The sequence below is a fragment of the Canis lupus genome, chromosome 12, assembly GCF_011100685.1.
Source record: "Canis lupus familiaris isolate Mischka breed German Shepherd chromosome 12, alternate assembly UU_Cfam_GSD_1.0, whole genome shotgun sequence".
In the NCBI taxonomy this organism is placed as follows: Eukaryota; Metazoa; Chordata; class Mammalia; order Carnivora; family Canidae; genus Canis; species Canis lupus.
The window spans coordinates 20,933,368-21,221,725 of record NC_049233.1 but is presented as its reverse complement, the minus strand read 5'-3'; the positions used below and the strand labels follow the sequence as shown (position 1 = coordinate 21,221,725).

Below are 288,358 nucleotides of genomic sequence, written 5' to 3'. Positions count from 1 at the left end.
CACCTACCCCACATACCACCCCCTGCCATCACCCCAAAGTGGCTCTGACATGCCACACAACTGGACAACCCTGGTCAGTTCTCACTATAGCTTCAGCTGTTATGACAAGATGATGCAGGTGCAAAGTACCCTGAACACTAATGACCCACATCACTTAAGCTCCAGATAGCTGGGTGCTAAGGCACTCTAGTCCAGAGTGCTCTAGGTCCTCCTGGCTCATGCCTGCTTCAGCTCCACTCACCCCACCCAAGGTGTCTCTTGTATGGAGTATCCCAGAAACCTCTAGTCCAGGCTCATCTCAGTTCCAGCCACCCTACCAAGGCACACGTTGTATGAAGTGGCCAGGAACCCCCCTGGCCCACACCCTGTCTCAGATCCAGCCTCCCTACCATTGTGCATCCTATGTAGGGTACCCCATAACACTCCAGCCCACACCTGCCTCAGCTCCAATCGCCTTCAGGTCATCCCTTGCATTGAGCATCAAGCAATACCCAGCCCATACCCACTTTAGGGTCAGCTGTCTTGCCAGGGCATCCCCAGCATGGAGTGACCTATGCATGACCCCTTGCCCACAATAGCCACAGAACCAGCCAACCAAAGTCACCAAGCACACGCAGCCTACACAGGGGATGATCATATACTAGATAATTCCTTTGAATTTAGGAGGAGTAGCTGTTCCATCTAATTCATAGAAACAAATACAGAAACTCAGGTAAAATGAGTAGACAGGGTATGCTCCAAATGAAAGAACAAGACAAAACCACAGAAAAAGAACTAAGTGAAACAGAATAAGCAATATACCTAAAAAAGAGTTTAAAAGAACGATCATGGGTGCCTAGGTGTCTCAGTCAGTTAAGCATCTGCGGGATCAGGTCATGATCCCAAGGTCCTGAGATCAAGCCCCCACATAAGGCTCCCTGTTCAGTGGGGAGCCTGCTTCTCCCTCTCCCTCTGCCCCTCCCCCGCCTGTGCTCCCTCTCTGTCTCTCAAATAAATAAATAAAATATTTTAAAAAAATAAAAAAATAAAAGAATGATCATACTCACCAGACTGGAAAGAAGAGTGAAATAACTCAATGTGAACTTCAACAAAGAGATAGAAAATATAAAAAAGTATCAATCAGGGATCCCTGGGTGGCGCAGCAGTTTGGCGCCTGCCTTTGGCCCAGGGCATGATCCTGGAAACCCGAGATCGAGTCCCATGTCCCACGTCGGGCTCCCGGTGCATGGAGCCTGCTTCTCCCTCTGCCTGTGTCTCTGCCTCTCTCTCTCTCTCTCTCTGTGTGACTATCATAAAAAAAAAAAAAAAAAAAAAAGAATCAATCAGAGTTGAATGCAATAACTGAAATGGAAAACACACTAGAGGGAATCAATAGTGAACTAGAGGGTGTGGAAGAATGGATCAGTAAGCTGGGAGAAAAGGTAATGGAAAGCACCTGACCTGATCAGCAAAAAGAAAAAAGAATTTCAAAACATGAAGATAGATGGGGATTCCTGGGTGGCTCAATGGTTTGGCCCCTGCCTTCAGCCCAGGGTGTGATCCTGGAGTCCTGGGATTGAGTCCCACATTGGGCTCCTTGCGTGGAGCCTGCTTCTCCCTCTGCCTGCCTCTCCCTCTCTCTGTGTCTCTCATGAATAAATGGATAAAATCTTAAAAAAAAAAAAGCTTAAAAAAATGAAGATAGATTAAGAGATTTCTAGGACAACATCAAGCACACAAATATTCACATTAGAAGGGTCCAAGAACAAGAAGAGAAAGAGAAAGAAAACTTACTTGAAAAAATAATAGTTGAAAAAAAAAAAGAAAAAATAATAGTTGAAATTTTCCCTAATCTCTGAAGGAAATAGACATTTAGGTTGAGGAATCACAGAGAGTTCCAACAAGGTGAACCCAAGGAGGTCCACACCATGACATATATTAATTAAAATATCAAAGTTTAAAGACAAACAGAGAGTTTCAAATGCAGCAAAAGAGAAGTAAAGTTATGTATAAGGGTAACTCCATAAAGCCATCAGCTCATTTTTTCAGCAGAAACTTAGTAGGATGGAAGAAGTGGCATGATATTCAAAGAGATGAAAAAAAAAAATCCTACAACCAAGTATATTCTAGCTCCCAGGGTTATCATTCAGAATGGAAAAAGAGATAAAAATTTTCCCAAACAAAAGTTAAAGGAGTTTATCATCACTAAACTGGCCTTACAAGAAATGTTAAAGGGATTTTGTTAAGTGGCAAAGAAAAGCCCATAGTTAGAAGTAAGAAAATTATGAATAAAAAGATGTAAAATATGACAACATATACACATAAAGGCAGGGAGTAAAAAGGAAGTTCTTTTAGAATATGTTATAACCTAGCAGCTATTGACTTAATATAGACTGCCATATACTTATGTTATATACAAACCTCATGGGAACCACGAACCTCAAACCTGTATTATATACACAAAAAATAAAAAGAAAGCAAGCCAAGCATAATACTAAAGAAAGTCATTACCATAAAAGAAGAGAGGAAGAAAAAAAGAAAGGAACAGAGAAGAACTACAAAAACAACCAGAAAACAGTTAACAAAATTACAGTAAGTACATACCTATCAATAATTATTTTAAATGTAAATGATATAAATGCTCCAGTCAAAAGACATAGTGTGGTGGAATGGATTTTTTTTAAAAAAGACCCATATATATACTGCCTGCAAGAGACTCACTCCACACCTGAAGACACATAGAGACTGAAAATGAGAGTATGGAACAAGATACTCCATGCAAATAGAAGTGAAAAAGAAATGCAGGACTAGCAATGTTTATATTAAACAAAATAAACTTTAAAACAAAGATTTCAACAAGAGACAAAGAAGGGCATTACATAATGATAAAGGGATCAACCAGCAAGAGGATATAGCAATTGCAAATGTCTATACACCCAACTTTGGGGCACCTAAGTAAATAAACCAAATACTAACAGACATAAAGAAAGAGAGTCATGTGATATAATGTTAATAGGAGACTTTTAACACCCCATTTAGATCAATGGATAGATTATCCAGGCAGCAAATCAATAAGAGTATCTTTGAATGACACACTAGACCAGATAGACCCTTAACAGACATATACACAACATTCCATCCAAAAACAAAAGAATATACATTCGTTAAAGTCCACATGGAACATTCCCCAGGAGACATCACAGGTTAGGCCACAAACAAGTCTCAATAAATTTAAGAAGACTGAAATTATATCATGCATCTTTTTCAACCACACATGTAGTTTGTATGGTCTTTTTCAACCATACATGTAGTATGAAACTAAATACCAATCACACATACACATGCAAAACTGAAAAAAACACACAAAGAAATGGAAGCTAAATAACATGCTACTAAATATGGGTCAATGAAGAAACAAGTCAATGAAGAAATGAAAGACTAAGTAAAAAAAATACATGGAGACAAATGAAAATGAAAACACAATGGACCAAAATCTTTGGGATGCAATGAAAGTGGTTTTAAAGAAAAACATTTATAGTGATATAAGCCTACCTTAAGAAACAAGAAAATCTCAAACAAATAATGTAACCTTATACCTAAAGTATACCTAAAGAAAAAGAAGAAGAAACAAGCCCAAGATTAGTAGAAGGAAGGAAATAACAAAGATCAGAGCAGAAATAAATGACATAGAGACCAAAAAAGAAAGAAATAGAGAAGATGAATAAGACCTAGTTCTTTGAAAAGACAGACAAAATTGGCAACCTCTAGCCAGACTTATCAAGAAAAAAGAGAGAGGACAGAAATAAAATCATTAACAAAAAAAGTAGAGGTAACAACTGATGCCATAGAAACACAAAAGATTATATAATGTTTAAAACTATTAAAAATTATATGTCAACAAATTGGACTACATGGAAGAAATGGATTAATTCCTAGAAACATACAATCTTCCAACACTGAATGAGGAAGAAATAGAAAATCTAAAGAGATGACACTGAATCAGTAACACACACACACACACACACACAAACCTCCCAATGATCAAAAGTTTAAGACTAGATACATAGGTAACTTCTATCAAACATTTAAAGAACAGTTAATCCATTCTTCTTGATCTGTCCCAGAGGAAAGAGGCTTCCAAATACATTCTATGAGGCCAGCATTACCTTGATACCCAACCCAAACAAAGACACTGCAAAAAATATATACATATAGGCCAATATCCTTGAACATAGATGCAAAAATCTTCAACAAAACATTAGCAAACCACATTCAACAATACATTAAAAAGGGGCATCTAGGTGGCTCAGTTGGTTGAGTGGCTGCTTTGACATAGGTCATGATCCCAGCCCTGCATTGGGCTCCCTGTTCAGTGGGGAGACTGCTTCTCCCTCTCCTTCTGCTCATCCTCCCTGCTTGTGTTTTTTTTTTTTCTCTCTCTCTTTCTCAAATAAATAAATATATAAAATCTTTAAAAAACAAACAAAAAAACCCCAATATATTAAAAAGTACATTCACCGTGATTAAGTGGGATTTATTTCAGGAGTCCAATATGGTTCAATATTAACAAATCAATCAATGTGATACACCACATTAACAAAACAATATGATTATTTCAGTAAATGCAAAAAAGACATTTGAAAAAAATTCCATATCTCTCCATGATAAAAACTCTCAATAAAGTGAATTTAGAGGAAACATGCCTCGACATAATACAGGCTATATAAGAAAAACCCGCAGCTAACATTATGCTCAATGGTGCAAAACTAAGAGCTTTTCCTTTAAGATCAGGAGCAAGATTGGGATGCCTGGGTGGCTCAGCAGTTGAGTGTCTGCATTTGGCTCAGGGTGTGATGATCCAAAGTAGCGGGATCGAATCCCACATCAGGCTTCCTGCATGGAACCTGCTTCTCTCCCTGCCTGTATCTCTACCTCCTCTCTCTCATGAATAAATAAATAAAAAATCTTAAAAGAAAAAAGGATCAGGAGCAAGACAAGAAAGTCTACTCACCATTGTATTCAATATAGTACTGCAAGTTCTAGCCACAACAAACAAAAAAGACAAAGAGATGAAAAGAAAAGATAGAAAAAAGAAGGCATCCAAATTGTTAAGGAAAAATTTAAACTATGTGTAGATGACATGATACTACACACAGAAAACCCTAAAGACTTCACCAAAAAACTATTAGAAGTAATAAATTACAATAAAAAATAAATTAAAAAAAAAAAAAGAAAAAAACGCAGGTGTCCTAAGGCGACCAATAAAAAATAAATTAAAAAAAAAAAAGAAAAAAAAAAGAAGTAATAAATTAATTCAATGAAGTTGCAGGATACAAAATTAATATACAAAAATCTGTTGTGTTTCTGTACACTAATAACAAAGTAGCAGAAAAAGAAATTTTAAAAAATTATATCTGTATTTGCACCAAAAAAGTACCTAGGAATATATTTAACCAAACCGTTGAAAGACTTGTATTCTGAAAACTATGAGACACTGATGAAAGATATTGAAAATGACACAAATAAATAGAAAGATATTCCATGCTCATAGTTCCTATTATGCTAAAATGTTTATAATGCCCAAAGCAATCTATAGTTTCACTGCAATCCTTATCAAAATAGCATTTTTCACAGAACTATAACAAATAATACTAAAATTCATATGGAACCTAAAAAGACCCCAAATAGCAAAAGCAATCTTGAGAAAGAAGAACAAAATTGGAGGTATCACGTCCCCAATTTTAAGATCTACTATAAAGCTGTAGAAACCAAAACCGTATGTCCCCGACACAAGTGTAGACTTACAGATCAATGAATAGGGTAAGGATCCCAGAAATAAACCTGTATTTATACATTCAATTAGTCTAGAACAAAGAGGCAGGAATATACAATGGGGAAAATAATTTTCTTCAAAAAATGGTGTTGAAGAAAATTGGACAGCAACATGCAAAAGGATGAAACTGGACCACTTTCTTACATCATGCACAAAAATAAACTTATAAAAAATTAAGGACTAAATGTGAGACCTTAAACCATAAAACTTTTAATAGAAAATACAGTCAGTAAACTTTTGAACATTGGTCATAATGGTATTTTTTTGGATATGTCTCATTGGTGATGGGCAACAAAAGCAAAAATAAACAATTAGGACTACATCTAACTAAAAAGCTTTTGCACAGTTTTTTAAAAGATTTTATTCATTTATTTATTTATTCATGAGGGACACAGAGAGAGACAGAGACACAGGCAGAGGGAGAAGCAGGCTCCATGCAGGGAGCCTGACATGGGACTCAATCCCGGGTCTCCAGGATCACACCCTGGCCCAAAGGCAGGTGCTAAACCACTGAGCCACCCAGGGATCCCAAGCTTTTGCAGAGTAAAGAAACTATCAACAAAATGAAAAGGCAACCTACTGAATAAGAGTAGATATTTGCAAATGATACATCTCATGAGGGATTAATATTCAAAATATATAAAGAATTCCTACAACCCAATTTGAAAAAAACACAATCTGATTAAAAAATGGGCAGAGGATCTGACGTTTTTCTAAAGACATACAGATGTCCAATAGACACATGAAAAGGTGTTCAACATTACTAATCGATGAGGGAAATGCAAATCAAAACCACAATGTGGTACCACCTCACATCTGTCAGAATGGCTAGTATCAAAAAGACAAGAGAAAATAAGTGTTGGCAACGATGCGGAGAAAAGAGAACCCTAGTGCATTGTGGTAGGGAACAAAAATTAGAGCAACCACTGTGGAAAATGGCTTGGAGTTTCCTGAAAAAATTTTTAAAAATAACATACAATGAAGTAATTATACTTCTGTATATTTTTCTAAAGAATATGAAAACTTAATTTGAAAGATATATGTACTCATGTTCATTGTAGCATTATTTACAATAGCCATGTATAAAATGGAACATTACTCAGCCATAAAAAGAATGAAATTTTCCCATTTGTGAAAACATGGATGGATCTAGAGCATATTATGCTAAATGAAGTTAGAAAAATACAAATACTATGTGATTTCACTTCCATGTGAATCTAAAAAAAAAAAACGAATGAATAAAACATTCCCATAAATACAGAGAACAAACTGGTGATTACCAGAGGGAGAAGGGTGAGAAGATGTACAAAATTCATGAAGGAGATTAAGAGGAAAAATTTCTAGTTACAAAATATTTGAGTGATGGGAGTTAAAAAGTACAGCATAGGCTATATAGTCAATAATATTTTAGTAACTGTGTATGGTGGGGATCCCTGGGTGGCTCAGCAGTTGAGCGCTTGCCTTAGGCCCAGGGCGTGATCCTGGAGTCCTGGGATCGAGTCCTGTGTCAGGCTTCCTGCATGGAGCCTGCTTCTCCCTCTGCCTGTGTCTCTGCCTCTTTCTCTCTCTCTCTCTATCATGAATAAATAAATAAAATATTTAAAAAAATAAAAATAACTGTGTATGGTAACAGATGATAACTAGACTTACTTTGTACACCTGAAACTAATATAATATTGTATGCCAATCCTGCCTCAATAAAACCAAAGCCAAAGCCAAAACCACTCCACACATCCCCCCCCCCCCCGCCCCGCAAACATCACATTGCTTTTATGCCTTCCCTGGTTAAATTCCAGGTGATACTCTTTGCATTACCTCCAACATTTAAATTTTGGAAAATTTCAGGGCAAAGTAAATAATCAAAATTTTAGGACAATAAACGCAACAATGTAAAAAAAAAACAAACAAACAAACAAACAAAAAAAAAAAACAACCCTGGAAATCAAAGGAAACAGTAGGGTGAGAAAGCAACCTATAAAATGAGAGAAAATATTTACATATCTTTTGTTTGTATACAGATATTCAGGAGCTTTTCCTACTCGGCAATGATAACGAAAAAAACCAATTGTTAAAAATGGGCAAAGGGCTTGAATCCACTATTTTTCAAAGAAGATATACAAAAGGCCAACAAACATGAAAAAATGCTTCACATGACTAATCTCTAGACAAATACAAATGAAAACTTCAATGGGATATCATCTCACCATCATTAAAATGACTACTATAAAAAATAAACAGAAAACAAGTGTTGGCAGGATATAGAGAAATGGGGGTGCACTGTTGGCTGGATTATGAAATGGTGCAGCTGCTATGGAAAACATTATAATAGTTCCTCAAAAAAAATTTTAAAAATAAAATTACCTTACGATCCAGCAATTCCACTTCCAGGTATATACCTCAAAGAATTGAAAGTAGAGCCTCAAATTTGGAGATATTTTTATATCCATATTTATTGCAGCACTATTCACAATAGCCTAAAAATGGTAACAATCCAAATGTCCATCAACAGATGAGTGGAAAAGCAACAGGTCATGTATACATACAATGGAATATTATTCATTCCTGCAAAGGACGGGAATTTGGACACATGCTCCAAGATAGATTAAACTTAAGGACATTTTGCTAAGTGAAATAAGCCAGTAGGAAAAAGACAAATACTGTATTATTATAACACTTATGTGAGATGCTTAGAATGGTCAAATTTATAGAGACAGAAAGTAAAAGCGTGTTATCAGGGGTAAAAGGAATAACTGATTAGTTGTTTCAGGAACACTGAGTTTAGATTTGAAAAATGAAAAAGTTCTGAATACTGATTGTACAAGAATCTGAATATATTAAATGCTACTGAGCTTTATACTTAAAAATGCTTAAAATTGTAAGTTTTATATGTACTTTATCACAGTTAAAAACTTTTTATTATTTTAAAATAGAAAATAATAAAAAGGGAAAGCTAATGAGTATATGGAAAACTATACAAACTCACTTGGAATCAAGGAAGTGAAAAATTAAAACAGGATCAATTTTTACTGATCAAATTAGCATTTTTCGGGTATCATACTTGACACTAACATAGCAAAATGGGCGCTTTCTGATATTCAATAGCACTAAGTCAAAGAGCCTTAAAATATTCATATCTTTACCCAGGAAGTCTATTTTTAGGAATCCATTAAATACACAATATTTATATACATAATATATATTCATATATATTCTGATGTCTTTTTGCAGTGTTATTTATAACAAAGAAAATTAGACAACCCAAAGTCTACCAACAAGGAAATGGCTTCAAATGTTAACATATGGAATAAATGTTATGTAGCATTCTGTATCCATCAGAAATGATATTTATGAACAATTTCTAATGACATGAGAAAATGGTTAGGATGTAATTTTAGTATATGAAATAGGGTGTAGAATTTAATATGTAATTTAAGAATTATGCAATAAATATAGGTGAGCAGAGTAAAAAGAATGGAAACAATTTTAGATATGTACAATGATTTCCTCCAGTTGGTCAAACTTAGAGTGATTTTATTTCATTCTTTATACTCTTTGTGTGTGGGGGGGAGTTTTATTTGTTTGTTTGTTTGTTTGTTTTAGTGGATCTAAGGTCGTTCAAGACCCTCAGTGGAACATGCAATCTTTACCTTCAGTTACCTACTGGCTCTGTTAGCCAGTGGTTCTCAATTAGCTGACATTGGGGTTAATATCAATTAGCTCTTTTTTCAGTTCTCAAGTTCATATTTGTGTTCTAGACTTAAGTCATAAAATGAGTCCTAGCAATATTACCAGCTTTTTATTTCTTTTTATTTATGTTAATAGGTAGTACACAACATACACAAGATTATTACAATTTTTAATGACAAATACATTATTTTTTAAGAGCAATGAAATATATTCCTAACAATATCACCACAATATTTATATTGCCAAAAGTCAGCTTTGTTCAGCTTTATTCTAGACAGCACCTTTCTGAAAAGCATTATCATCGGAAAAACAATTGAGAAAGGGGTTCCCTTATAAAGGAAGTTTCGGAATCTTGCTCCTTTTTTTTGCTCTAAAACTTATTTCACCATGAACTTCTGTTACCAAGTAATAGTTGTGAAACTTTTCCTAGGAACCCATTTGTGAAGTGTTACAGTCATAGGTGTGATAACAGAATGGTGGTAACGAGAATGTGTTTCTTGGAAAAAGTAGGGTTTTTGTTTCTACTATAATATGACTGAAAATACTTTATAGATTTAATTCAATGGTGTCATGGGCTGAATTATGTCTCCCCAAAATCATGTTAAAGTCCTAATCCCCAGTATCTTATCTTAGAATAAGACTCTATTTGGAGATAAGATCTTTATTTTTTTAAAGATTTTATTTATTTATTCATGAGAGATACACACATACAGAGAGAAAGGCAGAGACAGGCAGAGGGAGAAGCAGGCTCCATGCAGGGAGCCCGATATGGGACTGGATCCCAGGCCTCCAGGATCACACCCTGGGCTGAAGGTGGCGCTAACCGCTGAGCCACCTGGGCTGCCTTGAGATAAGATCTTTAGGGAGCTGATAAAGCAGGGGCGCCTGTGTGGCACGTTGAGAATCTGCCTTTGGCTCAGGTCATGATCCTGGGGTCCTGGGATTAAGTCTCGTATGAGGATCCCCACAGGGAACCTCCTTCTCTCTCTCTCTCTCTTTTTTTTTTAGGGAACCTCCTTTTCCCTCTGCCTATGTCTCTGCCTCTCTCTGTATCTCTCATGAATGAATAAATAAAATATTTTTTAAAAATTTTAGAAGAGCTGATTATGTTAAAATGAAGTCATCAGGATGAGCTCCAATCCAACATGATTGGTGTCCTTAGAAGAAGAAATTTGAACACAGATAAAGAGAAAGAAGACCCTGTGAAGACATAAGGAGAGATTGATGACAAGCCAAGGAGAGAAGCCTCTGAAGAAACCAATTCTGCCAACACTTTGATCTCGGACTTCTTGCCCTCCAGAAATGGGAGAAATTTTATTGCTGTGGTTTAAATCACCCAGTCTGTGGAACTTTGTTATGATAGCCTCAGTAAACAAAAAACAAGTGATTCACACCATTGTTCAGGTGGAAGTAGGAGGAGCGTAGTTGGAGTGGTAGGAGGTCCCCTGGTGGGGAGGAGTATTTGACCACTGATGTTGCTTAGAATTCTGGGAGCATGATGATAACAAAACTGCTTTTAAACCCTGTAAAATAATGTAGCCCTGATTACCTGCACCTGGGTGGGTTGCTCCCTTTACCATCCCTCTTGGCACACCTTGATTTAACTGTGTCATGGTTTGAACTGTGTTCTCCCAAAAGATATGTTTTTTAAAAGATTTTATTTATTTATTTGACAGAGCAAGAGAGCACAAGCAGGAGCAGCAGCAGAGGGAGAGGGAGAAGCAGGCTTCCCAGTGAACAGGGAACCCCATGTGGGGTGGATCCCAGGACCCTGAGCCAAAGGCAGCCTCCCAACCAACTGAGCCACTCAGGTGTCCCCCCCTCCCCCGATATGTTGATACCCTAATCTCCACTACCTGTGAATGTTACCTTACTTGGAAATAAATCTTCGCAGATATAATTAAGATAAGGTCACATTGGATGAAGACAGGTCTTAAACCCAATGACTGATGTCCATATAAGAGAAAGATCTGAAAACACACCGGGACAAAGGACTTAGGAAGATGAAAGCAGAGACTTGAAGTCGTTCTGCCACAAACCAAGGGATTCCCAGGATTGCTGGCAAGGAAGGATTCTTCCCTAGAGTCTTCAGAAAGATCATGGCCCTGTCAACACCTTGGTTTAAGGTTTCTAGTCTTCAGAACCATAGCAAAATAAATTTCTTTTGTTTTAAGCCTCCCAGTTTGCTGTGTTTTGCTATGGCAGCCCCAGGAAACTAATACAACCAAGAAAAGTTGAAATGCGTTGATTACTGAATTAAACAATTTACTTCATATTTCAAAGTTTACCTACCCATTGGAATATCAATTACTTACCTATATTCTTCTATTCTGATCTCCTAGTTGACTGACCAGTTAGAAAAGACAGACATGTCCTGAGGTCCCTGAATGATCTAGGCAGGCTACCAGCCCCTCTATGGGTTTGGAATGTTCTGTGATGACTCATTACTAAGAAATACCAAGAAAGAGAATGGACACTTCAAAACATCCTTTGGTTCTGTTGCAACTCCATATAATATTTGAAATATGAAGCAGCAGAATATATGTTTACTGCTATAACTATGTCACCTTGGACAATGCCTGGCATACAGGAGGCACTCAATAAATTTTGGTCAAATAAATGAATGAACACATAATTCCCACAATGTAAGATGAGCACTGTCCGTTCACACCTCTATTTCCCATCACTCCAGAAACTTTCTTCAGTCAGATCAAGCACTGTTCTAAAATCATCCTTTCTTTGTAGGCAAAGAAAACTGAGGTGTAGTTTCTAGTCTTCACCTTCAGCAGTAAAGCAGATCTTCACCTATCCTACCTGACCCCCTAGACCTCTAAGGTGGCCTTTATTTATTTATTTATTTATTTATTTATTTATTTATTTATTTATTTTTTAAGATGGCCTTTAGAAATGAGTATCAAGGTGCCTCCCAGAAGCTTTCAAACACCCTGTATGTCAGTGACACCTGAAGCCTAATCAGCTGACATCAAAGCAAACCTTGCTGAGACCAAAACAAGCCCTGGGCTGCAGGTGGATGTGGGATGCAGTGAAGGTCAGGTTCAACTGTGGCACAACATTGTGACATGTCATCTTGGTTCAGAACATGAAAAAAATTCCCTGTTCGATATTTAGGAGATTGACTTATGACTCTTGGCCTGTGTTGTTTTGTAGAGTGCTGATGTGAAAACAGAGATGAGATGATTTAACAGAAATAAGATTGCATCAGGCCTGTGGGAACAGGCTCTCCTCAGAAAGAAGATCATGGCATTTGTCACACTCCCCTGGGTTCCAGCCTTGTGGCCACACTGCAAGAGGGGCTGACACAGAGATCTTCACACAGCACATTGTGGCCTGGATCTGACCTCCCTCACAGGCTCATCTTTCCTTATGCTTGACTCCACCAGGATCAAGTCTCAGACATTCTCTCAAATATATGAGGCCAGCCCCTCCCCTGCACTGCTGCATGTGCTCTTTCCCTTGCCTGGAACATTTCTTCCTCCTCTGTTGGATAACTCTTCATTTTTTAAAACAGAGGTCAATGTCTCTTAAAGTCCAAAATTCTTGCTTTGGTTTGCAAAGATCACAGTGACCTGGCCCAGCTTCCTCTCTAATCTCATTCTCCCAACACTCTCTCATCTCACTCTACTCAGATGACACTGGGCTCCCTCCTGTCCTTTGAGCTTCCAAACACACCCTGCCACAGGACCTTTGGACATACCATTTCCTCTGCCTGATATGCTTTTCTCTCCACTATTTACACAATTCACTCCTCATGTCAGTCCTCTTCCTACAGAGGGAGCTCTCTCAGGAGACCATTGCTGATTCCTACGTAAAATAGTGTTTGTCCCCTCTTACACACACATCGTCATGTGCTATCCACCCACATTTATCTTCATTGCACATATCACAATCTGATTGTTTTTATTTTTTAGAGAGAGAGAGAGAGCATGCTTTGCAATTGGAGGGAAGGAGAAGTGGGGAAGGGAAAGGATCTCAAATAGACTCCATGCTGAGTATGGAGCCCAACATGGGGTTTGATCTCACTCTGAGATCATGGCCTGAGCCAAAACCAAGAATCACTCACTTAACCAACTGAGCCACCCTGGGACACCCAGGTGTCCCTCACAATCTGATTTTATGGTATATACATATATATATATATATATATATATATATGTTCTGTTCACTATCTGCTTCCCCAGGAGGATGTAAATGATGGCTGCAGGGGCATTTATGTTCACCAGTGCATTATAAGCCTTCCAGGACAGCACGTGGCAAGCAGCATGCCCCAGTAAACAGCAGCTGAATAAAGATTGTTTCTAACTTGATATTCTGTTGCTCTAGACCTGTGAATAAAGAGAAAACTCTAGGTAAGGCTCATGTGAATTTGATTCAAATGACATATATATGTGCATGTGGGTGTGTGTATTGTTGGTTCAAAACACCAATGTGAAAGATGTATTTCATGTTCTCTATAAAGGACACAATATGATTGCAAGAGTTTCCTTCATAGTTCTTTTAGGGCACACTACTCTGATAGTGGGTTGCCTACCTATATTCTAAGCCAGCCAGGGTGCCAGTTTGAACTGTCCCTTTGTCCAAACCCTATACTGAAAATCAAGGCTGGCTACATGGGTGTGCAACCAGTACAAATGTACAGGGTCCTGCACACAGTCCCACACTTGTTTCAATGCTCTGCTGCTGTTTTCTTGAAATTCTTAATTATTTTTTTTAACAAGGCACCTCCCCTTTTCATTTTGCACTAGGCCCAGAAGATTAGGTAGCTGGTCTTGCTCAAAGTTCATCAGTTCCCTGATCATTCTCAGTCCTGAAGAACCCACAAAACATGCCTCTGGGCTCCATGGAGAGCAAGAGAAATGCAATTTGCTCCCTTCCGTAATAATCTCCCGTTCTCTGACCTTCTTTCCCAACCACTGCTGGGTGATCACCGCACACAGCCTCATGCTATCTCCTTGTGACAGGCCCTGCATTTCTTTCTGTGCAAGGACCCTGAGGTCACATCAAAGGGCAATCTTGAAGAATTCTTTCTGAGTCTCCTCTTTGGGCTACTCTACAGAGATTTGAGTTTCCAAAGCTCTAGTACAGTCTATTCTGTCTCCAGCCAGGTTATTATTTAGGGGATGTAGGATACTGCTCTGTCTTAGCTGCTAAATTTCTGCAGAACAGGACTTTTGGAGACAGGAAGATTTCTCTTGGATATCCAAAGCTAAAAATTCTCCTGTGGCAACCTGAAACATCATAAACTGCTTCCCTACCCTCCACTGTTTGCAAACTCCAGCTCACTTGTGATATAACACAGTACCGGGCACATAGCAGGCCCTTAGTATATAACCACTGAAAGAACATGGAGATTTATCTGAAAGGAAAATGAAGCAGTAATCTGAGGCAATCCTTCTTGCTGTGACTATTGCGCATGTTTATTTTCTTTTGTGTTTCTGTACCAAACAGACTCAACTACTAAATCTTTAGCACAAGGATATTTCTAGGAAGCTTGATTTAGCTAAAAAGTGTTTTCCAAGCCACTCATCACAGCCTGCCCTAAATTTTACATACACATGTATGATGTTCTTGTCTCCCTTGTAACTGCAAGCTCTTTCAAGACACTGTGACAGGGTCTGATTCACTTTAGTGAATACAACAGTAACTAGCTCAGTGCTTTGCATATAACTCTTTTTTACAAATAATTGCTGAATCCATAAATAAAGAGACAAAACAACGTTTCATTAAGTCTTAAATACTTCTGCCAATTTCCACCCCATATCCATGATGAAGTCTCACAGTTCTGAACATTTTGCTTCTATACTCACTCTCTCTGCACCCTACTTTTGGCCAAGAAATGTGATCCATCTACTCAGAGATTAGACCCTTCAACTGTGCACCAGCCCCAGGCCATCACCCCGCCCGCCCAGCACCAGCCTTCTCAAGCAACCTTCCTGTCAAAACCCCTCACTCTGTAATCATAGACTCCAAAAACACCATTGGCTCTCCCACCTCTTTCTCTTTCCCCATTTTTCTTCTACTGCCCTTTGAAAGAATGATCTACAATTTACTACATTCATTTAATCATTTAACATCAGGACTGGCCTCATGGACATATGACCACTGCAATAACTGGTCATATGGGGCCCCAGCTTAATACTCTGCTGTCGCCCTAAAGCTCTTGTTAATTTTATCTTTGAATTTTTCAGGTGGGACAATGAAAGTTGGAGCCTTAGATCACATGCAATCCCACCTCCCTTGCCACCTGCTTCCCTCCCTTGGCACCATGTGCCCTGCCAGACTCCGCCATTCAGTAACCACTGTACCTTGTGCCCTAGCAGAAGTCTGAACACCCCAGTGCCAGGTACCAAGAGGGTTAGCCTGCCAGGTCTCAGAGAAGACCTTAATGCCTGTGAGGCTCTGCACTTATTTCATGAGAATCCCTGTGCTAAAGGCAGCATCATTTAAATAGAAAACAGAAAATTATTTAAGAAAATCCCCCCAAAGCCATGCTGAATCACCATATTGTACACCTGAAACTAATATCATACTGTATATTAACTAACTGGAATTAAAATACAAACTTGAAATAAAAAAGAAAATCCCCAAATTCAAAGCAAATAAACAAAACTGATCAAGACAGACCAAGAGAGACTCTGGAAGAAAGGAATGAGCTTTTATCTTGCCTTTTGAATGAGGACCCCTGGCATTTTCATTTTATACTGGACCCCAGTAAGCTATGTGATCAGCCCTGTTTAACAGTTATTGATGGCCACCTGGCACATGTTAAGAAATGTGGGGGATTCTAAGGACATGAAGACATGGGTCCTACCCTCTCCACCTAGGAGTTCACAGTGTAATTCTGGGAAGTCAAACATACTCAGTGAAACAGCTACTTAACAATGGCAGATGGAATATACTCAATCTTCAGATAAGAGAGATCACCCCAGGCAGGTTGAGCCAGGCTTGAGGACTTGGGCTGGACCTTGAATAAGAGGTGACAGCAGCATTGCTGAAGGAGCACATAGGTTCCCAGTGTTACAGGATACTGCCATGGTTCTGTGATGCATCTTCAGTGCCTGTCTCAGTACTGAAGCAGCACATTTGGAGATTGTAAATGAACCCTGAATGGCCAAACTCATTAGACCCCCTAAGTCTTCACCTTGCTCCTTCTCTCCAGGCAGCAGACATTTTTAAGACCTACTATCTGGCTTAGAAATTTTTCATCTCTAAACTGAAATTGTGATAAGACCAGTAGGAATCAAAGATAAGGGAGAGACTCCATCAGTATTATGAAGAAAGAAATGATAAGTTTATGTCCAAGATCAATTAGGAGAAATGCTGACTGGAAAAGGAATGGAATTAAGGGGATGTCAAATTTCAAGCTTGAGTAGCAAGATGAATGGTAGGCCACTGAAAGACAAGGAACATTTTGGAATGAGCTCATTTGTGGTAAGGGGTTGAAGGAGTGAGAGAGGTGGGAAATGATCTTCGGATGATGATCACTGTTGTAGAATCACCTGTGGCTCAGTACCACCTCACTACACAAACCTGGGAGCATAATTCATGTGGAATACATTATGGATGGTGAGTTGGGCCGTGCCTGGTAGACTCTCAGGTGACGGTGGAATATTCGAGTGTAAATATCTACAAGGAAGTTTGATTAATGAGACCAGAATTCGAATTATACATCAGGAATGGAGATACACTTGGGAATCATGGTGGGAGGAGAGTTAATGTCATAGGGAATGGAGAAATCTCTGAGGAGGGGGAAAGAGAGAGAGACAGAAAAGCCAAGTAATCAGGCTCGGAACTTTTCCATCCAATGTGAGAAAGAGGAACCAACAAAAAGATCTGAGCCGTCCTTTGAATAGAGGAGTAGTAGTGTCAAGAAAAAGGGTGGAAATAACAGTTTCAAAAAGAAGGAGTAGTGACTATGTCAGATGCTGAAGGGTCAAGAAAGTTTTTGGGAAGAGGGGTTTGGATTTATCAGATAAGAGGTTCTTGGGCAGCCCCAGTGGCGCAGCGGTTTAGCGCCGCCTGCAGCCCAGGGCGTGATCCTGGAGACCCTGGATCGAGTCCCACATCAGGCTCTCTGTATGATGCCTGCTTCTCCCTCTGCCTGTGTCTCTGCCTCTCTCTCTCTGTCTCTATGAATAAAAAAAAACAAACAAACAGATAAGAGGTTCTTGATGGGAACAATTCATGTTTATACCTGTTGTTTTAGTATAATTACTAATAGCATCTCTTTTACTCGCCAAAGAGTCCCTGTTGGGCCACTCTGGTTGCTGGTGACCTTCGAAAGAAATAGTTTCAGATTAAGGGTTAGAAACAAGTGCCAGATTTCACTGGGTTAAGGAGATAGATGAAAATGTGGAGGCAGGAACTTTCTTCACATTTAGCTGTTCCCCAATTTCAATAGCTTGATAGTGAATAGAATAGAGAAAGAGAGAAGCTTCTAGGTTTATAGAGAGATTTTTATTCTTTGGTTTACTTGTTTTGTTTCAATAAAGATAAAAACAGAGAAGCCAACTGTCCTCAACTAAGAATAAGCACAGTGCGTTCCCCTGCTGCCTGCTGGGTGCTTTGCTGGAATGTCCTTGTGGAAACTCCCTCACATCCAGTCTGTGGGGGAGTTGGCTGCCCTGTCCCTGCTGCAGGACTGCTCTTCAGAAAGCCTAGTGTAGCTAAGATGTGAAAGCACTCACGGGTGTATATCTTCTGACAGGGAAGAATGGAGTTCAAGCAATCAGAAGGGGATTGCACTGGCTTTTAGTGTGTGTGTGCATGCGTGCGTATGTGTGTGCGTGTGAGAGAGAGAGAGAGAGAGAGAGAAAGAGCGAGACAGAGAGAGAAAGTGTTTTTCATTTCCTCAGTTTTTGGAGTGTGAAATGGTAAGAACATTTTTAAAACCATTGTTTATTGTTCAAATGAACCCTTTTTTTTCTTTCTCCGAGGTGCATGAAGATGTGAAACAGCAGAAAAAACAGACTTGAAAGGGGAGATTTTAGGATTGAAGAAATAAGAAAAAACTCCATTAAGGGAAATAAAAACACTGTAGTAAGAGAGGGCTGCCTCATTTGTTTGAAAGGTACACACAGATGGGAAAGTTATATAAAGTATACGAATGATTATTCAAATAAAAAGAAAAGAGTGACTTCTCTTAGTAACTTCGGTTAACTCAGTGCTTTTTCTCTCAAAAAATTACCTTCCTGATCCCATTCTTCTGTGCAACCCAAGGATTTGGCACAGAGATGGTGTGAGCTGAGAGCAAGTATGTGGCAAGTTTGGTGACCACCTACAGACATCATAAGTGACTTTTTCAGGGCACAGCAACCTGTGTGTCTCCCAGATGAGTAATCATGAGTGATGAAGAGATGAATGCTGGTAACAGACATGAAAGTCAGAGCAGTTCCCTCAGAAGCCTTGACTTCCAGGGAAGATGATGGAATAGGAAGACTCTTCGGCTCACCTTATCCCATGGATGCAACTAGATAACACTCACATACGTGTAAATAACCCAGAAAACAATCTAGAGACTGGAGAACAAACTCCTCAACTAAATGTAAAAAAGAGGCCACATCAAAGAGGGGAAGGAGGACAGAGACATGGTTGGAACCATATGGACTCATTGGACTGTCCACAGTTGTGAGGGAACCCATAGGCATGGAGAGAGGAGAGAAACAGACTATCACTGGAGAGCCTTGCACAGGGAAGACAAATTCCCACAACATTTGGCTTTGAAAACCAGCGGGGCTGAATTTTGTGAGTTCTTTCAAGTAGCAGAACTTAAAACCCGGAATTAAAAAACAAACAAACAAACAAAAAAAACAGTGGTCTTGTCTCTGAGTGAACCAGGAGGGTGAGAGGAAATGGAGTCGCTACCCTTAAAGAGACAGCACAATGAATGGCCCATGAAGATGAAGCATAGAAGCAGCAGTTTGAAAGATCCCTGGTATATTAGGGAGGAAGACTTATTTACTCAACTCAGAACATGTCTCAGAGGGACAAAAACCACTGGTGAACTCCTGTTAGAACAAAGGAACTGGCAGGGAACATTTTCCCCCTCCACCCCCCAGTGTAAACACATGACCACCTGCAGGACTTCCTACCTACTTGCCAGCACTGTTGCCCATGTTGTGCTTCTACCAATCCACACCTCCATACAGCCTAACTGACAGAGGATGTGGTGTGGGGCCACAAAACTTGCTAATACTATGACCTCACTGTTGCCCGTGCTGTGTTTCCACAGAGTCTGGCAGGCTGCTTCAGTCCTAACACTGCAGGGCCCCTCCAGCAGAGGATTGGGCTGGGGGCACAAAACTTGCTAGCATGGCCAACTCTATGGCCCCCACCTTGCACTGTGCTTTGGCAGATCCACCCTCACCAATATGCCTTTGGCCAGAGGCCATACAGAGCAGTGCCACAGGCCTGGAAGTGTGCAAGCACCCCTCCAAAGTGTCTCCTGCCCTGGATAGAGAGAAAGATAACCACATGCCCCAGTCAGATGGATGCCTCAGTGGGGAGCTGGAGGCAGACGACTGATCTGACTGCAAGCTCCATCTACCAATGAAAGCTTCTCAGGGGACAACACAAAGAAAGCACCCTGGAGTTTGGAGCTACTGCAAATGTGGCAAATACTGGGTCTGACTCAACTCAAACCCAAGGCATCCCCAGACTGGCCCTACTTACACCACAGGGACTCACACTGCCCACGACGGGCAAAGAGATTCATTGCTGATGACTGGACTAAAAGAAAAATTGGCTCAGCCACAATAGCAGGGTACATTCATCACATGTAGAAGATAACCATCAAGCACCAGGCTGGTGAACAGGGGACACTTCATGACAGGGTACTCAGGACCTTCTTCTTCATAAGCCATCATTTTCAAGTGCAGGAGGCATAGCTGTCTTTCCTAACACACAGAAACGGAGTTAGACAAAATGAGGAGGCAGAAGAATATGTCCCAAATTAAAAACAGGACAAAAATCACAGCAGGAGATCTAAGCAAAATGGAGATAAACAATATGCCTGATAGAGAATTTAAAGAAATGGTCATAAAGGTACTCACTGAACTTGAGGAAAGCATGGTGGACATCAGTGAGACCCTTAACAATGAAATGAAAAAGAATCAGTTAGATGAACACAATAAATGAAATGAAAAATTAAACTAGATCAACTACATAGTAGGTTAGGTGAAGCAGAAGAATGAATCAGTGACCTAGAGAACAAGTAATGGAAAGTAATCGAGCTGGGCAGATGAGAGAAAAAAAATATGCAAACTGAGGATAAACTTAGGGAACTCAGTGACTCCATTAAGTGTAATAACATTTGCACTATGGAGCTCCAAGAAGGGGCAGAAAAATTACCTGAAGAAATCATAGCTGAAAACGTCCCAGATCTGGAGAAGAAACAGATATCCAGATTCAGGAGGCACAGAGATGACAGAACAGATTTAGAAAACCAAAACAAAAACCAAAACAAAACAAGGCCCATCTATATAGTGACTATAAGAGACTTACTTCAGATCTAAGGACACATGTAGATTGAAAGCGAAGGGATGGAGAAGCATTTATCATGCAAATGGATGTGAAAAGAAAGCCACAATAGCAACACTTATATTGGACAAAGTGGACTTAAAAAGACTATAATAAGAGACAAGGAAGTACACTATATAATAATAACAGGGAGAATCCAACAAGAAGATATAACAATTGAAAATATTTATCTATCCAACATGGGAGCACCCAAATACTTAAAGCAGTTAACAACAAATATAAAAGAAATCATTGATAGTAATACAATAATAGTAGGGGACTTTAACAGCCCACTCACATCAATGGAGCAATCATCCAAACAGAAAATGAACAAGAAAATTAGTGGCTTTGAATGACACACTGGAATAGTGGATTCAATGAATATATTCATAATATTCCATCCTAAAACAACAGATAATATACATTCTTTTTAAGTGCACATGAAACATCCTTTACAATAGATCACATGTTAGGTCACAAACAAATATCAACAAAGTAAAACGATTGAGGTCATTCCATGGATCTTTTCTGACCACAATGCTATGAAACTAGAAATCAACCACAAGGGAAAAAAGATGTGTAAAGAGCAAAAATGCATAGAGGTTGAATAACATGTTACTAAATAATGAATGGGTCAACCAAGAAATTAAAGAGGAAATAAAAAAATACATGAAGATAAAATGAAGACACCAATGTCTTTGGGATGCAGCAAAAATGGCTCAAAGAAGAAAGTTTATAGCAACACAGGCCTACCTCAAGACATAAGAAAAATCTCAAATAAACAACCTAACCTTCCACCTAAAGTAACTAGAAAAAGAAGAAACAAAACCAAAAACCAGTAGAAGGGAAGAAATAATAAATATTAGAGCAGAAATAAACAAAATAGAAAGTAAAAAAAAAAAAAACAACAGAAGAGATTAATGAAACCAGGCACTGGTTCTTTGAAAAGAGCAACAAAATTGATAGACCTTTAGCCAGATTCATCAAAAAAAGAGAGGACTCAAACATACAAAAGAGAAACAGGAAAAATAAAAACCAACAACACATAAGCACAAGGAAGTATAAGTGAATATTATGAAAAATTATATCCCAGCAAATTGGACAACCAAGAAGAAACAGACAATTTCCTAGAAATATTTAACCCATCAAAACTGAGTTAGAAAGAAAAAGAAAATTTGAGCAGACTGATTACTAGCAAAGAAGTTGAATTGGTAATCAAAAAACTTCCAACAAACAAAAGTCCAGGACCAGATCACTTCACAGGTGAATTCTAGCAAATGTTTAAAGAAGAGTTAATATCTACTCTTCTCAAATTCTTATAAATGATAGAAAAGGAAGGAAAATGTCCAAATTAATTCCATGAGGCCTGCATTACCTTGATACTAAAACTAGATAAAGACACTAAAAAAGAGAGAGAGAGAGAGAACTATGGGCCAATATCTCTAATGATCATACATTCAAAAATCTTCAATAAAATATTATCAAAAGAATGCAACAATACATTAAAAAATTGTTCTCTACAATCAAGTAGGATACATTCCTGGGTTGCAAAGGGTGGTTCAGTATTCACAAATCGATCAATGTGATACACTACATTAATAAAAGGATAAGAATCACATGATAATTTCAATAGATGCAGAAAAAGCATTTGACAAAGTACAATATCCAATCATGATAAAAACCCTCAACAAAGGTTTTATGAAAATAAAAACCCTACAAAGGTGTAGAGGAAACATATCTTAACATAATAAAGGCCATATATGACAAACCCACAGGTAACATCATACTCAATGGTGAAAAATTGAGAGCTTTTCCCCTAAGGTCAGAAAAGACAAGGATATCCACTCTCACCACTTTTATTCAATGTAATACTAGAAGTCCTAGCTACAACAATCAGACAAAGAAAAAGAATAAAGTCATCTAAATGGTAAGGAAGAAGTAAAACTTTCACTATTTCCAGATGACATGATACTCTATACAGAAAACTTGAAAGACTCTGCCAAAAACTATTACGGCTAATAAATGAATTCAGTAGGGTCACAGGATACAAAGTCAATGTACAGAAATTTGTTGCATTTATATACACTAGTAATGAAGCCACAGAAGAGAAATTAAGAAAGCAATCCCAGGAGCACCTGGGTGGCTCAGTTAAGCATCTGCCTTTGGGGCAGGTCATTATCCCAGGGTCCTAGGATTGAGCCCCGCATTGGGCTCCCTACTTGGCAAGGAGCCCATTTCTCCCTCTCCTTCTGCCCCTCCCCCAAACTTGTGCTCTTGCTCTCTCTCTCAGATAAATAAATAAAAGACTTAAAAAAGAGAAAGAAAGAAAAAGAAAGCAATCCCATGTACAGTTGTGCCAAAAATAATAAAAAAAACCTAAGAATAAACTTAACCAAGGGGTTAAGTTTCAACCAAGGGGTTGAAAGACACTCTGAAGACTGTAAGACACTGATGAAAGAAACTGAAGATAATACAAATGGAAAGACATTCTATGCACATGGATCAAAAGAAAAAATATTGTTAAAATGTCCAAACTACCCAAAGCAATCTACAGATTTAATGTAATCCCTATCAAAATACCAATAGCATTTTTCACAGAAATAACACAAAAAATACTGGAATGTGTATGGAACTACAAAAGACTCTGTATAGCTAAAGCAATCTTGAAAAAGAAAAACAAAACTGGAGGTATCACAATTCCAGATTTTGAGCTATACTACAAAGCTGTAATCAAAATAGTGTGGTACTAGTACAAAACTAGACACATAGATCAATGGAACAGGATAGAGAGCCTCAAAACAAACTCATGTTTATGTGGTCAATTAATCTTTAACAAAAGAGGCAAAAATATGCAATGGGAAAGACAGTCTCTTCAACAAATGGTGTTGGAAAAACTGTACAACCATCTGTAAAAGAAAGAAACTGGACCACTTTCTTATACCATACACAAAAATAAACTCAAAATGGATCAGGGACCTAAATGTGAGACTTGAAACAGCATAGGCAATAATTTCTTTGACATTGGCTGTAGCAATATCTTTCTAGATATATATCCTGTGGCAAGAGAAGTAAAAGCAAAAATAAACCATTGGGACTACATCAAAATAAAAAGATTTGAAACAGTGAAGGAAACAATCAACAAAACCAAAAGACAACCGACAGAATGGGAGAAGATATCTCTAAATGACATATCTGATAAAGGGTTATTATCCAAAATATATAAGGAACTGATACAACTCAACATCCAAGAAACAAATAATCCAATTAAAAATGGGCAGAAGACATAAACAGACTTTTCTCCAAAGAAGACATACAAGATGGTGGCTGATAGACACATGAAAAGATGCTCTATATCACTCATCATCAGGGAAATGCAAATCAAAACCACAATGATATTATCACCTCACAACTGTCAGAATAGCTAAAACCAAAAACATAAGAAACAACAAATCCTGATGAGGATGTGGAGGAAAAGGAACCCTCATGCACTATTGGTAGAAAAACAAACTGAGGCAGTCACTCTGGAAAACAGTATGGAAGTTCCATAAAGAGTTAAAAATAGAACTACCTTATAACCCAGCAATTACACTACTAGGTATTTACCCAAAGAATACAAAAACACTAATTCAGAAAAATATATGCATCCCTATGTTTATTGCAGCGATTATTTCCAATAGCCAAATTATGGAAGCAGCCCAAATGTTCATCAATTAATAAATGGATAAAGAAGATGTGTGTGTGTGTGTGTGTGTGTGTGTAATGGAATATTATTCAGCCATAATTTTTATGATGAATTTATCTATTCATAAAAAGAATGAATCTTGCCATTTGCAGTGACATGGATGGAGCCAGAGACTATAATGCTAAGTTAAATAAGAGAAAGATAAATATTATATGATTTCACTCATATGTAGAATAAGAAACAAAATGAATGAACAAAAGGGAAAAAAAGAGAGAGAGAGAAAGACAACTAAGAAACAGACTGTTAACTCTAGAGAACAAACTGATGCTTACTAGAGGGGAAGAGGGGAGGAGGAGGGAATGGGTGAAATAGGTCATGAGGATTAAAGAGCATGCTTATCATGATGAGCACTGAGTAATGCATAGAATTACTGAATCACTATATTGTACACCTGAAACTAATATAACATTATATGTTAACAAAGTGGAATTAAAATAAGAAACTTTAAAAATAAACTACTACATCGACTCTGAGTCTATCCCTCCAACATACTTCAAACGAATATGGTATATTCCCCCCATTGTTGCCTTTTACGATATGTTTCCCAGTTAGATTTGCCAGATTTAGCAAATAAAAATATAGAATATCCAATTAAATTTGAGTTCTATATAATCAGCAAATAAATTTTTGGTGTAAGTGTATCTCATGCAATATTTGAGGCATACTAAAAATGACTCTTTGTTTATCTGAAATTCAAATTTAACTGGTTGTTTTATCTTATAGCCTTATGGCCCCCAAACCTTTTTTAAGCTTCCTCTAAAATAAAGGGAAATATATTCTATTCAATTCAATTCAATAAGTATTTTAGCCCCTAAGAGGAAAGGACAATGGGTAGTTTAGGGATATTTAAGGATGAGGAGGATATAATCCCTCACCTTGGGGAATTTATAACCTATAGTCTAGAAAGAGGTACAGAAATAACTGAAGCACATAGTCATGCCTTGTGGGAGAAGGTAGGGTAGAAATATGGAATATATGTTGCATGAGAGATCCAAGCATGCAAGTTAAGGGAGGGTTCAAGGGAAAGGAAACCACATCATTTGCGTTTGGTGGGTCAGTCATTTGGTTGTAGCATGGAGAATGATAGTAAGAGGCATTGGTAAATGGGCAAGCTGGCTACTTGGGAATCATGCCTTTTAAAGGGTGGTGAGCTTTTGGAGGAGAAGCAAGGCAAGAGAGCTCTGTGTTGAGGAAATTGCAAGAGCAAGAGCATCGGGTGAGGGAGAGAGAAAGCAGGGTCTCAGTGGGGAGGAGTGTGGGGTGTGGCCATCTGTTTCTGGGGCAGAAAAATTGTCAAATATGGTCAAAGCATAAGGTGGGAATAGTGCAAAGTAAATTTTCAAACTTAGGTTGAGGCCACACCAGGACAGGCCTTAAGTAAGAGACAGACATGTTTTTCTTCTCTACAGGACTGACTTCTGTTGCCTGGTCAACACTTGCCTCTGCTCCTGCTCAGTTCACTTCTCTTGGATGAACAGGGGGCTAGGGCATGTTGGGATGAAGGTGGTATGCAGGTGGCAGCCAGTGTCTCTTTGTCTATGGTCTCTATGGAAAGATCACTTAAATGATAGGAAAGAGGAATGGGGGAGTCAGAGAGGAAACAAAGGGAACATTTATGGATCTCTACTTACACACAAGACACCACACTTCTTGTTCATGTACTCTCTCGTTTAATCCTCACACTAACTTTAGAGGGAAGATATGGTTCCCATGTTCCAACTCATAACAGTGAGTTTCACAGAGGCAAGTTAGAGTTAGGGTTTAAATCCACATGCAACTCAAAGTAGGGATAAAGGATGAGGTGAAGAATAAGGTTTCTGAAAGACAGCAAGTATGAGATTAGGAGGAAAGGCAATGACTCAATCACACCTAAAGCACTGGAGAATGGTTTTGTTCTAAGTAGCTTTGGAGTTTGTGAAGACAACGTAGGAAGGGGTCCATTGTATAACAGAAAGCCTGGCTTGATAGAAATACTATGCAATAGGCAGTTCAAAGTGTGTTTTAACTAAGGCAGTAAATGTAAACAGATCTTCATTTCCCCCTACACACCCAATTTTACCTTTTTTCTTATACTGTAACAATGGATGAATAGCACTGGTTCTTTAAAGCAAGCTGGGTGCATTTTCCATTTCTTGTGAATATTTATTCTTTATTGAGTCTATGCTGACATGCTCATTTGTTCTCTCTCTCTCTGCTTCTATCCACTACACATACTGCTCAATACTGTTGATTAACATCCTTATGTGCAGGCACATGTTCACATACATTCCATTACTGGTTCAGGTGCAAGTGTGGGCTGTGCTACCTTTGTGCATCATGAAGATGAAATGCAACGTTGTTTGTAAATTAGAAAGGGCTATAAAGTTATGCCCATTATTACCTGAAACTTTTGGCTGGAGAGACTTTATTGCAGCATTCAAAAATTCACTCCACCCCCCTTCTTTCTCCTATAATTGAGAAATAATACAAACTTGATCTGGTTTTATGTTGGCTTTGATGACAGTTATTCATAAGAATGACAAAAAGCAGCTCATCTTATGTTGATGATAAGCCTGTTTTCATCCTTACCATGATTGAAATCATTTTGTATACTTGATAAATGATGACAAATAAAATACCATTTCTTTTGATCCCTCCTCAGATTGCCTTTGTGAAAGGCAGGTTTGTCACAGATCTGAGTGAATTTCTCAGCTCAGTATGTGAGACCATTCCCACAGGAGATCTATTTACTTCCAAGTGACAGTGAGAAGAAATTCAACACAAGATTTGGCTTATTTTAAATTTTTAAATTTTCAAATAAGATGTTGGTTGGATATACCTCAGGAGCCCTTTATTTTTTCTACCATTGCATTTGCTGAGTGAAACATCCAAAATTGAGATGTCAGAAGGCAATGCGACTTGCCAGTCAGAAGAGGCCCACACTGAAAAGTACAAAGGCTGAGATGGAACGTGCACCTGGGGACGCGCTCAGTTGTGGCAAAAGGGATGAAACTGAAATCAAGCATGCAGACAGAGAACAGTTGGCAGGAAAGGAAAGCTATAGGATCAAATAGAGGGGTAAAACTCAGATTCAGCAAGAGGTAAGAGGCAGGGAGATTATAATACTGCAGTTGCTCTTATGGAATATGCCAGAAACTGTGCTAGGTACTTTGCATATCTTATTTAATTTCTGTAGTAACACTAAGCAGTGGAAGTCAGGATCCCCATTTTGAATGAGTGGGGGTGGTGGTTATGGAAGTAATTTAAGATAATTAGCTTAGAGAAGTAAGCATTGTGCTAAGACCAAGTGTGGTGATGGAGACTCCTGGGACTCATTGACAATAGGTCTCAAGAGTGGGGCTCACTCAACAATTTGTGCTGGGGCACAGACCTTAGCACCCTGTAGGAATTAAGAGGACAGATTCCTAGTTTTATACACAGTGGGACATGAGGCAGAGAACCACAGGGGGTTGAAGCAACTCTAGCTATGGGAAGAGAGGGTTGACAATCAGAGGACCCAGCATATTACAGCAAAAAGTTTTTGAATAAATCACTTATGATCATGGACACTCCAAGTCGGGATTCATATAACTGGCACAGTGTTGGAATCATTTCTCCAGCATTTCTTCACCATTTCCAGGGTCAATACCAAACTCAATGGGCAGGACATACAGCACATACATACAACAATGTCTTTTGATCCACAAAGATGTCATGTGACTGGTATAGTCACTCTCCTTTGGTGATGAGACAAGCTGGAACTTGGGATAAGAATAGAATTGTAGAGAGTCAACAGAAAAAAAGAATTAGGAATGAAATCAGGCGAAATTCTACCAATCCCCATCTTTTGAGGGAGTTCAAAGAAGAGAAGAGCGAAAAGTTCTTTGCCATGTACCTAAATGTTCAATGTAGCATGATTCATGATAGCCAAAAGGTTGAGAAAACCCAAATGTCTATCAGTGGATAAATAGATAAACAAACTGTGACATATTGATACAATAGGATATTATTCAGCCATAAGAAGGAGTGAAGTACTAATGCATGCCACATGAGTGAACCTTGAAACATGCCAAGTGAAAGAAGCCAGACACAAAATAACAGATACTATCTGATTTTGTTTTATGAAATATACAGAATAGGTAAGCAGAAAGCAAATAGGTGGCTGGGAAGGAGGAGGCAATAGGAAGTAAAACCACAGCATTAGCAGGTATAGGGTTTTATTTGGGAGTAAGGAAAATGCTTGGAATAAGAGATAGCGGTTGTACAACACTGTAAATGGACTAATACCACTGAATTGTTTATTTTAAAATGGTTTAATTTTTAAAAAGATTTTGTTCATTTATTCATAAGACATAGAAAGAGAGGCAGAGACACAAGCACAGGGAGGAGAAGCAGGCTCCATGAAAGGAGCCCTATGTGGGACTCAATCCTGGGACTCCAGGATCAAAGGAGTTGATTTGGCTATACAGCCAAACTGCTGAGCCACCCAGGGATCCCCCCAATGCCCCTTTAAACTGCATGCATTTGGCTGTATAGATTGAATGACCACTTTCTCTGAAGTAGAAACCAAGACACATGTTCCAATAAAGGACATTTTTTTGTTGTAAACTTATTCCTATGAGATATAAAAATAAAACCATGTTTATTTCTACTTTAAAAGACTGATTTTCATTAAAAATGAAAATGAAAAGGTATCTGAAATCAGAATCAGTCTGAAAATTCTGGGACTTATATTTGCATAATCCATCCTTAATAAGATGTTTATGATCACCATGCTTAGTTCATTAGCCTGAAGGTCTGTGCTTGTACCTATTATGAAAACTTCATTTCTGAAGCTTCATTTTTCTTCCTCTACCATCTCTATACAGGTACAAGTAACTGAGGTCCAATACCTACAGGCTGATTCCCCAGTGACTTATGAACCAGTCCACTCTCAGCCAACCATAGTAAGACCTCTATGTTCCCTATAGGACACCTGGAATCAGTGTTTTTTTCCTGTCGGCTAGGGATCTCAGACACTCCAGGCATAAATCTGTATTCTCACTGAACTGTCTAGATTTTTCTTATTCCTTGTCAATTTAGGACCTAACAACAACCTATAAATCTACAAAGATTTGAAATTATATGAAAAATATAAGCATATATACATTTTTCTGATAAAAGTCTTTAATCACACCATTAAATCAATGGTTCTCAAATTTAGTTTTTGTCAAAATCAGCTGGGAGACTTACTAAAACATGGATTACTGGGCCCTACCTCCAGAGTTTCTGATTTAGTAGATCTGATCTAAAAACTTCTTTTCAGGTGATTTTCTACATCCTTCTCAAAAACCAAGATTGAACAGAAACATAAAATGGTCATATTCTCTGTCCTTATCACCTCCATTTGTTCCCATTCACTCTTCTTTGTGAGAAGCCACTACCTAAGCAGAGCATAGTAGTTTTCATCAACTCAGATGTGTGAAACCCAAAAGAAAAGAAAACAAAACAACAGGCAAACCTGTGAAAAAACAAAAATAGTAATGGGGCACCATTTCTGTTGACTCCACCTTAACCTCAGGACTCTGCCCCGCCCCCCTTCAGTAAGTCATTCTTTTATTACATTCAAAGGGAATTAAAGGCTGATGCTCTAATACTTTAGAGGAGAATCTGTAATCAAAGTGTAATGAAAGTTTTCTTGGTGGGCCTCAGGCTCCAAAAAAGGGAATGTCCCAGGAGTATCTTCCAAGACAAAGAATTTTCTCAATCTATGAATTTACTTATATGAAAAAAATTTTTTGAAAGGTGTAAGTTAAATAACATTTATTTGAAATTGAGATTATCACAAGAAACTATGCTGTTTGACCACTATACAAATAATATCTGAACATTTTATTTCTGCCTATCTCTCTCCATGAAAAAGGAAATTGAAATTAATACAGATACTTCTCAGGTTTAGCACAACAACAAAAAGGTATTTTGTGAGACACAGGGTGGCTCAGCAGTTAAGCATCTGCCTTTGCCTCCGAAATTCTGGGATCGAGTCCTGCATTGGGCTCCTGCATGGAAGCCTGCTTCTCCTCCCTCTGCCTGTGTCTCTGCCTCTCTCTGTGTCTCTCATGAATAAATAAATAAAATCTTTTTTAAAAATGTATTTTGTATTCTTCCCCTGATTAAGGAGTTGCTTTTATTTCTAAATCCATAAACATATAAATAGAAAAATAATATTTAACTCAGGACACTGTGACTCACATTGAATTGATGGGAGGATGGCCAATAACCCTTAAACTTTTGTCTCTCCAACCCCACCTTGACCCCTTGCCACAGAACATTCTTTTGTAGGATGCCATTATAAGTAAATCCAGTTCCAAAGAAAATAAAACCTTCATCTATTCTTAGTCTTTTAATGAAACAACATCGTTGACACTTAGGGACCTTCTTGCAGCACTATGCAAGACCTCAGAAGTTGGGAAACTGCTGTTTCATGTTTATGATAGCATGCAAGCAGAGGTTCAAACTGAAAAAGTTCTGCACCTTTTCCTCAGGCTAGTAAGCCTGGAGCATGCATGTTGCTTTTTTTGTTTTTTTTTTTCTTTACTTGGATACTTGGACGACAGAGCCAAACATGTTGCTTTTAAGAAAGATTGAGTTGCTAAGCAAGATAAAACTTACTTTACAACTTATTTTTTGAAGCCTACTCAGTACTAAGAGTACTAGAACAAATAAAATATCCATAATCTCAAAGAAAATTCACAGACACATACAAATAAATCAGGAGACAGGAACAATAAAATGATACTGACATAACTCAAAGGGGCCATAGACTAAAGGTAAAATGCAAAACTATAAAACTTCTAAATGACAGGATATATGTAGATACATTTATTTTTATCTAGATAAATATTTACATATGTAATCTAGATAGATCTAAGTGACCTTAAGTTTAGCAATGGTTTTTTGATACATTACCAAAAGTCCAACCCATGAGAAAAAAAAAATTGATCAATTGGACTTTATGAGAATTAAAAACAACTGATCTGCAAAAGAAACTGTTGAGAAAGAAAGAACAAGTCACAAACTAGGAGACTTTATCAGATATGGTGTAAAACCTATCTGACAAAAGGCTTATGTCTAAAATGTACAAAGAAATATTAAACTCAGGAATGAGAAAACAAACAACTCAATTTAAAAATGAGCAAAAGATCTGAACAGATACCTCACCCAAAAGATGGCAAATAAGCATATGAAGCTGCTCTACATATGTCATCAGGGAATTGCAATTTAAAACAACTGAGATAAACACTGTACACTTACTAAAATGGCTAAAATCCAAAACAACGGTAACACCAAGTGCTGGTGAGGATGTGGAGCAACAGAATCTCTCATTCAATGCTGGTAGGAATGCAAAATGGTACCGCCACTTTGGAAGATATTTTGGCAGTTTTCTTATAAAACTAAACATACTGTTACCATACAACTCGGCAGTTATATTCCTTGGTATTTACTCAAAGGGGCTGAAAACTTACGACCACACAAAAACTTTCTCATGTATGTTTATGATAGTTTTATTCAAAATTACCAAAATTTGGGAGCAACCAAGTTGTCTTTCAATAGGTGAATGGATAAATAAATTGTGGTACATCCAAACAATGGAATATTATTTAACCACAAAAAAATAAATTTGCAAGCCACAAAAAGACATGGAAAAACCTTAAATGCATATTGTTACGTTAAAGAAACAAATCTGAAAAGGCCACATACTATATGATTCCAACTATAGGACTTTCTGGAAAAGGCAAAACTATGAAGACAGTAAAAAGATCCGTGGTTACCAAGAATTCAGGAGGATGAGGAGAGGCACAAATACGTACAGCACAAGGACACTTTTTGGACAGCAAATGGCAAGATAAGCTTAAGAAGTAAGCCTTCTCACATAAGGGTCTTGAATATCATCTACAAATCAAGCTTCAGCATGCAGCATCAGAATCACCCAGAGAGCTTATTTATACTCAGATTTCTGAGACTCATCTTCCATTTCTGACTTACTAGGTCTGAGGTGGGGCCTGAGAATCCGCATTTCTAGCAATTCCCAAGAGATGCTGATATTACTGGTCTGGGGGACCTGGAGGAGTAGCTATTCAATCATTTTAAGTAGAGAATTAACACTTTTAGAATTGTATTTTAATTAGTTTCCTAAAGGCTATGTGGAAGGCATTCAACAGCCTCAGAAACAAAAACTTCATATTTAAAATAGATAAAAATATAGCTTCTCTGTTTCAAGAAGGAAGTACCAGAGTAGGGTATGGTTTTTTCAACTTGTAGGCTCTAGCATCTGTGAGACCTTGGCTAAGTTACAGAATGTGTTCAAACCTCAGATATTTCATCTATAAAATGGAAGTGGAATCTTGAAGGTGAAATAAGCTGAATAAACTATGACAGTTCACACATGAAAGATATTTTTATGTTTAGTATGATTGTAAAGAGGACTAGAGCACAAGTTCACCGCTCTGAGTTGCAACTTTCTTTTGCTTTTAATATAATTTATTTTAACATAACCATTCTTACAGGAATCCACTTATATTGCTTAGTATAGTGTAATTTAGTTAAAATTATCCAACACAATTTGCACCAAGGTTGTATGTGGTTTAAATTTTAAAAAGAAAAAAAAACATGACTTGCAATCTGGATTATTTTTCATCTTTCACAAATGTGCAAAAGATCCTCCTCTGAATGCTGCTAATGAAGGCAGCATGAACCCTGAGAAGTTTGATTTTAGATACTTCAGAAAAATAACATGTAACATTGTAAGAGCTTAAAATTGGAGCAACACAGCATTTTTGTAATGTTTTAATGTTAACTTACAGACATTCAATAACCATAGTATAGCCTTAAGATGGGGAAATGGTATGTTTACATGTGAGACAAGAATAATAAATGTGTACATTTGGTTACTATTTTACGTGGCTTCTAAATCTATACATGCTAAGAGTCAACCAGTTCCCTAAGTCTGAGTTAATACTATCTATAAGTCTGAAGGACATTTTGAAAAACTGAGATAAGTTTTAGACAATTCTAAAATTGAATAGTTTTAAGTATTTTTTAATTAAATGAATTAGACTGATTTGTACCAGATATATAGATTCAGACATTGAATGTGCTCAGTCTTTCAAGGTGCTGAAAATATTTTCTACATTGGACCATTAATCTTGATCACATTTTAGTAATACATAGAAAAAGTAGGTCTCGTCCTCCTTAAGTCTTATATGGAGAATAAGGCACTGAAAGTCTATACCTAAGGTCACCAAAGAAATCTGTTTTAGAATTGCCACTGGATTCTGGGTTTCCCAAATCTTTTCTGGAGGACTTTATATTAGATTGCACTAATGACCTTATATAGAATTCATGTGGATTTTCAATGAGGAGGCATCTGGTCAACCAGAGTATTAAAAACCTTAACAAACATTTATAAGAAAACATGTAAGAAGATTATCAGCCTTTTCCTTGTTTTCCAATATAGTGACCCAAAAAGCCTCATTATTGTTTTATTTTATAGTTCCTTAAGAAATGCTGAGCACTTTTTTTCCATATAGGTATGGACCATTTTATCTTCTGTGCATTGCCTTTAAAAAAAAAAAGATTTGATTTATTTATTCACGAGAGACACACAGAGAGAGGCAGAGACAGAGGCAGAGGGAAAAGCAGGCTCCACGCAGGGAGCCCAATGTGGGGCTTGATCTCGGACCCTGGTATCACCCCCGAGCTAAAGGCAGATGCTGAACCACTGAAGCACCCAGGCATCACTGAACTGCCTTTTCTAATCCTTTGCTAATTTTTCTACTGTCATATCTTTTTTTATTATTATTAAGGACATTAACTCTTTGTTATAATTTTGAAAAGCTTTCTTTCCCCTCAGTTGATCTGCCATGAAACTCCTCTGTTAGGCTGTGTGTCTCATTATCTGTTCTCCTGCTATGTTGCCTGGTTCCTCGTCTCAAAATCCTTCAGGACTGGAAAGGGTGAGATTTTTCTATTATCCTTTTACCTGGCTGAGATCTCTCTTAAGGTGAAAATGCTGTGATCGGTCTCCAATTTTTGTCTCTGGATATGCTTTTTTCTTATAGCAAAATTCTATTCTGAATGTCAGATGCTATTAACTTTTTCAGTGTTTTCATTAAATTGATTATTTTAAAAATTCTTATAAATGTAATTATGCTGTCTTTCATTGTTCACAAATTTTTGAATATTCAAACCCATCTGTCTTTTCCTTCATAGATGTTCTGAGTTTTCTATTTTCATCAGAAGACCATACATAACTCAAAATTATAAAAATGTTTCAATAATTTTATTTGGTTTCTTATTTTTTATGTTTAGTTCCATAAACCATATGAATTTTGGAATCTAACTTTATTATTTTCTACATGGATGACCACTTGCCACAATATTATTTACTGAATCCAAACTACTGATTGTATCACAAACTAAATTTTCACTATACATTGATCTGTTTCTAGATTTATTCCCCTCGGTCTGCCATCTCTTGGTTAGCAATAGGTGGGAACGTTCTGAGTCACTTTTTCTTCTAGTTTGAGGTTTTATCTTTTGCCTGTTACATTCCATTTCACTATATATGAATATGGATATGTATGTATTCATATAAATATGTCTGTATATCTGTATCAGTCTTGCAAAATTTCTATGCATTTTCCTTCATCTTGCTAGACTTAGAAGTGCTATTCAGATATTCCACTTGTTCTCACCTAGTATGAGTGACTTCTTTCTTTTCTTTTCACTATATTTGATAGTGTTTTGCTTCCCTGAATCTACATTTTGATGTCTGGCTATCTCACTTTTCTGTCACTTAATGGATGAAGATTGTGGAGGGAAAAACAATTGCTCAGCTAAGAAACGGCTGTATACTCAGCATCTCTGGACTCCATTTTCTCTTCTGTGATGTCACCCACTGTCCTGTTCTAGGGTTCTTTCACCTAGAGAGTGGAGAGATGTGAAACAGCCTTCCCCTCGACTTCACTTTAGAGTAAGTGGCAGAGACCTAAGGGCCCTAAAGCTAATGACTTTACTTAGAGACACGAAATCCACACTAGCCACTCTAGTTTATTCCTGTCAGTTTGTTCTATTTCATAACGAAAAAAACCCTCTGGTCAAGTTTCAACCAAGGAATGAATGCCTATCTGCCTTTGAGGTTGATGAAGGAGAAGAGGTGGACATATGGAGTAATATTATCTATATCTGAATCTTCAATCTGTCTCACTGATTTCCACCCCACCTGTCACTTCTGACTTTTGAATCTAGACGTTCTATGTGGTCTACTGGTTAATCAGCAATCTTCTGGGCCTATTTTAGTGTTTGATTTCCTTGACTTAGATTTATCATTAAATATTTACTTTGTTGGAGCCTCTGAATTGTTGTAGGTTTATACTTTTTTTAAAAAAAATCCCTTACCATTATTTTTTTTAGAGAGAGAAGAGAGAGTACATGCGCATGTGACCTGGGGTGGGAACGGGCAGAGGGAGAGAGAATCCCAAGCAGGCTCCAAGCCCAAGTGTGGAGCCAGATACAGGGCTAGGTCCTATGCCCTTGTGATCATGACCTGAGACAAAATCAAGAGTCAGACACTTAACCAACTGAGCCACCCAAGCACTCCCTTTAGCCATCATTTTAATGGAGTCTGTGGAAGAAGAGTAGATAAAAGTTTGTACTCGATACACCACCTAAATTAAAATTATTTCTGTCTGGTTTACATGTCTTCCAGCACTCTGAGGATGTGCATGTGTGTGTGTGTGATTTCAGGGGATGAATCTGAGGGAAGAATAATGTGTGTTCAATCTACATCTTAATCTAGTCTCTCTCCTAAAGACTTCTTTCATTGTAAAGTAACCCTCAAGACCTGTATTTCCATGAATATGTTTTAGTGAATATTAGATTGCAACAAACACTCTTTCTTAGCCTCAGTCTGGATTCCAATCCCAGTGTTTTCCAGACTGAGTAAGTATTGGAAGAAGACTCTAGCACTTCCAGCACCCTGAAAGTTATTTAGCTCATAACCAGTCAATGCAAGTTCCTGATAGAGTTGGCAGTACATAGTATAGATAACAACATCCCCAGCAGGTAGCACACATTCCAAATCTAACTTTCCCCTAAACCTTCTTTTCCCACAACAACATCACTGAAGAGCCCAGAACCCCATTTTCTTGGTGCTATCATGACATAAAAGCTTGGAAAAGCCACTGGTAGTAGTACCTTCTTTATTCTACTCTAACTAACCTATCCCAAATCAGGGCTTCATGCTGTACCCAAATGCCAAATAGGCCTTTCTAAAGCTAAAGGTAATGCTGACCCATCCATCTAGTTCCAATAGAAATAGATGTTATTTTTTAGCTAGGGTAAAATTTGTACAGAACCACAAAATACCCTGAATAACAAAAGCAATTTTGAGAAAGAGGAAAGTTGGAGGCATTATGCCTCCTGATCTCAAACAATATCACAAAGCTACACTAATCCAAAGGTATGGTATTGGTGTAAAAACAGACACAAAAATCAATAGAACAGAAAGAAAGTCCAGAAAAAAACATACATATATATGGCCAATTAATTTACAGCAAAGGAAGCAAGAATATACAATGGAGAAAGGACAGTCTCTTCAATAAAGGGTTTTGGGAAAACTAGACAGCCACATGACAAAAGAATAAGACTGGGTCAATCTTACATCTTACACAAAAATCAACTCAAAATGAATTAAAGACTTTAATGTAAGACTTGAAATCATAAAAATTCTAGAAGAAAACATAGGTGGTAATCTCCTTGATATTGGTCTTGGCAATAATTTTTTGGATTTGACACCAAAAGCAAAGACAACAAAAGCAAAAATAAACAAATGGGACTACATCAAACTAAAAAGCTTCTGCACAGCAAAAGAACTTATCAACAAAATAAAAAGGTGACCTACTGAATGGGAGAAAATATTTCTAAATTATATACCTGAGAAGGGCTTAATATCAAAAATATATAAATAACTCATTCAACATAATAGGAAAAAAAAACAAACAATGCATTTTAAAAATGGGCTGAAGATAACACGAATGTGAGGAGCTTAGAGAGATGGCAGAGTAGGAGGATCCTGAATTTACTCTATCCCATGTTTACAACTAGATATCACGCATATCCAAGAAAATAAGTCAAAATCAACCTAAGAACTGACAGAACTAACTTAACAACTAAATATAGAGAAAAAACTACATCTGAAAGGTTGAGAAGGTCAGAAAAGTGAAGGGAGGCTGCCTGCAGCAGGGAGGGAGCTGTACACATGGAGAGGGCAGAGAAATGGGTGCTTGCACCAGGGAGCTTGCACAGGGAAGACTAATCCCCATAGCATTTAGCTTTAAAAACCAGAGGGGTTGAATTTCATGAGTTGGTATAACCAGTGGGACTTAGGGCCTGGAGCCTGACTCAGCACTGGGCAAGCAGACAGCTGGGTCACTGCCCTTAAAAAGATAGCAGCTTGTGCAGAGAGGCAACATAAAAAATGAAAGTTTACACAACAGTAGACAGATTTATTCATACTGATTTCAAAGCATATTGGAAGACTTCTCCAAAAATAAGGGAGCTGGCAGGTGCCACTTTCCTCCTCCCACCCTTCCCCTGCATAAACACAGGGCCATCTGCAAGAGGTGGGACTGCACTGACATTTGCTACCTAACCTGTTAGCAGTAAGCTCCACCCACAAGTTCTCCTGAGGACTCACACACTCCAAAGCCTGCTAGCCTCCGCCCAGGGCTCAGGAGTTTTGTTAAAGCCATCGGTAAGTGCCCCACACAGCCATCAGATGCACAGGTGCCATGTAGTGCCCAGCCACCAAGCCACATCCAGCCATTCACCCCAGTCACTGTGATGCAGTGGGCCTAGTTGAGCCCAGCACACTGTTCCCAGCCTCATCTCCCTGGCCATGTCCTCACACAGTCCTCAGCCACTACAGCACTTCAAGGGATCCAGCATAGGACTAGTAGCCCAGCATAAATGTTGCTAACACTGCCACCCTACTCCCAAGTTCCCCCATAGGTATGGCTCCTCAGACCCAACTTGTTTGGGTCTCACTATCACCACAGAGAGCAAGCAGAGCCCACAATAGGCAGAGAGTCAGGGCAGATGACTATACTGAAAGGAAAACAGACTCAAATCCAGCAGCAGGGCATAAGTAACATGCATAGGATATTCTCCTAAAGTGCCAAGTTATGGTGAACAGGGGACACTGCATTGCAGAGCACTCCGGACCTCTTCTTCAAGGGCAGGAGATATAGCTTTCTTAACACAGAGAAACAGACACAGAAAGGCAGACAAAATGAGAAGACAGATAAATTTATCCCAAATGAAAGAAAAGGACAAGGCCACAGCCAGAGATAAAAGCAAAACAGATATAAGTAATATGCCTGATAGAGAATTTAAATCATTGATCATAAGGATACTAATTGGACTTGAAAAAAAAGAGTGGAGGACATCAGTGAGACACTTAATTCAGAGATAAGGGACAACATAGTAAACATAGTACTCAATAAATTAAATGAAAAACATGCTTGACAAAATAAACAGCAGGTTGAAAGAAGCAGAGGAATAAATTAATGACCTAGAAGACAGAGTAATAGAAAGTAATCAAGCTAAACAAAAGAGAGAAAGAAGAATTATGCAAAAGAAGGATAGACCTAGGGAAGTCAGGGGCTCCATCACACATAACAACATTCATATTACAGGAGTCCCATAAGAAGAGAGAGAAAAGGAGGTAGAAATTTTATTTTAAAAAATAATAGCTGAAAACTTCCTGACTCTTGGGAAGGAAACATATATCCAGACAGATCCAGGAGACACAAAGAACCCCCATCAAAAATCAACAAAAGCAGATCCATACCAAGATATATTGTAATTAAATCAGCAAAATATAGTGATAAAGAAAAAATTTAAAAGCAGTAAGATGAAAGAAGACAATAACATACAATGGAAAAGCCATAGGGCTAGCAGGGGATTTTCAGCAGAAACATGGCAAGCCAGAAGGGAGTAGCATGATATATTCAAAGTGCTGTATGGGAAAAATCTGCAGCCAAGAATATTCTATCCAGCAAGGCTATCATTAAGAATAGAATGAGAGATAAAGAGTTTCCCAGAAAGTATAAAGTTCATGACCACTAAACCAATCCTGCAAGAAATACTAAAGAGGACACTTTGAGTGGAAAGGGATGACCAAAAGTGACAGTACAAAGGAAGGAAACACAAAATCAGTAAAAATGAGTGTTTCTGAAAAAATAAGTCAAGGAATTCACAAGATAGAAGGATGTAAAATATGACAACATTTATCAAAATGTGGGGAAGAGGTGAGTAAAGAAAATGTGGGGAAGAGAGGAGTAAAGAATAGGTTCAAATGTAAAAGACCATCAAGTTAGTACAGTTAATCAGGTTAATAATCAGAAGAGGTTATTTACAAGCCTAAGGGTAACAATAGATCAAAACGAATAATAAATATACAAAGAATAAAGAGAAAGAAATCCAAATATATCACTAAAGAAAATCAGCAAACCATGAAAGAGAGAAAGACCAGAAAAAAATCAGAGAAAATCTTCAGAGACAACAACAAAACAAAAATAAAATGACAATAAATACATATCTATCCATAATTACTTTGGATGTAAATGGACCAGATGCTATAATTAAAAGCCATAGGGTGACAGACTATAGTAAAAAAAACAAGACCCACTTATATGCTACCTATGAGAGACTCATTTTACATCTAAAGATACCTACAAATTGTAAGTGAAGGAAGTGAAAAGCATCTATTACAACATGAAAGCTGGAGTAGCAATACTTATATTGGACAAAATAGACTTTAAAACAAAGACCGTAACATGGGACAAAGAAGGACAATACATAAAAATAAAAGGGAAATTCCAATAAGAATATATAACAATTGTAAATATTTATACACCCAACACAGGACCACTAAAATACCTAAAACAATTAATAACAAACACAAAGAAACTAATCGATAATAATATAGTAATAGTAAAGGACTTTAACACCTCACTTACATCAATGGACAGGTCATCTAAACAGAAAATCAACAAGGAAACAATGCTTTAAATGACACTGGAATGGATGAATTTAACAGATAAATTCAGAACATTGCATCCTAAAACAGCAGAATATACATCCTTTTCAAATACACATGGAACATTCTCCAGAAAAGATCATGTTAGTCTGCAATACAAGCCTCAATAAATTCAAGAAGATCGAAGTCATATCATGCATCTTTTCTGACTGCAATGCTCTGAAATTAACTGTAAGAAAACTGTAAGAAACAACTGTAAAAAAATCAACTGTAAGAAAACACCACAAATACATGGAGGTTAAACAACATGCTACTAAACAATGAATGAGTCAACCAGGAAGTAAAATAAAACATTTAAAAAGTCCATGAAAAAAAGAGAAAATAAAGAAAAACAATGGTCCAAAGCCTTTGGGATGCAGCAAAAGCAATTCTAAGAGGAAAGTTCAGAGCAATACAGGACTACCTCAAGAAGCAATAAAAATCTCAAATAAATAACCAAGCCCCTAACACCAAAAGGAGCTAGAAAAAGAGCAACAACAAACCCTGAAACCAACAAAAGGAAGGAAATAATAAAAATTAAAGCAGAAATAAATGATATAAAGGACACAAACATAATGAATCGAAGGGGCACATGCACCCCAATATTTATAGCAGTGATGTCCACAATAGCCAAACTGTGGAAAGAGCCCAGATGTCCACTGACAGATGAATGGATAGAGAAGATGTGGTATACATATAAAATGGAATATTACTCAGACATCAAAAAGAATGAAATCTTGCCATTTGCAATGACTTGGGTGGAACTAGAGGGTATTATGCTAAGTGAAATAATTCAGAAAAAGACAAATACCATATGATTTCATTCATATGTGGAATATTAAGAAACAAAACATAATCAAAGAGGTGAGGGATGCCTGGGTGGCTCACTGGTTGAGCATCTGCCTTTAGCTCAGGTCATGATCCCAGGGTCTTAGAATCAAGCCCCACATCAGCCTCTCTGCAGGGAGCCTGCTTCTCCCTCTGTGTATGTCTCTGCCTGTCTCTCTATCTCTCATGAATAAATAAATAAAATCTTTTTTAAAAAGAGAGAGAGAGGTGAAAGACCTGCACTCTGAAAACCATAAAACACTGATGAAAGAAATTGAAGATGACACAAAGAAAGGAAAGACATTCTATGCTCATGGATTGGAAGAATAAATGTTGTTAAAATGTCTATACTACCTATCCAAAACAATCGACACATGTAATGCAACCCTTATCAAAATACCAACAACTTTTTTCACAGAACTAGAATGAACAATCCTATAATTTGTATGGAACCACAAAAGGCCTCGAATAGCCAAAGCAATCCTGAGAAAGAAAAGTAAAGCTGGAGTCATCACAGTTCTGGACTTCAATCTATATTACAAAGCTGTAGTGATTAAGACAGTATGATAATGGCACAAAAACTGACACATAAATCAATGGAACAGAAGAGAAGGCCCAGTAATAAACTCACAACTATATGGTCAACTAATCTTCCACCAAGTAGGAAAGAATATCCAATGGAAAAGTCTCTTCAACAAATGATATTGGGAAAACCGGACAGCAATATGCAAAAGAAAGAAAATGAATTAAAGACCTAAGTGTGAGACCTGAAATCATAGAGCTCCTAAAATAAAACTTAGGTAGTAATCTCCTGGACATCAGCCTTAACAACATTTGTCTCCTCAGGAAAGGGAAATGAAAGCAAAAATAAACTGTTGAAATTAAATCAGGCTAACACCATCTCAGACAATTCTCCCATGATGACTGCTCTATGACCTTCTGAAGCCTTCTTGAGCACAACCTCATTCACATTCTTTCCTTTTTGCCTAACCACACACATAATCACTGTTAGGTACAATCTTGGGGCATAAGACTACCAGGAAAATGCTGTTTTTGTGGCTTTATGAAAACGCCATTGCCCTCCATTGAAGGAGAAGGAGAAGGAAAAGAGAAAACAACTAAGCCACAGGTGACCTCTTACCAGGGCTGGATATCCCATTGCCCAAGAGATTAGGAGTGGGGCCAAGGTTGCCTCTATGTGGCAACCATGGGGGCAGTCAGAGGTCCCACACAGAGCTCACAGTTTAGTGTTTGCAATAATAATAATAATAATAATAATAATAATAATAAGCAAAAATGTATGGTCTTAGTGGATACTGCAGCAGAAAGCACTCTCATTCATGGTAATCCAGAATGGTACTCAGGGACATTGGCAGCCATGAGTGGTGATGGAGGAAAAACCATAAGGGAAAAGCACATAGTACTGTACTTGGGAATAGGTAAAAGCCCATCTGCCTCTTATGAGATTTTTACTTTCCAAATACCTGAAAATATATCAGGCATAGATATTCTCTTGGGGAAAATTCTACAAACCTCTGTAGGAATTTCACCTTTGAGATAGGGTAATTAAAGCTTCCTAAGGGGAAATGCAAATGGAATCCTATGTTATTCCTTTTCCTGCACCAGGCAGTAAGTGTAATGCATTACCAGTTGCCAAGAGGATTTAAGGAAGGATCTGTCACTATATAGGAATTACTAAAAGTAAAAATAATCAGGCAAGCATAAAGTTCCTATAATAGCTTGTGTGTCTTGTGAAAAAACTGGACAGCACCTAGAGAATGACCACTGATTATGGAGAAGTGATTATGGTTGTTCCTGAAATACACTCTGCTGTCCCTAATATCACCCAAATCATTGAACAAATACTACATGGTTTTGGATTTAGCCAACATTTTATTTAGTATTCTTTTGCATCCTGAATCACAAGACCAATTCATTTTTGTATGGTGTGGTCCATAGTGGACATTCCAGGTGTTGCCACAAGTTTATTTACATAGCACCCCTATCTGCCATAGTATAATTGCCCATGGTTTGTCTTTATACCCACCCACCACCCGCAGTTAAGAGGTTTCCATTATATTGATGATGTGATGCTAAACTCTGAAGACTTGTCTCTATTATATATTACTTGAATGGCCTGATTTCATTTGAAAAAGTGAGGATGGGAAGTTTTTAGGGATTACTTGGTCAGGTAAGACACATCTTATATCAGGCTCTGTGATTGACTAGATCCAACAATTTCTCATTCCTAACACAGTGAAGCAACTATAAGTTTCAGGTGTACTGGTGTAGTAGTCAACCTTTATCCCACATCTAGCACAATGCCTGAACCCTCTATACCTTCTGGTAAAAAAGGGAACACAATGGCATTGAGTAGAACAACATCAAGCTGCCTTTGATCAAACTCAGATATCAGTTGTTCCAGCATAGACCTTAGGAACACTTTCATCTGGTATCCCCAAGACCCCAGATGACAGTTAAGTGGCCCTAAATATGACACCAGATGGAATAAGTTGGGCAATGTGGTAGACAGCATGGGAAGAGAACCCAATTGGACTTTTGGTCACAACTCTGGAAGGGAGCAGAGATATGATATTCTCCTACTGAGCAACAAGTTTGGGGGGGGTCTATAAGGCCCTTCAATAAATGTAGGCTTTAATGACCACTCTTTTGGTAATTGTCCAGACTGGGTTGCCTATAAAAGTATGGACAGCTAATATATTCACAAGACGCTAGTGCCATAGCACAAGCCCCTATATTACAAAAATGCTTACATAGAACCAGGGAGTATTCTCTCCATTAGTCCATTGGAAGCATGCTATTTTGGGGCCAGTGAAATATGAAATCTTTCATTCTTCCCCAGAACCTCCCATGGAGACCTCCTCACAAGTAAAGAAAGACGCATATCCTATTCCTGAAGATTCTTCAGTAGAGGGAATCTTTAATCATTGGACTGTGGTAGCAATCCAACCTCAGACTCTCTGGGTTGAAACTGGAGACCATAAAAGCAGCTAGTGGGCTGGATTAAGGGCTTACTGGATGTTGTGCATACTTAAACCTTGGCCCCTTAACTTCTGCAGTTAGCCTGTCTAGAAAGGTTTGACAACCTAGATGGCCCAAAAGTCTTGGGACAACTGCTAAGTTTTACAGAAGCCATTATGGAAAGCAGAATTATGGAAAGATATATGCCTCTCTTACTATTCTTCACGTCTCAGCACATTGACCTGTCTTACCTCCTGGGAATAGTGAGGCAGACACCCTAGCAAAGATCAGGGTTCTTAGACCTGTACAAAGTTCAGAACTGGCTTTATGGGTTCATAAGCACAGTGGACATCACAGTGCTAATATGGGTTGGAACACAGCAAAGGAAGCTGCATGCCCTTCCATATATTGACATCCTAGCAGCTGCCAGCAAGTACTTGATCTCCCTTCTGAAACTTAGAAGGATTTCACATATCACGGGATGCAATTGCTGTGCAATCCAATCATAAAATCTTAAAAAAAAAAGAGGGAAGCCACTAATGTCATCTTAATAGATGGAGAGGATCTCCCCAGAGAAGTACCTACTAAGCATTATTCTTTCATCCTTAGTCTGCTCCTCCTCTCTTTTTCTGGTGAAGGAAACCTTTCTCTGCAATGGGCACAGACCTATGTGCAATGAGATTCATGCTAGATATGTCATTTGCTCCTTTCATTTAAGTTACCTTTTTCAAAGTTATGCTGGTGGGTGTCACTCCTACAGGGAAATGATCTCAGGCCCACTTTGAGCCAGTGGTTGAAGCCAGTTTAGAACTGGAAACCACAATGCCAAAAAAATATTACTCATTCTGTTTTGTCATCAGTATAGATCTTTTTTCCTATTACTGTCTGTACTACTGCTCTGGCTTATCCCTTCAATACCATCTGGCAAAAAACCTGCCCAAAGAGACCCTTACTGATGACTCAGGGGACATCATGAAAGAGATAGGTGCATGAGATTGTAAGAGCCAGAATTGAGGGGTGCGGTGTGTGCACCAGATAATGCCATTTTGGACAAATCTGCCATGATGACCTGAAGCCTTCTGGAGCATACCCCTTTCCCCCCATCTTTTCTTTTTGTCCAACCATACATGTAATAACCCTTAAGCATACCCTTCACTCACAATATCCCTGATCAGCTCTGGAGATAGGACTACATTTCCTCCCAAGTGGTCTACCAGCACATACTCCCTGGCCTCTAGGGCTATAAAAGAGGTCTTATGGGAGACAGGGCTGCAGAGATCTACTTGTCTTGCAACCACTTGAGACATGACTTTTCTGTTCCTAAGTGTCTACTAAGTCCATTTCTCATCAAGCTGGACTTGACAGCTTTTTTCTTTAGTCTTACTGTTCTTTTGATCTTTCAAGATAGTTTTATAAATACTTTCATGGAATGGGACTATACCAAAATAAAAATCTTTCAGCACAGCAAAGAAAACTATCAACTAAACAAAAAGGCCATCTAATAAACAAGATATTTGCAAATTATATATTTCATAGGGAGTTACTATGTAAAATGCATAAAGAATTTATATAAGTCAACACATACAAGAAAAATCCAATTTAAAAATGAGCAGAGGACCTGAATAGACATGTCTGAAGAGGACATAGAGATGGCCAGGAGACATATGAAATGATGCCCAACATGACTAATCATCAGGGAATACAGATCAAAATCACAATGAGACATTACCTTACCCCTGTCCAAATGGCTAGTACCAAAAAGAAAGAATAACAAGTGCTGGCAAGGATGTGGAGCAAACGGAACCCTCACGCACTGTTGGTAAGAATGTATTGGTGCAGTCACTATGGAAAACAGTGTAGAGGTTCCTCAAAAAAATAAAAATATGATCCAGTAATTCCACTACTAGGTATTTACCCAAAGAAAATAAAAACACTAATTTGAAAAGATACCTGTACCCTTATGTTTATTACAGCATTACTTATAATATCCAAGATATGAAAACAACCAATGTCCATTGATAAATGAATGGATAAAGATGTGGTACACACACACATACACACACACACACACACACACACTGGAAGATTACTCAGCCATAAAAAAGAATGAGATGTTACCATTTGTAACAATATGGATGGACCTAGAAGGTATTATGCTAAGCGAAATAAGTCAGAGAAAGACAAATATCATATGAATTCACTTAAATGTAGAACCAGAAACAACTCCAAATGAAGAAATAAGCAGCAGCAACAACAAAACCCTTAGAGTCTTAAATACAGAGAAGAAACTGGTAATCACCAGGAAGGAGATGGGTGGAGGGATGGGAAAAATAGATAAAGGTCAAGAGATACAAACTTCCAGTTATAAAATAAATATATCACAAAGCTGAAAAGTATAGCATAGGGAATATAGTCAATAATGTTGTAATAACATGATAATAGATGGTGACTACACTTACCATGGTGAGCACTGAGTAATGCACAGAATAGCTGAATCAATATTTGTACACCTGAAACTAATACATTATTGTATTTTAATTATACTTCAATAAAAACTAAATGTATTACTTTCAATCTCATTTCCCCAAGATACAGGTCTTCCTTTAATTACGGGGGGATTACATCCAGATAAACTGACCATAAGTTGAAAATATTTTAAGTCAAAAGTGTGTTTAAAATGCCTAACACACAAGATACGATAGCTTAGCTTAATTGTGCTCAGAACATTTACATTAGCCCACAGTTAGGTAAAATCATCTAAAACAAAGCCTATTTTATAATAGAATTAAGTATCTCACATAATACACTGAATATTATACTAAGTGAAAAATAGAATAGGAGTTTTAGGAGTACAGAATTATTATAAATATATTAGTTGTTTACTCTTGTGATTACAGGACTGACTTGGATCTATGGCTTGCTGCTACCGCCCAGCATCACAAGGGAGTATCATGCTGCATTTAGCTCACCTGGAAAAGGTCAAAATTCAAATTCCAAATATAGTTCCTATTGAGTGGGTATTGCAAAGTCAAAAAAATCTTAAATCAACCATTGTAAGTTAAGGGCTGTCTGTAGTTGTTAATACTTTATTTTTTTTCTAATTTTTTTACACATTTTTAAACAAAATTGGAACCATTTTACACACATATACACACATATGTAAAAACTGCATTGTGCTCTTACAATACCTTAATATTATACCATGAATATCTTAAAATGTCATTAAATATGTTTGAAAGGTATTAATTAAAATTTTTTAATAACAACTGTAATTATGGAACTCAAAACAAAATAAAATTATGTGCATATTAAGAAGCCTCACCCCATTTTGATCTACCCACCTACCCACCACCATTCCCATCACTACCACCATCTTTACCACCATCACCACTGTTACTGCTACCATCATCACCAACCCCCTCTCTGCACTTTAGAGTAACCATTTCAGTAAGTGATTCTTTTACTTTGGGGCATGCGGGGTATTTTCAATATTTTTACCACCATAAACAGTATTTATGACAATTTTTTTACAGTATGGTCATGACTTGGCAGAGTTTCATGACATTTTATTCACTATATTCTATTTTTCTGCCAAATACCAAAGAAGAGATATATCCATTAATTTGTATTTTCATGTCTCATGACCAAAATCATGAAGCTAAAGTATTCCTTAGAATTAGTCTAGTTTAGTTCAATCCTCTCACTTAATGGAAGTAGGAGAGTGAAACACAGTGTGTGACTTGCCCAAGAATACATAGAGTTAGCAGGGAGACAGGGATAGAAACCAGGACAGTCTGGCTTCACTACCTGCTTCACCACTGCTCCCCAACCACCAAGACTGATTCTCTGGTAGGTATGACTGACTGGGATAGTATCCCCCCCTTCTCCCATCAATAGTCCCATATATCACTCTTCAGTCTACATGCTTGGTTGATGTAGACAACTTTCCCAGAAAGAAAGAATTCTTAAAGTGAAAAGTGCCTGCATTTCTCTGCTAGAACATCCTGGGTGAACCATCTTCAGGGTAAATATCAGGTACGTAAATAAGTAAGAAACAAAGTGAAAACTGAGAAAATAAGAAGGGAGATGTTTCCAAAGCTTCAGCATTTCCTCTAAGTCAGGCAGCAGAATCCAGCCAGCTGCAAAGGCAAGAGACAATCTATGAAACTGGATTCCACCTAAGCTCCTTGGACATCCTCCCTTTAATTGTTCTTTTTTTTTTTTTAAAGGCAATATGGAAAATTCCCTGGGACTTAGAAGCCTTTAATTCAGCAATATGTGTCTGAGAATTTATTTCCAGATAGTATACAGATAAGTGCACAATATGTATGTAAAATGATTTTCATTGCATCCTTACTTATTATAATGAAAACTAGAAAATAAACTATATTTCCTCACTATAAGTCTTATTTGCCTCCATAGGTTCTCTCAGCCTTACCTATGCTTTAGACCCTAGTTCACTTTGCTTTCTTTACTTTAGCTATTGCCTATGGCTGACCTATTCTGCGTAGACCCATAAAAGTCCACCTGCTAAGACCAATCAGCCACATTCACAGTCTCTGGCTCTTTCTGACACTTCAAATGGAGAATTGCGCTACAGAATAGATCTGGCTTGGCAAGTAGCTGCCAAAGATGCTGAGTCATGAGCCAGCATGTGAGAGGGTAAACTTTCATGTGAGGAAAACTTTTACCAATGGAAAAGAAAAGAAAGGGAACTGGCAGTCAAATTCCTTCTCCCTTCCTCCAAAAACTGTTCTGAGGTATGATTTCGTATAGTCTTTCTGGGTATGTGTTGCATAATCAGACAAGTATACCTGTGGAGAAACAGGTCTTAAAAATTGAAGTCGTTGGGTGCCTGAGTGGTTCAGTTGGTTAAGCATCTGCCTTCAGCTCAGGTCATGATCCCGGGCTCCTGCTCAGCAGGGAGTTTGCTTCTCTCTTGCCCTCTACTCCTCTCCCCTGCTCATGCTCTCTCTCTCTCTCAAATAAATAAATAAAATGTTTTAAAAAAATTGAAGTCATCAACAGTAGCAACTCAAAATGATGATGTATCCCTATATTTGCTAATTTGGAAAGAGTTCCAAGTCATATTTTTGAAGGGACATTAACCCTCCAAAATGAACCTAGAAGGTATAATGCTAGGTTGTTTCTAGATAGTAAGATTTCAGACATTTCTTGTTCTATTTTTTAACCATCATGGATTATTATTACAGGTTTTTTTTAAAGATTGATTGATTGACTTATGAGAGAGAGAGCACAAGTGAGAAGAGGAACAGACAGAGAGAGAGAGAGAGGACAAGCAGACTCTAGGCTGAGCACAGGGGCTCAATCCTACAACCCTGAAATCATGACCTGAGATCATGACCTGACCCAAAACCACATATCCAGCACCCATCCAGATGAGCCACCCAGGTGCCCCTATTGTTATGGTTTTTATAAAAAGTATGCATTAAACTTGTAAAGAGAATAATTTCTGAGAGTATAATTTTTACACTAAAACATTAACAAAATTTTCAACACTATATAATTTGTTCTAATGAATAAATTTTAAGTATAAATATCTTATCAATGTTAAGTCTACATGGAAGTAACTTTTACATGTGTAAATAAATATATAATATATAAAGCAAACCATTTTGAATGGAACTTTTATCTAATCAATGTTTTAATTAGGCTATCTACTGATAAATCACTTTACTCAGTGTCCAGTTTCAGAAATGCCATTTAATAATTGTCTATTTATAAAGAACAACAGTTCTTTCATGACAGTCAAATATTTTTGGCTTGTAGCCCTGTAGACAGACTTCACTGTACTATTTATAACTGTCCACACAAATTGGTCATAAAAGGATGGTATTTGGGATTAGTTCAGTCAGTTCCCTGCAGAATTCAATAATAAACCTGTAGCTAAACTTAGAAATGCTATTTTATTATTTACATGTGAAGTCGGCTTTTTTCCATTTATGGTATATCAGCTGATTTAAATAAGCAACTTATATTCAGTAAAGCTTTTCGTTCAAGTGTGCAACCTAAATGGAAAAATTTTAAGCCATATAAAAGCATACTAAAAAATAAAGATGCTGCCAAATTTCAGATCCAAATAAATTATGAAATAGGATTCTAAATTCAGAAATGATACTAATGTACAGAGATAGTATGACAAAGGTTAGTTACAGAAAGAACCATAATCAACTCTGAAATATCACTTCTGGTGGAGAAGAGAAGATGAAGATTAAAAGCAATGGCTAAGTAAAAAGATGTCAACTTCTAACACACATGTCCCATGCCTGGTGAGATATGTAATTTAAAGGTTGTGTTGATAACACTGTGAAACAAGAGTAAAGAAAATAGTCATTATTTTAAACCTACGCCAATGAAATTACCAGCACCCCCTCATTCTCCTTCTAACTGGATGGATTCCATAGTTTCTTGCACATTTTTCTCACAGGTAAAGTTCTCTGAAGACAAGGCATGTAACACATATGGTCTGTTCTGTATTGTCCTCCAGCTCCAACTCTGGCCCAATAGTGACAATACTAAGAAAATGCCCTCCATTTGCCACGGCTCTCCCCAGTCCTTCCTCACTTCTCATGCTAGGAGTTGAACTTTCATTAACTGTAAGATATATTCTTCCTCTTGCTATTACTAATATCAGTTTAGTCCCTTATAAGGACATTTTGCTGCCCTTCTGAGAGAAAAATTGTTTTTCAATAAGCATGTCAACACTTTTGTAAGGCCTCAGGCAAAAACATGTTTCCATTTTGCTTGTCTGCACCTGGAGCCACTAGACAGCTCTCCCTAATTTTTCTTCCCATTCCATCTTCAGCATTTTATATGATGCTGTGTCACACACCCATCTATGCATTTAACAAGGAATTTTCAGTGTACACTGGACTCAGGCACTGTGCTCACTTCTGGAAATTTCGGGCCTCCTGGAGCTCTTCTTCTAGTGAAGGAGTGGGCATGGATCAAATTATCACCAAATGCATAATAATAAACTCTGGTAAGTGTTGTGAAGAAACGTTCCAAAAAGCTAATAGAGCATATAATGAAAATAGTGATCCATTTTTGCAGAACCAAAGGCATGTTCCGAGGAAGGCTTCCCTAAGTAAGTAACATTCATGCTGATATCCGGAGGAGTTTTCTAGGCAAAAGAAGGACTGTGCCAGGCAGAAAGAAGAGGTTGTGTCAATTCATGGTACATTCAGTGAATGAAAAAATTTTGGTGTACCAGAGCTTACATAAATTTGGAAGGTTGGAGGGTGCCTAAATTCTACAAATTCTGGCCAGGTCATGTAGGCACAAAGCCATTTACCACCATCCTCACTTTCTCTAGTATCTCAGTTCTGGAGCTGTCCCTTGTAACATGCTCCTGTGTTCTCCCTTCCAAGGGTACCACCTAAGAGGATTTACATATACAGAACCTACAGTGTCCCAGCCAGACATCATGGTGACCATAAAATGAACTTACTCCTGCTATAGTACATTGTATGCAACTTTATAGATTATAAAGTGTAACCAGTGAGGATCCTAGGCTGGCAAGAATGAAGAGTTATTTTCATGTGCAAGCCAGGAGAGAGATGAGAAAAGAGAAGTTTCTAGAATCTGATTAGATAAATTCTGTGGGGATCCCTGGGTGGCGCAGTGGTTTAGCGCCTGCCTTTGGCCCAGGGCGCGATCCTGGAGACCCGGGATCGAATCCCACGTCAGGCTCCCGGTGCATGGAGCCTGCTTCTCCCTCTGCCTGTGTCTCTGCCTTTCTCTCTCTCTCTCTGTGACTATCATAAATAAATAAAAATTAAAAAAAAAAAAAAAAGATAAATTCTGTGGAGAGCACTCGACAAAAGATACTACCTTTGATAAATGTGTCTTGTGTATCCTTCAGATAGGCTACTGGGGAAGAAGGTGTTCAACCTCTCTCTTCTCCCACTCTCTGATCTCTTGTCACTGCTGGAACCCCACCAAAGCCATACACGTGGGTCATCTTCCCAAAACATAGAGCAGAATGGAGGATAGGCAAATGAGATAACCTAGTTGGGGTGGGTTAAAGCATAGTGCCCAGTTTCAAATCTTAGGTGAGCCATTTAGAAAGTGTGTGACCTCAGGAATATTAGCCCATCTCCAGATACCTTGATTTCCTCATCTTTAAAATGAAAGTGATGACAATTACACGTTGGTTTGTTTCAAGGGTTCGTAAAGTGTTCAGACTAGTGCCTGACATGTGTTCAGTACCTCTAAGTGTTCTTAATATCCTGCTTTATAGGAAAAACTGAAGTTCAGACAAGGTAAGTGACTTCCTCAACCTCCTATTGTCTGAAGGGACACAATGAAAGCCAGAATCCAGGCCTTTAATCTCTGCCTTCACCTATCTCTTTCACTCTCTTCTCCAGAATTGAAAACATAACTACCAAACTGACTAAAATTTAACTCAGTAAGGTATTCTGAATCTCGTCTCTATTCATTTTCAGAATATTCACATCTCCCTCCCCCCACATACTTTATTGAGATATAATTGACATATAACATTGTGTAACTTTAAGGTACAAAATATATCATTTGATGCACTTATTTATTGCAATGTGATTACCACTGTAGTTTTAAGTAACATCTCTATCACATCACATAATTACCATTTCTTTTTTGTGATGAGAATATTTAAGATCTACTTTCTTACCAACTTCCAAGCATACTTCTTAAAAATTTATTAACACAGGACAGGGAAATGTTTCTCATAATCTTTGTAACTTATGTAAATAGGAATTGGCACCTTCCAGGCAGCTTATAATTGTAGATTCTATCATGGTAAACATGAGGTTGGCAACAATAGGGCCTTTCTGGACTTCTTAATGGAGACTCCCTGCTGTGCGATCAATTTAGGAGCATCCATGGTGTTCTCATTTACTCAAAGAACAACTAAGGTAATTTTACATCATAGTTCACTAATTGAAGTGCCTCCGAAGACTTAAAACTTCAAATAATTGAAGTGGGTGGAACCAACCATTTTCCCAGTGTTAATAAAAATTCTCCAAGAAATTCCTGATCTAAGGCAAGTATCCACAAGCCACCCACTAGGAAGTCCCCAGTGTGGAGTGCCTTGAGAACCCCTGGACTACATTCCTCAGTTCCACCACAAAGCAAGGGCACTCCTGCATGGGGTATAAGAGACTACAACAAAAATTATATGTCAACAAATTGAACAACCTAGAATAAATGGGAAAATTTCTAGAAACACACAATCTCCCAAAAGTGAATTAGGAAGAAATAGAAAATCTGAAGAGACCAATTAATAGTAACAAAATTGAACTGAATTCACAGGTGAATCCTACCAAACATTTAAAGAAGAATTAATACCTATTCTTAAACTATTCCCCCCCACCAAAAAAGAGAAAGAAGAAAGAAAGAAAGAAAGAAAGAAAGAAAGAAAGAAAGAAAGAAAGAAAGAAAGAAAGAAAGAAAGAAAAAAAGAGAGGAATTAAAGCTTTCTAATTCATTTGAAAAGGCCAGCATGGGGATCCCTGGGTGGCACAGCGGTTTAGCACCTGCCTTTGGCCCAGGGCTGATCCTGGAGTCCCGGGATCGAGTCCCACATCGGGCTCCTTGCATGGAGACTGCTTCTCCCTCTGCCTGTATCTCTGCCTCTCTCTCTGTGTGTGTGTCTCTCATGAATAAATAGAATCTTTAAAAAAAAACAGAATTTAATGAAAAGGCCAGCATTATCCTGATATTAAACCCAAGGACACTACAAAAAAGAAAACTACAGGCCAATATCTCTGATGAACATAAATGGAAAAGTCCTCAATAAAATATTAGCAAACTGTATTCAACAATTCATTAAAAGGATCATTCCTCGTGATCAAGTGGAATTTATTTCATGGAAGCAAGGATGGTTTAGTATTCATAGGCAACTGATAAATTATTGAACACTACATCTGAAACTAATGACATACTATATGTTGGCTAATTGAATTTAAATTAAAAAATAAAAATAAAAAATTCACAAATCAATCAAAGTGATACACATTAACAAAACAAAAAATAACATATGATCCTTTCGATAGATGCAAAAAAAAGCAGTTGAGAAAATTCAACATTTTTTTATGATAAAAACTCTCAACAAAGAGTGTTTAAAGGGAACACACCCCAAAACAAGGATGACCTGTGAAAGACTCTTAACTAATATCAAATTCAACTGTGAAAAAAAAATGGGAATTTTTCCTGCAAGATTGGGAACAAGACAAGGATGTTCACTATCACCATAGTACTGGTAGTCCTACCCACAGCACTCAGACAAGAAAAAGAAATAAGTGGCATCCATATTGGTAAGGAAGAAGTAAAACTGTCACTATTTACAGATGACATGATACTATTTATAGAAAACCCTAAATGCATCACCAGAAAACCATTAAAAATGAAAAATGAATTCAGTAAGGTCACAAGATACAAAATTAATATACAGAAGTCTGTTGCATTTCTATACACTAATAACAAAGTAGCAGAAAGAGAAATTAAGAAATCAACTTCATTTACAATTGCACCAAAAAGAATAAAATAACTAGGAATAAATTTAACGAAGAAGGTGAAAGGCCTGCACTGAAAACTATAAAACATTGATGAAGGAAATGAAAGGTGATGCAAACAAATGGAAATATTCTCATGCTCATGGATTGGAAGAGCCAATATTATTAAAATGTCCATCCTAAAAGCCCAAGTGTCCATCAACTGATAAATGGATAAAGAAGAGGTTGTGTGGGATGCCTGGGTAGCTCAGTGGTTGAGTGTCTGCCTTTGGCTCAGAGTGTGAGCCTGGGGTCCAGGGATTGAGTCCCAAGTCCTGCATAAGGCTCCCCACAGGAAGCCTGCTTCTCCCCCTGCCTGTGTCTCTGCCTCTCTCTGTGTGTGTCTCTCATGAACAAATAAATACAATCTTTTTAAAAAAGAAGAGATTGTGTGTATGTGAGTGTATTAGAATATTACTCAGCCATCACAAAGAATGAAATCTTGCCATTTATAAAAACGTGCATGAAGTCCCAATAGTTCATTTTTGCTTTTGCTTCTTTTGCCTTCGTGGATGTATCTTGCAAGAAGTTACTGTGGCTGAGTTCAAAAGGGGTGTTGCCTGTGTTCTCCTCTAGGATTTTGATGGAATCTTGTCTCACATTTAGATCTTTCATCCATTTTGAGTTTATCTCTGTGTATGGTGCAAGAGAGTGGTCTAGTTTCATTCTTCTGCATGTGGATGTCCAATTTTCCCAGCACCATTTATTGAAGAGACTGTCTTTCTTCCAGTGGATAGTCTTTCCTCCTTTATCGAATATTAGTTGACCATAAAGTTGAGGGTCCACTTCTGGATTCTCTATTCTGTTCCATTGATCTATGTGTCTGTTTTTGTGCCAGTACCACACTGTCTTGATGACCATTGCTTTGTAGTACAACCTGAAATCTGGCATTGTGATGCCCCCAGATATGGTTTTCTTTTTTAAAATTCCCCTGGCTATTCGGAGTCTTTTCTGATTCCACACAAATCTTAAAATAATTTGTTCTAACTCTCTGAAGAAAGTCCATGGTATTTTGATAGGGATTGCATTAAACGTGTAAATTGCCCTGGGTAACATTGACATTTTCACAATATTAATTCTGCCAATCCATGAGCATGGAATATTTTTCCATCTCTTTGTGTCTTCCTCAAATTCTTTCAGAAGTGTTCTATAGTTTTTAGGGTATAGATCCTTTACATCTTTGGTTAGGTTTATTCCTAGGTATCTTATGCTTTTGGGTGCAATTGTAAATGGGATTGACTCCTTAATTTCTCTTTCTTCAGTCTCATTGTTAGTGTATAGAAATGCCACTGATTTCTGGGCATTGATTTTGTATCCTGCCACGCTGCCAAATTGCTGTATGAGTTCTAGCAATCTTGGGGTGGAAGCTTTTGGGTTTTCCATGTAGAGTATCATATCATCGGCGAAGAGGGAGAGTTTGACTTCTTCTTTGCCAATTTGAATGCCTTTAATGTCTTTCTGTTGTCTGATTGCTGAGGCTAGGACTCCCAGTACTATGTTGAATAGCAGTGGTGAGAGTGGACATCCCTGTCTTGTTCCTGATCTTAGGGGAAAGGCTCCCAGTGCTTCCCCACTGAGAATGATATTTGCTGTGGGCTTTTCATAGATGGCTTTTAAGATGCTGAGGAATGTTCCCTCTATCCCTACACTCTGAAGAGTTTTGATCAGGAATGGATGCTGTATTTTGTCAAATGCTTTCTCTGCATCTAATGAGAGGATCATACGGTTCTTAGTTTTTCTCTTGCTGATATGATGAATCACACTGATTGTTTTATGAGTGTTGATCCAGCCTTGTGTCCCGGGAATAAATCCTACTTGGTCATGGTGAGTACTTTTCATCAAGATAAGAAGTTTTTGCACAGAAAAGGATACAGTCAACAAAACTAAAAGACAACCTACAGAATGGGAGAAGATACTTGCAAATGACATATCAGATAAAGGGCTAGTTTCCAAGATCTATAAAGAACTTATTAAACTCAACACCAAAGAAACAAACAATTCAATCATGAAATGGGCAAAAGACATGAACAGAAATCTCACAGAGGAAGACATAGACATGGCCAACATGCACATGAGAAAATGCTCTGCATCACTGGCCATCAGGGAAATACAAATCAAAACCACAATGAGATACCACCTCACACCAGTGAGAATGGGGAAAATTAGCAAGGCAGGAAACCACAAATGTTGGAGAGGATGTGGAGAAAAGGGAACCCTCTTACACTGTTGGTGTGAATGTGAACTGGTGCAGCCACTCTGGAAAACTTGTGGAGGTTCCTCAAAGAGTTAAAAATAGATCTGCCCTATGACCCAGCAATTGCACTGTTGGGGATTTACCCCAAAGATACAGATGTAATGAAACGCCAGGACACCTGCACCCCGATGTTTCTAGCAGCAATGTCACAATAGCCAAACTGTGGAAGGAGCCTCGGTGTCCATCGAAAGATGAATGGATAAAGAAGATGTGGTCTATGTATACAATGGAATATTACTCAGCCATTAGAAATGACAAATACCCACCATTTGCTTCAACGTGGATGGAACTGGAGGGTATTATGCTGAGTGAAATAAGTCAATCGGAGAAGGACAAACATTATATGTTCTCATTCATTTGGGGAATATAAATAATAGTGAAAGGGAATAGAAGGGGAGGGAGAAGAAATGGGTAGGAAATATCAGAAAGGGAGACAGAACATAAAGACTCCTAACTCTGGGAAATGAACTAGGGGTGGTGGAAGGGGAGGAGGGCAGGGCGTGGGGGTGAATGGGTGACGGGCACTGAGGGGGGCACTTGACAGTATGAGCACTGGGTGTTATTCTGTATGTCGGCAAATTGAACACCAATAAAAAATAAATTTATTATTAAAAAAATAAATAAATAAAAAATAAAAACGTGCATGGAGCTATAGAGTATCAGGCTAAGTGAAATACGTCAATCAGAGAAAAAAGAAAGAAAAAATATCAGAGAAAGACAAATATCATATGATTTTACTCATATGTGGAATTTAAGAAACAAAATATATGTACATGGCAGGGGTAAAGAGGGCAAACCATGAAACAGACTCTTAACTATAGAAAACAAATTGGAGGATGTGTTAAATAGGTAATGAGTATTAAGGAAGGCACTTGTGGTGAGCACCGGGTGTTGTTTGCATGTGATGAATCATTAAATCATTTACACTTGAAAATATTACACTGTATGTTAACTAACTTGAACTTAAAACTTCAAAAAAATAAAATGTCCATACTACCCAAAGCCATCTACCACTTCAATGCAATCCCTACCAAAATACCGGTAGTATTTTTCACAGACTAGAACAAAAAAATCTTAAAATTTATATAGAACCACAAGGGTCGGGATCCCTGGGTGGCGCAGCGGTTTGGCGCCTGCCTTTGCCCCAGGGCGTGATCCTGGAGACCCGGGATCGAATCCCACATCGGGCTCCCGGTGCATGGAGCCTGCTTCTCCCTCTGCCTGTGTCTCTGCCTCTCTCTCTCTCTGTATCTGTCATAAATAAATAAAATATTTTAAAAAAAAAAAGAACCACAAGGGTCCCAAATAACCAAAGCAATCTTGAGAAAGAAAAACACAGATGGAGGCATCACAATCCCAGACTTCAAGATATACTACAAAGCTATAGTCATCAAAACAGTATAGTACTGGCACACACACGCACACACAAAGACACATGGATCAGTGGAACAGAAGAGGGAGCCCAGAAATAAACCAAAACTTACATGGTCAATTAATCTATGACAAAGGAGGCAAGGATACACTGTAGGGAAAAGACAGTCTCCTCAATATGTTGTGTTGGGAAAACTGGATAGCTACATGCAAAAGAATGAAACTAGACCACTTTGTTACAATACACACACACAAAAATAAACTCCAAATGAATTAAAGAACTAAATGTGAGACCTGAAGCCATAAAACTCCTAGAAAATAACATAGGAAGTAACCTCTTCAACATCAGCCCTAACAACATTTTTCTAGATATATCTCCTCAGGTAAGCAAAACAAAAGCAAAAATAAACTATTAGGACTATACCAAAATAAAAAGCTTTAGCACAGTAAAGAAAACCATCAACAAAATGAAAAGGCAGCCTACTGAATGGGGAAGATATTTGCAAATGATATATCCAAAAGGGTTAACATCCAAAATACATAAACAATTTATACAACTCAGCACCAAAAAGGAAAATAATCTGACTTTTAAATGAGCAGAAGACCTGAATAGACATTTTTCCAAAGAAGACATCCAGATGGCTAACAAACACATGAAAAGATGCTCAACATTACTCATTATCAGGAAAATGCAAATCAGAACTGTCATACACCTGCTGGTGGGAATATAAAATAGTGCAGCCACTTTAGAAAACAGCCTACCAGGTCCTCCAATGATTATACATAAATTTACCATATGACCCAGAAATTCTACCTCTAAGTAAATACCAAAAATGAAAACATCTGTTCACACAAAAACTTGTAAATGAATGTTTATAGCATCATTATTTGCAATAGCCAAAAGTTGTAAGCAACTCAAGTGTCTATCAATGGGCAGATGGATAAACAAAATATGGCATATTCATACAATGAAATGTATGGAATATTATTCAGCCATAAAAAGTAATAAAGTGTTGATACATGCTACAACATAGATGAATCTTGAAAACACTATGCTCCATGAAAGAAGCCAGTCTCACACACACACACACACACACACACACTATATGATTTCATTCATATGAAAGTCCAGAATAGGGAAATCTACAAAAATAGAAAGTAGATTAATGGTTGCCTAGGGCTGGAGGAGAGGGAAATGGGAGATAGGGGTGATAGCTAAAGGACATGGAATTTCTTTTTGAGTTGATGAAAATGTTTTAAAATTGACTCTGGTGATGGTTGCATGTATTTGTGAATATACTAAAAATCATTACATTTCACACTTTGATTAAGTAGTTAAGTTGTACAGTATGTTAATTATATATCAATAAGGCTTTTTAAAAACTTCATATAGTTACTTTGTTTTGAATGTAATAATTATAATATCTGATATATTTGTGGTTTCTTTCTTCATTCATGAAACTATTTTATTGCCTATTTGTTCGTCTTCATCCATTGGCTAATATTTGGTTGATCTTTATCCCTAGAAATCCTGATCCATTAAATGAGGCACGCTTTCCTCCATAAATGATTTCCATTTGTTTTTGCCAATAGTCCAAGGATACTATTAACCTGGGACTAATTTGGCTCCCTTTAGGATCTCCTGCTTAATCCAAGAGTCTCAGGTTTCTCTCCCCTACTCTATGCAGACCCAAGATTTGGTCTGGTTTCTTTTTTTTTTTTTAATTTTTATTTATTTATGATAGTCACACACACACACACAGAGAGAGAAAGAGAGAGAGAGAGAGAGGCAGAGACATAGGCAGAGGGAGAAGCAGGCTCCCTGCACTGGGAGCCTGACGTGGGATTTGATCCTGGGTCTCCAGGATCGCGCCCTGGGCCAAAGGCAGGCGCTAAACCGCTGCGCCACCCAGGGATCCCTTGGTCTGGTTTCAATGCTGATATTAGCATTTAATGCAGCCTCACTTCATGTATCTGCTCATAATTCACTTCTCTCAAGTTTATTTATTTGGGTTGAGCTCATAGGCCTGGAGATTTCCCTTATCTTCTAAGCCCAGAAATGCAATAAAACTTAAATCTTATGCAGGATCTAATTGTTTTACAGTAGGGGTCTTTGCAGAATGTAGATGACCATACTACCCAAAATGGAAGTCTCTTACGCAGGGTTATTTTTTTTAACATCAGTATTCATAGGAAAATTGTTTTATTGAATAGGATTAATTTGACCCACTATTCCTCCCTTTTTTCCTAGCACTTATGAATATCAGGAATGGCAGACTGGTCTTCTTCCCAAAGGAAAGCATCAAGGCATTTAGTTAATAGATGCTAAATGACACACATAGTAAATATAAAGTATGTATATACAAATCAAGGTACTTTGTCAGAGCTATATGCAGAACTTTTTAGAAATATAACTACTAGTGTTCCACTCATGGCAAGTCTGTTTCAATAGGTCTTTCCATCAGTTCACCAACTCCATCTGCTTTGCTAGCTAGGTACTCATCACCCAAACCAAAGATGGAATTATCTCCATTAATAGTTTAGTAAAAAGTATTTATTAAAAGATTATCATGAAGAGGGTATTGCATAAGTACTTTACTTGGATTATCTCATGTATTTATCATCACAGCCTTACAAGGGATATATTGATATTATTCTCACTTTACACAGACCCACAACTATATGGTCAACTAATATTTGACAAAGAATATCCAGGGGTAAAAAGACAGTCTTTTCAACAAATGGTGTTGGGAAAACTAGACAGATACATACAGAAGAATTAAACTGGATCACTTTCTTATACCATACACAAAAATAAATTCAAAATGGATGAAAGATCTAAATGTGTGACACAAAACCATCAAAATCCAAAAAGAGGCAGCAACCTCTTTGATCTCAGTGGTAGCAACTTCTTACTAGACATGTCTCCAAAGGCAAGAGAAACAAAAGCAAACATGAGCTAATGGTATTTCATCAAGATAAAAAGCTTCTGCACAGTGAGGGAAACAATCAACAAAACTAAAAGGCAGCCTATGGAATGGGAGGAGATATCTGCAAATGACGTATCTGACAAAGGGTTAGTATCCAAAATCTATAAAGAACTTATCAAACTCAACACCCAAAAAAACCCCAAATAATCCAGCTAAGAAATGGGCAGAAGACATGAATAGACATTTTTCCAAAGAAGACATTCAAATAGCCACCAGACACATGAGAAGATGCTCGTTATCATGCATCATCAAGGAAATATAAATCAAAACCACAATGAGATACCACCTCACACCTGTCAGAATGGCTAAAATAACAACTCAGAAAACAATAGGTAATGGTGAGGATGTGGAGAAAGGGGAACCTTCTTACACTGTTGGTGGAAATGCAAACTGGTGCAGCCACTTTGGAGAACAGTATGTAAGTTCCTCAAAAAGTTAAAAATAAAAAAAAATAAAAAGTTAAAAATAGAACTACCCCATGACCAAGCAGTTGCACTACTAGGTATTTACCCAAATTATACAAAAATACAGATTTAAAGAGATACATGCACCCTATTTATAGCAGCATTATCAACAATAGCCAAACTATGGGGAGTGTCCAAATGTCCATCAACTGATGAATGGATAAAGAAGATGTACTATAAATGAATATATATTTGAATATTACTCAGCCATCAAAAAGAATGAAATCTTGCCATTGGTAACAATGTGGATGGAGCTAGAGTGTATTATGTTAAGCAAAATAAGTCAGAGAAAGACAAACACCATATGATCACTCATATGTGAAATTCAAGGAACCAAACATATGAACATAGAAGAAGGGAAGAAAAAAAGGGAGGCAAACCATTAGAGACTCTTAACTATAGAGAACAAACTGAAGGTTTCTGGAGGGGAAGTGGGAGGTGGACAGGCTAAATGGATGATGGATACTGAGGAGGGCACTTACTGTGTTGAGCACTGGGTGCTATATGTAAGTGATGAATCACTAAATTCCATTCCTGAAACCAATATTATATTATATGTTAACTAAATAGAATTTAAATAAAAATTTGAAAAAAATTATTCCCACTTTACAGATGAGGTAGATTCCAAGAGGTTAAGTAACTTGATAAATGTATTAGCAGGGGTAAAAGCTAGAGACCCAACAGAGACCCAGTAATAATTCAGGGGTTTATTTCTCACAATACAATCTGGGGTCAGCATAGCAAATTGACAGGCGAACTTTGTTCCATGTGGTCATTCAGAAACCCAGTTCCTTCCAATTTATTTCTTTACCATCTCCTAGTACTTTTCCCTCATCTGCAGGCTCAAAACTTATCTGTGAGAAAGACAAAAAAAGAGTCTAGAGAAGGCATGCTTACTGTCTGAAGACCTCAGCGAGGATGGGACACACATATCTTCTCCAATTCCACTGAGTGACATAGCCACACTTAACTATAAGGGATTCTGGGAAAGGGCATGAAGACCTATACTTGAATATAATACCATCAGTAGTGAAAAGGTGGAGAATGGATTTTTATGAACAGTCTCTGATGAAATCAATATTAAGAAACTGCCCCCTTTCTTTTCTTTTTTTTTTTTTTTTGAAACTGTCCCTTTCATCTAAGAAACCCTCATCTCCCATTTGGACTAATTACCTGATATCCCTATTTCCACTCTAAATCACTGTATTGTGTTCCTCATACAAAGTCAGAGTAGTTTATTATGAATATGTCAGATTGTATTGTTTCTCTACTTAAAATCTCTTATCTGATCTAGAATGAAATCCAAAGTCTTTACCATTGCTGACAAGCTCCACCCAATGTTGCTTCTTTTTTTAAAATTTTTATTTATTTTGTATATTTTTTATTAGAGTTCAATTTGCCAACATATAGCATAACACCCAGTGCTCACCCATCAAGTGCCCCCCAATGTTGCTTCTGACCACTGCTCAGGCTTCATTTTTCTTTCTTCCCATTGCTTACCCCTTACCATGGCTCCAGTCCCAGCAGTCATTTTGCTTTTTCTTAAGCAGGTCAAGCAAGCTACCACCTCTGAGCCTTTGCACCTACTGTTATAATAAGAAGCCAGCAAAATCAACTCAGGAGGAAAAGTACTGTGGGCAGAGGAAAGGTCTAGAACAATTAGGGTAAAAAGTGAAACTGACATGTCCAATGAACCAAAGATGTTCAATGTGGACATAGCAAGAGAGAGAAGTGGAGAAGGCAGTAGGTGGTGAGAGTGGAGAGTTGGCAGGAGCTAGTCCTGTAGGGCTTCATATGCAGGGTAAGGAGTATAAATTTTACCATAATACAATGAGGGGTAGTACTTGAAGGTTTTTAAACAGGAGAATGACATTATTGGATTTAATTTATAAAATAATTGTTCATGTTTATGTGTAGACAGTAGCCACAAATCTGGAGGCAGGAAGACAAGTAGGATGTTTTGCATTTACCCACCCAAATGTCTCCGCCTACTCTCAACTAGTTTTTTACTTACCAACACAAGTTCTCTGCACTATTGTCTATTCATTTTCCCCAAGTATAACCTCTTCCCCTAATGAATGATTGAATAAATGAAAGAATGAATGAATTTGTATCTTAACATTAATGTATTGTAGGAGCTACTATTCATTAAGCATTCAATGAGTACTAAAAAAATACATAAGGCTCAATACTCTGCTGTACAGAGTATTTGTACATATAGTACAAATTTGTTCATAGTACAAATATGACCAAGTCACTCTCCTGGCTTTTTACAAGTTTTTAGTTTAAAACACCAGCAAGAAGTGTTAAGTGCTATAAAGGAGTTACAAAGTAGTATCTATGAAGGCTTCAAAAGAATGGATGACCACTTTCAGGTGGAGATATCACAAAAGATGTTGTATTTGAATAGAGTAAGGCTTGAATAGGCATAAATAATCAGGAAGGGCATTTAGGTCTATGAAAATAAATTATGAATCTTGGAGCAGAAAAAAATACTAAAAGTCATTTAGTCCAAAACTGAGTTTCCATAAGTATTTCAAATTATTTTATAGCCAAAAAAGTACCCTTTCAACTTCATGCTTTCCTGCTACATCTTAAATGTAATTTGGTAATGAGACCCCAAAATTAAGGAGCCATAAAATTCTGGTGTAAATCTTCAGGTCTTGGTGGGGCCAGTAATAAAAATACAAAATAACAGATAGGCTTGGAAGAGAAACTGTCATCTAGATCATTTGTTAGTGTCTTCTGTTATCCATTCCATATTTCTGGTGCTTCTCTATCCTTCTCTTTAATTAAAATATGCAATCTACTTTCATGTTAGTACGAACTAACTTCAGCTTGTCTTGGAAGCTAAGCTTAGTCAATAATAAATGTGTACTTTGGAATTTTGTCTATTTGAACATTCACAAACTGGTGCTAGCTTTTAAAAACCTCAGAAATTTTAGATTGACTCATATAAAGCAAAATCATTATAATATTCACTAGAGAGAAGAAAACAACTGATTAAAACTCAAAGTTGACAAAATAAATAGAGTATCTTCAGAAAAGATTAGTGAGTTGGTATCATCATGGCTCCTTAACATTGGACTTGAACATCAACTCATAATAAGTATTTATACTTAACATTCACATGAAGGTCGTGTCTACAAACTTCAACAGTTTCATGATACTTCCAAATAAAGATACTTTAATTTATCTCTCAATTTTCACTGCTTAATGCAGTAGCATGCTATAGTATCCCTTATAGATCAAGGATGCATACACTTTAAGGCTGGAGGATTAGGCAAAAAAAGTCATTATAATTCTGCGTCCAGTCTGGGTTGGCAAAAAGCCCTTAGCTTTTGCTTTGTAGACAGCAAAAGTTAAATCAATAAGTATTCCAAGGGCAATATTTTATACCTTGCACTGTATCAATAACAATGGATATTAGGGAAAAGGTATAATCTCTGCAGTTAGGAAATGTACACACTTGTTAGAAAGTATATTTGTGTATCTATATAGTATGAGAAAAAGCAAATGTGAAAGAGAAAAATGGAAGCAAAATATAGACAGCATTTGTACTACAGACATTAGAAAAGAAGTTAACTAGACAGAAATTAGAGAAGGATTCATGGGCCTTCAACAAGGGTGGGATTTGTGAATTATATTTATTTTTTTATGATTGCTTTAATGAAGTATTTTTCTTTTTGCTGTTGTCTTAATGTTCTTGAGGTTTTTCTTTTCTTTCTTTCTTTTTTAATTTAAATTCTATTTGCAAACATATAGTATAACACCTAGTGTTCATCTATCTCATCAAGTGCCCTCCTTAGTGACTGTCATCCTATGAATTGCATTTTAAAAAGAAAAAGTATTCCAGATAAAGAGAATAGCACAAGCAAAGACTCCAAGGAATTCTCTCTTTCCTTTATTAATCCATTCAATAATCATTTAATATGTAATTAATTCACACCAGGGCATATAATTAGTATCTTCAAAGATTAGCTGAAAGGTGAAATTATGTTCCTCATCTTTATGGGAATTATTTAGGAGTCATTCAGTCTTCCAACACAATATCTATTCTGTAATCAGCTTTTGCTAAATATTAATTAAAAGGTTGAGGTTTCTGCAACTTTCCCCAGGCATGTATTTTTTAATACCTTCTATCCAGTTCACCCATATTTTCATATCTATCATGGGATTATTTTCCACCTGCTGCTTTTGCAGCTCACAGTCATCAGTAGTTAGGAGGTCACCAGAGGCAGCTAATAGAAACTCAGCCAAGGTGCGTAGGTTGATGAAATTCAGCAATTGAAGATACAAAAGCAAAGCTGCCCAAGAGCTAAGTAAAGGATCATCATGATTTAGAGCAGCCAAATACCACTGTCATCTGGCAGCAAAGGCACTGCCTTCTGGGAAAAATAGGGACAGTGACCGGTTTGCCAGAACTAAATGTAAACATATACAGTCATACTCTTTTCCCCACCCTGAACCCTGACAGTTTAGGCTCACATCCATTTTAATGGAAGGACAGTGCCAGAGAACATTATGAAGTGGATTTTTGATCTTCAGTGCCCTATTACCCTCTTCTTTAGTTCTCCTTTAGAGGCTCTTTCTCTGTCCACTTATTTGTAACTTCAGACCCAGCTACCGTCTTTCCAGAGTCCCTTCCCCAAAATGGGTGGACTTTCCTCTTGCCTACAAGAAGGCTTGCCATCATTACTAGAGAAAATCTTAGGTTTCTTGTATTCATCATAATCTACTTTGACAGGAAAATAGAAGTTATATTCTCTCTTCCTACACTGAAATTTATACCTACCTGTACCTTCATATTCATTAATATCTTTCCTACCTTTTCAACATGGAATTGTGATTAAGAGCAGGTTAGACTAGGTTCAAACCCCAGCTCCACCACGTACCAGCAACGTGATCTTGGCTTATTTAGGTTTGTAACTGTTGTCCTCAATTTTCTCAAGAGTAAAATGGGGTAATTTTAGAACCCACTTCATTGGGTTGTTGTGAACTTGTAAAGTAAAGCCACTAACCATTATTGTGATCAATAAAACAAGCTCTAAATTTATTTATTTGCCAGGCAAGGGCACATACATATGTGTAGAAGTTCACAGGGAAGGGGGTAAATAAAGGGCCAGTTGGATTTCCCCACAGTAATACTAATAAAGGATAAAAAGTTTGTTCTCTGGATAAGGAAGAATGAGTCCATAGATCTATATAAGTCCCATTTTTCATTAGCCAATAAAGAATCTTCAGTTAGTTTTAACAGGGCTCTACCATTCAAGCTGACACAAAGTTCTTAGTCATTTTTCCTGTTTCAGTTGGTTAGAATCAGCTGTGGTGAACCAGTTTTGGTATTTCCTAAGCAAGTGATATTATAAGTGGGAATATATCCTTATTTGGGAGATTATTTAATCCATGTAAAGCATTTAGAACACTGCCTGGCATATAATAAACCCTCAATAAATATTAACATTTATTTATTTATTTATTTATTTATTATTTATTTATTTATTTAAAGATTTTTATTTATTTATTCATGAGAGACACAGAGAGAGAGAGAGAGGCACAGGCACAGGCAGAGGGAGAAGCAGGCTCCATTTAGGGAGCCTGATGTGGGACTCGATCCCAGGATTCCAGGATCACGCCCTGGGCTGAAGGCAGGCACTAAACCGCTGAGCCACCCAGGGATCCCAACTTTTATTATTTATTACTAAAATATTTTTAATCATATTGTTTTCACCATATCAGTGATTTTACTCCTGAATTTTGACCTCACTCCTTAATGGATCACTCCTGACAACCTTCAAATACATTCTAGAACCTCTATATAAAACCTCTCTCTTCACTTAGTGAAGAAAAGATGGAACCTTAAATTCAATGATGAAAAGAGATTTATTTTATAAATGGCTTTGGGAAACCAAGTAGCCATCTACAAATAAAACTAAAGTTGTATCAATACTTCCAATTTAAACCAGTAAAATTTACTGTTGTATCAAATATCTCAGTTGAAATAATAAAATTATAAATATGTTATAAGAAAAGCTTATTTATGAGCTTTAGCTAATCCTGCCAGGGCACCTACTGTGCAGAGAGCCCCAAGAGCCCCAGTTCATACCCTGCCTCACCTCCAGCAGTTCTACCAAGGCATGCTCTCTGTGGAGGGCCCCAGAATACCTTAGCTTACACCCAATTCACTTGAGCTTCAGCTTTCCTGTCAAGATATCCTCCATGCAAAGAGCCCTGAGAATCCTGTTCTGACATCCACTTCAGCTTTAGCTGTTCTGACAGGGTGCCTACTATGTGGAAAACCCCAGCCCCCTGGCTTGCTAACTCATCATCTGTCCTGCCAGGGCATTCTCTTCATAGAGCCTCAGGATCACACTGACCGGTAACCACTTCAACTCTGACCACCCCCCATCAGTGCAGAAAGAGCATGGAGTGTCCCATGACCTCCAGTCATGACAGCCACAGCTCCAGTCAGCCAGCAAAAGTCCACCAGACACACACCGTCCACTAGGGAATGAGTCAAGCAAAACAGAGAAGAATATGCTCCAAATGAAAGAAAACAAAAATCTCAGAAAAATAACTAAGTGAAACAGAGATAAGCAATACACCTAATAAAGAGTTTAAAGTAATGATGATGGGGGATCCCTGGGTGGCGCAGCGGTTTGGCGCCTGCCTTTGGCCCAAGGGCGCGATCCTGGAGACCCGGGATCGGATCCCACGTCAGGCTCCCGGTGCATGGAGCCTGCTTCTCCCTCTGCCTGTGTCTCTGCCTCTCTCTCTCTCTGTGTGACTATCATAAATAAATAAAAATTAAAAAAAAATAAAGTAATGATGATGAAGATGCTCGCTGGAATGAATAAAAGAGTGGAGGAACTCAGTGAGATGTTCAACAAAGAGATAGTAAATATAAAAAAGAACCAATCGGAGTTGAAGAATACAATAACTGAAATGGAAAATACACTCGAGGAAATCGATGGTAGATTGATGCAGAGGAATGAATCAGTGAATTGGAAGACAACATAATAGCACTCATGCTGAGAAGCAAAGTAAAAGAGAGAGAGAGGAAACTTAAAAAAAAATGAGCATAGGTTAGCTTTTTACACAATATTCGTAGGTGATAGGGGTTCTCAGGAGGAGGAGAAAGGGAAAGAAGCAGAAAACTTATTTGAATAAATAGCTGAAAACTTCCCTAACATAGGCAAACAAAACAAAACAAAACAAAACAAAACAAAACAGATATCCAGGTTCAGGAGCATAGAGAGTTCCAAATAAGATGAACCCAAGGAATTTCACACCATGACACATAAGAATTAAAATATCAAGGGTCGGGATCCCTGGGTGGCGCAGCGGTTTGGTGCCTGCCTTTGGCTCAGGGCGTGATCCTGGAGACCCGGGATCGAATCCCACGTCGGGCTCCCGGTGCATGGAGCCTGCTTCTCCCTCTGCCTGTGTCTCTGCCTCTCTCTCTCTCTCTGTGACTATCATAAATAAATAAAAATTAAAAAAAAAAAAGAGTCCATTTCTAAAAAAAAAAAAAAAAAAAAAAAAAAAAAAAAAAAAAAAAAATAAAATATCAAGGGTCGAATATCAAAATAGAATGTTAAAGGCAGCAAGAAAGAAGCAAAAAGTTGTGTACAAGAGAAAACCCATAAGGCTATCCACTCATTTTTCAACAGAAATTTGCAGGACAGAAAAGAGTGGCATGATATATTCAGAGTGCTGAAAGGAAAAACCTAAACCAAGAATACTCTATTTTTAAAGATAATCAGTCAGAATTGAAGGAAAGATAGTTTCCCATACAAATAAGAGTTAAAGGAGTTCATTACCATTAAATCAGTCTTAAAAGAAATGTTTTTGTTTTGTTTTTTGGTGTTTTTTTTTTTTCTGAAAGACTTATTTTTTAATCCAGGGCACAGCCTTTCATAATAAATAAGAAGTACTTACTAAATGTCCTTTGAATTAATGAATAAAGTAATATTATTTTAACTAAGCATAGACTATATTATTTTATTTTGTGAGAAAGTGGGACCTTTTTACAAAGAGAAGGTCTGAATAGTTCTTTTCCTTTTGGTTTTGGTAAGATAGTATTTTACCTAACAGGGCATATCTGGAGTCCATTTTTTTCCAGCAATAACTCTAAAAGTATCTTTTTAAAAAATAAGATATTCTCCTTCATGTCTTAAGAAAGGGTCAAGGAATTTATCATTTAAAACTCTGATTAGTATTTTGAGTGTTTTATGTACTTTAAATTGGGAGGACCAAAATACATTTGCCAAAGTTATAATAGCAGGAGTGGAAATAACAAGTCTCAGAAATTGAAACATAATGTTTACTGAAGAAGTGAACAAAAAAAAAAAGAACTAAACACCTTACAAGAAATATTAAGAGGACTACTTTAAGTGGAAAGGAAAAGGCCATAGTTTGAAAATTATTAATAAAAAGATGAAAATATGATAACATATATATAAAAATGGAGGGGTATGAAAATAACTGTTTTATACAGTGTGTTCAAAATTAAATGACAATCAAATTAATATAAACTGCTATATATATATTTAGGATGTTATATATGAACCTTGTGCTAAGCCATGCATCTTTTATGACAAAGGTATGAAACTACAATACAAAGTAATTTTTTTAAACTGGAAAAAACAATAACATGTGAAGGTTCAACAACATACTACTAAACAATCCATGGATCAATGAAAAAATCAAGGAAGAAATTTTTTTTTCAAGGAAGAAATTTTAAACATAAATGGAGAAGAATGAAAATGAAAAAGAATAGTCCGAAATCTTTAGAACTCAGTAAAAGCATTTCTAACAGAGAAACTTATAGCAATACAGACCTCAAGAAAAAAAGAAAAGGCTCAAATAAACAATCTAACATTACATCTAAAGGAACTAGAAAAGAACAAACAAAGCTCAAGGGGTATAGAAAAAGGAAATAATAAAGACCAAAGCAGAAATAAATGAAATGGAGACTAAAAAAAACAATAGAAAAGATCAGTGAAACCAAAACTTTGGTTCTTTGAAAATAATAACTGAAAAAACTGAAAACTGGTAAACCTTTAGCCAGATTTATCAAGAAAAAAAGAGAAGATCTAAATAAACAAAACCAGAAACAAAAGAAAAGTAACAGCTACTACTACAGAAATTTAAAGGATTATAAAAAACTACTATGAAAAGTTATATGCCAAAAAATTGGACAACCAAGAAGAAATGGATAAATTCCTAGAAACATAAAATCTTTCAAAATTGAATGAGGAAGAAATAGAAAATCTAAACAGATCAGTTATTAATAAAAATAATAATAAATTGGTAATAAAAAAACTCCCAACAAATCAAAGTCTAGGACAAGATGGATTTACAGGTAAATTCTACCAAATATTTAAAGAAGAATCAACACCCATTTTTAAGATATTCCAAAAAAATAGAAGAGGACAGAAAGCTTCCAATAAATTCTACAGGGATCCCTGGGTGGCGCAGCAGTTTAGTGCCTGCCTTTGGCCCAGGGCACGATCCTGGAGACCTGGGATCAAATCCCACCTCAGGCTCCTGGTGCATGGAGCCTGCTTCTCCCTCTGCCTATGTCTCTGCCTCTCTCTCTCTCTCTCTCTCTGTATGACTATCATAAATAAATAAATAAATTTTTTTTAAAAAGTGAAATAAATTCTACAAAGTCAGCATTGCCCTAACATTAAAATTAGACAAAGATATTACAAAAAAGAAAAAATTTCAAGCCAATATCTTTGATGAGCATAGATGCCAAAATCCTTAGCAAAATAGTAGCACAAGACATTCAACAGTACATTAAGGATTATTCATCACAATCAAGTGAGACTGGGGATCCCTGGGTGGCGCAGCGGTTTAGCGCCTGCCTTTGGCCCAGGGAGCGATCCTGGAGACCTGGGATCGAATCCCACGTCAGGCTCCCGGTGCGTGGAGCCTGCTTCTCCCTCTGCCTATGTCTCTGCTTCTCTCTCTCTCTCTCTGTGTGTGTGACTATCATAAATAAATAAAAATTAAATAAATAAATAAATAAACAAATAAATAAATAAATAAATAAATAAATAAATAAATAAAAATTTGAAAATCAAGTGAGATTAATCCCTGGGATGCAAGGATGTGGTTCATTATTCACAAATCAATCAACATGATATGGTACATTAACAAAATTAAGGATAAAAATCATATGATCATGTTGATAGATGAAGAAAAAGCAAAAAGCATTTGACAAAATTCAACATCCATTTATGATAAAAAAAAAACTCTCAACAAAGTGAATTTAGAGGGAAGATACCCCGATATAATAAAGATCATATATGAAAAACCCCATAACATCATACCTAATGGTGAAAAACTGAATGTTTTTCCTCTACGATGAGAAACAAGACAAGGATGTCCACACACACCTTTGGTTCAACATAGTACTGGAAGGCCTAGCCATAGCAATTAGACAAGAAAAACAAATAAAATGCATACATATTGATAAGAAAGACATAAAGCTATCACTATTTGCAGGTGATATAATATTATGTAGAAAAGCCAAAAAAGTATTGGAAATAATAAAGTGAATTCAATAAAGTTGCAAGATACAAAATTAATATGCAGAAATCTGTTGCATCTCTATATACTAATAGCAAAGTAGGAGAAAGATAATTTAAGAAAAAAATTATTTACAATTGCTCCAAGAAGAATATAATACCTAGGAATAAACATAACCAAAGAGGGGAAAGACCTGGACTCTAAAAACTCTAACACACTGATAAAAGAAATTGAAGATGATACAAACAAATGGAAATATGCAGTATGATCATAGATTTAAAGAATTAATACTATTAAAATATTCATTCTACCCAAAGCAATCTACAGATTCAATGTAATCCTGTCAAAATACTGACAGCATTTTTCACAGAACTATAACAAATATTACTAAAATTTATATGAAATCACAAAGACCCAAAATAGCCAAAGCAATTTTGAAAAAGAAATACACACCTGAAGACATCATAGTTTCAGATATACGACAAGGTTTACTACAAAGGTATAGTAACTAAAACAATATGGCACTGGCACAGAAACAGACACATAGATTGGTGTGACAGAAGAGAGCCTAGAAATAAACCCACACCTATATGGTTAATTAATCTATGACAGAGAAGCCAAGAGTATACAATGGGGAAAAGACAGTCTCTCCAATAAATGGTCCTGGGAAAACTGGACAGCTATATTCAAAAGAATGAAACTGGACTCCTTTCTTACACTTTATGCAAAAATAAACTCCAAATGCATTAAAGTCCTAAATGTGAGACCTGAAACCATAAAACTTCTAGAAGAAAACATGGATAGCAATCTCTTTAACTTCAGCCTAGCAACATTTTTCTAGATATGTCTCTTAAGGCAAGGAAATATAAAAGTAAAAATGTATTATTGGGACTATGCCAAAATAAAAAGCTTTTGTACAGCAAAAGAAGCCAACAAAACAAAAAAGGCAACCTACCAAATGGGAGAAGATATTTGCAAATGATATATCCAATAAGGGTCAATGTCCAAAATATATAAAGAACTTCTACAATTCAACATCAAAAAAGAAAGATAATCCAAGAAAAAATTTGGCAAAGGATTTCAATAGATATTTTCCCAAAGATGACATAGAGATGGCAATTAGACATGTGAAAAAAATATTCAGCATCGCTAATTGTCAGGGAAATGCAAATCAAAACCAAATGAGATGTGACCTTATACTTGTCAGAACGAAAGTCTCAGACAAGACGGCTACAATCAAAAAGACAATAAATAACTAGTGTTGGCAAGGATGTAGAAACAAAGGAATGCTTGTGCATTGTAGGTGGAAATGTAAATTGGTACCACTACTCTGGAAAGGGTATGAAAGTTCACGAAAAGTCAAAAATAGAAATACCAGATGACCCAGTAATTCCCCTACTAAGTATATACCCAAAGAAAATGAAAGCACTAATTAAAAAAGATATATGCATCTCTATGTTTATTGCAGCATTATTCACAATAACCAAGATAATGGAAACAACCCAAATGTCCATTTCTGGATGAATGGATAGAGAAGAGGTGGTATATATAAACAATGGAATAGTGCACAGTCATAAAAATAGATGAGACCTTGCCATTTGCAACAACACAAATGGGCTTAGAGGATATTATGCTAAGTAAAATTAGTCAAAGAAATACAAATGCCAAATGATTTCACTTATATGTGGAATCTAAAAAACAAACATGAATAAACAAAAAGCAGAAACGGACTCATAAAGACAAAGAACAAACTGTCAGACTGTCAGAGGGCTGCCAGAGGGGAGAGGAGTGGCATGTTGGGCAAAATGAGTGAAGGGGAAAAGAAGATACAAAGTCCAATTATGAAAGTCACAGGAGAAAAAGGTACAGCATAGAGAATATAGTCAATGGTATTGTAATAGCATTATATGTTGACAGATAGTAGATACATTTGTAGTGAGCACAGTAAAACATATAAACTTTTTGAGTCACTATATTGTACATCTGAAATTAATATAACACTGTGTGTCAGCTATACTTTAATTTAGAAAAAGAAATTATGAGACAATTCTTTAGTAAAGACAGAGTAGGAAAAACCTCCCTAACTATAATACAAAACTCAAGGACCATAAACAAAAAGATTTACAAGTTTGACAATATAAAAAAAATCAACATTTCTGCAAAGGAAGAGCCAGCAAAAACAAATTTCAAAGACAACAAATTAGGAAAATATATCTGCAAAGCTATATTGGAAACAAAGGGCTACTTTTCCTAATATATGGGATATATAAAGTGCTAAGGAAAAAACAAATACCCCAATTTTTAAAAGTGGACAACTCCTCAAGGAGGAAATATATATGACTCTTAAATATGAAAATATGTCAATCTCACTCATAGAGAATACAAATTAAAATTATCCTGAACTACTATTAGTCACTTATCAGATTAGCAAAGGTCAAAAGATAAATAATGTCTGTGTTGATGAGGCTATGATGGAAAAGGCTTTTTCATATTGCCAATAGGGATGTAAATTGGTAGGACTGTGAAAGAGAAATAGCATCATCTACTAAAATCACATTTACCCTTTGATCCAGCTAATTCTACCTCAAGAATCTATCCTGCATGTCCACTCTCACCACCGTTGTTCAACATAGTACTGGAAGTCCTAGACTCAGCAGTCAGACAAAAAAAAAAAAGGCATCCAAATTGACAAATAAGAAATCAAACTTTCACTCTCACAGACAACATGATACTCTATGTAGAAAATTCAAAAGACTCTAGCAAAAAGAATTGCTAGAACTGAATTCACAAAGTTGCAGGATATAAAATCAATGCACAAAGTCCATTGCATTTCTATACACTAAAAATAGGCAGAAGAAAGGGAAATCAAGGAATTGACCCCATTTACAATTCAACAACAACAAAAAAACATAAGATACCTGGAAATAAACCTAACCAAAGAGGTAAAAGATCTGCACTCTGAAAATTACAGAACACTTATGAGAGAAATTGAGAAAGACACAAAGAAATAAATAGAAAAAGCATTCCATGCTCATAGATTGGAAGAACAAATATTGTGAAAATGTCTATGCTTGCCAAAGCAATCTATAGATTCAATACAGTCCCTATAAAAACACCATCAACATTTTTCACAGAACTGGGACAAACAATTCTAAAATTTGTAAGGAACCACAGAAGACGCTGAAGCACCAAAGGAATGTTGAAAAAGAAAATCAAAGCTGGAGGCATCACAATTCTGGACTTCGATTCTTCTCTATTACAAAGCTGTGATCATTAAGACAGTATAGTACCGGCACAAAAACAGACACATAGATCAATGGAACAGAATAGAGAACCCAGAAATGGCTTCAACTCTATGGTCAACTAATTTTTGACAAAGCAGGAAAGAATATCCAATGGAAAAAAGACAGTTTTCAATAAATGTGGGAAATTGGGAATTCAATGGGAAAATTGGTCAGCCACATGCAGAAGAATGAAATTGGGCCACTTTCTTACACCCTACACAAAACAAACTCAAAATGGATGAAAGACCTAAATGAGAGACAGGAATCCATCAAAATCCTAGAGGAAAATACAGTCAACAACTTTTGTGACCTAGGCCATAGCAACCTCTTATTAGACACATCTCTAAACGTAAGGGGAAGAAAAGTAAAAATGAACTATTGGAACTTCATCAAGATCAAAGGCTCTTGCACAGCAAACAGTTGACTAAACCAAGAGACAATCGACAGAATGAGAGAAGATATTTGCAAATGGCACGTCAGATAAAGTGTTAGTATCCAAAATCTATAATGAAACTTGAGATACCACCTCATAACTGTCAGAATGGCTAAAATTAACAACAAAGGTAACAGCAGATGTTGTTGAGGATGCAGAAAAAGGGGAACTCTCTTAGACTATTGGTGGGAATGCAAACTCTTGCAGCCACTCTGGAAAACAGTATAGAGATTCCTCAAAAAGCTAAAAATAGAATTACTCTATGGCTCAGTAATTGCACTATTAGGTATTTATCCAAATAATGCAAACATAGTGATTCAAAGGGGCACATGCACCCCAATGTTACAGCAGCAATGTCCACAGTAGACAAAATATGGAAAAAGCTGAGATGTCGATCGACATGAATGGATGAATATGTGGTTATATACACAAAGGACTATGATTCAGCCATCAAAAATAATGAAATCTTGCCATTTCCAATGATGTGATGGAACTAGAGGGTATAATGCTAATCAAAATAAGTCAGTCAGAGAAAGACAAATACCATATTATCTCACTCATATGTGGAATTTAAGAAAAAAAACAGATAAGCATAGAGGAAAGGAAGGAAAAATAAAATGAGAGAAAAACAGAGAGGGAATCCAATCAACAAGAAACTTAATCATAGGAAACGAACTGAGGGTTGCTGGAGGGGGGGTAGTTGGGGCAATGGGGTGATTGGGTGATGGGCATTAAGGAGGACACAAGAAGTAATGAGCACTGGGTGTTGTATGTAACTGATGAATCACTAAATTCTACCTATAAAACTAATAATACAGTATACATTAATTAAATTGAATTTAAATTTAAAATTTTTTAAAGAATTTAATCCTGCAGATTGTATAAATATATACTTCCAAATCACACATACATACCCTGCCAAAATGACACATACGTAAGGTTATTCTTTGCAATATTTCTTTGTAAATAGAGTATTAGAAATAAAAGTATCCTCCATCAAGAAGAGTTTGATAAACTATGGTGCATTACAAATAAATGAGACATCAGCTCCTCCTCCATAAAACCTGTAGATGTCAGGTTTCCTCTACATTCAGCCCTAAAATTCCTTTTTTTCATTCTCATCCATTGTCATGGCTTTAAATATCTTTACAGAAAATGGCTCATTTCAGACACCTATATTCATCTTTCTTGTTACACTCTCTCTTATTCCCTTCACCAAGGCCATTAATTTACCTCAAAATATATTTCAAAACTTTTTTGAATAGCTTTATTGATGTATAACTGACATGATTAAACTGCACATAATTAAAGTATACTACTTGATAAGTGCTGACACAGGTATACATCCCAAAACTATCATCACAATCAAGATCATAAACATATCTGTTACCCTCAAAAGTTTCCTAATACCCCCTTGTAATCCTTCTAATCCATCCTCACCCCAGTCATCCCACATTCCCATCCCCAGGCAGTCACTGATATGCTTTCTGTCACCATAGCTTAGTTTACTTTCTTAGAATTTTATATAAATAGAATCATACAGTATAAACTTTTTTCAAGCTTCTTTCTTGCATAGTAATTATTTTGAGATTCCTCTAAGTTATTGTATATATTAATGGTTTATTCCTTTTATCACTGAATAGTATTCCATTGTATGGAAATACCACATTTTGTTTAAATTTACCTATTGATGAGCATTTCCATTTTTTCCACCTTTGGCTATTACATATCAAGCTATGCTGGATGCAAAACTATATTTAATTCATCTCATTCCCTTCATTTAAAAAAATGGTCTATTTCCTCCTTCTATTTTTAATGCCTCCCCTAGTCTACCATCTTCTCTAATAAGTAGGTATAAGGGCTTCTTAACTGATCTTCTATTTTCTACTCTTCATTCTACCAAATCTATTGTTCATTCTACAATTATAACTATCCTTAAAAAAAACATTACTGCATGGCCCTTTCTTATTTGAGTTCTTCCACAATCACCACTCTCTTCCCTTTCCCCAACCACCCAACATACTAAAATAAAATCCAAACCCCACAGTCTAAGAAGCCATATACAATCTGGCTTCTTTCACCTCATCTAGTACCACCATGTCTCATGCTTATGCTTCCCAACTCATGTGATCCTTCTCATTTCCTTAGGAGACCTAAAATCTTTCTATTCAAAGTAATTTTCACATGCTGTTCCCTCTTCCTTGAATCCTATTTTCCACTCTACCTACTTTCTTGCAACTTCTCCCATTCTTTCTTTAAGTTTCTAAGAAATTAGTAGCAAATTATAAAAATACGTTTCTAAATATCCTCCCACTCTTGGTGAGGTTAAGAAATGGAATGACCCATTCAAAAGTGTAGCAAGGATCTTTAACCTAAGGAAGAAGAAAAATGAACAAGGCCAAAATAGGTAAGACCATGATGCTGATGTTCAAAGTGCAAAAAGGCAAGTCTGGGGGTGGAGGTGCCACTAACTCTTGTTATAGATAATGGCCATATCATGGCAACCAAAAATAAAATATGCATGACTGAAAACAATTAAGAACATAAAAGACAGCCTTGAAGATATATATCATATGAAATGAAAACAGATGGAGATTAGAGATGATTATTGATATGGAATAGAGACAAGGGAGATGCAATATAAAAATAATTGGTATTCCTAAAGAAAAGAAGCACCTAACAAAATAAAAAGATCTAAAAGACTTAATAACAAAAAATAAAGACTGAAACCATTACAAAAATTTTCCCAGGAAAATTTTATAAGGAATGCCGTAGACATATCATGAACTAAACTAAAAATTAAGGACATTCAGGCAGAAGAAAAATCTCCTACAAATGTGAGGGCTAAGTAGGAAGTACAAAATAGGACTAACCTCAGTCTTTTCAGCAGCATTTAATGCCAGGAGACACTGGAGTTCTATTTATAAAGTTCTAAGGAAGGAAGGGATAATTTTGGGCCCAACAACTCTGTCCTTTAAACATAAAGGAAAGAAACACTTTCTCAAAAGTAAGCAATAGTACATGAAATTTAGTATTCAGGAGTTCTCTGAAAAAGTCATCCAACTACAAAATCCAGCAAACCAACAAATAAGTGAAAACAAAGAACTCAGAAATGAAGGTTCTATGGCCTTGAGAATGGTGGATAATTAAAGAAAAAAGAACAAAGAACACTGTGAGAATTAAAGGAAAGAACAAATGCATGAATCTTGATAATGTAAAAATAATAATAAGATTAACAGAAATGTGGTCTTAAAGGGATAGGGTTGGAAGAATGTCAAGTTTCTCATCTTCAGATCAGGAAGTTCATAGATATTATTTAAACAGAAGCATTTGGTGGGGGGGGGGGGGGTGCCTGGGTGGCTCAGTTGGTTGTGCATCCACCTTTGGCTCAGGTCATGATCCCAGGGTCCTGGATGGAGCGCTGTGCCAGGCTCCCTGCCAAGCAGGGAGCCTACTTACTCCTCTTCCTCTGCCCCCCACTTGTGTTTCTCACTCTATCACTATCTCAAATATATAAATAAAATCTTTAACAATAAATAAATAAATGGGAGTATTTTGGTGGGTTTAAATGAAAGAAACTTTAAATTTTAGTTATCTTTTAGGAAATAAAAGTTCTTGATATTAACAAATTATTATTAATATGAAGTTGAGAAATTCTACCAATTTCATTTTATTTTCTCCTGTTAAATTTGAGTAAAGATAAATTTAATACTTTTCACTTTTGAAAAGTATTTAGAAGATCCTAGTTCCATGAATTATATCTATATACATAACAGATATATAAAGAGATGACTAAGATGATGCCTGCCAAGTATAAATGATAATAATTTCTGGATAGTTGATACTGTTTTGCTTTTTTTTTTATGTTTTGTTTTGCTTTTTTCTCTAACTTTTCCATAGTATTTAATATCTGTGTTAAGTATAAATCAGTTTTACAAAACTAGTACTTTTTAAATGATTCCTGCCTTCTGAGTTATCACAAGATATGGCTGGGGAGAGGGTAGTTGACCACCCACTGATCATGGGTCTCACACTCCCAAAGACCAGAAACTTAGATTTTTGAGGGGGCTCTCTCCAAATAGAGATAAATTTTAAACATTCAAAACACAGTACATTTTCTTCTTTTTTAAAGTTGCACCTAGATGCTCAAGATGTCTATGTCTCTTTCACAACCTAATAACATTTTACATACATTATCCAAAGTTAAGAAATGCTAATTAACACACTGAGAAGGATATGGCCTCTATGATGACTCCTAGAGGCTCCTTTCTCCTTCCTAGATCATACCCAGCTTAGAGATTTCTATCAGGCCAATACTAGGTAACCCTGACACTGCCACTTACAGCTTCAAGCACTGAATAAAATAACCAATGCAAAGATTTTCTTTTTAAGTTAGCACCCTTGTGGCTGATTACTTATTTAGATTTTGTGATTTGCCTTCACTTTGCTCTGATAACTCATTTCCTAATCTTACTACTTTACTTCAGCAAGAACTGACTAGCTTTCTTACACATTGATTTCTGATTAGATTATCCATTTATCTTTGGCAATCTGAATTTAGATCACACTGTGGGTTTCAGTTCCTACCTCTCCCTTACTCCACTGCTATCTGCATAGTGTGATATCGGACAAAATAGACCAAGGAAGTAGTAAAACTCACTTGCTCATTAAAGTTTCTATGGGGGGCAGCCCTGGTGGCTCAGCGGTTCGGCCTACAGTGTGATCCTGGAGACCCAGGATCGAGTCCCACTTCGGGCTCCCTGAGGGAGCCTGCTTCTCCCTCTGCCTGTGTCTCTGCCTCTCTCTCTCTCTCTCTCTGTATCTCTCATGAATAAATAAATTCAAAAAGTTTTTTTAAAAAATAAAAATAAAGTTTCTATGGCAATAAAGGGTAAAAAGTATTTATAAAAGCATTGAGAAATTCTGTCCAGATCAACATCCAGGATGAAAAACTGAGCTCCGCATGGGAAAATAGTTAGGGATTGTCACTGTCCCAGAAGTATGATAATCATTGCCTTGAACTTGGAGTTTGAGCATGCAAGTTCAAATCCTAGCCCTGTGCCAGCTGACTTACCATACAAGAAATCCTAATAACCTCAGTCCTTACAAAGAATCAAAGAGTACCCAGTAAGGATAACTACATAGGTAAATATAAAAGACAACATAAATGTATTTGAGTTAGAAACTTTTCTTCTTCTATTTGATTTAAAAGATAATTGCAGGGATCCCTGGGTGGCGCAGCGGTTTGGCGCCTGCCTTTGGCCCAGGGCGCGATCCTGGAGACCTGGGATCGAATCCCACGTCCGGCTCCCGGTGCATGGAGCCTGCTTCTTCCTCTGCCTGTGTCTCTGACTCTGTGTGTGTGTGTGTGTGTGTGTGACTATAATAAATAAATAAATAAATAAATAAATAAATAAATAAATAAATAAATAAATAACAATTGCATAAAGCAATAACTACAAAACTCCTGACGGACTTATAATGTGTAAAGATGTAATTGCAAGACAATCAAAGCATAAAGAAAGGGAGAGGGAAAAGTGATAACAAAGTAAAAAAAAAATATACGGGGAGGTATCTGACTGTCTAAGCTGGTACAGCATACAACTCTTGACCTTGATGTTGTGTTTGAGCTCCATGATGAGGGTAGAGTTTCCTTAAAAAATAAATTTCAACAAAGATGAATATAAAAATTAAATTAAACATTTAAAATGGAAAAAATAGAATAATCCCAGCTCTGCCAATGTGTAAACTTGAACAATTCCTTTTTTTTTACCAAACCTGAGTCTCAATATTCTCCATACACAGAGATTAATATTTACCTTATTCTTAAGTAAAATATTTATTTTACAAGACTGTTGAGAGGATTAAGTGAAAACAATGTTCTGGAAAAGTTTTGTAGAATGATCTGTACTGGTGCTCAGAAAATGCTAGAACTGCCTCTTCTGGGTAGTGGGTACCCGTTTGTAGAATGATCTGTACTGGTGCTCAGAAAATGCTAGAACTGCCTCTTCTGGGTAGTGGGTACCCGGCAGTTTATTATACTATTTTCTGTACTTTCCTGTCTCTTGAAAATTTTTTATAGTTAAACATTTTTTATTCCAGCTTCCTTCCATTTTTGATGGCATGAGGGGGTACTTTCTGATTTAAACTATAATTTTAAATGAGCATGGAGGAAGAAGATAAAATGACTGAATCAGTTGTCTCCATGGGCTTTCTTAAGGATGAGACATTGAGTTAGTAAATTCTCAACCCCATTTTACCTGGAACTATATCATATAATCTTGAAATGCAAAAATCCAGATTAACTAAGGCAATTCTTTACCTTTGTCCCCTGTCCTGCAGGATGGCTGGCAATGAGCCACCTTCCTACTATCCAATATCCTTGTGTAATTCTCTCCCCTGGAGTGGCAGCTGCATCTAGTGAGTTACTACTAATAGAATATTAAAAAAGTAATGGATGTCACTTCTGAGATTAAGTCATTTGCTTGCTCTGGGTAAAGCAGGAGGCCATGTTGTGAGTGTTCTATGGAAAGGCTCATGAGCAAGGAACAACCAGGTGTGTGAAAATGGAGATGGATTCATCTCCAGGTGAGCCTGGAAATCACTTGAGCTCTGCTGACACCTTGATGACTGCCTCATGAGAGAACCTAAATCACAAGACCCAGATGAGCAACACCAGATTCCTGACTCATAGAAACTGCAAGACAATAAATGCTGTTTCAAGTTGCTTAATATTGGTGTAATTTTTATATTACATTGCACAATTAATGTACCCATCTCTTGGCAAAAGGATTCATTGTAGAATGACTATAAAAATTCCCTATGGATTGAAAATAGCATAAGCCTTTCCAGAAATCAACTTACACTCAATTATTTCAGGAACATTTTTGAAACAATATGGACAAATATGAAGCATATTTCTGATGGCATACATAGTAGTTATACTCACCACCCAGAACATTCTTTAAAATTCTAAAGTTAACATTTGATCAATTGTTACCTTAATATTCTCCTTGTCTGTCTTGCCCAGTGTTATTACCGCAACTCTTCTATGTGAAATCAGTTTGTTTAAAACAAGAAGAGTAAGAAGGAGGAGGAGAAGAAAAAAGAAAGAAAAAAAAGAAACATCAGTAGAGGTCATCTGGTTTTCACTGGCCATGAAGGCTTTATAAACTAGTCTTAAAAACACTTTGCATGCCAAGAAGAAACACTGAGAAAAATAATCTCCTACTTTGATGTTTATTCCTAGCTGAATCATGATGAGAACTTACATTTTCTGGAACAGTTCCAATTCCAAATTGTCTGCTTTACTTTCCTTTAAATCAACATGGACTTGCCAAAGCGCATGTCTTGATTTTGGTTTAGAAATTATGGACCTGGGCAGCCTGGGTGGCTCAGCGGTTTGGTGCTGCTTCGGCCCAGGGCCTGATCCTGGAGTCCCGGGATCAAGTCCCACGTCAGGCTTCCTGCATGGAGCCTGCTTCTCCTCTGTCTGTGTCTCTGCCTCTCTCTCTCTATCTGTATCTCTCATGAATAAATAAATAAAATCTTAAAAAAAAAAGAAATTATGGACCTTTGTAATCATGAATTGCTCTTGAACTTGGCTTGTGTCATTGTTGGCACAATACATCAACTCACCTATTAATTATTTATTGAGTTCTTGGATAGCTTCAGCACTCTGCTATGACAGTCCAACAAAGGACTGGAATTTTACACAAGCTTGTATACTATTCGGGGAGACTGAACAGGCATATATGATGGTACATAGCAATCAATTAAATGATTATGGATGCAAGAGATAATTCAGTGGTTCAAAAAAGGGAGGATCCTTGGAAACTACAGAAATCTGAGGAGACTTCATGAAGGAGGAAGATTTGTGATAGAACAAAGGAAGACTTGACTTCATTCTTGCTTTTCAGAGTAAGGAGAAAGTCAGTGTAATGTCAAGGAGAACTGATTAAACATAAAGTAGGTCTTTGAGGGTGGGGAGAAGCCCAAAGTAGGGCACAATGAAATGACAGAATGATTAAGAAAACACACATTGAGGTATACATCTAAGGCAGGTTGAGTATGAAGGATGTTTCTAGTCCAGCGCTAGCATCAGATCATTATTATAATACCACTCAGGTCATGCCTACTACTTGCCAAGCAGTGTGTTAAGTGCTTCACATACATCATTTCTTTTTTTTTTTTTATTTTTTTTTTATTTTTTATTTTTTTATTGGTGTTCAATTTACTAACATACAGAATAACACCCAGTGCCCGTCACCCATTCACTCCCACCCCCCGCCCTCCTCCCCTTCTACCACCCCTAGTTCGTTTCCCAGAGTTAGCAGTCTTTACGTTCTGTCTCCCTTTCTGATATTTCCCACACATTTCTTCCCCCTTCCCTTCTTTTCCCTTTCACTATTATTTATATTCCCCAAATGAATGAGAACATATAATGTTTGTCCTTCTCCGACTGACTTACTTCACTCAGCATAATACCCTCCAGTTCCATCCACGTTGAAGCAAATGGTGGGTATTTGTCATTTCTAATAGCTGAGTAATATTCCATTGTATACATAAACCACATCTTCTTTATCCATTCATCTTTCGTTGGACACCGAGGCTCCTTCCACAGTTTGGCTATTGTGGCCATTGCTGCTAGAAACATCGGGGTGCAGGTGTCCCGGCGTTTCATTGCATTTGTATCTTTGGGGTAAATCCCCAACAGTGCAATTGCTGGGTCGTAGGGCAGGTATATTTTTAACTGTTTGAGGAACCTCCACACAGTTTTCCAGAGTGGCTGCACCAGTTCACATTCCCACCAACAGTGTAAGAGGGTTCCCTTTTCTCCGCATCCTCTCCAACATTTGTTGTTTCCTGCCTTGTTAATTTTCCCCATTCTCACTGGTGTGAGGTGGTATCTCATTGTGGTTTTGATTTGTATTTCCCTGATGGCAAGTGATGCAGAGCATTTTCTCATGTGCATGTTGGCCATGTCTATGTCTTCCTCTGTGAGATTTCTCTTCATGTCTTTTGCCCATTTCATGATTGGATTGTTTGTTTCTTTGGTGTTGAGTTTAATAAGTTCTTTATAGATCTTGGAAACTAGCCCTTTATCTGATATGTCATTTGCAAATATCTTCTCCCATTCTGTAGGTTGTCTTTGAGTTTTGTTGACTGTATCCTTTGCTGTGCAAAAGCTTCTTAGCTTGATGAAGTCCCAATAGTTCATTTTTGCTTTTGTTTCTTTTGCCTTCGTGGATGTATCTTGCAAGAAGTTACTATGGCCGAGTTCAAAAAGGGTGTTGCCTGTGTTCTTCTCTAGGATTTTGATGGAATCTTGTCTCACATTTAGATCTTTCATCCATTTTGAGTTTATCTTTGTGTATGGTGAAAGAGAGTGGTCTAGTTTCATTCTTCTGCATGTGGATGTCCAATTTTCCCAGCACCATTTATTGAAGAGACTGTCTTTCTTCCAATGGATAGTCTTTCCTCCTTTATCGAATATTAGTTGCCCATAAAGTTCAGGGTCCACTTCTGGATTCTCTATTCTGTTCCACTGATCTATGTGTCTGTTTTTGTGCCAGTACCACACTGTCTTGATGACCACAGCTTTGTAATACAACCTGAAATCTGGCATTGTGATGCCCCCAGATATGGTTTTCTTTTTTAAAATTCCCCTGGCTATTCGGGGTCTTTTCTGATTCCACACAAATCTTAAAATAATTTGTTCTAACTCTCTGAAGAAAGTCCATGGTATTTTGATAGGGATTGCATTAAACGTGTATATTGCCCTGGGTAACATTGACATTTTCACAATATTAATTCTGCCAATCCATGAGCATGGAATATTTTTCCATCTCTTTGTGTCTTCCTCAATTTCTTTCAGAAGTGTTCTATAGTTTTGAGGGTATAGATCCTTTACATCTTTGGTGAGGTTTATTCCTAGGTATCTTATGCTTTTGGTGCAATTGTAAATGGGATTGACTCCTTAATTTCTCTTTCTTCAGTCTCATTGTTAGTGTATAGAAATGCCACTGACTTCTGGGCATTGATTTTGTATCCTGCCACGCTACCGAATTGCTGTATGAGTTCTAGCAATCTTGGGGTGGAGACTTTTGGGTTTTCTAGGTAGAGTATCATGTCATCGGCGAAGAGGGAGAGTTTGACTTCTTCTTTGCCAATTTGAATGCCTTTAATGTCTTTTTGTTGTCTGATTGCTGAGGCTAGGACTTCCAGTACTATGTTGAATAGCAGTGGTGAGAGTGGACATCCCTGTCTTGTTCCTGATCTTAGGGGAAAGGCTCCCAGTGCTTCCCCATTGAGAATGATATTTGCTGTGGGCTTTTCATAGATGGCTTTTAAGATGTCGAGGAATGTTCCCTCTATCCCTACACTCTGAAGAGTTTTGATCAGGAATGGATGCTGTATTTTGTCAAATGCTTTCTCTGCATCTAATGAGAGGATCATATGGTTCTTGGTTTTTCTCTTGCTGATATGATGAATCACATTGATTGTTTTACGGGTGTTGAACCAGCCTTGTGTCCCAGGGATAAATCCTACTTGGTCATGGTGAATAATTTTCTTAATGTATTGTTGGATCCTATTGGCCAGTATCTTGTTGAGAATTTTTGCATCCATGTTCATCAGGGATATTGGTCTGTAATTCTCCTTTTTGGCGGGGTCTTTGTCTGGCTTTGGAATTAAGGTGATGCTGGCTTCATAGAACGAATTTGGAAGTACTCCATCTCTTTCTATCTTTCCAAACAGCTTTAGGAGAATAGGTATGATTTCTTCTTTAAACGTTTGATAAAATTCTCCTGGGAAGCCATCTGGCCCTGGACTCTTGTGTCTTGGGAGGTTTTTGATGACTGCTTCAATTTCCTCCCTGGTTATTGGCCTGTTCAGGTTTTCTATTTCTTCCTGTTCCAGTTTTGGTAGTTTGTGGCTTTCCAGGAATGCGTCCATTTCTTCTAGATTGCCTAATTTATTGGCGTATAGCTGTTCATAATATGTTTTTAAAATCGTTTGTATTTCCTTGGTGTTGGTAGTGATCTCTCCTTTCTCATTCATGATTTTATTAATTTGAGTCTTCTCTCTCTTCTTTTTAATAAGGCTGGCTAATGGTTTATCTATCTTATTAATTCTTTCAAAGAACCAACTCCTGGTTCTGTTGATCTGTTCCACAGTTCTTCTGGTCTCGATTTCGTTGAGTTCTGCTCGAATCTTTATTAACTCCCTTCTTCTCTTGGGTGTAGGATCTATTTGCTGTTTTTTCTCTAGCTCTTTTATGTGTAAGGTTAGCTTTTGTATTTGAGTTCTTTCCAGTTTTTGAATGGATGCTTGTATTGCGATGTATTTCCCCCTTAGGACTGCTTTTGCTGCATCCCAAAGATTTTGAACGGTTGTATCTTCATTCTCATTAGTTTCCATGAATCTTTTTAATTCTTCCTTAATTTCTTGGTTGACCCTTTTATCTTTTAGCAGGATGGTCCTTAACCTCCATGTGTTTGAGGTCCTTCCAAACTTCTTGTTGTGATTTAGTTCTAATTTCCAGGCATTATGGTCCGAGAATATGCAGGGGACAATCCCAATCTTTTGGTATCGGTTCAGACCCGATTTGTGACCCAATATGTGGTCTATTCTGGAGAAAGTTCCATGTGCGCTTGAGAAGAATGTGTATTCAGTTGAATTTGGATGTAAAGTTCTGTAGATATCTGTGAAATCCATCTGGTCCAGTGTATCATTTAAAGCTTTCGTTTCTTTGGAGATGTTTTGCTTAGAAGACCTATCGAGTATAGAAAGAGCTAGATTGAAGTCACCAAGTATAAGTGTATTATTATCTAAGTATTTCTTCACTTTGGTTAATAATTGATTTATATATTTGGCAGCTCCCACATTCGGAGCATATATATTGAGGATTGTTAAGTCCTCTTGTTGAATAGATCCTTTAAGTATGATATAGTGTCCCTCTTCATCTCTCACTACAGTCTTTGGGGTAAATTTTAGTTTATCTGATATAAGGATGGCTACCCCTGCTTTCTTTTGAGGACCATTCGAATGGTAAATGGTTCTCCAACCTTTTATTTTCAGGCTGTAGGTGTCCTTCTGTCTAAAATGAGTCTCTTGTAGACAGCAAATAGATGGGTCCTGCTTTTTTATCCAGTCTGAAACCCTGCGCCTTTTGATGGGGTCATTAAGCCCGTTCACATTCAGAGTTACTATTGAGAGATATGAGTTTAGTGTCATCATGATATCTATTCAGTCTTTGTATTTGTGGACTGTTCCACTGAACTTCTTCTTAAAGGGGAATTTTAAGAGGCCCCCTTAAAATTTCTTGCAGAGCTGGTTTGGAGGTCACATATTCTTTTAGTTGCTGCCTGTCTTGGAAGCTCTTTATCTCTCCTTCCATTTTGAATGAGAGCCTTGCTGGATAAAGTATTCTTGGTTGCATGTTCTTCTCATTTAGGACCCTGAATATATCCTGCCAGCCCTTTCTGGCCTGCCAGGTCTCTGTGGAGAGGTCTGCTGTTACCCTAATACTCCTCCCCATAAAAGTCAGGGATTTCTTGTCTCTTGCTGCTTTAAGGATCTTCTCTTTATCTTTGGAATTTGCAAGCTTCACAATTAAATGTCGAGGTGTTGAACGGTTTTTATTGATTTTAGGGGGGGATCTCTCTATTTCCTGGATCTGAATGCCTGTTTCCCTTCCCAGATTAGGAAAGTTTTCAGCTAGAATTTGTTCAAATACATATTCTGGCCCTCTGTCCCTTTCGGCGCCCTCGGGAACCCCAATTAAACGTAGGTTTTTCTTTCTCAGGCTGTCGTTTATTTCCCTTAATCTATCTTCATGGTCTTTTAATTGTTTGTCTCTTTTTTCCTCAGTTTCCCTCTTTGCTATCAACTTGTCTTCTAGGTCACTCACTCGTTCTTCCACCTCGTTAACCCTCGTCGTTAGGACTTCTAGTTTGGATTGCATCTCATTCAATTGATTTTTAATTTCTGCCTGATTAGCTCTAAATTCTGCAGTCATGAAGTCTCTTGAGTCCTTTATACTTTTTTCTAGAGCCACCAGTAGCTGTATAATAGTGCTTCTGAATTGGCTTTCTGACATTGAATTGTAATCCAGATTTTGTAACTCTGTGGGAGAGAGGACTGTTTCTGATTCTTTCTTTTGAGGTGAGGTTTTCCTTCTAGTCATTTTGCTCAGTGCAGAGTGGCCAAAAGCAAGTTGTATTGGGAAAAAGAGAAAAAGAGAGGAGAGAAAGAAGGAAAGAAAAGAGAAAGAGAAAAAAAAAGGGAAGAAAAAGAAAAAAAAAAAACGAAAAAAAAAAAAAAGGGAAGAAAAAGAGAAAGAAAAAGAAAGGAGAAAAAAAGGGGGTGGGGGAAGGATACAAATCAAAAAGCAAAATAAAACAAAAACAAAAACAAAAACAAACAAACAAAAAAAGAACCACCGGGGAGTATCTTCTGATTCTGTGTACTTTAAGTCCCTTGGCTTCTCCTGGAAGTTGTCCGTCTAGCTGGTGTTCTGGGGGAGGGGCCTGTTGTGCTGATTTTCAGGTGTTAGCAGTTGGGGGAGCTGCTGTGCCCCTGCCTGGTGCAGGGCTCAGTGGGGGTTGTTTACCCCGTGAGGCCGCAGGAGGAACAGCCCCAGTGGCGGGCCAGCTCTGGAAACCTGGATTCAGCTCCGGCAGGAACTCCGGAGCTCTCCGTCTGCAGGGCCTGGAGGCTCCGGGCGGGGCCGCTGATCTGCTCAGCTGGGGCAGGAGCGTCCTCGCTGTCCTGGGCCCTCCCGGCCTCTGCCTGTCCCGGAGGAGGCCGGATCCTGGGCTGTGTCCCGGCGCCCTGTGCTCCGGAGCCTGCGCTGGTGGATTCGCGCTCCCGGGCCGCGCAGCCCCCTCCGCGGAGCTGCCGCCCAAGCCCCTCCGAGCTGCTCCCGGGGCCGCGCAGCCCCCTCCGCACGGAGCCTCTTCCTCTGCCCGAGCCCCTCCGAGCTGCTCCCGGGGCCGCGCAGCCCCCTCCGCGGAGCCGCCGCCCGAGCCCCCCGAGCTGCTCCGGGTCCCGCCGGGTCCCGCCCTGCGCGCTGCAGCCCTTAGGGAGCTCGGCGCACTCTCCTGGGCGCGCAGTTGCTGTTACTGCCCCAGGGAGCCGGAGGGCCTCCTCGCCCTCCTGGTTCCTGCTCCCACTCCCCACGAGCCCCTTTCCCCCGGGAAGGTCGGTGCAGCTCCTGCTCCTCCGGGACGGGGCTCTCCTGTCCTGGGGACACTCGCCCCGGCCTCAGCCTGGCTCCTCGCGGGCCCCCCCCCCCTTGGAGGCCTTTGTTCCTTTATTTCTTTTTCCCCGTCTTCCTACCTTGATAGAAGCGCGAACTCTTCTCACTGTAGCATTCCAGCTGGTCTCTCTTTAAATCTCAGGCCGAATTCATAGATTTTCAGGATAATTTGAAGGTTTTCTAGGTAGTTTGGTGGAGACAGGTGATTTGGAGACCCCACTCTTCCGCCATCTTGCTCCTCCCCCCTCCACATACATCATTTCATTTGCTCTTTATAAACAAGATTCTTATAATGTGCCCTTTACAAACAAGAATACTGACTTAGATTACATAACTCACTTATTCTGGCAGAGCCAAGAAATCAAGTCCTAGTTTAAATGACATGAAAGCCCAAACTCCTAGCCATGATACCACCCTGATGTCAAGTAAACAGTAAAAGAAACATTAATTCTGAAACTCTTCAGTAAACTCTTCATAGGAAGTACTGATATTCACCTGAGTGATTCACCTAATGGTTAGTGGGGACAGATCAAATACAGGGACGGTATGCAGTATAGGAGGCATGCCCTTCCCACAGTACTATCCACCTGTGGAACTTTGCAATACAATGGACATGTGGTTCCTCTACATGGTCACGTCACCTCTAAACTCTATGTGCAGTATTTATTTTAAGGTCACGTCACCTCTAAACTCTATGTGCAGTATTTATTTTCCCTGTAAAAGACTGTTTGTGACTATACCAAAAATATATCAACACAATGGTGGGATGTATTGATTTAAAACACCCCCTTTTGTAGCTCTCAGTTACTGACTATACAATCTACAGTATACCTTTGTTCTCCTTGGATGTAGCGACAAATGCAAGTAGATCGATTGCTTTAAAAATTATGTGTCGTGAATAAATAGCATGCTGCTCACATTGGGCCAAAGTGCAAAACCTTAAGGCAAAATAAAAGCTCTAACTCACTTTGCAAAAAAAGGTAAATGACAAAAGACGTATAAACTCTGAAGGTGGGAAGAGGCTTGTTTTTTTATTATTCATAATTCAACTCCCAAACCTCACTTGATGTGTTAAATACATTTCTATGAAGAGAATTGGTCACTCTCTCCAGAGACTTTGGTATTCTTTTATTCCAAGAAAAACAATATTTCCATTCTTTGTGTATTATAATTTAATTAATTGGACATATTTTCACGTTAAATTATGGCTTGTTTCTGTTTTTACTTCCTCTTCCCCTAATAGACTCACTAAATTCAGCTTCACATAATCTCCTGAACAATATCCCCAAAACTGCAGTATTGTGGTTAGCCTATTTTTATGAACAAATTAACTGTTTCCTCCATATTTTACATGAAAATGTCTTTATCTGCCATACTTATTTCTGAGATGTTGTTCCCCATAAAAGCTCTTTCTTAATGCATAAAATGAGAAATATGACCAGCTTGAACCTTGTAATGTAGAGTGATAAGAACATTCCAGATTTCTAGTGGTTAAATGATAGCTAGATCTTCTTCATGTCAACGTGCATAACTTAAAAATCTCAACTGGGGCCTGAATTGTACTCTATTCCAGAACTTGAGGTCTCATTCACTGTGTTCTTCTATTCTAGAATTTGGAATCTCATTCGAATACTAAGGGAGGCTACTAAATCAGAAACTGAAGGATTGAAGATTTTGCCTTACTTGCAAGCTAACAAGTAACACTGCTATATATAGTTTTATACACATATTGACAGAACATATACCCTTTGGATCAGAGACAAAGACTATTAATTAATCACAACAAAATCAGCTGCCAAGGCAGTGTCTTGTGTGGGTTCCCAAAGCCCCAGTTCCCGAAGAGTGATGCAGTGAGGACCAAAAGTTACCTGAGCAGACACTAGAGTACATCATAAGACAGGAACTCCAAAATTAGGAAAACATTTATTTATTTGGAGCTTCCAGTGACCTACCCATTCTCTTCTCCAGAGATAGGGAGAGGAGTTTTTTTTCTTCTGGAATGTAAGCAAATCTTTTCAGAGAGAGGAGGATTTTACTATCCTGGAATTGTATGTACAGGGTGACATCTCTAGGCTTTATTATCTCTAGCTTCCAAGATCATTTATTCCTCAAACATCCTTGAACAGGTAATCCAAAAAGTGTAAGAATGCCATGGAGAATTGTTTTGATACAGCTAGAAGTGGGGACAGAACATAAATGCAGCCTCCAGAAGCAATTTACCAGAAATGAACTCCATAAGTGTCAGGGCTCTCTCCCAGACCAGCCCACACTGGATGCTCTAGATCCCAGGCTACCCTTCCTTATCCCAACACTACCTCAGGGAGGAGTTAAATCTCAAAACCTGCTAGACTATCAACAAAAAAAGAGAGAAAGAGAAGAAAGAAATAAGGAAGGAAGGAAGGAAGGAAGGAAGGAAGGAAGGAAGGAAGGAAGGAAGGAAGGAAGGAAGGAAGGAAGGAAGGAAGGAAGGAAGGAGGGAAGGAAGGAAGGAAGGAAGGAAGGAAGAAGGCAAAACCTGGGAGAGAAGGAAAAACATCCAAATACAAGAGTAGTAAGACAGAAATCAGGGAAATCAGATAACAGGTTCAAGTGATGCTTGGGAGAGGGTGGTTTTTAGGAAAATTTCCAGGCTGATCTGAATGATTCATTGCTTTCATAGAATAGCTTTGGGTAAGTCAAGGAAGAAAACATTAAGGGACTTACCAGTTTAGACAGTCTCCCTGGAGTCAGGAAGTTCCTCAAAGAGCCCTCAGATTAAGCCAAAGGAGAGATGATATTATCCAAGATGGGCTCAGAGTAGAAGAGGATTTATCCTGTAGCATCCATATCTGCAGACCATACAGTCCAGCTGCTTATTATGTAGGCAGACCACTCTGCCAGGAGAGGCTGACAGCCGCGGCTTCCAAGATTGTGACCAGTTAAGACAGGTCATTAGTACATTTCCATTTCGCAGTGTGAAAGGCTGGTCTGAAAAGGGACAGGCTATCATTGACGAGCCCAGTCAACGTACTGCTTGGAAACATTGAAGTAGTTCTTTGGCAAGAATAGCTTTGAAAGTAGGTTATACTCTCAGCAACAAATCACCAAGTGTTCCTAAAAAAATTGAAAGTATCTTGTCTGGAAAAGAGGCATTACCTCCACTTTCTAGCTCAGGTATTCTCTTCTGGTGCTTGCTAACAGACCAGGCAGACCGCCAAGATAATCTCTTTGGACTTTGATTTGCTGAGAAAAATGGCCCTTCAGACTCCTTGTGATATTTTGGGAACATTAGGCTGAGTAAAATTCCGGGTCATCTAACAGGTTAATGATCCAAATCATTAAATGGGATACACGAAACTTCCTTCCCACAAGAACAATGTTGGTCATTTGACTTCTAAAAATGAGGATACTAAGGAAAGAGAAGTTGAGATAGGAAAAACTGGGGGTAGCTTGCATGCTCCTTAAATTAAAGTTCATGTTCTTACTAATTTAAGAGGAAGAAGGTTTAGAGGGATCTCTCTCTCTCTCTCTCTTTCTGCATACAAGTTATGTACTGTATGTACATAAAAAGATTTTTTCCTTTGCTTTAGAATGCTAGATGCTATACCTTTTTAGCTGTTTAGTTTATCATCTGCCTTTCTTATAGCTAAATTATATTTTATATACTATGATTATATTAAGTTCTCTTTGCAAGCCAGCCATTCTGCCTTCATTTGTGCATTATTTGTGTAAATACTATATTCACAATTATCTCAAACTTCTGTTAAGAATATTTCCTTAGGCGCTGAATTATTCAAACTCAGATTTCCAAAAGTATTGTTTAATCCTTGAGATCTAGGACAAAGTTGTGATGAAAACAATACTTCCAAGTCCTTACCTCTTCCTATTTCCTATGTATGTTCAAACCATTAACTCTCAAGAAAATATTTCTTTACTAAAAATAAGGTTTTCCCAGACAAGTTTGATAATCATCTCAGGCAGACAAACACAGAGTTGCCACAAGCAGGTCAATCTAACATGAAGGACACATCATGAAGAAGCAGCCATGTCACTCTAAAAAATAAATTTCCACCAACAGAGGTATACTCAGACAGACATCACTGGATATTATAATAGAAGGAAATCCTGTCTCTCGTAAACAGAATCCAGAACTTCCAAAGCTTATAGCTGGGAATTAAAAATCCAACAGGAAAAAATGAAAAATGAAAAAATGGCTTTAGTCCTTTTATGAGGTGCCCTCCAAATAACATTCACTCTTGTGTAATCCTTTTTCCTTGGAATATGGATAGAATCTATGAATAGATGAAATATCACTCCCATAATTAGATTACATTATATGGTACAGTTGACTTTTTTAAACTGTAGTAAAAAAATTACATACAATTTGTCATTTTAACCATTTAAAGTGTACAGTTCACTCAAGTTCAGCATATTCACATTGTACAACAGATTTCTGGGACTTTTTCATCTTGTGAAATGTATTTAACATCTCTTCCTTTGTTCTCACCAAATTTGGCACTGGCTAAAGTATTTTTTCTTTATTTTTTAAAATTTTTCTTCTTTTATTTACTTATCTTTAAAGAGGAATTTTGAATTAATCTATTAAAGTTTGTAAATGGAAAGTACATACACATGGTTCACAAATCAAAATATGTAACAAGATACACGGTGAAAATCCTCCCTGTCACTGTTACCCTTCATTGACCCTACTCTCTCTCCTCTGCCAACTCTCACCCTAGTAACCACAGCTTTTAGTTTCTTGATATTTTTCCTGAGTCATTTTAAATGCATATGTGTGATAAAGACTGCTATTACTTCCAAAATCAATTCTCCTCTTCTTTTTATAAAAAATATTTTATTTATTTATTCATGAGAGGCACACAGAGAGAGACAGAGACACAGGCAGAGGGAGAAGCAGGCTTCTTACAGGGAGCCCCATGCAGGACTCATCCTTGGACCCCAGGATCACACCCTGAGCCCAAGGCCAACACTCAACCACTGAGCCACCCAGGCGTCCCCAATTCTCCTCTTCTTAAATAGTGTTAGAATTTTAATTTGGGTAAATGGCTGCCAGGAATAAAACCTATATTTCCAGGACACCTAGGTGGCTCAGAAGTTGGGCACCTGCCTTCAGCTCAGGTCGTGATCCCAGGATCCGGGATCGAGTCCCACATCAGACTCCCTGGCAGGGAGCCTGTTTCTCCCTCTGCCTGTGTCTCTGCCTCTCTCTCTCAGTCTGTGTCTCTCATGAATAAATAAATAAATCTCAAAAAACAAAAACAAAAAACTATATTTCCCAGGCTCTGTTATAGCCAGGTATGACTAGGAGGGGTATAAATAGAAGGGCTGTGTGGCAGTTTCCAGGAACCTTCCCAGGTGTAGGCCCTTTGCTTCTTCTTCTGCTTATTCTCCATCCTACTGCCTGGAAAGTGGATACATCCATGGACTGAGGAGAAGGCCATACCCTAAGGGTAGGGGCTTATGAGCTAGAAGGAAACTGTCTTCCTGAGTGTGCCATGCAATAGAATCCATCTCAGTTCTGGACTATCTTCACCTGGACATTTACAGAGAGGAGTAATCTTTTTTTTTTTTTTTTTTTTTTTTTTAATGTCACTGTTCTTTTTGGGAATTATCTCTTGAAGCTAAACCTAATTCCCGGGTAGCCCGGGTGGCTCAGTGGTTTAGAACCGCCTTCAGTCCAGGGCCTGATCCTGGAGACCCGGGATCAAGTCCCACGTCAGGCTCCTGCATGGAGCCTGCTCTCCCTCTGCCTGTGTTTCTGCCGCTCTCTCTCTGTGTGTCTCTCACGAATAAATAAATAAATAAATCTTAAAAAAAAAAAAAAAAAAGAAACTAAATCCTAAGGAGCACAGCTTATCGTTGAACAACCTAAGGGTTATGTCACCCTCCCCAGGCAACTGAAAATCCATATATAACTTTCCTGACTTTCCAAAAATTTAACTGCTAATAGTCTACTGTTGATCAGAAGCCTTACCAATAATATGATAAACATAGATTTTGTATATGTATCATATACTATATTCTTACAATAAAGTAAGCTAGAGAAAAGAAAATGTTATTAAGAAAATCATAAGGGGGTGCCTGCATGTCTCAGTCAGTCGAGTGTCCGACTCTTGATTTCATCTCAGTTTATAATCTCAGAGTTGTGGGACTAAGCCCCAAGTCAGACTTGGCACTCAATGCAGAGTCTGCTTTACATTCTTTTTCCCTCTCCCTCTGCCCCTCCTGACCACTCACATGCATGCACTCTCTCGCTCTCTCTCTGAATAAATAAAATATTTTTTTAAAAATCATTTAAAAATTTATTTGTAATACAGTACTGTATTTCTCCCAAAAAAATCCACATATAAGTAGACCTACATAGTTCAAACCTGTGTAGTTCAAGGGTCAACTGTACAATATCTAAGAAAATATGAAGTTATATTCCCCCTACCCCTACTTTTACAAAAAAAATTAAAAATAAAATAAAGTATTACATAGCTCTGTGTTTTGCTTCTCCGACTTAATATATCTTGTAAATCTTTCCATTACATATTGTCAGGCGTGGCAAGAAGTAGATGGTACACTATAAACAGGTGGTCAAAAGAAAGATAGCAAGACTATTTACAAAAATAAAAGACTATTTATGATAATTTGGATAGGTTAGGAAAAACTAATAAGGGAGGAGGAAGCCACTAGGACCCTCAGGCCTGAAAAGGTAAGTAGATGGATTGGTTATCAGAACCCAGAAAAATGTGTTATTGCAGGACAGGTGACCCAAAAGGATATGGCTTTTGATAGAAAAACATAGCCACTGCCAACATTTACCTCAGCAAAGAGGAAGCTCAAGGAATATTCTAATCTCTTCTTCCCATTCTTCAATTTCTGATGGTGCCTCCTTCTGCATGAATCCAACGAACAGCCAGAGAGCAAGAGAGCCTTGTTGATACAATCCATAAATGTCAGCCTCCTAGAGCCCAGAGCAATATGGAAAAAGGTGGAGAGTTTATCTAAAGAAAATATCCAGCATTGTCTACTCATGTTACTTCTCAGCACCTACTTTGTCCTTTGTCTAGATGAGAAATGTGTCCTCAAAACAGGGAACTTAAAGTCCCATCAGCTACCACAACATCATAGGGGAATACCATTCAGTCATATTTCAAAATCATTAAACTTTAGCCACTACACTGCTCTATATTTAAATTAGCAGGGAGTTCAGCAAATTCAATGCAATCTCTATCAAAACTTCAATTGTCTTTGTTCTGGAAATGGACACACTGATCCTAAAATCTATAAGGAAATGCAAAGGACCCCAAGGAGGGAAAACACATACATGCACATGCACACACACACATACACACACTGAGAATGAAAAGCAAAGTTGAAAAACTTACATTTCCTGATTTTAAAACTTACTAGAAAGCAACAACAATCAAGATAATGTGTTATTAGTATAAGGATAGATATATAGATCAGTGGAATACATTGGGAGTCCAGAAAAAAGCCATACATTTATATTCAACGGGTATTCAACAAAAGTGCCAAGACCTTTGATAGAGAAAGGAGTGCCTTTTCAACTTATGGTCCTGGAATAACTAGATATTCACATGAAAAAAATGAATTTAGACTCCTACATCACACCATACATGAAAATCAACTCAAAATGGAACAAAGGCCTAATCATAAGAGCTAAACTATCAAACTCTTAGAAGGAAACATTGGCATAAATCTCTGTGAGTTTGGAGTAGGCAACCATTTCTTAGAATGATACCAAAAGCACAAGTAATAAAAAAAATAGATAATTTGAACTTCATCAAAATTTTCATCTGTCAAAAAAAAAATTTTTTCATCTGTCAAATGGCACCATCAAAAAGTGGAAAGACAACACAGAATGGGAGAGAAAATTTGCAAATCCCATATCTAATAAGGATCTATTTAGAATAAAGAGCTCTAGTAATGCACCAGTAAAAAGGCAAATAACTCCATTAAAATGTGGGCAAAGGATTTTAATGGACAGTTCTCCAAAGAAGATATACAAATGGTCAATAAATACATTTTAAAATGCTCAACATCATTAGTCATTAGAGAAATGCAAATCCTAGTCACAACGAAATAGCACTTCATACCTGCTAAGATAGCTATGATAAAATAAATAAACAACATATAAAGTGTGTGGAGAAAATTGAATGCTCATATATTGCTGGTAGAAATGTAAAATTGTGTAGCATCGTGGAAAACAGTTTGGAGGTTCATCAAAAAATTAAACACAGAATTATGATATCCCAGCTATTTATCTCCTAGGTATATAAGCAAAAGAAGACATGTATCCACACAAATACATGTACATGAGTGTTCATAGCAGAGTTATTCATAACCAAAAAGTGGAAACAATCCTAATGTCCATCAATTGATGAACTAATAAACAAAATGTGGTATATCCGTGTAATGGAATATTCAGCTATAAAAAGGAATGAAGTACTGATACATGCTACAAGATGGATGAATTTGAAAACACCATTCTATGTAAAGTAAGGCAGACACAAAAGCCACATATTGCATGATTTGATGTATATGAAATGAATGCCCAGAATAGGCAAATTCATAGAGACACAAAGATTAGTGATTGCCATTGGTGGGAGAAAAGAGGGGTGGAGGAAATTGATAATAAATATGAGAATTCTATCTGAGATAACTGAAATGTCCTGGAATTAGTGGTGATGGTTGCACAACAAATGAATACTCTAAAAAGTCCTGAATTGTACACTTTAAAATAGTGAATTTTGGGATCCCTGGGTAGCTCAGTGGTTTAGTGCCTGCCTTCAGTCCAGGGCGTGATCCTGGAGTCCTGGCTTCCTGCATGGACCCTGCTTCTCCCTCTGCCTGTGTCTCTGCCCCCTCTCCCGCCTCTCTCTCTGTGTCTCTCATGAATAAATAAATAAATAATTTTTAAAAAATAAATAAAATAGAATAAAATAGTGAAGTTTATGTTATATGAATTAAATTTTATTCAACCTGAAATCTGGCATTGTGATGCCCCCAGATATGGTTTTCTTTTTTAAATTCCCCTGGCTATTTGGGGTCTTTTCTGATTCCACACAAATCTTAAAATAATTTGTTCTAACTCTCTGAAGAAAGTCCATGGTATTTTGATAGGGATTGCATTAAACGTGTATATTGCCCTGGGTAACATTGACATTTTCACAATATGAATTCTGCCAATCCATGAGCATGGAATATTTTTCCATTTCTTTGTGTCTTCCTCAATTTCTTTCAGAAGTGTTCTGTAGTTTTGAGGGTATAGATCCTTTACCTCTTTGGTTAGGTTTATTCCTAGGTATCTTATGCTTTTGGGTGCAATTGTAAATGGGATTGACTCCTTAATTTCTCTTTCTTCAGTCTCATTGTTAGTGTATAGAAATGCCACTGATTTCTGGGCATTGATTTTGTATCCTGCCACGCTACCGAATTGCTGTATGAGTTCTAGCAATCTTGGGGTGGAGACTCTTGGGTTTTCTATGTAGAGTATCATGTCATCGGCGAAGAGGGAGAGTTTGACTTCTTCTTTGCCAATTTGAATGCCTTTAATGTCTTTTTGTTGTCTGATTGCTGAGGCTAGGACTCCCAGTACTATGTTGAACAGCAGTGGTGAGAGTGGACATCCCTGTCTTGTTCCTGATCTTAGGGGAAAGGCTCCCAGTGCTTCCCCATTGAGAATGATATTTGCTGTGGGCTTTTCATAGATGGCTTTTAAGATGCTGAGGAATGTTCCCTCTATCCCTACACTCTGAAGAGTTTTGATCAGGAATGGATGCTGTATTTTGTCAAATGCTTTCTCTGCATCTAATGAGAGGATCATATGGTTCTTGGTTTTTCTCTTGCTGATATGATGAATCACATTGATTGTTTTACGGGTGTTGAACCAGCCTTGTGTCCCGGGGATAAATCCTACTTGGTCATGGTGAATAATTTTCTTAATGTACTGTTGGATCCTATTGGCCAGTATCTTGTTGAGAATTTTTGCATCCATGTTCATCAGGGATATTGGTCTGTAATTCTCCTTTTTGGTGGGGTCTTTGTCTGGTTTTGGAATTAAGGTGTTGCTGGCCTCATAGAACGAATTTGGAAGTACTCCATCTCTTTCTATCTTTCCAAACAGCTTTAGGAGAATAGGTATGGTTTCTTCTTTAAACGTTTGATAAAATTCCCCTGGGAAGCCATCTGGCCCTGGACTCTTGTGTCTTGGGAGGTTTTTGATGACTGCTTCAATTTCCTCCCTGGTTATTGGCCTGTTCAGGTTTTCTATTTCTTCCTGTTCCAGTTTTGGTAGTTTGTGGCTTTCCAGGAATGCGTCCATTTCTCCTAGATTGCCTAATTTATTGGCGTATAGCTGTTCATAATATGTTTTTAAAATCATTTGTATTTCCTTGGTGTTGGTAGTGATCTCTCCTTTCTCATTCATGATTTTATTAATTTGAGTCTTCTCTCTCTTCTTTTTAATAAGGCTGGCTAATGGTTTATCTATCTTATTAATTCTTTCAAAGAACCAACTCCTGGTTCTGTTGATCTGTTCCACACAAAAACAGACACATAGATCAGTGGAACAGAATAGAGAATCCAGAAGTGGACCCTGAACTTTATGGTCAACTAATATTCGATAAAGGAGGAAAGACTATCCATTGGAAGAAAGACAGTCTCTTCAATAAATGGTGCTGGGAAAATTGGACATCCACATGCAGAAGAATGAAACTAGGCCACTCTCTTTCACCATACACAAAGATAAACTCAAAATGGATGAAAGATCTAAATGTGAGACAAGATTCCATCAAAATCCTAGAGAAGAACACAGGCAACACCCTTTTTGAACTCGGCCATAGTAACTTCTTGCAAGATACATCCACGAAGGCAAAAGAAACAAAAGCAAAAATGAACTATTGGGACTTCATCAAGCTAAGAAGCTTTTGCACAGCAAAGGATACAGTCAACAAAACTAAAAGACAACCTACAGAATGGGAGAAGATATTTGCAAATGACATATCAGATAAAGGGCTAGTTTCCAAGATCTATAAAGAACTTATTAAACTCAACACCAAAGAAACAAACAATCCAATCATGAAATGGGCAAAAGACATGAACAGAAATCTCACAGAGGAAGACATAGACATGGCCAACATGCATATGAGAAAATGCTCTGCATCACTGGCCATCAGGGAAATACAAATCAAAACCACAATGAGATACCACCTCACACCAGTGAGAATGGGGCAAATTAACAAGGCAGGAAACAACAAATGTTGGAGAGGATGCGGAGAAAAGGGAACCCTCTTACACTGTTGGTGGGAATGTGAACTGGTGCAGCCACTCTGGAAAACTGTGTGGAGGTTCCTCAAACAGTTAAAAATATACCTGCCCTACAACCCAGCAATTGCACTGTTGGGGATTTACCCCAAAGATACAAATGCAATGAAACGCCGGGACACCTGCACCCCGATGTTTATAGCAGCAATGGCCACGATAGCCAAACTGTGGAAGGAGCCTCGGTGTCCAACGAAAGATGAATGGATAAAGAAGATGTGGTCTATGTATACAATGGAATATTACTCAGCTATTAGAAATGAGAAATACCCACCATTTGCTTCAACGTGGATGGAACTGGAGGGTATTATGCTGAGTGAAGTAAGTCAGTCGGAGAAGGACAAACATTATATGTTCTCATTCATTTGGGGAATATAAATAATAGTGAAAGGGAATATAAGGGAAGGGAGAAGAAATGTGTGGGAAATATCAGAAAGGGAGACAGAACGTAAAGACTGCTAACTCTGGGAAACGAACTAGGGGTGGTAGAAGGGGAGGAGGGCGGGGGGTGGGAGTGAATGGGTGACGGGCACTGGGGGTTATTCTGTATGTTAGTAAATTGAACACCAATAAAAAATAAATTAAATAAATAAATAAATAAATTTTATTCAAAACATTGCAAAAAATTAGTGAGAGAGACAATGCAAAACCCAGCTGCTACATTCCTTATATTTCCAACCAGTTACAAAGCCTAATTTGAGAATCTTGGCTTGTTTCTTCTACTACTCATTCCCCTGACCCTCTACCAGGACCTCAGGTGAATGGGGTTCTTTACCCCATAGGGTGTTTTGGACTGAATGTTTATGTCTCAACAAAATTCCTATGTTGAAATTCTAACCTCCAAGGTGATAGTATGAAGAGGTGGAATCTTTAGGAATTGATTAGGTCATGAGGGGCCAAGTTCCCATGAATAGAATCAGTACCCATACAAAGGAGGCTCTGAAGAGAGATCTCTCATCCCTTCTACAATGTAAGGACACTTAAAGCAAAAAGATGCCATGTATGAACATGGAAGTGGGTTCTCACTGAACACCAAATCTCCTGGCCCCCAGAACTATAAAACACAAATGTTTGTTGTTTATAAGCCACCTGGTTTATGGTATTTTTGTTATAGCAGTCCAAACAGACTAAGACATAGCCTCAATCTCATTCCTGAAGTATTTCAGTCTTTGGCAGTTTTTATCTTGATTGATTGCTGAGCTAAATTCCCTAGGTTTCATATATAGTCCACCTTGCCTCCACTGTGTAGCAGTAACCCATTTTCTCATTATTGATCAAGATTTGTCACTCTAGCCAGTAGAGTCACCTGTTTATAGGTCTCTTTGAAAACAATTTGACAAAGTTAGGCTCAGTTTTCAAGAGTCTCCATTTTGGTAAAAAAAAATAGGTACAGAGAATTCAAGCGAACAGGATTAAAGAGAAATCAAGCCTAGACCTTGAATGAAAATATGCACATTGGTTGAAAATTATTGTTGTAACCATTGATCCAACTTATTCATCTGATTTTTGAAAATTTCAGTAATTTCTGCAATGAATATAACCACTATATAGTATTTTGTTATCTATTTTTTAAAAATGGTCTATGGGGCACCTGGATGGCTCAGTTAGTTAAGCATCTGCCTTCAGCTCAAGTTACAATCCCAGGGTCCTGGAATTAAGTCCAATATCCTCCACTGGAGCCTGCTTCTCCCTTTCCCTCTGAATGCCACACCCCCGTTTGTGCTCACACTCTCTCTCTTGCTCCCTCTCTCCCTCTCTGTCTCTCTCTCTCTCTGTGAAATAAATAAGATATTTAAAAATAAATAAATAAAATGTAAAAATTAAGTCTGTCATTCACTCAGTGAACTGTTTATCAAAAAAGAGGGAGGGTAGCCAAAAATGGCCAAAGAGTAGGTCTGTTTTCAGTTTAACAAGATTGCCTGTCTCACCTGGAAAAGCATTCATCCTTTGGGAACTTGGGTCTCCAAATCACTGAATTCAAGGTTATGGGAACAGAAAAGGAAAATTCTGAATGTGAGTCATAAAGAATAATGAGAGGCCATTCCCACCTCTACCTTTTGATTGTTGGGCCCCTAGATCCTGACTGTATGGCATACAGCACCACAGGGTGGTCCCCTTGTGAAGGCATATACTGCATTCTCCAGAAAAACATATCAGCTTTCAGTAGATCTTTCCATAATTTTTTCAAGTTAACTGCTTCTGGGTGATGGGGCATGTGATAAGACAACAAATTCTAAGAGCATGAGTCCATTGTTGCAAAATCTTTGATATAAAATGTGACTCTAGTCAGGGTCAATGCCAATGGGTTACCATGCTAAAGGATAAAAGCCTTCCTTCTTCAAGTCAAAAAATTCTAGAAACAGTATTGTGAGAAAGGAAAGCAAATCTATAACTTGAATATATAATTGCCCATTAATAACAAATTACTGTCCCCTCCATGATAAAAGGGAACTCATGTCATCAACCTGCTACCAGGTACCTGGCTGATGCCTCCAGGGAATGGTGCCACATTAGGAGATCATCCTAGGTCTCTGCTGTTGATAGGCTGAGCATTCAAACTGTGTTGACAATCTGGGTGAGGGGGAATCCCTGCTGTCAGGGACATATTGTACTATGCCCTGTTAAGTAAGCAAAGAAATCTGCTGAGAGATGGTGACTAACATGCCCTGTAAAGATCATCTTGTCCTCCAATTACTAAAGAACTACTCTGTAATGCATGACCTTGTAAACATTGACATGGGACAAAAATATTTTCACCTGGGTTGCTCAGTGGTTAAGCGTCTGCCTTTGGCTCAGGCATGATCCCAGGGTCCTGGGATCAAGTACTGCATCGGACTCCCCTCAGGGACCCTGCTTCTCCCTCTGCCTTTGCCTCTTCCTCTCTCTGTCTCTCATGAATAAATAAAATCTTTTTAAAAGAAAATTTCACATTCTGTGGCCAACCAATCTGCATACTTCACCCCACCACATTTCTTTGTCCTTTACTTTCAAGTCCTGTTCTTTTCCCCATAAGCAGGTCAATGCATTAGTTACTGCCTATAAATTAGAATTGATCCATACATCAGGCCATTTCTCCTTTCATGCAAAGTGGACAGCCAAATGTGGACAACCAAATCCATCTGACATTCTATCCACTAGGAAAACTTCCCTTCACTTTCTGGGCCACCTCTAAGAAAGGCTGAAAAGCAGTGGCATTTCTGCATCTGCTGGTGCATACCATAAGTAAGTAGGCCTATAAGGAAAACAGTCCTGTGCCTTTTCCTCCTCTGTTATAGGGAATCCCCATACAGCCTGTGGTATAAGTCAAATGAGATGTAGCAACGCACTAATTGCAGGCACCACAGGAGTCTGAGCTACCTGATTCTGCAGTTAGTTGTGCCTGCCAGATCTCCTCAGGTTGCTCTTGGATATTCTACTCCCATTCAACATTGGAATGCTGTAGCATGCGTACAATTTTATGATTTTGTGGGTCAGATAACACCCAGTTCATGATGAGTCATTTGGGGCAGAAGTGATTAGTATGCCATAATCAGACATTCATTTAGTCATTACCAGGACCCAGTAATAATCCAGGAACTGCTTTTCAAAGATGGAATAGTTATCAGGAAAGGAGAACATGACCTTATTCTGAAATCCTAGGAGTCTAGGTTGTGATTCTTTTATTGGGTTTCACCAGAGGCTCCATGAAGCATCTCTGTCTGCCACAGGGGTCACTGGGTCTGCTGGGTTATAAGACATAAGTGGCAGAGCATTTTTATCACAGCTTTGACTTGCTAGAGTCTTTTCATTGGGCATCACCTACAATTGACCCCCCAGCGTGTGGATCAGAGCATCGTGCCCAAATGTAGTATATGCTGCCTCCAAAATCATTTCCTTTTTTTTTTTAATTTTTATTTATTTATGATAGTCACACAGAGAGAGAGGAGAGAGGCAGAGACACAGGCAGAGGGAGAAGCAGGCTCCATGCACTGGAAGCCCGATGTGGGATTTGATCCCAGGTCTCCAGGGTCACACCCTGGGCCAAAGGCAGGTGCCAAACTGCTGCGCCACCCAGGGATCCCGCTGCCTCCAAAATCAAAAGAAGAGTATAGAGTATAGTTCCTCTTTCCTCATGGTGCAGAGAAAAAGTGAAGCAACTTATCTTCCATTTCAGGGGGGCTATCCAAACATGCCCAAGTTCCCTGGATTTCCATAGAAACATCCCACACTGTGGCCAAGCCCCTTGCTGTGTCTATTTCCCATCCTCTTGCATGCATGCTTTTTACTGTGGCAAATAGGGTCCTGGCTACTTCTCACTCACCAAGTCCAGTTAATATAACTTTATTAACACAGAACAATGTGACATTCTGTGAGATATCCAGATGATCGAGTTTCCTCTAGACTATGTTGTGACAGAAATAGAGTTGATTTCGCCCTTAAGTGAAATAGTAAAGGCAAATGGCTTTTGTTATCTTTGCTGATAGCAATGAACAAAAAAGTCTATGATAAATCAGTAGCAGAATACTAGTAGTGGGTAGTAAGGAGCTGTGCTAATTTGTGCCAGTTAAAATGCTATATCCAGATCCTCAGCTGAGCTTGGCACTACTCCCAAATAAATTTGAAACAATCTATATTCTCCAAAATGCCTAGTTTTTGCATTGTCCAAACAGGCGAGTTAAATAGAGATATGGTAGGGATTACTCATTCTATGATTCAAGTCTTTGAGTCATTAATGTCTATAATTCCCCCAGAGATGTGGTATTGCTTTTTCTTTACTATCTTGGGTTAGAGGTCAGATGAGGGTAGTACCAGGGGCTGCTATTTGACCTCTTGCTACCTTATGCCACTTCATGGGTCAGGGAGCCAGTATGTGGGTTCAACAATTTGTAGAATATATCTGTTATCACTCTACTATCTGGGACAAGGGAAATGAGCATGGATGGGTCCAGGATCCCACCGGACCCACTTTGCAATGGTCTTGGAACAAGACTTCATCTATTACCTAAATTCTGTAAGTCCTTTCTCAATAGAGGGACCTACTATGGCATTTGGAGTCTCCAGAAATTAACATCATATTAGACCAGTATTTGGTAACTCCAGTGAGGTCTGGGTATAAATTTTTCTATTGCATAGTCACCCTGTTAAACGATGACAGGTACCTCCAAGGAAGGTTTGTGGCCACATTGTAGTTCTTCCTCAATAGGTCTTACCCTTCCCTTAATCAATGAGCTTCAAGCCTATTTAGTGTCTTATATCTGGAAATCAAACAAGACACCTGGTCAGATTTCTGTCCACCTTCCCTCGAATTTTTTTTCTGCTTATCAGGTCAAGCAACCTTAGAAGTCTGCCCATCTATTTTATTCCTTTTTTTTTTTTTTTTTTTTTTTTTTATTCCTAAGGACTCTATGGCATCATCACAGATGCCAACAGATCAAAATCTCTGATTTCCACTTGGAAACCCTCATGGCTTATCGTAGTAATGTACAACTTGTCCCTTGCTACCACTTGGCCTCCACCACTCTAGGATTCCATTATTCCCATGGAAACTCCACTGCAGCATCTCTTACTCTAACTTATAACCCAGAGAGAACAGCTGCCCCAAGACTTTTCAAAAAGGCTGGTGCACCTTTCACTAATAACGTACTTTCTAATGTTTTAAGAAATGAGCCTCCTCCAGACCTGTAGCAATGTGGACATAAATAATTAATTGAAACATTTCTCTTCTCCCTCAGCCTTTGGACCTCCCTGTACAGTATTCCAGGGAATTTACAACGTATCATTCTTAGTGATTATATGTCAACACTAAGTCTAGACTTTAGTAAGACATCTCCACATACCAACACAGCACAGTGAAGTTCCCCAGAGCCACCTCTACCACCAGGCCTGGGTAGGAGCAATGGTACCAGAACTCTGCCCAGTGGGAGAGGAATACTGCCACTGCCAACCAGAGGCCTAGAGGAGGGAGAGCCAAGGAACTAACTCCTCTTGGTGTTTCCTCCTGGCCTTACCAATGGAAGCCAGAGGGCAATGGAGCCCAGTTGATTCATTCCAGAAAGGATAGCCTTCCAGGAAACAAAACAGAGAAAGAAGTTAAACAGTGAATTTGGAGAAGAAAATAAACAATATCCAATATACATGCCAATATATAAACATTTACTTTTAATGACTGCATAGTATTTCATTATATGAACGTACCAGTGAGTTATATGTAACAGTCCTCTGCTCATGGATATTTAGGTTGTTTACAATCTCGTTTGTCAACAATACTGTTATCAATACTATATTTTAATGAATAACTTGCACATATATTTCTATTATTTTATAACATACATACCAAATTTACATTTTAAGTATGTGATTCAATGGTGTTAAGTATATTGGTATTACTGTGAAACCATTACCACCATCCATGTCTGGACTGTTTCATCATCCCAAAATGAAATCCTATATCCAACAGACAATTGGCCATTCGTCCCCCCTCACTAGGCCCTAGTAATCACTATTCTGCTTTCTATCTTTATGTATTTGACCTCTCTAGGTACCTCATATAAGTGGGAACATATACTTGTCCTGTTTTATATGGGTTATTTTATTTAGTCATTTATTTATAAGCTGCTTGTGGCTTATTTCACCTATTTCACTGAGACAAAGTACATCTGTGTTGTAGCATATATCAGAATTTCATTCTTTTAAAGGCTGAACAGCATTCCATTGTATGTATGCAAATATATTTTGCATGTATATTTACACACATAAGATAGAGATAATTACTTGATCCAAGGACATACATATTTATAATTTTCATGTCTATTGTTAAATTGCACACTGCTTCACAACCCGGTGACGATTTTGTAGCAATTTATACCCCTATCAACAATCTATGAGAGTATCTAATTCCTATATCCTTCCCAAAGCAGGATGTTGACTTTTAGATATTTGCCAACTGGATAAATAAAAGATAGAAAGATAGTATTACAAGTTTCTTTATAAGTTGAGGATTGTATGTTTTAGGTGGGAAATGGGGACACTTTCAAATGATAAATATTTACTAGATATTAAAGTATACCTCAAAAGAAATTAGAAGAAGGGCAATAAATATTTTTAAAATTCATCTTGGAGAGTAAAAATCTATTTTTTTTTTTTGAAGAGTAAAAATCTTATATGTATCATAGCCACCTGGCACCCATTTTCAGGCTGTCTTGATATTCTATACTCTATCCCAAAATTACTAGCACAAGGCCATTACTTTGGATTCTGACTTTCTATTTCGGGGCCTGTCATCAGGTGGCAAGTGCCTTCTTGGTAGCCATCACAAGGGTCCCTCTTTTTGAGGACTAAACTTTCTAAGAGAGAGAAAGCCGGCTGCTCTTTCCTAAGGTCATCAGTCTTGATTTTGGTCTCTGGCCTGAATGGTATACCATGACCATGTAATGGATGCCAGAGCTGACATCAGCCTTCAGGTGAGAGAGAGAGAGAGAGAGAGAGAGAGAGAGAGAGAGTTGTCCATGATATCTGTCATCCTACTGATTACCAGAGTGATATTGCCAATCTAGTTGTTATCAGCTTTCCCATGGCTGTTCACCAGTCTTTCCAAAGCTGTGAGCTCAAAGACATTAACCCAGATACAAGGGCTTAACAGGATAACCATGTCTTAATGAGAATCATAGATAACTCTGATAGAGCAGAGATGTCATAACTAGAGTTCCTCAAATTTGTTTGATAACAAGAATCATTTTGGATTGTTTGTTAAAAATCCAGTTTGCCAGGCCCCTTCCCTGGAAATTCTGTTTCTGTAGGTTATGAAGGGTAAGCAATGTGCCCAGGTCATATGAGTAATAAACAGCAGGGCCAGGACTCCGTGATTTCAACGTCCTGCTCTTATACATTCTTACACACAATTACTAATTATATACATTTGGGCAAGTCACTTAACAACTGTCATTTACAGAGGACTTTATAGTTTATGAAACAGTTCCACACTATTATTTAATTCTATCAATCCTATGAAGTTGATAGATTACCCTCACTTTATAGTGACTCAGAAAAGTCAAGTGGGGGGTAGGGGGGAGTCCAGGCAGTTTCATCCATTTTTTTCAATCACTGATTCATTCATTTATCTCTTTAACAAGTAAGCATTTACTCATTCATCCATTTAAGAAGTATTTATTGAGTATTGATGATGAGGCATGCAGTAGTGAATGTATAAAATCCTTGCCTTCATGGAGGTCACATTCTAGGAAGGAAGACAGTAAGCTCATGCAGAACAAATGAATGAGATAATTTTAGATTATGTTAAGTATTACGAAAGCCATAAAACAGGCCTTTTGAGTGGGGGTGGGAGGCACTTTGCCTAGGGTTGTCTGCTATGATAGCTTCTAGCCTACATGTATCTATTGAGCATTTGAAATATGGCTACTCCATAGTGAGATATGTCATAAGTGTAAAATACACACTGACTTTCAAAGACTTACTATAACAAAAAAATGTAAAATGTCCTGAGCATAATTTTTATATTGATTACATGTTGAAATGGTATTTTAGAAATATTGGATGAAATAAAAATATTATTTATTTCACCTGGCTCTTTTTACTTGTTTTTAATGTAATGTAAAATTACATGTGTGGCTCATATTTGTGACTCCCATCATGTCTTTTGAATGCTGCTAATCCAGATTGACCAAGAAAAGCCTGTCAAAAGCAGAGCCATAAGAAGGTCTGAGAGAGGGGGTTCCCCAGGAAGAGGGAACTGTGGAGGAAATTCACATAAGATGGACTGTGACTCTTGACCTTGGGAAACAATAGGCAGTGGTGGAGTACAAGAGTGTTTCCCACTCAAATCATTCAAATCCAAAATGTTTAAATATCATGAAGGACAAGAAGTGAGCGCCTGAGATGTTTTCTACCTTGGTCACCCTGCCTTTAGATATGCTGTTTCTCACTCTTAAAAGAAGTAAAAATGCCGTGCATGGGAAAGCCAGGTGGGCCCTGTGAACTCAACCAGCTGGGCTAGGCAATGGCAGCAGTCAGCCCTCCCTCAAATCCAATCACATGGCCAGAAAATGCTAGGAGAATTTTTCTTCTGATTTCAAATCCCATGTTCTTTCCACTTAGCCTGTTTGGGGCAACAGATCCCTTTGAGAATCTGATAAAAACTATGGGCCAAGTTTCCCTCTATTACCACCACCACAATCTGGCCACCTTAATACTACATATAATTTAAGGGGCTCAGACGTCCTCCTCCAATGCCTACCCATAAACCCCAGACTACGCTTTGCCATATAAATATCAGTCTTCTTTCTATGCACCAAAACTATAACATGGAGATTACGACATCAGTTTCCTTTACATCACTGAAATACTATGAGGGTCAAATGAGTTGATGTTAGTGAAATTGTTGTCTGAATATCGGGTATAATTGTTACATTCTGCCAGGATTGAAGGACCTATAATGGTAGTGCTAATGTCTTGCAGGGATTTTTTTAAACTGAAGACTTAATTAGAAATTACCAAGAAATGGAAGAACCCAAGTAATTTTCAAGTGATGTAAGAAATTTGGGGTAATCTATTCTAGGTCAGTGTTTCTCAATATTGACTGTATCTTAGAATCACTAAGAGAACTTTTAAAAAATTCTGGTGAAATGGTACAACCCCTGAGAAGGAAATAAATAATATCTAGCATGTATTGCATGTAGCTTCTGATCCAGAAACCCTACTTCCAGTACTCAATTTCAAAAATGTGATGATAAATTTTGAAAAGAAGGTAAGTACGGGGCTATTCATTGCTGCACTATTTCTAATAGCAAAAGCCTGGAAACAATCCAAATGCTCAGAGAGAAAGGATGAACACACTTAAAACTGAACCCTTGCAGGCTAGTTTTCCAGAAAAGTAGTGGGCCTCCTGTGATTCTCCGTGGAAATCTTTGTGGCCCTGTGCTTTAGGTGATCAATTCTGGTTGGCTTAAATTCCAGCACCCTCCCCCCCTCCCCCGCCCCACTCCGGTGATGCCAGGGCCAGGGCTAGAACTCATTCCTGAATACTTCTGTGGAAAATGATTGCCACCAGAAAGCCACTTTACAGAGATGTAACTACAAGGCTTGGATCCCAGCCTTCTGATCACTATGGGATGGCTGGTGATTCTCCTAACCTGAAAACTGATCTGGTAGGATCAAACCGAGAACTAGGAGACACCTCACTACATTGCAATGGCATTCAGTCCTGATGACAGAGGAGGGATCAGTGCTTCCTCTGTCTTTTAGCTTAAATGATCCATGGCACAAGAAAGGGACTCTGGGGTTCAGATCCACTTAGGATAGACAGGGAGAGACTAATCCTGTATCTATAAGTTTTTCCTAGTGAGTACAGTGCTAACAGGCCTGATATGCACACTACTTGACCATTTGGCCATTTTTATACTCAACTGTGCAGTGAGCTGGGCATCTGGCCAGGCAGTCACTATAACTTTCTGGAAAATAATCAACAGATTAGGAATCAAATTCCACGTAGGAGGTAAGACAAATCTCCTTCAGTCAGCTGTTGGGGTGATTTGTCACTATTTGCACGTGGGAATCTCATGAAGCCTCAGCAACAGAAGACCCTGGGGTAAGACCTCCCGGAATAGAATTCCTGTGTTGTTAGTAATAACCTAGCTAGAGAGTTTCTGAAGAAGGAGTGAGTGGCTCCATGAAATGAAGGCTGAACCAGCACCTGGTACTAGTACCTTTCTATAATCACTGAAGAATGGGGCGCCTGGGTGGCTCAGTCGGGTAGGTGTCCAGACTCTTGGTTTTGGCTTGTGTCATGATCTCAGGGTCAGGTGATATAGTCCCATTTGGGGCTCTGTGCTCAGCGGGGAATCTACTTGGGATTCTCCCTCCCCCCTCTGTCCCTCCTCCCCTGCTTTCTCCCTCTCTTTCTCTCTCAAATAAAAAATAAATAAACCTTTTTAAAAAAATGTTTACCTTATACCTGACCACTTAGTACTTAAGATGAAGGGGTGTTGGAAAAAGGCACAGATCACCCTAAAGATCGGCACAAGGAAGTTCCCAAAATTATAGGCCCTCTCTTCTAGAATTACTAATAAAATAGGCAAAATAAAACAAAAGAACCTGATTTTGTACTTTGCCTAGTTCTAGTATTCCATGCAAAATGGTAATAATCTAATTCTTTTATTTTTTTCATTTATTAGAATTTTTTCATAATGAACTTTCTTCATCTACTTTTTGTATATCTTGAGGTACCATGCAGGAAAGACAAGAAAATTCCAGGCTCATTTCCTACATTTCCTGCCCCAGATATAACCTATGTGAGAAATTATGTTTACAGACTATAATATGGGCTTACAGGTGCTCATTGCTTCTAAGCTGGTTATTTTTTATATGGCTTTTTTGTAAACATAGTTAGGACATATGTATTTTTTTAAGGAGAAAATATATTAGGATTTTATTCTGGTCTTTCCAATTCAAATGTAAGGTTAAAAAGGTTTTGCATGGCTATCTTGTTTTGTTTGTATCTGTTTTTTGTCTCCTAAAAACTTAGTTCTTTATGATACTAGCATCAACATCAATTTGCTCTATCTTGCCTGACAAGATACATCCACTGAACACAGAGAAAGGCAACCAGATTTGACATGCCCACTGAAGCGAAACAATAGGAAATGTGTATATCATCACCTAAGAAATATCCTTTCTAAAAATTCCAACCTGAATATGAAAAAGATCTAATTATTGATTTTCTCAAAATACAGGAAATAAAGTAACATGATAGGATGACCATATGGATGCAGTTAGCAAAGTTCAAAATGTAAGGGGTTTTGGAAAGATGGTGGAGTAGGAGGATCCTAAGCTCACCTTGTCCTATACACATACCAAGATAACAGCTACATTTATGCAACTAACTCAGAAAATGATCTGAAGACTAGCAGAACAGATCTTCCACAGCTAATCATAGAGAGAAGGCCACATTGAAAAGGGTAGAAGGGGTGGAGGCACAGCCAGGAACCAAACTCCCAGTGAGATTAATAACGAACAAGTGTGACATCCCAAGCATGGAGAGTGAGAGGATCATACCCTACCCCAGCTACTGGAGACCCACAGTGAGAAGACAAGGCTTTATAACATCTGGGTTTGAAAACCAATGGGGCTTAACTCAAGGAGCTTTAGAAATCAGTGGACCTTAACTTCAGTAGCTCTTAAAAAATAGCAAGCTTAAGTCCAGAAAAGCTAGAGGGTGATAGGAAACTGAGTCCTTAATCTTAAAAAGCCTGCAAGCTAAGTAACTCAGCCTGAGACACAGCACAGAAGCAGCAGTTTGAAGAGTGTATGGGGTATACACATTAAGGAGATTTACTGACTAATCTTAAGGCTGGAGGGGTGAGGATCTCTAAGAGATTCCTCCTGGATCTCAGCAACAAAGCTAGCAGGCTCCATTTCTCTTCCTCTACCCCAGGCTATATTGCAGGACACTTGCTAGAGCCAGAATTGCACATTCCATCTACCTTGCTATGTTTCTCCCCTGCCCTTGGTTCCCTACTAACTGTCCCACCTTGACAAGTACTCCTCCAAAGCTGCTCTTGCCTTGTCACACCCTGCAGGCAGCCCTGCAGGACCCAGATGACTCAAAAGTGACTCCTGCACTGGGAATAGGGGGAGATAACCACACAGACACCAGCATGCCTGAAGCTCCAGCAGCCTAGCCTCTTAGCTGGCTATGCAGGAAGCAAGCCCTGACCTCCACTGCACCTACAGTTATAGCAGAGAGGATAAATACAGACAGCTAGGCTGACTGCTGGCCCCAATCACCAACAATCACATGGTGACCTCAGACAGGCCTTTCAACAATGTTAGGACCAAACCCTACCATTGCACTGAGTAGATCATTTCAGTCGATTGGGCTAAAGGCAAATGGAGCTAAGCCACAACAAAAGGGTGCATGTAGCTAACACCAGGGACACCCCTGGAGTACCAGGTTCTATTGACCTAGAAAGGGATTACATTACAGGGCATCACAGGACTTCTATATAAGGACACTATTTTCAAGACTAGAAGATGCAGCTGTAGCTATTACAACCCTAATACATAGAAACAAATACAGACGGTTAAACAAAAATGAGGAAACACAGAAATATGTCCAAATTAATAAACAAAACAAAATCACAGTATAGAGCTTCATGAAATGGAGATAAGCAATATACCTGATAAAGAATTCAAAGTAATTATCATAAAAATATTCACTGGACTTGAGAAAAGAGATGAGGGACTCATTGCAAACTTTAACAGAAATAAAGATAAAGAAAACCTGTCAGAGATGAAGAACTCAATAACTAAAACTAGAAGGAGACTAGAGGGAATGAAAACAGAGTGGATGAGCAGAATAGATCAGTGATCTGGAAGACAGGTAATGGAAAGCAACCAAGCTGAACAGAAAGAAGAAAAAAAGAATAATAAAAAATGAGAATAGGTTAAGGAAATTCAGCAACATCATCAAACATAATAACATTTGCATTGTAGGAATCCCAGAAGAAAAAGACATAGAGACGGGAACAGAAAGCATATTTAAACAAATAACACCTGAAGGGGCACCTACCTATGTAGCTCAGTTGGTTGAACATCCAACTCTTGATTTCGGCTCAGGTCATGATGTCAGGGTCATGAGATTGAGCCCCACGTCGGGCTCTGTGATGGGCATGGAACCTACTTAAGATCCTCTCTCTCCCTCTCCCCTTCACCCTTACTTGTGCATGAATGCATGCACATGATCTCGAAAGAAAGAAAAAGAAAGAAAGAAAGAAAGAAAGAAAGAAAGAAAGAAAGAAAGAAAGAGCTGAAAACTTCCATAATCTGGAGAAGGAAACAGACATCCAAGTCCAGGAATCACAGAGAGCTCCAAACAAGATGAACCCAAAAAGGTGCATGCAAAGACACATAATAATTAAAATGGCAAAAAGTAGTGATTAGGAGAGAATTTTATAAAGCAGTAAGAGAAAAGAAAACAGTTACATACATAAAGCTAGCAGCTGATTTTTCAGCAGAAAACTGCACACCAGAGAAAGTGGCATGATATATTCAAAGTGCTGAAAGGTAAAAACCTACAACTAGAATACTTTATTCAGTAAGGTTATTACTCATAATTGAAGGAGAGGTAAAAAGATTCCCAAATAAACAAAAAACGATAAAGGAGTTCATCAGCACTAAACCAGTCTTATGGGAAATGTTAGAAGGCATTCATTCTTTAAGAGTAAAAAACAAAAACAAAAACAAACACCATTAGCAGAAGTAAATCATGAAAGGAAAAAAATTCATTGGTAAAAGCAAACATATAAAAAAGGCAGTAGATTAATTACTTATAAATCACTCATAGAGGTTAAAACATAAATGTAGTAAAATCAATTATCTACACAAAATAGCCAAGGGATACACAAAATAAAAATATGTAAACAATGACATTATATACATAAATATGGGGGGGTGGGATTTAGAGCTTCTGGCTTGAACTTATGTAAACAACAACTTAACCTGGACTGTTATAAGATATTATATATAAACCCAGTGGTAACCATAAATTAAAAACCTATAATAGATACACAAAAAATAAAGAGAAAGAAGTCTAAGCATAATACTAAAGGAAACCATTAAAGAGAAGAGAACAAAAGAAGAAAAAAGGAGCAGAGAACTACAAAAGCAACTATATCAACAACTAACAAATGGCAATAAGGACATATATATATTGGGATGCCTGGGTGGCTCAGTGGTTGAGTGTCTGCCTTTGGCTCAGGGCATGATCCCAGGGTTTGGGGATCAAGCCCCAAATCAGGCTCCCTGCAAGGAACCTGCTTCTCCCTCTGCCTGTGACTCTGCCTCTCTCTGTGTGTCTTTCATGAATAAATAAAAATCTTTTTTTTTTAAAAAGGTTTATATATAATATTAATGTAATAATTATTTTAAATGTAAATTGACTAAATGCCCCATTCAAAAGATATAGAGTGATGAAATGGATGAAAAAACAGAACCCACCTATATGCTGCATACAAAAGACTCATTGTAGACCTAAAAGGGAAGGGATGAAAGTGGAAAAAAAGATGCAGTACCAATACTTACACGAAATACACTTTAAAACAAAGACTGTAATAAGAAACAAAGAGGGCAATACATAATGATAAAAGGATTGATATAACAACAAGAGTATATGCTAATTATAAATATCTAGGCATTCAATATAGGAACACCTTAAGTACATAAAAAATTAATAGATATAAAGGTAACAACTGACAGTAATAAGTAGTAAGGTATTTTAATACCCCACTTAAAACAATGGATAGATCATCCAGACAGAAAATCAACAAGGAAAAAGTGGTATTGAATGACACATTAGAACTGATAGATCTAGCAGATACAGAACATTCCATTCAAAAACAGCAGTATACACATTCTATGCAAGTACACATGGAAATTTCTCCAGGATAGATCACATTAGACTTCAAAACAAGTTTCAATAAATTTAAAAAGATTAAAATCATATTATGCATCTTTGATGACCACAAAAATATGAAACAAAAAAATCAATTAAAAGAAAAAATCTGAGAAAAAGGTAGACACTAACATGCTACTAAACAACCAACAGGTCAACCAAGAATCCAAAGAGGAAATCAAAAAAGTACATGACAAATGAAAACACAACAGTCTAAAAATCTTCAAGATACAGGGAAAACAGTTCTAAGAAGGAAGATAGAGGCCTACCTCAAGAAGTAAGGAAAACCGGGATGCCTGGATGGCTCAGTGGTTGAGCATCTGCCTTCCGCTAGGGCATCCAGCTGGGGTCTGGGATCAAGTCCTGCATTAGGCTTCCTTCTCCCTCTGCCTACGTCTCTGCCCCTCTCTCTCTCTCTCTCTCTCTCTCTCTCTTTCTGTGTGTGTGTGTGTTTCTCATAAATAGATAAATAAAATCTTTTTTAAAACCTTAAAAAAAGAAATAAAAACCTCAAATAAGTAACCTAACTTACATCTAAAAAGAGTAGAAAAAGAAGAGTAAACAAAGCCCAAAACTATTTAAAGGAAGAAAATAATAAAGATCAGAGCAGAAATAAATGAAATAGGGACCAAAAAAAGAAAAAAAAATCAATGAAATCAAGAGTTGGTTCTTTGAGAAGATAAACAATATTTATAAACCTTTAGCCAGACTCATCAAGAAAAAAAAAAAAAAGATGACACAAGTAAAAACAGAGGGGAAGTAACTGATACCACAGAAATACAAAGGATTAAAAGAAAATATTATAAAAAATTATATGCCAACAAATTGGACAACCAGAAGAAATGGATCAACCCCTAGAAACACAGTCTTCCAAAATTGGATCAGGAATATAGTATGTGAACAGTGATTACTTTTAATGTAATGAAATTGAATCAGTAATCAAAAATAAAAACCTAAGACACAAGGGATCCCTGGGTGGCTCAGCGGTTTGGCGCCTGCCTTTGGCCCAGGGCGCGATCCTGGAGTCCCGGGATTGAGTCCCGCATGGGGCTCCCGGCATGGAACCTACTTCTCCCTCTGCGTGTGTCTTTGCCTCTCTCTCTGTGCCTCTCATGAATTAAAAAAAAAAAAAATCTAAAAAAAAACAAAAGCAAAAACCTCCCAACTAATAAGAGTCCAACATCAGATGGCTTCACAGGTGAACTCTACCAACACTTAAAGAATACCTATTCTTTGCCAACTATTGCAAAAGCAGAGGAGGAAGAGGGGGAGGAGGAGAAAGGAAAGTTTCCAAATTTATTCTACAAGGCCAGCATTACCTTGATACCAAAATCAAAGACACTAAAAAACAAAACAACAAAAAAAAAACACCACAGGCCAATATAAACAGCAAACAAAGATGCAGAAATCCTCGACAAAATATTAGCAAACTGAATTTAGCAATACATTTATTAAACCATTTGCCATGATCAAGTGGGATTTATTCCAGAGTTGCAAGTGTGGTTCAATATTCACAAATCAATAAATGTGACACATATTTCCAAGAGGAAATATTACAACCATACAATCATCTCAATAGATTCAGAGAAAGCATTTGACAGAATCCAACATTTGTTTATGATAAAAACTCTCAAGAAAATGGGTTTAAAGAAAACACCCCTAAACAGATAAAGACCATATTTTAAAACCCACAGCTAACATGATACTCAATGAGGAGAAACCGCATGCTTTTTCTCTAAGATAAGGAAGAAGACAAGGCTATCCACTCTCGCCACTTTTATTCAACATGTACTAGAAGTCCTAGCCACAGCAACTAGATAAGAACAAAAAATAAGGAAGAAGCTGATAAGGAAGAAGCTAAACTGTCACTATTTGTAGATGACATGACACTATAAATGGAAGACACTAATGACTCCACCAGAAAACTATTATTATTGAAAAGTTAATTCAGTAAAGCTGTGGGATACAAAATTAATATACAAAAATATTTTGCATTTCTCTACACTAATAATGAAGTTGCAGAAAAAGAAATTAAGAAAACGATTCCATTTAGAATTGCACCACAAAGAATAAAATACTCAGAAATAAATGTAATGAAGGAGGTTAAAGACCCATACTCTAAAAACCTTAAGAGATTGATAAAGGAAATTGAAGATAACACAAACAAAAGAGAAGTTATACCATGTTTATGGATTAAAAGAATATCAGGGATCCCTGGGTGGCGCAGCGGTTTGGCGCCTGCCTTTGGCCCAGGGCGCGATCCTGGAGACCCGGGATCGAATCCCACATCGGGCTCCCGGTGCATGGAGCCTGCTTCTCCCTCTGCCTGTGTCTCTGCCTCTCTCTCTCTCTCTGTGTGACTATCATAAATAAATAAAAATTTAAAAAAAACTTAAAAAAGAAGAATATCATTAAAATGTCCATACTACCCAAAGCAATCTACAGATTTAATACAATACCTATCAAAATACCAATAGCATTTTTCATAGAATTAGATCCTAAAATTTGTATGGAATCACAAAAGACTTTGAATAGCCAAAGCAATCTTGAGAAAGAACAAAAGTGGAGGTATCATAATCTCAGATTTCGAGATATACAACAAAGCTACAGTAATCAAAACTGTGTGGTAGTGACACAAAAATAGACATATAGCTAACTGAACAGAATAGAGAGCCCAGGGGAGAGGAGTTACAATGACAGTAGGAGGAAGACATACTTTCCTTGTCCCTCAAACACAGCTAGATAAATATGAAATCATTCTCAACACCCAAGAAATCAATCTGAGGGCTGAGAGACAAACTACACACTTGAAGTAGAAAAGAGGCCATATCTTGGAAAGTAGGAGATGCAAGGTATGATTTGAGAGAAAAAAGAATCCCTGGTGCTGCAGAGGGGAGGGAGCCCTGATCAAGAAATGAGGAGAGAAAAAGAGAGAGGGGGAAAAGAGAGAGAGAACAGAATACAGGACATTGCACAAGGAAAACATTTCCCCCACAATCATTGATGGAGAAAACAAAAGGGGCTAATCATTGAAAGTTTTTATAAGAAACAGAGCTCAAAGAGTAAAGTTTTAGAAGTCCAAGTTATCACCCAGTGGAGCCTAGCAGACATATTGGTGCTCCTGTGAAGAAGGAGGGCAGAGTCCTAGGAGTGGACAGTATGCTCTGAGGATCCCCCTGGTCATGCTGGGAGAGATAGGTCCCTTGGAGTGCATTTGGGAGGGGTGGCACTACCTTTCAGGGGAAAAAAGAGCCAGCAGATACTAGTGACTTGTCCCATTCATTGGCATATGAGAAGAGATGCTTGCCAAAGGCAGTTCATCTGGACTCTGGCTTTTTGGTGCACTTTACCATAAATTCCAAGCCCCTGAGCATTTGTGCAACTGCTCTTCCAGGACAAACCAGCACCAGCCACAGCATGGTGAGATCGTCCCCCAGAGAATCAGCCTGGATCCATGCCAGTTCAGATTCAAACTAAAATTTGAAGTTTTGAAAGCTGGACTGGCACCTGAGATAAAACACAGGAGCACTATGCTGCTAGGTAGGCAGATGGCTCAGACTCAGGGTGAAGGCAAGAATCTGAGGGGTGCTTCAGAAAAATGAGGAGAGATTGTTCACTCTTCTGTAAGGGCTTCCTAAACATTGGCAGGTATGAACTCCCCTCTCCAGGGAGGAGAGAGCCAGCTGGTGCCATTTTTTGCCCCACCCATCAGCACTAAGGACTTCGGTGAGCAGGATAGTGCCCCTTGAGCTGCTTACACCAAGTCCCACCTCCCTGTGCTCTGCAGGTGCTTCTGAACTAGGGCAAGTGTACCTGTGAGTCAGAGCAGCAACAGGCCCCTTCCAAAAGACCAGCACAAACCTCCTACTTGCACCAAGTCTACTGACCATGCAATGCTGCAAAGATTAAGCTCTAGCGGAAACAGAATCTAGCCTCTTTAACAAGCAGACCAAAACTTACCTAGTTAAAACTCACCACACACGGACAAGTTCCAAACTCCCCTCTGCAAGCAGGGAGGAACTTTGCAGAGAATTGACCTGAGAGAAAAAGCAGCAAAAATATAACAGCAGAGTGCACACAGATACACCAGAAACACTTCCTGAAGTGCAAGGCCCTAGATAGTATAGGACCTTTTCTTAATAAAGTTCTAAGTCGGGGCACCTGGGTCTAAGTTGGTTAAGCATCTGCCTTCAGCTCAGGTCATAATCGAGGGCTCCCATCAGGATCCCTGCTCAGTGGAGGGCCCACTTCTCCCTCTCCCTCTACTCCTCTCCCTGCTCATGCTCTCTCTCAAACAGATCAATAAAATCTTTAAAAAATATATTTATAGCCATTAGTCTCAGTAACAGGAAACATAACGGGCTTTCATAGCACACAGAAGACCAAAAAAGTCTAAAAAAATACACAGAGACAGAAATCTAGACAAAATTCCAAGATAGAAAATTTTACCCCAAATGAAAGAAGAAGAAGAGATCAGAGCTGGGATCTAATCAAAACAAATATAAGTAATATACCTGATCCAGAATGTAAAGCAATGATCATAAGGATACTAGATGGGCTTGAGGAAAAGCATAGAATACACTAGAGAGTCCATTATCATGGAGATAAAGACCTAAAATCCCGGTGTGGGAACCAAAAAAAAAAAAAAAGAAGAAGAAAAAAGACCTAAAAACTAGTCAGGCAGAAATACAAAAATGCCATAACCAAGATGCAACACCAACTAAATGTAATGACCACAAGGATGGAAGAAGCAGAGGAACAAATAATTGACATAGAAGATGAAAGGATGGAAAATAATGGAGCCAAAAAAAGAGAAAGATATTGATCGCAAATATAGACTTAGGGAACTCAGTCTTCAAAAAGAATAATAAACTCTATAAAATATAATAACATTTGTATCATAGGAGTTCCAGAAGAAGAGAGAAAAAAGAGGCCAGAAGGTTTCTTTGAGCAAATTAGAGCTGAAAATTTCCCCAATCTGGGGAAGGACACAGACATCCAAATTTAGTAGGCACAGAGAACTCCCACCAAAATCAACAAAAGCACACCAACACCAAGACATATCATAGCAAAATTTGCAAAATACAGAAATAAGGAAAGAATCTTTAAAGCAGCAAGAGAAAAAAAAAATCCTAACCTACAAGGGAAGACCAGTCAGATTAGCAGCAGATCTCTCCACAGAAATTTGGCAGGTGAGAAGACAGCACTTTCCCATTCAACATGCTGAATGGGAAAAATATGCAGCCAAGAATACTTTATCTAGTAAGGCTGTCATTCAGAATAGAAGGAGAGAGAGAGTTTCCCAGGCAAACAAAAACTAAAGTAGTTCATGACCACTAAACCAGCCTTGCAAGAAATATGAAAGAGAATTCTCCGAATGGTTAAAACCAAAAGCAACAAAGACTAGAAAGAAACAGAGAAAACCTCCAGAAACATCAACTTTACACGTAATACAATGGCACTAAACTTATATCAATAATCACTCTAAGTATAAATAGATTAAATGCTCCAATCAAAAGACATAGGGTATCAGAATGGATAAAAAAAAAATCTATATGCTACCTACAAGAGACTCACTTTAGACCTAAAGACACCACAGATTGAAAGTGAGGGAATGAAGAATGATTTATCATACTAATGGACATAAAAAGAAAGCCAGAGTAGCCATCCTTATATCAGAAAACTAGATTTTAAAACAAAGAGTATAATAAGAGATGAAAAAGGACACTATATCATAATAAAGGGGTATATCCAACAAGAAGATCTAACAATTATAAATATCTATGCCCTCAACTTTGGAGGAACCAAATATATAAATTAATAGCAAACATAAAGAAACCCTTTGATAACAGTACAATAATAGCAGGGGACTTTAATGCTCCACTTACAGCAATGGACTGATCACCGGAAGCAGAAAACAACAAGGTCCAGTGAATGACACACTGGACTAGATGGACTTAACAACTAGTTAAGATGTTAAGAACATTTCATCCTAAACTTCAGAAAATACATTCTTTTAGAATGCTCTTGAGACATTCAGCTGTCTCACCATATTCGCTTTTTTCTTCTTTTCTTGATTCTTATTTTGTCTTTTTCTGTTTTGTTAAAGTCTTTTTTAATTTTCATCTTTCATCACAACATTCTATCCCTTCAATGTATTCAAATTTTTGTATATATATGTTTTTCTGTATTTACAATTTTGAGATGTAGTTTCTTCTAACAAAATGACCAAAATACACTCAAGATATAGTGTATTGCTCTATTCTGTTCACCTATCTGATTATATTCTTTTTAAAAAAATTTTTTTCTTTTTGGTTTTGGGTCTCTTCTGATTTGTTTAGTGTATATTTCTCTGGGGTTGTTGTTGCCATTTTAGTGTTTTATTCTCTACATCTATTCTTTTCTGGACAGAATGATAAGATGGAAAAACCCACCTCAAAAAAGAGAACAAGAGTAGTACTGACAGCCGGTACCTAATCAGTATGGATATAAGTAAGATGTCAGAACTAGAGTTCAGAATAATGATTATAAATATACAAGCTGGGCTTGAAAAAAGCACAGAAGACACCAGAGAATCCTTTCTGGAGGATAAAAGAACTAAAATCTACTCAAAATCCAAAAGACTATTTATGAGATGTAATAAAAAATGGAGGCTCTATCTGCTGGGATAAATGAGTCAGAAGAGAGAATTAGTGATATGGAAGACAAAATGATGGAGAATAAAGGAGCTGAGAAAGAGAGAGATAAACAACTACTGAATCATGAGGGGAGAATTTGAGAGATGTGCCATACCACAAAGTGAAAAAAATATTAGAATAATTGGGATCCCAGAAGAAGAGAAAGGGGGGGGGGGGGGCAGAAGGTATAGTGAAGCAACTTATAGTGGAGAACTTCCCTAATCTGGGGAAGGAAACAAGCATCCAAGTCCAGGAAACACAGAGAACCCCCATCAAAAATCAATAAAAATAGGTCAAAACCCAAACATATAATAGTGAAATTTGCAAATCTCAGAGACAAAGAGAAAATCCTGAAAGCAGCTCAGGACAAGAGGTTCATAATCCACAATAGTAAAAATATTAGACTGGCAGCAGACCTATCCACAGTGACTCCACAGGCATGAAAGGGCTGGCATGATATATTCAGGGTGCTAAATGAGAAAACTATGCAGCCAAGAAAACTATATCCAATTAGGATATCATTAAAAACAGGGGAGATAAAAAGCTTCCAGGACAAACAGAAGCTAAAGGAATTTATGTTCACCAAACCAGCCCTACAAGAAATATTTAAAAGGATCCCTTAAGTGAAGAGAGGGCCCAAAAGTAACATAGACCAGAAAGGAACAGAGAAAATATACAGAAGCAATACTTTACAGGTAATACAATGGTACTAAATTCATATATTTCAATAGTTGCTCTGAATGTGAATGGGCTAAATGCCCCAATTAAAAGACACAGAGTATCAGATTGGATAAAAAAAAAAAAAAAAGCAAGACTTATCAAGATACTACCTGCAAGAGACTCATCTGAGACCCCCAAACACAACCATATTTAAAATGAGCGGTGGAAAACCATTTATCATGCCAATGGACACCAAAAGAAAGCTGGGGTGGCAATCCTTATATCAGACAAATTAGATTTTAAACCAAAGACTGTAACAAAAAATAAGGAAGGATTCTATATTACAATTAAAGGGTCTATCCAACAAGAAGATCTAAAAATTGTAAATATTTATGCCCTAACATGGGAGCAACCAATTATATAAGCCAATTAACAGCAGAATTAAAGAAATTCATGGTTAATGATACAATATTAGTAAAGGACTTTAACACCCCACTCACAGCAACAGACAGATAATCTAAGCAGAAGATCAACAAGGAAAGAAGGGCTTTGAATGACACATTGGACCAGTTGGACTTCACAGATATATTCAGAGCATCCCACCCTAAAGCAACAGAATACACATTCTTCTCGAATGCACATGGAACATTCTCCAGAATAGATCACATACTGGGTCACAAATTATGTCTTAATTGGTACCAAAACATTGGGGTCATTCCTGCATATTTTTAGACCACAATGCTTTGAGACTAGAACTCAATCACAAGAGGAAATTTGGGAAGAACTCAAACACATGGCAGCTAAAGAGCATCCTATAAAAAATGAATGGATCAACGAGGAAATTAAAGAAGAACTTAAGCAATTTATGGAAACAAGTGAAAATGAAAACACAACTGTTCAAAATCTTTGGGATGTAGCAAAGAAGTATACAGCAATACAAGCGTCTCTCAAAGAGCAAGAAGGATCTCAAATATACAACCTAACCTTAAACCTAAAGGAGATGGAAAAAAAATAAGAGCAAATAAAACCTAAACCCAGCAGGATAAGAGAAATAATAAAGATTAGAGCAGAAATCAGTGAAATAGAAACCAAAAGAACAGTAGAACAGATCAACAAAACTAAGAGCTGGTTCTTTGAAAGAACTAATAATATTGATAAACCCCTGGCCATACTTATCAAAAAGAAAAGAAAAAGGACACAGTTTTTTAAAAAAAATCATTAATGAAAGAGGAAATATCACAATCAACACTGAAGAAATACAAACAATTATAAGAACATATAACGAGCAACCATATGCCAACAAATTAGGCAATCCAGAAGAAATGGATGCATTCCTAGAGATGTCTAAACTACCAAAACTGAAACAGGAAGAAAGAAAACCAGAACAGACCCATAACCAGCAGGAAATTGAAACAGTAATAAAAAATATCACAACAAACAAGAACCCAGAGCCAGATGATTTCCCAGGGGAATTCTACCAAACATTTAAAGAAGAAATAATACCTATTCTTCTGAAGAAGCTGCTTCAAAAAATAGAAATGGAAAGAAAACTTCCAAACTCTTTCTATTAGACATTACCTTGATCCCAAAACCAGACAAAAACTCCACCAAAAAAGGAGTACTACAGACTAATATCCCTGATGAACATGGATGCTAAAATTCTCAGTAAAATATTAGCCAATAGGATCCAATGGTACATTAAAAAGAGTATTTATCACCACCAAGTGGGATTTATTCCTGGGATGCAAGGGTGGTTCAACATCCACAAATCAATCAATGTGATACACTACACTAATAAAAAGAAAGGATAAGAACAATATGATCCTCTTAATAGATGCAGAAAAAGCATTTGACAAAATACAGCATCCTCTCTTGATTAAAAATCTTCACAGTGTAGGGAAAGAAGTAACATACCTCAATATGGTAAAAGCCATCTACAAAAAGCCCACAACAAGCATCATTCTCAATGGGGAAAAACTGAGAGCTTTCCTCCTAAGATCAGGAACAAGACAGGGATGTCCACTCTCACCACTGCTATTCAATGTAGTACTAGAAGTCCTAGCCTCAGCAATCAGACAACAAAAAGAAATAAAAGGCATCTGAATTGGCAAAGAAGTCAAACTCTCCCTCTTTGCAGATGACATGATACTGTACATAGAAAATCCAAAACACTCCACCCCAATATTGCTAGAACTCATACAGCAATTCAGCAATGTGGCAGGATACAAAATCAATGCACAGAAATCAGTGGCATTTCTATACACTAACAATGAAACTAAAGAAAGAGAAATTAAGGAGTCAAATTGTACCTCAAACCATAAGATACCTGGGAGTAAACCTAACCAAAGAAGCAAAGGATCTGTACTCAGAAACCTATAGAACGCTCATGAAAGAAATTGAGGAAGACACAAAGAAATGGAAAAATGTTCCATGCTCATGGATTGGAAGAACAAATATTGTGAAATATCTATGCTACCCAGGGCAATTTACACATTCAATGCAATCCCCATCAAAGTACCATCAACTTATTTCACAGAGCTGAAACAAATAATCCTAAAAATCTGAATCACCAAAGGAAAAACCAAACCGGTGGCATCACAATTCTGGACTTCAAGCTCTATTACAAAGCTGTGATCATCAAGACAGTGTGGTACTGGCACAAAAACAGACACACAGATCAGTGGAACAGAATAGAGAACCCAGAAATGGACTCTCAACTCTGGTCAACTAATCTTCGAAAAAGCAGGAAAGAATATCCAATGGAAAAAAAGAGTCTTTTCAACAAATGGTGTCGGGAAAATTGGACAGTCACATGCAGAAGAATGTAACTGGACCGTTTCTTCACACCATACACAAAAACAAACTCAAATGGATGAAAGACCTAAATATGAGACAGGAATCCATCAAAATTAATGCTCAATGGGGAGTCTGCTTGGGATAGTCTCCCTCTCACTCTGCCCCTTCCCCTGCTCATTCTCTCCTTCCCTCCCTCTCTCTCTTCCAAATAAATAAATCTTTTAAAAAAATAAACAAGTTTCCAAAAGTGGGAAATAAAACAACCTCACTTTCCTGGGAAACTCCAACTGATCATAAGGTATCATCCTTTTTACATATTACTGGATTTGATTTACTAAAATTTTGTTTAGAATTTTTGCATTTATGTTTATGAAGGACATTGATCTATAGTCTTCTTGTGTTGTCTTTATCAAGATCTGACGGTCTTGAACAGTGAATTGGGGAATATTCCCTTCTCTTCAATTTTCCAGAAGAGTCTATGTATTACTAGAATTATATCTTCATTAAATGTTTGATACAATTCACAAGTGAAGCTGTTTGTACTCAGAGCTTTCTTTTTTCCCCACAGCTTGGACATACAATTGACAAACCTGGTATATATATATTTTTTTTTAACCCAAAATATGGGAAATTCTGCAAAACAAATAATGAGTTTTCTTTTTTAAAAAAAAATTACAAAGAAAAAAGAGTGCAGAGGCACCTCTAGATTAAAATAAATATAAGAGTTACATTAACCAAATGTAATGCGTAGACATTGCATGGATCCTAGTTAAAAGAAACCTACTTCAAAAAGTTGCTTATAAGACAATTGGGAAAATGTGACAACTGACTGGATATTTGTTACACTGGAAATTTTATTTATTATTTTAGCTATAATAAAGATATTGTGCTTTATATGTAATTTTAAATATATATATATATCTAAGTAATCAAAGATGATATACTTTTGGTAATTTTCTACAGAACAAGTAAATAGCGATGAGGAGCAGAAGAGGTTATGAAAGAAGTAATATTGATCATTTGTTGATAATTGCTGAATCTGGGTAATACATATGTGAGGGAAGGGCATCATTATACTATTCTATATTTATCTTGATAAAGTTCTATCTTTAATTTTTCCATAATAAAGTTTTTTTTAATTCTAATAGTCAAACTTTACACCAGGGACTCTTATTCAATTGGTCTGGGATGAGGCACTAGGATGTTTTTAAAGCTCCAGATAATTCTAGAGTATAGCTATCATTGAGAACCAACATTATAGGCTGAGTTTTTTAAGGACAAGAGCTGTGTCATTGTCCTTTTTATATTCCAAGCAGTACTGGGCACATAGCACAGTGTCGTATAGTTGAATGTTTAATGAAATTATAAGAACAGCACTCTGTATTTTTATCTGACATGGGGAAAATGAGGAAAACATTGAAGAAGCACTGCAATCTCAAATGAAGACCACATAAAATAAACTAAGAACCTACAACCTGCCTGATGGCCATCCTTACCAACTTCACCATACCCTCCTTCTGCCACCTCAATCTCCTCTTCCAACCAGAGGGAAAATTATCTTCATTTTGGGTCCAATCCATTTATCCTCCACACAGTCTAGATAAATTATAATAGACAAAAAAAATTATAATAGACAAGTCTGCCAGGCACAAAAAAAAATTAGAAACAGGTTTGTTATGTGAAAAGTTTTTTTTGTGAAAAGTTTTTTAAATTATTAACCCACACTCCTTCTAGGATCAAAGGTACCAAGGTCATCAATAAAAATTCACTTTTTTATATAAATTATATTTATTTATTTGAGAGAGAGAGAGTGAGTGGGAGGAAGAGGGAGAATCTAAGGCAGACTCCCCACTGGGCTCAGAGCCCAACACTGGGCTTAATCCCATGACTGCAAGATCATGACCTGAGTTGAAACCAAGAGTCAGACACTTAACTGACTGAGCCACCCAGGCACCCTGAAAATTTACTCTTAACTAGCCAACAGATCTGCCATTTCTGTAGGATTCAGCTGGAGAGCAAGGATCATGCTGCCAGGTTTAAATCTCATAGAAGTGCTTAGAGTTACATTAACTCATCAGTATCTCCTTCACTTTGTACCTATCCACTGAGGGCTGTACCTGCCTGCTACTAGGCACCAGAGGGGGACAGCTGGATGCAGGCAACTGATGATCTCTCACCAGCACATCTGGAGCTGGTCCCTTCCTTTTCAGATATTTATTTATATCTAGTTGCTTTCTGAACATCCCATAAACACCTCAGACTCACCCAAAAGTGATTTCATCATTTTTTCTACCAGACCTTCTCTTCCTCTCATATGCTTTAGCGCTAATGAAGGTACCACCATACACTTAATCTAGGAACCCATGTTAACTTTACTATCCCTCTTCCTCAAACTGGATGTTTTGGGAAATGTTGGGTCCTGCCAGTGACATGGCATATATATTTCCCAGCTCCACACCTATCTCCATGTCATAGTTTAGGTTTTCTACTACAGCAAATGTCTCCAAATCCACCTGCCCACTTCAGCAGAACAATCTACCTAAAATGATAATATGTCCATGTTATTCTCAGGTGTGGAATTATCAACAGATCTCCTACATTTTCTAGATTAACTCTAAACTCCTTAACTGGGTATACAAGGCCCTCTATGACCTGGCCTTCGCATACTTATAGTCTCATCTCTCACCACCCGGATTGGACAGTTTATTTACTAGCAATATAAAAATATTTGTAGATCCATACCTCCTGTTTCTTGCTCCTGTGCTTTTGCTAGGGGATTATTCCTCAGTATGGAATATCCCTTCTCTCTAACCTCATATCCTCTCATAAATCTTCACAACCTTACCCATACCTTTCTCCTCTAAGTCACAACCAAGTCTTCACTAATCTGAACACACACATATATGCATACACACACACCACCCAAGCTAGGTCTGTGCCCTTCTCAATGCTGCCTTAATACCCTGGGTATTTTTCTATCACTACAACTATAAAATGATTCTCTACTCATTTGTTCATATATCTACTTTGTGTGAATAATTGTGGCCCTTTGAGACCCACAGAATTGTCTTAGTGCTCTTTTTTTTTTTTGAGAATCTGTATTTATTTATTTGTTTGTTTGTTTTTAATATTTTTTTATTGGAGTTTGACCTCCCTGGCCTACTTCTTAGCACACAATAAGAACCAAATATCTTTGTTTTGAGCAAATGAGCAAAGGTAGAGTGGACTAGGTCAAATCAGGCATGCCAACAAGAAAAGTATTGCAACTAGATTAATGAAATCTTGAATCAAGGCAAAATAAACAAGAAAGGGGACAAGGGGGAAAGACAGGGGTTTTAGAGATCATCTCATTGGCATTTTAGCAGCAGAGCAGAGGAAGAGATCATGGATGACTCGGTAACATCTTCCTTTGGTGATGGAAAGTAGATGAAAATGCAGGGAGAGCTATACTTTTGTGAGGGGAGAGGTAAAATAATGAGTTCTGTAAAATAGTGAGTTCTGGTAAAATGTTGAGTCTGAGGAGGTATTAGAGACAACAAAGTGGTTGGAGAGATGGGAGTTACTGACACCGAGTGGTGTTGAAACCATGGCATGACTTAGTTCAGCCAGAAAAAGTGTAAAGACTGAGCATAAAAGACTTTTGTCTCTAATCTTCATTTTAAAGCTTCTCTTCTCCCCCTAATGTTCTCCTTGACACTTGGTTTAACCTGATTTCTTTGTACCAAAATTGATGTGTTCTGGAGGAAAGAAGAATCCACGGTATGATCTACCATCTAGATTCCCCAGGAATAGTTTGACAAAAGGATGCCTGCTGAGGCCAAATGTATCACGGACAAGATCAGATGCCAGAAATCTGTGTTCGCAGAGGAAGTCAGTTCTTTAAAGATGCTATCTTGGAAGGCTACCATTAAAGAATTAAGTATTACAAGATTTAAAAAATAGATGTAGTCACTTTCACATAGGTTGTGCTAGAAACTACAGTATGTTTAAATTCAAACAAAATAGTTTCTGGCCCCAACCTAATGGAGATAAAATAACAATTTAAGAGACAGGTTTTAAACTTTAAAGAAATAAAGCAGGGAGGGAATTACATTTATTAGATCTTGTTTTACCTTTTATTTCTTCACTTGGCAAGGATTTACTGAGAATCAGTCATTTTTCAGGCACTTACTAGAGCCCAGAAACATGATCATAAATAAAATACACATGGTTATTTCCCTTACAAAGCTTGCAGTCTAGTGTGGGGGAAAGCAAAATGGTTTGGGGAATGAAAATGGTGTAATATGAATGACAATAGAAGTCAGAGAGAAGGATGAAGAGTGGGTGAGTGAGTGAATTATTTAAAATATAAACAGAAATAGGAAAGGCACAGCCATATTGAATATAGATGTAAAAAATCCTCATGAAATATTGGCAAACCACATTCAATACATTAAAAGGATCATTCACCAAGATCAAGTGAGATTTATTCCAGGGATACAAGACTGGTACAATATTCACAAAATCAATGTGATACACCACATTAAAAAAACAAATGATACAAATCATATTATTTTATTAGCTGTAGAAAAAGCATTTGACAAAATTCAACATCGATTTATGGTAAAAACTCACAACTCTCAAAGTGGGTTTAGAGGGAATCTACAACAATATAATAAAGGCCATAGATGAAAACTACACAGCTAACATCATACTCAATAGAGAAAAACTAAGAGCTCTTCCTCTAGGAAAAACAATGTCCACTCCCATCCTTTTTATTCAACATAGTAGTGGAAATTCTGCTGCAGCAATAAGAGAAGAAAAATAAATAGAAGGAATCCAAATTGCTAAGAAAAGAGTTAAACTTCACTATATGCAGATGACATGATACTATACATAGAAACCCTGACACCAAAAAACCATTAAAAGTAATGAATTCAGTAAAGTTGTAGGATATGTAACCGTTATACAGAAATCTATTGTGTTTTATACACTAATAACAAAGCAGCAGAAAGAAAAGTTAAGAAAACAATTTCATTTACAATTGCCTCAAAAACAATAAAATACTTAGGAATAAACTTTACCATGAAAGCGAAAGACCTATACTCTGAAAACTATAAGATGTTGATGAAAGAAATCAAAGGCAAAACAAATAAATGGAAAAACATACTATGGCTTATAGGTTTGAAGAATTAATATTGATTGTTAAAATGTTCATACCACTCAAAGCAATCTACAGATTCAATGTAATCCCTATCAAAATACCAACAGCATTTTTCACAGAATTAGAACAAATAATACTAAAATTTGTATGGAACCACAAAAGCCCCAAATAGTTAAAACAATCTTGAGAAAGAACAAAGCTGGAAATATCACAATCCCAGATTTCAAGATACATTACAAAGCTATAGTAATCAAAACAATATGGTAAAAGTACAAAAGTAGACACGCAGATCAACAGGACAGAATAGAGAGCTCAGAAATAAACCCATACTTAATATGGTCAATTAATCTACAACAAAGGAGGCAAGAATATACAATAGGTAAAAGACAATCTCTGCAATAAATGGTGCTGGGTAAACTGGACAGCTACATGCAAAAAAATGAAACTGGACCATTTTCTTACACCATCCACAAAAATAAACTCCAACTGGATTAAAGACCTAAATGTGAGACCTGAAACTATAAAAGTCCTAGAATAAAACATAGGCAGTTATCTCTTTAACATCAGCCTTAATGTCTGCTGAGACAAAGGAAACAAAGTTAGAATAAACTGTTGGATAACATCAAAATGAAAAGCTTTTGAACAGTGAAGGAAACCATCAACAAAACAAAAATGCAGACTACTGAATGGGAGAAGAATTATAGTATGTCCAATAAGGGGTTAATAGCCAAGGTATATAAAGAGTTTATACAATCCAACACCAAAAAAAAAAAAAAAAAGAGGAATCTGATTAAATAATAGGCAGAGGACTTAAAAAGACATTTTTCCAAAGAAGACACGTAGATGGCCAACAGACACATGAAAAGAGGTGAACATCACTTAGCATCAGGGAAATGTGAATTATAACCATAATGAGACATCACCTCACACCTGTCAGAATGACTAAAAGCAAAAAGACAATAAGTGATGGTGAGGTTGTGGAGAAAAAGGAACCCTTGTGCACTCTTGATGGGAATGCAAACTGGTGCAGCCACTGTGGAAAATAGTATGAAGTTTCCTCAAAATTTAAAAATAAAAATACAATATGATCCAGCAATGCCACTACTGGATATTACACCCCCTCCAAAAAAATCCCACTTACTCAAAAAAATATATGCACTCCTTTGTTTATTGTAGCATTATTTACGATAGCTAAGACATAGAAGCAACCCCAGTATCAATCAATAGATGGATGCTTAAAAAGAAGTAATGTACACACCTACACACACATATATATATTAGTCATAAAAAAGAATGAGATATTGCCATGTGCAACAAAATGGATGGATGTCAAGAGTATTATTCTAAGTGAAATATGTCAGAGAAAGAAAACCATATGTTTTTATTTGTATGTAGAATCTAAAAACCAAAAAAATAAAAAAATAAAAAAATAAAAATAATCTAAAAACCAAAACTAATGAACAAAAACCAGAAATGGATCCATAGATAAAGAGAAAAAACTGATTGCTCGATTGCTCCTGGGGGGGATGGTAGTGGGGGGATGGGCAAAATGGGTGAAAGGGCATGGCTAGTACAGGCTTCCAGTTATCTAATGAGTAATTCACAGGATGAAAGTATAGGGAATGTCACCAATGGTATTATAATAGCATTATTTGGTGACAGATAGTAGCTACACTTGTGGTGAGCAGAGCATAATAGAGTTATCGAATATTATATTGTATACCTAAAACTAATATAACATTGTATGTCAACTATACTTCCACTAAAAATTTTCTTTAAAGCATAAAAAAATTATAAGCTGCTGCTCATTAAAAGATGCCATTAAGGGGCACCTCGGTGACATAGAGAAGAAACCAACTGTTGTTTTCAGCTCAGGTTGTGATCTCAAGGTCATGAGATCAAGCCCTGCATTGGGCTCTGTGCTCAGTGCAGAGTCTGCTTAAGACTCTCTCTTCCTCTCCCTCTGCCCCACTCACTTCTCTCTCTTTCTCAAATAAATAAATCTTAAAAACAATTTTAAAAAGTGCCATTAAGAAAATTAATAGACAAGTCAAAAACTAGGAGAAAATATTCACAATAAATAAAACTGACAAAGGACTTTTAACTAGAATATATAAAGCACCCCATAATGCATTAATAAGATCAAAAACCCTTTTTTTTAAAAAAAATATTTTATTTATTTATTTGAGAGACAGAGATAGCATGAGCAAGGGGGAAGGGCAGGGAGAGAGAGAGAGAGAGCCAAATGATGCCTGGGCTAAATCCCAGGACCCTGAGATCATGACCTGAGCTGAAGACAGATGCTTAACCAACTGAGCCACCCAAGCACACCAATAACCCAATTTTTTAAATGGGTACAAGATTTGAACAGACACTTCACAAAAGAAGGTATAAAACACATAGAGGTACTCAAGAAGAGTAGTTGTCAGAGAAGTGCAAATTAACTTTAATAAGATATTGCAAATTCACTAAATGATTAAAATTTTGAAGAACAGAAACATGAATATTGGCAAGGATATGGAGCAAACAGAATTTTTTTTCTCAAATAGAATTTTTTATCATTGCTTATGGGAATGTAAAATGGTACAACCACTTTGGAAAACTGGAAGTTTCTTAAATAGTTAAACATACATCTAATCCTATGACCCAGCAATGCTAATGCTTGTGTTTATCCAAAGTAAATAAGATATATGTCCACAAATAGCCTTATATGAGAATGTTCCTAGCAGCTTTATTCATAATAGTCAAAAACTGGAAACAGCCCAGATATCCATCAAAAGAATAAGCAAACTGTGGTATATTCATACAATGGAATACTATTCAATAATCAAAGTCAACAGACTACTAACTACATGAATGAATCTCAAAAATATTATACCAAGTTTAAGAAGTCAGACATAAAAGAATACAAAATGTATAATTCCAGGTACATGAAATTTTATAGCTGAAAAAAATCAATTTACATGTCAGAATAGTGGTTACCTCTTTAAGTGGTGGGTGTTGACTGGGAAAGGGTAAAGGGACCTTTCTGGTTATGAAAATATATTTATACTTTGGTTATCTTGATAGAGGTGTGACTTCTATGGGTGTAAGCATTTGTTAAAACTGGTTTAACTGTATGCTTAAGATTGTGCATTTCGCTGTCTCTAAATTCTATCTCAATCAAAAAATAACTCATTTCCTGCAAACAATTGCATCGTGCATTCTCTAGTGCTTTAATACTTTCCCTTTCAATAAAGAGTGCGTAAAGATTTGAAGTCTGTTCCCATAAGTGCCCACCTTTATCTTTTCTGCCTCTTGGACCACGATAAAAGGAGTTATCAGGAACATCATGTAGGAAAATAAGGGTCACTATGTCACTAGCTATAAACCAGAGCAGGCTATATCAAGTAACATAAATTGAATTACCAATTCAAATAGAAAGAGGCATAAAATAAAAGGGAACATAGTACATTTACAAAATATACATAATAAAAGCTAATGAACTAATATTTACTTTTTTCTAAGATTTTATTTATTTGAGAGAGAGATAGAACAGATGTGGGGTGAGGGGCAGAGGGAGAAGCAGACTCCCCACTGAGTGGGGAGCCTGATGTAGGACTCTATCCCAAGACCCTGAGATCATGACCTGAGCCAAAGGCAGATGCTTAACCCAACTGAGCCACCCAGCAGCCCCTTAACTACTTCCTATTGATCAAGCTAGATATTTGAAAGCAAAGATCACTTTCCTTTAGTCTTAAGGAAGCAATGTCTTAAATAACAAGTCCATCTGCACCACAATTTCTGTGTTTCATCAGGAACTAGTTATTATGCTCAAGATATTTAAACTAAAATACAGATCACAATATTAATTATTATTTATTTTAGGTGACCAGAGATAGATAAAGTAAACAGTTTCTTTGGATTCTGGCAGGACACAGTATGGACAATAAACCTAGTTTTTGTTGATTTGAGTTTAGCAGTGTTTTTGTGGGCAGTGTAATTGAAGTTATCCCTTGTTTCCTGATGATGTTCCTCTCCTGGTCTCAGAACTTTCTATCGTGATGAGAGTGGATATTTTTCCACATGTTCTTTCTTTTCTTGACCTTTTGACAAAGATTCTCTCCTCGACCCACACTCAAGCCAGCTCTCTCTGAGCCATCTTCCTTACTAGGCCCCAACATGGCCTAATAAAGACTTGAACAGGGACGCCTGGTGGCTCAGTGGTTGAGCATCTGCCTTTGGCTCAGGTCGTGATCCTGGGGTCCTGGGATTGAGTCCCCCATTGGGCTCCCTGCAGGGAGTCTGCTTCTCCCTCTGCTTATGTCTCTGCCTCTCACAGTGTCTCTCATGAATAAATAAATAAAATATTTTTTTAAAAAAATACTTGAACAAACATTAACAGTTTCTAATGGCTCAAAGCCAAATCCCTAGAATGACCCTAGACCTTCTTAAAGTGTCCACCTGTGAAAACTCAAGGCTGCCAAAAGAATGTATTGTTTGTTCCAGCCAACACCTGAAGATAGAACAGGCTCCTGTCCCCCAATGTCTATGGGAGGCTAGGAGCTTGGCTTCAGAAAGTGCCAGTTAGCAAACCCAGATGGCTCTCTCACATGGACACTCACCACACCCCCTCTGGCTTTTTCTAAGTTTTCACTTCTCTAACTCTACAGAGCTCTCACTCATCCTCCTCCCTATTCCTCCATTCTTTTTTTAAAATGCCCAACCAGGGGGCAGCCCCACTGGCCCAGCGGTTTAGTGCTGCCTTCGGCCGGGGCATGATCCTGGAGACCCGGGATCAAGTCCCACATCGGGCTCCCTGCATGGAGCCTGCTTCTCCCTCTCCCTGCCTGTGTCTCTGCCTCTCTCTCTCTTTGTGTGTCTGTCATGAATAAATAAATTAAAAATCTTTAAAAAAAATGCCCAACCAGCTCCGGACAAATCAGAGTTGAGTTCAGTTTTCACTGGACTCTTACCCCTGTTGCAGTAGTCTATTACTATTTAAAATCGCCCCTATCACTTTAACTGATGTCTGTCTTTGATACCACTCAGCCGTCACCAAAAAGAGGTTGAATAGAGTAGAGACTACAGGGAGCTCTTGGTCACAGTCAAATAACAGGGACAGGGCACACATACAATAAATATAAACACAGTTTCTGTAGTATACTGACAAAAAAAAAAAAAGGTGGGCCAGAGATCTTGTAGTAGAATGAAAGAATTGGGGACACCTGGATGGCTCAGTAGTTGAGCTTCTGCCTTTGGCTCAGGGCATAATCCCGGGGTCCTGGGACTGAATCCCACATCAGGCTCCCCACAGGGAACCTCCTTCTCCCTCTGCCTATGTCTCTGCCTCTTTCTCTGTGTCTCTCATGAATAAATAAATAAAATCTTAAAAAAAAAAAAGAAGAATAGAATTGGATCAAGAAAGCTCTTTGGAAAGGATGAATTTTGAGAAAGCAATGAGAGGATAGGCATAGTTGACACAGTTTTTAAAAAAGCAGGGACACCTGAGTGGCACAGTTAAACCACCAACTTTTGGTTTTGGCTCAGGCCCTGATCTCAGTGCAGAGTCTTCTTAAGACTCTGTCTCCCTCTGCACCTTCCCCCACCTCAAATAAATAAATAAATATTTTAGAAATAAATAAAATGTAAAAGGAGCAAAAGGTTACATCTAGCCCAATGCAGTCCTGCAGAGATGGAAACCAGTGGTGTTGTACAGATATTGTTTGAGCAACAGACAAGTTTAGCAAAGGTGGAGGGAAGACTGTTATAAAGGAACTAAGGATTATTGTGAGTTAATCCTGGCTGTTAGAAAGTCTGTAACCCAGGGTAACATCTGCTTCTGGTTTAGTCACAGAGCATCCCACAAAAGCCACCATCCTGAGCTGCAAAGGGCTCTTTCCCAACATGGCCAAGAACAGGATTTACCCAATGCAAAGGACAGTGTGCAAACCAGGAAAGGCTTTCTGGCCTCAGGCAGACAGTCTTGGGAGCATATTCTGAGAAGAAGCCAGGGATGCAGGGAAGAGGAAAGAAAATCTGAATCCAAAAATCCCTGGGCATTTCAACCTGCAGCTTTTGTGCTGCTTCTCAGAACACAGAGAACCAGAGTTACTTGAAAATTTCACTTTGTTTCCTTTTACTTTTCAGGGTTTCTTGTTATGGTTTTGTTGTGTTGTTTTATTTTGCTCCTCCCCTAGTTTCAGGCCACAATCTGAAAACCTAGAGACTCTCCTGACCTCATAGCACAGCCCATGTTTATGTCACCTATAAATAAGTGCTCCAGAGGCACCTGGTGGCTCAGCTGGTTAAGCGGCTGTCTTCAGCTCAGGTCATGATCCCAGGGTCGGGGGATCGAGCTGGGGAGCCGGGGAATCTGCTGCTTCTCGCTCTTCCTCTGCCTGCTGCTCCCCCTGCTTGTGCTCTCTCTGTCCAATAAATCTTTAAAACAACAACAACAAAAAACACTCCGAGGGCTTTCAGAAGTCCCCGAGCAGTTCCGATCAATTTATTTCTGAAGTATCTCTAAAACTATCTCTGCTCCCTTTCCAGCTATTCCCTTACTCAGATCTCCATGACACTGTAACCATCAACCACAAGCTTCTTCACTGTCACACTGTTTCTAGCTCTCCTCTCCACCTCAATCCCAGTGTGTCGTCGATCCTATTAATCATTGAAGACAGATCCCATTTTGTCACATCTCTGAGAAACCCTCAGTGTCTCCCCCCACCCCTTAAGTAACTGACAAACCAAACCCACAACACAGAGGCATCTGGCCCAAGAGTATTTCCTGTCTCACAGCCCATCACTCCCTCCCTCTCAGGCCAGCCCTCATCACCTATATCCCTCTTCTCCTGTCTTCTAAGTGTTAGAGAGTTGCCATCTTCAGTTATGCCAAGCGTTTTCACTTCAATGTGCCTTTGCTCGCATAGTGCACTCTGCCTCTAATGCCTTCCTCCCCACCTCTGGGCACTGTACACAGCCTCCAACGCCAGCTCAAGTACTCCCTCCACCAAACTGTCTCAGCTTTTCCAGGCAAAAGGAATTCTTCAGTCGGCAACCAAAACGTATCTATGCAATTCTTTCTTTTTTTTTTTTTTTTTTTTTTTTAATTCATGAGAGACACAGAAAGAGAGAGAGAGAAAGGCAGGCAGAGACACAGGCAGAGGGAGAAGCAGGCTCCATGCAGGGATCCTGACGTGGGACTGGATCCCTGGTCTCCAGGATCAGGCCCTGGGCCAAAGGTGGTGCTAAACCGCTGAGCCACCTGGGCTGCCCCTCTCTATTGCAATTCTTAATGCTTCCCCCTTTATTTAGCACTAGGAACGTGTCATTTGTTTAAATAGTCTCTTGCCAGATTATAACATCCTGGAAGGTTAGAAATGGAGTTACACATACCATGTGACACATGACGATCTATTGCCACAAAATGTTTACCATTTGCTCATAGGTCTCAATCTTTCCATTCAGATTGTAAATTTCCCAAAGAAATCATTTTGTTCCTTCTCTCTTTCACTTCAACCCTTACTTATGTGATGAACCTAGGTTTTCCTTTTATCTGGGAAAGGTAGATTAGGTTTAACATTTGGTAATTCTAAGAGCAAACAGTGGGAACCCAAGGAATACATCTTACTAACTTCATAAGGGCTGCTTAGGCAATATTTATACTTAGGACCTGAACAGTAATTACTCTTTTTAAGCAGAAAAGAGAAATAAGAGCAATGACGATCCTCCTGCCGTATGCTTGTGTTTATTGACAACCTACCAAGTGCCCGACACTGATCTAGGCGCAGGTAGTTTAGCAGAAAAGAAAACCACACAAAGTCCCTGCCATCTGTGCCATCTCCAGTCCAGGTGGGGAAACAGACAATGAACAAGGACATATATGGCATGGCCAGGTGGCCGCAACGCTAGGAACCAAAAACACCTACCCACTACACATTAACAACAATATAAAGCTGGGTAAGGAGCCAGACAGTGATTAAGGGCAATGATATTTGCAAATGGCAATCATGTAGGTAGCTTTCTCTAAGGGGATGCTAATCTGTGCGGGAAATGCTGCCAGGAGGTCCCCAAGCCCATCCTCACCCCAGTCTGAGGAACAAGTCACTGCAGGGTGGTTACAGCCCAGAGCTTTGCCAATAAATGGCACATGTGATTGTTTACATGATAAAGGAAAAGACCTGAAGAGATTACTGAAGAATCAGATGGATGGGTAAACAAATTACAGTATAGCCGTAAAGCAGAATGTTACAGAATGTTTTAGAGAGTTCTTTAAATCTGGAAAAACAGACTCAGTAAAATGTGGCAAAATAAACTACACAAATGTATATACTCTCTTCCAAAATATAATTATGTATGTATGTCCACAGAAAGTACACTAGAAGGAACATCACAAAATATTAATAGCGGTTGTCTCTAGTTGATAGAATCGCAGGTTCTATTTTTCTCCATTTTTTTCATATTTTTTAATATTTTTAGGTTTCTACCTCAAACATGTCTCACTTATATATTTTTTACCTTATTGTGGTAAGAATACAGGAGATCTACCTTCTTGAATTTTTAAGTGTATGATATAATATTGTTAACTATAGATACAATGTTTCATTTCCCATTTAATTTTCATTTTAAAAATAGTATGTGTGGGGACGCCTGGGTGGCTCAGTGGTAGAGCGTCTGTCTTCAGCTCAGGGTGTGACCCCGGGGTCCTGGATCAAGTCCCGCATCGTGCTCCCCACAGGGAGTCTGCTTCTCCCTGTCCCTCTCTCTCTGTGTCTCTCATAAATAAATTTTAAAAATATTTTTAAAAAATTGTACATGTGTATTAAAAATAATTCAAGTAGAACAGATATGCATAAGATAAAAAGTAAAAATCTCTGCTGTCCTAACCCACCCCCTGCAACTTCTCTCCTTAGAGTTTTCACACCCACTATCTGTTTTCCTGTGCTCTTAGGGAACTTTTACGTGCAGGCAGAGGTATATATGGTATTATTCTCCATATCCCTGGAATCATGATGTATATACCATAATGTAATCTATTCTTTTTCATTTATTTAAACACACACACACACACACACACAAACACACTTAAGTACATCCCTGTGTCAAAACATAAAAAGATACCTTGCCTCATTCTTTTTCAGCAACCTGGTACAATTCTTGTTTGTTCTCCTGTTCTATCATTTATCTCAGTGGATTGTTTCCAACTTTTTGCCATTGCAAGGAGGGTTGCAAACAGCTGCCTGCAGTTAACAGGGTTTCCTGGGCCAGTGACTGATTGAAGTTCAAGGCATCTGAAAAGACCAGCTCAGCACCTGCATGCTGCTCTGACTTCACTAAGGCTGAAAACCCTTGTACTGATGATGTCTTTGCACATCTGGCTTTGCCAATGATTTCTAAGGTAACATGATTTCTCCGAGCCCTTCCACGCTAGAGCCATTTCTTTCTTTTTTAATAATAAATTTATTTTTTATTGGTGTTCAATTTGCTAACATACAGAATAACACCTAGTGCTCATCCTGTCAAGTGCCCCCCTCAGTGCCTGTCACCCATTCACCCCCACCCCCCGCCCTCCTCCCCTTCCACCACCCCTAGTTTGTTTCCCAGAGTTAGGAGTCTTCATGTTCTGTCTCCCTTTCTGATATTTCCTACCCATTTCTTCTCCCTTCTCTTCTATTCCCTTTCACTATTATTTATATTCCCCAAATGAATGAGAACATATAATATTTGTCCTTCTCCGATTGACTTATTTCACTCAGCATAATACCCTCCAGTTCTATCCACGTTGAAGCAAATGGTGGGTATTTGTCATTTCTAATGGCTGAGTAATATTCCATTGTATACATAGACCACAGCTTCTTTATCCATTCATCTTTCGATGGACACCGAGGCTCCTTCCACAGTTTGGCTATTGTGGACATTGCTAGAGCCATTTCTGAGATTGGCCAGAGTGTCTGCTGTTGTCATGAGCAACGTGTACACATTTGTGCCATGTCCTCTTCCAGTTTGCCCTGGGTACAATATTAGAGAACATCGATATTTGCTGTGTTATAACATCTTTCTCTGTCAGGATGTGAAGCACTTTTGAGCCAATGCTACTCAGAAAAACAAAATCTATTAAAACGAGAAATTTTGAAGACATCAGCTTTTTTGTCTAAATTAACTATGGAAGTACATAATGCTTACAATTGGAAATTGAGTGGACATGGGGGATGAATTTGGCAATGGTGGTAGCTGACATTCTAGCCAGTTTCAGCTAAGCCAGATGATCCTCAAGGGAGTAACGTAAAAAGGGAGTCTCTTCTGAATTTTCAGATACCTAGCTGTAAAGACCTGCCTTGCTTAGAAAATTCCAGGCATCAATTAAGCTCAGAAATAGTAATTCCCTGTTTCCAGCTGAACCTGATTGAGAACCAATCACAGTAACCACTTACCTATAGTTTCTAGAAACAAACACAACTGACGTTCTAGGTCTGGGCTCCACTGAAGTGGCCATTAGCGAAGTTTCAAAAAAGAAAACATACAGAGGAGGTGATAGGTGATTCCCTTAATATCATACTCCCTGAATGTGCAAGTCTCCACTCACAGCTATAGCCAATCATCAACCATGAAACTGTTGGGTTTATATAAATAGGACTGCAGAAATGGGATTGTGAGCATCTGACCAGATGATGGTAAATTCTCTGAAACTTGTTTTTAAAGCCTGCATTGTATGGGTATGTTTAATGGAATAGCCTCTGGTCAGGTCAAAGTCTTTTATAAAATTCATAGCTCCTGGCACGACTCATCCTGCAGAAAAATAATCAAATTATACATCAGGCTATTAAAATGAAACCTCATGCACTAGGATACTTTAATCAGAATTGGGAAAGTGGTGTGATTCCCCCTTCTTGGGCATTAGCCTTATTAATGAAATGTGGCCAAAGGTCCCATGCTGACCAGACACAAAGGTCCAGATGTTGAGTAAATGTGTAACAGGAGGGAAACAAAGACAATTCCAAAGGTGACCAGGTGCAAAGGATTGGTGATTTAAACAAAGAACACACAAAATTTGCAAAGCAAAATTAGAACGAAAAATATATATATTTTTCAAGCTAAGGTATATATGTATAAATTCTGTTTTTATAAACAAAAATGACAAGAAGGAAATAAAACATCAATAGTGAGTTATGATGGGTAGTTTGGGTCATTTTCTTCAAACTTTAGCATTCTGTAATTCAAATTTTCTTCAATGAGTCTATATTACTTTTATATACCAAAACACATACAAAAAATGGAATTTTTTAACTAAACAGATGTTCAAACCAAACAGCTTGAATCAGTGCATATTTAAAAGCAAAAATAAATAAAATTTTTAAAATTAAAAAATAAGCAAAACCAGATTTAAATTCAACACTTCCTGCTGTAGAGACCCTATTATGATTTTTGGCCAAAGCTAATTCCAGCATACTAACTGGGATGGGGCAGAGGCTTTGGCTGAGAGATTGTGGGAAGTCTGGTTTGGCTCAGATTTTCAATAAACCTCTTATTCCTGAGACCAGGACAGGTGCTCCGGCTTGACAGTCCAATGCTGATCAAATTGAAATCAGTGACTCATCAGCTCTATTAAGAGGATACAGAATTACACCTTATGATCTCAGTTTGCAATTAATGAGCAACATGTCATTAGAAGCCAGCCCCATAATTATTAAATGAAGATGCTGAAAATAAAATAATTTATCATCTCCAACAAAGAAAAAGAGCCAATAGAACCATGGACAATACTCTTAATTCTTCTCTTAATTCACACCCTAGGGATATGAAAAAATATTCCCAGGCTGGAAGACAAGAAGCATCCTGTTATTTTGCAAAGAAAACAATGTCAATTGCCAAAAAGAATGAGGAAAGAAAGAAAAGGTACATGGATTGAAGCACTCCTGGTCAGACACCTATGTATGTGGAAGGAAATAGACACCAGCCAGTTTGCCACACAACCTGGCTATCGTGGACCACTTACTAAAGAACTTAACCACTGACAGTTTGGAAGAAAATGCATCTTTGTTTTTATCAAATAAACTCAGAAAAATAGTACTATTTTTTTTTTTAAATCTGAGTTTCAAAAGAGATTTTTACCAGTGCTTACAATGTCTACTGCAGTGTTTTTCTTTTTTTAAAGATTTTTTTATTTATTTGACAGTGTGTGCCTGAGCATGAGGTGAGGAGGGGAACCAGGGAGGGGCAGAGGGAGAAACAGGCTTCCCATGGATCAGGGAGCCCTACACAGATCTAGCTCATCCCAGGACCCTGAGATCATGACCTGAGCTAAAGGCAGACACCTAACCGACTGAGCCACCCAGGTGCCCCAATTGCAGTGTTTAAAAAGGCTGCCCTTATCAGCCAAGTTGCCTGGGACTGACCAGCTCAAAGAAAACCTAAATTGTGGTGTTTCAGTCAAAGTGTTCAAGAGCAGAAACAAGAGACTGCCTAAGTATATACATCATCTCCAGCCTGCAAGTGTAGGCTACAGTAAGTTGAAATCTCCCAAATCATCCTTGCCAGTATTTTTCTTAGCTGTTTATAGGCATGGATTTTCACTCATGCATCTGTTGGGGAACATCATCAAAAAGACATGATTGCAAAAGTAGTTAGAAAATACAACCTGAATTACATAAGGCCAGAATATTTTGTATATGATCACAGAAATGCTCTGGGAAAATCTACTAGTCCCAAATAATGTAAAGCATTGAATTCCTCAAGGCTGAGCAGATAATGATTTTATCACAATTAGCATGATTGCTAATTGACCTGTGAGCTAGCCCAGACACTCAGAGGTGTCCCCCCACCCCCATCCTTGGGATGTGGGTTCTGCTTGCCTTTCTAGCTCCCAGAGGCAACTACAGGGACATAGGCTTGAGATAGTGATGTGGTTATTGAGAACACTGACACTGTATACATTGTACCTGGTTAAACTTTATAAGCTTTTAAGATTTGGCTGGTGGGTGGGAGCCACAACTATGAGGTATCATGACTGTTGTATTATTAGACCACTGATTTTTCTTTTCTGAAAATATATTTGAGCATCACAACTGGAAAAACTACAATTCTAAGGGAGTCAATCTCATGTATTCTCCAAAGATGGAAGCAGAAACTGAATTACCCTAATTTTTCCAAGTGGCCATTATTGGGTTTAGTATTTAAATTTTGTCAAGAAAATCATCTCATTTCATGCATTGTGACTTTTGTCCTTAGAGAAGCAGGGATGACTCCAAGTTCTCATAACCTCAATGTACCTCTCTAATTTAAAGCCATCTTGAGGGGCTCCAACCCCAATTTCTGGGTCAAGTTGAATTAACCCCAAGTTGGAGCCCTAGAAACTATTATTTGCAAAGATTACTGTTACCATTTAGAAATATGTATACTACCTAAATTTTCTTTAGAGAAAAACTATCCACCGAAAAAAAATTGCCTTGACAAAAACAGTTCTGGTTCGACTAATCATTTTGGCTTTTTAAATGATGAGTGTTATGCAAGGTGGATCCTCGATAAGCCAACATTGCACTGTGGATACATATCTATGTCGAGCTTTTAGAACAAAGGGACTGTATAAGAAATGTTGCTTTGAAGGAATATTTGCAAAACATGCAAACTTCTGTATCTGTATTTGGAAAAAATAAAACAGGTTTTTGTTGCTAAAAATTTTTTTTTCCTCATCTTGCTACAGGTTACGATAAGCCTAGTATACAAGTTCCCTTTGCTTATTAAAATTGCCATCTACCAACCTGGAATGGCCTGCCTCTTCCTTCCGTCTCTCCCTGCCCTCTGAGTACAGAGGCTGCTTTCAGATTTCAGCTGCTTTCAGATTTCACCAAGGAAACTCCAGGTGGATGGTAAACAGCATCTCATGCCATCCCCCTGGAAGGAATTCACTAAGATTTTCATAGTATAATCACTGCACTTGAGTCCACATTTATTAGATGTTTCTGAACTTAATTATTTCATTGGATATTTTTGGCATTTGCGGGGAAAAAATGCCCCCACCCCCAGCAGTTCTAGGAAAGGTGCGTGGCAGCTGCACGTAGGCTTTATGCTGACCTGTGCTGTCAAAGTGTCTTTGGGTTGCTCTCGCATGCAGTTGGAGATCCCATGGCCACAGCTGGCCATAGCCCTTGGAAATATGCTGAAAAAATGCTTTTTAATTTAAAAATATATATATCTTAACCATCACAGCTTGCCCCTAAAGGACCATAAGCTTTTTCTTCTTCAAGTCTTGATGGTTCCTATACCTCTTATGAAATATTGTATTTTACCTTTTATTGTTGTTTTTTATTTCTGTCATCAAGCTGAAAGCTATTTGAGGCAATATTTGTCTTACTCATCTTTGTTTTTTCTTGTCTTACTCATCTTTGTATGACTTCTAACACTTAGCAAGTGGTAGGAACTCTAGAAATATATATTGAGATGAATTAAATGTAATAATTTGGCATAACCAGTACGACTGGTGCTGTCCTACTTAATTGGTACAAAATATCCAAAATTGCATTCATTATATCATTCACATCTAGCAATCAAAAGCCTGGGCATTGCTCTGTATTTTTAATGGCTAATGTCACTAACATCTTCCCAGATACCTATCACCCTCACCAATTCTCTCCATCAGCCATCTAGTTATATTGTCTCTACTTATGCAGCTTCCCTTCCCTCTTCTCATTTCTTCTGTCATGCTATAGGTCTAGTATTTCATAGCAGGCTCTGTGGAAGACCCTCCTAATTTGTCTTGGTACTCTGTGGTGAACCCTCTCACCACTACCAGGGAAACCTTCCTTCTACAGATAACACTTTATTTTTCTTCCTCAAAAACGTCAAAACACTCTCAGTTACCCAAAACCTAAATGGCTTCTCCAAGGCTCTCTACTCTGATCTCAGCCTGGCCTAATTTCAAGCTAATCCATTCCACCAGCCCCACCCTCAAGCAGGCCCTTCACCATACCAGGTCCTTGCCTAGACAGTTCCCTAAAATTTCAAATGAAGTTTAGGTTTATGTAGAGTCAAGTTTAACAGAAAGAATGACAGGGAGGTACCTGAAACTTCTTCAGCTATTAGCAGTCATGCATTTCTTTAGCTGTAAGAGTACAGAAGAACTAAAGCTGGAAGCCAAGACTCTCAACACCTCTCCTCTGCTATATACCATGCAAGGATCAACGTCCTGGAGAGCAAAACAATGATTATACATTTTGACTCTGCAAGAGTCAAAGAGTCATACATTTTTGTCTGTTCTGTTCCCTGATCTCCCAAGTTCTTAGAATAGTGCCTATCACATAGTAGAAACTAAATAAATACCGATTAAGTGGGGGGAAACATCATGAAACATATTGTATGTGGAAGAAATTGGGGCCAAGATGCATTTAATGTGTGCCAGCTCTGTACCTGGCAGTGTATGAACCTTGGAGACAGCAACAGGCATTGGGAACCCATGTCCCACTCTTGAGGAGCTTAGAGTTCATGAAAGGAGACCAGCAAAGAGGGATTATTTGGAATAACTCAGATGGGGAATGTTAGGCCTCTTATTCCTCAAATGTCAAGGAAGAAATCAGCAAAATCTTCTATGGTCCCTGGCCCCTTCTTGTCTTAAACATGCTATTTATATTTCCCAGATGAAAGCCCCTAGAGGCCTGGGCTGTGCCCTCTCATCTTGGTACTCTCTACAGTACCTGATGCAGTACTTTCCAATTACTTGTTGCTATTACCTGCTTTTGTCATTAAACTGACTGGGATCGTCCAAAGTTTCAAACAGAAATAAAAGTAGAGGTAAAGAAGAAAACTTCTCTGAACATTCTGTTAAGAAAAGGGTACTCCCAATAAATAAATCCTATGATGTGAAACAGCACAGAACAGAGCTGGCAGGAAAACTCCCATATTCAATCACCCACGCCTTGGGCAATTTCTTAGCAACCTTAAGCCTTGGCTTCCTTATCCATACTGTAAGAATAATCATATCTACCTCACAGGGTTAAGAGAACCTAATCAGATAATTAATGTGAAATTGTGGGCTACCTGCACAGCACAGGTCATGATCTCAGGATCCTGGGAAGGAGCCACCATCAGGCTCCCAGCTCAGTGGGGAGTCTGCTTCTCCCCCCACCCCCCACCTTGCTCATGCTCTCTCTCTCTCAAATAAATAAAACCTTTTAAAAAGTATGTGAAATTTCTCTCTAAGAATGAACAACATTCACTACCACTAGTTACTTCTATTCCCACATGTGTGGGAACAAATCCCCTTTGCATCTCCATTGCCTTCCTTCCTAACCTAGTCAACCAGGTAGAGTGTGGAAAGAGTTTGTCTTTTGTCTCCTAATTTCTCTAGATTTAAACTATTGGCTGTCTCACATGCAGGATTTAAAATGTAGATAAAAATCAAGTCTATTATTCTTGGAAATATTTGTTAATTAATATGGGAAAAGAATATTAAAAAGGAAAATAGATTAAATGTCATATGTACTTTTGGTTCATCCTATTTAGAAAAAAATGACATACTAAAAAAATAAGGAAATTATTCAAAGAAGGAAATCAAAGGTTCACAGAGGCATTTATTGCAAATTTATTTATAACAATGGAAAATTACAACTTAAGCCAGCTCTAGTAAAGTAGAATTTGTGTGACAGGGATTCTTGAGCTCACCCCCAGTTATTTGGATTCAGTAGATTTGGTCCAAAACGTAGAAATTTGCATTAAGTACAAATGGCTTAAGCAATGACTATGGTACAATTATTAAATGGACATTTTTTGAAAGATAATATAGGGGCGGCTGGGTGGCTCAGTCAGTTAAGTGTCTGACCCTTGAGTTTGGCTCAGGTCATGATCTCAGGGTCCTGAGACGGAGCCTTGTGTTGGTTCTGCACTCAGTGGGGAGTTTGCTTGACTCCCTCTCCCTCTCCCTCCACTTGCCCTCCCCACTTGCAAGTTCTCTCTTTCAAATAAATAAAATCTTTAAAAAATAAAAAGATAATGTAGCAACATGGAAAAACAAAATTGCGTATAGGATCTAAAAATCTGTGTTCGTTCAGGACCAAGCAATATGCGGATTTGAGATTTTTTATGAATCCTTCAAAAAAACAAACAGTTGATAGCAGTGGTTTCTACCCTTCCCATAAGGGCTTCTCATTAGTGTAGTGAGTAAACAGTTACTGGACTTTACCAAAACAGCTTAGATTTGTTAGGCAACAAGAGGACAAGACACAATAGAGAACCATGCCATTAACCTTTCATAAAAAACAAAGCAACAACTACAGCAACTAGCAACTAGCAACTACAGAAATTGAGAATGCAGAAATGTTGACATCATGACAATTTAGTGTACAAATATTATAGTCATTGATATATAAAACCACCACGTCTCTCCCAGAGCCATCCAAAAGATTAAAGAATTTACCATTTATTGGTGTTGCTAGATTAAAAGGTTTAGGTATCCTTTTTAATCTCTAAGCACCTTTAGTTGAGCTGCATTCTCTGGCATTACTGCATAAGATGAATCAAGAAGCTTGCTAATTTATTTTTTTTAAGGTTTCTTTGGTGGTGGAGGGGCAGAAGGAGAAAGAGAATCTTAAGCAAGCTCCACAAGCCCCAACACGGGGCTCAATCTCACTACCCTGAGATCATGACCTGAGCAGAAACCAGGAGATGAATGCTTAACTGACTAAGCCACCCAGTAGCCCCAAGAAGTTTGCTAATTTATAAAACAGTGATTTTTTTTTCTAGTAGTCTGCTGTTTGGAGCCCAATCTTAATAGTTAATCTCAGACAATTTGAGCATTTAACAGATGAACACTTTTTCTCCATGCCTCTGTTTCCCTGGGAATCTATGTAATGCTCCCATGTCTCCTTGAAGTGGAAAATGGTGGATGCTAGAATCATTATCAGGTTCAGTTAAACCAGCTGTTACTTAAAACATTCAAGCCAAAGATCTTCTCTGTTTTCAGATAAGTATCCTAATTTCTACTTCATGGAGAGCAAACCTAGCCATGAAATGGGGAGCACAGAAATAGCATTCTGTGCTAAGATGACAAAAGAAACTATGTTAGTAACTCAATTACTTGTGATATCTAGAAACATAATGTAAGCTCTTAGTCATGATCAGGCCAACACAGTCGGGCCTAAGGGTAAACTCTCTCCAAAGGCACTATTTATGCCAGAGGTTGGCTGTAGGAATTTGGATCGTATTTAAAACCTACTCCTTCATCCCATACCAGCACCAATACTATACAGACTTGCTCTAGGAACTTATTTTTGGTAACTTATTGGAATGGTCAGACAAGGACATAATCTTAGGCCTTACAGGGATCTTTTAAAAAAACTAAGCCATGCTAAACCTAAAAACAGCAAAAAATACAAATATACAGATAGATACAAAGCTTACTCGGTACAAACTTTTTAGCAGTTCCACCAAGCTTCTGATTTCATCTGGACAGAGAATGCCTCTGCATTGTTTTGTAGAGTATTAAACTCATATTCTGACTATATGGATTTTTCTCCAGGGAACTTGGCCTCACTCCCTATAGTCCCAGTCTCAGAGCCATTTTCAGCCCCATGCAGGTGAAATTTTAATTCTGGAGAGGCAAATGTACTTCTGACCAGGGTGGATCCGGTGTTGGGTGCCCCAGCAACAGCCATTCTTAATCTGGGGCCCAAAGAACTGGACCGTTTCCTAAACTGTCAGAGGGCTGTAAGGATGTGCTGGAGTCAGGTCCAGGCAACCCATGTAGCTCTTGTGAACTACTCTCAAGAACCCACGAGATCAGCTCTCAAGTAGTTCTGGATCATATATCTCACACTGGCTTCCAGGAGCTACAGACCAAGTTGGACAAATTGTCTTTGATTGTTGTCCTGACACCTTCTCCTATAGCTCTTGTCCTTAGGCCCAGTACACATTCCTGAGTTGGGGTCAGCACTTACCTGGCTTCTGGGTGGTTGAAAACTTCACAAGTAACAGAGCAACCCTGAATGTGTGAAGATAATTGTTCTCCAAGAACAATATTCTGAAAACAGTGATGGCACAATTATGGAGGTGTGGGTTTCTCTCACTAAAGGAATCAAGATGGATGATCCTTCTCACAGTTTTATACAAATGATCCTGTGGCACTAGTAGAAAACCTCCCAAGCCAGCGCTTCTTTATAGAAGCAGGAGCAGACAGATGGAAAGCATCACCATGAACACCCTGAAGAAATCCCATTCTTGTGATTTACTTTATCTGTGTCTCACCCTTGTCTCTCACCTCACTGATACCTCTCTCAGATTAAAAAGCTTTCTCACACACGATATTCATTTGATCCCGCAACAATTAAGAAACATCACGCTGGGATAACTGCCAAGTTATCCTGTTACTGCAAGGAAAACACTGTCTCTAGAAGGTTTCCACTTTAGGCACAAAGAAAGCCCTTCCTTGTTCAAATCCTATTGTGCATCCCCTCCCCTGTCCATCCAGGCTTTTCCATATGTATCTTTTTATATATAACCTATTCTGCAAAATTTTAAATTCTTGGATTCATCACAATGTGATACCCTCTTGCCCTCCTTGCAAGCAGCCTTCCTGATGCCACAGACATCAGTGAACCCTTCACCACAGAAATTTACTCATCTTCTCCATTGTCTAACCCAGTGCTGCCTGATAGAACATAATGAGGAAGCCATGTTTGATATTTAAATGTTTCTAGTAAGCCACATTTTTCAAAAGTAAAAAGGAATTACTGAAATTAATTTTTAATGCAGTAAAACATACATAAAATTCACAGTTTAACTATTTTTAAGGGTACAATTCAGGAGCTTTTAGTGTATTCACCAGGCTATGCAAACATCACCACTATTCATTTCCAGAACATTTTCATTATTCCAAACAGAAATTCTATCCCCATTAAATAATAACTCCCCAATTCCTCTGGCCCCAGGTAACCTCTATTCTTCTTCCTCTCTATGAATTTGCCTGTTCTAGGTTATCTCATATAAGTGGAATCAAACCATGTTTGTTCTTTTGCCACTGGCTTATTTCATTTATTTCACTTTTGAGGTTCATCTATGTTGTAGCATGTATCAAAATTTCATTCCTTTTTCAGGCTGAATTATATTCACATATATATCCCACTATGCTTATGAATTCATCTGTGGGTGGACATTTGGGTATGACCATCTTTTGGCTATTTGCTGCTATGAACATTGATGTACTAGTATGTGTTTGAGTCACTGCTTTCAATTCTTTGGGTATACCCCCTAGAATTAGTGAAACTAAGTCTAAAATTATATTTTCCTTAACCCGATATTTGAATTTCATAAAACTTATTTAAAAAGTAGCTTCATTTACACTGGTGAGAATGGCTAAAATTAACAAGACAGGAAACAACAAATGTTGGTGAGGATGTAGAGAAAAGATAATCTTCTTGCACTGTTGGTGGGAATGCAAGCTGGTACAGCCACTCTGGAAAACAGTGTGGAGGTTCCTCAAGAAGTTAAAAACAGAGCTACCCCATGGCCCAGCAATTGCACTCCTGGGTATTTACCCCAAAGATGCTGATGTAGTGAAACGCTGGGACACCTGTACCCCAAAGTTCATAGCAGCAATGTCCACAATAGCCAAACTGTGGAAGGAGCTACGATGCCCTTCAACGGATGAATTGATAAAGAAGATGTGGTATATATACATATATATATATATATATATATATATATATATATATATACACACACACACACACACAATGGAATATTACTCAGCCATCAGAAAGGATGGATACCCACCATTTGCTTCAACATGGATGGAACTGGAGGGTATTATGCTGTGTGAAATAAGTCAATTGGAGAAGGACATTCATCATATAGTTTCACTCACATGTGGAATATAAGAAATAGTGAAAGGGATTATAAGGGAAAGGAGGGGAACTGAGTGGGAAAAATCAGAGAGGGAGACAAACCATGAGAGACTCCAAACTGGGAAACAAAAAAAGGATTGCAAAGGGGAGGTGGGTGGGGGGATAAGATAACTGGGTGATGGGCACTGAGGAGGGCACTTGATGGGAGGAGCACTGGGTATTATATGTTGGCAAATTGAATTTAAATTTTGAAAATAAATTAATTTTTTAAAAGATTTTTTAAAAGTAGCTTCATATAGCCACATTGTCCCAGGTATACTTTAAGACAAGTAAGTTAATTAAAAGTAAACAATTTAAAGTCAGTTCTTTAGTCACATTGCAAGTGCTAAATACTCACATATGGCCAGTGGCTTCCGTATCAACCAGTGCAGATCTACCACAGGGTAGAAATGCTTCTCTCTACCCCTTGCATCTGCTCCATCCTATCTTCTCAGCCCACCTCCCACTATTCCCCAACATGTATTCTAGATGGACAGATTCTGAGAATTAATTCAAGAAATATTTATTGAGCACTGACAATATGCCAACCATCGTGCTAACTGCTGAATATGATAGGAAACAAAAACACGTCTGCATGGAGCCCACAGGAGGTTGGGCCAACAGACATAAAAACAAGTAATTTCAGAAATAAATATATCTTATAAGTTGTTATAAGCCCTATTAGAAAAAATGATGCATTGCTGGGACAGGCAGATGTCAAAGAGATAATCACATAAATAACAGTATCTTAGAAAATTTTGCTAAGCACAAGGGGAATCAAAAGGATCTGATGAGAGTTATAACAGTGGGTCTTATTTAGAAGGGGAGCTTCTCAGGGGAAGCAACTTGAAGCTGAGATAGAACAGATGACCTAGGAAAAAGGGTACAGAAAGGAGACAGGGTAGTAGAGTGACCGGGCAGGGGGGATGCTGTGTAAAAGGCCTGGGTTGAGAAAAAGTTTCATTTCTGAGAAACAAAGAGATGAAGGGCATGGCGCAAGTGTAGACAGTGGTGCCCTGGGAGGATGGGCAGGTAGGCAGGGCCTGCATCATGCAGGGCTCCACATCATAGTAAGGATTTGGGATTTAGTACCAAGTGCAATGGGAAAGCTGTTAAAGGATGTTGAAGGATATTGGATTGGCTTTAAAAAAAAAAAAAAAAAAAAAAGCCATTCTGGCTGCTTGGTGAAGAAAAGTCCTGACTCTTCATCTTGGAGCCTAAAGGAGCCTCCTTTCCTTCTGCATTTTGACCTGCACTGCTTGGTGAAAGTACATCCATAATTCCTGCCTGGTATCCACCTATTGTCACTTTCTGTACTGCCTTCCTTTACTATTATTCATACTCTGAACTCACTAATGTGCCTTAACCCAACTGTGATCTTTTCTAGCAGGCAGGAAAAGCTTCTCACTCATCTTTGTGTACCCACAGCATGGAGCATGGAGCAGATATACTCAGCCAATCTGTTAAATCGGATTGAGTTAAAAGTCCGATCATAGCTTGCTACTTTCTACCCACAGAAAGCATTCTGTGACCTAATTAACTCTGTCTTTAATCCAACTTTTCTGTACTCTGTTTGCCACAAAGTCTAAAGTCCCTGAACAAGACCTGGGCAGCCTTCCAGCATCCCCACTGGCGACACTTAATTATGAACAGGGGTTTTGTTTCAGGTCAGGTTGCAAGGGTTGCAAAAGGCATCAGCCCACATGTGACCATGCATTTCAGAACTTCAAGGAACTCTACTTCCAGAACTCTTCAAAGTTCTGGCATGAAAACTATGCACTTAACAGAGTTCTCAAGAAACACAAATCCATCTCCAAGAAGTGCTTGCACTTGGCTAGATGCACCATCCTGAGCTAAGGACTCCCAAAGCGTTAGATTTCTTCCCACCTTTCACTTATTGAGGATTGAAATTACATGATCTCAGGGAAAGAATTGTGGAAAGGGCCCAAACTTTGTAACTAACAAACTTGTGACCCTGGCCAGGTTCATCTGGATCTGGTTCTGACATCTGAAAAGAGTGATAATACCTATTCCTACAGATTGGTTAGGAGAATTAAATGAGGGATGAGGGACGCCCGGGTGGCTCAGCGGTTGGGCGTCTGCCTTTGGCCCAGGGCCTGATCCCAGGATCCCGAATCAAGTCCCACATCGGACTCCTTGCAGGGAGCCTGCTTCTCCTCTGCCTGGATCTTCTGCTTCTCTGACTCTGTGTGTCTCATGAATAAATAAATAAAACCTTTTAGAGAGAGAGAGAATTAAACGAGAAGTGAAAACATCTAGCAGCAGTTTGTGATCAAAGTGCTTTCTGTGCCTTTAAGTGTTTTGGGGACAGGGTGGAGAGTGGGGAGTGAAAGAGTGACTTTTCCCACCAACAGAAAAGCCAACTAGGTTTCCTCTTATCCTTCCTGGGGAAATAAGACACTATGGAAGATAAATCAGACAGCGGCGGGGAGGAGGGGGGGAGCCCATTTATGAAATATTCCAAAAGAAGTATTTTCAACATCACAGTTTATGAGGCTGCCACAAGCAAATATAACTTAAAGCTCAAATTTTAAAAATGTTAATGCAACCTCACATTTAAATTTTAAACCTCAGCCTTTTGTAATACCTCCCTCTCTGCAGTGGTGACACATTAGCAAACTCCAGAGCAGAGGGCTAATTCACGGGGGGGGGGGGGCGGGAGACTAAAATAATTGAAAGCAAAATAAATAAAATAAAATAAAATAAAAAAATAAAATAAAATAAAAAAATAAAATAAAATAAAATAAAATAAAATAAAATAAAATAAAATAAAATAAATAAAATAAAATAAAATAAAATAAAATAAAATAAATAATTGAAAGCTTCTCTCGAGGCTTTTCCCCGGGCCCCGGCGTTGGGCTGGGCCGCCCGCCGACACGTTTCCTCGCCGTTTTCTCCCACCCCCGGCAGCTGCCCCGGGTCGCGCGCCTCGGAGACCCGGGACGCCGCAGTCGCCGGGCGGGATGCTCCGGGCGGGATGCTCCGGGCGGGACGGCGCAGCGCGCGGACCCCGGAGGCAGCACCGCCCGCAGCCTTCCCCCGGCCGCCGGCCTCCCTCCGCGGTCCCGGCCGCCCAGCTGCCCGCCCCAGGCTCAGCGCCACCCCCTCCCCCCGGGTCCCCCGCCGGGTCAGCGCCGGGCCGAGGCCGGTCAATGCCCGGGAATGACCCCGCCGGCGCGCGAGCCTCGGGCGGGGAAGGAGCGCGCGCCCGCCGCGGGAGGCCCCGCCCCATCGCCAGATGCGGCGCCGGCGGTGCGCGGTGATTGGCGGGTGCGGCCGCGGGATGAATGGGGTGACCGCGACGGGGGAGCGGGGCGGGGACGCGGAGGGCGGAGGGCGGAGGGCGGAGGGCGCCGGGCGGGGGCGAGCCGCAGAGGGGCGCAGGGGCGGCGGCGGCACCGCCCTGTGCGGCGGGCGCCCAACGGTCCCCGCGCCGGGCGAGAGGAGGAGGGGGGCCCGGTGGGCGGGCTCTGGTCCCCGGGCTGGGCGCGCCTGTGGGGGCCCGGAAGTGATAGGGGCCCCAGAGGGGCTGCGATGCAGACCGGGGGTGGGGGCGGGGGTGCAGGTGCGGGGGGAGGGGCAGGGGAGGGGAGGGAGAAGCCGCGCCTGCTCTCAGGCCCCCGGCGAGGGGCGTCCCCGCGCCCCGAGAATCCCTCCTGGCTTCTCTGAGCGCGCTGTGCAAGCAGGGCCTTGCTCGTCGGAGTAAGAGCTGTGATTGGATTCCGTGTCTGGACATCCCTGTCTGGAAAGGCAGCTTTTTTTTTTTTTTTTCCTGTTCCTATACCAGTCCCTTATTTGACTTCATAGTTCACATTGGGTCCTTCAGCAGATACTATTGTGTGCCTACTTTATGCCCGGCACACCTCAGGGGGCAAGATAGACTTGTTTCTAACATCCTGAAGGGTAAAAGCTTCATTAGGGCAGGTGGGGATAAAAATAAGCAACCAAAACAATTACAGATTATGCAATGTGCTGTGAACTAAGGATTAGGGTTGTAGTTGAAGAAGGAGAAATGCAAAGACGACTGATTTTTTTACCCAAGATAATAGGAAAGGCGCATCTGAAAAGGTGACTTGTAAGTTGAGACCTGGAAAAGGGGGAGGTGAGCAGTTTTAAGGAGAGAGTATAGCCTCTGCAAGGGGTTCGATTCCCTTTTCTCATCCTCTGCAACATTTGAATTTTCATAGCACTTTTTTTGCACTTCTTAAGATATGTGACTTTTTACCAAGTGTTATAGTTTTATTCTCTCAATTCCTGGCACATACCAGGTCCCCCCAAAATACTCAGAAAATATATACCCCGTATCCACTTATTTCCAGATATGCTGCTAAGGTGCCCAGGAAAATTTAAAAAGTGAAATGAGCATTTGTGTTTCCTGAAATATTAATTTTGTATTTTTATGCTTGTCCTGTACATCCACTATGGCACCCTTTATCCCTGGTGTTTGGGAATTTCTCTTCACCACAACGAAACTTTCCAGGCTTTCATGCTTTCTGAACTTAATTGATCCAATAAACTAATTCGGCCTACCTATTAGTAAATGAAAGTACAGTGTATTCTTCTTTTTACATAGTGTTTGTGTCTATTTTCCGGTTTGTGTTTTATTAGTAACCAACTGGCAATGCCTTGATTCAAAGCAATAAATGAAATGAAAATTTGAAGCACTTGACTAACCCTCTGAGTTGAAAAACGTTTATTGATGTTGGGCTGAGAATGTAGGTCCTTTCTCAGCCCTCATTCCATGGAGCAGTATGCCTTGCTTTGTTTACAGAGTGGCCTGCCTTGATCTCTACCTCCTCCTTTTGAAATTTGGCAACCTACTCCCATATGTGTAAATGTTTTCTTGTGATATGAGAAAACCATACTGGGAAAGGCAAATTCTTAGAACTAAAATATTGACATAGTTATCAAAATATTAGGCATATCTTGATTGTTCCAACAAGTAAATAAACTTCAATTATTCTGTCTCTGATTCTGTTTTTAAAAGTAAAATTATTGATTTTATCTGTATTAGTTATCTATTGCTTTATAACAAATGACCCCCAAACAGTAGCTTAGAATGACAGTTTTTCTCTCAAAGTTTCTGCAGGTGAAGAATTGGGGAATTGCTCATTTAGCTGGGTTTTATGTTTTGGGGTTTCTCACAGTCTACAATTAAAATTAACTGGGCCTGGGGTCATCTTAAGGCTTTGCTAAGGAAGAAGGCACTTGCTAGTTCACTGATGTGGTCATTGGCAAGATTCAGTTCCTTGTGGGCTATCACACTGAGGACCTCAGTTCCTAGTTATCTGTTGGCCAGAGGCCATACTTAGTTTCTTGTTTTGTGAGCATCTCCAACATGGCACCTTGCTTCAACAAGTTTGCAATGGAGAGTGCTAGTAAGATAGTAGTCAATTCTTTCTCAACCTTATCCTGGAAAATCATTCCATTATTGTTGCCTTGTTCTTTCTGTTAGGAGCAAGTTACTGAGTCCAACTCATGGGCATAAAGATCAGGTGCCAGGGATCACTGGGAGCACTTTCAGAAGCTGCTAATCATACTATCAGAGCACATTAAGCTGATGAAATGAATTTGGGGCCTCAAAAATCTTTCTTGCGTATCATGAAACAGTTTGCTGTCTTATTGCTGTATTTATCATGAAGAAAGTAAATGGTCTTTTGAGAGTCTAGTTCAGTGAACATTTATTGAATGCCTGCTAAATATCTGGCATAGCATAAAGCTAGAGGAAAAAGATGACACATGACACATTTTCCAGCCTTGAGTTGGGGAAGAGAGGTATAAGCAAATAATTATAATATTAATAAGTGATTTTTTTAAAGGCCTGCATGGAGTGCTTCAATTATGGGGAGAATAGGAAAGAAACATTCTGTTCTAGGTCACATTTAAGGAAGTAAAAAGGGTGTAGAGACAAAAGAAAAGATTACATAAAGTTTGAGACTATGTAGAAGTTAATCTTATTGATGAGCAAAATGCAAAAGTAATGATATACTATTGTACTTTTTATTTCTAGACCTGAAAGAGCCTAAAATTGCCCCACTTTTATGCATGTAGGATATCTAATAGCTTTTTCAGCTTTATACCTGAGTTCATTCTATTGAAATACATCTGAGAGTGTAGCCCCACATCTGATAGAGTGTGTCATTTAATCATTCAGATTAGAACGCAATACTGTAATGCTATTTAGCTAAAAGAGAATTGACTTAGTGAACCTAACCCTAGGGAATACACTTAAATTTGAAAAATAAAATGTGCTTCGTGTTCAGATACCAAACAATAGTTTGCAACTGAACTGCAACACACTCATAGAATTTCAGGTGAGTCTCATGATGCTACCACATTCACTTCTGCCAAACAATGAACTTGAGATTGTGGAAAGAAATTATACTACCAGTTTTTGCAATGTAACAGCATGTCTAACATTGCAGGTGCACAAAAGCAAGGCCTTTTATAATGCATATAAACTAAAATATCACATGACCTAGCATGACTAAATCATTTATGAGTAATTATTAGAGGACTTGTTTTATAAATGATGGAATAAAGGCAAAGCATATTCTGTGCTACCTCAGCATTGCCAAAAATCATAAAGAGCATTTGAAGAACACAACAGCTCAACCAGAATATACTCCTCAACAATAGACACCATGTGGCTACTCTTTGCCAGTTGCACATAATTTTTAGCCAGAAGTTTGGTCATTGTCTGTTTTTGTCTGCTCCCTAGAAATCTTCAGCTCTTTAATATATTACATAATTTTTATCAATTATGAAAGTTATCTGTTGATAACCAGCAAAGTAAAAGACACATTGAGAATCTGTCCTGTTCTAAAATCTTATTTTTAACAGAGCTAAGCATTTGAAGAAGTTGAGAACCGAGAGTTGAATTCGACCTTAATATTAAAAGTAAATCTTTAGTATGTCAGATAGTGGTAAGTGCTAAAGAGAAAATGTAAGCAGGGTAAAAAGGTTCCAGAATGTGAGAGGCAGGGAGGGAGATGTTGCAAACTTAGAGTTTAAGATCTCTCTAAGACGATGACATTTATAAAGAATGCAGTAAAAGTGTAAGTCTTGTAGATTTCTAAGTGAGATTATACTAGGCCTGATGGAAGAGTAAGTATAAAGGCCCTGAGGCAAGTCCAGTACTAAAGAGGTGATTGTGGGTAGAAGACAAAGTAGCTGTAGAAGACACTGGTGCTGAGTCATGAAGGACCTTATAAGTGACTGTAAGGGTTTTTTTACTCTTAACTGAGATGATAGGTTGATTGATGGTTTAAGTACACAAGTGACATCATCTGGCTTTGGTTTTAAGAGTATCAATCGGGCTGCTGGGTTGAGAATAGACTGTGGGTGACAAAAGCACTAGAGGTCCGGGCTGTTGGAAAATTCTGAGCAACAGCTGTATTAACTTAAACCAGTAGTTGTGGCGAAATAAGAATCGGGGTATATTTCAAAGATTGAGGAGACAGAATTTAGTTAGTGCAAGGATGTAGGATGTGTAAGAGGATGAGAGGAGCTAAACATAACTCTAAGATGTTTGGCTTGAGAAACTGAATGAGTAGAACTGTCATTTACAAAGCTGGGGAAGACCCTGGATATGAGAGAAAATCTAGAATTCATTTTTTATTATTTTCAGTTTGAGTTGCCTTTTAGACATCTAAGAGGAGAAGTCCTTAATAGGCAGTTATAGGGATGCCTGGGTGGTTCAGTGGTTGAATATCTGCCTTCAGCTCAAGGTGTGATCCCGCGAGTACTGAGTCCCACATCAGGCTCCCTGGGAAGGAGCCTGTTTCTCCCTCTGCCTGTGTCTCTGCCTCTCTCTCATGAATAAATAAACACATCTTTTAAAAAATAGGCAGTTATATACATAATACATAGACTTCAGGGGAAAATACATTTGGAAGAAATACATTTGGGGGTAAATAGAGTATATATAGAATCCAAAGCTATGAAAGAGGGTGATAATAGCACCTAGGAAGTAGATGTATATAGAGAGGACTGAGGACACAGACCCCTTTCATTGTCCAGTCACTCCTGGATGGAGTACTGAAGAGTATATAAAAGGAAGTGGAGAAGAAAAGCCAGAGTATCCAGAAATAGTTCAAGCTGTTCATTCATTCAACAGATATTTATGAGCATCAGCTATTTGCCAGAAGTTCTACTAGCCGTTGGGAAAACAACATGGTAGACCAGGCAAGGGCAATGCCCTCAAGTAGTTCACATCCATCAGGATAAACACTCAAGGACAGGAATAGAGATAAACCCCAGTACAATGAAGAGGAGTAGCAGCTGAGTAACAATGGAAGTGTAGAAATGACTCCTTGTTCTGGGGAGGAAAGGAAACTGCCTTTAATCTATCTGCCTCTAACAAAGACAAGCCAGACCAATGGGAACCCCTGGCAGCAAGATAACAGAAAACACAAATTAGAAGAAAAAAATAAGATCATGGGGTGGGGGGGGGTGGGGAGGGGGAAAGTAGGAGCCAACAGAGACTTTGTAGTGACATGCTTAGCATAAACTAGCTTATGCTTGTCCTATATTTTAGCCAACTTTCAAAGGTCCAGAGGCAAACATAGACTTATTTCTTACCTCAAAAAATAGGTTTCACTATATTGTGCAAATATCTCCTAAGCACATATAGTGTTTCATCCTGAAATGAAGCAAGTCTCATTTTTTAAAAAATATTTTATTTATTTATTCATGAAATACACAGAGAAAGAGAGAGAGAGAGGCAGAGGGAGAAACAGGCTCCTCGCAGGGAGCCTGATGCGGAACTTGATCCCAGACCCCAGGATCGCACCCCAAGCCAAAGGCAGACGCTCAATTGCTGAGCCACCCAGGAGTCCCAAAGCAAGTCTCATTAATCAGAATTACATTCTATTGAAACTTTCTATTGCATTTTTTTAAGATTTTATTTTTAATTAATCTCTATACCCAACGTGGGGCTCAAACTCACAATCCTGAGATCAAGAGTTGCCTGTTCCACTGACTGAGCCAGCCAGGCACCCCTTAATTTTATTTCTTAATTTAACTACAGATGCTATAACAATGGAACATATTTTCCAGGATGTCAAATTCTTTCTTTCTCGAGAGCAATATTGAAGTAACTTTCTAATATGCTTCGAAGTGTGTGGTTGGAGGAGATTTCAAGCCATTGATGAAAACTAAGAGCAGAAGGAAAGAAAGCTACCAGAATTTAAAAATAAAGAAAAGCAAAAGGAGAAAGATAAAAAGGAATACTTAAGTATTAAGTAATGAAAATAATTCAATAATCACTTCTTAGGGACTATTGTATGGATGTTGTAAAGAAAAAGGGAAGAGTTATAGGTTTTTGTTTGTTTGTTTGTTTTGTTTTGTTTTTACTGCACCTAAGCAGTGGGATGGCTCTAGCACAGTGTCAAGAACCTGGTTGGCCAAGAGTCTGATTCTGACACTAAGTAAAAGACTTCTTTTTTTTTTTTAGATTTTATTTATTCACGAGAGAGAGAGAGAGAGAGAGAGAGAGAGAAGCAGGCACCATGTAGGGAACCCGATGTGTGACTCCATCCCAGGACCCTGGGATCACGCCCTGGGCCGAAGGCAAACACTCAACTGCTAAGCCACCCAGGCATCCCTAAAACACTTTTCTTGAACCCTGGCAATGAATCCTAGGCATTCTTTTGGTTTATTTGGAAAAAAAAAAAAGCAACCCATATTTAAATTGGGAAGTCATTTCAGTTTTACTGCTTGCTTTCCTTAAAGCTTTATCCATGATTGTGATAGTGGTGCAATCTACAATAATTGGTACTGTGGCCATGATAGTTTACACTGTAGGGTGTAAGATGAGCTGTGGGGTGAGGGTAGGGGGAATTCTCCCTAAATCATATATGTATTCGGAACCCTAAGTCTCTGGAGAGGAAGAAAGAGAACATGCCTTTACACCTTAGGATTAAGAGGAATCAATAGTCCTGGGACACTATATGACAGAGGGTTAGAATTCTAGAACAGAAAATGGAAGCACCTGGGGATGATGGGGAGGAGGAACAAGAATTCATTCATTCAAAACATATTTACTAAGCTCTTATCATATACCAAGCACTGTACTAAGATCTGCGGATAAACAGCAAAATTCAACATGTTTCCCCTTCCAATGGAGTTTACAACCTAAAGCCTAAAGGTCTTTAAAGTGGGGGTACAAGCATCTATCTCATGGATTGAGAAAGATGGTACAATCAGAAAACAACATGCATAAAATACTACAACTTTGTATTTACTTTTACCTTAAGAAAAAATAATTACTATATGACTTGACAGTTAAGTCCGTAATTAAAAATAAACACAAATATTTTGCTAGTACAGGCTAAAAACATTTTACTGATAAGTGAGCACAATAAAATTGAGTGTATTGTAAAACTTGAGATTTTTGGAATATGAAACTTTTAAAACTGGGAAAGACAGAACTTGGCTAGACTAACAGAGAGCTGAACCAACTCTGGCCTTGGCCTGCTAACAGAAGAATGAAAAATAAAGGAAATACCTTCACCAAACTCTTCTATGCTTCTAGCACATGCTTTTCACATGCCCCTTATCAGAAATCTTTTAATCAGTGTTATCTCGGTTTCCATTGTAGCATTGACTGCCGCATGGTAATTGTTTCCCGACTTTATTACTTTATTATTACTTTATTATAGGCAGAGGGGTTCCTTGAGGTTCTTTTTCTAACATCTAGTACAGCATTTGACAAACTGAAGCCATTCAGTGTTTGTGGAGTTGAATGACAATGGACTATTTTGTGTATGTTTAAATCACCTCAATTTGTGTATGTTTAAATTATCTAATTTGTATACAGTTTGTACATCCTTATTCTTACTGCAGTGGCCCAGTGCGTGGAACACAGCTGGTACATGATAAACATTACATTGAGAATACACTTACCTACGTTAAATGGTTGCCTATGTTGGCTCAAGTAGTAAGAGGACACAAGGAGAAAGGCTTAATTTCTGGGGCTTGATATGGGGCAAGTGTGGGATACTAGGATGACCAAGGCCCGGAGTTTTAAATACCAATGAAAAACAGCAAGGATCTATTCGTGCCTTGAGCACAAAGCACTGTCTTGAGTGCTTACGTTTGTCTAGCCGAAAAGGCGTCACTTACTTCACCACCTTTCCTCCTTTTAAAAGCCTGTGGAGGGGATCCCGGGGTGGCTCAGCGGTTTGGCGCCTGCCTTTGGCCCAGGGCACGATCCTGGGGTCCTGGGATCGAGTCCCACGTCGGGCTCCCCGTGCATGGAGCCCGCTTCTCCCTCTGTCTGTGTCTCTGCTTCTTTCTGTGTCTATCACAAATAATAATAATTTAAAAAAGCCTGTGGAATAATTTCTAGAGTAGAAATGAAGTTGGTAGTGACCTCTAAGGAAAAGTGAGAATCCCTAGGAGAAAAAAAAAAAGTCACAGTAAATCTATCCAAATGGAGTTAGGTTCTAACAACGATTTTGAGCGCTTTTCGCCGTTGCCTTATCTTGTCCAGCTGCAGACCTCCGCTCCGGTGGTCTCTGCAGGTATTTAACCCTTTGAGCTAAAAAAAAAAAAAAAAAAAAAATCAAGGAGAGGTGGATCCGGTTCGGAATCCTAGAGGCGAGGCCTCTGAGAGCGCGCCGCCGAGCTGGAGCTGCCGTCGTCCCAGCGCGGCCACGACCTCGCCCTGCCGGCCTGGCTGTCAGAGATGCGGAGCTCAGGGTGTCAGGAGCTTCGCCGCCGGCCGCGGTTGCGCAGGCCCTGCGTTCCCCGCAGGCTTATGAGGAAGAAAGGGGGGAAAAGATCGCCCGGAGACACGTGAAGCCGAGGGCCCCAACCCCGGCCTCGGCCCGCCGCGGCCCCGGGCTCCGGAATTTACAATCACGAAAGTTCTATTGTCCCGCTATTGGCTCCGGGGCCGCATGACATCATAGCGCTTGATTCGCCCCTCGGGCCGCGATTGGCTGGCCGCGCCATTGTGACGTCACGGTCAGCCCACGCTCTGATTGTAGATACCCGGCGCCTTCCTCTTCCCATCGCGGCGCTCCGTGGCTCCCGGGGCCTCGCTCGCACGTCCTCCTCGGCTCCGCCGGCCGCGGTCGCCCGTGCAGCCGTCGCGCCGCTCCGCCCAGGGCCGCCGCCGCCCCTGGACGACGAGGTAAGCCGTCGGCTCCGGGAAACTTCGCCTGGGGCCGCCGCTCGGCCATGACACCCGCGCGGGCGCGCGGCCGGGACGCGAGGGCTGCGAGCCGCGGTGAGGACCTGGGGCCGCCGGCCCGCGCCGCGCCCGCGTGGCGGAGCAGCTCGGCGGCGGCGGCGGCGGCGGCGGCGGCGGGGCCCCGCCTGGCTCCCCCGGGCGCGGACGGCGGGCGCGGACGGCGGGCGCCTCGGGACTTCGCGCCCAGCCGCAGGCTCACCTGCTCGGCGCGGGGAAGCCGCGGGCGGGCAGGTGTGCGCCGTGACAGGCGCGGCGGGGACCCACGGCGTGCCCGGACCGCGGGCGGCGGCGGCGGGCTCCTGTCGGGAGGGACTGGCGGGCGAGGTGCGCGCTGCCGGGAAGCGCCCCGGAGGAGGCCGGGGCTGGCCCGCGGAGTCCCGAGCGCCTCGGCCGGGGCGCGCCCGCCCGCGCCCCCGCCCCCGCCCCCGCCCGGCGGCGCGGGGACCCTCCGGCCTCTCCTTCCCCGCCTCTGCCTCCGGGAGGGAAGCCCGCTACGCTAGCCCAGGGCCACTCGGGTCTTATTAAAACCAGAGGACTGCAGCTCGGCGGTGCTCGGGGAGGGATGAGGCCGGCGGGGAAGCGGGGGGCGGGGGGTGAGGGGGTGGGCGGGGACTCGAGGGCGACCTGGGCGGCCCTTTGGGGAGTCCCGGCGCGGGAGGGAGGGAGGGAGGGAGGGAGGAGGCGCGCGGCGCGGGAGCGGCTGGGAGCCGGCGGAGCCCTGGGGTCGTGGCGGCTGCCACTTGTAAGGAAAAGTGCCCCATTGCAGTGTCCACGCCTGCAGGACTGGCCCCCTCCGTGCCACATCTGTCCGCCCGCGTCCGAGAATTGGGGGCGGGGGGGGTGCCCGGAGCAAGAGTTGTTCTTTTAAAGCTGCCTCTTGCAACCCGTCCCTTGCTCTTGCACTTCTGAGGTTGGGTGGTGGTTTCCCGTTCCGACGACTCCAGTTCAGCTCATCTCCCCGCTCGCGATTGCAGATTTGGAGAATGCATCAGGCCAACTTTGTTGGCTCCAGATACAGGACGCTTCCACACGCCACTCTTCCCCGGTGGGGGTCCCGCACGGAGGAATCCGGTGCCTTGACGTACTAGCTGGGCTGGGGGACCCAGAGGGGCCCGCGGGGGGTGGGGTGGGGGTGCGGGATTGCGGCAAGCGTGAAATCTTCATTCTTTAATAACGGACCCGTTGCAAGGAAGTGCTTTTTCAGGGTTGTACGGAAGAGCTAATTGTTGTTTGTCAGATTTTGTAACATGTTCCCCTATTTGGTAGATAACCTGTTGGTTTGCACTTGTTTTACTTGCACATCTCGGCCAACAGCATTTGGTGCAGAATCTGCAGATGCCGACATCGCCAGTTTTGTGTTCGATGGCTGTGGACGAACACTTTTAACTTTCCATCTTCGGTTAGGAGTGAATCACTTTTTTTATGTAGTCTGCTCAGATGCTGCCCGGGATTCTCCCGGAAAGCTCCGCACTTGAAAGAGAAAGGTCGTTCATGTCCCTTCTAGGTTATTAGCCCAGATGATAACTTTACATCACCAAGGGTTTTCTTGTACTCTTTTGCATTTTCTTTTCTCTTCCATTTCTAACTGAACACTGAAAGGAAGATGCTATTGATGGCTACAAGATGGCTAATTTTACAGAATGTGGAACTTTGCTGAAAAGTGAAAGTAGAAAGCGTACTAAAATTTGTCAGATTTTTCAAGAAAAGTGTCTTGTAACTTCAAACGCTGTCCTCGTTCACCTGACTCCATTTCCTTACATACAAATGGATGTTTCCTGTTGCAGAATTTTTAGGATTTCAGGAGAGGATACAAATCAAAGCCCAGTTTGGAGTCCTCCAAATACTGATTCAATAAATGCTTCCTTATTTTTCTTCCTGGGGAAGGGGAAGTGAGATATAGAGGATGTGGCCAAGAATAAAGTGCAAGAATCTCAAACGACTGGGAAAATATTCAAAACTTTAGGTTTTCACAGGCAAGAATTCCAGTATCCCTATGAAGGCACTTTTGAAAATGAGGTAAGTTAGCTCATTCGCTGGGACTAGCAGAGCCTCGTTTTTTTTTCCTACCTGTCCTGGTTTGAGACCTTAATCTTTGAGTGTGTGCAAGGATCTTTCTTTCATTACCTTTTCTCTTACTTTTTAACATAGTTATTGATTGTCCTCCTGCTTCTAGAGGTGAGTGTCTTATTTCCAACATAAATTATACAAATCAAGGCAAAACTGTTTTCCTTCCTTTCAGGTAACTTTGATGCCCAAGTAGATGATAGTGTGACAGCTTTACTTTTTTATCTGGCCATACTATCCTTACTTTCCCCTAAGAAATTTTTATTTCAGACAGATATGTGCCATTTATGTAACTCTATTAAAAATCTAACCCAGTTGGGATGCCAGGGTGGCTCAGCGGTTGAGCGTCAGCCTTTGGCTCAGGGCGTGATCCCGGAGTCCCAGGATCCCAGGATCCCAGGATCGAGTCCCACTTTGGGCTCCCTGCAGGGAATCTGCTTCTCCCTCTGCCTTTGCCTCTGCCTCTCTCTGTGCCTCTCTCATGAGTAAATAAAATCTTAAAAAAAAAAAAAATTGACCTAGTTAACTTGTCTAAGATTAACAATATGTCATCTTTCAGATCTACCTTAAATCTATTCCTTTATTTTTTCTAGGTGCCTTTTTAATTCATTGATTTGCCAGTTATGTGTAGTTTGTGTGTGTGTTGGGAGAGGTTATGTAAAAGTTGAATGACACAGTTCTGACTCCAAAAGTCTTCCTGAGTTCGTTTACATTTTAATCCTTTCATACCTATGCTAAATCTATACCGGGGACTATAAAAGGGGTCAGAAGTAGATTTCTCCAGGACTTGTGTAACTCTCGGAAAGCTTTGTATGGCAGAACTATCTATGTTAGACAAATCAGCGCTTACCACTGTAAGATTGGTTAGGATGTTTTCAGTACAGGAAACAGAACACCTGACTCAAATGGGCTTAAAATGACCACCTGACCTGAAAAGTCCTGAGGACAAAACTTTCTATCAGTGTCTCTGTAGTCCTTTCAGATGATGGTTATGTCCATAGGCTGATTTTGCAAGATGACGGCCAGCAAAGATCTGGATCCCCGTTAACATATTCTTATGTAGGAACTTCACTTCCCATCAACCTCCAAAGAGGGTCCTTGGCTTTGAGGTGATTAACTTAAGTAATCAAGTAATGGCTACTTGAAGTAATACCTATAACAATGGAAATCTGATAAAGGGGGGGGCGCATATCCCAGAGCTAAGGAAGAGGATTTAAATCTCATGTCACCTGTTGGGGTGCTACCATACCTTCAGTGAGGGCCAGTGTGGACATGGGGGAAGTCACCACATAGTGGACTAACTGTAAGGACTTCCAAGGATGTCAGTACCAAAGAGATGATTGGATTAAAATAAGTAGAATTGAATCAACATTTGAATGTAGGCTTACATTTCATAGAAGAATCTTACTGATTTGAAGAGATAGGACAGGCATTCCAGGAGAGAGGGAATTTGGAGAGCAAACATCTCTGGAGTCCTTGGGCAAAAAAGCAAGGAGGCCCAGTTGACTGAAGCTGATAGTGCAGAAGTGGAAGGTTAGAAAGGCAAGTCATTGATGATGATAATAGCTGTCTGTTACAAAGCTCTAATGTGTCAAACCCTGCAGTGAACACTTTATATGGGTTTATCCCAATTGCTATTAATTAGTACTGTGAGCATTCTCACTTTACTGATGAAGAAATGGAGGCTTAGAGAAGTTTAGACACTTGGCCATGGGCACAAAACATTCCAGCCCAGATCATCTTGAGCCCCTAGCCTGCCCTCTCTCCTGAGGTTACAGGGTAGCGCTGAAGCTTTTGAACTAGGAGTACATTATGAACATGGTGCCCTAGGAATATGACTCTTGGCAGAATGTGTAAGATGAATTGGCTCGGACTGTGGAGATGGGTTGGGAGGCTATTGGATGTGGCCAGAGTGGTGTGAAAACCCCATGTGGAACTACAGTTGTGAGCACAGACACATTCTACAAGATTATTTCTAGGATAAGATCTGAGACCTGGAGACCAGTGAATATGAGGGCCAACAAGATGAAGAACACTCAAGACCAAGTGGTAGAAGAAACTTAGTGTTACAGAGAAAGAAGAAGGAAGCTTTGCAATTAGGTGAAATATCCAAACGGCCCAGATATGTATCTGGACAAGCTCTCCCCCCCCCCCCCCAATTGGCTGTTGCCTTTCTACAACTACACATTTCATCTATTTTCCGACAGTTTTTAATATTTTAACATACCTTGGTAGAGATGTAGTTTATAATCCGTGGCATTTTAAAATCACTGCAGGCACTTCTCCACATTTTAATAATACTGAAATTGGGATGCTTCCTAACTTTTAATGAAGTATCATTGGTGAGAGAAGAAAAATACATTATTGGTAAAGCTCATGCAGCTGGTTGCTCGCAGAACCAGAAGTAAGAAGCAAGGCTTTTGGGGCTCCATCCATCAGCTAACTTATCTCAGCTTATGTAATAGATAAGAAAGTCAGTGATGCCTCATGATATAGGATTATAGTGAAGCATATGCATAGTAGTTCTTTATTGCAACTGAAGTAATTTGAGAAGATGGGAAGGCATAGCTGTTTAAGTCTGGGGCATCATTCTTTTTTTTTTTTTTTAATTTATTTATTTATGATAGTCACAGAGAGAGAAAGAGAGAGAGGCAGAGACACAGGCAGACGGAGAAGAAGGCTCCATGCACCGGGAGCCCGATGTGGGATTCGATCCCGGGTCTCCAGGATCGCGCCCTGGGCCAAAGGCAGGCGCCAAACCGCTGCGCCACCCAGGGATCCCTGGGGCATCATTCTTGTATAGAACCTGGCTACCATGGCTTTCTGTTCTGACTTGCCACCAACCATGAGAACATCAACTCTGGGTATTGGTCACTTTTTCTTTAAAAGATTAAGGTGATTTCCAAGTCCCTTTCAGAACTAAAATTTTTTATTTTCACTTTTGCCAAGATCAAATCCCTTGTTTCTGTTTGATGAGGGATAGAGAGTGAAAGTTGAAATCATTTAGGTCTTAGAAAGGAGATGTCAAAATTAATGGTGGAAGTTACAGTTTTGTCTTTAAGAGGTTAAGCTTAATGGCTAGAAATATTCTGGCCTACAAAGTGAATTGTTTAGGAAGATAACCTGACCTAATTTTGAGTATTTGTAGTCAAACCCCCCATTCACCCACGCAAATCCCCAATCCTCATTTGAACCCATAAATGTTATCCTTAGCAAACGGTTTGGTTCCCACTGGGCTTCTGCTGGCATATTTCCTGAGTGGGAACATTTTTTTTGACTTCCATAATTCCTGGAATATCCAGGGATTATGTGGTTCCTGGATATAAAATATTGGTACTTGGTGGGTGTTCTGAAAGACTAAATTCAGACCCTGTCTCCCCCCTAGCCCCTGTCATTTGTTTGAAGTACAGTGGTGTGTAACCTTCTTTATTAAATTAGACTTTTGTACTTTTGTTTGATGTCTTTGCTGACAGGGAGTTAGGAAATCATTTCTTTAAATTTTTTTTTGTTTGTTTTGTTTTTTTTTTTTTAGTGCTGGTATTGTCATGCTTTCTCTAGTTAGGAGAATAACCATTTTCTCGAAACACCTGTGATTTCTAACTATAATCCTTCTACTAGGTTGACACTCTCCACTAGCACATGCTGGTTACAGTTTCCATCTCTATGAAGTTCTACCTTTGCCCTTTCTTGTCCCCATTGTCAACAGTTTCACCCTGTCAGAACAAATCTTTATAAGCCCATACTAAAAAGATCTCATTAAAGCCATGTTGGTCTTTATTGTATCTGTTATGCTGAACGCCAGATTACCTGTTCTCCTCTTGTCTTGGCATAGCAAATGCTACCACAGAGTAATTGTTAAGAATTTCTCTTTCCCCAAAGAATAGTTCTCATGATGCCAAATTTGATAATTATTCATTTACTCTGGGAGTTTGGCAGTGTGGTGTATGTCCCTAGGGGGTAGTGTTCAGGGTACCTCTGCTTCAGTCTTTGGCAGAAGTAGTAAATTACTTTAATATTTACAGAAGTTGTTGATCCCTCCATTTGCCATGTTAACTGATATATATGTCTGTGAAAATTTGAGTTTTACTTCTTTTGGAACTTTTAAGTATTTGCCATGGATCTGAGGTACATTTATAAAAGCATCTACTATGCTTTTTAAAAGTTAGCAATGCTGTGGAAAGTGGATTAAAGAGGCTGCCTTTGAGGTTAGCAGCCACCCATCTGGATGGGGTTCCAACTCTTCCACTTACGGGTGGATAGAACTTTTAGATGCTAATACCTGTGCCTACTTTGGAAAGGTATTCAAACCATCAGTATTAAATGGGAAAGTTAAGTAGGGAACTGATTTTGATGATAGGGTAAAAAGATCTCTCTATTGTATAGGATGTCCATTGAAACATTGTTTATAATAACAAAAGATTGTAAGATGCAATAGAGTAAGTGTCCTTCAGAATAAATTACAGCTGGGCAATAGAAAACTTTGTAATTTATAAAAAGAATGAGCCTATTCCGTGGTATTATATGTAACTATTCAGTAGCCATACTAGGTACTTTTCTAAAGTGCTCTACATATATTAATTAATTTTGGCTTCACAAAACTCCACAAGGTAGCTACCCTGATTTTACAGATGTGAAAACTAAGGCACAGAAAGGTGAAGTGACTTGTTCAAGGCTCCACAGCCACTGGCTGGCAGAGCCAGGATTCAAACCCAGGCAGTCTGGCTATTGTCAGCCCTTAGCCACCTTGCTACACTGTAAGCTTGTGAGATCTAGGTAGTCATCTTTGCATTTGCAGCTCTAGAGATAGAACTAGAGGAAACAGTTGAGTTTCTTACTCATCATTACATTCTGAGAGATTGACGGCATAACCACAATAAGACTTTTGACAATAACTAAACGAAGAAAGCTAATAGAAAAACATTTATGATTGGCCCTTGAAAGAGTAACCTTTTGTTTCTTCTCCAAGTCCTTTTTTTCAGAATTCTGCACTTAAGCATTCTCTTTTTGGTGTAATCAGAAGCACGGAAACAGAAGAGCTCTATGATCATTGGTGTAAAAAAAAAAAAATCTGTAAGCAAAAGCTCAGTTGCCAGTAGGCTGGATGACTGTGACTGGCCACGGACATCCAGCATCAGTTTCCTCACCTGGCCTTTGCTCCAGCTGGGTTTGATTTACAAGCTGTATAAGACCTGAGAGGTGTGGGCTGGGAGGGAAGGGCACGCAAATCCTCTAGGGAGCCTCTGTCTCCAGCTTGTCTGATTTCCCTTGGACGGAGGTGTAAGTCATGTGCATTTTGAAAACATCTACTAGGTCATTCTGACACAGGCCCCGTTGAGGGCCACCTGTTCAGGTTCAAGATAGACACATTTATCGCCACCCTTAGTTCTCTTGGGGTTATTAGGCTCTTGAACCTTTTCATTTTCTTTCTGGGTTTGGATCAGTAGATCTGACAACATTATGATGTGTATAGGTTCCACAGTTTCTAAAATAAGAGAATCATAAAATTCAGAGTGGCCTACCTGTTAACATGGTCTGTGACCAGGTGGTAACTGTTGGCTTTGGACACACACTCTGTAGGAGAGATGAATAAATGATTTGTAATTTCTTAAAAATGCTGCATCGCAGCAAACTTTTTTTAGGTTTTTTTTTTTTTTTTTTTTTAGAGAGAGAATGAACATGAGCAGGGGGAAGGGCAGAGAGAGAGAGAGGGAGAAGCAAGTTCTCTGCTAAGCAGGGAGCCTAATGCGGGGCGCATCCCAGGATCCTGGGATCATGACCTGAGCCAAAGGCAGAAGCTTAGCCAACTGAGCCACCCAAGTGCATCCTGCAAACTTTTTTTTTTTAATTTTTAAAAAAACATTTTAACTGCCTTTCCTTCTCATTCACCTCCATACTCAAATACCATTTGTAAAATGTGAGGGTTTGGATTCAGTTTAAACAAAGAAATGTGTTCTCGTGTCACATGCTTTATTTATGTTACACAGGCTTGAGTTTAAAATCTTCCAAGACTTCTCCTGGGGATTGCATAACCTATCTTTGTTAATTATGTTTTTCCATCCTCTTTTAATTTCAATTGAGGCTATGATGCTGCCTTTGTGTATTTGTATGAATTAGCTTGAAGAACATGATAATTTGCTTTGAATATTCAAGTAATCACATCAGTTAAGAGACTGCAATCAGATAAGAATTACAAGTAGATGCCCATAGCAGAAAAGCTTAAAAGCCCCTTAAATGTTTGTCTTCCAGCTATTTGCAATTGGCAGTCTGATTTAGATGTTTAGGAATATGAAGCATTTCTCAGTGTCTTTAAGCTTAGTCTTTAAGGCAACCGTTAGAGGCATGCAAAAGATCTTGATGTTCATGATGGGCTTTGGCCATTGGTTTTTTTTTTTGAAGCATGCTTGTAAAGGAGACAGTGGTTGCCCTGTGAAACAGGTCAGAGCTTCTCCGAAGTGCCCCTTAAACACAGTATCTCAGGACTTCTATGTCCCCAGGAGAATGCTATAAACACTATACTTGCTTCCTCTTCAGAGCAGCTCCTTTTTGTTTATGTGGCAAGGAGTGGTAGGTTTGGAATCGGCTCAGTGACCCCAAAGGAAGATGCCTTTGAATGCAGTGCATAGTGAGAGAGTTGCTTTTCACTGAACCTTGGTACAGACCTTCATGCTTGAGTTTATCATTTTTTTTTTTTTGAGAAATGGGATTGGCATATTTTAAAGGGCTTCCCAAAATTCAAGATTTAGATGAATAATTGCAAAGTGTTGTGGGAAGACCGGTCTCAGTGGGTGATGTACTTGACCATAGGTTTGACTATCTACCCAGTTTCCATCTCATTTATTTCTAATCCACTTCTGAGCTCCAGACTCAACTTCTTATCAACTAGGTTCACTTGGATGCCCCACAAACCTCTCTGTCCTGTTGGCCAGCATGGTCAGGAGCCCCACCATCCACCAGTTTGCCTACGCCTGCAAGCGTGGTATTCGGATCCTTCTTCCCATCAGCCACGTCCTTCTGTCCTCTGTTCCAGCTGTTAGTCAGCAAGTCTTGTCCTTTCGTGCTCCTCTCTGTCCCTCCATGGCCCCTTCTCCTCCCATCATCCTAACTGGACAACTACGGTTTCTCCCTGGCTCCTTCCTGGCTCCCCTGTGGTCTGGTCCCTACTCTCTTGTCACCATGGCATCCTGACATGTTATAGGATCATTTCACTCCATCCTAAAAGCTTCGTTTTCTCTTCAGGGCCATTCTTGAACCAGCTTCACTTCCTGCCTTTTTCCTGCCTGCACTTCTCGCTGAAAACACCACAGACTTCATTTCTTCAAATGTTCCTTGTCTGTTCCCATCTCTATTCTGTCCAGGCTGTATTTGGATGCCTCCTCACCAGTTGCTTCCCAGCAAAAAAAAAAAAAAAAAAAACCACAAGAGCAAAACAAATTTAGTAGCAGAAAAAGCCCTGTTCTTCATTAGTCAAATCTCACACCCTAGATTCGTTGATCCTTTTGATTGAATCAGATGCTCTCACCTCTTCCTGCTTATATAACCTTGGTTCTAATACCTAACCTTTGTGTGCCTCAGCTTCCCCATTCTTTTTTTTTTTTTTAATTTTTATTTATTTATGATAGTCACAGAGAGAGAGAGAGAGAGGCGCAGAGACACAGGCAGAGGGAGAAGCAGGCTCCATGCACCGGGAGCCCGACGTGGGATTCGATCCCGGGTCTCCAGGATCGCGCCCTGGGCCAAAGGCAGGCGCCAAACCGCTGCGCCACCCAGGGATCCCAGCTTCCCCATTCTTAAAGTGAGAATGACTAGCACTTTCCTTTTCTCTCTGCTCAGAGTTTGGCATGTTTATCTCTGTGTCCTCGGTACCTATATACCATCAATCATGTGGTAGCTATCTAGCAATTATTTACATGAATGTGTCTCTGAAGATGTAGGTTTCAAGTATCAGTTCAGTAATCTGTGCTAATGTCTGTGTGAAGATGAGTATATCTCAGTAGCCTGAGAATACATAATACTTCACAAATGAGGACTCTAGCAGGGGACTCTGGAAAACTTGGCCTACCTGCCTGTAATGTTAACCATTTCCTACTCCAAGCTGAGGGAGAAGAGCAACAGTACAGACCATACAAATTGTTGGACATCCCACTTACCCGGGAGCGAAGGTGACACATGTAATTATTTTAAAGAGCCTTGCTTATTTGCATAGTACCTTGTAGCACATTCAAGGAGAATGTGCTATTGATAGACCACACTTGTGGCACTGTGCCCAAGGAAGGAGTAAGCGCCGGTGTTTTGGCATCCAGCTATTCCATGTAAAATAATGATGGAAGCTGGAATGCCTAGGTGGCTCAGCGGTCGAACGTCTGCCTTCAGCTCAAGGGATGATCCCAGGTCCAGGGATCAAGTCCCACATTGGGCTCCCTGCGAAGAGCCTGCTTCTCCCTCTAAGTCTCTCCCTTTCTCTCTCTGTCTCTCATGAATAAATCAATACAATCTTAAAAAAAAAAAAAGTGATGGAAGCTGACAACACTTTTTTAACCTTATTTTGGTTGGCCACAGCATTGCTTCCAGGTTGAGGTAGACTGTATAGGTTGGACAGAGCCTATCTGCGTCACACAGATAGGTATTAATTCATTCATCATTCACACTCACCATTGGAGATTCTTGTGTGCTGCCCTCAGCTGTCCTCAGCTAAGGAGCATAAATCCTGCTGTGACACATGACCGTACATCCACTAGCAAAGAGATTACAGTCCAGTGGAAGAGGTGAGATATGTACTTGAGTCAACATAATTATTGGCACTACAGAAATGGCCATGTCTTTTTCAGTAAGGCTTGGCTGTAAGTGATGGAGATTTCAAAATAATAGTGGCTCCAGAGTGGGATCTCAAAATAAGGGAGAAGACTGTCTTCCATAAAAGATTACAGAGATGGTCCAGGGCTGGTTTAATCCTCCATAGGTTCACTTTTGGCTCACTGTGCATCAGGCTTGGAGTATGATATCACTGTCTTCCAGCCAGCAGGCTGAAGAGACAAAGATGAGGCAGAGGGATCATCCATACCTTGTCTTAGGAGAGGTCCCCAGAAACCGCCCCTAGATACTTTGCTTGTCTCCTTGGTCAGAACTAGACATGTAGCTACATTAAGCTGCAAGAGAAGCTGGAAATGTCTCAGTTGATTCTGGCCATCGGCAGCCAAAAGTCCTGCTACTCTATGGAAATTAGGCAGTAACTCAGTCTGTACCACAGACTGCCCACGTGGAATTTAGACTCACGGAGGATACTGATAAGTGAACAGATATCAGTACTACAGTGATGGGGATTATGTGAGTTCAGTGCAGGGTGCCATGAGAACAAACAGGAAAGGCACCTGATTCATAGGGGGAGGATCAGGAAAGGTTTGCCTGGAGAATAAGCAGGAATCTCATGGAAAGAAGAAATAGGCAGAATATTCTAGCAGAGGCTCTGAGGAGAGGAGCAAGGGGCTGGGGACTGGAGAAGCATGAGATGAACTGAAAAAGTGAGGAAAACCAAAGGAGGAAGCAGAGGCCTGATCATGTGGGCCCTGGGGGCCACACAGAGGAGTTTGGACATTTTCCTGCGGTCTTTTAACTGGTTGTGAGGAGGTGAGTAACCTATGAAGGATGCTTTTGGGTAGGGAGCAGTCCAAGACTGGAGGCAGAGATGATCCATTGGGAGGGAGTGCATTAATCCAGTTGAGATGACCAGAAAAGTGGCTTTGGGGAGGGAGAGAAGTGGATACAAGTCCTATAAGTTTCATAGAGTTTAAGAACTGGGAAAGAGGGGCACCAGGGTTGGCTTAGTCAGCTGAGCCTCCAGCTCTCAGTTTTTGCTCAGGTCATGATCTCATGAGCCCTGGGGGTGGGCTGTGTGCTCAGCAGGGAGTCTGCCCAAAAGATTGTCCCCCTCTCGACATGTTCTCTCTGTAAAATAGGTAAATCTTAAAAAAAAAAAAAAAAAAAAAAAAAGTGGGAAAGAATTTAGAGATAACATGGTCTGCATTTTCACTTGACAAATGATGAAAGCAAGGTTTATTTTTTTTTTTAAGATTTTATTTATTTATTCATAGAGACACAGAGAGAGGGAAGAGGCAGAGACACAGGCAGAGGGAGACGCAGGCTTCATGCAGGGAGCCTGATGTGGGACTCGATCCCAGGTCTCCAGGATCACACCCTGGGCTGCAGGCGGTGCCAAACCGCTGCGCCACCGGGGCTGCCCGAACGCAAAGTTTAAAATTTAAATAGCTTGTCCAAGGTCACCCAACTAGCTGTGTGTAGCACCCAGAACTTTCTCTGCCTAAACTTGTTCCCTTCTATCCCCTCTGTATATGCCAACTTGGCAGAAGGGGCATTGTGGGTTTCTGAGAAGGCAAAGATGAAGAGAAGCTAAGTGGCTTTGGGTCTGGGTCTTACGAGACGACAGTAATTTGCACAGGAGAATGGAGAGGGCCTCTGGATAGAGCAAATTACGTAAGACTAGGTGTGTTTGGTGCTCCTGAGTTCTGCAGTTTGAGTACAGTCTTAGGGTGCTACAAGGAAGGTAGTATAAGACCATGTTGCAGAAGTTATTTTGAAATCATGGAAGCCTTTAATATAAGACTAAGTGGATTAGACTTAGCAACAGGAAGCCAATTAACACTTGGTATCAAAGGACTTAACATGATCTTGTTGAAAGCGAAGTCTGCATTTTTTTCTAACTTTCGCCTGCCTCGGTGCGTTGTATTAGGTGGTTGTGGTCAGCAGAATAGGGGCATCTCAACGATGGCTGTGTCCTAATTCCCAGCACCTGTGAAGATGTTAGGTTACAGGCAAAAGGGAATTATTGTTGTAAATAGAATTAAACTTGTTGACTAAAATAGGGAAATTAGCCCAGATTATCCAGGTGAGCTCAGTGTAATCACAGGTGTCCCACAATCTGGAAGAGGAAGGCAGAAGAGAACTAGAACAGTGGTGGCACAAGGAGACTTGGCCCAGTGTTGCTTGCTTTGAAGATGGATGAAGGGACCATGAATCAAGAAATGCAAGCAGGAAGAAGATTCTTCTGTAGAGCCTCCAGAAAGGAATGCAGCCCTGCTACTAGGGCTTTGATTTTAGTCTGATGAGAGTCATTTGAGACTCTTGATCTCAAATGTAGGAGAAATATGTGTTTTAAGCTCCTTAGTTTGTGGCAGTTTGTTAGAGTAGCCATAGAAAACTGAAATAGTGGTTTCAGTATTTGTTTGCCTAGTGAAGGAGAGATGTGCTCTAAGAAGGATCAGTGTGACAGCTTCATTTGTTATAGGGATTGGTGAGGAGGAAGTTCTGGAGTTCTTAGAAGACTCTTCAGGTAGAGAAGTGATGGGGTCAGCCTGGAGGGGGAAATGGTGAGGGTAGTGGGGTAGAGGTGGCTGAAATTGCCGAGGCTCTACATAGGACCCAAAGCCTGGGTGGCCAGGTATCCAGGGTAGGTGGGAGATGGAGGGTACTTATGGAACCAGACTCCAGGGAAGGTTATAGAGCCAGTAACAAATATGGGAATCAGAAGAGAAGATTATAAAAGAAGTATAATAAATTTAGTTTCTGGCTTACTGAGTTTGAGATTCAGGAACATCACATGTGTGTAGGTGGAGAGAGATCAGATGCAAACTGGCACTTAATGTCTGAGATGGGATGCAGGATTGGGTGTCATTGGTCATGGTTTTTATCTATCTGTTTCTTTAAATTTCTCTAGGGTAGAGACTCAGCAACTCTTTTAAAATCCAGTTATGTTATATTCCTTAAAATTAAGTGTTTCCTAGTATTTTACTAAATTATTTTTGTGGCCATTTGAACCTGTATGACCTTAAATTTTTTAATAAACGCAATTAATACTAAATAACTAGTACACTTAAGTAAAATAAAAATAACATAATTCTATGACCCTCTTTCCATATTTTGTTCTGTGATGTAGGTCACCTTCCCAGAAGCCTCTGTGGTTCAAGTTGGTCTTTTGTCGCCTTCCCAGTCATTTGGGTCCTGTTTCCAGGTCCTGAAATTGTCAGATCTCCCTTACTGAGTAGGTAGAATGGAGCCCAAAACAAAACTTGACTTGTACTGAAAAAGGTGTCATGGATGCTTCTTGCTATATCATTTCCACAGCTGTTTTAGAAGTATCAATTTGCTGTTGAACTATGTATGCATCTATTTTAGAGGTGGTTATATCCTGAAAAGTTCTTGGTTTCCAAATTCCTTTGTTGTTCATAATGAGCTTGGTTGTAATGATTGAAATTACAGCCTATTTCCTGAGAAATGAAAGAGAAACCATTTCAGGGCAACTCTGTAAAACATATTGAGATTACAGGTTTTTTTTTTTTTTTTCCATTTACCACATTGCCTTCCCACCTGTCTATTGATGGTGTTTTATCTGTTTGATCACTGTCCTTTACTTGATGGGTTTACACCATATAATTAGAGCTTAAAAGAAAAAAAGGAAGATGTTTCAGCAAAGACTGTACTGAATATAATTTAAATTTTTATAAAGCCTGTAAAGATATGAGGTATGAGTAATAAATGACTTCCATAAACCACACATGAAATCACTTTGATTTCAATGAGTTACTTTTATTTTATTTCCCAAAAAGGAAATAAGAGGTACCTGGGTGGCTCAGGTGGTTAAGCTGCTGCGTTCAGCTCAGGTCATGATCTTGGGATCCTGGGATCGAGCCCCCACATCTGGCTCCCTGCTCAGCAAGGAGTCTTGGTTCTGCCTCTCCCTCTGCCTGCAGTTTCCCTGCTTGAGCTCTCTATGTCAGATAAATAAATAAACTTAAAAAAAATTCAAAAACGGAAATAAGATTGCGCCACCTGGGTGGCTCAGTGGTTGAGTGTCTCCCTTTGGCTCAGGTTGTGATCCCGGGATCCTGGAATCGAGTCCCACATCAGGCTCCCTGCAGGGGAGCTCCCTATGCTTCTCCTTCTGCCTATGTCTCTGCTTCTCTCTCTCTGTCTCTCATGAATAAATAAGTAATATCTTTTTAAAAAAAAAGAAATAAAATTGAAACAAGAGATCTCATACATTCTGATTTGACCAGTTAAACTTTGTTCTCCCTTCCCTTCGCCCTTTTTTGATGAATGCTAGATTATAGGTTGTCATTTACATTAATCAGTATCCCTGTAAGACAGAGCCCCCCAAACATCTAGAAAGCAGAAACTGAATGTGAGATAGTTTGAAGCTCTGTTGAAAAGGAGAGAAAAAAGAAAGTGTTGGTCCTTTTCAGTGCCTGTTAACTTTTTCCTTGAATTCTTGTTTCCTTGGTGAAACAAACTACTTGGCTTGTAGGCATTTCTCTGTAATGTTTTCCAAACTAAGAAAGCAAATAGAGAAAATGTTTTGCAGAGAGAAATCTACAAAAATACCTGCTCTGTGGCTGTGACCTACAGGTGAATGTGCTGAGCTCTGGGTGAAAAGTATGGTGATTCTTCAGAACAAATGGGAGTATGTAATGTACCTTTATAGCAAGTAAGTGTTAAGCTTCACACAAGATTTGTTCTCTCATTGACACTGCTCTGTTCCAAACAAATACACTTCAAACACTCCTCCAAGTGGAAGGAGTCATGCTTGGAGAGGTGAAATGTCACTCTTAGATACTTATTTTGGAGAAGAAGGGAGTGTCATGCAATTTTCTCCCTCTTTGTTCATACTCCTTGTGTGTCTCTCTCTGCTGATCTGCTTTTTCTTCCTTCAGCTGAGACTCTGCTTTCCTTCTGGTAATTATATTTCTATACAATGTCAGGGCCATACCTGCACCTACCTGACACCCCATTTAGAGGAAGAAAGGAGGTGAGCCCACAGGCTAGCCGATGATGCTGGGATTAGATCATGGCCAACCTGGAGCTTGGGGAGGGCTTTCTGTCTGAGCATGTCAGGGGAAGCTTTCTGTCTGAGGAGGCTGCGTTTTGAAGTTTTGAACAACTACCTACACAATGCTAGTTTGAACTGAATTGCAAAATGAGTCAAAGAAATGAGGATCTGGTGAATATTGGACAACTGAGGTGACAATGGAAAGTGTGGCTTTTTAAAAGGTGCTTTGTTGTGGCAAATTGAAGTCTGGAAAATGAATTTTTGACTTTGGTTGCAAGCTAGCATTTTCTCCTTCTATAAAAATATATAAGTACTTCAGTTTTTGTATTGTGGTTGATGAATAGAGTCTACTTGCAGAACTGCCTAATGTGATTGAGCCACAGGAAACTTGCAGCTCTCATTTTTTATGACTTAAAATTTTAGTTTTTGGTAAGTTTCCATGAGGTGTATCCTCATTTGGAAGGGGAGTGAGTATCATGCTTTGAATAGAGAAACTCTCAGAGTTTTTATGCCCACATAGTAATGTGAAAGTCACCTTATCCTGTCTGATCAGTGTTGTTTCTTTTCTTTTTTTTTTTAAGATTATATTTATTTATTTGACAGAGCAAGAGAGCAGAATCAAGGGGCAGGGGGAAGGAGAAGGAAAAGCAGACTCCCCACTGAGCAGGGAGCCCAGTGTGGGGCTTGATTAGAGGACCCTGGGATCATGACCTAAGCCCAAGGCAGATGCTTAACTGACTGAGCACCCAAGTGGCCCTGGTGTGGAGTTTCTCATCAAACCATAGTATATATAACTTGATGAGCTGGTAAGGAGTGAGTAAGAACTTAATTATCTCATGGGGTACTTGAAAATATATTAAGTTTCATTTGTTACTATTAGCTTGCTTTCAAAATGACTATATTTAAACAAGCTTCACGTATTTGAAGGTGTAGTTTTTAAACTCTATACTCGAAGTTAAATTTAACTCCCACTAAAATATAAAGACACACACTTTTTGAAGTTTATTTGGGATATTTGCTGTTAAATTGGGAAGCTACATTTATAATCTTTTTAGAAACAAAACCTTGTAAAGGGGGAAAGATTCTATACACAATTCTTAGTATATCAGCTCTCAAACTTTTGGTCTTAGGACCTTCACTTTTAAAAATTATTGAGAACTTCAGAGAGCTTTAGTTTATGTGGGTTATATCTTGATTTACTTTATTAGAAGTTATTTAAAAAAAACAGTTTAAACAGTAATACATCTAAAAATATGAATGAGCCCATTACATGATAACATAAATAACCTATATTTTCAAAAAAAAATAGTGTAAACAGGCATTGTTTTGACATTTTTGCCAATATACTATGCATCTGGCTTAATGAAAGACAGCTGGGTTCTTTAACCTGCTGCATTCAATGAAGTATTGCACATCACACAGTCTATGAGACATTTTATAATGAGAGAGATGAAATTAAGCAAGTAATCTCTTGGTAATAGAATACAAATAGTTTGGGTCCTATAGAACCGCTGAAAAGAGCCCAAAGACCCTCAAAGATATCTAGGCTATACTTTGAGAAACCCTGTTCTAATCAGATCCTATTATTTAATTTTTTTAAATTTTTATTTATTTATGATAGTCACAGAGAGAGAGAGAGAGAGGCAGAGACATAGGCAGAGGGAGAAGCAGGCTCCATGCACCGGGAGCCCGACGTGGGATTCGATCCCGGGTCTCCAGGATCACGCCCTGGGCCAAAGGCAGGCGCTAAACCACAGCGCCACCCAAGGATCCCTATTATTTAATTTTCAAATAAGTTCTACTTAGCTATGAAAACACTTTTTTTTTTTTTTCCTTATTTCAGCAGCTATTACCTTCTGAATATTACCTTCATATTTGAACATCATTAGGTAGGCTGGTTTGGGTCATTTTATCAAATAACTATGTGAGGTACCCTACTTAGAATAATATTTCCAAGTAAATCCATGTCCTCTAACAATCCTGGTTGCTTGTGTGGATGCTCATGGAAAACTGTAGTGGTCAGTTTTTTTAAATACAAAGCAGAAAGGAGTAAGTTAAGACATTAAGGTCTCAGTAGCATAAATAGCTTTTTAGATGTTCATTTTATTTTTTAATTTATCCCATTCTGTTTGCTATATATGTATTAATATTTAGGCCTTTAGATTGGCTTTTGGGGAGATTTTTTGAAAATAGCTAATTTATATTTTTGTTCCTGCATATTTGATACTATTTTTTTTAACTGCTGATTTTGGACAGTGCTTTTGCTTTAATAAAAATTTGCTGCATCATGCCCCACTTCTCCATCTTGTTCAGTTTCCTCCATTTAATCTTTATAATTTCATGTGTTAAAAAAAGGTTCTTCTAACCTTTTTTGTGTAGTCTGATCATGTAGAGCTCTAATTTGTAGGTAAGCACTGCATGTGCTTCTCTTTTATCTTACTCTAGAGGATTCTTTCAAAATGTTCCTAACCTCTGGTTCTATGATGTCTACATCAGGTACATTTTGAGCTGCACTATTTCTACATACCAAAATTTTTCCAGGAGATGTATTTTGCTCTGTTCAATATAGTAGCCACAGGTAGTTATTGAGTACCTGAGATATCACTAGTAGCGAAACTGAGGAACTAATTTTAATTAATTTACATGTAAATAGCTACTTGGGGCTCATGTCCCTCTTACTGGGCAGTGTGGCTCCAAGAGTGTCTGGCAGCCTCTTTTTAATGACTCATGCTTGGCTCATTCTTGACCTCAGTTTCTTGTGGGCTCATCTATTCATTTTTAGAAGAGGTTTTTTGTGTATATTTTGTCAGTTTTAGAAGTGTTACAGCAAATAGGCTTCACTGTAGGCTGCCTTATCACTGGAGAGAGAACTAGAGGAAATATTGGAGCTGAAGAAATGAAGGCTGTTGATGTTGGCTGCTTTTTATGAGGTTTTGAGATGCTTCTAGATGAGATTTGAGGGGAAAACAAGATTCAGGGAAGGATTTTTAGGTTGGGAAGGCTTGAACAGATTTGTCAGCAGAATAAAAAGGATCCTATAGACAGGAAATTGAAGGTAAAAGGAAATGGGAGTTAAATAAATTCTTGAACGAAGCAGGAAAGGATCCAGAGTACAGGAGGAGGATGGAAAGCCACTCTTTATGAATTGGAAGGGGAAAGAATGACTTTTTTTTTTAAGTATTTGATTTTTTTTAAGTGAAAGTCACATAATATTACTCATTTTAAAGTAGACAATTCAGTGGCATTTCAACCACAGTGCTGTGCTCCCATCACTTCTAATTCCAGAACATCTTTATTAACCCCTAAGGGGACCTTGGGCCCATTAGTGGTCACTTTGTTCTCGCTGCCCCCACAGCCTTTAGGCAACCACTAATCTTTGTGTTTTTATGCATTTGCCTGTTCTGCCTATTTCTTATAAGTAGAATTAGGCAACATGTGTAACCTTTTGTATCTGGCCTCTTTCATTTAGTAGCATAATGTTTTTGAGTTTCATACAGGTAGCCTCTGGTAAAAAGTGACATAACTTAAGGAGAAGTTGTTTTTAGGAATTCATCTTGACATTCTGAGCCGCAGCAAAATCTACAGTTCATCCAATTGGAGTCCCCTAAGCTTAAGGCTCCACAGAGGTGGATGCAGCATCAAGGATTTTTGTGGAGGGGCAGCCAGGATGGCTCAGCAGTTTAGTGCCACCTTCAGCCCAGGGCATGATCCTGGAGACCCGGGATCGAGTCCCATGTCGGCCTCCCTGCATGGGGCCTGCCTGTGTCTCTGCCTGTGTATTCTCCCTCTCTCTCTCTGTCTCTCATGAATAAATAAGTAAATTTTTTTTTTAAAGGATTTTTGTGGAATGGCTGACTGTGAGGTCCATTCTGAGCCGGGAAACGCACTCCCAAGGGGCCGGAGCTGGGACGGTGAGATCAGAGGTCTGAATGGTGATGGTAATCACCAGAAGCAAAAAATCCCATTGGGGATTGGGGAAGAGGAGTGAATACAAAGATACTTCTTTTTTTTCTTTTTTTAATAATAAATTTATTTTTTATTGGTGTTCAGTTTGCCAACATACAGAATAACACCCAGTGCTCATCCCGTCAAGTGCCCCCCTCAGTGCCCGTCACCCATTCACCCCCACCCCCCGCCCTCCTCCCCTTGCACCACCCCTAGTTCGTTTCCCAGAGTTAGGAGTCTTCATGTTCTGTCTCCCTTTCTGATAATTCCTACCCATTTCTCTCCCTTCCCTTCTATTCCCTTTCACTGAGAATAGATGTCAAAACAGGAGCCCATCCAAAGTGGGGGTAATCCCTTGTTTGTAAGTCAGGGCCACCCAGAACTGCTCGCTGCAGTGAGCGGGTGGTCAAATCCAAGTTTCTAAGGAGGCAAGTGAGGTGGAAGGCTCTATAATTGTGGCCTGCTGGGTAATGATGCAGCCCTGCTGCTCTGAGGGCTGCTCACTCAGTTGGAAGCAGGGTGGTGGGAAGCAGATTGGGAGTTCTTTCTGCGTCTCTGAAGTTGAGTCAGCCATTTTGGTTGTCACTGAGATTAGTGATGGTGTCCAGCATGTTGGCAGCAGGGCCACCGCAGAGCCCAGCTATCTTCTCCTATTTCCAGAATAAAGTTTTAAGGACTTACTGGCTTTCATAGTCTTCCGCATTTGATCTCTCCAGCCTCACAACACAGCATACCACCTGTTGCACAGATAGATCATGGATATCCCCCTGTGTGCCAAGCACTGAGCTGATGGTACCTGGTGTACCAGACCAGGCATAGTTCTCAAGGACTTATATACTAAGTGTTAATTTGTATTTGGGATGTGATTGGATAGTAAACTGAAAGTCCTAACCTAGTCTTGGACTTGGGGAGAGGAGTCAGGGAAGATTTCTCTGGAGTAACCAATCTGTTATAGGAGGGTTGCAGCATACATAAAGGGAAGCAGGAGGGAGAGCATGTGGATGAGGGCGGCTTCCATGCATAGGATCTGCCAGAGTAAAGGTTGCAGTGGAGAAGGGGGAAGGAAGTGGGTGTGGTTGGGGGGCAGAGCATTGGAGGGGAAGGCAGAAACTGAGCTAGAAGCTGATGTGAGCCAGTACATGAAGAGGGCACTAAGCAAAGTGAGGAATTGTAGATTGTATTCAAGATCAAGGGACACGGTTGAGATGCTTCAGGCAGGAGCAGCCTGATCAACTTTGGTGGCTTAAAAATACTCTGGTGCAGTGTGAGGATGGATGGGAGGGGACAGGAGTGGATGTTTGGAAGCCTACTGAGGGGGCAGGGGGTGTCCATATGAAAGAAAATGGTGCCCTGGTCTGGAATTGTAGCACAGATGGGAAGAGGATATTGATAAGGAATGTGGGAGATGGCATCAACAGGTGAGGAGGTGACTGGAGTGCTTTGGTACCCTGAGCCTTCTTCCTACTGTCTCCTTTCATGCCTCCATGTCTCTTTCTGTGCTGTGTCTTCAGCTTGAAACACCCACTGACACTCCACCTCCTTGGCCTTCCGGCTTGTAAAATCCTTAATAACCTGGTCATATGTCACTTTTGTGAAGGCTTCCCAGTGTCCTGTTCAGAAGCAATCCATTTAACAAATACTTGTGGGGCTCTCACGTGTTTTAAAGTGCTATAGCTCGGGATCCCTGGGTGGCGCAGCGGTTTGGCGCCTGCCTTTGGCCCAGGGTGCGATCCTGGAGACCCGGGATCGAGTCCCACATCAGGCTCCCGGTGCATGGAGCCTGCTTCTCCCTCTGCCTGTGTCTCTGCCTCTCTCTCTCTCTCTCTCTCTGTGACTATCATGAATAAATAAAAAAAATTAAAAAAAAATAAAGTGCTATAACTCATTGCTGACTTGATTTTCTAGTGAAGGTATAGAGTGTTATCACCTGCAGGTCAGCTATGGGGCTACTTGAAAGTTGAGGTAAAATTGGAGACATTCCTCAGGCCCACCCAGTATTGTAGTTCTTCCCAGAGTATGACATCCCACTCCCCTCTCCATGCCTCGGTATTTGGAATACCCTTCCCTCAATCCTTGGCCTACCCGTATGCTACTAATCTTGTGTCAGGTCAAGCCACTGCTTTGTGGAAGCCTCTCAATGTCCCAGCCCCAGATCTCTTCTTCCTCACCATAGCCCTCACCCCTTTGGCTCTCCTCTTACCTGGTGCTTTTGTGGTGTTAACTTTACATGTATATGTGATTCTTGTTATATTGGACAGTTACAGACTCTGAACAAGTCCACTCCATCCAAGAGAGTGCCTGTAAATAGTTCATATGTATAATTATCTACACATGGTTTATAATCTTCATTAAATTCCCATGAGTAAGATATGGGCACTTTAAAAAGAAAAAAAAACAGCATTTGGTTATACATTTGGCTTATGACGTGGTATGGAGTAGCAGCCTAGAATTTGTTTCAGATTTAAGAATAATGCCCAAGCGATTCTACTTTGCTGTATCTTTCCATAAATTGTTTTGTGCTTGGAAAGGACATCTAAACACCTGAGAAGTTGGTCAATAGTAAATTGAGTGGGAAACAAATGGCATTTTGGAAGAGGAGTTGTAAACTGACCTTCCTGAAAGAACTTAACCGTGGGATAGGATTTTCACGTTAGAAAGTAGGCCTGGAGGGTGGGGCAAAGTCGGGAGACTTAGGTAGCCTTTAATACAGTGGTTCCCTGCCTTTTCTCAGCCTAAGTGGAGTAGGATTAACTGTGTCTAAAGAATGTCCTTGGCTTTAGGGTAATCTGTACTCCCAGCCATTGAAGAGAGGTGGGGGTTATTTATGAAGGCCTTTTCTTGTGGTTGCACATCTCTGGAAGGTCTTCCATATGTCCTACCTCAAGCTAATACTCTTTTATCTTCATTAGAGATAAATTTTGATTTTTTTATGATAACTCATCCTTCAACTTTTTTGTATTGCCAAAGCTTAGTTATTCCAAACTCATTGCCATAGGCCTGTTTTTTTTAATCTTTTAACTGAACATATCTATGTTTTAAAAGTATTTCAGTGACATAAACTTATGTAATTAGTGTCTAGAGGTAAGATATATCTGTAATCTTTTTACACGCCTGCGCATCCATATTTTAAAGGGTTATGGGAAAAACTCATTATTCATCTTGGCTCTAGAAACTGACAGGTACTGAAAACGATGGACACATCTCTCATTCCCTGTCATGTTATCCTCCTGAACACCCTTACCAGAAGTTTCCACTTTTTTTTAGTTCTAGCCTGGCTGAAATCACATTATCATTATGATTTACTTTTATGTCATTTCTGCTACCTGAGAATTAATATGACCTCATTTATGCTGTCTATAGGGCACCAAACTCTTCATGATGAATCACTTAAATGGAGAAGAAAACCTAAATCAAATGTATGTCACAGAAGCATTGCCATCAGTTGTAATCCTCTGCTCACTGACACTGATGTACACCATTTTCTTGGTGTTAGGTTGCCTTGGGCATACATGCTCCTCACAAAGGCTTACATTATTATGTAGGACCCAGCAGTGGGTTACAGTTATTTGTGGATTGCTATTTTGATGCACTTGCTCAATTTCCTAGCAAAGTTCAACTCAGTGTAATGTCACTACAGGAGGCAGTTAAGAGCTCAAGTTGTGGGAACAGATGGCCCAGGGTTTGACACCCCTGAAGCAGGCACAGGCTCAGTGATAGTGTGCAGTAATGTCTAGTATGTGAGCCTTTATTTCATTTTCTGTAAAGTAAGAAAAATAACCCTTTACAAGGTTAATGAGAAGATTAAATGGTGCCTGTGAATGCATGCATGATACCATGCTTAGCAGTACTAAGTGTCCAGGGTTAGTTACCATTATGATTATCATTGTTGTGTTTTCTATTTTTAATGATGTTGCCATCCTGAAGCCGGGGACTCTCTAAAGGAAGAATATTATGGTTTCATAATGAAATCCTCTTAACTCATTAGTGAGGCGTTACAATCTATAATGATGGGAGATTTGTTTGATGCCGGCACAAATTAGGCCAGAGTTAATGCCCTTTCATCCCATTAGACCTTGGATAGCTTATCCCAGTGTCCGCCCGACATTTTGCTGATCAAGTTTTCCTTTCATTGTGACTTAACTCTTGGATAGTATGCCACTTGTCGTCATGAGAATTTTTGTGACCCAAGTAGGAGTTGGTTCATTCTAAATGGAAGCTGTTGGGCCCTATGCCACTTATTTATTCTGGATGTGGTGACTGAGCTAAAAGGAGGCAGGAAGACTCTTTGGGGTTTCTTATTTGTGTCCTCTGAAATTCATATGAAATTTCTCTGTGAGCAAGTCAAAATATTTTTCTGTTTGCTCAGTTCTTCCACATGGGATTAGAAAAATCAGGCTGTTTTATGATACTTTATTGACAGTACTAGTAATGACATAAACTGAATTTGGCTGACTCTGGTACTGATTAGCAAAAATGGCCTATGTTTTGCAAAATGTTGTGTGCACAGTTAAAAAACCCAACTGGGAGTCTTTGTATTTCAAGTTGTTAAATACATAAAACATTTGGGTTTTTTGGTTATTTTTTTGTTTTTTGGTTTTTGGTTTTTGGTTTTTTTTTTTTGTTTTTTTGTTTTTGGTTTTTGGTTTTTGGTTTTTTAAGCATTTAGTTAAAGCTAGCTTCATGAGCCTATCTCACTCTAACCAAATTTACTGTTCTTTACAGGACTCCTTTGTGGTTGGTAGATTCCATTTCTTTTTTTAAAGTCCATGTCCCTAGACAAAATAGATACATATTAGCAAATGCTTTCACTATGCTTTTTAAAAATCCACGCTTGTTCTCAAGGATCACTGTTGTTTATGTAAAATGTAATGCTTCTCTTAAAGGTTTTACAAATTGGTAACTAGACTTACTAGTTCCTTGGTTTGAACAGGAATTTTTGTGGAATGCAGACAGTTCCACTTACTAATAACCTGAGAGAAAGATTCCTAACAAAGTGACCAATTAACAAATACCAGCTTCTTATATTCATAAATTAATCCTTTAGAAAGTGGAGGATGCACAGTATTTATTTATTACTCATTTTTATGTTTTGAGCATTATCTAGAAATGACTCTTTTTTAATCCAGATTTTCAGTGTGTAATTCATTCAATGTGTTTATTTAGCCATTGGGATTTCTGTAGGATTTATAGATATATATGAAGAGCATTGTATATTAGACTAAATTGGTGAAAAAAATCTTTTTTCCTTGAGGTTGATTACCTAGTCCTGGCCAAGATACAATTATATAGCTACTCATGTAGATCCTGCTCCTGGGGATGTTATAAGTAAAAATGTTTTGGAGAGAAATTTTGCAATATATGTTGACCCTTCAACCAATTTAATTGGCAATTTCTGAGACTCTCACTCAAGGAAAATAACATGGCTAAAGTTTTATGTGCAAAGATGTTCATTGCAATATAATTTAAGAATAGTAAAAATTGGAAACAGATTAAATGATAATAGGGCAGTAATTAAAGCATTTATATTAATACTGTTCTAGAACTCAGATTCCTGAAGGAAATGATTGCTACAGCACCAAAATCCAGGATTGCAAGTATGTGCTATTTTAAAGCATAAAAAAAGAAATAGATTCATATTTTAAATATTTGTATGTTTATTATAGAATATTAGCATAGCTCCATGCTAAATGCTCTACATGAACCATCTCACTTGAAGGTATTATTTTTGGTCCCATTGGAAGGGAATATTCCAGGTGAGGAGGCTGAGGCTGTCAGAGGTCAAGTTGTTCACCATCACTCTGTTAATAAGTAGTGGGAGGGGAACGTGAATTCTGCAACATTCCAACATTCTTGGTTGCTTTTTGTCTTTACTTTAAAATGATACAAAAAAAACTTTACAGATTTTCTGCAGCAAACATCCCTTTTTAATTTTTACTGTAACATTGGGGAGGGAGTAGATGTGGTTAAAAGAGCAGGTCTGCTGTTGGTGTGGCTTTGGAGAAGTGACTCCACGCTCTTTGCCTCAGCGTACTCTATCTGTGCAGAGGGATGTGTGGAAGAGTGATAGGAGAATTTAAGTGAGATAATCCCTGTAAATTTGTAGCAGAAAAACTGCTGGCACATAGTAGGGACTGAGCGTTAGTTTGTTATTGTTATAATCATTATATTCTTCAGGAAATGGACGTGAAAATAAGAAAAACAATCATTTGAAATATGGTGAGTTATTTAGGTTCTCAGTGATTATTAGCTTGTCTTGGAGACCTGTTAATGTGATAGGAGAATGACTTGAGGAACTCTCTTGGAGCAGTTATTAGCAGCAGACCATTTAGTAAAAGGAAAGAGCAATTTGCTAAATAATTCAGCCTCAACAAGTGTATTTTAATTCACGTTAAAGCATAGCTGGCCTAATTTTTTTTTTAAGGACACAAGTATGTAAATCTCTAAACAAATGTGTAGCATAGGTCCCAGCATAACCTTGAACTTCTTACACTTAATATCATGAACTCGGCTACAGCTCACCTTCAAAATGGTTCCCTATAAGAGAACATATCAGTACAGTGAATTTTCACAAATTTGCACTCCAGTAATTCAAATTGTATGGTGAGCCTCCTAACTCAGCAGGCACATATGAAACTGTATAATCGATCTGTGATTAATAAGATTAGTAGTGGACCAGTACATTTCTAGATGGTCAGAACTTTCTCGAGTCCTGCTTGCCTCTGTGCTGACTGACTCTGAGTAGCTGACTCTGAGTAGCAGTCCATCCACGGTGCAGAGTGGGAGGTCAGAAGCTTAGACTCTTACCTCTCCCTTACCTGGCCCACTTCTGGACATCTCTTCTCTCCAGCCCCAGCACTTTCTCCCCGACATGGCCTGCCGGTGTCCCCCACCCCTCATGTGGGCTACAGCAGTAGCATCCTACATGACATGACCTTCACCTCACCTTTCTAGCCTCCTGCGCACCCCCACTCTCACTCTACCTCCCCAGTTTAAAATAAACACTAGAGCCCTTACCTGCTTCTCCAGCAGCATCATTCACTTTTCTCTCCCCTCCCCTCGATGCCATCCTTAACTGGCAAGCCTTAACCCAAACATGCCTCCATGAAGCCTCACCTGACCAACTTGTCCTTATGTAAAATTGACCATTCTGTTTTTATCCTCCCATTTCCCCTGTACATCCTTTGTCAAGGCACCTATATCACTTTATTACAGTTATTTATCACTTCTCTCTCCCTTAGCTAGACTCTGACCTCTCTGGAGGCAGGTTTATTGTCTCGTGGTTTTCTCTGTCACAAAACATTAAATATATGTTTGATGGATGTTTGCTGCTGATAGTAAAAATAGCTGCCAGGAATGAAGGTGTTGATGCACTGTACCAGGTATTTTAGATAATCTCACTTAATCCTCCCAACAACCCCATAATATATAGGTATTACTTTGCACATGTTTATAGATCAGGAAACTGGGGTCTGTACAGGTGAGCAGCTTTCCAAGCATTGTATGTTACAGTATTGTGTCAGAGCACAGGATTGTAACTCAAATTATACCTATTACAGATTATATTTTCTCCTAGAAATTATGAGCATCTATAGTCCTATAGGGGCCACTTCATTATGAGTTGATTGGCATAGGGCCCATCTGGATGTCTATCAACCACTTACAGGTTGGGTTCCTAATTTGGGGACTGGGATCCCTAGGATTTGGAAGACTCTAAATGTCAGTTTTATCATTTGTGGATAGAGGAAAGGTTTCTTTTTCTTTAATCAGATTTTTACAATTGGTGTGGGACCCGCAAAAGGTTAATAACTACTAATATAACATTATTTCTATAGAATAATGTAATATTATTAGAAAATAGAATTATAATAGAAATATTATAATAGAATATTATAGAAAATAGAATTTTCCAAAGACCGGAAGTTAGTTTATAAGTTAACATCTGGAACACAGCCCTTTTTGTCAAGTAGAGATTATGTGTTTTGATAACTTGAATGAATGAAAATGACTCACCTTAGAGACCAGGTTTTTCTAAAAGTGGCAATTTTCTTTAGACACTGTAATATAATCATTCCTGTTAGGTCTCAAATGGAAAATTGCCTGTTACAGACTGAATGTTTATATATACCTCCCCCACCCCGCACCACCAGCCCCCTGTGCCAAATTCATATGCTGAAGTCCTAACACACACACACACCACCCAGTAAATTGGTATTTGTAGGGGAAGCCTTTGGGAGGTAATTAGGTTTAGATGGGGTCATGAGGATGCCCATGATGGGATTAGTACCTTTCTAAGAAGAGACGAGACCCAGGAGCATTCTGTCCTTATCTTGTGAGGGTACAGCTAGAAGGTGGCTGTCTCCAAGACAGGATGAATGAATCTGCTGGCATCTTATTTTGGATGTCTCAGCCTCCAGAATTGTAAGAAATAAATGTCTGTTATTTAAGCCACCTGTCTGTGGTATTTTATTATAGCAGCCTGGGCTAGGACCCTCTCCCTTTCTGTCTCTTGCCTGGTGAAATATATTAAATTGTTCATGTTCGTGAAAAAAAAATCTGTGGAAAAAACCATATACATTTTAAACATGTCACTGCTTCTGTAGTCACAATTTTTTTCAAGTAGTGTTTTCATTTGATTCCTCAGAGGAAAATGTGATAGCTTTTCCAGATCAGAGTGGGATATTGGGAGCACTTGGGTGGCTCAGTCGGCTGGGCTTCCTTATAACTATGATGCCTTTGGCTCAGGTCATGATCTCAGGGTCCTGGGATCGACTCTCACATCTATGCGGAGCAGAGAGCTTTCTCCCCTGCCACTCATCCTGCTTGTTCTCTCTCTGTCAAATAAATAAATAAAATATTTTTAAAAACATATATTTCTTTAAAAGTGGGATATTATATATCATGTGTTTTCCTCCTTAACTGTGTTCTTAATTTTCATTGTGGGACTTGTTAGTGTTTCTCCCTTGGTGTTCTGGCTGTAGGTGGGCACCTGATGGACTTCATGTTAATTTGATTGCTGGCTTCCCTTTTTTCATTTTGTTACAGCAAAATGGCTTTTATGACAGCTTGGAGTTGAATATTGGTACTTGGGGAGAGTTGAAATGAAGGGAAAATCTTGTTATTAGGCAGTCAGAATATTCAGTTACATTAATATGACTTGCTAAAATACTTGCAGTTCCACTAAAATGTAATCACCGTAGGGCCTGATTCTCAGCATTTCACCTTTAATGGTTGTCAAGGGGGCTTTAAACACAGTGGCACATTTGTTACAAGTAGCACTTGGTGAAAAGAAGAAAAGCATTGCTAGGAAGAGATCTAATCTTACCGGAGAATTTCCAGTGAGGGTTACAAGAGAAGCCATCTCACCCTTTTCTGGAGTGCCCATGTCCTCTGGAGAGCTCCAGGAGTTGAACACCTTCTCCTGTTAACAGCAAGGAGAGCCACAGCCGAGCACATGTGTGACACGGCTGCAAAGCCCTCATCCCGGTGAACCGCGAAAGCACAATGTAGGACTCTTCCATGTTACAAAAGTGCTTCTGAGCCACCTTGTTTCTCAGTGGATTGACAAGAAAATGATCCAAAAAGAAGAAAGCAGTTTCTATTTTTCATAGTATGACAAGCTTTTCCTAATCTCTTTCACTTTGAAAAAACATGTAGAACCTGACAGCTCTCATTGTTTGCTATCTAAAGTTTTCTACATTCCAGTTATGAGAATGGAAAGTGGCAAGGAAATGACTGATTGCAAGAACTTATTTGAGCCATAGAGGCATGGTGTTACTTACAGATTTATCCAAATTATCTATGCCTGCTCGTCTGTAGTCCTGTAAAATGGGAGTTGGCATTCGTAATTCTGGCTCTGAAGTACTCAAACATCACAAATGCCTCTGAATCATCATAAATATTATTAAATAAAATCATAAATTTTATTTAGGAAGATTTTTATTAGTGGGATTTTTGTTTGTTTGTTTTTAAGTAAGCTCTATATCCAGCGTGAGGGTTAAACTCAGGACCCTGAGATCAAGAGTCTTATGCTGTGCCAACTGAGCCAGCCAGGCATCCCAAGGAAGGTTTTATTTGATATAGTTAGAGATTTTCTTGTTCTTTGAAAACTGGCCCATGTGAGCTGTATGAGCTCTTTAAGTGAATCAGAACATGAGACTGATCAAAACCGTATTCCCCAAAGCCTGAGTAGTCTGGATATAAATAAGCATTTACTGGGAACCTACATTAGACTGTGAAAACTAAACTTAGTTAAAATACCAGCACTTAGGTCAAGGGTTAAGCTTTCACGAATGGAGTCATAGTTCAGACAGTTCCTTTCCAGCACAACCCTCCTTTTAAGGTTACATGTCAGAATATCACAGCCATGTGTCATTGGATTGGGGTGGGGGGTATAGGATATGGTATTTGAATTTTTAAAAAAATCAAGTGTTTAGTCTTATTTATTGGTTTGTTTTCCTCACTTTTGTGGATTTTTTAAAAAGATAATTTGAGAGAGAACAAGCACAAGTAGTGGGTACAGGGGGATGGGGAGCAGAGGGAGAGGGAGAAGCAGGCACTGATGACAAGACCCTGAGATCATGACCTGAGCCAGAGGCAAATACTTTACTGAGCCACCCAGGTGCCCCAATGTGGATCTTTTTTTTTTTTTTAATTAAACTTTTTTTTTTTTTGAGATTATTCTGAATTCCTAAGCAGTTATAATAATAGAGATCCCAGTACCTTTTTTCCAGTTTCCCCTGCAGAACCGTAGTTCTATGTCACAGGCAGGATACTTACATCATTGCAGTCAAGCTAGAGACTTTTCTAGCCACATAAGCTTCCCTCCTGCTTTTTCACCATCTCTAACCCAGGCAGCGACTCCTCTCTTCTTCACCTCTGTAAATTTGTCATTTCAAAATTGCTATGTAAGTGTATTGGCTTTTTTCAGTCAGCGTAATTCTCTGAAACTTCATCCAGGTTGTTAAAGTGTATCAATAGAGTGCTCCCTTTTTTTTCTGAGTAATATTTCATGATATTTGTTTCCAGTTTTTGGCTATTACGAATAAAGCTACTTTGACCAGGTACAGGTTTTTGTGTGAACATGGGTTTTCATTTTCTAAATGCCCAATAATTTTAATGGTCACTTAATACTTAATTCTGTACCTGTACCATAGTTTATTTAGCCTGTACTTCTACATGGATATTTAAACCACCTGCACCCCTCATTTTTGCTATTATATCACTGATGACAGTCCTATAGGTAAATTGTAATGCACATCCGCTTTTATTTCCTTAGCATAAGAATTTCTAGAAGTGAGCTTGACCATGCAAAATTTTAAGTTTTTTTTTAAGTACTTCTCCTTTTTTAAAGTTTTTATTTTTAAGTGCATCTAATTCCAAAGCCTTTTTATTATCTCAAAAACGCCATACAGGTCAACACTTTACACCCTTCCCTCACCCCCAGACAATCACTAGCATTTTTTGTCTGTATGGATTGGCCTATTCTGGACATTTCTTGTAAGTGAAGTCATACAGTATGTGTTTTGCATCTGGAATCTTTTACTTAGCATAATGTTTTCAAGTTCATTCATGTTGTAGCATGTGCATAGCAATACTTATTTGCTTTAATAGCTGAATAACAGTCTCTTGTGTGGATGTGTACACATTTTGTTCATTCATCAGTCAGTGGACATTTGAGTTGTTTCCATATTTTGGCTATTGAAAATGATGCCATTGTGAATATTTGTGTGCAGGTTTTTACTTGGACATATGTTTTCATTTCTTTTGGGTATCTACCTAGAGGTAGAATTGCTGGATGGTAAGGTAGCTCTGTGTTTCACTTTTTGAGGACCTGCCAAAATGTTTTCTACAGCAGACGTTACCAGGTGACAGTCCCACCAGCAGTGTGTGAGTGTTCCAGTTTCTCCTTATCCTTGCCAAAATCTATAATCGTTGGTCTTTATGTTTATAGCCATCCTAGTGAGTGTTACTAAGAGACAGGGCTAGAGCAATTTGAGCAATGCTAACTGGCTGAGAGGTGGCCTTCTCAGCCATATGAAAACCCTTTGCATACTACTAATGAAGTTCTCAGTGGTGACTGCCTCTGGACTTCTGTAGAAAAAGAGGAAATTGTGAACCTACCTTCCCCTCCTGCCTGAGCACTTGACCTGGTGTGTGGTTCTGGGAGGAGCCCATCCGGTCTGGCTGGCAGCCCTTTGAGCTGTGCTGGAGGGCTCAAGGGCCTACAGAGGCCTGGGGTGGGAGTAGCTACTCATCATTCCTGGACTAAGTTGCTGTTTTGAAACAAAAGTTTGCAGAAACTCTTAGGTAGAAAAATTTTCATGCTATATTGTATCAAGAACAGCAGTTCTACTTTTTTTTTACAGAAAAAAACAGTCTTGGATACTGAGATATATAGAAAGGTTGTGGATTTTTTTTATTTTCATAGGTGGCATTCCAAAATACATTTTGCAGGTCCTAAGCGGACAAAATAATAGCCTTACAATGTACTTTAAAAAACAACAACAACAACAACAACAACTGTGTGGTGAATTACAAAGAGCCCAAGGTGTGGACATAGAGTAACAGCTCTTTTCAGTGTGCCTGGGGCTTTCCTGGATCCCCCCCACACACACACTTATTTTGTAACCCAGGAAACCCTTGAGTTCCAATAAACCAGGATAGTCAGCCACCCTAAGTCTGTATCCTGCAGATAAATAAATATCTGAACTCTCAGAACTTGCATTTTCCTCATCTAAAAATGAGGATAATTCTTTATTGTCTTTGAAAAGCTGAATAATAATCAATAAATGTTAGCTTCCTTGTCAGTTAAAGCCTCGGGCTAGTAATAAAAGTGCCATAGTGTCTTCATAACCAAATTCTATACTTTAGACAACAGACCTTTTCATTTCCTTCCTAGTTCCAACTTAATCAAGGCAGAGGGAGCATTTATTCCTTAGGGCAGAGCTGCCACTTGGTGCCTTGATCATGTGTCCCAACCAAAATGAAAGCCAGCAAGGAAAAGGAGAGTTAACTTTGAAGAACCTGTCCTCTCTACCCTACTCACCTGTTAATTTCTAAGTCTTGCCTCTGTTGCTGAGTAACAAATTACTGCAAGATTTAACAGCTTCAGACAGCAATCATTTGTCCCTCCAGTCTCTGAGGTTCAGGAATCCCAGTCCCTCAGAGGCTTAGCCCAGTGGTTCTCCCTCTGGGTCTTTTATGCAGCTGCAGACATGCTGCAGCTGACGGGCCACAGGTCTGTTGCCAGGCTCACTCAGGTGGTTGTTGGCAGAAGGCCTCAGTTTCTTGCCAGGCTGGCCTTCCCTGTAGGACTGCTCATGACATGGCAGCTGGCTTTCTCCAGGGCTAATAAGCTGAAAAACAGAAACATAGGCACTGACCAAAATGGAAGTCACAGTGTTTTTAAAGACCTGGTCCAAGAAGTGACATGCCATCCCTTTTGCTATTTTGGTCATATGCACAACCCTGGTTCAGTGTGGGAGTGGATTATTTGGGGGCAGGCATCTTAGAGGCTTTTTTCACAGAATGACCAGAGTCATTGAAAGGAACCATGACCATCTAATCCAGGTAATGGAGCCAATAAGAAATGGCTCAGTTTAGGACTGATGATAACAGGGCCCAAGCCAGCACCCACATCTCAGCCAGTGTCCACATTCTTCCCATTGCCCACTTGTTCTTCCAAGCAGTGTACATAGTTGGCTGTGGCCAAGTCAATGCCATGATTTCTGGTGGTGGTAGCCAGTCAGTGGCATCCCATACCGCCCATTCAGTATGATTAAACAAGTAGTTAACTAAATTCCTTCTGTTTGCCCAGAACAGCTGCTGGGAATTATAGGGAGCAAAAGAGAAGTTCCCTATCCTCACTGAGCTTTACAGACATGGCCACCACTGCTGCCTGGCTCAGGAGGTTGTGCTAGGGACTAGGGTTCTCTCTCTTTACTGACAGACATTCCAGAATGGGGATGGAATTTAGGCTACTTTAATGCATGCTGTTAATATGTGATATGTACTCAGTAACACAGTGTTTGAAAGATCAGAGAACTGATCTCTAACCTAATCGAGTTTTATTTCATTCAGCTTGAGAGATGGGTTGAAAGGAAATGATTTTTTTTTTGTATTTTCTTTTCTGGCTGGTGGAGTTTGAGCAAATCGAATTGTAACAAAATTTGTTAGAATGAAAAATAGTAAAAAAAAAAAAAAAAAGGAATGAAAAATAGTTTGTCCCTGAGACCGCAGTCCTTGTCTAGACTCTGTCAGTGTAGTGCAATATATGGATACTGTTTCAGTGATAGAACTTCAAGAACTTTAGGAGATTTATTAGCATCAAAAAACCAATTTATTAATTATATATATATATATATATATATATATATATATATATATATATAAAATGGTTCCCAAAGAAGGCTTTTTATCTAAATTACCCAAGTGACTTTTCAAAAAAAATTAATTTCTCAGCTTCTAGGCTACTGAATTAGAATTTCTAGTAGTGGGTCCCAGAAATTTCTAGGGATGGGATCACAGTGTCTGTGTTTTTTAAACCTCCTCGGTAATTCTCAATGCAGACAAATTTGAGAACTCTTTGATATGAAACTCTAAAAGACATGGAGGCATTCATTCACTCATTCATTCATAGTTTCAACCAGTAATCAGCCACCTGTCAGGCATCGATCCAGGCTCTCTGGAGATACAAATAAGAATATCAGAGGTTTGCCCTTGAAGAGCTTAGAGCTTAATTGCGATTGTGACAAATGAACAGATAATTACAGTATAACTGATAATCACATCATTTTTAAAAAATAAGCCTATAATTTTATCACTGATTGAGATACAGTGGAAGTGGTGATGGGCATATGAAGAGGAGGTCAGGAGGATTTTGTTATCCCTTTTTCTATCATCTTCCCATGTAGAGAAGATTTCTGAGGCCTCTCTTCTCTTACTAAGCATCATAGGTGAATACAACTGATTTCTGGTTTTTTAACTTGATAATATTATTTATTTTTGATGTTATTGAAAATAAAATTCTCTCATTCTCACGGATATGAACTCAAACAATATTGATACATATTGTCACCATCCTTTTATGGTGATGAAGATGCTTCTGTGAAAGTTTGTATGGGCTAGTTTTTTTTTTTTTAAGATTTATTTAGAGCATAAGAAAGAAAACACTCATGCAAGTAGGCAGAAGGACAGAGGGAGAGACTCTTCGCAGACTCCCTGCTGAGTGTGGATCCTGACATGGGGCTTGATCTCAAAACCCATGGCATCTCAGGTACAGACCTCTTTCCACTCTGCTAAAGAGTGGATCTTCTCTTCCACCCACAGAGGAGTCAGTGACATCCCCTTAACATTCTAGAGGAATTTATCTAGAGACCCTTAAAAATCTCCTGGCAGCCCTGGGGCTCAGCGGTTTGGCGCCACCTTCAGCCCAGGGCCTGATCCTGGAGACCTGGGATTGAGTCCCATGTTGGGCTCCCTGCATGGAGCCTGCTTCTCCCTCTGCCTGTGTCCCTGCCTCTCTCTCTCTCTGTGTCTATCATGAATAAATAAATAAAATCTTTAAAAAAAATCTCCATGTTCACAAATATTATTATGGCATGTGATCCACCCAAAATAGAGAATATCAGACCCATGAGTGGTGGATATGGGCACATTTCATTGCCCATGGCCTTTGCAGGGAACTCTTGATTCATGGCTTGGCAAAACTCATTTTCATAAGTATTGAATGTAAAATTGATCAATGGCAAAGGTCTTTGTAAGATGATACTAATATGTTTGCAACATACATTGTGTGCCATGTACTCGCTATTCTAAAGATTTGACATATATTCAATTAATCACATGAGGAAGGTACTGTAATTACATTTATTATTTTTATTAATTTTTTTAAAGATTTATTCATTCATTCATTCATTCATTCATTCATTCATTATTCATGATAGAGAGAGAGAGAGGCAGAGACACAGGCAGAGGGAGAAGCAGGCTCCATGCTGGGAGCCCGACGTGGGACTCGATCCCAGACTCCAGGATCGTGCCCTGGGCCAAAGGCAGGCGCTAAACTGCTGAGCCACCCAGGGATCCCCAATTATTAATTTTTTTATTGGGAGTTCAGTTTGCCAACATTTAGCATAACCCCCAGTGCTCATCCCAAGTGCCCCCCTCAGTGCCCGTCACCCAGTCACCTCAACCCCCAGCCCACCTCCCCTTCCACTACCCCTTGTTCGTTTCCCAGAGTTAGGTGTGTCTCATGTTTTGTCGCCCTCACTGTAATTTCCCATGCATTTTCTCTCCTTTCCCTTTATTCCCTTTCACTAATTTTTATATTCCCCAAATGAATGAGACCATATAATGTTTGTCCTTTTCCGATTGACTTATTTTACTCAGCATAATACTCTCCAGTTCCATCCACATCGAAGCAAATGGTGGGTATTTGTTGTTTCTAATGGCTGAGTAATAGCCCATTGTATACATAGACCACATTTTCTTTATCCATTCATCTTTCGATGGACACCAAGGCTCCTTCCACAGTTTGGCTATTGTGGACATTGCTGCTATAAACACCGGGGTGCAGGTGTCCTGGCGTTTCACTGCATCTGTATCTTTGGGGTAAATCCCCAACAGTGCAATTGCTGGTTCGTAGGGCAGATCTATTTTTAACTCTGAGGAACCTCCACAGTTTTCCAGAGTGGCTGTATCAGTTCACATTCCCACCAACAGTGCAAGAGGGTTCCCCTTTCTCCACATCCTCTCCAACATTTGTTGTTTCCTGTCTTGTTAATGTTCACCATTCTCACTGGTGTGAGGTGGTATCTCATTGTGGTTTTGATTTGTATTTCTCTGATGGCCAGTGATGCGGAGCATTTTCTCATGTGCTTGCTAGCCATGTCTGTGTCTTCCTCTGTGAAACTTCTGTTCATGTCTTTTGCCCATTTCATGTTTGGATTGTTTGTTTCTTTGCTGTTGAGTTTAATAAGTTCTTTATAGAACATTTATTATTTTTTAAAAAATAACCTCTACCCCCATCATGGGGCTTGAACTCACAACCCCAAGATCAAGAGTCATATGCTCTACAGAATGAGCCAGCCAGGTGCCTCTGTAATTCATTTGTTTTATAAATAATAAAACCAGGGCATGAAAGAGTGAGTCACTTGCCCAAGGTCACATGGCCAGTTAAGTGATGGGGCAGAGATTTGAACCCAAGCTGTATAGCTCCAGAGTATAGGCTCCTAATCACTGTTCTCCAGAAGTGATTGACTCACAGTTATCTTTGCACACTGTATATTGCTATACCTTTCAAGAAGATGGGGTCACATCCATATCACATCCATATCCGCTGTCATTTCCTGATCAAGCAGTATGCTGTTTGGCACATGGTAGGCACTTGTTAAGTATTTGTTAATTCAGTGAGTCAGGCGCCTTTCTGTTGACTAGTAGAGAGAAGGACAGTTCTTCTGTGAGAATTACTGGGAGCACAGAAATAAAACTAGTCACGGGGATGACTGAATCCCGGCACTTGATCTTTTGCCTTCTCACTGTAGCCTTCTGGGGATTAACTAGTCAGCAAAACTCTAGAGAGCAGAGTTCTAAGTCCATCTGCAGCAATCTAGCCTTCATCCATCAGCAAGGAATGTTCTCTATGTAGATTAGCATGGTCTTTTTCAGATGACAGGGTGCTTCACCTAAGCAGAAGTCATCATTACCCGTTCTTGTTCTTTTGTGAACAAGTGAGAATAAAGTTGTTATCTTTAAGGTAATAAAACTCTATAAGAGTAATTTTTTTGGCCAATCCTCTCCAAATGTTGTTGGGTAAGTGGGGTAGTGTATGGGGTCCTTTAATCCTCCTTCTGAGAACTTGGGAAAGGACTTTGAATTTGTTGGCACGTTCTTTTCTTTAACTGTGAATAAGAATTCCCCTAGAAAAAAAGTTTGAAGGTTATGTTACTCTCCTCCTTCCTACTGCTGAAAAAATTATCTACATCTACTGAGTGGGGAAGAAATTCCTTCTACTCTTTAAGGAGGGGGTGTGTGTGTTAAGCATTTTGGTATTTTGTTATTGTATCTTTCACATCTTATGAGGAGAACAACTCCCTTAGAGTTCCAAATCCCTAGCACTGCAGAGCTCTTCTCTGGGGAACACCTTCTGTAAGTAGGATTTAGTCCATGTTTTAGGAAGCTGCCATTGTGGGCTCATGTGTATCACTCTCTGACACCCTCTTCCGTTTTATAATAGCAGGTATATCTCCTCAGTGATGGTATCACCAATAAATAATTTTTGTATGCATAGAACAAGTTGGAATACTTGCCCTTTGAGGGACTTGGGCTTTACCTAGAGGTGCAAAGTGTGTTCCCATAATACCTGAAAACCTAAGTATGCAAGTCCTGTCAGAGTTGAAGTTGATATGTGCTAACTGACTTGTCAAGACCGCAAAGTTGCAAGTGGCCAATGGGGAGTCTTTGCAACATCTAATCTGGGCCTTGGAGATGGGGCTGGAAATGAAGACCTTAAGGGACAGCAGGGAGGAAAGATCCACAGATGATTCACTTAAAAACAAAGCCACAGAGGTGACTCCACTGGAGTCCTTCTTTAACCAGCAGTGGTTAAAATAGTACTTCTTAAAAAAAAAAAAATAGTACTTCTTAAATAACTGGTGGGCAGCTAAGGAGTGGGAGATGGGCACTTCTCTTTTGACCTGTCTAATTTTACCTTTTTTTTTTTTAATTTTTATTTATTTATGATAGTCACACACACAGAGAGAGAGAGAGAGGCAGAGACATAGGCAGAGGGAGAAGCAGGCTCCATGCACCAGGAGCCCGATGTGGGATTCGATCCCGGGTCTCCAGGATTGCACCCTGGGCCAAAGGCAGGCGCCAAACCGCTGCGCCACCCAGGGATCCCTAATCTTACCTTTGTAATAAGGAAAATTGATTATTGCAACATTTAAAATCCACCCCACCCCCCATTGAACACTTTTCCAGAGTGAGGCTGTTCACCTGCCTCTAACCATGGAGCCAACCTGAAACAGTCCTTTGTCGTGCCCTCCTTTTGCAATTATTTATCCAAAGCCCTGAGTAAGACTGTGTTCTCTCTCTACTTGGGTGAAGTGTGGTAAGCAACATGATTGTGTCAGATTGTTATGCCCGTAGAATGGAGGTTAGAAAGTATGGGAATCCTGCAGGGAAAAAAGAAGCAGCATAGATTCGTGGTTTGGCAGAGTGAACAGTGCTGATATGGCAGATAGTGTCTCTCGAGCCAAGATTTATTTAATCCGGAGTTATCACTTTTTTAAATGCCAGCATTCTAAAGGAATTCTGTTGTCAGTTTACTTTCGTATCTGAAAGCTTGTTAGCATTTAGATATCATTCCCCTCACGGTCTTTATGATAGTGTTTTTTATATTTTATATTTTGACATTTCTGAGCAAGGTATGGTTTACGTTCCTCCTCTCATTCTGGAGCTGATTTTCTCCAACCTAGAAAAACCTTTTTAAATTCAGGAAAGAGTGTTGTGACTCCCAAATTAAAGCACTATTTAATGTTTTGTGTTATTGGCAGCCAACTTGAAGAATGTTCCCATGCCTGCCTAACACAAGTTGACTGTTAAAGAGATGAATGGGTAGGAGAAGAGAAAGTGGAGGCAGATTTCATCCTGACCCCTCGTAGCTCGTCAGCTCAGTTGACTCATTTTTAGATGAATTGTGACCATTCAAAGCATAAAACAGCATATGATGAGGAAGTTCTACTAAACAGTAGTTAAATATCTGCAGTAAACACATCTGTAAGCCAAAGGCCATGTGACTTGACTGATTTTACAGGCAAGGCAGTTTTCACAGCAAACTGCCCGCTGCCTCCTACGATGGCCGTAGCAGCAAGCAAAGCCAAGACTTGACCCTAGAGATCGTTACTGCTTGTGAGTTTAGGAAATCAACTTTCTTCACTATAGCAAAAAATTTTTTAAAATCTTGATGTCTTTTAAAACAGATTTGCCCTAAGATCTTCATACTTTTCAGCCTCTGAGCAGCCTTCCCCCTTGTCCTGCTGCAGATATAAACAGCCAAGATGATAGCATTTGCATTCTCAGCGAGACCAAAAACTCATCTTGAGAGCTGTGAAGGAAGCAACTTTCTACACCATCTCTCGTTAACCCCAGCACCCTTCTATTGTCACCCCCTCCCATTCTCTCACATTTTGTGGTCCCTCTTGGGTGCCAGATGGAAAGCTGGGGGGGGGGGCGCAACTGATTTGCTTAAAGCTTAATGTGGTGTCTTTTTATTTATCTCTTTTGAACAAGCCTCCAGCAAACTCTTTAGATCAAAGAGAACACTAGTGGTTATTTAACCTCACACAAATGATTCACCTGGACATACTCTTCCTGGAGGGAGCTGACAGATTTTCCACAGGAGCAGGGCTCTCTCTGGAGGATGAGGTTTTGCCCTTCTGTGTTCTGCTTGCATCAGTATGGTCAGGTTTCTGCATTTCAGGCCGTGGTAGTTCTGATGTTTCTCTTGCATTCAGGCTTCAGGTGTCCTACCACTCTTAGTATGTGTGGCGGCAGGAACTTGCTGCAGGACATAGAATTAACATGTGATTCGCAGCACCTGGGTGGCTCAGTGGGTTAAGTAACTGACCTAGGCTCAGGTCATGGTCTTGGAGTTCTGGGATCCACCCCCACGTTGTCAGGCTCCGAGCTCATTAATTAATTTTCTTAGATACTTGCGGCGAGGCACAATTGTAATACAGTTACATGGTTACCGCAAACACTCTAGAATTTGATAGCAAGAGGCAGCTTGCAACTGTCTTTTGGAAAATGTGCATAAAAGAGGAATTCTTTAAAATCAGTTCTTTCCGGGGGCACCTGGGTGGTTCAGTGGCTGAGCGTCTGTCTGCCTTCGGCTCAGGGCATGATCCCAGATCCCAGGTCCAGGGATCCAGCCCCCCAACATAGGGCTCTCTGCAGGGAGCCTGCTTCTCCCTCTGCCTGTGTCTCTGCCTCTCTCTCACCGTGTCTCTTATGAATAAATATAAATAAAATCTTTTTTAAAAATAAAATAAATAAAATAAAATATGTTCTTTTTTAAGAGGGGGTGGGGAGGGGGGAGAGAAAATTTTAAGCAGGCTCCACACCAGGACGGAGCTTGACACAGGGCTTAGTCTCACGGCTCTAAGAGCATGACCTGAGCTGAAATCAAGAATGGGATACTTAACCAACTGAGCCCCCCAGGTGCCCCTAAATTCTATTCTAAGTTACCTGTCTCTGATCTCTATCCTTTTCCCATTTTTAATGTCATTATCTTTTCTTTGTGGCCTGTGAACTAGTGAATACTTTGAATACTGTTATGCTTGGATTTTCTTTTTTTTTTTTTTGACAGATCCTATTCCCATCGTGGCCTGTAAGTCTGGGAAGCCCTGTAAGGTTGAGAGGGCATCAGAGACTTGGCATTATGGAAGATAGGGAAGCGATGCTTGGCCTGGTGTCAGTGTGATCTGGTTCCTGGGAGATCCTGACCACCCCCTTTCCTGGCCAGATCAAAGAATGGCTTGTTCTTTTCTTCATTTAGGACCAAAGCTCTTCTACCATGGGCCCAGTGCCTGGGCTTGGTCCCTGCTAGTACAATTGTACGGAGCAGCTGTGTTCCCACTTGGCCTGGCTTGCCCGAGCTGCCAGTACAGTGACTCAGGTGGTTGAGAAGTAATATCTCTGGCCCACGGGCCGCCTAGAAGAGTGAGGCCCTGCAGCAATCAGGCAGGCCACAGACCTGGCAATATGGTTGAATGTCTTGTGCAAAGTGGATCATACTGTTCCCATGATTGCAGGTCACTAGGCAAAGTGTCAAGGGTTTTTGCAGGGCCCTTTGCTTCTCCTGTTCCTTTAGAAAAGTACAAAAGAGTAGAGCCGGGCCCACAGGCCACTCAGCATGTGTCTGATTCACCCAGCAGGGTGGGCCAGCCCCGCCTGGCAGTGAAGAATTAATTTGCTGAAACCTTTTGTCATATGCCTACGGCTCAGCAAGGAAGATGAGGAGAAAAAGGGCATGGTGCTGGCAAGCAGGCTGCAGTCAGGATCATGAGGGGACAGTGGCAGTGAGAGCAATTAAGGCTTGGCATCTTCTCTTCCTCGCCTTTTGGCCACATGCTGTCTGCAAGTTGTGCCATGTGGTTGCTTTCTGTGGACCACTACCGAGTGAGCGCTGGGTGCTAGGCAGGGAGTGGAGGACAGGAGGACTCCCATACTTGCCATCCACTACCACCTCCTCCTGGCCTACCCCGTGGCCTTGGAGCATGCCAAGCACGCACTGGCCTTGGGGCCCTTGTATTCACCTGTTCTGCTAACTGGGATATCCTTTGCCTTGATGCTCTGCCCCTCTCGGGTATCTGTTCTCTTGTCACCTTCTTGGGGCTGCATTCTCTAACTATATTTTCCAGAGTACATCATGCTTCATGATCCCACCCCACCCCTGCTGTATTACTTTTTTACTGACAGTTTACATAACAGATACTATAGGTGCATGTCTCTCTGCCAGCCTGGAATTTCATCTCGTTCCCTGCTGCATCCCTCAGCGCCTACGTGCCTGGCACATAGTAGGCACTTGGGAAGTGCACGACGTGTGAGAAAGTGAATACATGGTACAGAGGGGTGTTGGATACACGGCTGGCTAGACAGAAACGTGAGCTTATGCTGAGTAAACGATGAAAGTAAACCTTTGGCGACTGTCTCTTGGTAACCTGTGTGAAAACAAACACCTATGTCTGACAGGGTTACAGTACGCATCCAGCTGTGAGTGTGGTAGAGGGGGAGTTTGGGGGAAGCATTTAACGTGTCAGAGTGCAGCCCAGAATCAGACCTGTGGTTCACAGATCTGGACTCCACTGACTGACGACCTGTGTGCCATCTTTTCTCCCCTTTCACTATAGACATTTCGAGAGTAACACGCCACTCTCTTGTTATTCTCCGTATATGTTCTTTCAGGGAATGTTTTACTAGCTGTTTCATATGTTCCTAAAGTGTTTTTTTTTTTTAAAGATTGTATTTATTTATTCATGAGACACACAGAGAAAGAGGCATAGGCAGAGGGAGAAGCCCAGGATCATGCCCTGAGCCAAAGGCAGATGCTCAACCACCAAGCCACCCTTGTGTTCCTAAGTTTGCTTGTGAAAAGTTCTGCCAAACTAAGACAAGAATTCTCAAGTGAAGGAGAAATGCAGTCTAAGAACAGATGTGCTCTTACCGAGAAAAATCACGTCTTGTGTGTATGCTTTTGTAGAGATGTTCCATCTTAGTCACAAGAGTGTTCCTGTGCCTGCCAGCTTCCAAGGGCCTCTGCTCAGGATGGGTTTAGACTGGGAATACTCAGGACAGATGGCTTGTAACAGAATTCTTTAATATCTCCAAATACTAAATTTCACAGTTTCTTTTGGTAACCTGCTGCTGGCTTCAGGATTCTTGGACTGAAATTTTACCTTATGTTTAATCAAGCTGCTTTTCTGTTACTGTGATGTTAGCCTAGATTCTCAAATTGAATGATGTCCTAGACATTATTCCTAGGTCGCTATACCGGTTCCTGGGGCTAATTTTTTCTAAGACCACTCACATTCTGCCCACCTCCCAATTCCATCCCACAGATCAGTTCCTTTTCATTTTCTACTTTTTCTTTTTTAACTTGTTTCCACCTTTTCTGTATCCTCCTTACATTTAAAAAACAAAACAAAACTGGTTATAGCTCCTCTGGAAGGCCTCTTGGTTAAAACTTAGAATGATTCCCTTATTGCTTTGTCAGGTGTTTTCCTAATGATTTGAATATTAACTTTACAGCTTAGTATTAATTATACAGTTTGTTGTATGTATCATTCTAATGTCTACTCATTTGCTGGGTTACTTTGGTTTTGTTTTTGCGTTATAGCATCTGGTCTCTTATTTTTTTTAAAAATTTTTTAAGGTTTTATTTATTCATGAGAGACATGAGAGAGAGAGAGGCAGAGACACAGGCAGAGAGAGAAGCAGGCTCCATGCAGGGACCCCGACGTGGGACTCGATCCCAGGTCTCCAGGATCATGCCCTGGGCTGAAGGTGGCACTAAACCACTGAGCCACCCAGGCTGCCCAGCATCTGGTTTCTTTCCGCACTGTAAATGTCTAGTTTGTTCTAGGTGTCTAGGTATGCTCCTTTTGTGTTTATCCCTGCTCAACGATCCTTTGTACACAGTAGGTCCTTGATGTTTATGTAGCTCATTACTACATTCATTTTAGCCTTGTCTTCCATCTTTAGATAATGCCTCATATTGATCAGCCCCTCTCTCATGTCATGTTATCAGTTCACCCACCCTCCATTGCTGTTTTGTGGGGGACATTGAAGAAAACATTGTGGGTGGGTTATCTTCTTTTTTTTTTTTTTTAATCCAAAATCTGTTTATTAGGATAGTGTCCCACTCATCTTGATTCAGGGAGCTTTTAGTGCTGCTTCTGCCTGAAGGAGCATCCTTCTGTAAGCCTTGCTTTTCCTCCCGTGGGCTGACAGAGGACAGTAGAACAGCCGACACACAGAACTACCGTCTGTGCGTGGCTGAAGACGGTGGTGATTTTGTAGCATCCTGGGCACTTCACGTCCATGAAGTAGGAGTTGGGGCTCTGCACCAGGCGCTGCTTCTTGTGCTTCCTCTTCTCCTCTTCCGCGGATGGGTGCAGGAGATCCTTCGCAAGAGGCATGTTCTCGTGGGGAGGTCGTCACCGCCGGAAAGGCGTGGGTGGGTTATCTTGATGACTGGGGGCTCATTGATGGCATTGAGTAAGTACATGGGCCAGGTATAGAACTCTGCAGTGTCCCTGCTAAGAAGCACGAGGGGCCACAGATGGTTGGCAGTATTTCTCAACTTCATAGTTGAACTCATTGCATACATATAGTAGGAAACTGTTATTGAGGGCTTATTGCATGCCTGGCACAGCTCTGAGGATTGTATGTGTATTAAATCATTTGATCTTCTTAACCTTTGAAGTAATTCCTCTACATTTGCCACCATTTTACAGATATGAGGTTAAATAACTTGTCCAGAGTCACATTGCTAGTAAGTGGACAAAGTGGGTTTCAAACCCAAGTGGTCTGATAAAGAGCCCAGCACTTAGCCACCTAATCCCCTGCTGGCCTGTTATGCCTGTATACCTGCTCTCAGCTACTTTGTACTTAATACCTGATTTTTATATGTGTAATATGATCCGTTAGTAAGCTGTATACCCATTAAGTAAAAGCAGAATCTAGATTTAAAATGTTTTGGAAGAAAGTGGATTTGCCCCCCATGGGCATCTTGTCCATTAGTCATCAGTCCAGTAGTCAAGGTGTTTATAACCTTGCTCCTCCTTATGCTTGTTTGCTTTTTGTTGACGGTGAAGGGGAATCCCTGACCTCCATATACGTGGATAAAGTTAAATTGTATCAGTGATTTCAATTTCACAGAAACATGATGTTTGTCTTCTAAAAACTTATGTGTTCTAGATGATCTTCAGTAGATGATGAAAAAAATAATTAGGTATGGTTGAATTGTTTTTTAACTGTAGGACTTTTATTTATTTTGATTTTTTTAAGGATTTTATTTTATTTTATTTATTCATGAGAGACACAGAGGGAGAGAGAGGCAGAGACATAGGCAGAGGGAGAAGCAGGCTCCATGCAGGGAGCCTGATGTGGGACTCCATCCTGGGACTCCAGGATCAGACCCTGGACTGAAGGCAGGCACTAAACCGCTGAGCCACCCAGGGGTCCCTAACTGTAGGACTTTTAATAGATAAAGCATTTCTTATTTAAAGATGGTACCCATTTTAAGAGGAATTCTGCTTAGGGAGTGTAAAGCTTAACCAATTCTTGAGATTTTCTAGAATTTCTGTCCCCTGAAGAGGTTTAGTCTGGTGCAGGAAAATGGATCAGGACCAGAATGGTCTTAGGAGTGCAGTATGTTAAAAAGCTGTTTAATTTTGGAATTTCAGAAGTGATATAGCACTGTGATTGTGTATAATTGTTGGCACTTGGATGTGTGGAAGTTGGTAAGTTTCTGGTTTCCAGCCATGGGTTGAAGGAGTCACCCCACTCCCACCCCTGGGGGGAAGGATAGTAGTTATAGAAGACTGGTAACTACTTCTTACAAAGTGTTCTTGATGGCTCCACCTGTCTCTGTCTCACTGTAGGCTGGATGAACATCATTGTAACTACTAGAGTCCATGGATAAAGTTTATCCATGAAATTAGCCAAACAATACATATACTTCGGTGTGGTAAGCCAAGGAAGAGAAGTGTCATTAAATGATTAACAGCTTACTTAGTTAATAAAACCAATTTTGCCTTTGCCGAGGGAAAGAAAAATATTTGTGGTTATTTCTATTAAGAGTAATGACAAGGAAAATTGAAAATATATACTTTCTAACTTTAATATAGAAAATCTAGTCAATATGCATATGAAAAGATGCTTAGCTGTACTGTAAATGTAAATCTTAAATGGGGGCAAATGTGAGGAGCTATAAAATCTTAGAAGATGAAGGTAAATCTATAACTACTGATAGGAGACTATATCTCCAAGATGTTTTAAGTGAAAGCAAGTAAGTAATATGTACTCTTCTTGATATAACATTGTTTTGTTTGTTATCTTACTGCAACCTCCATAGTAAGAATATATTTTATATCACAACAGAGTACATTGTACTTACATATATCATACTTATATGATACAGTAACATATTATGAAAGATTTATGAAAATATTCATTCTCATTAGGGTAAAGCACTGATTATTATTATTGTAATTATTTTTTTAATGCTAAGTTGACCTAATCATCTAGTAGTGGGTTGAAATCCACAATTTTAACACCCATTGGCATGATGCCGTTTGTGCTCAGAAGAGAAAAATCTCGAGGTATGTCCAAGAAATGTTACCATCAGGTTCCTTCTGACAGTGGGGCTTTGGAATTGTGGTTGGGGTGAAGCAATGAGATTTTTGGTTTTAGCGCCTCTTTTCGTTTTTAATATTTGATTTTTTTTTTTTTACCATGGACATGAAATATTTTTAAATAATAATTAATGAAATAGCAAGCAGAGGAAACCATCTCCTCACTGTGGACTTCCTTCCTCCAACATGGCTCATCCTATCTTGGCTACAGACAAGCTTACCTCAAGCTTTGGTTCTTGCCCAGATGGGATCTTCTCCCGTCTGCCACCTTTCTCAGTCCAGTTCCACTCTTTTCTCCACTGAGATTCCAGCTTCGCGGAAGGCATTTTTATGGAACTGTGAAAAGAAGTTCAGAAAACTGGCACTTCATTTATAAAGTGAATTCACGGGATTCTGTATTCCCTGTGATTTTCAAATTAGACCTAGCACACAAATTACTTGGGGAGTTAAAAAAAAAAGTTTCCACATAACCTTGTCTGTAGTATATCCTTTGAAAAGGTTTGTTCTTGTTCTTTTATGATAAAACTGTATAAAAAGCATTTTGAGTAGAGATTAATCAATGTCTATTTTTCTTAATAGGTTTTAAAATGGAAAATTTTGATGCATCACTTAGTACCTATTTCAAGGCATTACTAGGCCCCCGAGGTAAGGTGGTTTTGGTTTTTTTGCTCTCCTCCCCTTATAGACACTTATAAATATTGCATGAAGAGATTCTAGAAAACATTAGTGTCTTCTGTGATAAGACTAATGCTTTGTCCTGGATAACAAGGGGCTGGAGAAGTCCTGTGACAACGGTCTTGAAGTAGTACAGTGTTCCTGGCTATCAGAGCAGAGACACAGCTGCTGTGACCCTCTGCTGACTGTAGCTGGGGATCAGATCATGCTGGAAAGCTTGCAGCCTGAAAATGCTGCAGATTTCACCATCATTGGTGGTGTGTTTTCCTCAGTTCTTGTGAGTCTCCAGATGAGATTAGTTTCCAAGATGTACTGCTGGAGTAATTTAAAACTTTTCCCCTTTTACAATTTTAAGGGCATATTAATGTCCTTTCATGTTATGTCACTTCGATGGGTAATATATGCACCTGACCTCACTTTTTATACTTCATCGTTTGTTTCCTTTTAGGAAGTAAATCCACTCCATATTGATTTCTTCGAGCGTCATCTGTAATGTCTCCTGATGTATCTATAAAGAAGGAATTCATTAGGTTCATAGGAAGGGTCATTTAAAAATTGCAAGAAGCTTTTAAACAGATGAAAATATTTTGAGTTTCACTGATGATTTTTCAAGTACAAAAGAAAACAGGAAAAGGAATTCATCACTTAGTGTTGTAGAAATGAAATGTATTTGGTAATAGTAATGATGTGGAGAAAGAGTCTAATTGGTATGACCTCTTTGGAGGGTAATTGTGTCTTCCTTTGAAATCAAGAAGCACATGCCCTTTGACTCAGCTGTTTGACTCCCAAGACTTTATCCTATGGCTTATCTTGATCAGTTATGCAAAGATAGGAATAAGTATGTTCCCTCCAGCATTGCTTGACAAGACTGGAAATAATCTAGGTGCCCATCAAGAGGGAAACAGGTTGAGTAAATTAGTGTTCAGCCAAGTAAAAAAAAACAAATTAGATCATCTTGTATTTATTTGTGTTACAGTGATGCCTTATTCCAACTTTATGGGAGAAACGAATCCAATATTAAATGGATGAAACAATAATAAAAATGATCGGTTTACATTATCAAGATTGACTAACTCCTGAGACCAGAACACTTGTTCTTGTCATGTTCTACTTTGCATTCTCAGTACATCAGCACTTCTGTCCTCAGAAAAGTCCCTCTGCCTTTCATGGTTGTAGGATGGTGCAGAAGCTCCAGACAGCACCTGCAGAGGAGGAGGAAAAAAATCTGTTCATTTGCATGGTTTTAAGAACAAGGAAACTCTTCCACAGGGCTTTTGGCCCAACTGTCATTTCCTTGGGAGCTCAGAGGCCTCAGTTGCTTCACATGCCCATGTCTGAACAAGTCAGCAGAGAGTGGGCAAGGACTACCAGGGTTGGCTAGATCCCTAAGAATTTACTGCTGGAGCCACAGTTGGGCTGGAAGTACTTGGCATTATGAAGGAGGTTGGATACTTGCACATATGGCCTTATAAAACTTAAAAAGCAAGGTATAAAATAGAACATTAAGTAAAAGAAAATGGGAGGTTTTTGTGTGTGTATTTATCGTGTTTATGATATATATGTACACACAAACATATGTAACAATTTAATGTTAGTTGCTAAGTGGGAACTTGCTTTCTTACAGTTGATAACCGGGGCCCAGAGTTGAGAACACGAGGCATTAAGAAACCTTTTCCTTAAGTTCCCTGGGGCCAGCCACCTCCCTGAAGAATTTCTGAGAACCGCCAGTTCTGCAGAACTGTCCTAACACACACCACCACCTTAACATAAGTAGTAGTGAGAAGGTGGAGGGCATCTCCCTCTGAAGCCAAGGGAGGAGCACTGCAGAGAAACATTAGGAGAATGTAGAATGTCTGCAGGAAAGGAGAGTGACAATCCATTCCCCAAGTGGATGGGTGCTTTTCCTACAAGATCAGAAGAAAAAGCATGGGAGAAAGTAGCAGGATGGCCCAGTCAGGAGGTCGAAGAAGGGACAGAGACTGTCCCCACTAGCTGCTGCTTCTCTGAAGATGGAAGAGGCAAAACCTGCATGTGCCTCTGAGCTCCAGAGTAGGTGACCTTGGAGGGCAGATAAGATTTGAGAGTTCATAAAAGCAGCATGCCAAGGGAAACGTGCTGAAGAGGTGGCTTCCTGGGAGTCAGCTGCAGGATGAAGTTGACTTGCAAGGGATAGGTTAACACCTAGGGAGTCTGGCTGCCAAGGAGGTTACCCCCATCCGAGGAGAGGGCTGTCAGATTGCTGCTGGCAGCTACTTGGAACTAATTTTCCTCATCCCCACTGGGGAAAGAAGATGTGAGTAAGGGAGATCTCTCTTACACTGTAGCTCCCTTGAATCATTGTAGGTCTTTGCTTTCAAGCTTCTGCTGCTCAGGAGGTTCCTTAGTAGTCACTTCACTGCTCGGTCATATTTCATCCTTTTTTTTCCCCCCCTAAAAATTGTCTCCTCTGCTGCTGACCATTGCACTTAGAGCAAATGCTGCCTTTCTAATCACTGATTGTCGTTGAGCTGGATAAATAGCCCATTTTCTCTGAGTCTGCACATGCTGGCTGGGTAGGCTAGCAGATACTTTATTTCAGGTGAGGACTTTGGAGTTCAAAGACTGTCATTTCTGGAGTTTCATTGTCCTGTGCATCATTCATTCAGCAGATCTGGCCAATATAGCTAGTGGAAAATTTAGCTTTCTCCTTGCTTTCTTTATGATTCTTAGAAAGGATTTTTTTTTTTTTTTACTTTAGCAAAAACCATGCATGATCTACACGTTATTCAGAACATGTAACGAGGAACCTCACCTTTTATGACAGATATTGAAAACTCTTGCTTTCTTTCCAGTTGCTTTGTTGGCATTTAGGAACTTGAGTATTAGATGACTATTATAAAATTATGGGGAGAGAAGATTTTTAATATTTGAAAAAAAATTATGGTTGTTTTTTTATCACTAAATATTTTCCTTTTCTTATTTTCCAGATACCAGAGTAAAAGGATGGTTTCTTCTGGACAATTACATACCCACTTTTATCTGCTCTGTCATATACTTACTAATTGTATGGCTGGGACCAAAATACATGAAGAATAGGCAGCCATTCTCTTGCCGGGGAATTTTAGTGGTATATAACCTTGGCCTCACATTGCTGTCTCTCTATATGTTCTGTGAGGTAAGTGTCTGCCTTAAATGTGCTCTGATCACTGTCCTGAATTGTTGTGTTCCTAAATGAAGAAGGGCAGCTGCATTGTAGGGGTGGTGGGATGGGTGGACTGGGAGAGCAAATACATTAATCCACTTTTAGTATATTTTAAAATTGATTTTTCAAAATGTCAGAGTTGTTTATATAAATATGCCCTCTAGAATATCTAAAATAGAAGCTTTTGCTATTGATTCTTTTTTGATGTTTCATGTTATATTCATAATTAAATATTTCCAGAAATACTTTAATGCAAACAGAATACAGAGTGGAAAATGAACAAAATGTGAAAAACAGATCTGTGAACATTTTATTATTAAGCATTTAATAAATGTAGGATTCTTGTTTGGAGGTGGGGGAGGAAGGAAGTGGGTAGCAGTTGTGCTTGGTGTGTTTTTTGGTAAGTCAGCCTCTCACCTAATCTGATAACTGTAAATAGCTTTGAGATTTGACAAGTTCATTTTTTAAAGCTGAAGAAGAGTGGATGGTAAGATCTGCACTTAGGATTTGAATGGTCTGTAAGTTTGAGCCAAATTATTTTTTCTGTGTAACTGGGATGTTGAAAACCAAGTTTGATGATCTCAAACCGTAACATTGTAGCTGAAATAAAAATGAAAGAAATTGGAATCAAAATTTAGGTCCTCCCTATTTTCCACTGTTATGTAATACAGGTTTTAAAGCTAAACAGGGGAGGAAAGCTGCCCTCCAAGGGTAAACACAGTTGGTATATATTTTTAGGGAAGAGGACTCCACCTTTCAGGCTTACGATACAAATGTCTCACAACAAAACTATTGTTAAATCTCTGGGTGGAGAATTAAGCCATATGTAAACATTTGCAAGCATTCCCGTTTAGATTTTTATGTTTTTATTGTGGCTTTAATTCTCCAAGGAGCAGTAAAGAAGAAGATAAAGGGAGAAGGGGAGAAATTAAAATGAATCTTAAAAGGGGTGTTTAGAGGAAAGAATGAATTCTCCCATTAGCCTCAGGCCTCTCCATCCTGCCCCCCTGTCTGCATGTGGTTCTGTGCAAGAAAGTGTCTCGGTGGATACACCACTGCAGAATGCTCTGTTTGATCATGAGACATACTGATTGCACCTCTGGGAAGTCTACCTTGTTCTCCATGGATGTTTTGTAAGCCAGCCAGAGAGTTTATCGTTAGAATAGTAGATGCTACTATCATTACTTTTATGCCTCATACTCTGTGAAATGCTTACAACCCGTTTTTCCACTTTTTTCTATCCTATTCTAGAATGAAGTCAGTTTAATTAGCCTCCAGGATGGATATTGCAGGATTGGAGGCAGGGGCAGTGCACAGGAGTGACTCCTGGGCCCAGCACTATGCACATCTGTGTTCGAGGGACAGAACTACAAGCTGTCAGGTTTTTCAGAGTGAACTGTTTATTTTCCCATAATTGGTAGATGATACAGCCATGTCCTTAAGAAAGCCTTTATAGAGTTTATTGTTCTGTATAGCAATATTCTAGAGACAAAATATTTAAGATTATTAAATCTTGTAGAACTTAAGGATCTGCCATTTCTCAAGCCCTAGAGGTACAGCTATAACTTCATAATTTAACTTCTCTTTAATGGATAATTCTTGGGTAAAGAGGGGAAGAAAAGTACTGTATATGAATTGCTGCTGTGTGCATAGGACTGAATTTGGAGGGTTCCAGAAGCACCATAGTAGGAAATACAAATTTTCCTCTGACAGCTTGGTGAGAACTAGATATGATGTTGAATGGTCTGAGCACTGGATAAAGAGACTTAAGAAATAAACATTGGAGGAAAACATTTTTAACTCACAATTTAGTACACATAAAGAGTAATCATAAGGAGGCAGTCATTCCTTAAATTAAATCCAATTTCTAAAAATATACCCAGATCAAGTATTTCGGAGTTGAAAATAAGCCCTAAATTTTACTACTTGTTACATTCCATTTTTGTCTTTTTTCTGTACTTACATAAGCCCATCAGTAATGCCATTGTAACATATCCTTTGTCAAATTTTTTATTTCATCTTAGCTACTGTTTTTTTTCTTTAAATTGGCATTTATATTCCATTGAATATTAAAACCTAGGAGGGCAGTTATAGAGTTTTATGACAACAAACTGAGAAGGTCATGGACCCTACCTGGGCCCCTTGTTTCAGAGAAATGTCCTGAGAGCTGGAACCATTTTCCTGTGGTCATACAGTTGGCCTGGTCTTGATTATTAATCTTTATTTACCTTTCTGCTTATCTACATATTTGGGTTTGTAAGGAATTTAAAAAATAAATATGTAGTCGTTGATAGCTGTGTTTATTTAATCCTGTGGCATGAATTCACAGCTGCCTTGGCAAGTTCTAGGCTAATTCAAATAAAATTAACTGTCACTTAAAGGAGACTAATCTTGAAAGAAGGGAAGTAACAAAGAAATGAAAGCAGGGAGTCACTTTAAAATTACCAGAAGAAGGAAAATAACTAAATGATAGTTTGAAAACTGTGAAACAGTTTAAAATATAGAAAAAATTTAGACTTGGGCCCTGGGTGGCTTAGTCAGTTGGGAGCGTCCCTGTTGATTAGCATGGGTCTCATGCACTGATTGTGGATGGGACTCCGTAGTAGTTGCGGGGGAAGCATGGTCAGTATTGTACAGGACGCTGGGCTTTGAGCCTTAAGAACTGCTAGTCCCGGGACGCCTGGGTGGCTCAGCGGTTGAGCATCTGCCTTTGGCTCAGGGAGTGATCCTGAAGTTCCAGGATCGAGTCCCACATCGGGCTCCCTGCATGGAGCCTGCATCTCCCTCTGCCTGTGTCTCTGCCTCTCTCTCTTCATCCCTCATGAATCAATAAACAAAATCTTAAAAAAAAAAAAAAAAAAACTGCTAACCCCTTTACTGAGTAGGAGACACTTTGAGCTCTCAGCCTGCACGTTATGCCCTGCTCAAACCCCCCAACACCAGTTTCTTTCATTCTTCTGGTCTCTACCCCCCAAGAAACTCCCTCTTCCTTTCAGACCTAAGGCCACTTCTGTTTGACAGTCTCTATCTCATAAGGACTCTATGCAAGGATCAGTTCCCCGCTGTGAAGCCAGGAGCACACACAGAGGACTACTCTACTAAGCAATGATTCTTAAACCTCTCTCACCTTCCCACTATTCCCAAGGAACATGACACATGGCTTTCTACTCAAGTGCTGTGGTGGGTGCGGCCTCAGCATCCTGGCCCTCACACGAAGATCACTGGCTTAGAAAATGGCTGTGATCTCAGTGTTTCCTCTTTGTTAATATAGCTCCACCAAATGTATCATGAGCCCTAGGATAGAAAAAGCAAATGCCGAAAGAAAAAAAGCAAGTGGCTAAACCACGGTTTTACTTTATTTAACAAAGAAAATCATAGATTACAAGTAAGATTGTTTTTGGAGTACTTGTTTATGTTTATTCCCTTGCCGTTAGAACTGTGTGTTATGAATAGGTGAGAGAACAGCTTCAAACATTCAGAACATTTAAAATGCAATTTTAAAACAGTGATTGATGGGATCCCTGGGTGGCTCAGCAGTTAAGTGCCTGCCTTCGGCCCAGGTGTGATCCTGGAATCCCGGGATCGAGTCCCACGTCGGGCTCCCTGCATGGAGCCTGCTTCTCCCTCTGCCTGTGTCTCTGCCTCTCTCTCTCTCTCTCTCTGTGTCTCTCATGAATAAATAAATAAAATCTTAAAAATAAATAAATCAGTGATTGATAACTGACTGGATAGATGGATCTGGATTGGCACAAATCCAAAACTTACTTTCTTCCCCTTTGCATTTTCTATTTTAAATTGTCATTTTAGAACTACTTCAAAATATGGAAAGTAAAATCACATAAATGATATCTATTTACCTCACAAATATTGACTTTTATTACTGATTTGAATTATTTGTTTAAAAAAAGAAAATACTAGGGACACCTGAGTGGCTCAGCCAGTTAAATATCTGACTTCGGCTCAGATCATGATCTCAGCCTAGGATCAAGCCGGGTATCCAGCTCCCTGCTCAGTGAGGAGTCTGCATCTCCCCCCTCCCTCTGCCCTTCCCCTGCTTGCTCTTTTTCATAAATCTTTAAAAAATATATAAAAATGCAAAAAAGTCCCAGATACAACTTTCTTTTGAAGTCCATGTTTCTTTGAATGTTTTTATACTTTCAACACACATGACAATATATAGTGTTTTCTGAGAAATTTTTATGAATTTATGCTAATGGTTACTTTTAATACTCTTTTAGATAGCTTTTCTTTTAGTCAGTATTATATTTTGAAATGCATCCATGTTGAATCATGGAGATTTAATTAATTTAGTTAACTTCTGTGTTATTTCAGTATTAGAATTTATTATACCATTTTATGCAGCTTTCTTTGCATGGACATACAGGTTTCTGGTTGATAGTGTTGTACTGAGTACTCTTGGTCTCCTTGTGCAAATGTGAATTATTATTATTATTTTTTTTTTACTAAACATACACCTAGAACTTTAATGGCTGAGTCTTGGTAGTCTCTTGTCTTTTAGTGGGGAAATGTAACCCATTTTCATTTAGCATAGTGATTATTTTGGATAATTTCTTTCACCTTTTTTTGTGTGTATATGTGTTTTTGTCCTTTTCCTCTCCTTTAATGCTTTCTATTGAATTTTTATATTTCTTTTCTCATTGTACTGATTAAATGACTATTCAATTCTTTTTTTTAATGTTCCCGTAAGTTTTCAACATGCCTCCTCAACTTCATAAAGCCTACAGTGAATTCTTATTTCTATCTTCCTGAGTCACACAGGTCCTTGGAAGTTTGCTCACTGATCCTCCTCTTCCATGTCTTTCATGTTGTGTTTTGTCCCAGCGTTTGCTAATGTCCCGCACTGCCATAGTCTTACAGTCAGGCCTTGCTCTTTTCTGTGCTCACTTTTCTTCTGTGAAATCCCTTCTTCTCTTTGAGGCTCCATTTCCTTCTTCTGGAGTCATTCTTTCCTGTGAAGGCTCAACTCTTGGTCTCTGGTTGAGCATCATTTTATTGGTCTTTAAGCTTGCATAGTTTGTAATTGGGGCATAGAACTCTAGATTAAGTTATTTTTTTTCAGCACTTTGCAGATTTATTCTGGAGAAGCAGCTGCAGTCCTATTTTTGTTCATTTGTAGGTAATCTTTTTTGTTCTGGGTACTTGTTGAGTTTAAAAATAAAAATTATGTGCCTGGGCAGTCTTCTATTTGTATTGATCTCATTCAGGACATACAAGCCTTTGGTCTGAGAGTTTACATATTTCATTAGTTCAGGAAAGTACTCAGGCATCATCTGCTTGACTCTGGCCTACTCTGCCTTCCACTGTTAGACATGTGTTAGACTGCCCCTGTTCCACATAGCCTCTCTTGCATATTTGTGCCTCTTTATCTCTTTCCTGCATTCTTCTGATTCACTCACACTTTTGTGTCTACTCTGCTGTTCTGTCCATCTATTGAGTTTTTAGTGTAAATGACTATATATCGTTTATTACTTCAGGTTTACTGCTTGACTTTTTCTTTTTTTTTCCCATTACATACTAGGAACACTGTAGGGTTTTTTTTCCTCCATGATCTAGATATGACAGTGATCTTCAAACTTAACCATTTGCTTTCAGCAACATCTGTGAGGTCATACCTCTACATTAAGTCTCTTCTTTAAAAACAAAATGGTTTGGTGTCCTGGGTAAGCATCTCAAGCTAGTATTGCTGGGTGAGGTCATCTCAGGTAACGTATCTTCCCCAAATAAAAGAAAGATTTTAAAAGGACTTAAATGTAAGCTAACTTGCTCTTTTCTGAAGAATGTTTTAGGGAGGGGGGCCTCACCTTATAATTAGGCATCAGTGATGATGGACTTGTTTTGGTGTGTTTCATGTAGCATTTCTATGTGTGTTTATAGTGGAGTAGTTGGTTCTGCTTTTGTTCAGTTTGCATTGCCAGAACCAGATGTCAGTACTTTTTTTCTTTTAATCTTCTTTTGAAGATATCTGATGCTTCTTTATTAAAAAGATGAAAGAAATTTGCTGGGATGGGTGTTTTGCTTGTGCCTTCTAACCTCTCTGTAATTGTGGGGTTGATACAGTTGAAGCATTTCCCCAGACACCTGACAGCCTCTTCCTCCCTGAGCTCTGGCTTTGAACATCCTGATAGAACCACAGAGCAGTTGCTTTGGAAACATTGTATTCTAAACTGTCTTCTTGTTTTTCTTTCCCTTCAGGCTCTCCTAAAATAGAAATGTTATTGTGGGGGAATTGGATTTGGAAAAACACTTAAAAGACCTGGTAGTTGATTATTGAATTTCATTTTATTTTTAAATATTTTATTATTTATTTATTCACGAGACACACACACACACACACACACACACACACACACACACAGACTGGCAGAGACACAAGCAGGCTCCATGCAGGGAGCCCTACACGGGACCTGATCCCGGGTCTCCAGGATCACATCCTGGGCCGAAGGCAGCACCAAACCACTGAGCCACCCGGGCTGCCCTTGAATTTTATTTAAAAAAAAAAAAAAGATTGTTTACCAAAGTACTTCAAGAAAGATACTTACTATTCTGCTTTTTCTTATTTAACTGAAGTACAGAGTAGTTGAAACATCTGATGCGATTAATACTTCTCAGAAAGGCTGATGATTCCTTTAAAATATTTCTCATATTTCTCACTCTTTGTTCCTTTGCAACTGAAATTCCATGCTCAGAAGGAAACTTTTCTCAGGGAGTGGAAGCATCCCACTCAGTCATGTTCCCCTCAGTTTGGCATTGCCCTGAGAGAATGCCTTCTATTTGGCAAATGGAGAAAGGTTACAACCCAGACAGCCTTCCCCTCACTCCTCACATCCAGCAGAAGGGAGAGGATTCCCTTCCAGTAGAGTGCAAGCTTTGAAGTTGGTCCAAAGCTAGGCCTGACTTTTTAAATTGACCCTGCATGCCTTTGGTAACTTAGCCCTGCAACTGGTGTAACAAAGAACACGTCACCAGAGCAGACTTAGTCTGCAAAACAAGAGCTGGTAGGTAGGCTGGAGAAGTCTCTTTAAATTATGCAAAGGATGCCCTGCCCAGAGCATCGGTGCACAGTAGGAGCAACACCACTTCATACCTAGTCAACACCACTTCATACCTAGTCAAGGGCTTTGGTGCTTGGGAAGCAGAAATTGCAAACATCTGGCTACAATTATAGCAAACACGTATATAGTGCCTCCTTATGCCAGGTACTGGACTAATTCCTTTCCTATTCCTTGTACTGTTAGCACACTTTCTGCAGAGGGAGAGTTCCTGGGATTTGAGTCTGTGCCTCAAACCATTGGGCAGTACTGTCTCAAAATGCTGAGTCTTGGCTGAAGGTTTTCCTCTCCCTAACCACTGACACCCCATGAACTATCAAATGCACATTTCTTGTTCAATTGTGGCAGCTACTTAGCAGAAGCCACTCCTCAGGAGGCCTGAGCATTGAGAGAACAGGACTGCCGGCATAAAAGGACACAGTCTAGGGTTCAGAGGAAAATGCCTGTTTCAAGTTGGGTTGAGGACAGGCTATTTCTCTGTACTTTGTTATGAAGACTTCTCTAGTGTACAGAACTTGTCCTTATGACTTAACCATAAGTATTCCATTCATCAAGAACCCCAAGGGTGTTCCTGGTCATAAGGAAAACAAAACACTTTTGGAGGTTATGAGTGTGAAATTATTTTAATAGGCATCCTTATGGTCTGGACATGAAAGATTTGAAATTCAAAGCCACATGCTTTGACCTGACCCTTTTCCATAATAGCACAGCCAAGAGCAGCCAGCTAAACCCTGGAAGAACTAGATACCTTCAGTTTTGGAGCAGCTGATGGTTAATTTTAAACCAAACATCTGCTGAAGTAAAGATTCAGGTAAAAGTCTACTCTCCCATGATTTCTTCATGGATAGAGTAGTACCCCATTGTGCTCTTGAATTATTAAGGATTCAAAAACAAGAAAGGGGGTAGCCCCGGTGGCACAGCGGTTTAGTGCTACCTGCAGCCCAGGGCGTGATCCTGGAGACCCGGGATCGAGTCCCACGTCAGGCTCTCTGCATGGGACCTGCTTCTCCCTCTGCCTGTCTCTCTCTCTCTCTCTCTCTCTCTCTCTCTCTCTGTGTGTGTGTGTGTGTGTCTCTATGAATAAATAATTTTTTTTTTAAATCTTAAAAGAAAAAAAAAAGGGAGGTCAGAGGGGCATGGAACTCCTGTTTGAGATTGCAATTGAACTGAAAGCCAGAATTCCTGGGTGCTGGTCCCATTGGTGCCACCAAAAAGCTATGTGACTTTGGGGCACCCATATCACTTTTCATCTCTGTTTCCTTATTAAAAACATGGGCTTTTGTACCAAGTCTAAAAAATACACACTTGGGCATTCACAAAGAAACAATAAAAGCTATGAAAATGCCAGCCCCCACACAACACTGGTTCTGAGAATGCAACAAATTAAAAAAAGCAGAACCAACTCCCCTACTGTAAACACACACAGAAGTACTACGCGAAACACACCAAAACAAATCCATCATCACTGATGCCTAACTTATAAGGTGAGGCACACTTGGTGTTACTTGGAAATGTCCCTGAGGTCCTCTTACAGATGCAGTTTGAGTTTCAGTATAGACAGTCTGTATTCTAATTACCTTTTATTGGATGGATATATCTGATTGGGGGTAATAACCACACAGCTCACCAAGCCCTTAACACTAAAAGTAGCCAGCCCTTTGGAAAATGCTTATCTTGTGGCTCTGACATTTTGAGATATTGAGATGAAGGGCTGTATGTCCCCCCAAGATGACATTCTTCTGCTTATTCTTTAAATGTTAAATGACCTTGTTTCTTGATGCTTTGGTAGAATTCCAGAGAGTGCCCTGGAAATGGTTATCATACTAAAGATTATACCTCATTTGTGGCTAAATGTGGTGTTAGATGAGAAGTCACCTCTCACCATTAGAAGTGATTCACTCCATGAACTGCATCATCCAGACCTAGCTGTGATATTCACCTAACTTCCCTACTTTAAATGAATAGATCCATGAAAACTCCTTTGGTTATTGAATTTGACCCTTAAGAAGAGACAGTTTCTAGTTCGGCTTTAATTACAGCTCTTTTCATGCTCTTGGTCTAATTAAAGTTTGCTTCACTCCAGAAAGGAGAAAGTACATATGGTTTGCAGTGGTGCTGTTTGTATTTTGATTACTTGGGAAAAGCCAGGTAGAGTAAATAATGCATGCTCAGTTGCTCTTAGAGTAGTTGGTGGTGTAGGGAACTGTGCAGGTGGTGGCAAGCTGTTTGTTGTTGGCCTCCGTTTTTTTTGAGGTACAGTCCTGCGAGCTCTTGAGCTGATTCCCAGAAGCCCAAGGTAGAGAGACCTATATTCCTACTTTTGGTGCCTCACTGTGGTCCAGCCTCCTGGGCCTTCTCACTTTGCAGTGTCTGCAGCAATGTGTTGAATTTCTGGGGAACTGACTAAAGCAGCTCTCTGGAAGGAAGCCAGGCCCGAGCCCTGAAGGGAAAGCTCTAAGGGTAGCTAAGGTGACTTTGACTAGAGCATTGTCTCCACTGATGTGTTTCCCCGGGGGGGGGGGGGGGGGGGGGGGGGGGGGGTTAGAAGGAAGAGCCTTGCAGAGCCCATGCTGTTTCCCTCTCATGGGAGATGGGGGGAACAGAACCTTCTAATACTGGCCCATTCTATAGAGAATTGATAAGAGTCTTAGATGAATAAACATAACTCAGGGGCTTGGTCCTCATGTTTAAAATTACTCTATCCCTTCTGAAGCCAAGGATATTTGAGAATTCAACTTTTCCATGTCCCCCCACTATGACATTTGATGAGGACTGGTTTTTCCATCTTGTGAACAGAATTCAGATGAATAGTGTCATTCAAGTTTCACTAAAATACTTTCACATGTTTTATTTTCTCCATTTGCAAAGCAGAAATGACATCTTTTTGGTTTTGGGTTTTTTATCTTTTTGAAGGTATTTTTTGGCTATGAGTAATACATTAGGCCTTAATCTCAGTGGTGGGAGGGTGTAAGAAGCAGGACCTTGAACTCTTTGTCATCAGTTTAGCCAATATTCAGCACCTCTTGTGTACAGGTCAGCGTGCTGGGTTCTGTGGGTGCAGGAGTCACAGTCCCCACTTCTGTGAGCTTACCAAAGAGCTTAAAACAGACCCTTTAACAATAAAGGCTGAAAGGGAGCATATGAACAAATATCAACAAGCCATGGCAGGATGAGGTTAGAGGAAGAAGGAGAGACTTCAGGCTGGAGTTCCCAAGCAAACAGTCATGAAGAAAAGAGAATTTTAGGGGTGCCTGGGTGGCACAGTCAGTTAAGCATACGACTCTTGGGTCCTGTCATGATCCTCAGGGTTGTGGATTTGAGCCCCATGTCAGGCTCTATGCTCAGTGGGGAGTCTAGTCTGCTTGAGTCTCTTTCTCCTTCTCCCTCTAATCACTCTCTCTCTCTCAAATAGTTTTTGTTTTGTTTTTTTTTTTTAAGAAAAGAATTTTAGCCAAACTTTGAAGAATAGATAGGATTTGAAGAGCTAGAGTTGGGGATACCTGGATGCAGACAGCATTCCAGTTGAATAAGTTAATGGTCACTGCTAACATTTCTTGTGTTTATCCTATGTACCGGATTGGGTAGGATAAGCATTTGTACACTCCATCCATCTCATTTACTTCTCATGGCAACTTTAAGAGACAGGACAGCTATTTTTATCCTATTTGGGGAGTGAAGAAACTGAGGTGTGTGTAGAGAGGTATACTGACCTTTGTCTAAGGTCACCTAGCTGAACGTGGGATCAAAGCCCTTTAGGTGAGTCCCAAACCTGTGCTCTTTGCTCTTGGCCACTGTGAGGTGGGTGAGGAATGCAACAGGGCCCGTCTGACTATAGGTCAGGGAGGTGGTGGAAGGTCAGCTTGGGGGGAGCAGGGGTGGGGTGGAAGAATGTGAATTCTGCACCTATGGTTTAGGATTGGGTTTTAAAAGGCACTGAGCAGGGGCAGCCCCGGTGGCTCAGCAGTTTAGCGCCACCTTCAGTCCAGGGCATGATCCTGGAGTCCTGGGATCGAGGCTGCTTCTCCCTCTGCCTATGTCTCTGCCTCTCTCTCTCTCTCTCTCTTTCTCTCTGTCGCTCATGAATAAATAAAATCTTTTAAAAAAAAATATTTTGTAAAGGCACTGAGGGTCACTGAAGGGTTTTAAACCCAGAACTTAGTGGTTTGGGAGGCCCAGGGGCCCCAGTGGAACAGTGGTGAGTAGCAATAGTGAGGGAGGCAGGGAGGACTGCTCCAGGGGCCGCAGGAAGCCTCTCCTGGGACAAGAGGATGGTGGGCTCAGAGCAGTGCAGTGACACTGGATGAGAGCTTCTAGTTTGTGTACCTGCTTTATGCTTCAGTATTGGGGAAGTTCACCGCCCAAGACCTGGAGTTCTTTAACCTCTAGAGATGGTGGGTGTTTTTAGATAAAGACATTTCTTTCTCATTTATAGGAAGAGGAACAAATGAAATTCTAAGGTAATTAGCTTAAGGAGCAAGGCAGTCCAGCCTGGCTGCCTTCTGAAAGACCTAGGTCCCTTCTGCTGGAGTTAACATCCATTCTCAGTCTGTGTCTACCCTGAGGTACCTAGGGGTTACAAGGAAAGATCAGTCCTCCTCTTCCTCAGAGAGCTCCTTTGCCTATCCCCTCTCCTACCTAGGTAGGATTCAAGAATACAGTCATCTGTACCTCTGCGCACGCACACAACCAGCTATCCTATTCTGAAATTAGCAAAAGCTTGGGGCATCTGGGTGGCTCAGTGGTTGTCTGTTTTGGCTCAGGTCGTAATCCTGGGGTCCTGGGATTGAGTCCCACATCAGGCTCCTTGCAGGGAGCTTGCTTCTCCCTCTGCCCATGTCTCTGCCTCTCATGAATAAATAAAATCTTTTAAAAATAAATAATAAAATAAAATAAAATTGGCAAAAGCAGACCAACCCACAGTGTCTCAGGATTCAACAAACAAAAACAGTAAATTTTGAATTCATAAGATGCTATAATTTCAAAAAGCATGTCTAATGAGGACAATCCTGGTTAATAAATTTTTAATTTTGCCAAGTAAAGGCTATTGTTTTAAATAAAGGTATCTTTTGAATTGCATACATTTATCTTCATGAAGAACTTTGCTGTGTTGCCCTACTTTTTTATCATTTGCAGTCCTGTGAAAATTTCCTCAAGAACCATTCTTCCCTTTCTGGATCCTCCATCCACAGAGGATAATTCATTGGTTCCCCCATGGGGTAGAAGGAAGGGTGGGGGGAGACCATACCCTCTTCTCTCCACCATAGGTCTTCAGAGGTCATACATGCCAGCACCCCCCCTCCCAACCCCACTTTGGGTTCTAGCTTTTTATTTTGATTCTTGGAACTTGGGATGGCCTGCATGTGGTGTGCTTAACCGGCCATGACTTGAGAGCATAATACTGTCCAAAAGGACAATGTATGTTCTAATAACTTACCTTGTGGATGTTGGTCTTTCAAAGATAGTGAAATATAGCATCATTTGTGTGTGGTCTATTTTTTAAAAGTCTTAATATAGAAATTGTAGAAGATTAGAACAGAACCTTTAGAGGTAATGTAGACCAACCTCATCCTTTTACATAAAAACACCCAGGCCCTGAGGAAGTTAGCAGGCTCCCCTCAGGTCTCGGGCTGCAGTGGATGCCAGCCTAACTGACCCCAGCCCAGCCTTCTGCTTCCTAACTCAGACTCTCATCACGATGCCTCCCTCATGTGTACTCCAAACCCCTCTCTCTGCTGGTCTTTGGCCTTGAAAACCATGTTAACGCTTAATACTTTTTTTATGTATAGAAGATGACAAAGCCAAAAGGCAGGCAAACCACAGAAAGGAAGTTAATAGAAGAAAAAGCAGTTTCTGAGAAGGGCGTTCAGTGAGAGTACACTGGCCACACCCACTGCTGGCATTTCTGAAGTCAGACCAGCTGGAAGTTTAACCGTTTGTTCGGGCCCTTGTCATCCCTCCCTTGCTTACCCAGCATGCAACTTGTGGTTTCCGCTCCTACTTGCAGGTTGGAAGTACTTGAAGAGCTTTGTAAAAGGCCCTTCAAGATTTTGGTTTCATGATGGAGTGAGACCAGGTGTTAGCCGGTTTTAGAAGCTCCCCAGGTGATCCTGTTAGGCAACTAGAGTGGGAACCACAGCTTTCAGCCAGTGGTTTGCAAACTTCGTTATTTTTGTTTTGGCAGGTTTTTTTTAAATTTATTTTTTTGTATATTTCTTTATTGGAGTTCTATTTGCCAACATATAGCATATCACCAGTACTTGTCCCATCAAGTGCCCCCCCTCAGTGCCTGTCACCCAGTCACCCCATCCCCCCGCCCACCTCCCCTTGTTTGTTTCCCAGAGTTAGGAGTCTCATGCTGTCTCCCTCACTGATATTTCCCACTCATTTTCTCTCCTTTCTATCTGCAAACTTTAGCTGCAGCAGAGTCACCTATAAAACAGCCTTTTGCCACACAGCTGGGCTTCCCACCCAGAAATTTTGGATTCAGAAGGTCTAAAGTAGGGCTTGAGATTTTGTTTCTAACAAATTCCTAGGTGATACTGATGCTGCTGGGTTGGGAACCACACTTTGTAAACTGCCATATTCAGTTCTCAAAGGGTCTGTGATCATGATTCTGAGGCCCTCCCTCGATGGTCTACCCTCAGAGTTTTGATTCTAGGGCAATCTCAAGAATTTCCAGGTCTTAGAAGTTCCCATGTGATGTTGATGCAGCTGGACTGGGGAACACACTTTGAGATCCAGGGCCAGTTTTTTATGTTGGGTACTAGCTGAGATCAGGCACCTGAGATCAGGCAGACCAGGCTGGCCACCTCAGATTTTTCCCCATCTGTAGAGTCCCAACTGGCCCCCAGAGAGAAAGTCACTGGGAGAATTCAGGATCGCTGTAGGCTTTGGGAAGAAGCAGGAAGCTGTGGTTTACATGGACAAGGAATAGCACCTCAGGAATATCACCTGATTAGGTGTTCAAATTAAACCTTCTCTTTGGACAGTTACAGTGTGTCCTTACATCTCATCTAGGCCAGGGGTCCTCACTGTGTACAAATGAGGAAATTGAGGCCCGCGTAGAGAGCTGATGATACTGTAGGTCTGTAATGTAGAGCTTGCATTTAGCCTGATTCTCAGGTCCTTTCTGTGACGCTACAGAGCGCCGCTTCCTGGACCCAGCCGATGACATGGCAACAGGAGATACTGAAGGCGAGGCTGACTAAACTACCCTAGATTTTACAGTAGTGGTTCTTGGTGGACTCTGGACCAGCAGCATCAGGATCACCTGGAAACTTGTTAGAAATATGAATTCTTGGACCCCACCCCAGGCCTCCCGGATCAGAAACACCCCCTCCGCCTCCCGCGTCAATCCCATTTTTACATGCCCTTGAGGGGATTCTGGTGTACCACGCTCAAGTTTGAGAAGGGCTAAAGGTGAAGGTGTGATCTCCCCTGAGGCTGCTCGCCAGGACGGGACCCAAAGCCTGCCATCAGGTTGGTCAAGGCCTTGAAATAGTCTAGGGAATTGAGAATTCTGGAGAGAGCAGCTTGGTAAGGGAGCACCCTGGAGTGATTCCCGGTCCATCCCCTGTGAAATAGAGGCTTCCCGGTATTCACATTCCCTATCATTGTGATTTTTGCTGAGGAGCTAAGACTAAACTTGGCCACAGCCAGCCTGAGGTCAATTGTCGTGATTCTGAAACCAATGAAGTTTAATTAAATAGGTCTTTACATAGTTCTGGTATATTGGTAATTGGTTTTTTCCTTTATTTTTTAGTTAGTGACGGGAGTATGGGAAGGCAGGTACAACTTCTTCTGTCAAGGTACACGCAGCGCAGGAGAAGCAGATATGAAGGTACAGTCTCTCTCTTTTTCAAAAAGTTTTCTTTTTTTAATTATACAAAACACAAAATGGTTCATGTCCTCACTGCCCAAGGTAATTGTTGTTGAAATTTTTTAAAGAATTTTTAAAAAAACATGCCCACATAGTACGAAAATTTGAACAACATGAGAGGTATAAGATGAAAACAAAAGTTTCATTTAGTAAAGTAAGTCCTATTCACAGTTTCCAGAAAAAGACACTGGCTGGCTCAGTTGAGGAGCATGCGACTCTTGCTCTTGGGGTTGTGAGTTGAGCCCCACATTGGGTGTAGAGGTTACTTAAAAAATAAAATCTTAAAAAAAATTTTTTTTAATTGCCAGAAAAAAAATGCATACCTCTGTCAGCATTTATATAAACAGGATCATAAGAATAAACATCTCTGAATGCTGTAATCATTCCTCACAGTGATCTCTGAGAGTGGTCTTTTAGATTCTGACTTCCACTCTGAGTGTTTTGTTTTAAATAAAAGGCTGCTGCTTTAAGGTCAGATGGGCAGTCATTTCCTTAGAGCTGTTTGACGTATTTAACTGGGCAGGGACTGGACATGGAAAGTTCTCACTCCTTTTCTTCTTTGCCTCCTATCCTGTCACTTGCCCCCACACCAGTCACTGAAATCAGAAGTGCCTCTTAGGCTTTTCTGTTCCGATGGCTCTGCAGCTTCTTCCAGAGGGAATAGGCAGGCTTTAGGGTTTTTGGAACTTTGATCCTCCTGTTTTTGTTAGTCTTGAAGGATGTCAGTGCTTCTTTTAAAATTTTCCCTCTTGTCATTCCAAACTGCCCCGACTATCCCCCCAAAGAATACTGGAGTATTCTTAGAGACACTCTGAGAATGACCAGAGCTCCCAGCTGCAGAAGGATTTTAGGGGTCAGTGAGGTGAACTTGGGATTCTGAGATGGCTAGTAAAACATGTCAGGGGTAATATTCCAGAGAAACATTGGTGATCTCTTCCCTTTAGATTATCCGTGTCCTCTGGTGGTACTATTTCTCCAAGCTCATTGAATTCATGGACACCTTCTTCTTCATCTTACGGAAGAACAACCACCAGATCACAGTCCTGCATGTCTACCACCATGCCTCCATGCTGAACATCTGGTGGTTTGTGATGAACTGGGTCCCTTGCGGCCACTGTAAGTCTAACACAGGGCACGAGGGGTGGGCGGTGATGGGAATAGGTGTGTGCAGAAAGGCTAAGTTGAAACCAAGGCTTTTAGAGACTAGGTACTGTTTCTGTGGATTTCTAGGTCAAACATTTTAACTTTGTGTCCGAGTTGGCTTTAACGATAGTTTGTGTGGCCTCCGCACTCAGTAAGCTGACAAAAACCTTTTTCTAGCTGACTTGGCAAGGTGAGGGAAATACCAAATTCCCAGACTGGGGCATATTAGGAAATAGGGACAGAAGACACTGTTCCAGTTTATTTCTAGCCCTTGTTTTTCTACAATTTGGAAGATGTTTGACTAGTAGGGGCAGGCCAGAAAGCTGGAACCACACCATTGAGGGAGTCCCAGGGCACAAGACTAATGATGAAATATAGCTTTAGCTGAATAGCACGGAAGGAATTCTGCACCTGTGCTAATATAATGAGCCTCCCATGAAGCACGGTTAGCAGGGCATCTTCAGTGGCAAGTGCTGAAATATGAAGTAAATTTCCAAAGATGGATGTCTGTTGTTTTTAGAAAGCTTATGGTCTGAAGTCTCTTACAATTTTTGGAGATTAAGTTGTCTCTTTTAGGTTTAGTTTGAGAAGTTCTTTTTAAAAAAAAAAAAAAAACACTTTTATTTATTCATGCAGACAGAGAGAGAGAGAGAGAGAGAGAGACAGAGAGAGGCAGAGACACAGGCAGGGGGAGAAGCAGGCTCCATGAAGGGAGTCTGACGTGGGACTCGATCCCGGGTCTCCAAGATCACACCCTAGGCCGAAGGTGGCACTAAACCACTGGGCCACCGGGGCTGCCCTAGTTTGAGAAGTTCTAACAAATATCCTGATCAAAATTTCTGCCATCCAGCACTCTGACAAATTTGAGGACCTTTGGGTCTATTCACATGTTTTTTTCCTAAAATGGCACTGCCCTGGATTAACCTGGCCCACCAAGATTCACATAGTCATGGGATTTTAGAACTAGGAAGGTAACTTGCCAAACCCAGCTCCCTCTGGTTTGGGAGGAAATTGAGATAGTAGAAGGTTTGGTAGAGCTCAGGTTCTAGGCCCTCCTCTTGTGGGGTTTTTTTCCCCCCACCATCGCAGCTCAGGCTTCTGATGATCTGACTTAACTTTCTAATAGAAACAGTGTTTCATTACATTTGAAGAGTACATTTTCAAAGAACTCACAGGGTGGCAGATTTTAACTAGCCCCAATGCCCAAAAAAAACAACCAGAAACTAGATGTGACTTGTCCAAGATCACACAGTCACTGTCCTAGTCAGGAGTAGACACTCCCCTGACCCCAGTCTTGTATACCTCTGACTGCATGTGGGAAAGTTGGAGAGCCCTACTGGATTGCCCGCTGTGGGGGAGGAGGACGGAAAGTCTAAAAAAAGAACTGGTGGTTCTACTGGAAATTAAAAGCATGTGATAAAAGAGGAATCTTTTTATCTCTAAGGAACTGGACTCTGGATTGTACTGTTGAAAAAAAATAATATGGCCTCAGTACTACAGTCCCAGGAAGTAACAAGGAGGCAACTTCCAAGGCCTCTTCAAACTTCAGCAGATGTGTTAGCCAGCCAACTTTGAACGTACTGCCCATTAGCTGTCTCCCCCAGGCCTTCAGCACAGCAGCCTGAAGCACTTGGCCATGTAAAGAAAAACAGCTAGTGGGGCACCTGGGTGGTTTAGTGGTTGAGCTCTGCCTTTGGCTCAGGTCATGATCCTGGGGTCCTGGGATCGAGTACCACATCAGGCTCCCTGCGTGGAGCCTGCTTCTCCCTCTGCCTGTGTCTGTCATGTGTCTACCTCTGTCTCTGTGTCTCTCATGAATAAATAAATAAGATCTTAAAATTAAAAAAAAAAAAGAAAAAGAAAAAAGAAAAGCAGCTAGCACTGGAAGTTGATGGGGTCTGGTGACAAAGCCATTAGGTGCCAGAGCCCAGGCAAGAGGGGGTGGCCTTCTGTCTCTTGCGCTAGATGTCTGCCTGGCAGCTCCAGCTGACCCTGGCTGTAAAGCATCCCAGCAGCTGCCTGCCCACTGGAAACGGAATTCTGAGTATAGATCCATGCGGTGCTTGCTGCTACCATGTTTGCCAGCCCCTTTTTAAATGCATCTTTTTTTCAGATCTGAAAGGAATGTTTTTTTTTTTCTTTAACTTGTTATGTATAAAACACTGATCCGTTTCCTTTCCCATATCCCCTCTGATTCGCAGCTTATTTTGGTGCCACACTTAATAGCTTCATCCATGTCCTGATGTACTCGTACTATGGCCTGTCATCTGTCCCTTCCATGCGTCCATACCTCTGGTGGAAGAAGTATATCACTCAGGGGCAACTGGTAAGTACCTCGGCCTCTTTCCCCAGGACTTGCTGCCTGGTGGACGGCTCTTCCTGGCTTTATTACTATTTAATAGGATCTGCTATGTGCCTTTCCCACCCTCTCTTTTTTTGATCCAGTTAAACTCCTTGAAGTGGACAGAGCAGAGCATTTTAATTTTACTTGAGGAAACCATGCCTGTGGGCACACAGCTAGTTAGGTTGTAGAATATAAGGACTAGAATCTAATTTCTTGACTTCAGGTTCAGTCCTTTGTCCTTAGGTTTTGCACAAAGCATTGTGTACATATGTGTGTTTCCAAATTATCCAGAATACGAAGTGACCACTGCCTCCGGTGTTCCCAGGAATTCTAGAAGGACTTGTGGGATAGCAGGAGTCCTGCGTGCTTGTAGCTGTTGGGCAATGAGAACCATATAGCAGGATAGGTGCAGGTGACCTCTTGGCACCCATGTAGTAAAGCATCTGTTGGCGAGAATGGCACCCACTGTGCTTTAGGTGACTGCCTCCTTCCTGAGGTTTACCATGCCAGGGCCACCTAGCAGCTGTTGGCATTTGGTGATTATGTCCTACCATCCTTTCTGAAGCTTCCCAGAGTTGTCAGTATATGATAGAGGCCTGTTTCTCTCCCCTTGTGATTTTTTTTTTCGTGAACTGAATATTAACATTAGTACTACTAATGTTAAACACTCACATTTGTTGAGTGTATAATGTGTCAGCACTCATGCTAAGTAAGCAGTTTTATGTGGACCATTCCAGTAGCCTGAAGTGATCCCCACTTCATGGATGAGGACACTGAGGCAGTCACCAAAGCTTAGCTGACTGAGGGGTTTAAACACTAAAGCCTTAGCCCACCCTAGCCTTGCCTTATCACACATTTTTCTAAAGAAACCAAGCTGATGCCAGTCTTTCCAAGTCAGTTGTGGTTTTTCAATATTTAAAAATAACAATCTGGAAAAAAAACATCTGAGAAGATCGTCTGAGCTACTTATGTGTTTGACATTTCATTATCACCTCTTTGCCAGCTGCTCTCTAGTCCTTGTTAATTTTTTCACCCACCTGTGAGGAAGGATAATTGTTCTTAACCTTCTTGTTACACTTGAGAAGTGATGCAGAGATCAATTTATACCACACAGCCACAGCCCTGTAAAAGCAGAATTTAAAAGAACAGACTGGGAAAGTTGGTTCCCTATTAAGCTCTGCCCTTTGAGGTAGAAGATTGCACCTAGTTTTCCTAGATTCATTTTAAGCATCACTCCTAGTTATTTCTTAGCCTGAATATGTACCTTAAAAAAGAGAAGGAAAAAAAGCCAAACAGGCCTGCATGGAAACCCTGGGAGCTGGGCCAGAAATTCTGTGGGCAGAACCCTGCCCCCTACTGTTGTTATTCCTCTTGAAGACTCCCCTCTCAGTAGCCACACCTCATTTTAACACTTTTCCCCTATTTCTCCAAGTGTTTTCACCTGCTTTTCAAGACTTATTCATTAAAAAAAAGTATTCATCAGAAATCACCTGGACTTAAGCATTATATCTTGATAGAAGTTTAAATCTGTTGACCAGCCTTCTTCAAACCAAGAGTACATGAATGAGAAATAGGAAAAGTTGGGGCACCTGAGTGGTTTAGTCCACTGAGCATCTGGCTCTTAGTTGCAGCTCAGGTCATGGGATCAAGCTCTGGGTTGGGCTCCATGCTCAGTGGAGAGTCTGCTTAAAGACTCTGTCCCTCTCCTTCTGCCCCTCCTCCTGTTTTCTCCCTCCCTCTCTCTCTCTCAAATAAATCTTTATAAAAAAGAGGACTAGGAAAAGTGGCCAGTGGAATTGCACATCCCATAGCAGCATCACTGGTTTTCTTTTAAACATACACCCCACACCCTTCCTTTCTCTTTTAAAGATGTAAAGCAAACAAAAAAATGCCTTGCATCTCTATATGGACTCCCTAAAGCTTGTGTGTTGGGGAGATTCGTTTTCCTCTGTTCCCCAATTTCACTGAGCTGTACTAGACCTGTAACATTGTATGAAGTATCTGGTGTAATGATCTGTAATGATCGGGTATATGTATGTATTGTGACATGACTTGGTAAGTTCAGTTAACATCCGAAGTCATTCTACATAGCTACAGTTGTTTTTCTTGTGACAAAAACTTCTAAGATCTGCTTTTAGCAATTTTCATGTATACAGTATATGGTAGTGTTAGTGTCTGAATTTTAAAGGTAATTTAAGTAGTGAGAAGGGGATAAGAAACATTTGACCATGACACATAAATAGCAATTCAGGAGCAATTTATGCATAAAATGCATGCTTGGTGTTTATGGAGTGGCTTCACCTACAGAAAGGCCTGTAAGTGTCTGATCGCACACTCAGCATGCTGGCTGGAGAGCCCATCTGGTGTGGCACCTTGTCCTTGGGCGGTGGCTGCGCTGCTCAGCTGTGTCCCTTCTCTCCCACCAGCTTCAGTTTGTGCTGACAATCATCCAGACCAGCTGTGGGGTCATCTGGCCATGTTCGTTCCCCCTTGGGTGGCTGTACTTCCAGATTGGATACATGATCTCTCTGATTGCTCTCTTCACAAACTTCTATATTCAGGTGAGTCTTACCTATCTGTGGCAGTTGGGTGGGACTTGAGATCATTCCAGCAGAAGCCCTCATCTATTCATTTAAGGAGGACGATGTGTAGAACCTCTGTGCCTGTGTGCCAGGCAGTGGGCTCTAATTTAGTCCCAGTGACAAGGCAGTCCCTACCTTTGGGAGGGGGACCACCGCCAACAGAGAAGGTACTGAAATCTGTCCCAGACCCCAGAGCTCTAGATCTATGGCAAGGAAGCTGAGGATTCCTGTGGGAATGCAGAGTTGTTCAGCAGGCTCTCTACTGCCGAACTTTTTAACAGATCTGCTCTTTTTAACATCTTATTTTTTTTATTTTGAGTGCCACTATTGATAATGTAAAGGGGGGGGGCGCTCTAAAGCAGTCTTGATGAAACCTTAAATATATATTCTTTGTCTTCAAGATTTTAGGAAAGTGTGTAGACTTCTGCAGACACGTGACAGGTGATTTCATTTAGCAGTCTCATAGCCCTCAGCTGTAGATAGAAATCTGCCCTTTTGTCCCAGTTTCCTCACACATCCACTGCTCAGATGTGGGGGCTCATTCATTCCCCAGTGCATGATGTAAGGTAAATTTTACTCACTGAAGGGCCCAATTAGGGCAGATCATCTCCAGTTGGTCACTCTGCAACTCCCAGTTTCCCCTGGATGAGGTGTGCTCCTACTCCTGTGGGCAGTGCCTGGTTCTGGGCAGGCACCAGAGGTCAGGAGCAAGGGCAGAAGCCAGGGATGTGGAGGCAGTAAAGTCCAGTTGGCTGCGCAGCCACGCGGGGGCCTTGCCACATTCCCCTTTCTTATGCCCACCGGCACCTTTCATCCCACACCCTTGGACTTGGTGGTGTGTTCGAGTGAGCCCATGGTCCAGCCGCGCTGGTGATCTATGCCACACTTTGGGACATTTGTCAGGCATGAGGGAGGTTGAAGGATAGGGCCTGACAAAACCAAAATCACACTGTTTTAACTGCTTATAGCAACACTGCACTTTGTACATACAGGCCAAAGCAGTTGCTGAAGTCACCAGCAAATTTTGAAGATGAGAGAAGGGAGTGATGGGAGAGGTACTAGAGTGGGAGAAACTGATGTGGCCATGGAATCCCCCCTCCCCTGCCCTCCAGATGCAAGAGGGTAAAGCCAACTGAAGTATAATTTGAATTTCCTACTTCATCTGTAGAATAGCACTTATATCACAGCCCTTGCCCCTGTGAACTTACCTCGGGCTATACCTCAGAAAAGGAAGAGTGATGGCAAATGGCAAAAAAATGTTCCCAGAGTTGCTGGACTGCAGACCTTCCATCCCAGTGGCATTGGGTCCTAACGGGAATCAAGGCTAGGCTTAGGGAAGTGGGCACCCCCCAACCCTACCCCGCAGCAGAACAGCCGGTCACGTGACCCATCTGCCCTGATGCGTTTCAGACTTACAACAAGAAGGGGGCCTCGCGGAGAAAAGAGCATCTGAAGGACCACCAGAATGGGTCTGTGGCTGCGGTGAACGGACACACCAACAGCTTTTCTTCCCTGGAAAACAATGTGAAGCCGAGGAAGCAACGGAAGGATTGAAGCCGAGGAGTTGATAAACCTCCAAAACCCATCGTCTGATTGTAAGCACAGTATGAGTTGTGCCCGATGCTCGTTAACAGCTGCTGTAACTAGTCTGGCCTACAATAGCGTGATTCATGTAGGACCTCTCTCATCAGTTCCAAACCCCTAGAAAATGTATACAGATTATACACGTAGGCATAAGATTTTTAACATTTCTGGGCTCTCACCGACCCCTGCGCTAGACTGTGGAGGGCGTATTATTGTAGTATACAACACTGCTGTTGCCTTATTAGTTATAACATGATAGGTGCTGAATTGTGATTCACAATTTAAAAACACTGTAATTCAAACTTTTTTTTTTACTGTAGATCATGCATGTGATTGTAAATTTGTACAATGTTGTTACAGTAGAGAAACACACATGCCTTAAAATTTAAAAAGCAGGGCCCCAAAGCTTATTAATTTAAATTAGGATATGTTTCAAGTTTTTATTCGTTTTTAATAGCTCTGTTTAGAAAAATCAAAGACCATGATTTATGAAACTAGTGTGTGACACATAATTTTAAGTGACTTGTACATGTGAAATCAGAAAAGGCACCTTCGGTTTTATAATATTGGCTTTAAATCAGGCAGGCTCAAATCTAGTGGAAGGTCAGTTTAACTTTTTAACAGATCTTATTTTTTTATTTTGAGTGCCACTATTGATAATGTAAAAAGGGGGGGGAGCTCTAAAGCAGTCTTGATGAAACCTTAAATATATATTCTTTGTCTTCAAGATTTTAGAAAGTATGTAGAATGAGTAGGACATTTAAAATTTCTGAAGTGCTAAGTGTTTTTATACAGGAGATAATGCCCACTTTTGCTTTTCCACTCGTGAGAGAGAAGATGTATACTTTTCAAAAGAGATAATTGAATATTTACATTCAACAGCCTCCCATAGATGAGCAATGGGGAACTGGTTGCCAGGGTCCAAATTTAGATTGATTTCTGTACTGCTGTCTGTTTTGACACAAACTTGTTGTAAAATGTGCCTAGCTTATTAAAATGAATAAAGGGGGAAAAAGGGACTTTAAAAAATTTAAGGTAAAATTAAACAGATAGCTACAGTTTAAGAGAACTGGGAAATTGGATAGAGATAATTTGCTTGGTGAAATCTAATAGGACCTATAATTTTCTTTTTCTGCCTAGAATCTAAAGATTTGTGTAGAACTGCTTATTTAAAAGTGAGACTGCTTATCATAAAATCATGTCTGTCACCCTTGAGGCAGTGGTCAAACAGATAAGGACTGTTGTGTGTGTCATTTTAAAGTGTTGAAATTTACTCTGAATACCTTCTCCCTTGGGAGAAAAACCAGTCATTGAACCACTCATGACACATCTTAGAAGGTCATCGACAATGTATAAACTAATTGTTGGTTTGATATTTATGTAAATATCAGTTTATCATGCTTTAATTTTGCACATTCATATTAGGGGAGCCAGTTGGTTCTCTTATTAGTCTTGTGGGTTTTCTGTTTGGAGGGAGTCACGGCATCTGTTTACATTTACCTTATCAAATCTAGAATGTGTATATTTGTAAATGTATGTCTTCCTAGGTACTAGTTTGCAAATGTCTTTACATATTTCAATACAGAAACTATAACATTCAATAGTGTGCTGTCAAAGTGTGCTTTAGCTCATCTGGATATATCCACACTGTTAAATAATGTCTAAACATTAATCATTAAAATGTTTTTGATTACCTGTGCTCACGTTTTACATTGTTTATATGCTGCCTGTTTGGACAGACTGAAGAAAAATCCACTTTCTTCATCTAGGAACTCACCCAAATAAATGTAGATAATTCAGTCAAGATTACTCTGTAGCTCAACTCATGTGAGGAGGGATCCCCACAGAGTAAGGCATGGTGATGGTTCCACCCTAATGGTTTTCTCTCTGCCTTTTTCTGGTGTCCCAGCTCTCTAAACATACCCCTTCTTCCTCTCACCCTTCCGGCCTCCCTCCCCATATCTTCAGGTTAGTTCCTTTCCTTTCCTAGGTCTAGACCAGAGGTTGGCAAATTTTTCCTGTAAAGAGCCAGATAGGGGCAGCCCAGGTGGCTCAGTGGTTTGGAGCTGCCTTCAGCCCAGGGCATGATGCTGGGGTCCCGGGATCGAGTCCCATGTCGGGCTCCCTGCATGGAGCCTGTTTCTCCCTCTCTCTCTCTCTCTCTCTCTCTCTCTCTGTCATGAATAAATAAAATCTTAAAAAAAAAAAAGAGCTAGATAGTACATATTATAGGCTTTGCAGTCCATACAGTCTATGCCCCAACTTTGGACTACACCATTGTACAGTGCAGTAGCAGCCATATGTGTATGGATGGGCATGGCTGTGTTCCAAAAAAGCTTTACTCACAAAACAGAAGGCTTGTAGCCATAATTTGCTGACCCCTTCTCTAGAGTAATGAGAGCCCACCTTAATCCAAAAGCTCTACCACTTTCTTTGCCATTTCATACCCCTCTGCCTGCCAGTCTGATTTACAGGTCCAACCATATACATGTGGAGCCATGATGTGAATGGCCACTGTTCCTTCCATCTCCTTTATACTACATGGTCTCCAGTGTAGACTGGATCTTAACTTTTGAGTGCCTTCTAGCTTATCAGTATCACCTTGAAAATGTGAAACTGCATTTAGTATTGGGGATGCTGGCTGAAAAGTACAGAGGACTCCTGGGGTTTGGTGGTGATAGTCGTCATATCCTTGCCCATCCAAGTGCAGAACATGTTGAAAAAACAGAACCTAAAAAAAGAAGAAAGAAAAAAAGAAGGACCTAGAAATCAGATAAATGAAAATCAAAATAGTTCATCTCTTACTGGAAAGACTGGATTGGTGAAGCTGAAACCACAACAGTGCTTATTACCCCAGCTGATAACCCTATTGACGCAAACTTACTAGGGCTGGCCCTAGCACACCAATGGTTTTTGTGGTGTTTGTTGGTCTGGTAGTGAACTGGTTATTAAAATATTTTGAATATGAGCCCAGTAACTGACCCACTGTAAACTATAAGCTCCCCTTGGTGTCAGATTCTGTCCTAACAACTTGCTGTGCTAAGAAAATATACTCATTGTATCTCCCAATCTTGGCAACCAGAAAGTCTCCCTCCTCCCCTCAGAGAAGTAAGTGGGTAAGAGGACAAAGCAAGGCAAGATGTGTTCCCATCCTTTTTTCTCTCTTCCAGGGAAGCTGAAGGGCAAGTTGGCCCACCTGTATGGAAAGGGGAGGATTCACATTTTCCCCTCTTTAGCAGCCTTGCAGTGCATATGGGTAGGCCGTATTGTAGCCTAATGTAAGCAGCACAACTTGGGGACCTGTTTGCCTGGTTAGGATTATACCTGTGTGACTTTTAGGTAAATACAAGCCCTTGGATCCACATCAAGCACAGAGTAAACTCTTGTTAGCTGTTACCTTCAAATTGTGTTCTGTTCCATCCACCCCACTATTCTCTTAAAATTCTCAACTGTTGTTTTATTACTTACTCATTTGGCTGCTGTAGTAATCCTCTATCAAGAAAAACAAGAAAGGAAGTTAGTTTGGTGTGGCACTCTGTTGAATCAAGAGCTGGAAAGAAACCAGCAATTGGGGCAGCCCCGGTGGCGCAGCAGTTTGGCACTGCCTGCGGCCTGGGGTGTGACCCTGGAGACCCAGGATTGAGTCCCGCATCGGGCTCCCTGCATGGAGCCTGCTTCTCCCTCTGCCTCTCTCTTTCTCTGTCTCTATGAATAAATAAATAAAATCTTAAAAAAAAAAAAAAGAAACCAGCAATTGTTAAGGTCCTGTCAGAATGTTTATCATCTATAACACTTCCAGATGCTGCCAGCATTTTACATGAAGTTCACCATTCAGGAGTTTCCAAAATCTACTTGATTTCCCCTTAGGAAGATAGGGCAGTGCTTCTCAGTATCTGGTCCTCTGTTGCTCATGATTTCTCTATAGAGTTTTGACAGCGCGGTGTGAACTTTTAAACAGGTGTCTCCCACTGTCCCCACATCACTCTTAGACTTCAGGTACTGAGCAGATGTTTCTCTGTTCTCATTAGAGAAAATAGGAGCAAGATAATGATTGCCTTAGTTTGTTTGCTCTCTGCTTTCATAGCATTGCATCGTTGGCCACTAGTTCTCATTCTAGACACCAATTTAAAGCTCATTTTGGGGAGGACTGGGTGGCTCAGCGGTTGAGCAGCTGCCTTTGTGAGCTTGGGGTCCTGGGATCGAGTCCCACATCGGGCTCCCTGTGAGGAGCTTGCTTCTCCCTCTGCTTATGTCTCTGCTCTCTCTGCATCTCTAATGAATAAATATTTTTTTTAAAAAAGATTCTCCCTCTGCCCCTCCCCCAAATCTCTCTCTAAAATAAATAAATGTTTTTAAAAATTAATAAAGCTCCTTTTGGGGGGCTCCTGGAAGCACCTGCCTTTGGTTCAGGTCGTGATCCCGGGGTCCTGGGATTGAGTCCTGCATCAGGCTCCCACGGGGAGCCTCCTCCCTCTGCCTATGTCTCTGCCTTTCTGTGTCTCTCATGAATAAATAAATAAATCTTTAAAGTTCATTTTTGTCATCTTTGACATTTTTATGAGCTTCATTTTCTCTTCTCCAGCATAAGGATGGCACTCACCCAAAGGGAGAAAGTTCCCTGGGACCGATTTTTGCTGTAGCTTTCGTAGGATGTCTGGCCCCAGTTTGTGGCCTAAGGTTGTGGAAGATGGCTCAGGCTTTGCGGTGGGAGTTGTAGGAACAAGCGGGTGGAACCCAGTACCTGACGATGTAGTGGTAGCAGAGAACCAATTATCAGGAGTTGTTCCCTTTCTCGGATCATCTGGACTCTGGTGAATAAACGGTGCTTACTGCCACCTCTGCTGCCCATTGGGGTTCTTGCGTTGACCAGACCTTTGACGAATGTTAACCTGGCTCACTGGGAGAGTGCTTGGTGCACAGGGCTGAGCTCAGTGTACTGAGGAAGCCGAGCTCTGCGAGATAAGGCTGCAGTTCCTAAAGGAGCCTTCGTTAGATTGGTATCGAACACGCACAGATGCTCTCACAGGGTGCTTTGTGGTGAGTTCCATGAGGTGGGCGCAAGAGACAACTCTTCTAGCAAGGTGGCCGAGGAAATCTCTGTGAGGGTGGGGGCTTCCTCCAAGCCTTCACAGGCCGTGGAGATTTCAGGAGGTGGTGGCTGAGGGGAGTCTAGGAGACAGCGTTGCAGCTCTGGACACCTGCAGGAGCCTGTGGCTGACAACGGTGAGATGACAATCTCCCCAAGCTGTTGGGTGAGAGACACGGCTTGCTTTTTTAAATAAGGTGAACCGGGAAGAGGGTGGAATTTGGGTGTTCCCAGTGATGAAATGTGTAGAATGTGGCTCCGAGCTCGCAGGGGGAGGTAGTAATTAGACCTCATCAGGGTTAGCCCCAGCCCTGCCTCCTGCCCACATGCCTTCCTCCTGCTTTCCCCGGCCAGCAGCGCTGGGCCAGAAGTGCTTGCAATGGGACTTGGGACTCACCTGGTAGCTATGAAGCGATGGGAGTCTGTCAGGTGGATTCAAAGTTGGCCTCAGCCCCTGTGAAAATTACTTCTCTCCAAAGACCTAGCATTTGAAGTCTGAAAACTTGGGACATCGGAAGGAACGGATTCACGTGGGATTCCACGTTGCCTCGTGAACAGATTCTTAAGTGACCATGTCAACTTACCACTAACATTCTATGTTCCAATAATAAGCCTAGGTGTGGGCTTCCCTCAACTGATGAATGTGACAACATTTTAGCCAAGCTAGTGCCTTTCAGCAATTCGTATGCCTCACCCCTTGACAATGTTCCCAGTGACACGGGTACCTGTTTGTAGCAAATCATCAAAACCGGGTTCCAGCAACCTCATGCCCACCTCAAGTACGACAGAGGTGGTCAGTCCTTTGTGAGGCTGTGTGATCTAGAGTTGTCAGAGCCCCTCCTGGCTGCTCCTGGGTTCATTCAGAGCTCCGGCCCTCTGCTCTAAGGCACTGGGCTAAATGTGTAAGGAGACCAAGGCCAGGAGTCATGCGATGCCCTTGCAAGAGAGTAGTCAGGATCCAAAGTTAAACTTCCCTAAGGGGTTCAGAAGAGGGAGTTGTGGTGGCCTCAAACTACAGCCCCACCCTTATTTTAGAACAGGATGCAATAGGACACATGTCTTAGGGCACAGGAGGCACTCCTGCCTGGGCTAGAAGGGGCCCACCTATCTTTGGAAGCGGCACAGTGTACATGTTAGAATAAAGACTTTGCCGTGTAGTGTGGGATTGCAAGCAAGTTACCTCACTTTTTTTTTTTTTTTTTAAGATTTAATTATTTGAGAGAGTATGAGCAGGGGGAGGGGCAGAGGAAGAAGGAGAAGCAGATTCCCTGCTGAACAGAAAGCTGGCTGCTGGGCCCAATCCTTGGACCCCAGGATCATGACCTGAGCTAAAGGCAGACACTTAACTGACTGAGCCACCCAGGTGCCCCACCTGACTCTTCTGAACTTCTGTTTCCGATATAGATGCTTAGCACAGATGGCTGAGGTTAATGCAGAGATGAAATATTAGGTGTTTAGGACAGAGCTTTATAGCAATAGTCACTATCAATAAGCAACAGTCATTATCAAGGATGGAAGACCACACAGGTAAGTATACAAGGAAGAAGGTGCATGCCGATCAATTTTGTATCAGATTTTAAATCTATTCAATACAAATTATTTGCACTAAGTTATTCTTGGTTGAAGCTCAGTTAATAATAACTTTTGGCAAGGGAACTCAAATTTCTTTAAAAATGGATGAATTGGAGGTGCCTGGGTGGCTCAGACAGCATCTGCCTTCAGCTCAGGTCATGATCTCTGGGTGTTGGGATCGAGCCCCATATCGGGCTTCCTGGTCACTGGGGAGTCTGCTTCTCCGTCTCCCTCTGCCTCTGCCCCTGCTCATGCACACACACACACACACACACACACACACCCTATCTTTGTCTCAAATGAATAAATAAAATCTTTTTTTTTAATGGATGAACTGAACATCTTAAATTTAGTGGTGTCACAAAATGATATTAAATCGGAAAGTTGTCTGATCCTAAGTAGTCACTCAAAAACGAAAATTATCTATTAGAGGACAAACTGGCATGTAATTCTGGTAGGACACATGATTTGCTGGGTGTCTCATCTATAAATGAAGGGGTTGTAGGAATGTTCTTGTCACTTCCATCTTTAACATTTTGTGATTCCAAAGTAGGACCCTGACTGTCACATTTGGTTATAGCTCCTTGCCTTCCCAGGACATTGATGTAAGGCAGATGTGCTTGTTATACACCTTTCATGTGAGACTTTGAACATACAGGGTGTAACACAAAGATCACTATTTGGCTCTGTGGGACCATAAACTGTAAGACCTTCAGTATGTATCTCAACACTTCTTGAGAAAAGCAGCCCTGAAGATGAGTACTAAAAAGTATGAAATAAGGCGGCTCGGGTGGCTCAGTGGTTTAGCGCCGCCTTCAGCCCAGGATGTGATCCTGGAGACCCAGGATCGAGTCCCACATCAGGCTCCCTGCATGGAGCCTGCTTCTCCCTCTGCCTCCCTCTCTCTCTCTCTCTCTCTCTCTGGGTCTCTCATAAATAAAGTCCTTTAAAAAAAAAAAGTATGAAATCGAGACCCTCCTTATCTGGATCTAATATAGCAAAATATTATTTTGGCTCTTTTCCAGAGTTCCCAGTGCTTGGAGATTTATTTGAGAAAGAACATCATATTTTTTACAGTGTCCTTTTTTTATTTTTTATTTATTTTTTTTAAAGATTTTCTTTATTTATCCATGAGAGACACACAGAGAGAGAGAGGCAGAGACACAGGCAGAGGGAGAAGCAGGCTCCCTGCAGGGAGCCCAGTGTGGGACTCGATCCTGGGTCTCCAGGATCACTTCCTGAGCTGAAGGCGGCGCTTAACTGCTGAGCCACCGGGGCTGCCCGAGTGTCCTTTTTTTAAAAGATTATTTATTTGACAGAGAGAGTGTGCGTGCACACAAGGGGGAGGGAGGGAGAGGGAGCATCTCAAGCAGAGTCCCCGATGAGTGGAAGCTGCGATGTGCAGCTCGATGTCACAACCATGAGGTCATGACCTGAGTCAGATAGGTGACCAACTGTGCCACCCAGGCACCCCTTTATGCCGTGTTTTAAATTTACCACAATACTCGAAATAATTTGTGATTTAAATACCGCTTTCTATGAAATGACGTCAAGAAATTCAGCAACCTCTCTGGCCCAAAATCCAAGTGAGCATGGACTGTGTCCCTGGACCTGTGCTGGAACTGAGGTTTCTGAAGAAGCAGAGGCAGGGAAAGATTAGGAGAAAGCACGAAGTGTGGATAAAAGGATTAAAAGGGAACCCGTTGGTGCAAGAAAAGCACCAGAGAAGGAGCACTCTTCTGGAGACAGCAGTTTTTCTTATGATCTGAGTTTATTTTTTTAAAGATTTTATTTATTTATTTATTATTTATTTATTTATTTATTCATTCATTCATTCATTCATTCATGAGAAAGAGAGAGAGAGATTCATTCATTCATTCAGAAACACAGGCAGAGGGGAAGCAGGCTCCACGCAGGGAGCCCAATGTGGGACTTGATCCAGGATCAGGCCCTGGGCCGAAGGTGGCGCTAAACCGCTGAGCCACCCGGGCTGCCTTTGATCTGAGTTTAGAAGCGGTGCTCTCACCAGCCTTCCAAATCCCAGAAGGCATTCCCTGTTGGTTCAGGTGTCCTGGAAAGGAGTCAGGCGGGGCCAGGGCCACGGTGTGCGCCCCCTCTGCACACCCCACCCCTGCCAAACTCCTGTGTGCAAGCCTCATGTCCAATGTGATAGTACGTGGAGGTAGGGCCTGTGGGAGGTGATACCATCACAAGGGGCAGCCCCTGTGATCGGGATCACCGCCCTGTACAGGAGACCCCAGAGAGCTCGCTCGTGTCCTGTAGGCTGCGAGAAGGTGACCATCTATGACCCTCATCAGACACCGCACCCGCTGGCGCCTGGATCTTGGACCCTCCAGCCTCCAGAACTGTGAGCAATAAACGTTTTTTGTCTGTTGTGTTCTGTTAACAGCAGCCCGAAGGAGCTGGGGTATGTGCCTCGCACCAAGCACCAACTGAGGCGAGGCCACGGCGCTTTCTTCCCTCCGTCTGGGTATTGGCAGCGTCCTCCCCGGTCTACAGAGCAAGCAGAGAGGAGACACAACCTGTGACCTGCCCCGGGGAAGCGGGACCTCTGTTCTCAGGGGCTCTCCTGTTCCCATGCTGCGGGCTGGCCCTTAGAGCTCACTATGGGGGGAGACACCCCACCCCGACAGCAGCCCCTCAGGCCAGCTCTTCTCAGCACAATTAACCGCGGCCTGTATTCAAATCATGCTGGCTAGGCCTTCCCACCTGTGGGGAGAATTTGCCCACAAGTTATATCTTTGCAGCTTACATTTAGAAAATACCCATTATCTAGTGAGAATTGTCAGTTAATGGAATAAAACACTGAGAGAGTCACTCAAAGAGATCCCCAAATATTAAAATGTCTGATTTAAAGCTCGGAAATCTTTAAAGGGCTTTTACTTATTACACCATTTCCTTCGCTGAGTAAAAGAAACCACCAAGTCGTAAAAGTTAACACTGAATAATACCTGTAAATTTAATGAAATTTTTTTCAGAAAAAAAAAATGGGGATCCCTGGGTGGCGCAGCGGTTTAGCGCCTGCCTTTGCCCCGGGGCGTGATCCTGGAGACCCGGGATCGAATCCCACGTCGGGCTCCCGGTGCATGGAGCCTGCTTCTCCCTCTGCCTGTGTCTCTGCCTCTCTCTCTCTCTCTGTGTGTGACTCTTAAATAAAAAAAAAAAAAAAAAAAAAAAATGTTCATAAAACTTTTTTTTTAAGATTTTATTTTAGAAAGAGAGAAAATGGGGAGGGACAGAAGGAGATGGGGGAGAGGGACAAGCAGACTCTTCGCTGAGCCTGGAGACCGATGTGGGGCTCATTCTCACAACCCTGAGATCGTGATCGGAACCTAAATCAAGAGTTGGACATTGAACCCATTGAACCACCCAGGAGCCCCACTCTCTGAAGATCTTTTATTTATTTATTTTTTTCTGAAGATCTTTTAAAGTGACCATTTAGGATCCAAATTAAAGTGAAATCCAAGTGTGAGCAGGTGGCACCGATGTCAACCAATGACAAATGGGTCAACAGATGCTATTCATGCATGGCACAACCTGCTTGGCAGCCGGCAAATTTCTTTAATGAGAAGAATAAGACAAATTTCCATTTCAGAAAGTCCAAAATGGTGTGTGGCAGAGGGGAATGGGGGCATCTGTGTGATCTCACTCCATTCTGGGAGATGAAGTATAGATTCCGGAGAGCCCCCTCAATTCTAGGAAGCCTGAGGGCAGGAACTCTCATCTGTGTCTACATCCCTAGTGTGTGCCCAGTACAGCTCCAAACACAGCAGGTGTTTAATAAATGTTGTGATGAATGAAAGTACTCAGGAAGAATTAGCCAGTGTGATAGTAAGAAAAACAGGTTTTCCAACCAATTGGATCTGAATTTAAATCCCCCCACCACTCAATAATCATGTGTCATGGATTGAATGTGCGTCCCCTCCAAGTCCATGTTGAAACCCTGTGCCCCAATATGATGGTATTAGGAGATGGACTTTGGGAAGTACTTAGAAGTAGAGGAGGTAATGGGTGGAGCCCTTGTGAATGGGATTAGTGTCCTTATAAGCGTCATTAGAGAGCTTGCTGCTCTCTGCCACATGAGGCTATGAGGAGAAATTGGCCATCTGCAACCCAGAAGAGGGTCTCACCAGAACCCGACCATGCTGCCACTCTGATCCCAGACTTCCAGCTTCTAGAACTATAATAAAGAAATGCCTGGTTGAAAGCCACCCAGTGTACGGTACGTTGGTATAGCAGCCTGAACTAAGATGCAATGTGGCCTGGTCAGGTTATCTAACCTCCTCTAAAACTCACCATGGTTCTCCAGGGCTGGAGAAAGTTGAACATGTTGTTCACACAGTCTGCAGAGGAGATTGAGAAGCAATTACCCCCACATAATAGTTGAGGGCTATGTGAGGTGGTGGTGTAGCAGAAATAAAGTTGGCTTTCCTTAAAAATCTCATGTGTCGAATAGACCTAAGATGCCAGGGCAGCTCACCCGCATTGTAAAACCGCAAGACGTGTGTGAGCCATAGACACCAGGACCCGGAGACTCTCCCTAAAATCCCTAGATGCTTCCAGTCTGCTGGGACCTGAAGTGATCACTGCTGGGCTCAGGGACTGGAAGAGTCTGTAGTGAATCTGCATATGGGAAAGAGCATGGTAGAGCAGACTAGCTTTAGGGGTCATCTTCCCCCGGCCTCAGGGCCACTTCTGGACAATTGCTTCGCAGTGAATAAAATGCTAAATCTTCCCAATGATCCATAGGCCCTCCCCAGCTTCCTAGGATCTACTCCCACTCCCAACAATGCATTCAGTCACCCTAAAGTCTTTGGTGGCTCTCCAATGGATCCTCTCCCATCTTAAGAGGACTTTGTCCTTAAAGCTCATCCTCAGATAGTTATTTCCATGACTGGTTCCCACGCTTAAATGCTACCTCCCCAAAGACGCCTTCTCTAACTACCAGATCTAAGATACCACGCCCTGGGGTGCTTGGATGACTCAGTGGTTGAACATCTGCCTTTGGCTCAGGTCGTGATCCCAGGGGCCTGGGATTGAGTCCCACATCAGGCTCCCCACAGGGAGCCTGCTTCCCCCTCTGCCTATGTCTCTGCCCCTCTCTCTCTCTCTGTGTCTCTCATGAATACATAAATAAAATTGTTAAAATAAGATAAAATATCACCCACACACACACACTCTACCCACCCCCAAAACACACACTCCGTTCTCTTACTTGGCTTTACTTTTCTTTGTAATATTTTCATTGTTATTTGTCTTCCTCCTGGAAGGCAAAGACTTTCTCTTGCTAGACACCTAGGGAAGTCTCACATATTTGAATAAATGAACTTGTGAACGAATGAACCTGAGATGATTAGTGTGGGTGTCGCCCACACTCTCCCGTGGGAGGGCTGTGACCTTGTCTCATACAAGAAAGGTACTGGTGTTGTTAATATCCCTCGGGTTATCAATAAGACATCTTAATCATCTCAGGAAAGCAGACCAGATATATTTCAGAAGGGAGCATATGACAGTGAACAGTCAAATCCCACCAATGTCAAGAATTAATGAGCTGTCTGTTCTCTTATGAACATAATGTATAAATTCTGCTGCTCTGTGCCATTCAGATTTAGAAAGGACGACTAAAATAATTGTGAAGGTGAAGGACAGCATTGGGAGCTATTTTTAGAATCCTGCAACAAAAGTTTTTTTTTTTTTTTTTTTTTAAGCACTCAGTTGAGTCTGATTTGATTTTATGACCTTTCTTATCTACTTCTCGAATTATTCCTTGGGAATTATGATCATCTCAATTTTCCTAGTTATTAGAACTCACAAACACTTAGTGCCTGATGAGAAGGGAATAGAGGGATGGTAGCTTCGTCCAGCAAAGAAATTAAAGAAATCCAGAGATCACACGATTGTTGATTTTCTTTGAGTTTCTTACCACTTCCTGGGTCAGGCATAGTTGGGCGGTGGGGTGTACCCCCAGGCAAAGCAGTGCAGTGGTCTGCCCAAGAGTATTGTGGGCACGACTGCAGATATTGTGATGACGATCCTTCATTTACTGCTCCTAGAAACAACTTTTCAGATACTGAGTCAAGACGCAGAAAACACTCCTCAGTAGCCAGCGGAACCAGGGAGTGTCCGATGAGGCGGGTTCTGGGGTGTTGATGAGGGCCAGCAGGGCAGAGAAAAGGCAGAGGAGCTACAGAGAGACAGAGGTGATAAATACCATGAGAGCCGAGATGGAGGAACAGAATGAAGAGCTCAAAGGAGGAAACAGCCTTTACAGGGGGCGATCCTTGCAATCCTGGCCTCGCTTCTCCCCCTTCTCCAGGAGATGAATGGAAATCAAGCAAAAGCCTATCAACTTTCTCTGTTTCTTTCTCTGTTTTCAATCCTTTCTCAAACCAAGGCCCAGACAAACCACTGGGCAGAAAATCACTTTATTTTTACAAGACTAAGCATGCCCATTGCAATGGTGTTTATAATTTTTTTTATTTTTTTTATTGGTGTTCAATTTACCAACATACAGAATAACCCCCAGTGCCCGTCACCCATTCACTCCCACCCCCCGCCCTCCTCCCCTTCTACCACCCCTAGTTAAAGAGTTAGCAGTCTTTACATTCTGTCTCCCTTTCTGATATTTCCCATACATTTCTTCTCCCTTCCCTTATATTCCCTTTCACTATTATTCATATTCAGGGTGACAAAAAAAATAAAAATAAAAAGGGTGACAATCTAAAAGTCCAAATGAGTATATTGAGGGACCTCATTCATAGGATGATGAGAACATTTTATGACATGAGCAAATAATCATGGAAATATTGTTAAATGAAAAAACAATTTAAAAAACAAGTTATCGATCAGTTTATACCACATTTTCTTCTAATTTGTTAAAATACAGTCATATGTATATGGAAAAAGAAAGGACACATATCAAAATGTCAACAGCAATTATATCTAAGTGGGAGGATTACAGGTGATATTTATGGTCCCTTTTGTGTTTTTCTAATGTTTCCAAAGTTTCTGCAGTAAACATGTATTACTTGTATAATGGGGGAGTCATTATATGACCATCACCAAGTGATTCAAATCTGAAAGAAATGCCTTTGCAAAAATGGGAGAAACCTCCTTCCCCCTTTGAAGATACTATACTGTCTTACTTTCTAAACCACGGTTTTCTAGAAAAATAACATGTTTTATTTTATTTTCTGTTGTTTTTTAAATTGTTTTTAAGATTTTATTTATTCCTGAGAGACAGAGAGAGAGACAGAGAGAGGCAGAGACACAGACAGAGGGAGAAGCAGGCTCCATGCAGGGAGCCCGACGCGGGACTCGATCCTGAGACTCCTGGATCACGCCCTGGGCTGAAGGCAGATGCTCAACCGCTGAGCCACCCAGTCATCCCTAACATGTTTATTTTAAAGTTGTATTTATTTATGTGATCTCTACACCCAACGTGGGGCTCAAACTCATACCCCTGAGATCAAGAGCCACACACTTTTCCAACTGAGCCAGGCGCCCCTCACGTTTTTATTTGAGAAGGCAGCAAGCAGCTCTGAGATCTAGAACAAGTCATGACATCATTTTCAAATGAATTGGTGGCCCCTCATGTGTGAGAAAAGATACAAGTCAGAAGTCCCTGCTCCGCCACTGGGACCTGGGGCTGCTTATCTGCTTACCTCACCAGATTATTTTTGGGCCCCCCAACCCCACCTTCTGTGGAAAGTGAGGTTGGGCTATTTTCACAGAAATGCAGTCAAGACTCGGTTTTCAGCATCGGGCGTCTTTCACTAGGAGGCCAGGGCAGAGGCTGGGGGTGGGGGAGAGAAATCTCCGCAAGGAGAGCTGCTGAGAGGAGCCTGAGTCACTCAGCGGGTCACCGAGGAGCTGGCGGAGGCGCAGGAAACGTTCTCAGACCCGAGCCCCCCGAGGTCTAGGGCAGGCACGCAAGTTCGGCCTGTCCCCAAGCACAGGGCGGCCTTCCCAGCTCAGTACGTTGACTGCTCTGCTCGGCGTCTGGCAGTACGGCTCTGCCGCCAGCCTGGCTCTGAGTATCTCTTCCACCAGAGACCCTCGGCCTTCTGGACGCCGAGAAGGGGCGACCGCTTGCTCCCAGCTCTGCGGCCGGCGGCCCTCGGGGCACGGCCAGGCCAACTGCTCAGGCTGCCGCTGCTGGACGCGGGCGCCCTCTAATTCCCCTTTGTCACGCTTCTGCCACCCTCGCCTGACTCCTGCTACACGCTCTCCCATTCATCACTTTCAAGACACTTTCTAGTAGTCCCTGTCAGCCCCGGCAGGATTTGGGTCCCCAAGTCTCTCGTCCCGGGGGCAGGCACGGTTAGGCTCGTTCCTCCTGGTAGCACGAGCGGCTGCTCACCGAAGGCGCAGTGACTGAGGCAGAAGGCGAGGCCGAGCAAATTAGGGGACGGCAAGGCTCACTTTCCCCCAGGGCGGAAGCACCTACCTACTCTCTCATTTGAAAGTCTGGTCTGATCTTATCTATTTATTCCTGAGAGACCCAGAGACACGGGCAGAGACACAGGCAGAGGGAGAAGCAGGGCCTCGCGGGGAGCCCGGTGTGGGACTCGATCCCAGGACCCCAGATCACACCCTGAGCCAAAGGCAGGTGCTTTTTTTTTTTTTTTTTTTAAAGATTTTATTTATTCATGAGAAATACAGAGAGAGAGAGGCAGAGACACAGGCAGAGGGAGAAGCAGGCTCCATGCAGGGGGCCCGACGTGGGACTCAATCCCGGGACTCCAGGATCAGGCCCTGGACTAAAGGCGGCGCCAAACCGCTGAGCCACCAGGGCTGCCCCAAGGCAGGTGCTTAACCACTGAGTCACCCAGGTGTTCCTCCAACGTCTGGTCTTAAAGCAATGTCAGCGGTGCCTGCTTTGGGACACAATACTCAACTGGAATATTCATGGAAATGAGTAATTGTGGTGCTGAGGGCTTTCCTTAAAATTCCACAGATGAGGGGCATCTGGGTGGCTCAGTCGGCTAAGTGTCGGACTCTTGGTTTCGGCTCAGGTCATGATCCCAGTGTTCTGGGTGGAGACCCAGGATGGAGCACTCAGCAGGGAGTCTGCTTCTCCTTCTCCCTCCCCCTCCCCCCACTCGTGCATGCATGTGTGTGTGTGCACGTGCACACACGCATGCTCACATTCTGTCTCTCTAAAATAAATCATCTTTAAAAATCCAATAGATGAGGCCAGCCCGGGTTGCTCAGCGATTTAGCGCCGCCTTCAGCCCAGGGCGCGATCCTGGACACCCAGGATTGAGTCCCACGTCGGGCTCCCTGCATGGAGCCTGCTTCTCCCTCTGCCTGTGTCTCTGCCTCTCTCTCTCTCTCTCTCTCTCTCTCTCTCATAAATAAATAAAATCTTAAAAAACAATTCAACAGATGAGATTAACATGCAGACTTCTCACATGTGCCTGGGGTCCCCCGACTACCCCTATTCCAAAAACATAGAGCTTCCTGAACAAACCGAGCTCATTTCTGCCTGGAAATCTTTGCCCTTCCAGTTTTCTCTCTTGGAACTCTCCCTCACCTCATTTGTGGGGGTTTCTTGGGCTAGAGTTAGAAGATAAAATGCAGGACACCCAGTAAAATTTGAATTCTGGATGAACAATGAATAATTTTTGGGTACTTGTACATCCCAGATATTGCACAGGACACGCATACATTGAAAAAGTTGTCATTGTTTCTCTCAAACTTAATTGGGTGTCCTGTATTTTTATTTGCTAAATCTGGAAACCCGACCTAGGTAAACCTAACCAGCCACCTCATCTAAACAGACCTGCCCTGTGCAACTGCCTTGCCGCTCTCGCATCTCCTTACCCTGCTTTATCTTGTCAAAGCACTTAGAACCACGTGAAATTGTATGTTGTTAGCTTCACCCTGCCAGTTGGAGAGAAAGTTCCATTGTTTCAGGTACAGAGAGGCCTTCTCTATCTTGCTCGTGGCTCTCTCTGCTGCCTCTCTGATAGCAAATACCACTTCATTTAAATGAATGAATGACACTGTATACATGAGTGAGTTTTACATATACCTTCTTCCCTTGAATCTCTCACTTGAAGGAAAAAGCAGGTAACTTCCCACACGAGTTTTGAGTTCAAGGTTTCCTGCTCTTTGCCTCCTTAGCTCCCACGGTCACCTCCATCTGCCCCTGGAGCCCTGGCTGGGAGGGAGCTGTCTTCCTCTCGAAAATGCCTGTCCTGCTCTCACCCTAGCCTTCCCGCCCATTGTGCACCATCCCCTGTCCCCTCAGAGCGGGTCGCACCCCTCTTACCTGATTTCCCTGACATCTGAAATTGCACAGAGACCCACTATTCTCACCTTAGGTCTTCAAAATACATATACTCTTGGGAAGAGTTTGTTCACGTTATGATGCGAATGAATTTATCAGATTCTTCCCTGGGAGTAGATTTGGGTTTAGAGAAATGAGAGAGGAGAGAAGCTCTGGACGTGGGGGGAGAGGGGGGAGGATGTGTATGGGACCCTTGGATAGAAAGAAGGGATTCAGGAAAGTGAGATCGAGAGTGACCTTCTGTTGGCTTAGGCCAGCCCCTCTGTCGGCACTAACGCTTCCCAGCGCTGGACTGTCAGCTGCCCGGCTCTCCTCTTCCACGGTCAGCCCCTCAAGAGAACAAAGGTTTCAAACCTCTTAGCTATTTTGATGAGCACAGTGCAAAGCCATCTTTGTGAGAGGGATTAGATTAGTATCTCTTGACTGCTCTGGAAATCAGGATTGGGGAGAACAATGACCCAGAGTCATCCCCGGGCCTGGCTCTGGGTTCAGATCCCCCTCTGCACAGTCTCGGGGGGCCATGCCCTAACGGGAACAGCAAGTGAATCCCAAGGGATGAAGCATTGCAGTGGCTGGAAAATGAGGCTTACATTCCCGTAATCACCCAAAGTGCTCATGTAGGGCCTCCTTATTGATTTTGGTTTTCTTTGTGCATAACTTTGAATCTCTGTCTCATATTTGGGTCAGAGCAATGGGAGGGACACATGACTTGCTTTAAAATTAGCCTCAAAACTCATTGTATAACAGCTCTCGTTTTCACTAGACGGAATGTTTCTTGAGAGAACAAGCAGAGCATTTGTAATTAAATCTGATTTAATTATCTGGATTATCCCAAGACTCAGTGCTTCCACCTGTACAATGGGGTAGATTTTGTTTGAAAGAAAATAAAGGGTAACAAAATAAAAGTAACCACCTCAACTGGACCTTCTTCCTCCAACTACCCCATCACCAGACACACACACGCATACACACACACACACACACACACACACACACACACATACACTGAGTATTTGGGTTTATAAGCAGATGGAGAACAGTCCCTTCTAATCCCCAAAAGACTGGACAAAAGTAGAGAAGGAAAGAAATGCTTGTTTCCTAAACCACACCATCACCAGAGTCCAGTGCTGAAGTTCTGATAGCTTAAGTGAGCTCAGAGAATATATTTTAAGTCTTAAGAACACAAAATTTCTATTTCTCCTGGGACAGTGAGATAGCACAAATTCAAAATCAGGAAAAAGAAAGTAACAAGAATCCATCCTGACCGCTGTCCTTCTCCAAGGACAAATAGTTTCCGCAGATTTCTGCTTCATCTTGGCAACATCTACAAATAAACCCAAATGACCCAGAGGCTAAATAGATGCAAAGAACTATGAGTGATTGTGTATGCCTAAAATGTTTCTTTATGACACAGAAACAGTGTTCCCATGATCCACTGAGTTAGAAGAACGGCCCATTGTAATTTATATCTCACTTCTGAGGCGGTGGTAAAGAGCCCAGGGCTGGTGGAGGGGGTGCTCAAAGAATCAGGCCCCTTTTTAAGTAGAGGGACAAAGATCACTAGCACAGATGAGACCGCTAAGTGTGCGGTGTGTCTCCTTTACAGCCGGGTACATGATGCGGTGGGGAGGTTTCTGTGTGTGCTTAAAGGAGGTCTTTGGAATCAGAGAGACCTGGGTTCAGGGCACCTGTGTGGTTCAGTGGTTGAGTGCCTGCCTTAGGCTCAGGGCACATGATCCCAGAGTTCTGGGATCGAGTCCCACCTCCGGCATCCCTTAGAGAGCCTGCTTCTCCCTCTGCCTATGTCTGACTCTCTCTGTGTGTCTCTCATAAATAAATAAAATCTTTAAAAAGAGAGAGAGAGAGACCTGGGTTCAAATCCCAGCTCACCAGCCATGTGGCCTTGGGCAAACTACTTGGCCCCTTTGAACCTCACTGCTTATCTGTGGGGATAATAGTGCACCTGTCTCTTGAGACTATTGTGCGGTTTAAATGAGATAATACTTATAAAAGAGGTTTAGCAAAGGGCCTGGCCTGTAATCAGGCCTAATAAATATTCCATGTTATTAGTAATTGTTGTAATTACTTCTAAATTTCTAGGGCTCCCATAACAAATTACCACAAATTTGGTGGCTTAAAATGACAGAACTTTATCCTCTCAGAGTGCTAGGAGCCAGAAGTCTGAAATCAAGGTGTCAGCAGAGCACCTGCTGAAGGCTCTGGTGCCTCTCCCAGCTCTGGTGGCTGTCAGCAGGCCTTGGCTTGTGGCCACAGCCCTCCGCTCTGCTCTATGTTCATGTGGCCTTCTTTCTTTTTTTTAATTTTTTATTTATTTATGATAGTCACACAGAGAGAGAGAGAGAGAGAGAGGCAGAGACATAGGCAGAGGGAGAAGCAGGCTCCATGCACCGGGAGCCCGACATGGGATTCGATCCCAGGTCTCCAGGATCGCGCCCTGGGCCAAAGGCAGGCGCCAAACCGCCGCGCCACCCAGGGATCCCCATGTGGCCTTCTCTTCTCCCTCTGATTCACCTCTGTTTGTCTCCTCTAAGGACAATTGTCATGGTACTGAGGGCCCACCTGGATAATCCAGAATGATTTATCTCGAGATCCCTAATTTAACACATCTGCTGAGACCCTTTTCCCAAATAAGGTCACATTCACAGATTCTAGGGATTAGGACATGAGCATATCTGTTGGGAGCTGCCATCAATGCACTACAGTGATATTTATATGGTGACCTGGCATGCTGGCCACAGAGCGGGGCTGGGGTTCCAGAGCCCACACTTTAAAAGGCTGGAGTCATGTGGCTCTGAGGGCTGGCTCAGTACAACCTGTGACCCTGATCATCGGCTGGCGGCTAACACCATTCATCTCCCAGGCGTGCCTCTATATTTTGCCCTGTGTTCTCCAAATAAAAGGCAAGCACACTCAAAGCTGCAGGCATCTGTAGGATGTGTTACTGCTGACATCAGATGAAGACACTGCCCTGGAGACACAGACACTGCCCTGGAGAGTGAGGAGGATCAAGGAACAGAAGAAGCTCCTGAAGGAGATGAAAGATAACTTAGCTCTCCAGACTTTCATCACCTATGGATTCTTCTTCATGCTCCGGTATGTGGTTCTAGAGTTTCTCATGAATTAGCACAATATTCATAACTAGCTCATGCTACTCTTAAATGTATGTAGGTACACTCATAATATGCATGAAACGTGACATCAACCCTTTATGATATTATATGGATCTAGATTTTTATAAGATATTCTAAAGGATTTTTCCAATCATGACTTTAAATACTCATAATAGTGCCTGTGATAATGGCGATATGCTGTGTGACCCCATTCCAATGCTTGATATTTAAAATTAAGAATTTTATTCTTAAAATTCTGGGTGCTCCATTGGTTAAGCAACCTACTCTTGATTTCGGTTCAGGTGGTGGTGATCTCAGGGTGGTGAGATCGAGCTCTGCATTGGCTATGTGCTCAGTGGGGAACCTGCTTAAAATTCTCTCTCCCTCTCCCTCTGCCCCTCCCCACCACACTCCCTCACTCTCTCAAATAAATCTTTAAAATAAAAAAACAATTTTATTGGCAATTTCAATTGCTGCTAAACAAAACTTACCCAAATTGAAATAAATAAAAAAAAAACCCTAAGATTCAAGAAAGTTAATCTAGTGTGGTTTTACTGTCACAGAACACAAATTATGTGAAAATATTGATTATAAGCACATAATGATGTTGTGGGGCACCTGGGTGGCTCAGTTAAGTGTCTGCCTTCGGCTCAGATCATGATCCTGGGGTCCTGGGATTGGCCTGCATCAGGCTCCCTGCTCAGTAGGAAGTCGGCTTCTCCCTCTGCTGCTCCCTCTGCCCCCCACCCCCCGCTTGCACTCTCTCAAATAAACAAAATTATTTTGTTGAAATTAAAGTAAAAACACTGTATGTTAGTAAATTGAACACCAATAAAAAAAAAAGTAATCTCAGATTTTTAAATATGAAAAAAAAAATAAATAAAGTAAAAACATTAATTTTATGGATAAATATGTAATCATATATGAACTGTGTGCATCTTTAATGCTCATTTAAACGTGTCATAACAATGCCACAAGTGAGCACTAATCACAAAATTGTCATTTTAAAATTTTTTTGTGGGCAGCCTGGGTGGCTCAGCGGTTTAGCACCGCCTTCGGCCCAGGGCATGATCTTGGAGACCAGGGATCGAGTTCCATGTCGGGCTCCCTGCAAGGAGCCTGCTTCTCCCTCTGCCTGTGTCTCTGCCTCTCTCTCTCTCTCTCTCTCTCTCTGTTTCTCATGAATAAATAAATAAAATCTTTAAAAAATAAAATTTTTGCAAACTTTCAAAACCCATAGATTTCATTTTCCTCCCCAGTGTTTTTGCTCTGAAGACATATTTGCCCAGGAACAAGGATGGAGCAAATTTTATTTAAATATCAAACCTAAAAATATATATATATATCAAACCTAGGCTGTGTAGGCCTCCATGTATACTCTTGCCACAGGGCCTGCAAATGATAGCAGCTGGTCTGACTCTACCTTTCAGGGTCTTCAGCTGTAACAGGGGAAACAGCTGCATTAAATGAAGCTTTTCTCGATTTAGAATCTCTCTGGGGCACCTGGGTGGCTCAGTGGTTGAGCCTTTGGCTCTGGTGTGATCCTAGGTCCTGGGATCGAGTCCTGTATCAAGCTTGCCACAGAAAGCCTGCTTCTTCCTCTGCCTACACCTCTGCCTCTCACGAACAAATATAATCTTTATAAAAAAAATCTCTCTCCCTCGTGGCTCCTGGGTGGCACAATTGGTTAAGCATCCGACTCATGGTTTCAGCTCCAGTCCTGATCTCAGGGTCAGGAGATTGAGCCCTGCCTCCAGCTCAGCGTGGTCGGCTTGAGATCCTGTCTGCCTCTCTCTCTGCCCTGCCTCACTCCTCTCACTCTCTCAAATTTTTAAAAAATATCTCCATCCCTTGGTAGGATGACACCTAGCCCATCTAGGAAGAGGGTTAACACTGCTGGTCTTCTTGGGTCCTTGAAGGAAGTTCACAGGAATGCAGACGGTAGATAGATCATGATCCACTTTGTGGAATGGCATCTCCTAAACTAGAGGCCATTAATCAGAAGTGCTTTCGGAGGTCTGGCCTCACTCAAAAAGCCTGGCTCCCTTATTTTTCTCTGCATCCACCTCATCCCTTAAGTCCTAAATTTATAAATGAATAGTTCAGACACAAAAAGACAAATAGAATGGATAGCTAGAAGAAGCTGTACCTGCTTTTTCCTTCCTTAGAACATTCCTAAACCACCTCTTGCTCATTGCTTTGTAATCTATTGCCTTTTTTTTCTGACCATTGGAAAATTCTAAATCCAACAGTAAGAAAGTTTAGGGCCTGTCATAGCGAGGGGGTCCCAATGTCACGTCTGATTCCAAGGTTACCATGTGTCTCCTGTGATATGTGAAATGCAGCACAGGGCACAGAGCTTGACCTTCCAGCCCAGCGGCTCGGCCGTTGCACTCACTCAGTGTGCCATGTTGAGTGGGGCCAGGGTTGCACACTAGGTGCATCTGCTCTCCTAACCCTGCTCCTAGCGTGCCCAGAGGGACAAGCTCATTGAATTCATCCACCTGGGGTGCACGTTTTCTAAATTACCTAAGATCATTTGTACAGGTTTGAGGTGGCCCAGCCTGCATTGAGAGTCCGCAGTCCGCCTTTTCTCCCTCTTCTACAAATCAGTGTTCCTGAGGACTTGCAATTAACCTAGATGAGGGAAACAAGATAATAGATCCCAAGCTGTTTATATTACAAACAAGGGTATACCCTGCCCAGGTGAATTGCCTTTTAAAGCCTCTGCTTGCATAACAAATAGGCAGAGTGCAACGCCTAAGCTTGAGCTCTTCTGACCTGGAGGCTGCCACAGCCAAGTAAGAGACCAATATGCAGACCAACTGGACGTTCCTGGTGGCTCCCTGCCAGCCCCCGAGGTCCAGCAAAAGATCCTAGAGAATGTAGCTTTAGTTCACGTCTGGAAAAAATCTCTCCAGGCTCTCAGGTTCAACCTCCTGGCTCACTGCTTCACCTCACCTGTTCTCAGTCTATACCAGTGGTTGTCAGGTGGAGCAATTTTGCTCTCTTAAGGGACATTTGGCAGTACCTGGGAACACTTTTGGCTGTCACAGCCTGGGAAAGGGGCTCTACTGGAATCCGATTGGTAGAATCCTGAAAATGCTGCTAACCTTCTTACAATGCACAGGATAGTCTCCTGCATCAAAGAATGATCTGGTCCAAAATGCTGATAGTGTCAAGGCTGAGAAAGCCATGGCATACACCCTTCATTTAGATACTTTGACTTGAATTTGGTTTTTACCATCTTATCTGCCCTTGAATGATGCTTTGGCCTCCCTTGCCCGTAAGCCCACTCTCACCTTGGATGTAAATACCATGTTTCTTTTTGTTCTATGTCCTGCAGCCACTAAATAAAGACAAGACTGTCCTCACCCCACCAGGTTCCTATCAATTCTTTCAAACACTGCCTGGGGGTCTGTGATGACTTCAGACCATTCATGGGGCTCCCTCCACCATCTTCCACCCTTGAAAGTCAAGCAAGGCCATGCAGGACCAACTTCATTAATGCTAATATAGTCTTACTTTTTAAATGGTATGAGTTTTAGGTTTTTAGTTCTGTTTTGTGAAGGTATGCTATATAATAGAGAAAAGTGATCCCCCGCTAAGCCTCTGATCTTTGCTCTAGCTTTTCCACAAAGGATTAATGTGTATCTAACAGTGTTAACTACTTTTGTTCATGTTGTAACTTCTCTGCTTCCTTAGATTTTTTTTTATATCAACCCTGTCTATTCCTTTTTGCTCCATAATTATCAAGCCTAATTTCAATTTTTCAGGAACATCCTTTAGTTTCTCAACACCTATACTTCTTTATTTTTTTAATTTTTTATTTTTTGGAAATGAGAGCAGTTTATTAAAGCTATGAAGTGTAGATACAGATAGAACTTCAGGGAGACTCAGAAAGGAAGAAGAGTGAGTCTTCTCAACATCTACACTTAAAAAAAAACTACATTCCTTTAAACAAAACATTTCATCCATGTGGAAGGCGGAATAATGTCCCCCCCAGCCCCCCAAAGATGAACACACCCTGATCCCCAAAACTTGCAAATATCTTACCTTACATAGGCAAAGGGGATTCTGCTGATGTTAAATTCAGGGGGTGGGGGTAAGTCCTGAATTATCTGGGTGAGTTCCACCTAATCACAGGGTTCCTTGAAAGAGGAAAACCTCTTGATCAGAGCTATGGTCAGAGAGGCAGATGTAACAAGAGACAATGGTCAGTGCCATGTTGCTGGTTTTCAGGATGAAGGAAGGGAGCCATGAGCCTACGAATGTGGGCAGCCTTCAGAAACCAGAATATGCAGGGAGGTGAATTCTCCCCTAGGGCTTCCTGGGAGGGATGCAATCTTGCTGACACCTTGGTTGAGCCCAATGAGACCCATGTCAGACCTCCAGAACTGTTAAAAATTTGTTTTTGTTTTTTTAAAGCCACCAAGTTTGTGGTAACTTGCTAGGGCAATCATAGGAAATTAATGCAATCCCACATTCTCCACCCCTCATAGTCATTAAGGGGTTTTTCCCCATAAAACCATTCTTGGGCAGCCCCAGTGGCTCAGCGGTTTAGTGCTGCCTTCAGCCCAGGATGTGATCCTGGGGACCCCAGGATGGGGTCCCACGTCGGGCTCCCTGCATGGAGCCTGCTTCTCCCTCTGCCTGTGTCTCTGCCTCTCTCTCTTTCTGTGTCTCTCATGAATAAATAAATAAAATCTTTAACAAAACAAAACTATTCTTGACTTCTAGAGGCACCTGGCTGACTCCATCAGTAGAGCATTCAACTCTTGATGTCAGGCTTTTAAGTTCAAGCCCCATGCTGGGTGTAGAAATTACTCAAAAATAAAATCTTAAAAAACAACCAAACTATTCTTGACCTCTAAAGCCTTTATCTTGGGACACCTGAGTGGCTCAGCGGTTAAACATCTGCCTTCGGCTCAGGGCGTGATCCTGGAGTCCCGGGATCTTGTCCCACATCGGGCTCCTTTCATGGAGCCTGCTTCTCCCTCTGTGTATGTCTCTGCCTCTCTCTCTCGCTCTCTCTCTGTCTCTCATGAATAAATAAATAAGATCTTTAAAAAATAAATAAAAAGATAAAGGCCTTTATCTTATCTTAAACTATTTTCCTTACTTACCATGTCTCCCATTAGCAAAGATTATTCAGACATCCCTTCCTGACTTTTCTAGGAGCTGTGAAGTTGCAAAATTTTAGTTCATTAGGATGCAGCCTGGCCTCCTACAGATCTTATTTTGCAAATAAGAACAGGGCCCCTCTGAGAGGGCAAGGGGCTTGTCAAGTTCACAGTTACCAGACAGCAGACAGGTACCACACCCCATGTCCTGACTCACCAGCTGTTCCTATATTCATTTCCTTCCTCTTAAAAAGGATAGTACTATCCCACTGTTCAAGAAAAGCCTTTTCCATTTTTGGGGAATTTGACAGTTGATGTTGTATAGACCAAAGTTTCCTGGCAAAAGGAGATAAAGGTTCTCCTGGAACTTAATTCAGGGAGAAACTCCAGGAAAATGTTTTAAAAGCTTCTGTGGTCAAATAAGCTTGGAAATGCATCATGTTTATCCTCATCTTGGAAAGGCATTACATACCTAAGCATAGAAGACTCCTCAAAAGTCCTGTAGGAAGAAGCAAGTTCTAACCCAGAGTTTACTCTTTTCATGTGCATTGGCATGAAACAAGAAATGCCAGTGTAGATTCTCTTTCTGTGTCCTTCAGCCCTTCACCTGTTGTGCGTTGCTTTAGCACCATATATAGAGTTGGCCTGAGTACACTGTGTGGAATCCTTTGAGAATCAAGCAAGTGAATGCTGAGACAGAGCCTGCTAGTTTCCATCCATTCTCCCTTTCCTCTTCATTAACAGAAGCTCATCTTAGTTGGGTAAATAAGTGTTGAACTAAAACTATTTGATTTCTTAGGCTCCTTTGAAGCTGATTGTGCCCATATGACATAGTTCTGGCCAGTGAGGATGGAACAGAAGTCTATAGAGGGAATTTCAGAAAAGCTCCCACATACATTTCCTATTTATTTATCTGAGAAAGAGAGAGGAGCAGAGGGAAAGAGGTAAGCAGACCCCACGCTAAACACGGAGCCGGATGTGGGGCTTGATCCCATGACCCTGAGATCATGACCTGAGATCACGACTTGAGCCAAAACCAAGAGCTCGTTGCTCAACCAACTGAGCCACCCAGGAGCCCCTGCATTTGCTTTTTATCTTCCTTCTTCTTCCTGCCTACAATGCAGAGGTAATACCTGGAGGTGCAACAGCTACCTTGTGACCATGAGGTCGATAGTCATTTACTAAGAGTAGCAGAGAAGAAAGCAAAAGCCTGAGCCTTTGATCATGTGATGTCATCTTACTAGACCTGGACAGCTTCTGATTTCTTCAGAATGTGAGAAAAATAATAAAATAATAAATAGTGCTAGTAGCCAACACTATTCCATGCATATAAACATCTTTCTAACTGAAATCATGTTTCAGTATTTATTTCTGAGTATCCTGGAATTCGCTCTCTGAGTATTGTCTTGGCTTTCTTTATGAAAGGCAATTATTGGGAAGAGTATAAGTTTACAAAGCAGTCCAGCACCAGCACCAAGTCACCCAATTCAGTGGTTTCCAAAGTGTAGTCCCAGACCACCAGTATCAGCACCACCTGGGATCTTACTAGACATTCTCAGGCCCCACCCCAGCCTTACTACAACAGAGGACCTGGTGAGGCCCATCAATCTGTATTTTAGCAAGCCTTCCTGGCAATCCTAATATACACTGAAATCTGAGAACCACTGACAAGTTAAACTCATCAACCTTGGTGAGTTCAAACCCAAAACAGGTGAAACTTTGAATGAAATAAGTGAGTTTGAATGTAAGACCCATGCCAACAGCTAACAAAGCACAGGCTCTCTGGGAACAAGTGTCTTGCCATGCCTTGACAATTCAAACTGAGAGAGAAGATAATAAAAACACTAATAGAAGCCGGCACCAGTTAAACAGTTTGATTAATGGTGGTTCATATCAGAATACCAAGGGCCCAGGGTTGCAATTTTCACAGGAGGCTTTTACTTTTGCTTTTCTACATAGTCACATACTGCTCCTTTGCCTCAAACTCTGCTCACAGGACAACCAAATCAGAGTGGAGATAGAATTTGCATAAAATTCAGCAAATTAAGAATGTGTGCATGTGCTCACTACAAAAAATAATAATAATAATTACCTGAGCTGATGGAGGTATTAACTAACCCTACAATGGCTAATAATTTTGCAATATAGACATATATCAAATCATCACCTTGTATACCTTAAACTTACACAATTATATCTCAATAAAGCTGGAAACACAGAATGTATACATGTGTATAAGAGTAGAGGTGGGGTGAGGATGTGACTAGAAGTAATCAATGTGTCTGGACACATGAGGATGCTTCAGAATCTAACACAAGATCCCTCTCCACCCGAGATCTCTGCATCCACTTGATGCCACCCCAAGGTGACTGAGTTCTTCCTTCTATTAAACAACTAATTACTGATGATTCTCAATTTTCCAAAGACTCATATATTGTTCAATCTTCATGAGGATCCCAAGAGGTGGGGATTTGCAGTGGACATTTGTTGAATTCTTGTAAGCAGAAGAGGCCAAGTCTTCCTGGAAAGAGTGCAGTGGAATCTTCAGGATGCAGAAGCAGTTGAGAACAACCTACAACAGCAGCCATGGTGCTGGGAATTCAGCTCCAGCAGAAATACCCAGTGTTGGGGTGGGGGAGGTTTCCCCACCAAACCACTGACCTTGCACCCCGTTTTCCTGCTTCCAAGTCTCCTTCTATTGTGTGAACTGCCCTAAATATATCCAATAAATTCCCTTTTGTCTCAGTAAGCCAGGATCATTTTCTGTTGATTGCAACCAAGAGGTCTAATTACCATAATATAATTACCATCTTTTTCAGATGAAGAAACTGAGACTTGGAGGTTAAATAATTTCTTAAATATGTGATAACCAGCCATTAAGATGAACTCCAATGATCTTCACCTCTTAGATGTTTACACGTTGGTGTAGTCTCCTCCAACATTTAATCAGGACTGATCTGTGTAGAGTACGGCAGAGGTAATGGTATGTTGACTTCTGAGTCTAGATCACAAAGAGCATTGTAGCTTCTTCCTTCCTCTCTTGGATGGCTTACTCTGGGCAGAGCCAGCCACCTACACTATGAGGATGTACAAATCATGTCTTTTATTTTTGTATTTTCATGCTTTGACATCTCTGACCTTAATGACCTAAAGGGACTGCCCCTCCAAGGGTAAGCCAATTCCTAGAGATAACAAACACCTTGTCGGTGAGCACACTTTTCAAATGCAAGCCAAATGGTCCAGGGCTCACATCCCCTCCTTTATTGAGCTCCCACACTCTGGGCCATTGTCCACTTGTCCTAATCACCCCATGGCCAGGTACTAGACAACTAGAGAACAGCCATTATGCCCCAGAGCCTGCTGAAATAATTCAAACTAGCCATTCCTAAGTCTACTTAGCCATTCCTTCTCATGGAAACCTCAATAAAGCCTCTTGCCCACATTTTCTACTGCCTCTGCCTCCAGACCCTTCCCAGTGCTTTCCTATGGAGTAGATGTGCCCTCCTCTTGTGATCTGGGAGTTTACCAAATTATCTTTTTTTTAATGTATATTTATTTATTCATGAGAGACACAGAGAGAGGTAGCAGAAGGAGAAGCAGGCTTCCTGTGGGGAGCCCGATGCAGGACTCAATCCCAGGACCTCAGGGTCATGACTTGAGCTGAAGGCAAATGCTCAAACACTGAGCCACCCAGGCATCCCCCAAATTTTCTTTTCATTGGCAGTCATTCCCTGATCTGTTGGCCTTGCCACATCAAAATAATAAGACATTTATTTATTATTTTATTTATTTTGATTATTTTATTTTATTTTATTTTATTTTTTTTGTTTTTAGCAGGTTCCATGCCCAGCATGGAGCCCAACACAGAAGCCCAAACTCATGACCATGAGATCAAGACGTGAGCTGAGATCATGAGTCAGACACTTAACTGACTATACCATCTAGTCCTTTAATAAGGACTATATAGACCTAATAAGAACTTCATTTAAAACAACCTTGTGGGGGGGATCCCTGGGTGGCGCAGCGGTCTGGCGCCTGCCTTTGGCCCAGGGCGCGATCCTGGAGACCCGCGATCGAATCCCACGTCGGGCTCCCGGTGCATGGAGCCTGCTTCTCCCTTTGCCTGTGTCTCTGCCTCTCTCTCTCTCTCTGTGTGACTATCATAAGTAAATAAAAATTTAAAAAAAAAAAAACAAAAAAAAACAACCTTGTGGGGAAGCCCAGGTAGGGAGGAGCAGAGGCCTCCCATCAGCCATCTGAGTAAGCTCCCTGAGAAGCAGACCCACCAGCCCCTGTTAAGCCATCATGACTGCAACCCCATCTGTTTACAATCTCATGAGAGAAGAAAAATCTAAGCTATCCTAAGTTTTACAATGCATGGAATCTAAGAGATGCTTAGTGTTTTTTTTAAGTCACTAAGTTAATGAATTAATTTGTTTCTCAGCAACAACCTATTAAGTGGAGGAACTGATATTGAAAACTGGGTCCACATAAATTCTCAAGCAGACTTTTTTTTTTTTTTACAAAATGATTCAGCTTTTATTAATTAGCATCTTAGAAGAAACAAAAGATAAGAGAGCCAGCAAAGCTCTGAACAAACACAATGAAACAGGTGCAGACAGGCCTCAAGAAGCCATTTGAACAGATGGAGGCAACACACTTCTTGAGTGGGCCCTGACCCAGGGTGCTCCATGATCTGGGCCAAGGGTAGCCTTTCCAAAGGCTGGTATCTGAGAAGCTTGGAGACTAAGTCCTGGGCCCCCAAAGGTAATGATGGGGGAAATCGTAGGTCTACCTTGAGGATACGTCTGTAGGTCTCATTATGGGAAAGGCTCTCAAAGGGTGGATATCCTACCAACAGCTCATAGAAAAGTACTCCAATGCACCACAGATCAACCTTCTCATTGTAGGTTCTCCTCTAAATCATTTCTGGGGGCAAGTAGTCCAGAGTCCCACATATTGTCTTTCTCCTTAGAGATGGTGTATGCACAGACCAGCCGAAGTCTGCAATGAGGTTTCCTCATTGCTTCGCCAGCATGCCATCGTGAACTGTATTAAATGTTTTTGGTTTCTGACCCAAATAGTAAGAAAAAAGTTTTCTCATATAGCAAGAATTCAAGACCTAGATGGGTTCCAGCGTTCATTAAGCAGCTTGGCTATATGACCAAGGACCAGGTAATTCTTCCCATTTCTCTACACAACCAAGTTCATTCAGCCTGTCAGCTTATCTTTCCTATTTTCAGAGGATGGCCATGACATTCAAGGCATTGCATGCAAATAAATAAATAAATAAATAAAAAGGCATTGCATGCAGACATCACAATATGAGTTTTCCCAGAAGTCTCTCAACTGATCTCACCCACATTAGCCAGAACTATAATGCCTGCCCCTACCCAAACCAATCACTAGTGAGGGTAATAGGAGGATGGCTCACAACAGCCAGGGTTTTCCCCTGGAGCTCAGCACTTACCTACATGAGGCTGGGGCACCCTTGATCCCAATCAGGGTTCTGGCACCAAGGAAGAGTTAGGGTGGTCGTGAATGGCGTAGGTACATTATCTTCTCTGAGCCAACAAGAATCCAGCTGCACTAGCAAGAAGGGAAATCAAGATCCAGAGAAGATGTGGGGAAAGAAAGAGGCCAGAGCAAGTGGATTGAGGCTGGTTGAAGTGATTGGGCCTTCACACAGAGCAAATAACCTGAATGAAGCTTTCCCCAGAACCTTCGCTCATTCACCCTATTCTCCCTCCTGAGGATGGATTATGTAGTTGCTGGTCCATCCAACTGCTCACAGACAGCATGACTCAACTGCCTCCAAAAGCCTCCCACCCGTGGAATGGGAACTGACTGTGGACATATCAGTCAGCTGGGGCCTGCTAATTGGAATCCATCTGGATTTTCCACGGAAGGCAGCAGAGCGTGTGTATAACCTCCTCCTCCACTGAGACAAGGGAAGATCATTTGTTTAAATGGTAATTGGTATAGCCCAAAACACGTGGCCTCCTGTATCTGGATACAGGATACAGGATATAGGATCTGAATATAGGATAATCTAACACAGATCATCAGAGATGTTGGACTAAAAGTCCAACTCCTTTATTCAGTAGCTGTGAAAATCCAAGTTCATGCTGAAGTGATTTGGCCAGGATCACAGGAGTAAAACTGGAACTAAACTGAATCTTAAGTCTCTTGCCTCAATGTTCTTTCTCATTACACTTTGTGGAAAAACATTCTATGCCAAATTCCATGCCAGACCTCTTACCTCAGTTTTTTGAGATTCAGAATTGCTAGGCAGAATGTTTTAACGTCTTTCATGTCCACATAGAAATACAAACTATGGGGGCGCCTGGGTGGCTCAGTGGTTTAGCCTCTGCTCTCAGCTCAGGTCATGATCCTGGGGTCCTGGGATTGAGTCCCGCATCCGTCTCCCCTGGGGAGCCTGCTTCTTCCTCTGCCTTGTGTCTCTGCCTCTCTCTGTGTGTCTCTCATGAATAAATAAAATCTTCATTAACAAAATACAAACTATGCTTGATATTGAGACATTTATTTTGAATATTGTCTAATTAGACTTTCAAGCTCCACCCCCAGAACATTTTATCTGGTGTTTACCAAAACAGGCCAAAAGTCCAGTTAATAATAATGTCAGCCACTTTTGTTGCTCTCCAATAAATTACATTTAAAATTATCAAGAGTAATTCTCGTCCAAGTGACAGCAAAAAATTAAGGACTTCAAATCTCCAGTTCAAGAGTTCACTGGACTCATTACTTCAAAGAGAATATAAATAAGCTTCCTGAGATGATCTTTTTAAAATAACTCTGCTGTCTACCAGCTGACTTGCAGAACTGGCTTTGCACTCAACACAGGTCCACATGACTGGATGTGAAGGGATTTGGGAAGTATTTCAAGTTTTGCCTCCTTATATGATTTTCGCTCTTGATTTCTTGGTTTGAAGAAGTCAAAGGGGAGCCATGTATGCCAAGTGAATGGGTCTTCTATTCATCATTTTCTATTTTCCTTTACAAGAGCCATTCTGACTTTGGAAACATGGTAACATTTATCTTAAAGGACACTAATAAAGATGCAATTTTGTGGGATCCCTGGGTGGCGTAGCGGTTTGGCGCCTGCCTTTGGCCCAGGGTGCGATCCTGGAGACCCAGGATCGAATCCCACGTCAGGCTCCCGGTGCATGGAGCCTGCTTCTCCCTCTGCCTATGTCTCTGCCTCTCTCTCTCTCTCTCTCTGTGTGACTATCATAAATAAATGAAAAAAAAATTAAGATGCAATTTTGTAAGGTTGCTATATGGGAGTAGGTGTCTGTGGGTCTGTGTCTGGATATGTGTGCTGGTGTTGGCCAGGTGGAGGAGGAAGATGAATTTTGGAGTTGCAATTAAAGCACTTGGGACAACAATTTAAAAAATGTTTAGCATATATCCCATATATCCATAATAAATATGGTTTTCATTTTTTTTAGTTAGTATGGTTATCCCTACAAAAATAATTTAAAGTATTCTTAGGTTAAATAGGTGATTCACATAAGATAATCAAAGGCAGTCTGTTCAGTAACTATCGTTCACTTCCCCCAAGTTTCGTGTTGCCAAATCATTATCAGGAAAATATTCTTAGTCAAGGAAACCGTAAGATTTATTTGTCCTCATTCACTGTTAAAGAAACAGTAAGGGATGCCTGAATGGCTCAGTGATTGAGCATCGACTCAGGCCGAGATCCTGGGGTCCAGGGATCGAGTCCCTCATCAGGCTCCTTGCAGGGAGCCTACTTCTCCCTCTGCCTGTTTCTCTGCCTCTCTCTCTCTCTCTCTCTCTCTCTCTGTCTCTCATGAATAAATGAACAAAATTTTTAAAAAAGAAAAAAATAATGGATAGTAAGATTCTTGTCCAATGCAAGCTTATTTAAAACCTGCTCTAGGGGAACCTGGCTGGCTCAGTCAGTGGACTCTTTTTTTTTTTTTTTTTTTTTTCAGTCAGTGGACTCTTGATCTCAGGGTCCTGAGTTCAAACCCCATGTTGGGTGTAGAGATTACTTAAATGAATAAACTTATAAACAAACTAATTAATTAAAACCTACTCTAGAGAATTAAAGGACAAGTTATGTTTATTTAAAATCTTAATCATTACATCTCAGGAGCCACCATATCAAACTCGATACAACTTTAAACACATTACACTCACACAAACAGACTCACACACCCATGCTTTTGGCAAGGTCGCGAAACCCATCCATTTTTCATTACAGGTTCAAATTCACTTAAGGTTTTTGCATTTAAATTCAAACATCAGGGCATCGGGGTAGCTCAGTTAAGTGTCCAACTCTTGATCTCAGCTCAAGTATTGATCTCGGGGTCATGATTTCGAGCCTCACCTTAGGCTCACCCTGGGCATGGAACCTCCCATCTTTGGGGGGCCTGGATGGCTCAATTGGTAAAGCATGTGACTTGATCTCAAGGTCATAAGTTTGAACCTCACACTGAGCATGGAGTCTACTTTTAAAAAAATAAAAATATATTTAAAAATAATAAAGTCAAAAATAAAATCAGATGTCTTTTTTGGCTTCTTTTCTGGTCACCACAGTCCCATGTTTTAAAAATAAAATAATGCACTTAGATAAGTCAGTATTAGGAGCTACTCACTACTTACATAGAGCATGTTCTTCTGTTTCAGATACAAATACTCCCCCAAATGTAGCAATTTGCATCAATTTTTCTTTCAAGAAAATTTATCTGAAAGATGCTCATAGATTTTGATTTGCATCTAATTTTGAAAACTATAATTTTCCTTCTGAGATTTCTTTTTTAAAATTAGTAAAGGATAATTCAGCAAAAACAAACCACAGAGTGAAGATATATTTTGAAAGAATTTTGTAGATTTATAAGTAAACAGTGACTGCATCTGCTTACTCTATGAAAGACCATAGGAGTTTTGATTTTTATTTAATTTTGTTAAGTTTTTTTATTTATTCATTTGAGACAGAGAAAGCACAAGCAGAGGGAGGGGCAGAGGAAGAAGGGAAGGGAGGAACAGGCTCTCCACTGGGCAGAGAGCCCAATGTGGGGCTCTATCACAGGACCCTGGGATCATGACCTGAGCTGAAGGCAGATGCTTAACCAACTGAGCCACCAAGGTGCCCCTTTAGAATGGAGGTTTTAAATACGTGCCCTTCCCAAAAGGCAGAACTGTGTGCACTTCTTATCCCTTCACCCCAACCTCCATATTTTAATGTCCTAAGTTATGCTATTATCTGTTTGAAGATCCATGAAGTTACTTCTATTTTTTTTAAGATTTTATTTATTCACGACAGACACAGAGAGAGAGAGAGAGAGAGAGGCAGAGATACAGGCAGAGGGAGAAGCAGGCTCCGTGGGGGGAGCCTGATGTGGGACTTGATCCTGGATCTCCAGGATCACGCCCTGGGCTGAAGGCAGGCGCTCAACCACTGAGCCACCGGGGTTGCCTATGAAGTCACTTCTAGACACCAGAAGAGTTAAACTGGACTTAAACATTGTTAAAGGTTTCTCTTACCACGTTAGGGCCTCCCAAACAAACCACTGTCCCAGAGACCTGATGGAGGTGATTTTAAAAGAGGAGGGAGGTTGTGGGGGCAGAAGATGGAGAGTTGGAGGGGTGGAGGGGGCAGATTGAGAATGATTCAAAAAAAAAAAAAAGGAACCACCGTGTCTCTGGATTGAGAGTGTACTTGCTTCCCCAGGAGCAACCAGGGAGGAAACACTAGGAGTTAATCATTCAAGGCACAGGATGAAAGCAAGAAGGGATTCTAAAAATAATGCCTTCTCCTTCCAAACTGAAGCTGTCTGCAAGAAGCAGAATTGGAGAGCTTATTAGCATGACTCCTTTGCCCTCTGCAGCTGAGGCTCCCTGTTTAAATCCTGGCACAATCCTAAAGTGGGAGATTGCTCTGCAAAGGTCAGAAGAATCGAGGTCACCAAAGAACATGTATCAGGTGAGTTTGGTGACACAAAACCAAGCTGCAATACCGCATGTGTGTTAAGATGTCCTCCAACCTCTCCATTCTTATTACCATCTACACAGTGACTAGAAAGGAAGTGGTTGGACAGAGTTGTGGCCGAATGTCGTCCTCTTGTGGTACCACTTTGTCATCTTGTAATATCAATTGCTTTGGAAAGAACAAGGAAAGGGAAGGTTGCCAAAACATTTGCCTATGTGTACATGTCAGTTCCATTTTTGGTGCCCTGTATATAAAAGGGGCCCTTGCTACAGGCCCCACCTCCTCCTCAAAAGCTTGCCACCCAGATCCACCTATCTTTCAACAAACACTGCACTTTGTTTTTAAATCTATAGCTGATCCCATGATCAGTATTACGTGATAAATCCCTTCGTTCTTTCTTCTCCCTCTTCATTCTTTCTACCTTCAAATATTTGGGGGCCCTGTACTAGATGCTAGAGATATGAAGAAGACCAGAACATTCTCTGCCCTCAAATTATTCTCGGTTCAGTGGAAGAGACAGAAACTGAGATCTGAAGGGTGCCTGGGAGTCAGTTAAGTGACTGACTCTTGATTTCGGCTCAGGTCATGATCAGGCTCTGTGCTAAGTGTAGAGTTGGCTTGAGATCCTCTCCCTCTGCCCCTCCGCCCCCCAAAATATAAATAAATAAAATATATCCTAAAAAAAAAAAAGAAACTGAGATCTGAAAAATCTGAATAGTAAAACAATTTGTCAGAGTTCCAGCTCATATGGGAAATAGGACTTATATCTTCTGAGTCATAATGAAGACCTCTATGCTCAATGCCACATACAAAATATGTGCTATTGATAAATTGATGAAATCCACTAATAAATAAACCATTTCAGAAAAGGCCATTTGTGCCAGGAGAGCAGAATTTCAAGTACTAACTTTTCTTCTTCCTACTCCTTAAACAAAGACCTTCTTTGAAAGAACATGGGAGTCCCACCAACAGAGGACCTGCCCGAAGAACTCAGGCCTTGCTTACAGAATGGTTTGGAGCACAGGTGGGGAGGTCCCTTCCTCTTCAAAGGGCACACTTCCAGCCCTGTCCCACCAGCAGTGCAAATGCAGACAGCCTCCCGCATCTTCTGAGCCTCAGGTTCCATCTGTGTCAGAGGGATCATTGTTCCTTCTTCGCAGGTTGCTGTGATATTTAACACAGCACACAGGCACACCGGAAGTGGGTATCATTGTCATTAGCACAGACATGTCTGCTTCTCCTCTCATTGTATACCCCCTTCCAGTAGAACACAGGGAGAGAGGGCCTGGCAGGTGATTTTCACTTTCTGGAGGGACTGGGACCTTACAGGTATTGTGTCTGGTGATACAGAAAAATTTCTAAGAAATTCTTCATTTGTGTATAACATTGTGCCTCTGGGTTTCTGGGGGTAATAGGCACAAAGTAGCACCGGGAAATTCTGGATGCCAAAGGCCAGGAAACGTACCAGAAGGGATGAAACGTTGACAAGTATATAGAGAGGCTGGTGACACAAAATCAGAGGACACATTAGGTATGTTTAATTATTCCCTGCAAGTGGGATCCCTGGGTGGCTCAGCGGTTTAGCGCCTGCCTTCAGCCCAGAGTAGGATCCTGGGGTCCCGGGGTTGAGTCCCACATCAAGCTCCCTGCATGGAGCCTGCTTCTCCCTCTGCCTGTGTCTCTGCCTCTCTCTGTCCCTCATGAATAAATAAATAAATAAAATCTTTAAAAAAAAATTATTCCCTGGGAGCAAGTCTCAAACCTTTCTGCTTTCAGACGCTACAAATTCATCCCACTGCCATGGCACCCGTGAGTCCCAGAGAAAGCAAGTCTCTGCTAATTAGTAAATACTACTTCTTCTGTTGCCTCTCAGCCCTACCTTACAGTGAACTGTCAGGTGCCTTCCCTACTGGCTGGTGCAATGTTGGGAATCTTGGGCTAAAGCTAGGTGCTGAAATCCAAACATCACTTCGTTTCAGTCAAAGATTGTTTCCTCTATGTTTTGGTTAGTTACAGCTGTGTAACAAACTACCTAAAACATAGTGGCCCAAAACACCCAGGATTTTATTTGCTGGTGATTCTATGAAACAGGTATCAGGCACAGTTCAGCTGGGTGCTTATGCGGGGTCTGCTGAAATCATCAACTCAGCTTTCATTCATGCGGTGGCTGGCAGGGCTAGACTAGAAGGTCAAAAAAGGCTGGTGCTTGGGTGCTCCTCCTTATGGGCCTCTCGGTCCACATGCTTAATTTGAACTTCCTCACAACATGGTGGTCTTAGGGTAGCCAGACTTCTTATCTGATGGTTGGCTTCCAGGGGAAAAAATTTCAAGCCACAAAGTCAGGAACCAGGAGCCTCAGGGGATACACAGCCTCACTTCCACTGCACTCAACTGGTTAACACAAGTCATAGGACCAGTCTAGATTCAGAGGAAGGGTAATAGACCCCACCTCTCCATGGGGAGAAGGGCAAAGAATTGGCAGCCATCTTGAATCTACTATGATCAGGGCAGTCTTCTAGACCTCCATCCTCAGATCCTGTCACAGTCTCTCTCCTTGCTTCTCGAATTTCTTTTCATGACACTTATCACAAGTTAGTTATGTGATAAATTGTCTCCCTCACAGGAGCCTTATGACCAGAGAATGAGATGAATCTGTTAGATTCACCACTGTATACCCATTGCCTCGAGCAGTGCCTCGCACATTGTAGGCTCTCAAAAAAATGTTTGTTTAGAGAATTGGATAAAACATTATCAGCATAATAGAAAAACACACAAGTCAAGTCAAGAGAGCATAATGTAGTTCATATGACACAATTCTTTAGAGACAAAAGGATGAGAACACCATGCCTTTGAAATCTGTTTTGACACCAAAATCACCTAGAAATCTCGTATTTCCTATATCTTCCCCCATGGAAGAAAACATCTGATATGTGCCACCCAAGCACCTTTGTATTAAGAGTTTTCAGAACTATCTACAATTTTTTTTTAATTAACACAAATTTGGGGATGCCTGGGTGGGTCAGCCCTTAAGCATCCACCTCTTGATTTCACTCCTATCATGATCTCAGGGTCATGAGATGGCACCTGGGGTCAGGCTCTGAGATGAGTGAGAAGTCTGCTTAAGATTTTCTCTCCCTTGGGCCACCTGGGCCCCTCAGTTGGTTAAGTGTCTGACTTCCGCTCAAATTATGATCTCAAGGACCTAGAATCAAGCCCATGTCTAGCCCTGAGTCCAGCCCCTCATCAAGCCCTATGTTGGGCTCTGCACTCAGCAAGGAGTCTGCTTTTCCTTCTCCCTCTGTCCTTATCCCTCTCTTGCTTATGCACCTGCATGCTCTCTGTCTCTCCCCTCCTCTCATGAATAAAAAAAAAAAAGTTTCTCTCTTACTCTTTCTCTGCCTCTCCCCCTCCTTGCGTACCAGCTCTCTCTCTCCAGCCCTCTAAAAATGAAAAAGAAAAAAAAAAGGATTCTAACTGTGGTAAAATATACAAGCATAAAATTACCATCTTAACCATTTCTAAATGCAGTGTTAAACATGTTCATATTGTTGTGCAACAAATCTCCAGAACTCTTTCATCTTGCAAAACTGAAACTCTATGCCCATTAAACAACCCATTTCCCCATCCCTCCAGCCTCTGGCATCATTTCATTGTTGATCTCTGTGAATTTGACTACTCAAGATACTTCATATAAGTGGAATCATACAGTACCTGTTTTTTCGTGACTGGCTTATTGCAGCACAAGATCCTCAAGGTTCATCCATTTTGTAGTATGTATGAGTATTCCCTTTCTTATTAAGGCTGAATTATATTCAGAAGCATCTATAATTTTTAACTAGTTTTTTTTTCCTCTTACTTGTAAAATTAAGGATATCTGTCCTATGAACTAAGAGAACAGTAATGCTTAGAAATGCTAAACTTGTCTGCTCATCCATGCTGGGAAGTCATTCTTGCACACAACCACCAACACACTGATATTGCCTTCTTTAATCTATTAAGAATTGATCCATATTTGATAGCAAAATGCCTGCCTTAGAGATGATCACTAACCTATACTCTCAGCAATAGCTTGTGGAGCTCAGCAAAATAAAAACACAGGGCACCTTGTTAAAAAATATTAAGAATTTTAAGATATGATAGCAATGCTTCAAAACAAATGCACAGTTCTAGACAACTGCAAAGATAAAAGCTGTCTCAGTCTATACTAGAAGCTGGCTCAGTCTATACTACAGTGCTTCCTCAGGAAAACACTACATTAAAATTTTTGCCTAGGTCTGAAACCCTGATGTTTTAACCACCACACCGCTTGTTAGTTCAAACTTTTCAATGTACATATAAGCCCACAAACTGAAGAAAAATATTTTCATTTTTCAATGTCCCCTTCTAGCTCTCTCAGGCAGTTCTGGTCAAAAAGACATAGCTTTATCTTCTTTTCTCCCACATGGGAGGATCTCACCCAATATGATATAGATCACCCCTTGCCATCAGCTTCAGGGCCCAGCCATGTCACTCTCCAAGCCCACCCTGGAGCTCTAGTAAGAGCTAGAGAGTGGACTGTGGTTGCTTTGCCGACATCTTCACTCTCATTTTCTCTCAATCCACTCCAGTCAGGCTTTCAGCACCAACTCCTCTAACTCAATGGCTCTTACTGAGGTCACCAATGACCTAGGACTTGCCAAAGTCAGTGGTCAGTTCTCTGTCCTAATCTTATGAGGCTGGCCAGCAGCCTTTGGCCAAACAGACCACTCCCTCCTTCTGGAAACTCTTTCGTCTCTAGACTTCAAGTAAAACCCCTTTCTCCCTGGTTCCCTTCTTCTTCTCCTGATAGTCCCTTCCTCAGATGGCAATCTGAGTGATGTTTTATAAACATTTGCTTAATCATACCACTATCCATCTGATGGCTTCCAATAATGTGTTGGGTAATATCCAAGCCCTTAGCATTATCTATGGCATGACTCTGCCTTCCTTGCCCAACCATCGACGGAGTAGGAGCCCTGCTTTTCTGCTCATCCACCATGCTCCAGCCACACTGACCGCCTGCTATCCCTCAGACTCCCCAAGGGCTTTGTGAATTATGATTTCTTCCTGGAATGCTGGCTTCACACTCATTAGGCAACTGCTTCCTCTTTATGGGTACCTCAGCCAAGCATCAATTTCTGAAGAAACCTTTCCTAACACATTAGTAGAGTAGGCTCTTCCTTCAAGTCATTTTTTATTCTGTTTTTGTCTTCAGAGCCCATAATATCTGAAATTCTCTTTTTTGTTTGTTTACTGGAATGTATGGTCATCAAACTGATTTATCTCATCACAATGTCCCTGGTACCTAGAACAGCACATAGAAAGACCTCAATAAATATTTGTAGACTAACTAGCTGACTCTTAATTATATTATTGCCCCCACAGCACATGTGCATGCAGAAGCACACACATACCTCACTCAGCACCATACATAACCTCTGATCTTATCTCTCACTACTCTTTCTTTGCTCACTCTGCTATAATCAGAACAGACCTGAAACCCATTAGAACCTTTGCTCTGGCTGTCCTTCCTGCCTGAAACACTCTCCTCTCACAATTCTCTAAGGTGAACCCCCTTTTTTGAACTTTGTTCAAATATCACATTCCTCAGGAGGCCTACTTGGTGATGTATATTTAAAATTGCTGCTCAGGGATGCCTCCGTGGCTCAGCGGCTTAGCGCCTGCCTTCAACCCAGGGTGTGATCCTGGAGACCCAGGATGAAGTTCCACATCAGGCTCCCTGCATGGAGCCTGCTTCTCCCTCTGCCTATGTCTCTGCCTCCCCATCTGTCTCTCATGAATAAATAAATCTTTTAAAAATAAAATAAAAATGAAAACAAATAAAATTCCTGCTCAGTCAAGAGTGTGCAACTCTTGATCTCAGGGTTGCGAGTTTGAGCCCCACATTGAGTGTAGAGATTACTTTAACAGTCTTTAAAAGGAAAAAGAACTTCACCTATAAGGGGCACCTGGCTGGCTCAGTCAGTAGAGAATGTGATTCTTGATCTTGGAATTTTAAGTTCAAGTCCCACATTGAGTGTAGAGATTACTTAAAAATAAAAAATCTTTTTTAAAAATTGCAATTTAGGGATCCCTGGGTGGCTCAGTGGTTGAACATCTGCCTTTAGCTCAGGGCATGATCCCAGGTGCAGGGATTGAGTCCCTGTGAGGAGCCTGCTTCTCCCTCTCTCTATGTCTCTGCCTTTCTATCTGTGTCTCTCATTAATAAATTTTTAAAAATTGCAATTTACCACTGTTGAACAGCGGCTCCCAGAAAATATCAGAGAAACAACCTCTTACTAAGACAAAGCTTAGTTATTCTTCCCATAATTAAAAAGAGGGCACACTACCATGACAGAGTCTTAGAGCTCAGAGGTGATGTTGGAGTATTTATGAGGTCTGAGAAGTTGAGCTGAAGGCAGGTCTCTCATTGTGGGGGCTTAATTAGGGTGATGTAAAGATCATAGTAGGGATCCCTGGGTGGTCTGTGGTTTAGCGCCTGCCTTTGGCCCAGGGCATGGTTCTGCTGTCCCAGGATCAAATCCCACATCAGGCTCCCTGCATGGAGCCTGCCTATGTCTCTGCCTCTCTCTCTCTCTCTGTCTCGCATGAATAAATAAATAAAATCTTTTTAAAAAATAAATAAAGATCATAGTATGTTTTAGAATTGGACACTGTAAGGTGGATTGCAGGTGAATATTTCAAAGAATCTTGGGAAGTAAGCATTTATTTGATCAAACTGTTCAATGGGTTTCTAGAAGAAGAAATAGAGATAAGAAAGTTTGTAATAATATTAGTTTATGCAGGTGTGGATGATCTTTCCTTTTCATGGCCATAAAAATCTTCCAGAGAGGAGATTTGTGGTGTGTTTACCCTCAATCTCTTTCCTGGGAGTAGGTTAGGATTGTTGTTTAATGGTTGAATAGCAATGGCAGTACTTTTATTCCACCAAATAAAAACTACCATTCCAACAAAAAAATTTTCATGCTATAATGGAAAAAATGATTTTTGTTTTATCACCTTGTAGTCAGTTCTGTTGTAGAGCTCACTTCACTTCTCCAACCAAAAGAATTACAAATGATTTCTGTTTAAAATTTACTGAATAAAAGAAAATATTTGCAAAAGGCATATCTGATAAGGAACACATATCCAATCTACATAAAAAACCTCTTAAAACTCAACAAAAGAAAACAACTCAATTTAGAAGTGAGCAAAAAGACCTGAACAGACACCTCACCAAGGAATATACAGATGACAAATAAGCATATAAAAAGATGCCCTACATCATATGTCATTAGAGAAATAAAAATCAAAACAACAATGAGCTATCACTACACAGTTCTTAAAATGGCCAAAGTACAGAACACTGACACCATCCACTGCTAGTGGGACGTGGAGCAACAGAAACTCTCATTCATTGCTGATGGAAATGCAAAATGGTACAGCCACTTTGGAAGAAAGTTTGTCAGTTTCCTACAAAACTAAACATATTCTTATCATATGATCCAGCAATCGTGCTCCTTTGTATTTACCTGAGTGAGTTGAAAATATATCCACACAAAAACCTGTGTACAAATATTTGTAGAGGCTTTATTTATACTTGCCAAAGCTTGGCAGCAACTAGGATGTCTGTTAGTAGGTGAATGGATAAACTGATGCATCAAACAGTGGAATATTATTCAGCATTAAAAAGAAATGAGCTAGGAATGCCTGTGTGGCTCAGCAGTTGAGCATCTGCCTTTAGCTCCAGGTGTAATCCTGGAGTTCCGGGATCGAGTCCCACACTGGGCTCCCTGCATGGATCCTGCTTTCTCCCTCTTCCTATGTCTCTGCCTCTCTTTCTGTGTCTCTCATGAATAAACTTAAAAAAAAGAAAAGAAAAGAAACGAGCTAGAACTAACAAATTATTATTTTTTAAAAGATTTTATTCATTTATTCATGAAAGAGAGAGAGCGGTACATGAAATTTGGTTGTATTTCTATACACCAACAGTGAATGATCAGAAAGAGAAATTAAGAAAACAATCCTATTTCCAGTAGCATTAAAATGATACTTATAATAGCATTAAATCACACTTCCTGATTTCAAACTGTATTACAAAGCAGTAGTAATCAAAACAGTGTGGTATTCAGGTGCTTAGTTGGCTTAGTCTGTGAAGCATGCAACCCTGGATGGCAGGATTAGGAGTTCAAGCCCCACATTGGGTGTAGAGATTACTTAACAAACAAACAAATAAACAAGAACAGTGTGGTATTAGCATAAAAGCAGACACATAGATCAATGGAGCAGACTAGAGAGCCCAGAAACAACCCCCCACAAATATGGTCAATTAATTTACCACGAAAGAGCCAAAAACATACAATGGAAGAAAGGACAGTGTGCTCAATAGTGCTGCTGGGAAAACTAGACAGCCACATGCAAAAGAATGAAACTGGACCACTGTCTTACACCATACACAAAAATCAACTCAAAATGGATTAAGACCTGGGGCACCTGGCTGGCTCAGTCAGTGAAGCATGCTACTCTTGATGTCAGGGTCAGGAGTTTGAGCCCCATGTTGGGTGTAGAACTCACTAAAAAAAAAAAAAAAAAAAAAAAAAATATAGGGAGAGGGAGGCACCTGGGTGGCTCAGGCAGTTGGGCATTCAACTTTTGATTTCGGCTCAGGTCATGATCTTGGGGGCCATGGGATAGAGCCCCACAACGGGTTCTGCACTCGGTGCTGAGTCTGCTTGTCCTTCTCCCTCTGCTCCTTCCCCTCCTCTTTTCCTATCTGTCAAATAAATAAATAAAATCTTTAAAAAAATTTTAATGGATGAAGACCTGAAACCACAAAACTCCTAGAAGAACATGTAGGGAGTAACTCCTTGACATTCGTCTTGGCAATGACTTCTGGCTATGACACCAAAAGCAATCACAACAAAAGCAAAACAAAATAGTACTGCCATCAAGCTAAAAGCTTTTGTACAACAAAGGAAACCATCAACAAAATGAAAAGGCAGCCTACAGAACAAGAAAAATATTTGCAAATTGTATGTCTCATAAGGAGTTAATATCCAAAATATACAAAGGAATATAATTTAATGTCAAAAAAAAACAAATAACCCGGGCAGCCCCGGTGGCGCAGCAGTTTAGCGCCGCCTGCAGCCCGGGGCGTGATCCTGGAGTCCTGGGATTGAGTCCCAAGTCAGGCTCCCTGCATGGAGCCTGCTTCTCCCTCTGCCTGTGTCTCTGCCTCTCTCTCTCTCTCTTTCTCTCTCTCTCTCTCTCTATCTCTATCTCTCGCTATCTCTATCTCTCGCTATCTCATTAATAAATAAATAAGATATTTAAAACACACACACACATAACTCAATTTAAAAATAGGCAAAGGATCAGCATAGGCATTTTTCCAAAGAAGACCTACAAATGGTCCCCAGGTACATGCAAAGGCACTCAATATCACTAATCATCAGGGAAATGCAAGTCAAAACCACAATGACCTATCACTTCACACCTGTTAGAATGGTCATCATCAAAACAAGAAGATAACAAAGATTTTTTAAAAATGCAGGCAAGGGGATCCCTGGGTGGCGCAGCGGTTTAGTGCCTGCCTTTGGCCCAGGGCGCGATCCTGGAGACCCGGGATCAAATCCCACGTCGGGCTCCCAGTGCATGGAGCCTGCTTCTCCCTCTGCCTGTGTCTCTGCCTCTCTCTCTCTCTCTGTGACTATCACAAATAAATAAAAATTTAAAAAAAAAAAAAAAAAAAATGCAGGCAAGGATATGGAGAGAAGGGAACCTTCGGGCACTGTTGGTGGGAAATGTAAACTGCTGCAGCTACTATGAAAATCAATATGGAGGTTCCCCAAGAAATTAAAGATAGAACTACCATATGACCTAGCATGGGATCCCTGGGTGGTGCAGCGGTTTAGCGCCTGCCTTTGGCCCAGGGCGCGATCCTGGAGACCCGGGATCGAATCCCATGTCGGGCTCCCGGTGCATGGAGCCTGCTTCTCCCTCTGCCTGTGTCTCTGCCTCTCTCTCTCTCTCTCTCTCTGACTACCATAAATAAATAAAAATTTTTAAAAATGATCTAGCAATCCCACTTCTGAGTATATATCCAAGGGAAATGCAATAATTATCTCAAGAGTTACCTGCACTCCCATGTAGCACCATTTATAATAATCAAGCTGTGGAAACAACCTAAGTGTCCATCAACAGATGAATGACTAAAGAAAATGTAATAAATATATAAAATAGTCCATATGGGATGCCTGGGTGGCTCAGCGGTTGGGTGTCTGCCTTTGGCTCAAAGCGTGATCCCGGACTTTGGGGATCGAGTCCCGCATCAGGTTCTCTGCATGGAGCCTGCTTCTCCTCCCTTTTCCTATATCTCCTCCTCTGCCTCTGTGTCTCTCATAAATAAATAAATAAATAAATAGAATCTTTTTTTAAAAATAGTCCTTATATATATAATGGGCTGTTATTCAATAGCTTTAGAAAAGAAGGAATCCTGTCATTTGTGACAACATGGATAAACCTAGAGGTCATTACACTATACATTTATGAAATAATGTATAATAATACAAAATAATTGAACTCATAGAAACAAAGTAGAAAAAGTCGTTGCCAGGGGGTAGACGGTGGGGGAAAAAGAAGTCATTAAATCATGAAAAGACATGGAAGATGCATGTCTCAATGCATCTTACTTAGTGGAAAAAGCCCATCTGGAAAGGCCACATATTGTATGATACCACAATAGGACGTTCTGGAAAAGATAGTAAGAAAATAAAAAATAAAAAAATCAGGGGTTGCCAGGGGATAAGGGGAGGGAGAGATAAACAGAACACAAAATTCTTAGTGCCATGAAATCATTCAGTATGATACTATAATGGTGGACACATGTCCTTACACTTTTGTCAAAATCCATAAATTGTGCCATGCCAAAGGTGAACTCTAAGGCAAACTATGGACTTTGGGTAATGGTATGTCAGTGTAAGTTCATCAGTTGTAACAAATATACCACTGTGGTGTGGAATATCGAAAGTGGAGGATGTTGTATATGGGGGCAGGGAGGCAGAGGTTATATAGGAACTCTATTAAACCCTCACCCTTGCCATGAACCTAAAAAACAGAGTCTATTTAAAAGGAAACAAAGAGTGAATTTGGGAGAATATTTGACTCCTGATGACATAGGTTACTAGCTTATCTCAAGATAGCCTAAAACAAACATCAAAACCACATCTTGTTCCATAATCAGAAAGTAAATAAACTAAGCCTGTGAAGGTATCCCGTTTACTTACCGTTCAGAGTTGTGAACTTTTGCCAACCTGGGCACAGAGAGAAGAGGGGAGTTTGAAAACTCCCTAGTTGTGGGCATTTTTAATGCCAGGAGGCTTAGTTAAGAGACCCTCTAAGAACTTAGTGATAAAGGGGAAAGATTGCCCTCATAGAGTTAACTTATTGTGTGCACATATCTACAAAATGAGCTAAAAAAAAAAAAGTGAGAGAGAGAAGCTGTCTTCCAGGCTGAAAAGGTTGTTTCCAGGGAAAATATCCACATGATTTAAGAAGGAAAGGTGTCAGAGACTGGACTGTCAGCTAGAGGACATCCTCATCCTCATCACCTTCATTGTCAAAGCAATGGGTAAGCTTTGTTGAGCTCAGACTAGAGGATAAATATTCCTAATTATCACAACCTCTTGAGGGAGTTACCATTATGTCCATTTGCTTAGAAGGAAGTTCAATCTCCAGGCAACATGCCCCCCAAATCCACACTCCTAACAATTGTGATGTAATACAGGGATTGGCAAATGTTGTCTATAAAGGATCAGAAAATATTTTAGGCCTTATGGTCTCTGGAAATTTCTCAACTCTGCTGTTGGAGCAAGGAAGAAGCCAGATACAACATATAAATGAAGGCTGTAACTGTATTCTAATAAGCCTTCATTTGGGAACACTGAAATTTGAATGTCACATATTTTTTATGTATCATGAAATATTCCTATTTTTATTTTTTTCCAAACATGTGATAGTGTAAACCTATTTCTTACTCAAGGATTTACAAAAATAGGCATCAGGGGAGGTTTGGCCTGCGAGCCCTCATTTGCAGATCTCTGGTGTATTACTGCTCAACTTTGAAAAAGTAGTGTCCCAACTTAGCAGTGTCCTTCCAAGTGCAGCCCCAAGAACAGGGACTCTTTACACTGGACTAGTCTACATGGACATGGACACATTAATACTAATATCCAGTATCTACCGAGGATGAACCAGGTGCCAAAACAGCACTGGGCTTTCCTCAGAATGTCTCATGTCCGGTGCCTGTCAGTTAAATTTCTGCTTTTGGCTCAGGTCATGATCCTAGGGTCCTAGGATCGAGTCCGCATCAGGATCCCTACTCAGTGGGAAGCCTGCTTCTCCCTCTCCCTCTGCCTGCCACTCTGCCTACTTGTGCTCTCTCTCTCTGTGTCAAATAAACAAAATCTTAAAAAAAAAAAAAAAAAAGAATGTCTCATGTAATCTTCATAGAAGCTCCGTGAAGTGGTAACCTGTATTTCCCCCTCTTTATCGATGAAGAAATGAGCCACAGAGATGTTAAGTAGCCTGTCCAACGTCACAGAGCTAGGTTGTGTTGAGTAGAGCTTTGCATTCAGGTAGCCTATTATAAAGTCTGCACATTAAGCCATCGTGCTGAACTGCCCGCCATTACACACTTTAGTGCCTCCCTTTCCTTCCTTCTCCTGTCCAACCCCATGGGCTTCACCTTGTCCCTCTAAAAGACCCAGTTGGTCTGCCTTTGCTTCAGCACTGCCCCAAAGCTTGATTGCTTTCCCCAGCTCTTTTCCTGGGTCCTCTTCATCCTTCAGGCCTTAACTCAGATGCCACCTCCTAAAAGAGGCCTTCCCTGATCAGCCAGTGAACAGAAGCGACATGCACACACACACACACACACGCACATGTGCTCACACTCGCACGCACACACATACACACATGCACATGCATGCTTTCTCTCTCCCCTCCTTCCATACCATATTCTGCTTATATAACAGTTATTTCTGGGGATCCCTGGGTGGCGCAGCGGTTTGGCGCCTGCCTTTGGCCCAGGGCGCGATCCTGGAGACCCGGGATCGAATCCCACATCGGGCTCCCGGTGCATGGAGCCTGCTTCTCCCTCTGCCTGTGTCTCTGCCTCTCTCTCTCTCACTGTGTGCCTATCATAAATAAATTTAAAAAAAAAAAAAAAAGAAGGAAAAGATGCAAGAAACCATTTAAAAAAAAAAACAGTTATTTCTATCTGAAAATTTGATATTGTCCTATATGTTCATTTGTCAAACTGGAGTTTTTTAAAGATTTTATTTATTTATTCATAGAGATGCAGAGAGACAGAGAGAGGCAGAGACACAGGCAGAGGGAGAAGCAGGCTCCATGCAGGGAGCCTGACGTGGGATTCTATCCAGGGCCTCCAGGATCATGCCCAGGGCTGCAGGCGGCGCTAAACCGCTGCGCCACCAGGGCTGCCCAATAATTTTTTTTTTTTTTTAAAGCCATCACAGTCTACTGGTCTCCTTGTTAATTACTTTAGCCTTTGTGATAAAATGGAGTAAGTATTGCTAAAAGAGTTATATAAAATTGAGCTGGGGGCACCTGGCTGGCTCAGCCAGTATAACAAGTGACTCTTGATCTTGGGATTGTGGGTTCCAGCCCCGCATTGGGTTCTAGTAGTGATTACTTAGAAATAAAAAATCTTTTTTTTTTAAAGACTTCATTTATTTATTCATGAGAGACACAGAGAGAGAGGCAGAGACACGCAGATGGAGAAGCAGACTCCCTGTGGGAGCCTAATGCAGGATTCGATCCCAGGACCTCGGGATCAGACCTGAGCCAAAGGCAGACACTCAACCACTGAGCCACCCAGGTGCCCCTAAAAATAAAAAATCTTTAAACATTTTTAAATGTTTATTTTTAAA

General features: G+C 40.2%; 2 protein-coding genes, 3 long non-coding RNA genes and 1 other non-coding gene across 8 annotated transcripts; 1 reads left to right on the top strand and 5 right to left on the bottom strand.

The window, feature by feature from the left end:
• Window positions 1–97,658: 97,658 nt before the first annotated feature.
• On the bottom strand, window positions 97,659–104,752 carry LOC119874272. Its single transcript, XR_005367409.1, has 3 exons — window positions 104,656–104,752; window positions 104,105–104,147; window positions 97,659–97,794 (listed from the first exon to the last, which is right to left on the bottom strand). It is a non-coding gene; the product is annotated as an uncharacterized LOC119874272 (long non-coding RNA).
• A 42,144-nt stretch (window positions 104,753–146,896) lies between these two features.
• On the bottom strand, window positions 146,897–147,031 carry LOC119874350. The gene has a single exon (XR_005368217.1). It is a non-coding gene; the product is annotated as a small nucleolar RNA SNORA44 (small nucleolar RNA).
• An 18,758-nt stretch (window positions 147,032–165,789) lies between these two features.
• ELOVL5 (ELOVL fatty acid elongase 5) lies at window positions 165,790–240,881 on the top strand. 3 transcript variants are annotated; one of them, XM_038554321.1, is made up of 8 exons: window positions 165,790–165,903; window positions 213,304–213,369; window positions 216,366–216,553; window positions 231,413–231,490; window positions 232,474–232,645; window positions 234,874–234,998; window positions 237,443–237,577; window positions 239,009–240,881. In XM_038554321.1, the coding sequence occupies exons 2-8, from the start codon at window positions 213,312–213,314 to the stop codon at window positions 239,150–239,152; spliced, it is 900 nt and encodes a 299-aa protein (XP_038410249.1). In that variant the 5' UTR covers window positions 165,790–165,903; window positions 213,304–213,311; the 3' UTR covers window positions 239,153–240,881. The 3 variants fall into 3 exon arrangements, with proteins under 3 accessions (XP_038410249.1, XP_038410251.1, XP_038410250.1); XM_038554322.1 differs by lacking the exons at window positions 165,790–165,903; window positions 213,304–213,369 and adding an exon at window positions 217,832–217,961 and having other exon boundaries at window positions 216,415–216,553; XM_038554323.1 differs by lacking the exons at window positions 165,790–165,903; window positions 234,874–234,998.
• LOC102157175 (40S ribosomal protein S27-like) lies at window positions 210,188–210,538 on the bottom strand. Its single transcript, XM_038554325.1, has one exon. It carries the CDS (start codon window positions 210,502–210,504, stop codon window positions 210,250–210,252), a length of 255 nt encoding a protein of 84 aa, XP_038410253.1. The 5' UTR covers window positions 210,505–210,538; the 3' UTR covers window positions 210,188–210,249.
• On the bottom strand, window positions 237,257–239,351 carry LOC111098288. Its single transcript, XR_005367865.1, has 2 exons — window positions 238,807–239,351; window positions 237,257–238,527 (listed from the first exon to the last, which is right to left on the bottom strand). It is a non-coding gene; the product is annotated as an uncharacterized LOC111098288 (long non-coding RNA).
• A 14,334-nt stretch (window positions 240,882–255,215) lies between the features above and the next one.
• Window positions 255,216–286,127, bottom strand: LOC111098161. Its single transcript, XR_005367408.1, has 3 exons — window positions 285,695–286,127; window positions 261,819–261,926; window positions 255,216–256,488 (listed from the first exon to the last, which is right to left on the bottom strand). It is a non-coding gene; the product is annotated as an uncharacterized LOC111098161 (long non-coding RNA).
• Window positions 286,128–288,358: the final 2,231 nt, after the last annotated feature.

Bases quoted from the DNA above. Each gene is read 5' to 3' on its own strand.
- LOC102157175 (XM_038554325.1), bottom strand. From the start codon at position 210,504: ATGCCTCTTGCGAAGGATCTCCTGCACCCATCCGCGGAAGAGGAGAAG.
- ELOVL5 (XM_038554321.1), top strand. From the start codon at position 213,312: ATGGAAAATTTTGATGCATCACTTAGTACCTATTTCAAGGCATTACTA. The intron at 213,370-216,365 runs GTAAGGTGGTTT...CTTATTTTCCAG, and splicing joins GGCATTACTAGGCCCCCGAG to ATACCAGAGTAAAAGGATGG. The intron at 231,491-232,473 runs GTACAGTCTCTC...TCTTCCCTTTAG, and splicing joins CAGGAGAAGCAGATATGAAG to ATTATCCGTGTCCTCTGGTG.